This window comes from Neopelma chrysocephalum, unplaced genomic scaffold (genome assembly GCF_003984885.1).
Source record: "Neopelma chrysocephalum unplaced genomic scaffold, ASM398488v2 Primary Assembly neopelma1_84, whole genome shotgun sequence".
Lineage (NCBI taxonomy): Eukaryota > Metazoa > Chordata > Aves > Passeriformes > Pipridae > Neopelma > Neopelma chrysocephalum.
In genome coordinates, this window is record NW_020897746.1 from 2406376 (window position 1) to 2694733 (window position 288358).

The following is a 288358-nucleotide window of genomic DNA, read 5'->3' on the forward strand; positions in this document are numbered from 1 at the left end:
GGTGTAACCCTATCCAGCTCCATCAAACCCTCGCCACGACGCTTACACGAACCAGATGATGGGAATTAATGAACTTTGGGGGTGAGGAAGGGGTAGGTGAAGGAGGAGGGAAAGGAGAAAAAAAAATGTGTGGGTCTGAAATGGATGTTTTTCTCCCTCTCCTTGCTCCCTGCCCCTGGAGCTGCCAGGTGTCCTTCACCTGTTGGGGAGTTCGGGGGATTAAAGGAGGGAGAGGAGGGTGATGGTGTGTGAAGGCACCAAAGAGCTGGTGGCCACGGGTGGCATCACCACGCAGGCCACAGGAACAAGCTCTGGCCGGGCTGTGGAGGCTGATCCGAGTTCCTTTGATGCGGATAAAAAGCCCCATCAAAGGCAGGGGGAGCAGGGAGAGGCAGGACACCGGCAGATGGCCCTTTGGGCCCCACCCCGGCGGCAGAGCCGGCACCAAACAGCCCCAGCAAATCAAAGCCGGCAGAGCCTCGAGGAGGAGGCAACACACTGCTGCAATCACCAGGGGTCTGGGGCTTTTGGGGGTTTATTTTTTTTAATAAAAAGCTTTCTCCACCTCCCCAAAAGTCTCTGCGTTCAAATCAGACCTCGGAGTCACCATAGAGGTTTGACCCTCTCCACGCTGCAGCAGAGCTGGCCCAGCCAGAGCCAAGCAGAGGGTTTGCAGCAGCATCTGAGCACCCACCTGGACAAAGCAGGGCCTGATCCATGCACAAAACCTGGAGGGTTTGTGCCTCTGGGAACAGCAGTGGGTGTGATGAGCTGAACCAGCCTCTGCTGCCAAGGCTGCCTCCCACCCTGTGCCAGCCCAAACCCATCTTTCACCCAAATGCCTCCCCCAGCTGATGGGACTAAGTGGGTTAATTAGAAGCACAGACTCATAACCAAGATAATGACATGTTATCCCTTGCAGGGCTGCTGCCTTCTGTATCCAAATGCCATATATGGTGCACCATATAGTGAAGCCTATAGGGCAGGAACAACTTAGATCAGCAGAAATACCTGATGAGAGTCTTGTCTGCACGGGACAGGGCTTGTGTGTTCAGCAGTGAGCAAAATAAAGAGGCCTAAGAGGCACAAAGACTCCATGGAGGCTGATGGGTGGTGTGGCCATCATTCCTGGGACATGCCTGTCCCTTGCCAAAGGATACAAAGGCATGAAGGTGGCCTTGGAGGTGGCTGACTGGAGCAACTCCCCTTCCCACCCCATGTAGGGCAACCTCTGGGAGAAAGGGCTCAAGGGGCTGGGACCAGCCTGAAACCTGGGAGAGTGCAGACCCCCCCTCCAGTGGCCTGGGGGTCTCCAGCCCTGGCCATAGGAGGCCAAGGGCAGAGCAAGAACAAGGAAAGACACACCCCATCCCCTACTGTTCTCCCTGCCTCCATCCAAGATCAGCTCAGGGGCTTTCCTGTGCCTGATGCACTTTGCCCACCTAATAACCTTCAGTCAGTCACTCTTCCAACCCCTTGTCCAGGTGGACGTGCTATGTCTGGACAAGGCCAGGTTGGATGGGGCCCTGAGCAACCTGATCTAGTGGGTGGCATCCCTGCCCATAGCAGGGGGCTGGAACTGGATGATCTTTGATGTCCCTTCCAATCCAAACCATCCTGTGACTCCCCCTGACCCCACGCAGACCCTCCATGTGCACAGCCCACCCCAGCCCCTGCCCTTAAACCATGTAAAGATCCTGCACCATCACAGCAGTCCACCCCTCCCTTCATCTCCAGCCTAGCTCTGAGTCTGCAGAGTACCACAGCTTCACCCTGGACTTCTCTTTGCCAGGCTGAGGACTCCCAGGCTATTTGGTCATTCCTCAAACAGGAATTCCTCCAGCCCTAAAGAACAAACCCAAAATGCTGCCACTGTCACCTGGTGGACTCGTGCACTGACTGAGCATGGACTGCAGAGATGTGGGGCTTTCTTTGGGCTGGGATGGGCCATATTCCCAATTACTTTGTCCCCTCTTCCCCCAACATCAGCCCAAGATGTTACAAGTGCTAAGCAAGAACTTTCCCTCCTCCTTTGCAGGAGCCAGGCACGATATTCATCAACTTCACCAGTTCATTACACAGGCCCTCCTCTTCTCTTTATGTAAACACCGAAGCCTCTTTCTGCTCCCCATCATACTTAAAAGCTCTGAACTTCCACTAAATAATTATCTTCACTGGGGGGAGAGGGGCAGCACTTTACATATCAAAGGGCTGCTTTGGAGGGATTTACAATAATTTAAGATGAAGTGGTAAATATTCTATTCACTCCAGTTCATCTCCAGTAATAATTATAATCCTATTAGCAAGGTCCCGAGAAAGTGATTGCATTATCATCTAGCGAGCATCTATGTGGGTTTCTTGGAGGGGTGGGATGGGGGAGGCCGTAGGCAAGGAAAGAAGGAAAAGCAACAAAAGATGCAATTGCCAGCACCTCCCTTCCCCCAGCAGGATTTGGGCTCCATTGTCCCGACGCTTCAATAGTGCTTTGCTCTGAAAGTAAGAGCTTTTGAGCGCAGTAAGGGGGTGGGGCTGAAATGAGCATCTTATTCCTCCCGGTCGCCCCCGGTCCCCTTTCATGGCCATGGGTCCCCCCCGGTGCTGCTCCGGCCCACAAAGAGCGGCCGGTGCTGCTCCCGCGGGCGCGGGGCCGGCAGCGGAGCTGCAATTAAAAGCTAATTGCCGTTTCTGGGTGAGTTCTTTAGAATATCGCCCAGCGGCACCGGGCTGCGCTGCCCACCGCTCGAGTCATGTGAGATTACTCTAATCTGTCTCCATTTCCCCCCAAAAAGGAACAAAAAGACTGGTTTTGTTTAAAAGCAGAACAGGGAGGGGGGCAATTCTGTGAAACTCATGATTTAAGGCGGGGGGGGGGGAGAACCCCTAAACTCAGCAGGAAACATGACTGAGCTAACTGGTAAACTGGGACTAAAGACCCTTTCTCAGCAGATCGCAGCGCCAGCTGTCTGTGCCAAGCTGTGTGTTTGATTCCTGTTCCATGTCACCTCTCCCTACACCCCGCTGGAGTGTTTAACTGGAATTTGTCCCTGCAGGAGAGCCCCAGTTGCACCAGTGTAATCCTCTTCCCTCTCTTCTGGCACCTGGAGGCCACCAGTGTGAGCCCCCACCACCTCCAACAGGAGCAGGAGCTCGGCTCTGCTCGCCCTGGTAGCTCAGCAGCTACTCCAGAGCTGTGCCCATGCAGGACTGGAAGAAGCCAGGATTACTGTCACGGTGTCCAAGAGTTTATTGCAAAGCAGTAGAAACATTTTTCCTAATAAATTAAACAGACAACAGCCTGAAAGGGAGGAAAGAGGAAGAATTTTAGGCATCTGCAGAGATTTCAGTGCTCACAATTCAGTCCTGGGGAAAAATAAATTCTCTGGACTGCCTCTGCCTCTTACTCTATCAGGACCAGAAAGACCAGCAACTTCTCCTCCTTCCAAAATTTATAGCCTACAGTTAAAATTACATGTACTACACTCCTACCTACAGTTAAAATTACATATACTAAACTCCTACTACACAAAGATTTGATAGATCCACTTATGGATTCATTGCAAGACAAAGTTCTGCTCTCAAGGCCTCTTGGGCAGCACTGGTTTAAGACATCCTTGCACCACAGGTGTGAATTCCTGAACTCAGCTTTACTTGGGTAGCACCAATTCTGCCCTCATGGGAAGCTGGAACCAGTATCTGCTGAGCTTGGACTGGCTCAGCATCTGCACAGAATGTCCCTGCCCAGAAAAAAAAACAGCAAAGCAAGAGAGGTCTGGAATTATTGGCTTAACTGTGGAAATAAATAAAAAGGGTAAACCCCAAAATGCAGCCCTTGTAAGGCTTTTGCTATCTCAGAGTAGGCCTGAGCAAAGGAAGCCTGGCTTGGGAGAGGCTTAAAAGCAGATAAAGAAAGCATAGCTGGTGGGACACCCAGAACACATCCATGCTACCCAGGTGAACGGACTGTGGAATGTGGGACTAATACCACTGATCTCAGGGGGTTGGCTTCAGCTCCATCAGGAGAACAACTGGGCTCTTTCCACAGCTCCCCACCAACGCCCAGCACTCGCTGTCAGCTCTCTTGCCACGCAGTAACTGCTCAGCCAGGTCCAAGTGGCACCAGTGCCCACTGCAGCCTCCTCCCTCTGGCCCCTTCCCCAACACCAAGGCTCAGGCACAACCATCTGGTAGCAGCAGGAGCACCAGCCAGTGCTGGCAGCGTGTTCAGCCATCCCAGCACTGAGTCTGCAGCCCCAAACATCTCCCACACCCACCAATTTGCTCTCTTAATTGCAGCAAGGGCACTAATCCTCTCAGAGATGTTAAGCCCCCCAGGCACTGCTCCTTGCTGGTCTTTAAGACATCTCTCCTGCTCGTAGGTCTTGGGAAAACGTTTCCTTGCAGCAAAAGGAGCCACCTCCGTCGGGTCAAACCCCAGGGATGTGGGGATCTGGGATGTGGGGCAGGCAGCAGCTGAGGTGCACAGAGTTGGCACTGCAGCCAGGGTACAGTCTGTTGGCTTCCTGCTGTAGTCCCAGAAGCACAGGGTGTTTCAAGAATTAGATGCCCAAACCAAGAGCCAAAGGGCCAAATCACCCACCCCTGCACATGGAGCAAAGCATCCTCCTGGCTCATGGCCTGTCACACTGGGACTCCCAGGGCTCCTGCCCCTGGCTGGGACACCAGGAGGTGTTCCTGATCCAGGTGGCCCATGGAATGCTATCCCATCTGCCTCATCCCTACAGTACCTGCTCTTCAAGGCCCTTCTCCAGCAACCCCTAATGCCTGTGCTGGTGTTGGGGAGCTCAATGAGCAGAGTACACCTCAGCTTGGACCCAAAGGGCACATCTGGTGTAACCAGTGCAGGGGAGATGGTCCCTTCATGCACCCCAAGTTGTCTGTAGGGCAGCTGTGCAGCCTCACGGTGTTTCTGTAGCCATGTTGCAACAAGGAAGCTTCCCAGTTTCAACTGGGATTTCAACAGAGGTCAACCCCTAGTTGGAGCCATCCTGGGGGGGGTCCATATATGGATATAGATTTTTATGGCACATACTTATAAATTAACTTCCTGGTGAAGTTTCATGCAGTGACCATGGCAGCAGTGTCTCTCCAGCCACCAAGAGCAGCTGGATGTGGGAGGCCAACCCTGGTCCAGCACGACTGAACACTCAGGAACTCAGGACCACCTAACAAATTTCCATCCAGGACAAGGAGATGAACTTCAGCGTCCCTTCCCAGGCTCTCCCTCTTCCCTGGGGCACTGCCAAGCCGCCACATTTCACCTGCTCCAATTCTGCTGGAGGGTAAGGGGGGAAAAAAAAACCCAACCCAACCCAGAAAGCAAAGAGCCAACCCCCCAGAAATGCTGCACAAGTCAACAGGCACCAAACAAAACCGACCCAGCGAGACACGGGCAGGCCCACGTTCCCCTAATGCCACATCCATAAATCACAGCCCTGCTGAGAGGTCTTTTGTGTTTTTCCCACACCAAACAAATGCCCTAATCCTGTGCCTGCACGGGCAGGTAACGAGTCACGCTGATAATGCTGCCCTTTGTTAAACACCCGCACGAGTGGCCCAGCCTTTGCACAGGGAGGACTTTGTTTGCCACCTTGACACACATTTCTGCTAATCAAGCCCAGCCTTCCTGCTCTGAAAAAGCCTCCTGATAAGCCCCAGAGCCCCTTTCTGCTCTGAGTGACACCCCAGCTTGCACCCCTTGGATGCAGAGGGAGCATTCCCAGTGATTCATCTGCCCTTGGGGTAAGACATGGCAAAGGGGGGCTTAAACTACTGTCTAGACCCCCAAAAGGGACTGGTGACAGCTGTGCTCCTGCTCCTCTTCCTCACCATGGGCACAACAACACAGGGAGGGGAGCAGGGACTTTACTGACCCAGCAGCACTTTCCTCTGGGCACTGAGAACCTCTTGAGTATCTTCCCTGTGAAGTCTGAAGCAGAGCCCACCAGCTCCTCCACAGCATATGGAAAGGCAGCTCACAGGCTGGCAGGGCCAAGGCAGGCTTGACACAAACCTTGAGACACATTTACATCTACAGGTCCTCAAAAAAAGCTGTGTAGGGTCTCCAGGAATCCACCTTCTACACCTAAAGGGATCCTCTGGGCATCCAGCACTGCCTGAACAGCAGAGACCTTTGAGACATCAGCTCAGAAAGTCTCCAGCTTTCCATTTGCACCATGGAAAAAGAAAGTTATAATTTTTTCTGCCCTTTCTGGTCATGCACCCGTGTTCCTAACACAGGCCAAGCGCTGCCAAACCTCAGCTGCACGACTCCACCTGCCTCTTCAGCAACACCCAAACCAACCACGAGACCACGCAGCACTGAGGCTCCTCCTCAGCTGCTGTAAAGGGAAGGGGATGCCCCCTCTCACTGTCAGAGGATGGGTCACCTTCCCAGTGGCCAGTGAAGAACAAACCCAGGACCAGCATGTCCTGTACCAAGGAACAGAACCAAGCATGTCCTGTGCTCACCAGCTGCTCGTTACCCCCAGCATCCCATCAAGTGGGTCAAGACTTTAAAATTGGTTTAGGATTTTATTCCCAGCTGAGCCACCCAGTTAACTCCTTAAAATCTCCCACTTCCTTCCCAGAAGGGAGGGGTGGCACCAACCCCATCCCGAACCATCGGTAGTCTGGGCACTGTCCCGGTCAGTGTGACCCCCCTTGGGATGAGCTATATTTGCCACCCCCTGGAACAAAAGGCCTGGCAAATTAATACACCGGTGATCCTCTCAGTGCTGATCCCTAAATGCATTTGAACACAAATGGGATTGTCACCTCAACTCATTTGTTAATGGATTTGTGATTTGCACTCATAAAGGAGTGGCACTGGAAATTAAGATCTCTCCACGGTAAACAGAGCAGTAAGACATGTCCAGGATGGGATTTTTAACCAAACATCTCCAGTCAGGCCAGGATGAACATCCTGATCCTCTCCCCTCCTTTTTACACCTCACATTGGACATCAAAGACACAAAATTAAGTTCCAGGATTAAAAGAACATCGTGCCCATTGAGGCAATCAAGCTGCAGGTTTGTGGTGCCACCACATCTCAAGATGGGTCCCCAGTGACGCTGCAGGGCTCAGGGTAGAGCAGGAGGAACCCAACCAGCCTTGGGAAGGAGAGAAATTCCCAGCAAAGGAGGGAGACAGGCGCCAATTAGGGAAACAAGAAGGAGCAGGTCTGTCTGCAGACTCCCTTCCTGCCTCAGTCATTACGTGGGATCATGACGTGCTCACAAACAGTCCACGAAACACAGTCAAGAGCTCTTTAAAGAGCAGGCTCAGCTGGTGGAGATGCTCTACTGCAAGTACAACAGATGCAAAGCACTGCAGCTCATTAAAAAGGTATTCACATAATTAGAGACTTCACTTGGCCCTAACAATGATTTGATCTAGTCCAGAGCACTCAGCCTGTACTTGAGGGCTCTCCATGCCTGCTTCCCACTCCTGACTGCTTGGGTTGTCTCTGTGTGTAACCCTGCCCACCTCCTCACACCCCACACACTGCAGGTCCACTGGTGACAACCAGGAAGCACCTTATAGAGCAAAGCTACACGAGTCAAAACCCCTCAGCAACCTTCAGTATCCCACCCTGCTTCCACCAAGAGCTGATTTCCTTCCAGAGCCTGCCATGGGGCTGAATTATCCCCAAGTCCTTCAAGCCCTTCTACATAAAGAGCACAGTGGGCCGGTCTGCCAAGGCCTTGGAGCACAACCCGAGTGAAATGACTTTTCCCTGAACACTGAGGACTCTGAATGACAGCTATTGTTATTCAGATGAAACCAAGTGTCAGATTAACAAATCAATGGGCATAAGAGATATAAAATGGGTGACCATTGAAGCCTTTCAAATACCCAAACATATGGATGAACCAAACGTGGATTGTAATTGACTCACCCGCACCTTTGATCTCTGCACCCTTGGGTTCCCAAAGAGACAGCCCAGCCCCCTCCGACCCGGGCTGAACCCACTGGGGACCCCATTGTGAGCCCTCACAAAGTCTTTTCTCTCTGTTTCCATCCCCCGGCTGTAGATCCAGCCTGGGGTTTGGAGAGCGAGACCAGCCAGCTCTGCCTGGGAGAGCCAGAGACACTGGAGATGGACAACCTGCATTACCTCCCTCGGAGCCCATCACCCTGGGCACCCCCTCCCACCAGTCCCATCCCTAGTGGTGGCCCCCAGTCAACTGGATGTGTGCAAGGAGAAGGTCTGGGAAGCAGCAGGAGTGGCCCCATGGCAAGCATGGGCAGTGCTAATGCTCACTCCCTCACAGCTCCCAGAGACGGATGTGGGATCTGCTCTGTTTTCCAAGGATCAGACTTTGCTGATGGGTTCGTGGCATGCATGTGCCCCTACTACAAAACTTTGCTCTTCTCCAACAGCCTCAAAAGCACATTATCACCTATGCTTGATTAAGGAATGTGATTTTTAACTTTCCCCGAGCTGTTTCTCCAGCTACATTGAAATTAACCCAGTGTTTAAATAAATGTTATCCCTAAATGTTTACTTATGGGGTTTGGAGCGAGTTTTGACCAGTTTCAGATGGATGCAAAAAGACAATAAAAAAAAACAAAACATCATTTTTGATCCTGTACAAATCTCAACTCCCCAGGAGTCGCAAGGCAAGCGATGGTTTGGGTTTAGTTTCAAGCCTCATTACAAACTTTAAGTTGCTGTAGCTCTTCCAGGAAACCCAGCCCAGTTTATTCTTCCACCTCCATGCTGCAACCCCCCCACAAATGTGCTTTTGGGGAGGTTCTGAACCCCTCACTGAAGCTTCCCCACCACCGTGGTGGGGAACAAACAGGGCAGCTCAGCTCTTGCTGTACTGAGTCTGAAAGCAACAGGAGCTTTGGAACGCCTGTTGCTGAAGGCAAATCCCAGCAGCTATTCCCAGCATTGGATTATTCCCAGCATTGGATTATTCCCAGCATCAGGCACCACGGCAGAGAGAAATGACGGAGTGATCTGGGCTGGGAGGGCAGAGGCTTCGCACGTGTCCTGCCCTCCCCCGCCAGCGAGAGGAGTGGGTTTGATGGGCGAACCGGGTGAGGGGAATCCATCGAGCCGGCACCGCTCTGCCCCCATCATTTTTGGGCTCAGCCCCGGCTATGCAGCTGCTTAACCCAACTGGTGAGCCCTGCTGGGACAGCCGAGCCCGCGACAACTGCAGGGCTCCCCCGCGGAGGAGCCCGGCAAGAGGAAGACTCGCGGGGAGGAAGGCGCAGAAGAGGAAACTCCGGCGCTCTTAATCTGCTTTTAGGACCACGTGAGCGCTGTGTTTATATATAGCTTAATTAATTATTACACTGCATTTAGCAGGGCGACCTTGGGAGCATCTCTGGGGGCGCAGCGGTGGCGGTGCCGGCGGGGCAGGCGGCCAAGGCGCCGGTGTGTGCCCAGACACCCGCGGCTCCTCCCGCTCGTCCGGCTGTCCGGGCAGCGCCAGCCTGTAATTACCAGCCCTCGGAGCAGACAGCAGCTCCCGGCCCCTCTCGGCTTGCAGCAAACCCACGTTGAAACCCTAACCGGCTATTCCACTTCTGCTCTGGCAAGGCTGATATCTTCCTTCCCTGCACAACATCCCCCCTATTAGTTATTCCCCTCTGCCTTCTTGCAAATGCCATGCAGACAGCCCAAGGTTCATCAACTACCAGAGCAGCTCAAGAGGGAAATTAAAAGGAAAAAAGAAAAAGAAAAAGAAAGAAGTTACAAGCTTTGTGTTAAGTTGCAGCAAGTTCAGTGCACTGCGCTGGGGAAAAGGAAGGGGATGGGCTTTGCTGAGCGTGTCCTGGAGAAGGGGCTGTTCTCGGGCTGCTCCCTTGGGTCGGTCCAGCCATGGTGAAGCCGGGGCAGGTGTCCGGGGGTGATCACAGACACCCACCACTGCCGCGCTGGTCTCAGGTGAGACCTCGGTGAGCTTCCCCCGTCCCACCCCTCCTGCAGAAGCCCCGGCACTCGGGGGACCAGCTCTGACCCGGCACAATTCACTGGCTGTCACCAGAGGTGAGCGCAGGGGGTCAGAGCAGAGGCTCAGCACCTCTGTGAGAGGCATCACGTTCTCTCCAACATGCGCAGACACGGGGCAGAGCAGAGTCACGGGATCCCGCTGCAATTCAGGTTCAGTAACAGCATTCCCAGCCCCACGTCCAAGCCGTGCACAGCCACTCCGGGACCAAGGGCTGGGACACACCTCCTGCTTGCTCCAACACCTCCTGCCTTCCCTCCAAGTCTAATGCACCTTTAGAAAAACAAACCGAAGGCATGCCAAAGCTGCAGGCCTTGCCAGTTTTTAAACAAATATTTAATAGCTCAATGAAGCAGCAAAACGCTCTGTGAGTAAGACGCCGGGGTTTCGTCCTCCCCCTAGTGACGGGAGGATCTCCGAGCCCAGCCAGCGCTGCAGCCCCCGGACCCTGCTCCGAATCAAAAATATAAACGCAATTTAACCCCAGAGCGAAGCTTTTCTCACGTTTAATTTTTCTTTTACCGGATCAACAAATCTCTAAAGATTTCCTTCGCTCGCCTGCACTTCACAGACTTTCACATTTTGAGGCAAGTTTGTGTTCCATGCTCAGAGACACCGTGAGCTCAGGGCTTTAATATAAAGCTTGTCAAGCTGCTTTATTGAAGTTAATCATTGTAATGGATTTTGGCTTCTGTGGGGACACTTTCTGCACTCACAGTCACATGGATACACACCGAGGGCCTGATCCTGGAGCCCTTCCCCTGGCAGAGTTTTGAACTGCATTAAACACGCCACTTTTGGGGACCTGGTTCACTCTCTGCCGCTGCACACTGCTGGGGACTCGTCTTTTCATCAGAGCAAAGTTCCTGTGTGAAAAGTGTGTCTTTTAAAGGGAGTCGGTGTTTTTACTGCAGCCATATTCAGTACTCTCAGACCATGCTTGTGGCAGTGCAGGATCTGGCCTTGAGTTCACCTTCAGGAAGGATCTATAAAATACATACATCCACCTATAATGTTATACATCAGCATATAAAATGAAAGCCCTTGCACAATTCCCACTCTGTTCTGGAAGAGCTGCCTGCTGTGCTGCCAGGAACACACACGGGAGGGGAAAGGCTGTGCCAGTTCCAGGGAGAGGTTACAACTGCTCACTTTTATTACAAACCAGCCACTTCGGTGGATTCACAGAAATCCCCAGCAGCAGCAGCAGAGAGGACTGGCCAGCCAACAGCTCTGGCTTAAGGAATCTTAGCAGCACAAGGCTCACAAGAAGGTCAGGATGAGGGAGGACCACCCCCTGCCCCCAGCATGGTTGTGCAAAGCCAGGCTCTGTGGGTGACTCTGTACAAGCCATGTCAAGGGCAGGATGAGCCACACACGGCCCTGCACCCCAGACTGGCTGCAAATTAAATTTTGGGTCAGACCTACTGCCAAATAGAGCCATGAGTCCCTTGATGCCAGCACTAAGTCACAGCATCCCTCTGTAGACATGCCTTCCCTCCCTCCCTTTTCTGTAGGGAGTGGAGCAAACTGCAGTGCTGTTGAAGCAGGGCAGTTCCAGGGCGTTCCCAAGGAGGTTAACACAGATGTAAAGCATTTAACAGAACCTGACATTATTTTTCTCTAAATAAAGTTCTCCCAGCCACCACGTGGCAGGGTACTGCCATGCTCACATATTTTGACAGAAAAAAATTTAAAAAATGGAATTATTCATTTACTGGAAATCAGTGTGAGGTCTTCTGCCAGCAGCACTTGTACACCTATTTTCCTCTAACATTCTCGCCAACATCATCTAAAGCCCCAAACTCCCAAGTTTCTGATCCTCTCTGAGTGACTCCTGTGGCCACAGAGCCAGGAGGAAAGGTTGGGCAGCCAAGCAAGGCGGGTCACAGCTCCTACAAGCCCCTCCTCACCTCCAGTACGAGAGCACCACGTGTTAAATCACCATAACCGAGTCCATTTTCCTCCTCAGTCTTCAGAGCGTGGCACCAGGAGGGGTTGTCTCCTTCCTACCACTTTTATGAATGAACTAAGGTCCACTGCACATCACAACTGAGAAGTCTTCACCATCCTCAGGTGGAGAGATGCTCAAGATAGAGAGACTTGCACTTCTGCCTCTTGTCTGACCCCCAACATGATGTGATGCCCTTCCTGACTTGTCTCTGGGCACCTTGCAACCACCTCCAGATTGGGAGCAACTTCCTGATGGTAAAGTTATACCACCAGTAAACCCCTGTCCCAAATTAACCCTCCCTTCCCTCTGAGCATGCTGATAATCAATGTTTCATCACAGGACCCCCTGTTTCCATTAAAAAAGCCGGGATAAGGTCCATTTACTCTCTTGCCCTCTGGCTGCCGCGGGGCCGAGCGCCTTTAAAAAGCACACGGTGCTTCTCTGAGCTAATTAAACACACAGGGAGCTGCTGAAAGCCCTGGAATTGCCATGGCGTGGGCAAGCCCCAGTACAGTCATCAGCAGCAAGTCAGGACCCAGCACAGCTCTTAGTCATCTCACACAAACCAAGGGAGAAGCCTCTGCTCCAGCCCCTCCTCACACACCACAGGGTGACAACAGGTAGCAGCCGATAGCCCCTGACCCCCTAATTACAGCACTGAAACAATGTGCCCTGCTATTTGTTGTTCTTTGAGCCCATATGTTACCCATCCCACACAGCCCTGGCCCATTCATTATCCCCTGAGCCCATTGATCACCCATGGTCACACCACCAGGAGACACAAATCTCACGCTGAACGATCACTAAATTAGACTTCTTCCTACTTAGGATGGATTAATAGCCCCAAACTCGGGCTCAAGTGAACAGAGCAGCTCAGTGAGAGAGGCCTGAAGGTAGGACAATCCCATCATCAGGCAGCTTGGAAATACAGCTCCAAAGAATGGTGCTTTGGGTAGGGTTTTTATAGCCACCGCACCCGGGGCTTGCTGGATGCTTTTGAAAACAAAGCCTTGACTAGAAGTGCCTTGAGATATCCATAGCTTGGTGTGTGTTACAGACATCTGCCATGGCCCACTTGAAAAGAAAAAAAAAAATCATAAATCCCAAACCCGGAGCGGAGCCCGTGGGTTTTCATTCCCATCGTTTTCATGCCAAGGAGCACAGCGCTCCCCGGCAGAGCCGGGCTAACACGATTAGCCAGGCAGATCCACCACCCGCATCCGTCACCCCCAATGCTTGGGCAACTTTGAAAAGTTCAGCAGCTCGACAGGTGAGGCCATGAAACCCGAGCAGGGCAGACAATGTCGTCCCCCCCCCCAGCGTCGTGCTGGGAAGAACTTGTCACGTGCGTCATATCGGGCAACATGCTTGAAACAGAGCAGTGCACTGAAACCCCAGCAACACGAATAATCTTTGCCATCTGTTTGAACAACTCAACCCTCCTCAGATCTGAAGGAATGATCCCATGCAAACACAAGGGCCTTGCTGACTGATTTTAGCAGCCCAGCCCTTCTTTTTTGGGGCCATTTTCTTCCCGACGTCGCCCAGCGGTTGAGACACATCGTGGGGAGCCGCTGGAACGGCCAAGGGGGCACTGAGCCCCGTGTAGGTTTGGAGGGGACCACTAAAAGTCCCCACTCGCTTAAGCACGACACAGTGCAAGGCCAACAGTTGATTTTTAATTTTATTTTTTTTTTTTTTTACATCAAGAACACAAAAATCTCAAAGGCAAAGTTGTTCGGCAAAACCATCCCAGAGAACGCGACCGTCCTTTAGGACACGCTCGTTCCAGCCCAGCGCAGCTCACGGGAATGCATTGGAGGAACTGGTCTCTGCTCAGATGCTGTCATTTGCACCCAAAGTCCAGTTGGGAGAAACAGGGCTGTTCCCAAAATTCCTGGGGCCAGCTAAGCTTGGGACACTCAGCGGAAACCAACACGTTGAGTTTTGCAAGCACCCGGCTGTGCCCGCGCTCTGGGTCCGTGTCCCACCGGGAAGCAAAGTAGCAGTGGCAATTAAGCAGCAGGGGTCAAACCCTCCCCAAAGTTAAGATTATAGAGAATGACCAAACACAAGGGTCAAACCCTGCCTTGGTCAAGATTTAGCACAGCAAGGCTTTCACTCTCAATTTTAACCATCATTTCCTGACTCTTCCCTTGCTCCCAGCCTGGCCTGTTGCGAGCAGCAGCTCGCACCCCTACACTCTCCTTGGGGAAAAAAGGGAGGCTCCCAGGGAAAAATAAAAAAATGAGGAAGTTTCTCCTGATTCAGGAAATGCTGTGAAGCAGCTCTTTGCACATTAAGGTCCCCAGTCTCACTGAGGTGATTTGGAAGTCTGAGAAAGGCACGTTTGAAGCAGTTCATCGCACACCACCAGACCACGGGGCCTGATCCTGCTGACCCAAACCACACGGTCTCGGTAAGGAGAATGAACTAAGGCAACTTAGCAATAGCAGGAAGATAAAGCACCAGCACTTTAAGAATTTTCCATGGAAAAAAAAAAAGAAGGAAAAAGGAAAAGAGGTCTCCTTGCTGCACTGCTAGAGGCAGAGGAGCTCGGTCCAGCCGTGGTGTTGTGGTTAGAGCCGGCACAGCCACGGCACAGGGGTTCCAGCAGAGAGCTACAGACTCGAAATATAAATCAGTGATGGTGAGTAGGGCTGGGAACGCCCAGCCCAAGGCAGGAGAGACTGGGTATTACAGCCCACTGGGCTGAAAATAATAACAAAAAAAGAAAAAACCCCAAACGTGTAACACTAGTGACACGATCTCTTTTTCTTACATTAGTTACAGGACAACAGGCTTTCAAGTCCCAAGGACATTTCAAAATGCATCACTGTTGAATCAATTAAAGAAAATAATAAAAGAAATTCAACAATTGATTTTCTAGGCTTGCAAGAAACACTTTTTCTCCCCCACCAAGCCCTACAATAAACCCAAAAGAGAACAACGACGTCACCACAGGCTGCTCGGCCGGGCAGTCAGACACACAGCTCAGAATTCCTTACTGCTCCAAAGAGAGAACTTCTCTACTATCCAAAAATTCCAGGCGCTACTTAAAATTTATTTGCAATAGTGGCTGGATCCCGTTTCTCCTCTGTCATGGTACATATTTTCACTTGAGGCAGTTAAAACATTACTGGGTGCAAACCCTGCAACGTGTGGACGGAAGTTATTTTCACTAAATTTTAGTTATCTCACTATTGAAAAAAACAATGTAATTTTTCCCCTCTTTTCCCTCTGCTTTTCAGAAATGGTGGTCAGCACCACTTGATGCTGTTTTGCCTTCCACACAAAGGAAACAAACCAACAGATTTCATTTCACTTGACAGAAAATGGAGCAAGGAAAAACTTTGCGTTCCCGCCTTCAAAAGTTATTTTCCATAGATGAAAACTTGAGACAGAGATCAGTAGTTTACACAAACATGATTAATTGCAAATACTCGCAAAAATAAGAATTCATCAAGCTAAACAAGCAAATTTGTGATGCCTTCTGCATCTTAGGAATCTGAAAATGCAGATTTTGGATGGCAGGAACAACTTAAATAAACAAACAAAAACTCCTAGTGGATATGACCGAATTTAGCCAGTTGACTAAAATACACTTTTAATGAGATGAGGGTCAAAAACTGGTCAAAAATCTTTATAATTTCAGAGGCAGGCAGTTGGATTTACACTGAACACACAGGGTGCTGAGGACACAGTAACTCCCCCAGTTCCAAAGTTCAGTCGATTTGTGCAAAAGTATCTGAAAAACAGAGGCGAGGCTTGCCCAGCTCGCTGTGTGACACTGGCACCACTGAACTTCTGTGGCATCTTTAATACAATTTTATTGGGCCATCAACAAGAAAATACAAACACATCTCCTTATTGACATTAAGATAATAAATAAAAGCCCCATTAGGGCTGGGAGAAATAAGGAGGGCTGAGAAGCCAAGATTCACTGAAGTCAGAGGGAGTTTGGAGTTAATACTAGATAGGAACTGATTTTTAAATGCCAAAACTTATAGGAACAAACTTCTGCATCTAATTCTAATTAAGTTAGAAATAATGCACCATATATAACAACTTGTCTGTTGTTTTCATCCTCCCTCATGTATTTTGCATTATTTAGTCCCTCCTAATCGACCCTGGTCCCTGTCCCAGAGACAGCCAGACACGCTCCCATCCTCGGGGTGAATCACACTCCAGTGATTTCAAGACTTTCAGCATCACTTGCACTGGCTGCTTGGGAACATCATCATTCAGACCCCAAGATTTGTTGTAGTTCAGCTAAAATGGGAAAAATACTACTGAGAAACTGCGATATGTTTGCGGGGATAGGGCCCAGTCTGCTTAAAATTCAGCAGCTGATAAGAGGAAACTTTAAGAAGTTAAACACAACTTTGATACCTGTTTTCCAAATTTAAAAATAATGTGTATCCTTTAAATATTGACTTTTGCCCACTGCATCTGGGATAACAGATGAACGTGATCATAAGCATTATTCTCTCCTTCTCCCCTTCCACCTCTTACTTGTAAAAGATTAATCAACCATTTTATGGTCTAATTTAGGTGCCTAATTAAAAACAGAGTTCAACACGTACAACACCATTTTGCTAATAAATCCTGACAGGTCTTCTGGTCTGTTATATGCAAGTTCTCCTTCAAGACGCGAGATTATTACTTTTTTAAACCCAACTGGATTTATAAAGGATCCATCTGAGTCGCTGTGGGACGACACGCTGCATCCTCCACCAAACTGACAGAATTTCCTAAAACGAAAACAGCTTTCAAAAATGACTTCCTCCTCGTCAGATCTTATCCTGCACTCATTTCACTAACTGCTGAGGGATGGCAACATTGAAAAAAGAGACATAAAGCTAATCGGACTTGCCGGGTGGGAGTTTCAAGACTACAAAGAGGTTACAATTCGCAACTTCACAGCTCCCATCTGGCTTCAAAGTTTCCATCTCTGCTCCTTTAGCATTCCTGTAAACACTCAGTAGAAAGACATATTCAAAATATTCCTGATAAAGGAACTTCAATCGGAAAGGGGATGAAAAGACACCGAAACGCGGCTCGCCCCGCGCTCGGTGTCCGACAGCGCTTCTCCTCCGCACCCACCGCCTCCCGCTCGGCCGAGCCCATCCGCACACGGACACCCCGCACGGGGCTGCTCCTCGCCAAATCACTTGGAATGGCATCCATCCTTGCAGGATGCGAGCCAGGAATTTATAATTTTCTCCCAGTCCAAAGGGTTCAGCCCGTCCTCGGCGCGCCCGTTCCCCCCCCGCACCCGCAGCCCCGCGCCGGGCGGGCGATCGCGACCCCGGGCGATCGATCCAGAGATGATTGCGGGGTAGGAGAAAGTTAACGGGGACGGAGAGCGGGGAGGGAGCGAGGAAGTTTTATCTGGAACGCGGAGCTGCCGCCTGCCAGTCCCGGCTACCGCTGCGCTCCCGGGAAGGGTCAAAAACCCTCCAAACGCCTTAAAAAATCCCCAAGCCTGTCAATGCCCTCCAAACTGGTAAAAAAACACCCCGAAACAACAAAAACCAAAAAAACCCCCAAACAGGTCAACCTCCACTCTAATTGTTAAAAAAAAAACCCAAACGGGTCAACCCCCCCAAATCTGCGGTCGCCCTCCGGCCCGTGCCGGCGCGGGGGACACACCACTCATCCCTCAGCAACACCCCGAGCTGGAGGAAAAATAAGCGCTCCAGCAAAAGCCCTGGAAGCACCGCGGAATAAGAGCGTTTAAGAATATTAAATTGATATTTAACCTTCATATAAGAATTAAACACAGTTTGGCTCGCTTCAAGACCGCCGCCGCCTGGGCTAACGGGGAGCGCAGGCTGCGCGCTGGGTTGATTATATTTTTGAGGGGTTGCTTTTTTCGGGGGGGGGACGGGGACACATTGAGCGGACTTGGCCCCGGGCGCTCCCCGAGCTGCTCCGGAGCCCGCACTCCCGCACCAGGGCGGCCAGGGTGGGACAGGGGGACCCCCCGCACCCCCGTCCCGTACCTGTACCAGGCGAGTCCCCGCTCGTAGTTGCGGTCGAAGAAGTGGGGCTCTGCGCCCACGGCGCGCACGTCGGGGTGCACCCTCAGGAACTCCAGCAGCGCCCGCGTCCCCCCTTTCTTGACGCCGATGATGATGGCCTGCGGCAGCCGCTTGGTGCCGGAGCCGTTGAAGAAGCTTGAGATGGGGCTGGCGGCGTCGGGCGCTGCCCGCTGCTCCTCCAGGCTGCTCTCCTCGCCCGGCTCCCCCGGCGGGGCGGCGCGGGGCGGTGCGGGAGAGCCGCGGGCCGCCAGCCCGGCGCAGGAGCCGGCGCACGAGTAGAACATGTAGAGCCAGAGGAAGAGCATGATGAAGAGCAGCAGCAGCCTCCGCCTCAGCGGCGGCAGCGCGACGGGGACATCGAGGCAGCGGTTCAGGCGCTGCCCCATGTGCCCGCGGGCGCGCCGGGATGCATGGCTGGAGCCCGGCCGGCTCGGCTCGGCTCTGCCCGGCGCCTCATGGGCACCCGCGGGGGCTCAGCACGGCCCCATCGGTCTCTCGCCGTGTGCCCGGCGCTGCCGCCCGCCCAGCGCCGCTCCCGCCGCCGGCAGCGCAGCAAAGGCAGCGGCGGGGCGGGACGCGGCAGCGGGGACGGGCGGAGCCCGCAGCCTATCACAGACACACGCCGGTGCATAATGAGACGGGGAGGGGAGAAGCAGGAGGAGGGATGAACTCATTGGTTGATGGCGCGGGGAGGGATCGCACCGTCGGGGCGGTTCGGTCGCCCGCCGCCGTCCCGGAGCTGCCCCTGGGTCCGCACGGGGTGAATCCCGCCGAGGGCTGTGCGCTGTACATTCCCCGCTCTCTGTCCCCCCAGGGCTGCAGGGAATCGCCAGCTGGGGCGTCGCAGTGTTTGCGGCATCTCAGTCACTTTTTCCTCCTCCTTATTCCCAATACACTTGGATAATAAGGTCGCCGGGGAGACCCTGTTGCCGTCTTTCAGTACCTAAAAGGGGATTATAAGGAAGGTGGGGGAAAACTTCTCGGCAGAGACAAGGGATAATATTTTTAAACTGACAGAGGGCAGAATAGATATTAGGAAGAAATTTTTTACAATGAGGTGTTCGAACATTGCCCAGAGAAGCTGTGGATGCCCTGGAAGTTTTCAGAGCCAGGCTGGAAAGGGCACGGAGTAACCTGGTTTAGTCGAAGGTGTCCCTGCCCACGGCAAGGGATTGCCATTGATGGCATTTAGAGGTCCCTCCCAACCCAAACCATTCTGTGATTCAGTGTTTTACCCACTCTTTTGACGAGTTGCTTTTTCAAGGAGGGGAAATAAAAATTGAGGGGAAATAAAGGAAAATAAGGTAAATAAGACCCTGGGAAGTGTATGAATTCTCTAAAAGCTGCTCAGTGGGTTAACACAGAGCTTGGGCCGCCGGCTCTGGTGTCACTGGCCCCTGTCCTTCCCAGGACCAGGTATTTGTGAAGCAGATTTGGGGATGACGCAAGGAGAACTTTTGTACTTCAGCTGCAGAGTCAACAGCAAACAATTCCAAAGAATCTCTCTGCTGTGAGAGAAAATAGACAGCACTGCTGGGCTCTCTGTGGTGTGAAGGGTGATCCCAACCAAGCAGAGCTGAAGTGCAGTGGCAGGAGGAATTGCTTCCCAGTTTCCCTGTGTGTGCTGGCAGAGCTGTGCCAGCTGGCCCAGACGGGTAATTGTGAAGGGAATTAAAGAGGACAGTTCCAGGCAGTGCATGAATCACAGCTGTGGGCAGCAGCCCTTCCACGGGTGACACAGGCTGCCTCTCCTGCCCTCAGGTTTCCTCACCTCTGCACTCGGTGTTCTGTGCAATTCCAAACACAAAACCTGCGGCTTCCATGCACAGGTTGCTCCACTGCACATTCCTACGCCCATGAGCTAAGAGGGAAACCCTTCAGATGGAATAATTCTCCTTGTTCCTTACATCCACCAGCACCAGCCAGGGTAACATCAACAAAATGTCACAGAAAGTTTGGTTTAAGCCTTTAATATATGTCAGCTGTAGCTTGTAAAAGTTGGATTGGCTTTTTAAGAAAAATAGCCCCAAGATAGGTTTTACTGTAATTGTATCTTCAACAGTTGGACGCCAGGAGTTTTTTCCCCAGGAATGGCAAGTCAGTGATCAGAAACAGCATCCAAGGAAAGGTAGATCAGGAGGAGGGCTGAGCTCACCCTGGAGCAGGGGTTGTGGGTGAGGGAGGTTTTGACAAGCAGGTTGGGAACCAATTGTGGTTCCATCCTCCAGACTGACCCGCTGCCTCCAGCTGTGGGTGAGTGACCCACAGGCTGCTGGGCAGGGCACAGGTCTCTGTACCTGCTGTCACATTGAGAGCAGGGCTCCATCCAGGCCCAGCACCTACTCTTGGCTCCCAAAATTCATTTAACATCCCACATCAGCAGTTGTGGCAGGAGAACATGTGCATAAACCTCCTGAAGAAACGGGGTTAGAAGGGAAGGGGAACAGAAGTGCACAGCTGGGTTTGCTCTGTTCCCTGCAATCATAAGAGTGGCTCTCCTGCTGGTTGGCTGGTTAATCAATAACTAACTGAGCTGCATCAGTACAGTCTCCAGATCCTATTTCTTGATGACTGATTGATTGATTGATTACACAGACAGCACTGGCAAAGTGCAGCTCCTGACAAGTGGTGGCACTTAGTGGAGCACTGCTGAGATGGGCCTGGAGGGTGCCCAGCTCTGCAAAATACACTTGTTCAATCAGGGCAGAAAGCAGAGAACCCAGAACACCTTCAATCAGAGGTGATGGTTACCAGAGAAGCTGTGGCTGCCCCAGGAAGTGTCCAAAGCCGGGATGGATGAGACTTGCAGCAACCTGGGACAGTGGAAGGTGTCCCTGCCCATGGTGGGGGTTGGGATGAGATGAGCTTTGAGGTGCCTTCCAACCCAAACCATTCAGTGATTCTGTGATCAAATCCCCGGCAAGACAGAGGAAGGGTCAGCTCTGTGGGCTCACCTCACCAACAGCCACCCTTGCAGCCATGTGCTTTCCAGCATTTTTTGGAGTTGGACACGAGGCAGCAGCTCCCAGTGCTGATCCTGTCCTGCTGGACTGATGCTGAGTTCTACCTTGCTGTTTTTCTCTTCCCAGCTAGAAAATCCATATGTTTGAAGGACAAAGACTTCACACACAGCTCTTTAAAGATCTGTAGGAACTTGTGCTGCTGGGGCGACAAATAAGAGCAGGCACCCAAAAATCAAGCCAGGGTGCTGTTGGTCCCAATCCAGACAGGATGCAGTTTTCTTACCATGGTCATAGCTGTGTTTGGAGAAAAGTAATTCACCATTTCATGGTGTTAATCAAGTTCATGATGATAGGAAAAGGAGGCAATCTGGAGTGTGTAACCCTGCAGTGACCTGGCCAGAGAGGAGGTGATCAGCCAACACCACCCCCTTTAGGGGAACATACAGCACCCAGCACACTGAGGTGCAGAGCTTTGGTGTGGGGGCTTCTGGATGTTTTCATGTGTCCTCTTCCATCCACATGTATCTATAACAGGGTTTTGTCCTTATTGCAGCACCCTGAGATGTTCCTCAGTCATGAGTCCGTGTCCCAGCCCTTGCCCCCTTGCAGGGTCCCATGGAGAGAGGTCCTACACTTCTTTATTCCACTTCTTCTCCCCTAAGAAGTCCTTGGTGCTGTCCCCTCCCCTCCTCTCTGCCATGAATGTCCTTTGCAGTGCTATTCCAGAGCAGAGGGGAGCTGAGGATTGCTGATGGATAAATCTGGTGTGTCTGTCAGCAGCCTCCTCTCCATCCCTGCCCACATCTGCTGGACTCATATTGATGCCACAACAGTGAGGTGAGAGCTGGGGGGAAAGGGCCCAGGGTATTTGGGATTTTGTCCTGAAGAACACATGGATGTTAGCCCACGGAGGCACAGCTTGTAGGGAGTGTTCTGTGGGTCAGGGCTGCTGGACCAGCAGCCAGTGACCATCCCAAATAGTGGGGCTGTGTCACCCTGGGGTGGTCCTGGGAGTCCAAACAGCTCAGCCACAGGCAAGACAAGTGCCCAGGGCTTTATGCAACCCCTTTGCACCCAAGCCCAAATGCCACATATTGCCCTAGAGCCCTCAAGAGGCTCTGTAACCCCACCAGCACCCAGGGACACCCCAGGGTCACCCCAGGCACATCCCAGGGACATCACTGCCTCCTGCAGTGTCCTGGTGCTGTGTCCCAGGCATGCTCCCTCTGGGGCCCTGGGCAGCACCACTGTACAGATGTAAGAGGAGATCTTGTTTCTCTCAACCTGAAACCATTTCCTTTCCCCCACTACCCTCCCTCCCCTCACTCCCTAATTCGTCCCTGGAGTTTTAATATCTATTTCTCCAAGTGCCACGGGCCAAATTTACTGCTCACATAACTGCCCCGACTTCAATGGAGAAGAGCGTTTAGGGTGCTCCGAGGAGGCGTAAGTAGGAGTGATGTGATGGAATTGAGTAAAGGAAAATATAGTCTGACTGTCAAGAAGAGTTTCCTACCAGTGAAATCTATAGACTGTAGAAGTTTCCCATGGGAACAAGCAGAAACCAAGTTGCTGAAGTCATTTTAAACCAGCACAAGAGAATAGGAAATCAGGCCAGTGACTGGCCAGAAGGAAAGGAGAGATGACATAATGCTACTTCTCCTTCTCTAATTTCTGTGGCTGCGTTGCTTTGTCCGTGGAATTATTTTAACGCAACTGGATTTCTCCTTGTGTTCTGGGTGATGTGAAGGCTCTTGCTGCTCCTGGAGAGGTTTCAACTCCTCTGCTAAATTCTGTCCTGGATTAAAGCAATACCCACTGCAGCCCCTGTTGGCCCTGCTCTTATTCCTGCTGCTTGCAAACCTCTTCTGGGATCTTGTCAGGCTTCTTCCCTGATTTACCTGAGCCTCTGGATCCAGTTCTCTATTTATTGAGCTGTACAGAATGGACCAACCCCTGGGAATAGTGTCAGGGCTCCCCCAGGCCAACAATGCCATGTGGGGCTGTGGAAGGTACCAGACACAGAGCTGTAACCCAGGAGAGAGCCCAGGGATGGAAATCTCCCTGCTTTCAGGGATCCTTCAGGTAGATTTCTGCTAAATCATCTGCCAGAAAATCACAAAGGAATGATTTTCATCATTATATATTTCCATCATAAAGGAATGATTTTCATCAAGGCCCACAGGAAAACGCTGCTTTCCCTGGTGACTCCTGGCTCTGGTGACTCCTGCCTGCCTAATCTGGGCTCTGTGGATGAAACCAGGGCTGCAGATGCAGTGGCCATGCCCTGCTACCACCCAGTGGCTTTGGCAACCTCTTGCCCATGGAACTTCCTAATGTATTTTCGAATGACTTAACATTCGCTCACCGTCTCAGCATTAGCAACTTAAAGCTCACTGTGAGCAACCTCCTACCTCGCACAGTTCCCAGATAATTACAGATTAGAACCGGCTAATTTTTATTTTTGTAAAGCTGTCAGAGATCTATGTTTGTTATTATTGTCTCCTGGGTTGCCAGTTGCATAAATACATATGTAAAACCCCCTTTGATCTCTAAGTATAATGACACAGATTTATCAAATGTTTGCCTTTTTCTGTCTCTTTGAAAAGGCTGATTTATGGAGTGCAGTCCCTACCTCCCTTCCTCTCTTGAAATATGAAGTGTTTGTGAGCAGCCAAGGTAATATTTAATATCCTGCCAAGAATCCTTTGCACTTCCTAACAAATGAACTACAACCTAACCAAATGGTTCACATCTGTTTAGCCTCTTCTCCTTTTTAACTAAACAAATTAGCATTAGAATACCTGGGAGGCACACAAAGTCCCTTTCTAGATGACAGAACACAGACAATTATTAGCAAGGGGAGTAACTGTACTGAAAGGAGCAGGCTTGGACCCAGCAGATGTTTTCACATCTCCTGTAGTGTCCATGAATGACCCGCAGCGCAGCGGACACGCTGCCACGGCCTTTTGAAGTGGGTGAGGAGTCCATTCACCGTCCCCTTCTGAATGAAATTAAAGGCAGTGGCCCCAGTGAGTTAAGTGTTCCATTTAAACCACTTCCAGCAAAGATATGTTTCGTTATGGGGAGTTTTCCCCCCATAAATGATTAAAACAAAGAGCATCGCCCCACTCCTCCCCACCCACGGGCTCAGGATGCTCAGGAGGCAACAACCCCGGGTTTATTTCTGTTTTCACCAGTGGTTTCTCATCCCAAGAGCATCAACCCACCCATCCTCATCGCCCTCCCTCTCTGGGAAACAAGGTGTGACGGGTTGTTTGGGTTTTAGGAGAATCACGAGGCGCGAACAAACATCTGCAAAGCACGGTTTGGATTATTGCAGGCTCCCCCAGTCTGCACGTGGGCAATTACAAACTCACACCCCTCCGACCACGAGGGGCCTTTCAAGCACCCCTGTTCCCGCTGGGGTCCCAAACACCTTTAAATCAGAGGTTCAGGAGTGGCTCTGGGGCGGGACGGGACGGGGCGAGACGGGCTCTGCTCCGAGCGCTCGGTTAATTGGATTCATCGCTGGAGGAGGGAGCCAAAGGAAACACGTGTTTTATTAGGGCTAACACTTAGCTTTTATTGTAAATGTTTTGAAAAAGAAAACACTCTAAAGCTTCACAGAGATACTGCTATTAATACATCATCCGAATAACAAGTGATTAAAACCAACAACAGCTACTATGAAAATGTGGCTTTGTAGCCCCGGACCGCATGGGACGCAGCCGGGAAAATCATTATGAACACACCAGCGGGGTGCAATTATAAATAAAAACAGCTCTGTAAAGGCTACAAAAGCAGCAATAATCAGTCCGGTCTGTGGTTTAGTGAGGGCTACAGACATTACGGAAGGTGCTATTTATTACCAGAGCCGGGGACACCGCTGGATGAAGGGGTGCAACTTCAGGAGGAGTCAACAGAGGGAGTTCCCGGCCACCGCGGCCAAGAGAGGCACAGCCCGCACATCCCGCCAGCCGCCCGGAGCGCTCCGTGTCCCTCTGTCCGTCCCTCCAGCACGGCCTTCCCGCAGCCCCCACTACAAACAAGGATAGAAAGGGCTGGCGGCGCCGGACAGGCTCGATGGCTCCGAGCTGCGGGGTCAGACGGTGTCTCTGGCACGGGCACGGCTCCAAGGACGGACCCCGCAAGGCTGAGCCCCGCAGGTACCTCGTACAGCCGCGCTTCTTCCAGCGGGGTGGCTCCTCATCTCACCCACGGGCATCTCACGAACACCCTCACGGAGCAATCCCTGCGGGAAACCCGGCGCTGCTGCTCCTGGTGGGAGTGTGGGATGCAGATGTTGGGTGACTCCTGGGACCACACCCCCCGGGCATCAGCGACAGCACAGAGGACAGACCCCAAACCAGAAGTGTTTGTCATCTCTTGGCAGCCCTGGAGACACTGCTCGGCCTGGGGACAGAGCTACACCCTGTGCAGAGCTGTGGGGCGGGAGCACAGGACAGAGACACCACGGGAACATCTGTCTGCAGATGCTTCCTCTCCACTCTTCCCAAGGCTCATTTTTGGGGCGAGAAGGGTTAATCAGCCTCACTCCCAGTGTATTCCCAGCTCCTGCCAGTCCCTGCTCCCGGTGAAAGCAAACGCAATGTATGTAACACGCAGGTCAGGAGCACCAGAGTGGGGAGAAGACATCTAAGTAATATTCCTCTCTCTGCTGCTGACTTTGGTGACTACGTGGCCCCGGGCATTCCGTTTCCCCCCGGCATCCCTCGGTGTCCCTGCGGTGTTGCTGTGAGTGATTCAGCGCAGGGATGGCCAAGAGTGTCGCTCACCCAGCCCCTGGCGGCTCCGCAGTGCGAGTGTCCCTGCGAACCTCGGAGCTCAGCTGATAAACTCGGGCTCTTCCCTTCCCCGCTCTGGATGCCGTCCAGCAGCTCCCCTGGAAGCACGGCGGAAACACCTTAATCACCTCGTTTGCATCTCCGTTTCAAGTTTAATTTGATACAGTGCCTCCTCTCCCCGGAAAAAAAAAAAAGTAATAAAAAAATCCCAAACATCTCCCAGACGCACAAATCTTGATTTTCCCCCTTGCTCAGAAAACAAAAGGCAGATCCCTGTGCCAGACACTTCCTTACAAACGAGGTTTGAGTGCCGTGTGTCTCTGCATCCTGCACTTTGAGAAGGGGGTCAGTGGTGGAGCCCATCCTGCCTGGTTGGGAGCTCTGTGCTCCCCTGGCACCAGTCTGGTCTCTCCCCACCCCACCTGCAGGGATGCCTCCTCCCTTCTTCCCACTTCTTGCTTTTTGGATGAGCAAGATGGGCAAGATGTCCCCAGGGGTCCCATTAGGGACAGGTGGGTCAGTGTGGGAGATCAGATCCCTGCTGTTCCAAATCAGCTGGGGAAATTCCCCAAAGTTTGTGTTTCTTTTGAAGAACAGACAGTCCAGTTACAGCTGCAGCTCCAAGGGGCACAGGCAATGCATGTTATAGCACATATTCCATGAAAAAATGTATCAAAGGGAAGCTGTAGTTAAAATAGAAAGTGTTAAAAAGGGGAGCAGGGGGCAGAAAGGACCTTGAGATGTGTCTGGGACAGTGAAACCAGGGGAAGAGCCCTAACCACTGAACTGCCCCAGTCCCTGGGGCCACCCACACTTTGGAGACACATAGAAACCTTTGGGTACCACACTCTGCCTCACTCGATGGGCAGGACTGAAGAAGGGCTCATGGAAAAATGGGGAAACAGGTATGGATGTAAGGCAACGGTTCCAGCACTAGCGGTGAGGGCCAGGCACCCTCCTTTCTAGCACCTCTTTTCAGTCCTTGTGCTCCCCCAAAGCACAGGAACTGTGACAGCAGCTCCTCACCAGCTCCTTGGGATGGTCCAGGACCACCACACTCAGAGCATCTCTTTGGAGGTGTCAGCAATTTGGGAGCTGTGACCTTTCAGGGACTGGGGTAACACCCAGTACCTTCCCAGAACGGATGAATGCACCAACCTGAGCCCACTGCCAAACCCTCAGTTCTCGCTCCAAGGCCTGGGGGTGCCAGAACTGGTTGGGAGCAGGAGGAAAAACATCTCCACATTGTGGGAAAACAGCTCGTTCTGCCAACCCTGCTCTGTGAAACAGTTGAACTGTGCCTTTTTGAAACACTGGAAACTAAATCCGAGCCTGAGGCACCAACCCAGGTTGGAAAATCTTCAGTGCAAACAGTTAAAGTCTGGAAGCAGAAAAGCAGAGGTGACAGGCAGTGTGTGAGGTGGAGCTGATGAGAGGTGCTCCTGCCAGCTCTTTGAAACACAGGTTACTCTGCCAGTGCTTTAAATGGCTTTGGGACACCCTGCACATGCCCTGCTCAACAGGAGTCCTTTCCTTTGAGTCAGGCAGAACGTGACCAGTGGAAGCCACAAAGATGATTAAGGGACTGCAGCATCTCCCTGATGAGGAGAGACTGCAGGAGCTGGGCCTGGTTAGTCTGGAGAAGAGAAGACTGAGAGGGGATCTCATCAATCCATACAAACATCTCCAAGGTGGGTGTCAGGGGATGGTGCCAGACTCTTGTCAGTGGTGCCCAGTGACAGGACAAGGAGCAATGGCCATAAACTAAGACACAGAAAGTTCCACCTCAACGTGAAGAAGAACTTCTTCCCACAGATGGTGGCAGAGCTCTGGAACAGCTGCCCAGAGAAAGCATGGAGTCTCCCTCTCGGGAGACATTCCAACCCCACCTGGACGTGTTCCTGTGTCACCTGCTCCAGGTGACCCTGCCTGGGCAGGGGGTTGGACTGGGTGATCCCCAGAGATCCCTTCCAGCCCTGACTATTCTGTGCTTCTGTGAACAGAAGGGTCTGGAAAGCAGCTCCAAAGCTTGCTAGACCTCATGTCAAAGCCCTAGAAACCTGGAGTACATTTATTTCAGAGGGGACTAAAACACATTGAAGGAACCACCCAGCAAGGCCCCGTCTGAGGGATCTCACAGAGGAGTGTCCTCACCAGTGACACTTCTGACCTCACCACTCAGTTGTCACCTCTGACTCCAAACTAACACCACGCTGTTAGGGAGATGATGAACATTAGAACCAGAGTCTGACTTGTCTTGGGCAGGGCCAAGTGCTGGACATGCACCCACAGGGGCCAAGCCCTGCCCTGCAGCACTGACCTTGCCAGGACTGTAAGAAGAAATAGCAGTTCCAAGAGGCAAAACAACCAACTCAAGGTCCCACGGGCAGCACAAGTGGCATCCTGCATCCCATGAGCCCTTGACTGGGCTGGCTTTTTGCCTAGTTAAGAAATTCCATGACTAGAAATGCCATTGGGGACAGCCTGTCTAGTATTACCACCTCCAGCAGAGCTGCTCAGGAGGAAAACAGTGCTGATATCTCTGTTTTAATAGCCAAGTGTTCTGTAGACAGCCTGCATTTCCAAGGAAGAGGGAATATCTAATCACCTCTGGAGAGCAACCAGGACAACATGCTTTCTATCTGTAATGATAATGATTTCTAATAGTATCACTCTTGTTTCCATTCCTACTCTCCTGGGATCGTTTGGAACTGAAAAGGACGTGTGTGTTTTGTGTAAGCCTTGAAGTGCTGTGGCCTGGCTGAGTGGGAAACGCTGCTGGAGCCAGGAGAGTGTGAATGTGTGACTCTGCTGGGGCAGATTATATCAGAGACTGATACAGGAAGCGAGAAAAAAAACCCCTCAGTGGGGAAAACGAGAGGGAAAGTGCTGTGAGCGCTGGGATTGGGTTTCCTCATTCATGCTGGAACAAAGAGCAGAGCCACACCAACTGCTGCTGCGCTGGGATGCCAGCAGTCAGGGGCACTGGGATGCCAGCAGTGCCAGGGTACTGTGTGTGAGCTCACATGGGACCTGGGGGCTCCCTGCAAACCCGAGAGCTCGGGACAACTCCCAGCTGTGTCACTCGGCTCCTCACCGCGCCCTGTGGGGTCGGTGCTGTGCTCAGTGATCTGCTGAAGGTCAGGGCAAAGGAGGGATGTGGGGGAAGCCAGTGCCAGCTCTCTGCAATGCTCCTCAAAGCCTGACCCAGCGCTCACCCCGCACTGATGGAGAGAATAACAGGCCAGGGCTGACAAAGACATGAGCTGTTCCCTCCTCCAGCAAGGTGAAGTACCTCCATCCCTATTTTACAGCTGGAGTGCATTTCTTCTGCAGAGGTCTGGAAAGAATGAAGATCCCCTGAGCCCCAGGGCTACTGTTTTATCCACAAAACCACACAAAAGGTTTAAAGTCCAAATAGACTAAAACCAGCTTCATCCTCTTGAGTCTCTGGCTCAGATTCCTACGTGAGCTCTACTCCAGCTCCCGGTGGTGCAGAGCTGCCTGTTGTGACAGCAGCACCGAGATGGGACCCCCTCAGCAGATCCAGAGATAGGAGGGACAGGGCACATCACTGCTGTTTTTTTCACTGCCACATAAAGACCAGGTATTTCACAGCAGGGGGTTGGAATGAGATGGTCTTTAAGGTCCCTTCCAACCCAAACCATTCAGTGATTCTGCAGGACTAATTCATGGGGAGATCCTGAGCAACCAGGATAACGGGATGACAACCAACCCATATTCAAGTTCTCCAAATGGGACAAGGAAAAACAAAAGCATTGCAATTTCAAGCAGGAACTGCTGTTTCAGGTTCAAGGTTTCGTGCAAAGCCTGATGCTGGCAGGGCCCAGCAGGGAGATGCAGGAAGCCCAAGTTTATCTCCTGTGCAAAGCCATCATGGAAAGGCATCTCATGCACCTCACCTGCCTCTTTCCCTGCAGGATTTGGGCAGCAATATCAGCAGTGCTGGAGGGGGGAAGGCTGCCATTAATCCTCACAGGGACCACAAACACCCTTGGATGAGGGCAGACAGCTCAGGATTTTTAATTTCCACAGTGGCACCAGCAATATTGAAAAGGAGACCTGAGAGCACCTGCTGCACTATCCATTTGCAAAAAAGGCTTCAGTTTGGCCAGGTGTTTATTTTCAAAGCACATGCTACAGGAACACTCCCAAAAGGTAGTAAAATGGCAGCAGATGGCTTCATCTGTTTATGGCCAGTTTGTAGCAGAGCAGGGAACACCTCCTAGGCAAAAAAAAAGCTTATTTTATTAAATATTTTATTAAGTATTTCTTACCTTTAAACCCCAGATCCACTGATTCTAAAGCCATGTTTTTTCTGCAGGCCAGACTCACTGGGTGTGGAGATGTTGGTGCAGCTCGGTGACCTGCATTTTGCAGGCACTCAGTGATGATTACAAAGCTCCTGTCTAGCCCTAAACCCCGTGAATGTTACACATTTTGGCCCTAGAAATGAAGATGACTGTTCTTACAAGCTCAACCACAGGCATGTCCTTGGACCTTTAATCAGAATGGAATTCCTCAGGACAGCACCCGGGACTTGCAGGCCATCTGAAGCCTGGCTCTGGAATGACTCAGGAGAAAACCACAACCTTCCTGCTTCAGCACCACTTTCTGCCTCTGGGAGCAAAATCTGTGAATTTTCTTGTAGGCCATTTGCTCTTTTCAGGTTCCTCTGTCAGCTTAAGGTTGACCAAATTCTTTGGTTTCGTACAAACCCTTTCCACTCACATGCAACTTAGTTTCAGTCGCTGCTTGCACAATAAATCAGTATTTCACAAGCTCTTGCAGTGATCAAGAACATGCTGCTGTGAGAAGTGCCACAGAACTACCAAATACCTTTGCAATTGACTGAACTGGACCACAGTTCCAATCATAAGTGAACACTATAAAACAGATTTGGAGTGTTCATCTCTTTTTGTACAGTCTGTACTTTATTGCAGAGAAGACTGGATGCATTTTTAAAACAAATTCAGGAGTTGCACATTTTCCAGACAGTTCCACGAAGTGCTGCCCACAGTAACCTGAGCACAACAGAGCCCGTCAGACAGTGAGAGGGGACTCCAGCCCGTCATCTGCAATCACTCCAGAGTCACCAAACCCTGCAGCCAATTATTTAAGAGCCATATAAACCAGGTGGCCCTGCTCCTGAGAGCACCTCTGCCAGCACAGCAGGGGTTAAACCGTGTCACTCCTGATTTACACCAGCGTAACCCAGACCAGGAGTCAGGCCTGGATCCCGAGAGCAGCCAGGGAAGGTTCTGTGTCAGTGTGAGACACCCGTGGTGGCAGATTTGTGATGTTTCCCAAAGGATTCTACTGGGGATCAGGTTCGAGACAGTGTCTCCCATTTCAGGTGTTGCTGTATCTTTGGATTGATGCTCAAACCTGCTGCCCAATCCCTTTCCACATGGGAAAGAAATCTTGGCATGGGAACACATCAAGTCGTAACAGGCACCGACTACCACAATAAACTATCCCCGTCTCTGTCTGCCCTGGGTGCTGCTGTGTCTGGGAGCATCCCAGCAGGTCACAGCCAGCCCCAGGCAGGCTGAGGGTGAGCCACAGCCCTGCAGCAGGAACACAAGCACTGTGGCCAGAAATGTTCTTCAGTGTATCAGATAACAGAGATAATGCACTTTCCTCGTGAGACCATCCACAGTAATTGCTTTGGAGAGACACAGGCTGCATCAGCAAGTGAACATTACAGTATTAGGCTAAATCCGCAACCTTGTTTCTGTAAATGTGTTTCCTTACCTATTAATTACCCTCAAAGTGAAGCCTTTCTCTGAGCCACCACAGTGTGACATTAAATAGAGCTCAAACTCTTGATGCCAATCCAGGGCTCATGAGAGGACGCCGAGACCGAACGGGCTGGCACAAGACACACGAGCATGGAAAATCCTTACAACCACCTGACTCTGGGATCTGCTTCCCACCTCCTCCACCTTTCACAGCCTCACTGCCATGAACAGTAATGGTGATTTTTACCAGCTGAAGATCTGACACCCAGGGCTCAAACTCTGATGATGTAAAACCACATGGGACCCAGAAGTTCCCTGTGATGGAAGTACAGCAGAATGGCTCAGTGTGTCCAAGGGATGTGCTACAGGAGAGCTTTCACCTGGAGGGTGTTCAAATGCTGGTGTGTGGGGTGCTAAAAGGCAGTTTTCCTCACTCCTTTAGCACTGTGCCAGCTGAATGCAAGCCAAAAATCTACTGGGGTGAAGGGGAACCTCGGGAAAAGCAACTGACTGGAAAAAGCCCCCTAAAGTTTGGTTTGGTGTGACACCAGCGCAGGGATGGCGGGGATTGAGACAAGAACCCAACCCACCGTGTGCCTCAAAGCTTAAATTAAAGGAAAGGGTGCTTGGGGAGCAGATTGAGAAATCATTCCTGGGTCGCTCCCTGACGGCTTTGCCAAGGCTGCCAGTGCTGGCGGGGGAACATGTGCGTGTGTGACTCATTAACTAACCCCACCACCCACGAGGACAGAGACCATGGCTCATAGGGACTTCAGAAGGCCACCCCAAAGTGATGTGCTTCTGCCATAGGCAAAATCCTAGTCCGGGATGAGTGAAGGGGCCTGAGGCCCCTGAGTGCTTTGAGCTCTCCTGGATACTCCCTCGCAAAGGAAAATAGAAAATTATCGCATGAAGTGGTCGCTAGGCACGAACGATTCTTCCTCAAACAGATTCCCACAGGATTCCCCGCTGTAATTACTAAAAATAAACTACCTGATGTGTCACGAGGACAACATACAATCGACATTTAAGGCAATCTAATTTCCATAGCCCTCCCATGACTTTCCCCCTTTCCCAGCAGGTCGCCTTTGTCTTCCTTCTCCAGGGCCGATTTCTTGCAGGTGAACATGACCAGCAGCAGCATGGGCAGGTGCCACAGGCTGCAGAAGAAGAGTTTCCTGGAGCTGCTGCGATCTGCATCCCTGTAGAACTGAAAGCCGAGGTAGGAGATGTAGAGGTTGATGGGGAGTGAAATGATGGGGAAAGTCCACGTGGTGATGTCGAGGACAGGAGCCACCGCCGAGAGTCCGATTAAGGCCAAGCAGTGGCGCAGAGCCACCCTCCTGCACAGCCCCGGGTGGGTGACAGACATCATGCAGTATCCTCCTCTGGAGTAATCCTCCCGCAGGCCCCAGCTCAGGGCGTTGAAGTGAGGGAACTGCCAGGAGTAAAGGATCCCTCCTAACAGCAAAGCACCTGTGATGGGGCAGAGAGAAGGACATAAGAGTTAGAAGGTCCCTGCAAGAAGTGGCACACACAGAACCCGGCTGCCATGGGCTGTCTGCTGCCAGCACTACACACACGTGGCACCTGTGGCAGCTGTGGCACTGCTCAGGGCAGCTCCATGAGATAAGGAACCTCTGGTTTTAATGGCATTCACACAGGGTTGTGCATGGTGGATTGTCTGGGTTTGGAGCACTTAATTTGCAAAGCATTTCAGCAAGTCACTTCCCCCTAACGAACCATCGCTAATTGGTTTCTGCACCAACTCAGTCTCTACCCGAGGGAATTGCTGGGAATGAAGCAAAGTTGGGCAAGAGGCTGTTTTCTTGGAAGCCTCTTGATTCTACTCCTGGGTTCCTGAGTTGGTGCATCCAGAGAAGAAAAGAGCCAGTGGGCAGAGCAGTGTCACCTCAAACAGACACAGGGAGTGCTGCTCAGTGACACCACAAGAGGAGGATTAGCTGCTCCTCCCGAGACCTGGGGACACACCAGCACCCTGGGAGCCTGGAACATGGCTGAGCTCTCTGCCTGCCCACTGTGGCAGGGAGGGAACTGCTCCTGGTGTGGGAGAAACTCCATCACAGACCTGGGTGGGTGGCAGAACTGGCAGAAGCTGCTAATGAGGCGGCAGGAGACGAAGCACTTCTTACTCCTTCAAACCAACTGCAGAAACTTTTAAGCAGTTTGATCAAGTAACTCTGTTCACACCAATTAACTACTTTTCCAATTAAAAAGGAGCTGTGGAAGCACCACATTTCCACAGCTCTCCCTGGGACACAGCACAGGGCTTACTGAGGCAGGAGCAGCTTATGTGCTGATTTCAGAGAGCTTCCAGGAGGCCCTCAGACTAAACTCCCTTCACTAATTTTGTCTGAAGACACAAAAAATCCCCCAAGGCTGTTGCACATTATGAGCATTCCTGGATTTTCCTTTTGTTTCCCTAGCTCCCAAACCCTCTGCTCTGGCATTAACACTTTCTTTGCATCTCCCTGCCTCCATGAGCTCTTTCTCTATGGAAACTACTTCTCAACTGGAGCCACGAGTGCAGCATTTTCTTAGTGATTTGAGAGAAACAGAAACAGCAACACTTCTCTGCACACAGGTTAATACATTTCAATTCTTCCCCAGACACTCATTTCTTCTCCAGTGGCTGCCTGGGCTCCAACAAAGAACAAGTCACTGTGTCCTCTGAACAGCTTCATGGTTCACATCTCCTCTCCATCTGCTCCTTGGGGCTGTGCATGCCTAGTTCTTGTCTCAAACAGCCCAACTTATCCTGGTGCTGCTTTGCAAATATTAATAATCTCAGTTTGCAAAAAAGCCTTTTTTTCCCCTAAATCTTATCACCAGTGAGGGAATGCTTCATTAGATTTCATGCAGGCTTCCACTGGCTTATAAATCCAGTAGTGGTATAAAAGACCCATCTCACTGCTTTTTAAATGAGTTACAAATACTCTTTGAGGTGAGTCTGTGCCTCTGGAAGTTGATTACACGAAGCACAGAGATGGACACACATACCTTGGGGGTGCTGCTTTCAGAACACTGTCTGCCATGAATTACAGGGGATGTCACAGAATCACAGAATGGTTTGTGTTGGAAGACCCAAAGATCATCTCACTCCACCCCCTGCCACAGGTAGGGACACCTTCCACTAGCCCAGGTTGCTCCAAGCCCCATCCAACCTGACCTTGGACAATTCCAGGGATGGAGCAGCCACAGCTTCTCTGGGCAACCTGTGCCAAGGGCCTCCCCACCCTCACAGGGAAGGATTTCTTCTTAATATCCCATCTAACTCTGCCATCTGGCAGTTTGAAGCCATTCCTCCCTTTCCTGTCACTCCAGGCTCTTGTAAATAGTCTTTTTCCATCTTTTTTTAGGCCCCCTTAGGTACTGGAAGGTGGCTATTAGGTCACTTCATTTCCTGGACTATGGCCCAAAACGCTGCAAATCCAGCTATTCAATCCTACTAAAGTCAACTTTCCAGGTGTGGATGTTTAGCACCTTCTATAAATTGGAACCCATCAATTGTTAGGACAGTTGAAAATGGTGTACCCCAAAATTACCAATAATTTCAGAAGGTTGTGGCAAGCAAAGTAATTTTGGCCCTGACAAAATAGTACTTGATTCAGTTCTGATGAAATCCAAGGGAGAAGCTCTACTGAAACAAACCAAAATAAAACTTACTGAAGGAGCAGCTCTCCCTACCCCAGGAGAAACAACAGGGAAAATGTTCCTGTCATAAGTCATTCTTTAGCTCTTTCCTACCTCTTGTAAAACATGTTACCGGAGGCGAGATCCTGAACGTGATAAACCTACGAGGGGAATATTTTTCAAGTTCCACATCTGAAGCGCTCCAGAGACGTTGTTCAGAACTTAGGGAGAGGTAAGCTGCAATTATCCATCAGCTGAGGACGCTGAAGCAGATGGAGCCAGGCCCAGGACTTGGAGCTGAGGCTGTCCCTGCTTCCCACGGCTCCGGACCAGCCGGCTTTTCATCCGGCATGTGCCGCGTCCCTGCGTTTGGGCTCTAACACAGGCTTTGCTTATTCAATTGTTCAAATGTTGTGTGCAGCCAAGCTCAAAACACACCCTAAACCTCAAGCACACAAACCCCTTTAACAGTTCCCTAACTGTAACACACCATTAAAAGAAAAAAAAAAAAAAAGTCATCTGGAGAAACTTTTAAACACAAACAGACCAACTAAACTACTCGAGGCTGGATTCCCATTTACAAAGCTCTGGTTTTTACATGCAAGCCTTTGGAATTTAATTACTTTGATTACATTACAACCATTGAGATAATTGATATTTTACAGAGAAGCTGAACAGTAAAACAATTTAATAGGCCATTATGAGGATTTTAACTGACCGATCTTTTTGTTCAGTTCCCATGTGCTGGGACATCCTGTAATTTCCTCGGCCCAGGCGGAGATTGTCGGGTTGTCAGAGATTTTTAAGTGTCACGTAAGACTGATGACTGGCAAAGCACAGCACACGGTACAGTACAATCCACCATCAAATGAGCTCACAGTAGGAACCCTGTCAAGCTCAGAGCAGACACTGTAATGCTCATTAATTACTAGATGAATGTTAACTATGTCATAATTATGTCAGCTGTGTTTTTAAGCAATATTACAGCGAGACGAGCTCTGGAGACCAACCTGGTTCAAAACAGAGCTGAGTCTACTCTGCGGCCTCTGTGTAGTTCCCAATAGTTTGGGAACTCAGCTTAATAACTGCAAATCTCCCTTTTCCCCATGGAGTTTATAATTAAGGGAACACCAGGCAAGGTCGTTCCCAACAGGAACACGTGGAGCTGGTGCAGGGTTCGCAACAGCAAAGCTGGATGTCGGAACAGAGACATTGCCTGGGCAGTGGGAGATAACTGATACCCAGGGACACCCTGGGACACCCTGGGCACCCAGGGGACAGCCAGGGGACAGCCAGGGGACAGCCATCAGCTCAGGCCCCTCCACAGGGAACCCTGAGCACAGGCAGACTGACAGGAACTCAGATCTCTCAGCTTTTCCACAGGAGTTCATGAACTGCAGGATCACAAGTACTTGGCTCGTGGACATCACAAACTCCTTGGCCTTTTAGGCCAAATTCTTAATTGGTGCAACTGAGCCCATTTATGACCAATTCTTCACCTTTCCAAGTGTAAGAACCTGGGACAGATGCAGCAGACACTTACAAATCCTGGTAACTTGGCAGATGAGTCCTGTTTGATTTTGGAAATAAATGAAATCTGTTAAGGCAAACAGGACCCAGGTCTCCAGAATTTTTTCACTCTTGCGTGCAAAATAGGTCTAAAATGTTTTCTTCTTGAGTTCCTATTCTTTAATCACTTTGCCCTGGCTTAAGTCATTTCAAAAGTTCCAGGATTGAAGAGAACCAGGTAGGTCCTAAAGCACCCCCAGAGCTAAAGATAAATAACAGGGTTTACTGTTCCTCATGAATTTTAAGGTTAAGCTATTATTTCCTTTCTTAAGTTCTTTTTTGAAGTATTTAAATAGTAATAGACCTTCTTTTTAATAAACAAGAACAAGCTGAGATTTTTATTTTATTTTAATATCTAAGATAAAGCCAAAATGTCAACTGGTGTAGAAGGAGGTAGAAAACGGTTCTTTCTTTCTGTAAATATATTTTTATCTAGCGAAATACTGAAACTTTATAAATTGCACTTTCCCTAAAACAAACAAGACATTAAATTCCATAGTCATTTGGAAACTGCTTGGCAAGATGTTTTAAGGCTCAATAAATTTGGGAAAGGCTTGGAAATAATTGTGAGATGAGAATTCCAAAAACAACTGTTATGACTCTGGGTTTGCAAAGCACAGCAGCTGACAGTCTAATTTTCAGAATTACAAGAGCAAGAAGCATCTCCCTCTGAGATTCTGCTCTTCACGGTGTCAAGAAGGACATGTGGTACCTCTAAATTTTGATTAAAATTTCATGGTTTATTCCTTTTAGAGAAATTCATGATGATCTCATTTGCTGGATGGTCCAAATCTCAGGTGAGGGGGCACTGTCAGTGCCTGAGCCCAGTCCTTAGCCTAGGCCAGACTAAGTCCTTGGGTAGGAAGAGCGTCTAAGAGCAGGAGATTGATGGTTTTCAGGGTGTAAACCCTTGCAGGTCATGAACTCTGACCACTGGTCAACACCTGGAGAGGAGAGCAGAGCAATCAGGTACCAACAGCTCCTTGTCCTGCCCATCCTGGGCTCACACCAACATCACTGACAACGGGATGAAAAGATCCAGACCCTACTGCCAGTCCCCCAGATTTCCCCTGTAAAGGACACAGAGTTTGTTCAAGTCCATACATCTACTCAGGAAACAGTGGGCACAGGCAGCTGCTGAGCCATCAGTGCCAACAGAACTTGTCCTGAGCAAACAGAGCAACCTGAGGCCTGCAAACCTACTTTCTCACCCACTAAAGGGCAGGAACAATATTTGGATCCTGCTTGACTGTCTCGTGCTGAGGATGCCACTCTCTTAAGCAATGATTTGAAATGTGCCTCTTTCATGCTGGCAACACCTTTCATCATCAAAGAGCTTTGTACCTTGCTCAGTTGGCACACAGGGCAGTGATGGCTCCACTCACACAGGAACTATTTCAGCTGTCTGCCTTAAACGGGGCACGACAGTTGGGGATGGTCCAACTGAAGCTCTCCAAAAAATGTGTGAAGACAAGTTCCTCAAGGGCAGAGAAGGACTTGAGCTACAGGAGGGCACAGGTTGGAGCACAGTGTGTGTTGGTGGGAGCTCCAGCCCCTGGAGTGTGGCCAGCTGGAGTCTGACCAGCCTGGGCAGGCAGGTGAACGTGGGCCTGCCCACACAAGTCAAGGCAAACATGTCCAAGGTTATCTACAGGGACTGCTGTATCAACACTGTGCTCCTGAAAACAGAGGAACAACTTGTGCTCTCGTCTGATCCTTCTCATTGTTCCGTAGACAACACACGGTGCCTTCCTTCTGCACAGTGTTCTGTAAACCTCTCATATCACGGTCAAGCTTCAGACAGGACAAAAACCTATCCAGGTAATCAATAAAACAAAAAAAATGAGGAAGGAGGAGCTAACCTGTAGCACCAGTTCAAGAACAGACTCGCTCCTTCTGTCTTCTTGCTTTGGTGCTGCATATGTATGGCTGGGAAGTGGCCAACCAGGCATTAAAATAAACATGGAATAGTTAAATATCAGCTCCAAAACAGATGTTGAAATCTTACTGCATTTCCCAAAGCTGGTGTTTACTGCCTTGGCAACCTAAGAATGCTGTTTTGCTTAAAGCACAATTTTAGTAATTCTTCAGCCTCGAATAATGTGAAGGAATTCTAAAATTATTTCCAGACCTCGGTAGCTCTGACTTATGAGAGGGAAGCACCGGCCTTTTGTCTCTAGGAAACGGGTCCGAGTTTGGCTGCTGTCAGGAGGGGAAGGCTTTGGCAGTGTAAGCTCAGCCTCTTAATGGATCGTAGGCAGGAAACAACCACACACCGTTTTACTTGATAGCGCACAACTGGCTCTCCTCCCTCAGAAGATGTTGAACAAATTACTCCTCTTTAATCCAGACAAGGTAGATTAGAGCTCAGAGACTTGACTTGGCCCAGCTGTATCCACCTGCTCTCGAGCACCCGCGCTGTCTCAGGCTGCATTTTTCACCTTTTCTGCAGGAAATTTAACACAACCAGTCCAAAACTCCTCACTGCAGTCCTGCATGAGTTTTACAGGATGCTACACTCACAGGAAATGTACTGGATACATTCCCCAAACTTTTATTTGCTATCCTTTCTTTTGTTCTTGTTCACTAGTCTAACACAGTAGTCCTCTCTGGAGATTTCTAACTATGCAGCAGTTATAGGGGTAAAGAAAGACTTTGAAGTCTTGTCAAAGCCTTGTTACCCACTGCAGGTTCAGTGTAACAGTAAAGGCTTGTTTGGGGGAGCTGGTACAAAGATTGAGTGGTTTGGAGAGTCATGGCCAGAACACACTGTAGTGTCCTGATCCATAAGGACTGGTTTGTTCAGGTCTTGGTGGCATTTTCTGTTTGTGAAGGAGAGCTGGAAGGTGCAATCATTGCTGCCTGTGCTTCAGCTTGCTCTAGTGATGGAAAATGACTGCTGGGTTAAATCAACTGGCCTCCAGTTACAAGTGGTCAAGATACAATCACTCCTGAGGAAAACTGTTACCAGCTATTTAATTCTGCCCACTGTCTTTAGAAGTAGGAAAGGGATTAGCTCCTCAAAATTTACATCCTAATTTGTGATTATGAAGCCTTCTCAAACACAAAGACCTTTGGGAATTATCCAGTCACTAACCTTAACCAAACTGATGCAATTCCCCCCTGCTTTGCCCTCATTAGCACTACAGTAGGACAACAACCGGCACTTCTGCTTCCACTGGGAGACAAAAGCAGATGCTCCGGCTTGTGTTGGATGCCGTGGGAGTGGTGAAGCAGCCTTGAGAGGGAAAAAGGCAAAGTATCACTTCTAAAGCCCCACACAAGGTCCCTGGGCTGGGACAATGGTCCCAATGTCAGCACGGGATGAGCAGCCCGGCCCACATTGTGCCCCTTCAAGGTTACACGGTCATGGAAACGGAGGGCGAGGAGGAAAACACTGGAAAACTCAAAAGCTTCATGGTCATGGGTTTCAATAGCTGTTCCTTTTGAAGGATGGCACAAAAGGCCTGTGGAACAGGAGCGTCTCAGGCTGTGATAGACTCCTCTGTGGCAGCACAGAAAGGGAAGGGGATGTTGGCCGTGTGTTTGGCTTGTCTGCAAAACAAAGGGATGATCCTCAGTGTCCACCAGGAATAGGAAATGAAGTTGGCTGCGAGGTTTTACACCTCAAGGGAGTGTTCCTGGCCACTGCCTTTAACAGGAGGGAGCCAGATGTCTTCAGGTAAAGGCTTGTTTGGGGGAGCTGGTAGGCAGAGAAAAGCTGTGTGCACATGGATACACACGGGCATTCACACTCCTTGTGTGACACACAGCAGGTTATCGCAGCCAAAAGCCTCGCAGGGAAACACCTTTCATTACACAGGCAAGGCTGAGAAAAACAACAGCACTGTACCTCAGCTCACCCCAGCAACAGATGCCATAAAAAAAGAGCCTGTTGGGTAAGATGAAAATACAGTCTTGTGCAAAAATATGTTCAGGAAGTTTTTGCCAAAGGACCAGACTCAGCTGAGGACTCCAAACCTGCAGAGCCACACAGGGGCTCCTCGTCAGCCACCTCCTCCAGGCTGCACCAGGGCTCCCACGAGCCTGAGCGTGGGACTCCCTCCTGCAGCCCCCCTGCCCTGATTTCCCTGTGGGTGCTGTGTCACACACCCGGGGCTCAGGGGCTGTCACACAGCCCAGCTCCTCCCCGTGCCCCATCAGCCACGCACGGGGTAGAGAACGGGGTAGGGGCACGTTGCATGTGAATTCGTGGGGTCGGTCCCCAGGTGCCCCAGCGGCGGAACTGCCACTTCTTTTGTCTCCGGTGAAGATGGAAAGGAGGAAAAAAATAGCCCACTGGCTTTTGTCCTAAATTCAGACCAGCTGCTCACTAGTATTGTCCCTCTGCCTCATTTTTTACAGTTTTTACCCCCACAAAGCACACTCCTGGGCCCCCAGCTCCAATTCTCATATGTCAGTGACATGAGTATCTCTGTTTCCTCTGGAACAGACCACAAATTCTGCTGTCTTTCATCTCAGAAGTGAAACCCTGAAAAGCTGAGTTTACTAGAGGGAGTTTATAGCTGGAGCCTCCTCTGCTCTGGCGGCAGGATGCTGGAGCCGCCCCGCTCCCAGACCTGCTCCCACATCAAGGGGCTTTGAAAGCTCCAAGTGTTTAACTAGAAGGGACACAAAGATCTCAAAGCTTATTTTGCATGCAATTAAGCTGTTGTTTTGGTCTCCCTCCTCCTGGCAGACAAGTGCTCCACCAGGGAAGGTATGAGAGACTCCAGCCATTGACAGGTTGGGTACAGCCCCCCCCTTTCCCCTATTCTCTTTTTTTTGTTACTGAAACCATCCATCTGCCAAATGTCACTAGCTGATAAGAACTGCCCGTTTTTAAATCCCCTTCTGTAAATAGATGTTGGCTGACATAATTAATGTCTACCATACAACACAATTTGAATTACAAAGTAAAGGCAATTTAAAAATCAGCCTCCACATGATTACAATTGATACTGAGTCTATAAATTCCATAGCCTGAGGAATTATTTAAATTTCTGAAAATGAATGAAAATCAGTACAAGATGTCTTTCAGGAAAGCGAGACCAGAAGTGGAGCATCTGAGATAAACTAAACAGTCTCTTGAGATAAACATTCTTTGGTGCAGTAATACCTACGGCTCCTGGGCCACCACGGCTCTGCAGTGTCTGTGAGCTCCCAGGGCTCTTATCTGCTCTGCCACCGCCACCTACTCCGAATAAATCCCCTTAACTGATAAGCACATTAGGCTGAGGAGCCCTGCTTGTCACTCCCATCTCTCTGGGTGGTTTGGATGAACTCGGTGGCACCGCATTGCTCCGCTCCCCGACACCAACCCCGCTCGCCAGCCGGGATCCCGCCGGGATCCACCTTCAGCTGGTGGAAGGAGTGCAAAAGTTCTGGTGCTCCCAACATAAAATGGGACTGTTGGAGCAAGCCCAGAGGAGGCCACAAAGTTGTTAAGGGGGCTGGAGCACCTTCCCTATGGAGACAGGCTGGGAGAGTTGGGGATGTTCAGCCTGGAGAAGACAAAGTTATGTGGAGACCTCACAGCACCTTTCAGAATCTGCAGGGGCTACAAAAAAGCTGGAGAGGGACTGATCATCAGGAACTGGAATGACAGGACAAGGAGTAATGGGTTCAAACTGAGAGAGGGGAATTTAGATTAGATATACAAAAGAAATTCTTCCCTGTGAGGGTGGGGAGGCCCTGGCACAGGTTGCCCAGAGAAGCTCTGGCTGTCCCTGGATCCCTGGAAGTGTCCAAGGCCAGGTTGGACGGGGCTTGGAGTAACCTGGGAGAGTGGAAGGTGTCCCTGCCCATGGCAGGGGGTTGTAACTGGATGATCTTTTAGGTCCCTTCCAACCCAAACTGTTCTATGATTCTGTGAAAATGTGTAAGGCAAAATACAGGTGGTGGCACTTGGAGACATTTACCCCAAATTCACTTTTCCTGATAACTAGAAATATCAAGTTTAAATAGACAACAAACATCTCTAACAAGGAAGCTGCAGCATTAGTCTGGGGAGGAAGACCAGCAACACAAGAAGTAATTTAAAGCATGTATATGTTGTGCCTCTTGCACAGCAAAATAAACAGCTCTGTTCCTTCCTACGATCCCTGTGCACAGGCTCAGCAGCATCGTGGCACAGCCAGGAGCTCTCCTAAGTGTGGATCCCGTCAGGAGGAGGATCCAGCACAGGACACACTGCCAAGTTTTACCTCTCTTCCTCTCTCTATGCTATCACTTAAAGCTTTAAGTGAATTTCATTATTTTCCTGCTAGTCCTTCCCTTCTAAAATAATTTGAGGGTATCTCGATTTACTAGAAAAACAAATCTTTTCAGAAACAAATAGGGCCACGAAGGAGCAGTGAAATCTGCTTTCAAGGAAGCAAACGTGTTACTGCAAATCACAGGCTGGCAGTTAAGTTGTGCATAAATACCCCAGATCCGTGGCAGTGATATCCATGTGATAAATTACATTTATCACGCACCTCTGACCGTCTCACCTGCACTCGCTCCCCCAGCGAGGAAATGTTAACATTCCTGATCTTTCATCAGTCTCAAACAGCTGCCATTAAAAAAAAACACAAACCCCCCAAACCCACAACAAAGAATTCCACATCTTCCCAGAGATAACCTTATCTTTCACGTTTGAAATGGGAGGTTTTCCCTAAGTCACTTTGGCACAAAATCCAGGGTTGGGGGTGAGATGTTCCATCAGGCTTAAGAGCATATAATTAAAGTTCCCTATCGGGGCAGAAGTGGAGGCAAGAATTCTTGGGAATCATCATGAGATCTGCCAAGGATTACAGTGTAAGAAATGACTCAGAGGGTGGGGAGGCCCTGGCACAGGTTGCCCAGAGAAGCTGTGGCTGCCCCATCCCTGGAAGTGTCCAAGGCCAGGTTGGACAGGGCTTGGAGTAACCTGGGACAGTGGAAGGTGTACCTGCCCATGGCAGGGGGTGGAACTGGATGATCTTTAAGGTCCCTTCCAACCCAAACCATTCTATGATTGCATGATGATTCTCTAAATTACAGCATTTGCATCACTGGAAATATGAGAGTCCCACATTTTTATCCGTGATATTTGTTTCTTGTGCAACAAACTGCCAAGGTATTAATCTTTGAAACGAGAAAGTTATAAATAAAATGAGGACAAATTAAAACAAGGCTGTTCCAGTCTGAGATACTTCTTTGTCATCTCTGGAACTGAAAACTTGGAGCCACCTCCAGCTCTCCCAAAGGACACGAGGATCTCGCAGCAGCACCACGTTGTGGAACTCCTGGAGGGAGCAGGCACAGCTGTCCAAGGGCACCACACAACGGTGCCACACTTGGCTCCCCCCTCTGAGGGTAATGAAAGGGCTACACTTAAATATTGTTTTCGCTACAACCAGCAGCATGTACAACAATGTGGCTGCTGTGAGAAGATTACAAGGAGAGAAAATCCACAGGAAAATGTAAACTCAAAAAACCACCAGTTAAGTGGTGAGAACCTTCCTTCTCATTAGTTTCCTGCCTCCCTTCCTTCACATTCCTCTTTGTTATCCAGTGAAATGATCTTTTTTTTTTCTTTTTTAAACGAGGTGCAAATGCATTTTCACACCTCTACCTAAAACTAGGTTAAGTCTCCACACTAATTACACATTATTAATGAGTTCAGCAACTGTGGGCAGGCTGGTTGGGGAAGGGACTCAGGTCTGCACGTTGTGTATGGATGCACATGGATGCACCCTGTATCCTGCATGGATTTGATGCTGCCAGGCACAGGAATAGAATGTTTCACACTGAAATTGTGTCTACATTGCCATTTCTTAAATTTTCTTACATTTACCTCTTTTCTCCTTAGAGGTGTTTGTGGGGGTTTTTTTGTTTGTTTCTTTGTTTGGGGTTGGGGTATTTTTTCCATTTCTTTTAATACTGAAATGCACTAAAATATTACATTCCAGTCCCTGTTTTCAGGACTCTGCCCAGATGTGCTTCATTACAAAGACCAGTATCACCTCAATAACATCTCTTTGTCTATCAAACAACCTGCCTGGCCTCCCTGACATAGACTGCAGGAAGTTTTAGGTACCCAGAACACACTGGCTACACACCAGCACAGATTACCATGTTCTGGAAAAGTCTGCTTGGGTGGTTTAAAGTGATCATCTTCCACTGATGGAATCACTGCCAGAGATCATCCCCTTCCCAGCAGAGCTGGCACAGGGACACATAACCACATTTAGTTGTAAATTAGAGAGGCAGAGCTCACTTGGGACACCAGTGGTGCTCCCTGCTGCCCTACAGGGCCAGCTTAGCTCTCTGTGAAACAGGTCTCAAAGAGTGAGTTGGAAGTTGACAAATTAAAGATAATGACAATCAGGGCCAGTTTAACATGCTGGGCTTTCAGTGCAGCCTCTACAGCACGAGCTTTTGGTGAGATGCAGCTCTGCACTCCAGCTCCTCCAGCCTGGACTTTGCAGGTGAAGCCCAGGCACGTGAAAGTCATCCTTGGACATCAACTCTGCAGGGTGGTGCCAAAACCAACACGGAAATCCCTAAATAGTGTTAGATCCAAGTTCTAAACATCTGCAGCCAGAATGATAAAGGTCTTAAAATTAGACATTTTGTGTTTTCAATTAATTGAGAGAATAGTTACAGTTGGAAAAGATCTTTAAGATCATCAAGTCCAACCGAAGTAGAAGTAGCACACGTGTTGGAAAAAAGCCCCACACCATCTTTCATCCTAGATCTGGGTTAGATCTGTATGGGAACACGTAGACACAAAGCCAACTCAGACTGACTTTTATTAGGAAGTGCCTAAAGAACAGATTTTGCAGAAATTCTGATAATTTCGAGTTAAAAGCCTTGCTGTTGAAAGTATTATTCAAGCCTTAAATATGCCCCACTGTGGGACGAGTGTGTGCTAAAGCAATTCTTAACAGACCTATTAATTGTACTTCATTAGTTTCTTCAGACTATAAGTTTGTGGAGCCACTTTGATTCTTTAGTTTCTAGCTGGCAGGAAAAACAAGCCCTGATTGTGTCAGAGTTGAGCTGCTGAAGAGATCAGTGTTTTACAAGGGATGTAAAAATGGTTCACAGTTACTAAAATAGAAATCTTCGTTTGCTTTTCAAGGAGGAGGGAAGGAACATTTATAACTTAGAGTTTAGCAATGGGCAATTAAGAAATACACCAATAAATTAATCTTCCCAGGACATTTTCTGGCTTGTGGAAAGACAGTAATAAACACATCTGGGAATTTTCCAGCTGAAAGTTCCTTGTAAGTTGGATCTTACTGGATACGGTTTTAATCCTGAAATTATGTAACATTTTCTTCCATGTGAACACGTAAGATGCTATTTTCCTTCTAGATTTTTTTTAAGATGGTCTAAACACACATCCAATAGGACATGCTGCTTTATCAGCCCTCATAAGGAGAATGTTACCAGAATTTATCTGCTTCTGAAGCACTACCACAGGATCATGGAACGGTTTGGGTTGAAGGGACCTTAAAGCTCATCACATGGGCAGGGACACCTTTCACTAGACCAGGCTGCTCCAAGCCCTGTCCAACCTGGCCTGGTAGGTGAATAAGCATAAAGAACAACGTTTACTGCCTTTTGAGTAGGTTTTTTTAGTTACCCTTACAACCCCCCACCCCGATGGAAGGGATTTCCACTCACCAGCATCCAGACTCCCGGTAGCCGCGGTCCAGCCCATGACGGGGGGAATGGCCCCGACCACAGCTCCCACCCACGTGTTGGCAATGCTCATCCTCTTCAGGGGGGTGTAACAGCACGTGTAGAGGAAGATGTTGAAGGCTCCCAGGGCCCCGGTGAGAGGGTTCACTCCCAGAGTCAGCAGGGCAATTCCTGGGACTCCGCAGGAGGCAGCGAAGCAGACGGCGAGCAGGGGGCTGTGGGGAGAGGGATGGAGGCACAGGCTGAGCAAGAGCTGGTCTTAGAGAATGACTGCTGTCCTGCTCCTTTTGCCTCCTCCCCAAAATAAAGATTGATCTTTTTGTTAATTTTTTCCTCACCCAGCCCAAATTTTCCCATTTGAACCCCCAAGAAGGAAAGCCTTGCTAAAAAGTTGAGCCAGTCGTCCCACAGCTCTGCAATTGAAACGATTCTTCAGCTTGTGATCGCCGTGTTCACCAAATAAAATCCAAGCCCTGCAGGTATTCAGCCCTTATGGAGAACTGCTGCTTCCAGCATATCTTCCTCCTTCACTTTAATTTTAGTAAATTTTAACCTCTGGAAAAAGCACTCAGGGTTTGGAGTGAATGAAAAGGGTTGGAGCTTGTCAGATTTTTAACTGATTGCAGCTATCCAAGGGATCCTTCAAAATGCAACAGGGTTAGACACAAAATTAGGAAGCATTTATGAGAAAAAGAGTACATTCAATCATTGCAAAATTACATCAACAGGAATAAAGTATTTTTTGGCTTTACTGCAAAAAAAGGCTGAATGTTCCACACTCCCATTTAGCTGATGCACTGAGCTGAGCAGGGGGAGCACCCCAAAGCAATGCTGGCAACAGAATCAAAACTGATTATCTTCTAAGTAGGACTGGAATTAACCGAAGATATTTTAGGTTTGGCCAAAAGCAGCAAACCACAGAGATGCAAATTATTTCTGTGGATTTGTACCGTACATCAGCTGAGAGCTCTGGGAAGGCTGGAAACTCCTGTTAAAATCTGACAGAGAGAGGTTGGAGCTATGTAAACTTCTGCTAATAAATTCCACAATAAACATCCAAATAGGAAGAACAAGGATTTTTTCTTTGGCTACCAAACCCACACTACACAGAGAACACCATGACACAACCCTAAGGAAGCTTTAGTTGTGACCCTTGTGCCAGATCAACATGTTTGCTGCTGGTGGGGATCTCCTCACATGTGCTTGCTCGAGGTGGTTGGTATGATGGGAAGAGAGAACTAAAAGCCTCTAAGAAATAATGTGGTGTGGGAGACCTCTGGAAGGGAGAAAAATGCCATTAAACGAGTTGCATTTAATAACCCATGTGGATAAATACACACTTGTAATCCACGTAGGAGCACAAAATATGTGTGTTTGCAACAAAGGTCTCTGCATGAAGTTCAGCTTTACACCTCTTGTCTAATTGAAAACCATGCAGCCTTTGTGTTCTACAATCACTCTGCCCTCTGGCCAAATCCTTAACCCTAAAATACATGTTGCAAGCGCTGCTCCAACCCTCATAACAAAAAATTTGCTGGTGGGGATGAATTTTATGGGAGTTTTATCAGCAAAAAAATCCTACCATTCAAATTTTGATATTTAAGACTTTTGTTGGGCCAGTGTGGTACAGAGATCCTAAATACCTGGAAGAACTAAAATGAGCAAACGTCATGCTAAAGATCTGCCTTTAGTTTGAATTAAACTGACATTTTATGCAGCTTTTCAAAGCCATCATCAGATTTTTAGGTAACGGAGCGCGCACGGGGCACGTTTCCACTCGGTGTTACTCTACTCAAACACGGGGGTAGAGGAAGGGTGTGTCATTGCCACCCATTGACAGGGAGATGTGTAAAATTTGAGGCTTTTTTCAGGGAAGGAGCCACAGGGAGCTGTGCCCTCTGGTTCTGCAGCTCCTGGAGCTCTTTTGCAGAAAGGCAGCGAAGCACAATCTGTGCCACAAATGGCCCCAGTGCCGGCTACAAACACCGCAGTGCTCAGTAGATGTTGCCCCTCTGCAGTGAAAGCCTGACTGGGCTTGGTTAAACAAATCCATCTTGACTGATTCCTGAAGAAAATACAGTCAGACAGTAAACACCAGATTCACACAATACACTCTCGAGGCGACAAAAGACCAGCGTGACCCTCCGGGCTGCCCACATCGGCCCCGCGGGGCTCACGGGCACAAACGAGGGCACAGTTTGATCTAATGCAACGAGCACTTCTCTCACTAATCAACAGTGAAGACTTATCTACATGTCTCCAGTTCAAAGGAACACTGCACACCACGAGCAGGCACCAGCCCTCCATTTCTCCTGTGGGACGGGAAGGTGAAGGCTGGGAGAGCAAAGCCAGAGCTTTGCCTCTCTCCCACGTCACTTCCCTGCAGCACTGACTGCCCTGTGGTGCCAGCCCTGATCCCAGATGTCTGCTACATCCATGTCCAACCAATGGATCAGAAAAAAAACTTTAAAAAATAAGGCTTTCTCAAAAGGGAAGGGTGAAGTTACGTGGCCCAGATCTTCAAAAAAGTTGCTTTGTTCCTGGTGGATGAAAACACACTTTTGCTTCTCAGTTTCTTCCTTTTTGCCTCTTCAAGGGAAGTTCCTGGAGGCACAGCACGTAGTCACAGAATCACAGAATGGTTTGGGTTGGAAGGGACCTTAAAGCTCATCTCAGTCCACCTCCCTCCCACAGGCAGGGACACCTTCCACTAGCCCAGGTTGCTCCAAGCCCCAATGGCCTTGGACACTTCCAGGGATGGGGCAGCCACAGCTTCTCTGGGCAACTTGAGGCAGTTACTGCCTGTAACAGTCCTGATGCTCCCACAGGAGGGCATCAAGTCATTGGGGCTGTTCCTCATAAGCAGTTGAACTATTTTAGATACCCTGAAAGCATCATATTTTCTACTTCTCTCCAGTGTTACCTTAACAAAGAAGAGTAATTGTCTGACTTACAAGGGCCCTGTCCCTAAAACTCCAACTGAGATTAGAAAGTCAAACTGTGACCTGATGATTCAGCTTGGTTAGTTCTGCCCCTTAAAATACTATTTGGCAGTGCAAAGACACTGCAACCACAAATTAGGAGTTTGCTTTTATGGTGAAACATAAGGCAGAGGAGAATTCAAATCACTCTCATGTAAATATGTCACATTTATAAAGTCTAGGAGAAGTATAAGCAACTCCTCATTGGGAAAGAGAGAACATTCAAGGAAAATATAGTGAGATTTCAGTCCCTGGTGCTGCTCTTTCTGCTCCAGTAACTCCCAGGATTTTAAGAAGACAAGAATGAGCCTAGGTTTAAATCCCAGGAGTTTAAAGGGTATTCTGATTTCTGGCTGATGTCTCCTAGGGACCATTATGCATCTCCATGCTCACATTAGGCCTGTCAATACTCAGGTATGTGGGGTGAGACTCACTGATTTGATGAATGCCCATTGCTGGGCTGCCCACATCTCACTGAGGGACCACAGGAGACCAGGATCTCATTCTGGAGCAGGAGAAAGGCCTGTGATGCTGAGATGTCACTGGGTTTGCCCCATCACCTGATGCCCACACAGCTCCTCGTGCCACCACACAGCCCAGGGTGCACCACAGGAGCCTTGGGCAACCAGTGCCAGGGAATTCTCACGTGGTGGTCACAAGTGGCTGAGGGGTCTCAGCTGGTTTCCCTCACCCCCAAACCATCCCAGGCAGTAAGTGCAGGCTGGTGACAGATGCTGGTCCACACGCCCCATTTCACTTGGGCGTTCACTTATGCTGAGGGAATCGCGCCCATGGGAAAAAGAGGCAATCTTCCATTGGAAAGTTGGCCAAGGAGCTAGCTCAGAAAGCAAACATCTTGAGTAAGAAACTAGGTTTTATGATGGATTCTTGGGAGGAGTTGGTTTCAGTTATTTGGCTGATTAAAATCAGACTTTGGAAAAATACTGCAAGTGCCAAACGAGTTCTCTTCAAATTTCAGCTCTAAAATACCCAGCATGTCACCACACAGGGCACCTCCTAAAGGAAAACCAAAACCTGGTGCTTCTGCCTCATTCTTCTTCTCTGTTGGGAATGAAAATGCCAAAATCTGCCTAATAACAGTGCTGAAAGACATCCACCTTCAACTAAAAGCTTTTTAGAACTTCAGCTTGACCCGTCAATAATTGAACCTTTCTTGATCCAAAGAAAATACGTTGTTGCTTCTCTCCCAAAGAGTTCACCCAAGACAGACCTTCCCCAGTCACCTCCAGTGAGAGCATCCAAGAGGAAGAGGAGGAGGAAGAGATTCAGGTTTCTCTTCATTCAGCTCAAAACTTCTGGTGACACAGAGGTGTCTGCAGAGATGCTGTTGGTCAGGGACATCCCAGAGCTGTTGGAGGGAACGGGAGCAGGCAGGAGGAATTCCATGTGGGTGCTATTCAGGTATCCCCTACACACATGATCACAAGGCATCCACATGGAACCTCATCCAGAGGCGTGAGGAGACCTTGGAAAATGCAGCAGCCTATTTTAATCCATGTGTAATAAAATAATCTCCAAACTAGTTGCCACTTAGAGATGTTCTGGTTGTACGTAAATAACGATCCTACACACATGTGCAGGAAATATATTTATTTAATAGGCTCCAGAGCCATGGATAATGGTACTTATTGACTCACAGCCTTACTTGGAAAAATTGAGGGGAAAACAAATTAAAGCATTTGCCCATCTATAAAATTAATGTACTATTTTACCTATTTCACAGCAGCATTAGCAAGCTTAATGTCTCTAAGGATCAATAGTGGCACTACTACACAGGCTTTTCTGTGCTGTCTTTGGCAAAATACTTTGTGAAGATGACTGGCAAAGCAGAGTTTGAACTACAATTTAAAAAACAGTGTTAAAAAGGGGGAATAAGTTTAAAAAAAACTTTTTTTTTTTTTGGAAAACCAACCAAAGAGCAAGACACAATTCCCTCTGAAAACCCATCAATATTTAGAAATATGGAAAATTCCTGTATCAGCATCTAATGCTTCGACCTATCCCTGTGAATAGATTGACACTCACATACAAATGCAGACACAAAGCCCATATGAATCCTGAATAGGCACATTCATGCAATCAGCAGTTGTGTACTATTCATGTTCAGATGTTATGTAAATACATAAGAAACTTAATTTGTGACCTTGTGTTAATGGGAAACTGGGCATGCCAAACATATTTACATAAAAGCACAAGCCTGAATGTAAGTGACCATTTAAGACTAGCTGCGTGTTTTTCAGGTGAAGCATAAGTGCTTATATTTGAAAATCAGATTCAAAGCCTAATACAAAAGGTAATAAAACAAATCCTGTCTTCTCCCTGTCTGTCAAAAACCTTTTATAGACACGTCACCCACTTCTAAAAGGGCAAACTAAAAAAAAACCAAACAACAACGCTCTTTTGTTTAGCTGCAGCATGCCTGGAATACCTTAATGGATTGGAACATTTAAATTCCCAGTTGATTATGCTGTATTAGATCTCATTATTATTGACAACTGTCCCTCGGGCCACAGGGCCAGGGATCCCTTCTGCCAAATGCAGGGTGATGATCTAAAATAAGCAGGACAGGGATGGTGAAGGATGAATCCAGGCATGGGCTTGGGGGAGAAGGAGGGTGGGAAGAGAAGCAACTTTATTTAGAGTCATTTCCACATCCAAATGAAGCCAAATATGTATCCTCACATTCCTCTGCATGGGGTTTCAGTGACAGCAAATGCTCTGCACAGATTCTGCCCTTTAATCAAACTGCAATTTACTTATTTTTTGATGAGATTAAAACTGGGTTTGGTTTTTGGTGAGTTTTCTGTGCCATCCAAGACCCAGGTTCAGCAGGATCACCGCACTTCCTCCCCTCACTCACCCACAGAAACGGTCCTGAATTATCCCTGACTTCAGCATCTTCCACAGGTAAACAGTGTGAGACAATAGAGGTGAGACTGACAGCTCAGATTAATCTCAATATTGCTACTCTGGGCTCAAATTCCATCTGCATACAGTGTCAAAACAATTTGTTGCAATAAGAAGAGGAACAGCCTGGACCAGGCTCGCGCACAGACGGGCTGGAAATAGTGGGAGCTCGGGAGAAGGGATTTGGCAGACAAAGAACACAAGTGTGATTCTCATCTGCAACTGCATTTCACCATCACAGCCTGAGATACGAGTCCAGTGCATGAACGCTGTTCCAAAGCCATAATTAAAATCAGATTTCAGGAGGAAGCATCATAAGTTGCTTATTATTTCTGGAATCTGTAGGTACTAAAAATGTCCCCAGACTACTCGTCAGTACAAGGCTGCTGGAGGAAGCCCCCTCCTCTTCTTCCTAATTTTTTCCAGGTCAGCTGGAAGTTCTTAAGGCTTCTGAAGCCACTTAGAAACTCAGACAAAAGCATCACCCTGAAGGTTTCACATTTTTCCAAGAGCAACGAGAGGTTACACAAAGCAAGTCCCACCCCTTGGAAGGTTTCTGCGGCCGCAGGAGCCCACGGTCAGGAAAGAGCAGAGGATGTCCATGGGGATTCCCACCTAACCCATGCAGAAAATCATCCTTCTCTACAGCTTTGCTCGTCTCCTGGCATCTCCTCAATTCCTGCAGCCAGGCAACACTAGGAGTTGCCAAAAACAAGTCCCAGGGCGGGAGCTGAGCCTGTGGTCACCACGACTGTCATACTGAGCTATGGCTTGGGCACCTCCCTCAGCCAGAGGAGCATCAGCCAAGGGGTTTTTAAAACTTAATATTTACCTTTTTTAAGATCAGCACCCAAGAACTGCTGGACCCTCCTCAGCAGCTTTTAGAGATCCACCAAGAAACTTAGGGAAGGTCAGGAACCGCAATCCCATCCCACTTGGAAGAGACACGAGTAGCCGAGGACGTTACAAAGGTTCCATAGAAACCCTCCTGCCCCCGTGACTCAGGTAATGGGGATTCAGGGCCATCTTCCAGCACATATCTGGACTGCATTTGTGGGATTTCCAGCCCTGCTTCCCCATGGACATGTGCCTGGAACCAGCAGCGGGGTCGTCTGCTGGCGCAAGTGCCGCCACATCAGCTGACTGCCAAAAAGGAGCCAGAACGCTGGAAAAGGCACATTTTGCCCCAAATAGCACCGGTAGCGTCCCTGAAGTTATTTCTGATGGAAGGTTAAAAAAATCCCCTCCTGCAGCTTCTAAGCCCAGAGCATTCAAAAGCAATCAGTAATCGTGGCAGAACGCTGAACGATGGCAATCTCCCAACTCTGAAATTAAATTTTAACTTTCCACACAAATCCTTTCAGGCTGCATATTTATATATTTAGTAATAAAAACCATACTCATGACCATTGTCAGCTGTAAAAGTTCTATCATAATAACAACACTGCTAATGGGAGCTGAAACTGGAACAACACTGCCTGGATCAGTAGCTTCATCACTGATGACTTTACTAAAATGATTCTAATTTTCTTTTGCAAAACATTAGATAAAACTCCCAAAGAGCTCTGCAGACAGACTGGGGATGTACCTGGTAAAAGAAAAAAAAAATCCACATTCTGATGTGAAATTTTAATTTAAAGTGGTTACATGATGACCTGGTCTAGTTAGTGGGTGACATCCCCACCCATGGCAGGGAGGTTGGAATTAGATGATCTTTAAGGTCCCTCCCAAACCAAACCATTCTGGAATTCTATAATACATATGACCCCTAATTAGTATAGTTTTGAGGCAGCAATTTTTAAGGACTCAAAGCAAAATATTTTTACATTCAACTACAACTTTCAATTACAGATTGGATTAGTCTCAAGGAGACATTTTTTCCCAATTAAAAGGAAAAAAAATAGCTTTAACATTGGCAGAATGGACATATTGCCAGACCTCTATTTCTTTCATATATTTCTAATTCAGCATCAGTCAGGAGCTTTACTGACCACAAGCAGTTCACACTCTCACTTTTGATATTCTCTTTTGGAGGTATATTGTGGCTGAACATTATGAAAAGCCCAAGAACCTGCTGATAGAGGCTTAAACTTGCAAAGTTTATATTAAACTGAATAATACCTATCAATGAGCTAAAATGGAACTGTTTTAAGGGAAAAACGTTGAGAAAGATCTTAATAGATATTCATTTATTCTCTTTCAGTCACGCAAGAAAGTTCATGAGTCATGACAAGGGATGAAGGATGAGGTAGTTTAAAACTAAAATGTGAAACTAAATTACACTTTTAATTGGGAATTCAATTTTTCCTCATCAACTGCAAGTATGAGAATACAGCTTGTCTATCATTTACCACCGCAGACAGACAAGATGTCCTTTAAGAGGTGCAAACAAATGGGGAGCTTTGTCAAGTCTTTTTTTTTTCCTTAATGAATTATTTAACTTAGTCTTCACAGGTTAAGGAGTAGTATCTACATTCTGTCAATGTCTGGTACCTCATCCCCAAAAACATGTTGCTGTGGCAGATCAGGCTCTACATGTACTACAAGTACTGAATTTTCTATCAAATCCCATTTAACTGGGTGTAACACACGGTTTTTAAGACTGCCAGAACAAAATCGTTGCAGTTCTGCCTGCTCGTGCTTTTGTAAGTGGCTTTTTGTGATTTGCTTTCTGGTAAATATTCCCCAAATGTAAAAAAAAAAAAAGGGGGAAAAAAATGAGGAAAATAGTGGGAAAGTTCTAAACCCAACTCGTAACTCAAAATCTGAGCTGAGGAGGAACTTGGTGTTAAGAGGGGACAGGAGACTTGTAGGTGCTCCCAAAAAGCCTCCTGCTGGGTTAATGGGTAGCATTTAAACACACTTAAATCAAGAGTGCAACACATTGTGTCTGCAGAGGAAGAGTTTACAGACCTGAACCTCAAACAAACCCCTTTAAAATGCAAATCTCTGTGAAAGGAATCGCCCTTAATGCCTTTCCTTTGTCCACAGGGCTCAGCCAGGTCCATCAGCACCAACCTGGAGGTGGTTTGGAATGACAGCTGGAGCATCCAGAGGGAAACAGGGAAGGATTCAGTGAGTGATGTCTAAATCTCCCAAGGAATGTCGGACAGTGAGAACTCGGCATAAAGGGAGCTCAGTGATGGATAAACACCTATCCCGGGCTGAATCTCGTGGTGGAGTTGCCTTTTTTAGTTTTGGCTCTACACTTCCAACCAGCTCAGGGGTTGCTATCAGATATACTCGCTCAAATGTGTATTTAGTGTAGATAAATCCAGGCCAGGATAAAATATCACCTGCCTGTGTCAATTCATTTCTCTCCCAAAGAAAAAAACAACCCAAGCATGGAGCCCAGGCTGCCCTGCCACGGTTGTGTATCACAACTGTAAAAAAGCATAATCAACATCGTATTTTAACCAAATTGGGGCAATTAGTTCCCCTCACTCCTCAAGAACCCCAGCTGCAGATGTTCTGTCTCCCCTGCCAGAGAGAGGGGCTTTAAAACTCTCATAAACAAACAGGGCTGATTTAAAAGAATCATTTCTTCGTGAGAGGGACACATCTCTCTTTTTTATGCTTGAGTAAATCAAAATTGGCTTGATCGATTTTGCTGAAAGTTTCCACTTGGATGCCAAGACGAGGGAAGAGGAATTTCAACTCGGCCAAAGAAAGAGGAATCAGGAGTCCCACCCTTAGCATGGAGCATCTCCTGCTCCCCTTTTGACCAGTTTAACTCCATGCAAATGACACCAGGATCTGGGTTTTTTTCATGGTTCATGGGTTCAAGAGCCTGCCCAAGCCTGATCCTAAAGCACCCCAGGTTTGAGATGAGACAGCCCAGCACACCCCAGGGAGATTTGCAGTTCACAAACACCACGTTCAGACAGAAAGAAAACTTTTTATGCTGCCCTTTGTTATTAAGCAGAAGCTCCAATTGGGCCTCGTCACTTCACTTGGAAGTAAAAAATTACAGATGAAAAGGACCTACACTTACAAAATGTTTATGCTCTTATTACACTTGTTATCCACACCAGAATGTTAATCATAACAACCCTGAGCAACCCTGCAGAGCGTCAACTCACTCCTTGGTATATGGCTTTGTTAGGTAGGAGTGAAAGGGTGAATAATAATATTCACAGCTTCCCTGCAGTCATGAAAATGTAAATATTTTTTTAAAGTGCTTACAAGACAAACCTACAGTAAATTTGAAAAATGTCCCCCATAATATTTAAACTAAATCCTCCTCTTTAACCTAACAAACCTAACCTTGCAACATGGCAGTTAAGTGATCCATTCATTTTACTTCAAAATCTCAGTTCTCCCTTTGTTTAAGCACCAGACACCAGCTGACAAACAGGATGGATAATATGGTCTCTCCAGAAACATTTTTCTGTGATTTAGAGTGATTAAATCTAACATGTGCTTCTGCTGAGCCCTCAGCCAAGGTTTGGAAAGCAGTGGATAAAGAAGTCTCAGGCCAGATCTCAATCCTATTCAGATGGAGAAAACTGAAGTTCTGGAGTGTTTATCAACCTGCTCTTCAAAAAATAAAAGAGAAAAGATAGTCCAGTCATCTCAGCACATGAACACTGACTAAATACATTCCCAGGAGCAAGGAAAATGAAGGAATTAAGTTATTTCCTACAGTCATAGAGGGCAGGACAATAAGCAAAGGTCTGCAGTGGAATCAGGATCAGGCTGTAGACACCAGTGAGTGGAAGAGAATGGAGCAAATGAGCCTGAGGAACTGCAAGTTCAGCCAGACCCTTCCTGCCCATCTGCAGATTCCTCTGCACCATTGCAAACATGGCTTTGGCATCTCCAGCATGTGAACATCCCAGAGCAAGCTCTGCAGTCCTGCCATGTCCCACCTGAGAGGTGAAGAGGACGGGGATGGTTGTGTTTTACGCAGGAGGATGAGCAGATGGAGCAGCCCTGGGAGAAGGACCTGGGGGTGCTGGTGGGGGACAGGCTGGACATGGCCCAGCCCAGAACCCCCCATGCCCTGGGCTGATCCCCCAGCGTGGGCAGAGGGGAGGGGGGGATTCTGCCCCTCTGCCCCTCAGGTGAGACCCCCCTGCAGAGCTGCTCCAGCCCTGGGGAACAGCACAGGGAGAACATGGAGCTGCTGGAGAGAGTCCAGAGGAGACACCAAGATGATCAGAGAGATGGAGCAGCTCTGCTGGGAGGAAAGGCTGGGAGAGTTGGGATTGTTCAGCCTGGAGAAGAGACCTATTTGCAGCCTCTCAGTACCTGCAGAGGCTGACAAGAAAGATGGAGAGAGACTATTTCCAAGGGTCTGGAGTGACAGAACAAGAGCAAATGGCTTCACACTGACAGTAGTTTTAGATTAGATGTTAGAAAGAAATCCTTCCCTGTGAGGGTGGGGAGGCCCTGGCACAGGTTGCCCAGAGAAGCTGTGGCTGCCCCAGCCCTGGAAGTGTCCAAGGCCAGGTTGGACAGGGCTTGGAGCAGCCTGGGCTGGTGGAAGGTATCCCTGCCCATGACAGAGGGCTTGGAACAAGACAATCCTTAAGGTCCCTTCCAATCCAGGCCATTGACTCTATGATTTGGGGATTTCTGCATTATTATTTTGGTAGTTTATCTACACTTACCATCAGGAGTTTTATTTTACAAATGTTCTGTGGAAAACTAAACTGAATCAAACCAAAAACCCCTTCATACACCATCAGAGTGCATGAACAGAATATAATTACTGTCACACGGGCAGCAATAGGAGTCACTGTGGCTCACACTCCTTTCCAGCATGATTTATAATTTAATATTCCTTGTGATTCTATGTCCCTAGAGAAAAAAAATAAAAAATAAATAAAACATATCAAAGAGGTTCTCCACATATCTCAACTGCAGGAATGCAGCTTTTCTAGTCACAAAGACCAGCAAGCAAGCATCTGTGTTCACACAGCTAATTAAAGTGTAAGAAAAACCTCTTTTATATCTGACTTGTGAAGCTGATAACGTGTAAGTTATAACTTGTATGAGACATGATAAACTCTGTCCTTCACAAAGAGAAATGCATTTCTAACATGACTTACTGTAAACAGATCTCAGGGTATAGCAGCTTCTAATCAGAGGCAGCTCCATAATGGACTTGTTGAGCGGTGACATTTCCTACACCACTTGGCACGGGGTGAGTGATGATGCTGCTGTGGTTAAACCAGATAAGGTTCAATACTAATACAGGGAACAAAGTGTTGGGGTTTTGACTGCATTAAGCCCAAATTTGCAAACACAAACCTGAAATGTTTGACAAACACGGGAAGAAGAGCCATCAGGAGAGCACCCGCCCCTAAGCTGGGGGAAGGATCCCGGGCTTCGAGCTTTCATTTTGCTCGTTTGTAAAAACTCACTTTAACATCACCTTTGGAGAAAATGACTCATCACCAGCCAGTTAAAAAAGGACAGAGGCACTGGTTCCAATCAGTGTCCATGAGGCCTGTTCATATTGGACACAAAGGTGGCAGGATTAGTGCACAATGGCTCGGTCCCCTCTGGCTCCGGGGGCTCTACCCCCCGGCGAGGAGCTGACATGAGAGGATAAGACAACTCCATTAGGAGCCCGTATCACTTCTCCACAGCCTTCCCCACAAGCAGATGGAGCAGCTATTTAGCCAAATGCACCGTGACTCCTGGTTTATACATGAGCATCTGGGATGTTTCCTACCGTGGGGCGAGGCACAATGTCCCCCGATTTATCAACCGTCCCGCGCGCAATTAAAGATTCAGAGAAATAATTTGGGGGCAAAGGCCCCTCGGCTGAGCTGAAAAGCAGCAAGGCGTGAGGGGTCAAGTGTTTCTGCAGGATTTATATTTACCAAACAGAGCTGCCTGCAAAGGAATGTCTGTGTGGAGCTGTGGCAGAATGAGGCCCTGGCAGGAGAACCGGCAATTGCTTCGTTTCAAGTGAAACGAATTTAAATGCAGAGTTAATAAAACAACCCTCTTTATCGCCCTAAGAAACAAAATATATATGTAGTTAGAGCTATATAATTTCCTGCTAATACACATTTTGATCTGAGGATAATGTGCAGTATCACCATTTTTCTGTGCATTCTACAAAAGGCCTCTAATACCTTAGAACCATTTAATCAACATCCCACGCAGGCAGTGAATAGATAATTGAAATATAAGTACTGTCATCCATATCCCCTTTGGGAAAGTGACACAGTAAGCATTATATCATTCCATTAGACCATCCTTTGATGTGGGTTTTATTCTCATTAAACTATGTTTTAGCCTCAAGGTTTCTCCCCCCCACACCTCTCCGTGACATGGCCGTGCCAGGAAAAAAATAAAAAAATACCCCGCTGTTCAAAAGGCAAGAAGTACATTTTTACAAGCAATTGTACATGTCAAAAATATAAAGCTGCCTTTTTAATTTCTTGTTTACCAAACACAGGCAATGACAGCTTCTGGAAAACACAGGGTGGAAAAAAAAAAAAAAGGAAGGCAGGAGGGTGGTGGTGGGGAAGGAATGCATTTACTTGTTTTCAAATAATAAAGCCTGAATACAAGTAGGATAAAAAATGCTTGAAAAGGCTGCCGTGGTGGTGTCTGCTTTGAATTGTGCCCTGTTTAAACAAGAGGAAAGCCTCCCACTGAAAAAAGAAACATTTTTATCATTCAAAAAGATCTCAGGGCAGTCCCTTTAAAATGAGGTATTTTCTAAACAAAATATCAGAATGTTCCCCTGCAGGGAACGAGCATCTGATCTCTTCGAAATGATTATTCTCCAAGAACTGCAGATTTATGGAGTTTTTGTTTTATTTGTTTTAACTTAAGTAGAATGAAACCTGTCTGAAATGACCACCCAAGGGAGCAGAGCCGCCAGCTAAGCAGGGGCTGAGCTCTAAATGGGACCCCAAGTTGTACCAAGACCCCTGGGGAGGTTTTAAACCTCTGGCTTAAACCAGGGCTGGGGAAACGCTTAATGCAGGTCTCAGCCTAAGCCCAGGACATGGATTTCCCCTCACTTACATCAGTGCAGCTCCACTAACATCAGTAGGAACGTTCCTGATTTGCATTAGTGTTAGCAAGCAAAGAATCAAGCTAATTACCCTGAGTTATCCACAGTGATTACAGCAGGAATTTTGTTTTCAAATGCACACACATTTTTTTCAGCCCGGACTGGTTTTGTTACACTTGTAACTGTAGGTCTGCTAAAGGCAACTGAGTGGAAAACTCAGCTTTACACAGAACTAGTCTCGAGTCAGGCAGTGTTTTTGAATAAATAGTTTGACATGCTGCAGTTTTCTACGTGCCCATGAATGTCCAACTTACATATCTGCAGTTATAACTACAGTTCATAAATATAAGCCATTGGTGAGAAACATTGCTAGCACAGGAGCTCTTTTTGGTCTGATTCTTCAAAAGTTTGGCTTATTATAGGTTAAACTGAGACAGATCAAAGCTCCATTCAGAAATGTCAACAAGTAGGAGAAGCATTAGTGCCTCCATTAACTGCAATAACCATCAGCTGTGGTCATGAGTGGGAAATCCATAGACAGAACACAGCTCCTTGGGCACTGCCAAGGGAGGAGGTTAATGGGATGCTAGGAAAAAATATTCACCAAACAACACAGAGATTTACTTCTGTTGAGTCATCCAAGGCATTATCTGTGTTGTGCCTTCTTCTGCCATGTTAATAGACTTAAATGCACGTGAAAAAGCAAGCTTGAGTGCAAATATTCAGCATAATGAGACTATAATTAAATTCCATAGTATGTTATTTTTATCATAGAATTATGGAATGGTTTGCCTTGGAAGGGACTGTAAAGCTTATCTTGTTCCAAGCCCCTGCCGTGGGCAGGGACACCTTCCACTAGCCCAGGTTGCTCCAAGCGCCATCTAACCTGGCCTTGGACACTTCCAGGGATACAGAGGCAGCCACAGCTTCTCTGGGCAACCTGTGCCAGGGCCTCCCAACCCTCACAGGGAAGGATTTCTTCCTAATACTTAATCTAAACCTACTCTTTTCCAGTTTAAAGCCATTATATTGAAGGGTTTTGAGACAGGACCTGGAGCCAACCCTGGTTGTGAGCAGGAGATCAGTCCACAGCTCTCCTGAGATCCCTTCCAGCCTGGACCATCCTCTAAGGCTCCCTGCATGGTCCAGGTGACAAGAAACCTGGAGGTGAAGTGAGGGAGAAGCCCCAGCCCCACTCCCAGGGAGCCACTGCAGCCACTGCTGAGGCCAAAGCCAAAGGACTTGGCACAGAAAACAGCTGAAAGGTGCAAAATACCACAGGAGCAGAACTGAGCAGTGTCCACATGGCCATGAATTGGTTATTTAGAACGTGCTGTTTGAGGGCCCAGGATCTTTAAGATGAAAAACTATTCCTGTACAGCTCTGAAGATTTTTATGAGTGATTAACACAGCAGATCCAGCAGCACCCTAAGTTCATAAAACAGCCACTTTTCCACAGCAGTTTCACAGTGCAGTTCTGGGCAATCAAAACTGTCACTTTGTACAACATAATGAAGCAGGACACTTGTCATCCTCCAGGTTAAGCTCCCTCAGCTACTGCAGCTCATACTGGAGATTTATTTAAATTAATCTGCAGGAAAATTAAATCCATTACCTTAAAAAGCAAAGGAATAAATCACACCCAACAGGAAACCAGGAAAAGCTGCTGCCATTTCAGTTGAATCTGAGGTTGTGTGAGCACATGAAATTTTTCGCTGTCAATGACACAAAACCAATTCAATAGCAGGAAAACCAATATCAGCTGTTGTTATAATGCAGAACACAAATACACTCAATGAGTTTAACACTGCAGCCCAAGTATGAAGAACATCTCAAGCTGTTTGTATTTCCAAACAAGACTTGAGGGGTCAGAGGAGGGAGGAGGAGATGTGGGCAGGCAGGAATGATGGATGGTGCTCAGTGGCGTGCTGTGTTTGGGTCTACTCTTGTTATTTTTGCAACAGGATGTCTCTGATTACCCTCTGAATAGAGAATAAGGATGGTTACGTCTCATTGCTCAAAGGGAACATTTTTTCAGAGCCTTACAAATTAAATAGGACATTGTAAAGCAAGCAGTCAATGAACTATCAGGTGCTGTTTGTCACAAGTCTACCAAGAGTGTCAGAAGATTCCCTGGGGGGCATCAGAGGTGGGTTTGGGGCTGGCAAATAAGGTAAATGTACTCCAGTGCCTACATTCAGCAGCCTCAGCTCTGCAGAGTCATTGTGTCAGTGCCTGCATGGATTGTCCAGGCTAAAGGATATAAAATACAGAGCAGGGGCACACTGAGCCTCTAAATAACTGTTTCAGCCATCAAGCTGATGCTTCACTAAGGATGGAGGACAATTGCTCTTCCAAATCCCATTCTTCCAGAGATCTTTGCTGAACTGGCTCACAGGGAGCAATGGACAGGCTAAAGCTGCCCAACTGAGACACTTCTTGAGTGTCACTAGTAAGACCATGACACTGTCCCCAGCCAGATCTCTGAGGCCATGGTGACATCCACACCCCACAGTGCAGCCCTGGCCACAGAGCTTTTCTCTAAAAGCTACTGAGGTTCCTCACTGATCCCAAAAGAAGTTGCAAGTCCTCAGTAACTCACAGAAAAGGTTGATGTGGGGATCTGGGAACCACATGAATGTGTATGCAGGGAAATGACCCCCCCAGACAGGGGTTTGTGGTGCTTTCTCTCATCGAAGGCTTCAGGAAGAAAGGAAGGGGAGAAACATTGGAAACAAGGTCAGTTAGAACTGACAGCTGGTCTTAAACCTAAACAGACTTGGAGCTGAGGCTGCAAATGGAGGCCACAAAGTGAAACACATGGAAATAAATTCTCTGCAAACGCAAAACATCTCCTAACAAACCAGTTCCACGAATTAACTTATCTAAAATGGAGACTCCAGCTCATCCCAGGACTGGATGACTCAGTAACTCCAAGGACCTCTCACTGGGGGTTGCCAGTTTGATTCTGGCCTGAACTCAAAGCATCTAAGAATCCTCTATGTGGTGATGGCACAACCCCTATAAAAACTCTCCCTGGCCTCAGTGCAGTTTCTCAGCGGGCAAGATTCACATCAAAGCCACCCCCAAAAGCCTTTCCAAGGAGCTGCAGAGCCAACATGATGGAGAGTCAACAGCCTTCCCTCTCTTCAAAAGGAATCTCAAGCTCAGGACAAAAACTGCTACTCACACTGACCAGTTCTGCAACAAGGACTATGCCAAATAACCAGAAAGCAAGAAAAGACAGAAAAAGAAAGGAGGGAAATCAGAATATATTTACAAACAGCGCAAATGAAGACGGATCAGAAGATGATGCCTCGTTTGCACTGGACAGCACAGATATTGTAATGCAGCAGAATTAAAAAACCATCAAGTATTTCATGAAATGAAGCAGCTAAAGAGAAGAAAATGTCAAAACTCAAATGTCAGACAAATTTTGGGCAAGAACTCCGTGCATACCCCAAGCTCTCTGGATCCCTTCCCAGAGCCAAGACACCAGTCTCTTACGTACTGTTTATCCACCCCTGTCTCGTCTGGTTCTGCCTGCTTTTAGCACAACCATTTACGGGCTTTATTTAATCAGCCAGGAAAGAAAGAGTTCAAGGAACACCAGGGAATATGTGGCAAAACGTAACAAGGTTAGATCACTTGCACTGGATTATTCTCCTCTGGCAGAAGGAATAACCCCAGTCAAGGCCTGCGTGTTCCAGGGTCTGCAGGGAGCGAGGGCAGCATTATTCAAGGGAAGTGACACTTTAAAGAACTTTAAATTAGCTGTTGACAGTCAGGTAGATAGATTGAGGAGTGATTACACAAAGTCCCCAGCATTACCATTTTGTGGTGAAAGCAAATATGAAGGGGAGGGAGAAGCAAGAAAATCCATGAAATATGGGTTTGCCAATCTGTGGCGCATTCAGACGACAGTGAAGTTCACTTAAGGACACTGGAAACATAAAATAAATGGCTTTCTCTGAATCAAAACTTGACAGAAAGTTACCTAGTTATATTTTTGACTCCAGAAGCACTGCAAGCCATGCGAGTAGATTATGATAAAAACAAAACAAAAAAATAATAAAAATCACAATCCCCCATCATCTTTCTTCCTAACAGGTGTTCCTTCTCCCAGGGCTAAAGGACCACATGGAAGGGAGCAGAAGTGCAGCTCCCCTGAACTGCACAATTAAGCCTGACTTACTGTATGTACAACAGATGCCCTCACTGCAGTGGTCCCTAAAATATGTTTTTAAATAAAATTAACTCAACTCAGGAATCTGTAATTAGCACCATCTCCGAGAACAAATCAGAACAAGTTTATTGAAGTGCTCTAACTATTTACCATGAGAGCAAATTTACCCCCAAGGTTCACTTTACTATTTTGTCTCAATTTTCTTGTAATTTCATCTATCACGGTTTTTTTCAGTCCTCCAAAGGTGATGGATAAAACACAGAAAGAAACAGGACCAACTGTTCGCCGAAGCCTAAGGGAAAACATAATTTTGTTATAAATAATCCTTGGCACAAATCATGGAAACGCAATACTAAAATTGTTTGTTGAATCATTTATGAATTGGGCCTTCAGTTTCAGTTTGCAAATAAGTTAGAAGTTTTTTTCTTGATGTTCTTTTTCACTTTGCTTTTTTAGCTGGCAAACAGCCTTTGAGAGACTGAACCGATACATAATCCAAAAAACAGAGGGAATGAAGAGGGTTTATTTTTCTAAAGGAAATCTCTTTGCTTTTTGGGGTGGGAGGAATTTACTTACGGAGTATGATAAATTTAATGATGACAAATTTTCACATTAATTCCACGAGATGCCACAATTTTGAGTTTTCACCCGGCTAAATAGGCAAAGACAACACAGGGCCTTTACAAACCACTAAAGAAAATAGTCCCACTCTGCTGGGAGTCTCAAACGAATATCTGCGATCCAAGAGATAAATGTGACTATTAAAAACAACATACATCTTTGTGTTTGTTCTTAGATGGGAAATTCTGAAGATTTATTGTTACAAAATAGAAGTTCAGTGGAACATAACTGTGTGCTACCACACCACGCACGTAGCCATCTCATGGTACACGAAGAAATATGTAACACGAGGGGAAATTCAGCTGTCTTGAGAAATTCTGTGTTTTCCAGGACAGCTGATTGCCCAAACTCCTCAGATGAAAGTTATAAACATGAAGAAATAGCAAAGAACAGAGAGAGATGTGTTTCTTCCTTATGTCTTTTGTCTTAAAAGTGCTATTTTTCGTCATCTGAAGAGGGAGGGAAACTTGGAAACAGATAAAAGCAGCGTGAAGCTCATTTCTCTCAGCCAGAGCAGGTGTGCAGTGCCTTACCTGATCTGTCCTCGCACCAGCGGCCTGTTCTTTGTCCTGTTCATGTTTGAGTCAAACGGGACCTCAAAGAACTGTAATTAAAAAAAAAAAAAAAGAAAGGAACAATCAAAATGAAAGGATCCCGGAAAACATGCCATGTGTGGAATGTCCTGTCTGCATCTGCAGGTGCTTTAATCTCTATTTTTGAAGGTTCAGGAATACAGCGCGAATTTGGAGCTTTGATAAGTTTGCACTGATGCTTTTGGCAGTCCCCGAGAAAGAAAATCACCTGGAGGACAAAAAGGAGTTTGCACAAGACCCCAGGAGTTCATCACTCGAAGCAGAGTTTGATTCCAAATCCCTCTCCTGGCAGGTCTGACACAGCTTTTAGATGTACACAATTACACGTGCACACCCATCATGGAATCATGGAATTGTTACACTTGGAAAAGATCATCCAGTCCAGCTATAAACCCAGCACCACCACCATTAAACCACATCCACAAGTGCCACATCCACACATCTTCTGAATGCTTCCAGGGATGATGACCCCACCACTTCCACTGCCACTTCCAATGCCTGGCCACACTTTCAGTGAAGAAAATCTCCTAATATCCAATCAAAACCTCCCCTGGCACAACTTGAGGCCATTTCCTGTCACTTCTCACCTGGGAGAAAAAACCAATCCCCACCTGGCTCCAACCTCTTTAGGGAGCTGTAGAAAGCAAGAAGGTCCCCCCCAGCCTCCTTTTCTCCAGGCTGAGCCCCCCAGTTTTATATTAACACAAACAGCCCTTGCAAATGTTTCTCCTCTGGTCTTTAAAGACAAACACCAAGGTTTTTTCCAAGAACCCATAAGCAACCCCAAAATCAATCAACCCTTGTAAAACGCCACTGAAACTGCACCGAGTCTCCAGTTGGAGCAGCAGGGAGTGAACACACCATATGGTGTTATTTAATGTCACAACCTAATTTGACTTTAAACGTGGCCTATGGGAAAATTCAGGAGTCACTATCTGCTTGGAATTCCTGCAGGCTCCTGGAGGATTTTTTTTTTAATAAGAATATTACTGGAAAAGCTGAATCCACTTTGCCATCCAGGCAACTCTAAAGCCATTCAGTTTTACGTGTGCAAAATAACAACACAAATACCAAGTAGAGATTTACTTACAGAAAGTGTAGGATGTGTTTATACAAAGAGTATTTTCTACTGACGTTACGTCTGAGGTTTTGGGGTAGGATCCCAATTATGGTGAATATGTAGGAAAAGCACCATAACAAATCATAATTCCAAGGAGTCAGACTGACAGTATAGCTCAGTGTAGCCAAACTGCAGACAGATTTTAGGTGATTATATATGATAAATGACTACATGATAAAATCTATGTTATTCCAGCAAGCTGATTTAACATTTTATGCTACAAAAGACACAATTAACAAACATCTTCATTGTGACAGTGTCACATTACTGCTCTTGCTACTTACTGGGGCTGCATTCCCGGGGGAATATCAATGGACAGGGACCATTTGGAGCCCTACGGGTGGACATCAAGGGAAAGATGCTCCATTTCCAGGCACATGGAACCACTTTTCCCACCTACTGCCTTGAAGTAATGACTATATAACAACTGGGAATCTCTGCTGTTGCTCCTACGTGTTGCAAGAGCAGCAGGGATCAGATACCCATTGATCCCCATGGATCACCCTGTCTAACACAGCCCACAACATTCTCAATCTGTGGTGCCATATAAAGGCATGGAAATTTAAAACACCAATGCAGAATTCAATTACTAGTTTATATTCAATTCACTAAAATTTTTTGCCTCCATCTGTGTGGCAGAGCTGGCTGGTGGTTTGAATCACAGAACCATTTAGGTTGGAAAAGAGCTCCAAGACCATCAAGTCCAACCCGTGACTAATCCCCACCTGAGTGCCATGTCCACACCTCCAGGGATGGGGACTCCACCACCTTCCTGAGCAGCCCCTTCCAATGCCTGACCACCCTTTCCATGAAGAAATTCTTCCTGATGCCCAGCCTGAACATCCCCTGGCACAACTTGAGGCCAATTCCTCTTGTCCTGTCGCTGGTTTGCTCCCAGTAAACCTCTGTCTGGAAAGGAGCACCCAACCCAACTACAATCCCTACCAATGCTCAAAGCCTTCCAACTTTATTATTGATATTCCTGAAGCAAACTCAGGCTGCTCAGTCAAGAGTTTCTCACAGGAAAGAGGAGAATGAAAGAAAGGGAGAAAGAGAAAAAGAAAGAGAGAAAGAGAAAGAGAGAGAGAAAGAAAGAAAGAGAGGAAAGAAAGGAAGAAAGGAAGAAAGGAAGAAGGAAAGAAGGAGGAGAGAAAGAGAGAAAGAGAAAGAAAGGAAGAAAGAAAGAGAGAGAGAAAGAAAGAAAGGAAAAGAAAGAGAGAAAGAAAGAAAGAGAGAAAAAGAGAGAAAGAGAGAAAGAAGGAAAAAGAAAGAGAAAGAAAGAGAGAAAAAGAGAGAAAGAAAGAGAGAAAGAAAGAAAGAAAGAAAAAGAAAAAGAGAAAGAAAGAAAGAAAAAGAAAAAGAGAAAGAAAGAAAGGAAAAGAGAGAAAGAAAGAGAGAAAGAAAGAAAGAAAAAAAGAAAGAGAGAGAGAAGGTTCACACATCTTTTGCTTTGCCTGAGCACTGTGACACAGCACTGGGCAGCTCTTCAGTCATTTTTAGGCAGGCAGATGACAAGGAATTTCTTGTCCACTGTTTGCTGTGGCTGATTTGCAGTGGTTGGATCTTCACAACTACCACACTGCCCTGGAAGTGTTGGATGTTTCACAAAGAACCTCCCTAGGAAACAGCAACGAGCACCTTCGGAGCGGGGAAAGCGCCCGTTCGGATCCGCCGGCAGTGATTGCTCCTGACAGCTCAGCGTTTTACTAATGGTTTGTTTCACTGTTACATTTCAGGGACAATTACAGTAAATGAAGAAAAAAATGTCATTTGACATCAGACTGGTAGAGCAATACAAGGGAAAAATTCTATAGAGCTCAAGTCTGTTCTCTGGAAAATATCTGGGGTATGCTTGGGGTTTTTTTATAAGTCACAGTTTTGATTTCTGTTTGCAAAGTCTGACTGCTCTGAGTTGCTTCCAGTTTAAACTTGTGTGTCTGAGGAGATTCTGGCTCATTTGAGAGCACTTAAGCTCATGGATAAAGGTATCCCTGTGAGATGGATAAAATCAAAATAATGTGCAAGTTTTAAACGTCACGTGTCTCAAACACAAAATGACTACAATGAAGAACAGTTGGACAGTCAACACCTGAAAGAATTTAAACATGCAGTTATCAGGATAACCTGACAATGCCATGCTCAGTGTGTGAAATATTTCCATATATATTTAATATAGTAGTCAACCTCTGAATAGAATATAAATTTTGAACAAGAATCTCCTCTGCTGACTTAAGTCATCAAAAAATGTCTGTCTCTACACACAGACACGGCTGCTCCTGAAATTAAGATTACTGCATGACTTCAGTCTGAATTTTCTCGCTTTTTTAAATCTGACAATCGGAATAATCTGTTACTGTCAAGTGTACGCACGGAGCTACATTTCCAACTGAACTACAGTTAAGGAAAATCCTTTTATTTGCAATGCCCTAGATTCCTTCACTGAGCTAGTTGCTATTACATGTCAGCAAGATGCCATTTATCAAACTTTTCCCATTTTGCTCCCAGATGTTCAGCAAAATTCTCTCTCCACTCGAAATTATTTTCCCCTGATATTCTAGAAAAAAACGAAAAAAACCCGTGCATCTCAAATATCATTCCATAGGAATGAAAGAGTGAAGTCAAACATATTATCTCATGCCAGGCCAACACAGCCCTGCCTGTTTTAGCAAAGAGTAAATTCAGTAAGATGACTCCTGGATAAATAAATATTTTAGAAGCACTCAAGAGGCTTTTTCCTCAGGAAGTCTGAATGCATCGGTTCAGCTGGACACGGCAGAATATTATCTGCCCTTGGTATCTGGGAAGTTGGCCACCAAAAGGGCAGACAGAGGGTTAAATCTACAGCATCTAAAAAGCCCTGAGTGACAAAACTTGGCAAGAGCTCGGCAGACCCCAACCTAAATTTTAATCAGCATGCATGAACATTTAAAACATGACGGTGGAAAAAAAAATAAATCAGGCCAGCCAGTACTTTGTGGTTTATTTCTCTGGCAGGCTCATCAGGCTCTTTGTGCAGATCTCATCTTGTTAATATACAGTAATTATATCTTAAACATCTCCCAGTTCCTAGAGTAGCTGTCACATTACTGCTCTGAGCTGTTTACACCCATGGGGCTTCTGTCCTTCAGCTTCTTCACATTGGTTTCCACTTTGTTTTCAAGTGAAACGTTAAAGAACATTTAATTTCAAGCTGCCTCCTGGAAGCAGAAGTGCATGCAGGAGGTAGATGAGCACTCAGATCTCCCAGATTAATAATTTTATTAGGACTAAGCCAAGGTTTCCACAGTATCACCTCGCATAGACGGCGTTATGACACGCCGGCACTTCCAGGACCAACGACAGGGAAAGGTGAGAGGGTGTCCTGTGCCTTCACAGGGAGACCTCTTGCTGCTTCCATCACCTCACAGAACCACAGAGTATCCTCAGCTGGGAGGGACCCACAAGGATCATCCAGTCCAACTCCTGGCCCTGCACAGACACCCCAACAATCCCACCCTGTCCCTGAGAGTGTTGTCCAAACCCTCCTGGAGCTCTGTCAGCCTTGGGGGTGTGACAATTCCCTGGGGAGCCTGGGCAGTGCCAACCACCCTCTGGGGGAAGAACACCAACACCACCTATTAACTTTTCCAGGACAGTGACCTGACCATTTGCAGTTAATTAGGCCAGTGGAGCAGACACAAAGCCCTGAGCACACACTGCATTTGCCATCCGTGGTCATTCCTGCGGGAGGGATTGTAACTCCTGCACCATGGCAGTCCAACACCCTCACTCCTGTTCACACAAAAACACCAACAGAGTGCACTAAGAGGAACAATATGCCACGGAGTTTATCAAACAGATCAGCCACACTCCAGCTAATAAACATCTCTCTTAGGCCACTCTGGATTTAGAGTGTATCAAGCACCAGCCTGGCCCCCGGCCAGGCCCAGCTCTAATCGGTGACACGTGGTGGGAACAGCAGCGGCTGGAACAGGCACCCAGTGTGCCATGTATTGACATAACATTTTACTCTAATGCTAAACACATATTTACAGCAGAACCGATAAGCCCGTGAGTCTAAAGACAGAATGGAACCCTGCTATTAAAAGACAATTTAATTCAAGGCAACTCAGAGGTCCTGCCATTGCAAAACCACCCCTGCAACTGAGAAGGCTTCCATGTGCTCTTTGCCAGCAGAATTGTCCCCTGGATCTCTGTATTTCTCTCTGAAGGGCAGTTCAGGTGAACCTACAGCGCTGATGAGGGAACAAAGAGATGAGGCTGTTGCCAAAGGACAGTCGCCTCCTCCTGCACTGAAATGCTGCTGGGCTCCAAGATCCTCTGTGCCTTGCACCACATGGGAAGGTGGAGATGAGCTACAGGTGGTGGCCAAAGCTCCTCCTCAGCTAAAATCTCTTCCCACAGACTCAAGCAAACATTTTTAACACCATACAAATAAAACCCAGTACAGCTGCCCACTTGAGCACTCCACTGAGTACCTCCAGCCAGGGGGAAAGTTGGGCTGTTCAGGGCAGGTCTTGCAAATATTGGTCTTGTTGAATTAGGTGCTTCTGGGGTTCTCCCAATTCCTCTGTGCTACAGTAAGCTCTGATTCTCTTTGGTTTTCTTTGGCATTGCCCATGAGCAAGCAGTTAACCAGAAACACCACTGAAACACAGGCTGGAAACTAAAAAGGTGCACAAATTCAGATGTGAGTGGACCAAAATTGGGCGGAGAGCACAGAGGGGCAGAGCAGAGCCTGGATACCTGGACAATAACCTCAGGTTTCCTGGGAAGGTGACACCCAGAAAGCCATTACTCCAAATTCATCAGGTTTCAGCACTAGCCTTTCACATGAAGTCTCCTGATTTTCCCAGGCAGCCAAAGGAAACCTGTAAGGAGCACTGGAAACCCATCAGACCACGAGTTCCTTCCTCTGCGACTCCTCTTCCCCTCCATATTACCTAATTACTTCTATTCTTCATGTTTTTGGTGATTTATCTTACATTGTCATAAAGGAATAGATAATTACATAAGCAGAGAAGAAAAACATAACATATAATTTATGGTAAATAAGATCAAAGTCAACATTATTATTATAGGTTTCCTTCTGGTTTCCTTTCAATCACTTTTATATGAAAACAACAAAGAATAATTAAAGCATATTACAAAGGTCTTTTTACTCAATTGTACACAGATGTGACTGAAAAAAATGCAGAGGGAAGGATTTTCAAAAGCACCCATGCACTGATCTAACACGATTCTCACTGAAGTCAATGGCAGTTTGACTTCAATGAGAGCAGAGACAGACCAACACTGAGTGATTCTGAAAATCCCACCCTAATTGTACAAACAAGGGGAGGCTTTAGAGATTGCTGGCTTGGAGATTGTATATTTGAGAATCATAAAGGGCACACAGCACCTGTTTGTCTTCAAGATATGAAAATAAAGCAAGGCAAATATTTTAAGGATTAGAAATAGCTTTTTCTCTTTTTCTTTTTTTTTTTTAAGGCAGTATCTGAAAACCCTCTGGCTTTGCAGTTCCCAGTCTTGCTATAGATCTGCTTTAATATTTTCCATTTCAAAGAAGATTCTAATTAAAAATGAGATTGATGCAAGCCTGAACAATGTTACAATGTTCCCCTACAGATAGAGGAGGGCAGTGAAACCCCAGACTGTCCCACGAACCCACAAAGCTCTGCTACATTAAGCATCTGCCACAGTTTAATTTATTATTTTTTTCCCCCCAAAAGACACATTCCTCTTATTAGCCAGCATTCAGAAACTCATTGCTCTATAGAGGGAGTAGAAGAGGAGGAAATGGCAAAGAAAATGTTAATACTTGTCACTTCAGAAATATATTTTTAGGATGGAGAAAGCAAAGACTCACAGACTTCAACGAGCAGTGATGTGTCACCTCGGACTGACCTGCCGTGCTGGCTCTGCTTTTCAGAGCTCAAGAGGTGATGTGTTGTTATTCCCTTGCCCTCTCACAAGTGTGTGACTTTCCAGGGATGCCCAGAGACACCCCAAAATGTGCATTTTTTAGGTTTTTCATTGCACTTATTTGGCAGCAGGGCTGGAGCCGCTGGCGCTCCTGGCACAGCGCTGTGGGTTGTCTTTCAGCTCATCCAAACCCTTTCAGCGGCTCTGACCAACAGAACAAGTGGTCACTGAGCTCTTGCAGCTCTTCATCAGCACTTCAGCCAAACAAGATCCTTTGGTGATATCACAAGTGCCATTACAAGGAGCTTGGAAAGCTAAAAGCTGCTGCTCCATCCATGGGGCTCATCCTGACAGTGACGGGTCAGAAAAGAGGAGAGGAGGATTGACACATCCTCAAACAGGCCACTGGGATGAACCACTGGCTCTGCAGGTGTGGATGTGCTTGTGGCACAAGGGGAAAAGCAGTGAAGGTGCAAGGAAAGCCCCTGGGACCACGTGTCTGAGCCTGCTGAGCAAAGAATTAACAATAATTAAGGACTCCGTGTGGTCTTCAGCTGTGTGAATAACTTTGAATTAATTAACAGAGCATTTGCACCAAATTACTTTATCTATTTCACCCCATACACAAATTTTTCTTGTCTTTATCTTAGAATCAAATTATGTAGTACCAATGCACCAGCTCATTTCATCTCATTTTTTCAATGCACCTGATGTCCAAGACTTGAAATGGGAGAAAAGACATGAATCTCCTGGTTTAGTAAATGAGAAACAGGTTGGGTGACCACCCATGAGCCTGGCTCTTCTCATGAAAATCATATTTTGCTGAGAAGATACTGTAACAAAAATGAAATAAAAATAAAGCCAGGCCCTTATAAGCTGTTCAATCTTGAAAACTGCTGACTTTGTGAGCCACCTCAACAGCGTATTCCCGAGGCCTCACGGAGGTCAGCCACGGCTTCAGGGGGAATGCAGGCTGGATACCACAGACAGGCTTTACCTCATGTGATCCACCTTGGAGAAATAACTTCCATGGGAAGAAATACTGCCTCCTGGCCAGCTGCCAGGGACTTCTAATAATATGAAATATTTACCACCACCAAGTCCTTTTTGTTCAGCTCACAATTAATGCATCCACAAATAAAGCTCCTTAGCCCAGGTCCTCACTCTGCCCCACTTTCAGGAGGGTACTTGCCCATCGCTGCATTTGGACTCATGGACCAAAGCAGGCAATTTCCAAAGCCTTCCTAACTTTTTCTTATGGATTTTGTCACCATTGGGCTCTTCCTTCTCATCTTAAAACGAAAATTGTTAAAAAATGTGTTTTGCACCTCATGCCCTTCCCTTGTTCTCACCCAACCAACTGCCCCCACAGAACAACCTGATCTGGCCCGAAGTACGGCTAATTTCCCTCTCATATTTTCATTTTTTGATCTGTGCCACTGGATCTGTGCACCCTGGACACGGAAACAGGAGAGGGAAAGGGTGAAGCTGTGACTCAGCTCCCACCACTGTGTTGTACATCACGTCCCCCAGGAGAGAAGCAGCACCACAACGATGAGGGGGTTAAAGTGTCCTCTCCCTCCAGGGTCACAGAGATAAGGCAATGAAGTCACATTTATCTGGGTTGTGCTGACCTGGTCTAAAAAAGGAAAACTTCACCTCCCCACACACTTCAACAACTGGGCTCTGATCACCCCAAATCTGCCCTTACTTCCGCAAGATTCTAATGATGAATTATAAGTGGATGTCAGAGGCATCTGACATCTGTAACATGCTTTCTTCAGGAACTATTTTATTTCTATATATTTTAGGAACCAGTATTAGAGCTGAAGAAAAATACTACCTTTATGCCCTACCAAAATACCCTCTGAATCACTTCACAAGGCCATTTTCTCCACGAGATTCCTTTGCATTAAATCATATTTGTCACGACGCCAGCGTGCCATGAGTGCAACGTATAATTTAAAAAACAAACAAAACTTCAAATAACAACCTCTTTGCTGAAGATAGGAATTGCACAAGGTCAGTATCTGGTTTAAGTTACTATATGTCCTAAAATACATCAGGCCAGGTCCTCTGGACACAGTGCAGCTGCTTTGAGCAATACTGCAGATAAAATCCGATACTGAAGATGGCTTAGACAAATTCCTGTGGTGGAATAAAGTTGTTACTCGGGGAACTCCTGGGGAAGTATTTCTGCTGCCCACAATGCAAGTGCTTAAGTCAAGCAGGAGAACCAGAGTCAACCAGGAGACAGGAATCTCCTCCAGAGGAGTGAGAGCAGAGGCAGGAGCTGGGAAGCCTTTATTTCTTGTAGTAACCACAGCGGGATCCTGAGCTCCTGGGCTTTGGCCAGGGCAGCTGTGGAAGGAGCAGGTAACTCCACAGGCCCCCAGACCACCAGTATCAGCTGCTTCTCAGTCCTTTGTGACTAGAGAGCTATAAAATCGAGCAGCCTCGCTGTGCTCTGCTCTTGCCCAGGAGATTAGAGCAGGGAAGTGGGAAGGTGAGATTTAAATCGCTTCCACACGTCTCCTGGCTCCCACCCATGTGTCCCGGATCCAGGTCATTTTAATCAGCTTTTTATAAATTGTCACTCAAATGATAAGAATACTAATCCACTGCAATGTGCTTCCTGCCAGGCACCCGAATATTAATCCATAAACTGCTCTCTTATATCACACAGAGACGTGTTGGCTTTAACTGCTCATGGCTGACACGTCCTGTTAGTGAGGCTTTTCTTCTTACAAGACAGACAAAAGTAGCACCATACACAAAGCAGCAAGGCTTGCCTGCTCTTGGCTAGGGAAAGGTTATTTATGTAGGTGCAAACATCTAAATTACTTATTCAAAATACCTTTTAGTTTTGGAAATAAATTAACTTTTACACTTGAAGTTACTGGCACTGGCGAAAGAGAATTTGCTGTGGTCCAGCTGTACTTGGCAAAAGGAAAATCTACAGCTCCTTCTGGCCAGGATATTAAAAAACTCAAACCCCCAAAACCCACAATGGATGAAATGTGGGAATGCTGTAACACAGCCAGTAAAAAAGCCTAACTGTGAACAAGGGTGTGAAGTGGCATCAGCCTTTACTGACGTGTCTGAGCACGATAACATTGTCCAAGTGCCACGGAACCCACAGCTCAAACCTCTTAATAAAATCACCCCTCAGGAATTATTCCTTTAAAGTATCAGGAGCTGTTATCAGGGAGGGTTTCAAGTCACATCTTTATATACAGCACACTTAGGGAATCTATCAGGTCTATAGGACAGAGTTTACAAGTTTCCCCTTCCCAATAAAATTTAAAACCCCAACTTTTCCCTGTTGTTCCAATGTCTGAAAAGCGAGCAAGGGATCTCTGAGGGGGATTTCAGGATTTATACTGTGCTGGCAAGAGAACAGCCTCATCTCTCCCCTCCACCATGGGCTCTCAGGGCCAAAAGAGCCCAGTTTTTAATATTCTGAAGAGTTTTGAATGTTAGGAGAGAGGCAGGCAACTCAGTGAGTGCAAGGTTGTAACTTCATTTGTATGACAACAGTTTTATTTAGCTTAAATCTTGGCAATAAGGTACATTAAGAAAAGTCACTCTCTCCCATCTGTAAAGAACTTAAGAGAAAGTTCCCAATAATGTAATGTATACTCCTGATAATGTATTTTTTTTTCCTATTAGTATCACAAATCTGTGATGCCACGTGTGTGACACTTTCAAGGCATTCTCTCTTCCTAAGGCTATCACAGTTTTGCTGATCAAAGAGATGCTCACAAGTCTCTAAGCGTGAGGATTCTGCTCAAGCCTAATGATGTTGCCCAGAGTAGGTTAGTTTTGGGAGGGGATTTTTCTTCCTTAAACCATGATTTTATGCAGAATGTGTAGATCTGCCACACGGAGTAACGAGGTACAATATAACAACAGACACCCAAGGTGCAGTTAATCACTGAGCACCAGCTCTGCAGTAAAATCCAGTAACCACCTTCTTTTTTAAAAGCCAAATGCACAAACCACAAACTGGGGATGACCATCATTATGTTCTTCTGCTGAGGGCTGGATGACAAACCTGCACACGTTACAAACACACCTCCAAGCCCTTAATTAGGTCTCACCTTTCCTTCCCCTTCGTTAAGAAGGAAAGTGAAGCAAGAGGCTCACGATGACCCATTAGAAAGCACAAACACCCAAACCTGTTGCAGGGGCATCACACCATCCATCTTCTTAAAGCTGTCAAGAAATGTTTGTCATTCCAATACCGCTTGCATCTCCCAAATGCTAAGATAACACGCCCATCAATCTCAGCTAGAGTTAAAAGAGGAGTTGAAAAATAAATAGTTCTGAGTCATGTTACTAAGAGGGATTCCACACACTATTAATTTTAGCTTGGAAACCAATTAAGACACCAAATCAGCACTACCTCCCTCCTTTTTAAGGTATAATGACCTATTCACTTGCGTACATTTATTTATTTTGTGACAGTGATCCTTTCAAAAGCTTTAGGAGCTTAAACAACATTAATTTTAATCCTGGCTCCTGGCAACAGGAAGATTTTTGCCAAAAGGCAGCCAAAGATATGGACGAGACAAGATGATTTGCTCTATCTCAGAAGGCCACTCTTAAAATAAAAGAATAATAAGAAACAGGATGACACAGAAGTAAAACCTGTCCTAAGCAGTGCATGAGCATCAATAAATTGGTGCTTGCCACTCAAACCTGGGGCAGCCTTTGTCCCCTGCAACCCTCTGTGGCTTCTTGCTCACGAGTGAAGCTACAGCAGCACTTCTCCACATCAAAGCAGGTGTGGAAAACTGCACATTCCTGCTCCAGAAAGGTTATTAAAGCAGGAACTCCCTGCCCAGCCAAAGGGCTCCAGCTCCAGGCTCCTGCAGCTCCTGCCATGGATATTACCAGAGCAGTGAACTCCCAGCAGTGTTCAATATTGACACGGAAATGCCACTCTTGTCTTCCAGGTGCCTCAAATGTCACCTTTGTTTGCTGAGTGCAAGTCCAATATGAATTTTTCTGAGTATCTATTGGGAAAAAAAAATAACCAGCCCTGCACCTCAGTGGCCTGATTTCCCCTGGGTGCCAGTATTCACCTGAGAGCTTCTGGGGGGACTGTTTCCAACTCCCTCCTGGCGGTGCCACCGCAGGGATCTGGAAGCTTTGATTACACGGGTCTTGCTAAAGCTGGAGAGTTGGGAATAGTGCTTTACTCAACCACATGGAAAAAAGGAAAAAATCATCTGGATTCAACAGGAGAGTTGGCTGAGGCACATTGTGCAAGGGGCTAAAGCCACACTCTGTGCTGGGGGAGTTTTTCACATTGTGTTCCCTTCTCCACGGAAATAAACCCAGAATCATGGAAAGTCTTTCTGTGATAATGGAAGTGCATTATAATACCTAATCATGGATCAAAAACTTTACATATATATTCTTACTTTCCTAAATAAAGAAAGAAAGCCAGGCACAGATTTCTTACTAGGGCCTGGAGTGACAGCACAAGGGGGAATGGTTTCCCACTGCCAGAGGGCAGAGTCAGATGGGATATTGGGAAGAAATTGTTCCCTGTGAGGGTGGGGAGGCCCTGGCACAGGTTGCCCAGAGAAGCTGTGGCTGCCCCATCCCTGGAAGTGTCCAAGGCCAGGTTGGACGGGGCTTGGAGCCGCCTGGGCTGGTGGAAGGTGTCTCTGCCCATGGCAGGGGGTGGGACTGGATGGGTTTTAAGGTTCCTTCCAGCCCAAACCATTCCAGGATTCTGTGATAAGAAGAAAATAAAGGATTGAAAGTCCAGTGTCAAGGTACCACTGATCAGAGCAGGCAAGTAGAGGATGAAACAAAGAATTTAATTTGCTTATCCCAGAGCCCAGATCTGTATGTGGTGCCACTCAGCCCCGCTACAAATCCACAGTAACACAAAAATAAAAAAAAAAAAGCTATTAGGTCCTCTGAAGACAAGATTGCAAAATCAAATCCGTTCCTCTCATGGAAACTCTTGAAATAATAAAAGAAAAAATCATTACAAACTGAAACTAAAATGAGCATTGCTATATTTCTATGACCAAAAAAAATATCTGGTGAAACATCCACTTTTGGGTCAGATCTCAAATTCTTTGTGAGGAAAGTGTGTGCAGATACCTGAGAAACACTCAATTTACAATTCCAAAAACAAGCTTGCAACAAGAAGCTTTTATTCCCAAACAAAAGTACCCATAAAAGACATCTCAAGAAAAAGAAACAATCTGCTTTAAAATTCACATCCTACTAAAATTCAAATGAATTTCCCTAGGTAGGCAAGTCCTTAAATGTATCCCTCCATTTAATTACGTTGCAGTTCCTGTGTAGACAAGTCCCAAGATGCTTTTACATGATAATCATTAAATATGAAGTGGTGAAATGAATTGCAACATTCAGTAATGCTCCTTATGAACTAAGATTTATAGAGGAAGCCTGAAATAAAATGATAAAAGCACATGGTTGCCATATCTGCATATTGCACTGGGGAAAAAAATATGAAAATAGTCATTGAAAATTATGACTAGCTGGGCACAGGTATTAAGCAAAACTGCTGCTGCAGAAGGTAATGCTCAGCCCACCTACTTATTTAATCCATGTCATAGAAGTATTAAAATTAGAAATAAATCTAGTTATATTTTACAGGTCATTTAAACACTGAACACATCATGAAATAAATTGACAGAATTGTGTGATTTCATAAATACAGTTGTTTGCTAAACTCTACACTTTTTTTACAGAGCGGTGAAAATTTGAAGTATAACTCAGTTCCACTATACAAAAAAAATTGCAGTTCTGAAAAACCATCAGAAATAAAACAAATAGCTCCAACTGTGGACCCAGGAACAAGAACTAAAAATAGGTAAATAATATAATAACTGCAATTAGGCAAAAGGAACTTTGCACCAAGTGCCTGGTCCCAGCAGCTGCCGCTGCGAATCCGCCCCTGTTCCACTCCTTGGCAACGTCTCTCTAAACACACACTCGTACAAATGAAGGTTTAAAATATATTTTCTACACTAAACCATACCCAAAGCAGGTTTGGAAGATTGCTCACAGGCTTTACAACCACTTCATTTACGCACCAGCATATGCATTTAGTACATAAATATTTATAGCTTGGCAGCTCCCTCTCCCAACCTGCCTGGGTTTGCTCCGTTGGGTTTCACCAGCGAAATTTCCTCTGAATTTCCACATTTCCAGATGCTTTGCTCAGACAGCCTTGATGGAGAACAGTTGTGCCTATTAGCAGACAAGCTGCTGACAACTAAGCTGAGCTTCTAAGAGCTGGCAGGGAGATAATCTGGCACCGAGATCTGATAAGTTTAAAGAGAAGAGAAAGGCACGGTGGGCTGTGAGCACTGAGATGTCACAGAGAGACCCTGTCGAGACCTGAGCCTTTCCTTAAGGTGTTCCTCATCCCATTCCAGAGTCCTCAGTCAAATCTCACCTCAGTCACCCATCCCACTGCCCAGCACCTCTCAGTTCTTAGCAAACACAGCCTTTGATTAGAGAAAGGATATAAAATGGTGCTCCAAGAAGTTACAGTGTCCAAAACAAACTGTATTGGAGATACAGAATCATGAAATCACAGGATGGTTTGGGCTGGAAAGGACCTTAAAGCTCATCCAGTTCCACCCCCTGCCATGGGCAGGGACACCTTCCACCAGCCCAGGTTGCTCCAAGCCCCGTCCAACCTGGCCTTGGACACTTCCAGGGATGGGGCAGCCACAGCTCCTCTGGGCAACCTGTGCCAGGGCCTCCCCACCTCTATATATTTAATAGAGACATATTTCAAAGGGTTGTTTCCCCTGCCTAATTTTTTAATATATGGCAAAGACAAAAGAAAACTGTTATTTTATTTTGCTGTATCCTCTTGTCTTTTATCTCCACAAGTAAGGAGAGTATAATATCCTGCATTTTATTCTTTTGGGGGAGGAAAAAAGGCAAGTGGGGCTGGGAGTGCAGGAGATTTGTATCCACACCTTCCCTGAAGCTCTCCAAACACAGAACACTGGTATTTCTGCTGTCATCAATCCACAGTACTACAGGAAATCAGCACAAAATCAAACCAAGGAAGAACCAGCAAGGTTGGCAATGCAGCTCCATCTCAGCCCCTCGGGGTTCCATCTCCTCCCTCGCCTGAATTTCCACACCAGGCACAGCCCGGGTTTGCCTTCATACCCAGGGGACAAAAAGTAATCCCACTGTGCATTCCCAGCTTATATTTTCTTAATGTCATGGTCATTTATTTCTGAGGTCACACCAGATTACAGAGCACTTGGGTTTTATCTCAGGTCAGTGCAACCAGCACGGGCACATCGGGAGCTGCTCCCGCTCCTGCTCCGGCCCCAGCAGGGGCGAGTCCAGGCTCATCCCAGCAGTCCTGTCATCGTGACTTCCCCCAGGATGAGCTGCACCAGCACTTCCCAGAGCTGTGCCAGACCAGACAGTGGTTTTATTCAGACAGTGATTTTTCTTTAGACAGCACTGGAATCCTTCCAGGAGAGATAAAAATCTACATTTTTCCATGCAAAGAACTAAAATACTCATCAAAAATATAAGACCTCGTTTATATTCTTATACTCCTCCTCAAGCATTCAGTTTTGGCCACTGTTGAGACAGAATTTCTTTGTTTTGACCCCGAGTGACTTTCCCTAAGCATCTTACAGGTGATTCCCTCCCTCTCCGGCTGCTGCCCTCCCACCCACTCCTTAATTAAAGATGCCAAGGTCTGACACAAAGCATGTTACAGAATAAAACTGGGCTGTGATGCATGAACAATAGGTATGTGGATACATTTGAGAAAACAGACTGTTGGCAATTATTTTGGTGCTTATTTAGAGTCTTTAAATTGTTTTAAAATAGATAGCAAGGAAGATTGTTGCTATATAACAATAAAAAGAGGAGAAAAGCACAAGGAAACACATTTTTCACTTCTGAACAAATTCCAGGGATCGGGGATCTCTTTAGGAACGCAACTAATTAAAAAAATCTTTTCTAAAGCAACATGGAAACGCTGTTTAATCAGAATTATCTGAGTTCAAAGAGCCACAGGAGGCAGGAGCAGCACCCTCATCCTGACACCCAGAGGCTGCCACTCTCCCAGACATCAATGCTCTAACACACAGCCAAGCTGCCTCCACGGTCAGGTTCATCCAAATACCTTTTCCATGAACTAATCAAACAGGCATTTATCAGCTGAGAGAGGAATAAGCAAACCTAAGGGGTTTTATGGAGGAGTTTTTCCCTTCATAAAGAGCCCCGAAACTTTTAGTCCAGAAGGTCTTAGATTATCAGGCTACAGCCAGACTAGTACAAAGCATCCTTGATGTCTAGACCGAATGAAAAGATTAGCAGGTCTGCCCCAGTGCTGATTACACCAGGCTCATACTATTTTTCCAGCGGATGCTTTCATAATTAAATATTGAGTAACAGGAGGCACTTTAACATTTATGTCACCCTCACCTACGAAAATAAGAAAAAGTTTCTTTGCATCAAGAACTGTAAAGTATTAAAAGCATTCTATGGCTGTAACAGCAACCTGTCAAGCTGTACAGAGGAATCCAGAGTTCAGTGAAGGGGGTCCCTTGGGAACGCCGTGTATCGGCGAGGCAGAACAGCAATCACATTATGCCTGTAACTAATATGGACAAAGTGGAATGAGTAATAAAAGCCAACAAAAAACAACTTTCACTCTGATTAGCCATCACAGACTAATAGGCTTCAATTGCAATTTAAAATTAGGTGGCACCATCAATCACCGGGGTCTCTGCGAGCAGCAGCCGCGGCGCCTGCGGAGGAGGCACCAGGGAGACCCTCGGGGAGGGATGAGAGCTCTGAGCTCTGCCAGGGGCCAGGGATCCTCAAACACACTGGTGTCCATCAGGACAAACCCCAAAATGCCACCCTGGGCACAACCAAGGGGCTCAAGGGCAGCTCCTCCAAGCTCTCGGGTTTTTTAGACCGTTAACACTCTCAGTCCAGGCAGGTCCATCAGGTCTTTGGGCTGAAGAACCACGACAGATTGTGTTGTTTGGGATATTGCTCTGCATAATGCAAATATAACCCATTTTAAATTCTGTCAGGGCCACACATAGGAAAAAAATCCCCCCAAAACAACATTTCCAAATGGCACAAGTCTTTATTAGAGAAATAAACAGGCAAATAATGGACCTATTAAACAACATTCATACCTTTTTGGTATGAGACAAGACAACAGGCTTTTATGGGAATTTTTTGTTTTAAAAAGCTGGGTGTAAACCTTGAGCAAGTGACTCAACCTTCCTGAAGAGGCTGAACTAGAGGGGGGTGAACAGAGTCCCCCTGTGCCAAATAAAGTGGATGGGGCTGAGCTGCCCCTGGAGTACAGGAACCGTGGGATACACAAGGGACCACTGGTTCTTAAATTCCCCAAAAGTTTATGATTGCTGGAAATCTTAATCTCATTTCCAGTTTACATTTAAACATAGCTAATTTCTGCCCATTAGTTCTTTCGCCAACACTGCTCTCCAGGTCCTTTCCCTCCTGGTACTTCCCCCTGGATATATTTATGGAGCAATCAGACCCACACCATCTTTTGTCCTGCCAGGCCACACAGGCCAAGCTCTTTCTTCTAAGTCTGGCTCCTCGTTCCCTCCTACATCCCAGCAAGTCCTTTTCAGCACCTGTTCCCATCTGAATTAATTTTTCTTGCATATGGGAGAGACCAGAACAGTGCAGTTTTCCAGATGACTATCTGCTAATGGCATTAATAATTCCCAACCTCCATGGAAATGCCTTGCTTGAGACAGTCAAGATTTGCCTTTTTCACACTACTGCACAGTCATGCTCTAAGAAAAGGAGATTTTTTTCTTTCCTTTTCTGTTCTTTCTGCCTGAGAAACCTTCAGGCTTGATCCAAGAGTAGATAAAACTCTGAACTAGAAAGGAATAAACCTGGCTCTTAACCTAGGTCAGGTATTAATAGCCCACAGAGTGATCCTGAAGAAGTCACTTCATGTTCCTATTTTTTCATTCCCACACTTACCTATTTAAATCCAGAACTCACTGAGGCCAAGCATCACCTCTTGATCTAAATGAGCCCAATGCCTTAAAAAGATCCTGCCTGTGGCTGGAAAAAATCCTTATGCCTCCCAAGCTGGGAAGTTTCATGGAACAGTCTAACTCTCAGTTATTTTCCTGGTTTGTCATCATTTGTAAAGACATATATATATAAATGCACAGCCACACAAGTGTGTATAAGATGGGGTGATATTAGTAAATAAAAGTGCTAATGGCACATTGAATCATGGCAAAATCCAAAGGCACTTCCAGGAACTTGCAAGTCTGTTATTTTTCAGAACATTCCCATAAACGTCCATTACTGAGCAACTTTTGGGGAGACTGCAGTGGCTGTGAGATTTACTGAAAAACAGGAGAAAAGCTGGATTTGGGGAGACATAAATTCATGGAGCAATTTGCAACGTCTGCTGTAAAACCAGCATGGATGGGGACAGTGCTGGTCAGGATTACTCCGGGATCCCAGCATGATGTCCCATCATAAAACTGAAATGTCCCATCCAACACGATGAATCCTCTTGGATTTTTCTTTCATAAATTATATAAGTTGACGCCTTCCACTAGACCAAGTTGCCCAGAGTTCCATTCAGCCTGGCCTTGAATAGTTTATCAGAGACAAATTATATCCTACCAGCCAATATCTAGATGGGAATTCAATGTCTCCTGGGAGGGTGCAGCACTACCACCACTTAAACAGGTTGTAACTTATGCACACACACACAGAAAACCCCCAGAATCCAGACAATTGCGACCCAAAATAGGTCTCCAACCCAAAATATGTCTCCACTAAATGCAGTCACTAATATTTCTAATTAAAGATATAAAAGGTGTACAACTATAATAAGTAGAATCACTTCTGATTTAAGAAAGTTCTAAATTCAAATTTTATGTTTTTTTCATACCAAATAATTTACAAATACATGGTGGGTGGCAATAGCCAGAAAGAACCTGTGATGAAACCCAGGGTTTTGCACCAGCACTTGGGGATGAGCCTTCCCAAGGATCTGAGCTGGGAAAATCCTCCCTGCTCACAGAGCTCCAAAAACACATTAAAACCAGAACACGTTAAAATATCTTTTATCTTATTATTGGAGCAAAAATACATCCTGTGTTTGTATTTTACACATATATGAATACATGTACATGTATATCCTGTGTTTTATTTTAAATATACTTTGGATTTCAATTCTCTGCCTCCACATATGCCTGAATTATGGCTAAAAAACCACCATCCAGCTCCCCATCCCTTGTCTTTATGGTTCATCTCATCCCCTGTATTTGTGAGCAAACCAGCCACTATGGTTTACAGCTATTAATTTAAATGCCTGTAGGAAAGGAAAGCCCAGCAAAAAAAACCAATCTTGAGTGTCTGCTGTGGAAATAACTGCAGGGAAAGCCAGAAGACATCCTGAGAGGTATCACCAGTGGGATAACCCAAGTATGGCAACCAAAAAGCTCAGTCAACCTATTTATGGTGAAAGGTCAGGAATTAATCATGCTGGGGATGAGCTCAGTGGTTTGGGCATCAGCTCCCAAATAACTGGACTTGTTGGGAAGTCAACAGCTGAATTCCAGTGGGGCTGGATGTTATTGGTGTTTTGGACAATATATATTTTAACAGCAAAATAGAGGGCAACTTGTTCTGCCCATTCTTTATAGAAATAGAAAATAAAAGGATTTTTCTACTCTGGGTCTTCCTGACATTCTTGACTGACATTCTTGGTAGCTGCTGCACAGAATTTAATCCCTTTTCTCAAGGCATATAACAACATGACAACCATTCCACTGTGAATATTAGGAATGATTTAAGGAAATTATTTTTATTCCTCATTATATGGAAGATTACCTGAGCAGTTGTTATTATTGTTATTAACAGCAATTAGCACCAGACAGCAATTTATAATTTCCAAACCCAGATAAAAACATTAGCGAAATATTTGCCAAGAGAAAGCCATGTGTTATTCCCATTGCGTGGGAAACAAATTATAGAATTGAAGTGATTTGTGTCTTTACAACTGAATTGGGAAACTTATACAAGAGTTATCATGTGAATGGGACATCAGGGATACTTTCAGTAGACTACAAATTATCCTGAGCCTCTGACTCACTCTCGAACAAAATATTCTCAGTCTGCACTCTCTTACAGGCAGATTTTACTATAGAGGAAGAAAAGCTTAAGAAACCACTCTGAGAAAAAAAACACTAATAAAATTTTACAAAGAAAAATCACTTGTAAAACCATGATTATTAATAATTATACTTTGACTGCGGGTGGAGAACTCAGCTGATGTAAGTCTATCCTAATGCCATTTAATTGAGTTATAGAGATGGAAACCACAAAAGAATCCGCTCCCGAGCCTACCAGGAAAACAATCCCTGCTCACATTCTCTGCAAAGGCTGGTCACTATAAATACAGAATAAACATGTAAGGATGAGCCACACATGCAGGGCTCATAAATGGCTTTAAAATGTAGATATAATGCCTGGAACAAAGGGTGTCTCTTTGTATCATGGGAAACCAACTGTGTGAGTCCCATTTCTAACCTCTGTATGTGGTCGAGAGGAAAGTTTGGATTTGGGAATGAGTTAGAGGTGGAAGAAAACAGTGATTCCCCCAAACCTCTGCAAGAATCTAAGCTGGGGTGAAGGTGGACCCCAAACACCACCAGCATTGGAATTTTGGGTTCTCCAGCCTGGCCAACACCCGTGGAGGAGCCACTTGTGGGCTGTGGATGCACCCCGTGCTCCTGGAGTGATCTCCAGCCTTCTCCTGTGCTCCTCCTACATCAGAGAGCAACAGCTTTCCAGGGAGAGGTGGGGAAAGGGGGTTTTTTAACACTAATTGATCGTGATACTTCCACTAAATGACAGCTTAAACAATACTGTTCAGACAGAAGCAAAACATCTGACATTTTGTCTCCTTGAATCAGTAGCAGAAAGCTGAATTTCGGAGCACAGACGAGTTACAAACCAACCCATTGAAGAATAATAAGGAAAAAGCCTGTACCAAGGGATTTCTCAGCAGAAGAATGATATACTAGACAAAAATAAAAGGATATACCATATGTTGAGTAATAAAATTGGCAAACCTAGTAAGGTTCAAATACTGCTATTATACACATCTGGGCAAAATGGGGGGGGAAAAAAATCATTAAGCAATCTGAGAACCCCCAAACAAAGAAACTGTAAAATTCTGAACTGTAAAGCAAAGGAAACACACTTAATCCCTCAGGAGTTTAAGTATGTATTTCAACTGGGTTATACCATCCCTCAGAAGGACATGGAAGCACACAAAAACCTAGAGACACAATATAGCCACTGTGCGCTGCCGGCACGAAGCCAACTGGCTCCAGCACCCACCAGCCCTGGCACCTGTTGGGTTTATCATCAGCACAGGCATTACCTCCTTGGGGCACACAGGGAACGAAAGCACTCAACCAAGTGCCCCTTTTCCAGCAAAAGTGCAGGATTGTGCACTGCCCCTGTTTTAAATCGGGATTTCCAGCTGCAAAGCGGCGCTGAAGCCATCGGGAGTTTTGTGCGTTTCAAAGGAATGAGCAGAAATACCGAACCAGGCAGTAAATAATATCATCCTGCCCTCGTGGAACTGCTTCATCTGCAACCACAGATGTAACCTCTTCCCTGGCCTCCCCTGAGGCTAATTTATTTATGAATGTTCCTATTAAAAATAGGACTACTCGTGTAGTGGCTCTCCCCGCAGGGTGAATAGGGGAGGCAGGATAAACACAGTTTAATGAATAAAGGTCTTGGGACAAGGCATCTCTTTTTATGGGTACGAGAGGTCTGGGTTCACCCTGTTATGGGCTGTAGCATTACCACACCCAGCACACCACGTAGGATGGGTGTTTTGGGGGGGGCTTTCCTTGGTTTGTTTTTTTCCAACTCAAAAGTCCTGTAACTATGTCATAAGTTCAGAAGGAAACTCCACACTGGAAACCAGCTACTACTGCCTTGGATTACAGCATAAAAAATAACATATATCCTTAATACTACATTTACAATGTAAAAAATAATACATACCCTGACACTACATCAGCACAAATTGCCTTTTTTAAGTTTTAGCTTTTATTTTTTGACAGAGTGGTTTATAAACTCATCCCGTGACTCTTGGCAACATGAAAAGGTTTGTAACTGTCAGCACTGTACTTGTTATTAAAAGGGAGGAGGAGAGGGCTTTGCCCTAGCAGGGCACCCAAAATGAGAGCAGGAGGTGGGGAAATCTCACTTCAAATTGTGCTTTGAGAACAGGGAGTTTTGGGGGATCGGGAGGGATGGGGGGAAAAGAGAAGGAACGTGGCTGTCCAACAGCACTGGGGAAACTTTTCAGAACATAGAACAGATGGCATGCAGTAAATAATGGAAAAGCAAAGTGTGAGATCACCATGTAAAGGGACACATGAAGGTGGCTTTGAACAATTGCAGGGTGTGAGGGGACGAGACGGAGCAGAGATGCCTCTGAACGCCAAAGGCACGGAAAGGAAAATCTCTGCCGTGCCTTTCATCCCTACAAACTGTGACTCCTGTTCGGGGCTTCTGGAAAAGCACGTGGTGGATTTGGGAAAGTCTCCAGCCATGGAGAAAGACCACGATGGAAGGTCTTCATTTAGGGGATGAGCTGGCAAGATCCTGACAGCTTTCAGCAGCTGTACTTGGAGTCCCACCGCCCGCCCTCGCTCCCCTGCCTGTCATTCCCAGCCCATATCAAATGAAAGAGAGATGGGGCAACCTTGGCAGGCTGCGTGACAGACGGGCAGGACTGGGACCACAGGAGGAGCTGCTGAAAGCTCAGAAACTGCTGATGTGTCCCCCAGCATGAAGGACACTTGCCATGCATAATGGATAGGATGCTGAGCATTTTCCCAGCATCCCAGTTGGCCTGTGTGCCACTTGCTGCCTGCTTCTCAAAATAGGAGGAAATTAAGGGGGAAAAAAAAAAAATCCCTGTGAAATCCTGTGATGTGGTATCAGAACAGCTTCTGTGTTTTGGAAGAGTCATTTGTGTGTTGCCACCTTTCAGAATGACGGGAAAAGAAGAGGCAAGGCAGGGGGAGGTTGTTCCATTTGCAGTGGGACCTGCCCCAGGGAGGGATGCACCAGTCCTGGTGCCCCTGGCATGAATCAGGTCCTGGGGCCTCAGGCTGAGCTTCTTACTGCCTGAAAATAAGGTATACACACTTTTAATTTAAGACTGTGTATAAGAATTAAAACATAAACACTGCCTAAAACAACCAGCAGAATTACCAGCAGCAGCAAACAGTTTACTGCCTGAAATCCAATATCCAAAACAACTTCAAAAATCCATGACTTTTCACAGCCATTACCTGAGCTATGGACTTCACTGCTCGTTCAGGATCTGAGCAATGTCAGCAGAGCAATATAAACCTTTTCTACTTCTCATAGTGGATTGGAAAAGAAATTAAATAAAAAAACAACCCTCACAAACAAAATTGAATTCAGCTTTTCAAGGCATTTACACTTCCCAAGCCAACAGCCCCATGTGAGCTGCAGCAGCCCTTTCCCTGCTATCCCCAAATTAAAGTGAACCAAGATCTGAAAAAATCGGGTTTCACATCGAAGATTCCAGATATTTGACTCAAACAACACTTGAATTAAATAAAAAACAATCCTAACAAACATGTTTCTACTTGAAATAGAGGGAAAGCTGCTCTCAGCCATCCGTGTCTCTGCTTACATCCCTTGGTACGACGAAGGCAGTCGAAAGCATGAGGGTAAAGGTTCACTGGGATTTTAGGAAGTCTCCTTGTGCACCACCATAGTTTGGACAAGGAGCAGAAACTGCGAAAAATTGATTTTCTCCAGTTTCCACAAGTGTGGAACCAGGATTTTTAAAACCAAATTAAGGCCACAAATGTAATTAAATCCATAAAAGCTACGAGGAAATTGAGTCCGTCCCACATACTAACGCTTAAATTTATAAGCGGCGGAAAAAAAAAATCCACAGGAAAAAACACATTAAATTCTATATATTAGTGTAACAAAATAAGGAAGGGAATTGTTTAATAAGTTATGCTTTTTATGTCCTCCAATTACCCGAAACAATATTTAGGACTCCAGTTTTCCAAATCCAAATCAAATAAAAAAGGCTGCGAGAGCAGGGTTTGGGTTGGATCAGTGTCACGATGTGAAAGGAAGGAGAACAGAAGAGATTTTGAGAGAGATAAAATACTAAAAATAAATGAGGTTTATGTGCACCACTGCTCACAAGTTTGAAAACGTAACTAAAGAGAAGAGTAAAACAGCATCAGACAAATCTATGGGATTCAGGATTCTAATAACAATGTTTGTTGAGGATGCAGAAGGGAAAACTGATGGAATTCACAATCACTTGCTGTGTAAGCTCATTCTTTCAAGAAAACGTATAATATGATGCTGAACTTTTCCCCTAATACAGACACACGATTTCCTATATCCCAAAATGAAGTGCCACACACTCCCACACCCACTCCTGAGCATGCAAAGCGATCTCAGCTCAAGGATAACTTATTCTGGTGTTCAAACACTGATACAATATTTAAAAGTATTTTTAAAAAAGTCTCATCAGTTCTTTCAGATTTCTTTGGCACTTATTTTCCTAAAATGCTTCACCCAAGGTGTTCAATTTTGCATAAATTCATTGATCTCAGGAGATTTTCCAAGAGATGACGCCTCACTCCCAGAGGTAATCCCCAAGTCGAACATTCTATTACTTTTCTTCACATTTTTTCCATTTTCTTTTTTTCTCTTTCTCATTTTGAAAGACTTTACAAAAACGGAAAGAGCACACCATGTTAAGCAACAGGAATCTTCAGAGGATTGCTAAAATATTTGATGACTGTGTCCAGAAGCTGCTGTAAATATTTCTAGCATATTATCTGCAGACACTATACGGAGAGAAAAGCACTATTATTTAATTCAAATGCTGAAGATTACTTAATGCAAAGCTCTGTAGGTATATCATTAAAGACAATAATAAAATACAACTATTATTGTGCTCATCAGATTCCCAGATTTCAACTCCAGTGAAAGAAAGCCTCATAAATTTCTAATATTGAATGCAAGGCAGTAAAAAAATCTCATATATAAGGCCAATTTCCTAGCAATTTTTTTTTTAATTCCATGATGTTTTTTAAGGATACTGTAGCCAGCTTTTTCCTACACGCCCTTTGCAAAAGAGGAAGGCACAGGAAACAAAGATTTGAGGATAAAGAGGGAGCACGATCTCGAAAGCAAATCCCCGCCGGCATTCCCCCCAAACTAGAACCATGTGAAATCTGAAAGGGAATCTGGTCAGTCAAGAAACTGGAATTTTAGAGCTCTTGCAAGAGCAAACAAACGGTTATCTGATGACTTCAGGAAAAGGAAAGTGTAGGAGGAGGAAACAATATTAGTTACCCTGCAAGTACCGCTCGCAATCGGAGTAGGAGCGACTGTGAAAGGAAATATTGCAGCTCCACGGGCCCCCAAAGGATTATAAATCTTCTGGCCCTTGGGAGCAGGTAAAAAAAAAAGTATTTCAATCATTAAATAATAAAGAACAGTGCTGAAACCTTCCTGGTGATGGCATGTGCGATCAGGTGTTGGCCAGACGGACGGCAAGTGATTTACAGCCCAGGCTTCGGCGGGGAAGGGGGTTTCTCTTTGTATATACAAAAAGATGGATCTAATTTAGGAGTATTTAAAAATCAACATGTAGATTTGGGTAAATTCTCTAATCTTGCAATGAATTTTATCATTTCGGAGTTCCTGGCCAAGTCTTTGTGGTTTCTTAAGTAGTTTTATGAGGCGAGGGAAAAGGATGAATGAAATTTTTCATTTGTCGGAGCCGCAATAATTTTAAGCCCTGGTCTCAAACTAAAGAGCAATAAGGTTAAACATGGAACACCTCGAAGAAAAAACTGGCCATTGCAAGAAATAATATGGGAAAACCACAGCAGCTTCCACATTAAGCAGTTCTTTCTTTTAGTCAACTGGAAACAGCCACAGACTGCCAATGAAACGACGTGGAACAAAGAGTTATCAATAATATATGATCTTTCATAAGAGAATTCAAAGCTAACAGGAGTCAATTAAAATATCACTTCAAAAGCAAATTAAAAGATCACTACGGATTCAATTTGGATCGGGATTTATGCCCTACAACACTATTACAACCCCTGGAAACCCAAACCCCCTCCACCTCTGCACCACGCAGCACCTTCCCTGCGTGATCCCCTGCACACAATTGTTGGGGGGAAATAAAAATGTACCCATAGAATAAATTATTTATAACACAGCAGAACATGTGAAACGTTAAGTGGCAGATGTTAACAGGAACAGTAGATTTTCACATATTTTTGAGAAGCGCTGCAAGTTGCTGACAGAGAAGATACAGAACAAAATTCTCCTGTTGGTTAATGGAATTCCCAGAGCTCTTTCTCAACAGAAAGGGTTTGGTTTATTTAAAGATTCTTTAGTTAAAGGCATTTTTCATACAAGCATATGCATTAATGAACTGATAATGAATTATAATTTCGACCAAATTATTTACAATTCTAATTAAATTACACTGCAATATAGGATTTTGGCTATTGATTTAACTCATCTAAAGCTGCATGACAAACAATTCCACTGCAGGCAACAAAAACTCTTACTTTCAAGGGCTTTGTACACTGCAAGAACCCAAATCTTAAAATTAAACTTTGCTCACAGTTTTCAGTCACTGATTAGAAGACACAGCAGTGGCAATTCCCCCCCTCAGTAAAATCATTTTCCTGGTAATCTGATAATATTTCTGGGTTGAATTGCATTGATTTTTCAAGATTATAAATTTTACAGATATCCCTGATGTAGGCAAACATGTTCATGCCCCTTCACATCCATGCTTTCCTCCTGGAATTTCTTTAGCCATGCCTGGATAGAGAGGGGAGAAGTAGAAAACCAGATGACGGGAAAGGCACTGCTGAAGTTACACCACTGTTTTTTTCACTCTGAGATATAGAAACTATAATTTTTAAGCTTTATGTTAGTGAGAGTTAAAAGAAATCATTTCACACTAGCCACACTGCGAAAGCAGCTTAAGCCAATTTTTTTAATTCTCTAGTTTTTTATCAAATTTTTTGGGCCTCAAACGTGAGAAAATACGTTTGGATTTTTGAGGTGTCCGTAAAGCATCAGGATAAATGATGGGTTGTAAAACCTAAAGGAAATCTCATATATAAGAGCAGATGTGAGTGTAACACACGGATTTAACTTCTAGATAAAAACCAGCAGAATTCTATGGGATCCAGCAGTGGTTTAAAGACATTACAGAGGTGGAGCTGGACCTGTAAGAGGCAGAGCTGTTTTCTGTAGGCAGGGTTACCCTCCACCAAGCCCCCAGCATTGAAAAGACACAGTCTCACAACTCTACTGCGCAAAAAAAAAAAAAAGAATTTTATAGGTATGAAATTGCTGTGTTTCCTTAAAGCCTCCTGGTAAATTTACTTCCCTCTCAATCCAGCTTTTCTTGCAAAACGTTAATGCAGGTTCTCTCTGCTGCAATTAGCACTATTACATGAGGGCACCTCTCTCACCTCTGCAAATGATGATTAAGGGCCAGAAATGGTATTGATTTTTCTGTTGGCTCCACGATCTGCAGCCATCTCACCATCCAGGGGTGCTCCTCACCCTGCCTGCAGCCCCAGGAACCCCACCTTGCCCAGGAATTCTGGCTGTTTATACAGCACCAAGCTGTGCTGCCATCGATTCCTTAAAAAAGCGCAGAAGTTAAATTATTCCGTTCATTTAGCAACTATTTATTGATGAAAATGGCCACCAGCACTGCCAGCAGCACACAGATGGGCAGGTCCTGCCACCACAGTCCCACCACCACAGGCAGGACCTTCACTGCCCTCCCCAACAAAATTACAGCCACGTTTTGGGATGGATTTTGAGGCTCGGTGGTCAGTGTAAAAGCTTATTATTAAAACAGGCATAAAAAGCAGGATTAAGTCATACTAATGCAGAGCTCGAAACACAGCAGGCATTTAATAAACAACAGCTTATGCCTCGTCCCCAGTCGAGTCCAAACCTTGGATAACACTACTGAGGACTGGTTTTTTTCCTTGTATTTCCCATCCCAAATGAGATCAATTCTTCTGCGAGTCACGTAGTGGATTTAACTAAAAACATGGTGGTTTCAGCTCTCCACAGGCAATTGCAGCTATGGGTGACACATCCATCACCTGCTTCCCAAAATTCTGAAGTCAAACCAGCAAAAACAGATAAAGTAATTTTAAAAGTAACCGCTGCATTTTTGTCTAACGAGGTCACCAGAGCGGGAACAACGTTACAACCATAGTTAATGAACTCACTCAAGCAACACCAACAGTTAGAGATACTACGTATTTTCTTAACCAATCCTATTTTATCTACTCCGAAGAAAAGCGAGAGAAAGCAAAGAGAGCAAGAGAGAGAAAAATATGAAAGGTTGTCAGACAGAATAATAAGAGTTTTAAGCAAAAGGGAGAAAAGTGACAGTAGAGGGAAAACTTTGCTTTCCACAATTCACACTTATTTTAAAAAACTAATCCACATTTATTGTAAAAAATATTTAAAACATCATGTGTGACAAAATGCTCTTACTGAACCTCCACCCACAGGAATATATTTCTCTTCTTCTGTCAAGCTTTATTTTTCCTATTGAATCTAGATCCTGACTAAACCAAATATTTTCTTGAAACTTATCTCCACTTGCCTCCACAAATGCATGATTCTCTGAAAAGACACCAACGTTCTTCTGAGGGCAAAGATGCTGAATAAACACCAGCTTGGTTTTTATTTATACAAATGTTTTAAATAGCTTTTAAAACACTCTTGGAGAGATGATTTTTATTTATAGCTTAGATTTTTGTGTGTCACATTTTTAAACAAAGGGGAGAGGGGAGAGAAGCTCTGCTGTGCACGTTCAGTGTTGAGCGGGCACCAGAAAGGTGTGTCTGTCTGGAAAAATAAAAAAGAACAATTTATAAAAACAACATTGTATTTGCTGTGTTCCTGACTTCTCTCTCTACTCCTAAAGCTGAAATTTCGTGTTGTGGTGCAGGTTTTTCAGAGCAACACGCACACACACAGAGCGCTGAGAAACCCTCCCGAAACCTTCATGGCAGCTCTGAGAATAAGGAATTAGAAAATGTGACATTTGACAGGCAGCGGATAACAAGGTGCAAAAACTGCAAAGTTCCTGTAGGTAGAAAGAAAGCAAAGCAATGTAGTGGAAGAAAAAATTCCTGACAGCTCTGACACACGGGACCTATTTTTCTCCTCCATGCACATGTAGTTCTCTCCTACGAGTATAATGAGAGTTGTGCACATATGGTGAGGAGGAAAGGTTACTCCACACAGCCAACTGCCCAGCCACCCCCCCTTGGAAAATATTATGTCAGAGAAAGCATAAAGATGTTTTTGGTAGCTTTTTGAAGCAACTAACCTTTTTGGGAAAGGCTTTAGGTCATTTGAAGTAGAAGTAGGAAAAGGCAAATGTTTATAATGTCTCGGTGAATGTCTAATGCCTAAAATCAATCACTTGTCTACCCAAAAGATAACTCCTCCGATTCCAGTCCCCAAAGTAACAGCTACATCAATCCAACAGAAAGCAAGGATAAGAGGATTGATTGCAAAAATCCAGATTTCAGCGATTAAAAAATATTGTTGAATAGTTGAATTACTCAAATGCCTTCATTTAATGTCATCAATGTATTACTCTGGGAATGGAGATAAAAATTCCTTGTTGCTCCAGAGCAGTAACAGGAGCTTCCAAGAGAGTAATTGAAGCACAAAAGCAGATTAGCTGTGATTGAAATACTCACACCTATAACTGCACAGAGATTCAGGTGTTACTCCAGCCGTGACAAACACATTTTTGGCTGACAAACCAGGGCAGCCACTGCAGCTCTGCAATTCAAACTCTTCTCTGTTATCCTGGTGGCAGCTATAGGGTTAAACTTGTAAATTATGAGATGCTGGTAGCTGATGAACGTGAGTCTCTGCATTTTAGACATACCTTTTCCACCTGAATGATAAAAAAGCCCCTCTTCCTTTCTCTGCAGAGCAGAGCAGGTCCCTCAGCACTACACACTTTACACTCCGGGAATCCAAAATGACTTCAGCCACCAAATTGCCACTAAGAACATACTTTCCCCTGGGAAATTTCCTGGGATTATTTTCAGTGCTGGTTTTCAGAGTTTTAAGTTTGTTGGGTTTTTTAAACCCACCTGTAGTACAGCCCTAAGAGGTTCCACAAGCCCAATCTCCTCCTGGGTGCAGCAGAGGTGAACACAAAGCAAGCCCAGGCTCCCTGCAGAGCCCCACTGCACTTGGAAACCATGTCTGGGAGAGAAATTGGCTTTTCATCTCCATTGCTGGAGAGCCAAAACCACTTCTTGAACACCACCCCCTCTCAGAAACCCTCAGCTCACGCTTCCCCGCTCACACATGATGGGGCAGCTCCAAGGAGATGCTCTCCAAGCTACCTGAGGCCCAGCAGGATTTCCATCCCCAATTTTCAGTGGACCACAGACTGAGCATGATAAAGGCTCCTGGCTGGTGGAAGACCAGCATCCCACACTAAGCCAGTGTGCTAAAAGCTCAGCTCAGCAGCAGTTCTGCTTAACTGATCTCGACACGCTGCTCGATCAAGGGGAAAAACAAGACCTGCTCAAAGCAGGACACCTCAGGTTCAAATCTTAATTCTTATAAACCTTTGGCAGAGACTGCAGGGATGGAAACACCTCCCAGCCAGTGGCCACAGAAGGACAAACCCCATTTTCCAGATAAATGTTTACATGAAATAGAGCTGAGGTTGATTAAATGTCATTTCTGTTTATTTTAAAGATGTCAGAGCCTGAAGTCTCCATGCAGCATTCTAAGTTATAGGATGCAACTTTTACATTTATTAAAAACGCTATAATGCCATCCTCTTTAAAGAACTATACTTATATTCACACATTTTTTAAGTTAATTCTTAGGAACATTTGTCAGCTTAAATGGAATTTCATCCTTAACAAATAATTCTTCCCAAATGAGGGAAAAAAAAATCACCAAGGGAAAAAACCACTCTATGATGAGGAACACAATCTAGATAATTGCCTCTTTGCCAAGAACGTCTGAGTTTAGTTTATAAAGTTCTTTAAAATCTGAAGCAAATTCATTCTTAAAGCAATTATTAAATGCAAACTAAATAAACATTAACTTCACCATTCCCTACACACCCTCTCCGCAGAGTTTTCCCATAAAACAGCTTGATTTTCTCACTGGAAATTACACCAAAGCAGACAAAGAGGTTTCACTGTCCCCAGCCCAGAGGCAACAAGCCACGGTGTGAAAGGGTGTGAAAAGAAAGGGAAGAAGCAAAAATAGAGTAAAAGCTACTTAGAACTGCAAAGTTTTCTAAAGATTTTTCTTCAGAATCATCCTTGGCCATTCTGGGTTTCAGTGCTGAATCAGGCTCATGAAACTGCAAGGTTGTTTTGAAGAGTTTGCAACAAACCCCAAGCTATTTAATGTTCTGCCTGTGGGTGGGCAGAGCTCATGTTGGCACAACAGGGGAGAAGTCGGGACGGGCTCCAGGAATGAAGGACCTCAACTCCTGCCCCCACTGCCCTTCCACACACGGCTGACTCCACCTGCAGAGCCCTAAAGCCTAAAATATTTTCCAAATGCATTCATCTTCCCAGTCCAGATCATTCCTTGGAAGAGCTGGTATGAAGGGAAGAGGATGAACAGGCTCAGCATTCTGGTCCTTCAGTGGGCAGGTGAACGTGAGCTCACCCAAACCCGGGCTGGTACTGCACATGTACGGACTCCTAACAACACACACACACGAGTATTTACACAGACACACCCCGTCCCAAGCCTAAAATCCCCTTTAAACCACTTTCAGAATTCCTCCCCTGCGATTAAATGATTGGATTCCTAAATGTTAGTAAATTAAAACTCGTAAGGGTGTAATAAACTGAGCTGATCCAAGGATATAAACAAGGTGGTCTGTTTTTAATCCTGCACCATGGCTGTTGTAAGGAAATGTGAGTGAGCACCCAGCTCTCATCTGAAATTCAGTCCTGTTCCAGTGAGCACCCAGTGAAGCAAAACCACAGCAGTCTCCATGACAAATACTCTGGTGCATCTTTTATGCATTACAGTACTATCTCTCACATAGAAAATGAACTTTATAAATGAGTTAGAGAGCAGATGAAGGAACTTTCTCTTCTGAAGTTGATAATTAATGTTGTTAATTTGAAGCCATGCACTTCATTCTGTATGGAGCTACCTACGATTTAAGGGTTTGCTGTAATCTGTCCCTCCCAGCAGCCTCAAAAACACACACTAAGATTGTTCAAATTAACCATTCAAAATAGTCAGAGTCAGTGCAGAGATCCTGGCTCTTATGAAAAGTACAGACTAATATGTAATCCATAATATCCTGTATAATATAACAGTCAAAACTGCTATATAACTGGAAAATGAGAAAATGTTACCATATGTGAAGATGAGCGCTTCTATAAATTAAAAATAGAAAAATAAAGTCCTGCAAGCAATATATGCCAGTGTGGTCTAAATATAACTTTGTAAGTGTCATGCAGGAACCCTGTTAACTTGAATTAAAAGCTGACACCACCCAACAGCCCAGATAATTGCCCACAGCACCGTGCCTCGCTCACGTTCCCCCTCGTCCTGCGCTCCCCGGGCTCCCCGAGCACACATTCCCTGTGCTACCAGGCCCTCAGCCCTGCTGGAAGTGTGGGATGCAGGCATCAGCCCTGCAAGGCAACAGGTTTCGGGATTCAAACCCAGCCAGCTCATGATTTTCATTCTTGGAGGTTTAAATCAACGAGAGATATCGAAGCACACACCTGAAAGGCTGGTTTGCTCAGACACCCGTCGGTGAGGCCACAAAAGGAGCAAGGGCTGCCAAAGAGAAATACACAGGAATGGATTCAACATTTCACATTGCTGGAGGAAAATAGCCCTGAACTCATCCAAACACTGCTGGCTGCCCTGGGATGGGAGAGGACAAATTCAGAGGGTTGGATGCTGCATCTTCCCCCAGCATGGGCTCTGTGGGATCACAGGCAAGAGAAAAACAATGTTGATCTGCTAAGTACAGCTCTGCCACACTCACTGTATACATGAAAAAAGCACTTCTAAAATTATTTATTTGTAAAAAAATTAATTCAATACTTAAAAAAAATAAATCTTCATATGAATTTTCTCAATATGTGTTGTGTCAACTTCTCCTGTCCAGGTAGCAAGTTCTACTTACTGCTGGAACAATAAAGTCACACTACCTGTTCCAGCATCCAGAGGATTTCCCACAGCACAGGATGAAAGCACTAAAACTAGGCTTTCCCTGAACCAGCAACTGATAGTTTTATAAGAATAATCTTGAAATAAATGTTTAGTTTTAAAATGTATTGAAAACACCCAGACGTGAAACACTGGGCAGAGCATTTCTGGCAGTGTGTGTAGGAGGCATTTGGGTCTTTTAATGCAAACAGGGATCCCACTGCCAGAAGCGCTGACTTTTCCCATTCTGGATTTGGGATCCGGGATCCAACTTTGTTCTCTCAGCTTGAAACAAGCTCCAGCCCCGATCCAGCCCGTGCAAGCACAACATGCACCCCTCAGCTCCAGTGGGCACCTCCACAAACCTCTGCAGACCTACAGAGCAGGGAAGAGGAAAAAACACACCCCAGCAACGTGCAACAGTTATCTAACCAAGATTTCCAAACTATTCAGGAAATCATTTCTCCCTTCACCACACTCCACAACCTAGGCTGTGATCCTAAGTTATTTTGACAGAATCCTTTTAAAGTTCTCCACAGCAGAAAACGGGGGAAGCCAGTGAGCTCTGCATCCAGGAACTGCGGGATCTGGGCCGGCAGCTTTTTGTCTTTGTGGTTGGCTGCTGTAATTCCAAAACCACACACAGCGCCCGAGCCTCAGCCCACTATTAGAAATGTGACTTCGGAATAAATTAAGAACACTCGTGGGAAGGGGAACCGAACTTTCATGTGGCTTCCTGGAGGTTGTTCTGGCACTGGAGAAAAATCAGACACTACACAGTAGTGGACTGGTAATAAACTAACGTGGAGTGGGATTTCCAGCCACTGTCAGGGCCACGGTGCCGTGGACAGAAAACACATGGAGGGTGAAATCACGGCCCTGTGTCGTTCCACAGCACAAAGGGAATTTCTCACAGTGGGCACAAACACACACAAACACACAGATGTGTGTCCCTGTTACTGCAGGGGAAAACTGTGAGAGCATTTGAGCGGGTCTTGCATTTGCATCTTTCTCCCTGTTATTATTTATTGCACTAAAGAAAACTGTTTATTTTACAGGGCCCCATATTGCCTAAAATAAATGTATCGTTATTCCAATAAGAAACGCAGAGCTTATGCACAAAGCAAATCGTAAATCTGTGAGACAAAGCAGAACCGTTCAGGTTTGTAAAACCAGAAAGCCCTTGGTGTTTACCAGGCATAAAAATACAGGCACCACAAAATGCTTTTTTGTAACTAAAAGGTCTATTTCTAGCAATTACCACGCCGTTTTCTCAAGTTTTCCATCTTCTTGGACAAGCAATGATTTAATTCATTTTTTAATTATGTTACAGAGAGATTATTATTCCGTAACAGATAAATAGCATTAAGTCAGTTAGAAGTTATTTCAGGCATTACAAAATTACTGAGGCTCCCTGCTAACATGGTGCCTTTCTTTTCCAACATTTCCCTGTCCCCTACTAATGTAAGAAAGACCTACACAATCAAATGGAAAATGAAGTACACGCTTCTCAACGGGAAACCAAAATTGGCTATGCACCAAGCACATCAGTATTCAGAGATTTTAAAAAAGAAAGGGAAAAAAAATCAAATTAAGTTGACTGTCTCCTCGCACTTTTGATTACTCCAATTATAAAATCAAAGCCATTCCCATGTTTGCAGCAGTGCCAATGGGTGGATGAATTAAATATGCTTTCACTATGAGATGTCTCCTTTTGAGGTTTGCTGCCCTCCTGTTTTCTAGTAGCACATAACAATATTCATATTTAGCTCTACAGGATCAATCCTACTCCTGTTAAAGGCAGTGTAAATCTACCACTGATTTCTGTCCAAGCAGGTCTTGGCTAAAGCAAATATGAATATAATGAACACACCACCCCGTGCAAGAGAATGGAGCACTGCACAAGGCATAAACTTCAAACATCAAAAAATCAATCATTTTCTCAGACCTTCCACATGATACAATCAAACATATACCTTCATTATTTAATTAAAATCTTATTTTGCTAATTAAAGCAGTTTTTTTAATATTCTCCCTCCCCAAACCAACTCCAAAGAGCACCTGAAAGTTCAGACACGCTGCCATTCAAAGGATCTAAAAGTCAGTGCTAGAATTTACCTAGTTTCTAAAATATTATCCTATTTGTTGGCAGAAAGCTGTTCCAGGCATGGAGGCAATTAGTTCAGATAGCACACTGCAGAAAGGCCAGAGAATCCCTCAGGATTTCCAGGGAGAAACGGGAACGTTAAGGGCATGTTGTTCAATGCGATCCCCCCCCAACCAAACACAGATGTCCGATTAAAAGGCCAATTAAAGGAACATTAACCTTTAACCAAAAATATAACAGTAGTTTAAATTAGTCAAGAAAGTCAGAGCAGAATGTTATTTCAAACTCCTTTTCCTCTGCAGACTTCTTTAAAGTGTTATCCATTCATTTTTGTTTTATGAGGGCAACACTACCCATAAAACTAACATTTTTGAGGTTAACACATGGCTAACTTGGAGAAACAATGTTTTCACAGGAATGTAAAAAAAAAGAAAAGAAAAAGAAAATCAAAAAGCCAGACTGCACCACGTATCTGTGAGATACATTTTACACGCTTTGAAAGTTAAGGTGGAAACGCAGTTTTAAAGCAGGATTCGCTTTTGACTGGAGTAAATTTATCAGTAAAGTACAGTCATGTTCACCTAGCAGAGTTTGCCACACATTTCTAACACTCAATCCCATAATATTAAATTTTAATTTCATAAAATTTAATGAAAATGCTCAAATACAAGAGTTATACTGAAGTTTAACGAGAAGGTGTTCAACGATTTACCGCAGCGGGTGACTGAAGGACGTATTGCATAAAGTAAACTTGGGGCAACATCTAAAATGGACATGGAACAGCAAAACGCACTCAAGTTGCTTAAAATTAAAAAAGCAAAGTGGTGAGAGATGCACAAAATATGTGGAGCAGGAAACCCCCCCCCAGCCATGAATCAACAGAAGCACCACTGATTAACTGCAGTGCCCGTCACTGGCATTTTTCTAATTGACACCGAATTAGCATTTACTGCCCCGGCGCAGCAAACCCTTCTATGGGGGCTGTCTGACGCCTTGGCTCCTGCTCGAGGTGTAACCAACAAGATTTAGGGAGCTCCAGGCTGGGCACACCCTGCCCCGCACCCCAGCCCCGCACCCCGAAAACAATGCGGGAATTCTGCATTGGGCCGGCGCTGGGAGACCGGGGCTTAACGTGATTAGTGCTGCTGTCTGCCCGGCTGCAGTGCTGACGGGGGCCTGAGAGCTGAAAGGACAGCCGATGTCTTCTGCTACCCAGAACATTCGAGCTGAAGTCTTCTCAGAGGGCAGCGAACAAAGATGAAATCTTTTCACAAGGGACATAAAAGAAATGCCAGCGCTCTCGTACACACTCCCCCATAGCACAGCTCTGCCTTGTTTGCTGCTCAGTTGGCTTCTTTTTTCTTTTACTATTACCAGCCACTAAAACTATTTTCCTGTAATTTCTTAATTGGAATTATCTCGTGGTTTTGGTCTCTCTGACTCTGCCTAAGTGTGCCATCTAATATATTTTCTCTAGCTTCCCAAGTTCAGTTTTCTTAAAAGTAGTTTAATAACACTAACCAACATTTGTTTTTTAGACTGTATTAGCAGAAAAAAGAATGAGTCATTAAATGAATGGCTTGGAGATATTTACTTTAAGTAAAAGGCTACAAAAAATGTATAAAAACTGCCTTGAAAATTATTTTAACAGTATTTTTGTACTTAATGGTGTACTTACTACCATGGTTATTTTAAATATCTGCCAAAGGAACTTTTTATTTGTATGCATTTGCTTGAAATTAATTGCTGAGGAGACTCTAAAGATGAAGCTAAATGTTAATTAAGGTTAGCTTTCCAGAAAACAAATTCTACAACCGTCTCAGGAGTAAATTTATCGTCTGATTCTCGAAGCTGTGATCTGCAGAAATGTAGGCCACTGGCACCGCTGATGAACTTGAAATTAAACTTCAAAGGGAGAAAAACCTGACATTCCCAATTGTTTTAATAAAAGGAAAGGAGAAGACGGCCTCGAAAGTTAGTTTTATTAATTGTGGGCAGGGTCCTTGAACAGCTCCCTGGCCCCGGTGCTGTGGTACGAGATAAATCTGCGGCGCTGGGCCCCGCGCTGACAAGATCCGCCGTGGGTACGTTGGTTACGGCTTTGGGAGGACCACCCAGACACACAGTCCCATGGAAAACCTCTCCCCCAGCACCACCAGCTAACAGGGGATACAGAGGCCAAATACAGTGCCCGAAAAATTAAATCCTTGCCAGCAACTTAAAGAAGAAATCCACCTTTTACAAGAAGACAAACCAAAGCCACTTACTGCTCAGGAGATGCTCAGTGTTGTCAGATGCTCACTCTACTCCGGTCCACCAGCAAATCTGTTTCTGTCCCAGTTCAAGTGGCCTTTGGCAAAGCTGATACTCCAGAAAGAGAAAGCAACTTGCCTTTTACACACATAAAAATATTTCCATGCCTTGGACAGCAGAGAAGCTGTTCTCTAGTTGCTACACTCCTCCACTGCAGGAAGAGCCCGTACAGGGAGTGTTCCCATCTTCTGGGATATTTATGCTTTGCTTTCACTGCATCTGCTTTAAAAAATCACAAACTCGGTGTTGAAAGCAATGGATCAGACCAGTTCTCTCTGTGTTCAAGCCTTGGCTATGTTTCTCACACAGGCTGATGCTGAAGTGTCTTTAACAGCTCTCCAGTCCCAGGAACACTCCGGTGTCTGTCCGTGCTCCTCAGGCCACCGCTCACAACGCAAACTAACTCGCATATAAGAGCAGAAAAGTTGAAACAAATCACTGTGCACTTCCAGTACCTGCAGCTGTTACTTTGGAGCACAAAGATTAACATTTCAGCAACCAAGTCCTCCCTCCATCCCACTGCTGGGTCCTGCAAGACGCTGAGCCACAAAGGCACCGAGGGGAGAGCAGGAGAAAAACAGCCATGGACCCATATGGTTTGACTTAACATAAACTGATTAAAGGTATTTTGACTGGTTCTACAGCTAAATTACGTGCACCTGTTCCACACATTAGTAGCACCTACATCCTACTGCAAACACAAGGACACGGATCTGTGGATGTAAGACTCAAGAAGATTACATTTCACATGTTTAGCACTGGAACAGAGTAGATTTATTTATCAATTTCACAGTTTCCTTGAAATAAACCATTTACATTAAAATAATTCCACCTAACATGCCATAAAAATAACATTTAAATACTCTAATTTATACCTTTTTATATAAATTGTACTGTTAATTTTATGACCTGTGCTAAAAATAATTTATCAGCATCCAGTTTGTGTTATGAATTTTCAGGGCCAAACCATATGAATCATGAGAGAAAACGTTCTTGCCTTTCTAATAGCTTTAATTTCAGTAATTAACCACAACAAATAAAGCCAGTCCATCTAACATGTCTAAACTTTTTTGAAGCTTTCATTAATTTTGCTCTGTCAGCTGGTCACCAATAGATACAGTATTTTTCTGCCTGGTCTGTTGGTTCACACACTAGTCTGACACCTATTCAGCTTCAGTTTTGGGCCTGTTTGGGGCAAATAAAGAGATAAAAGGGTACTGTGAACACAAATATGGTAAACAATATATTGGGGGCACATCAGTACAGGTAGCTAGGACACGTTTCTAAAATTCTCTTTGTCTCCAGGTTACTACAGAACAGCAGACAGAAAAAAAAATCAAAAGCATTGGATTGGAACAAATTATATAGTTTGTGGGGAAGAAAAAAAGGGACAAATTTCTGAGCACACCAGTGATCCTTCAGATCTGAAACAGATGCAACTGCTCAGCGCAGTTGGGCAGGGGAGGAGGCACTTTCTCTTTGAGCCTCATGGAAAAGTCAACACATGGGTGAGAAAGACGGGGTGAGTGCAGCAACACTCTGGAAGGCAGCTGAAAACATGTGCATTTCCTCCAGCAAATAAAAACCATCCTGGAATGGGCACTGAGGACAAAGGAAAAGACTGCAGTGGCTTGGGAGAAAGCCTGATTTCACCAGCAGAAGTAAGCTATCCTTCGAGCCAGCCACATGGAGCACGTGTTGGATCCCTCTCGTGATGGGTTAACCTTGAAATCACCACACTGAAACCTGCTGAACCTCCCTCCCTCCTCACGGTGGCTGAACATCCCCTGACTTCACAACAGTGGTTTAGAAAGAATATATTGATATTCCCAGGTGTCAAAACAAACCCTGCAGCCAGTTGAGCAGCAAAAGCACAGAGCACTCTCGTCAGGTGAGGCTGCCCAAAGTCATCCCTGTCTTCTGCAGCAGACCTGGGCTCACACCTCCCAGCTGGCTCTGCTTAAGCTCAGCACAAACTGCACATGCTCAGCCTGTGTAGATCAGATCTCTTATTGACACCACCACACTGAGAATGTGGGGTATCCAAGTGTGTAACTCATGTCTAACTTAAAATATATGGTTTCTAATTGCATGAACTACAGATTCGAACAACATTCCTAAATGCCTTTGCAACACATAAGAAATTCCAGGCCCTCCCAATGGAATTGCCAACCTGTTTAGCTCAGATTCACAGAAGCAAACCAACAGGAAGGGCTGAAAACAGGGGTCTTACCAAGGTCATCTTTCTGTCCTGGGCTGAGGGGTCTCAGCTGAGGGGTCACCAGTCCCACCTGTACCAGGCTGATGGGCACTGTCAGCAATCCCATTCTGAGCAACACATCTATGGCATCCCTTCAAAGGATGCTACGTCTTCTTCCTAACATGAACAGGAGACAGTGGTGGCTGTAGTGACCCTTCCTCTGTGACAACTCAACACCTCAAAGTAGGGTAATTCCATTTGGGAAAGATGGTTTATGTACTTCCCAACACTGAGATCTCCATGTGTTATCTCACCCAAGAATGGGATGTGCTCAGATGGACAGAACACTTGGCTTCCCTATCAAGCTGTTCAGAGCTTTAAATGTGGAAGCTGATAGTGAAGAATTGCAGAAGTACCTTAAAATACCAGGTGAGCGGATATCAAATGAGAGGCAGAGGCTGGTATGTGTGGAGAAATGTCAGTGTGGAAAAGAAGCCAATGAATTCCATTTTCCTGGAGAAAGGACATCAGAGGGTAGGAATAGATGAGTCTATGGAAGAGTCAGTCACTATTCAGAAATTATCTTAACAAGAAAAGGAAATAAAAACAAAAGCCAGAGGCATCATACCACAGATAGTTGATTGCTGTGATTGATTGCTGTCCCAAGAGGTCTTATTAAATTTTAATTATCTTAAGGACTTGATTAATTGAATTTGCTGTTCTCAGTTGCACTCACTAAGAGTATGTGTGTATGCAGGGACGTGCCTGTCGAGGGAGGGATGCTGCCCTGCACATACACTGCCACTGTGCAAATCCCTTCTGTTCCCTCCTGTATCCCTGTCTCCACCCTCAGGGATTGTAGTTTGAGTCATCCTTTCCCAAAGGGAAGCTCATAAACCAAATAAAGACAGAGACAATCACAGGTACGGAACAGGTTCCGTGTAGTAGAACCAAAATGGAACAGCTTTCCTCAGCCTGGAAAAGGGTAAGAGAGGAAGAATATGAAAAATGTCATAAATGACACAGGGAACCAACAGGGAGGTGAGGGGTCATGGCCTCTCCCAGTGCTAAAAAGGGAAATTGGACAAATCTGTGGAGGAAAGTTTTCACAGACACAAAGACACCATCATTGTTTCAAGGAGTCCCTGACACAAAACCTGATGGAAAGTCTTCTGAAAATATATCCTCTCATGTCTGTGATGTCTTAAGGTTAAGAATCTACTACCATATAACTTTGTTACAGATTTTCACCTTCCAAAGGAAAAGAGCCTTTTCATCTCCACTGCAAACAAGTGTGGTGGGGAAAGCTCAAGGGATGATGAAAAGGAGAAAGAGCCTCAAGAGTGCAGGAGGGGGGAAGAGCTGGAGGCACTGACCAGACTGTTCCAGGAGTGCCCACCATCCCTGCAGGCACCCAGGGAGCTGGTGAGTACTGCCCAGTCAGAGAAGAAAGTCTCAACTCCTGGGACCTCCCATGTCCAGCATCCTCCTCCCAGTGCTGCCAACAGGGCCAGGAAGAGACTAATGAGGAGACCCGACGGGTCTGAGACAGGAGGGGCATCCACAATTCCTGCTGGAGAGAGAATCCTTGATCAGACAGCCCCTTGGCCTGATCTGGCATGGGAAAAACTAAGAAAACAAAGCTTGCTTATGATTTAAAACAAGAGGGGAAGGCTTTTTGCAGTTACCTGTAGAAGTGCTGTTTATGCTCAGCACTGAACAAGCACTGAAAAGTTGAGCTTTCCCAAATTTTTCTTAGAGAACATTGAGCAAACCAACCCCACCATTCCCCACGTCCCACCTGTGACAATGACAGATCCCCAGCTTCAGGGATGCTCTGTGGACTCTGGATTTAATGCTAGTGCCATCTGAAGCCATAAAAATAGACTTATGGATAGTTATTGGAACACTCTGCATCCTGCCATTCCGAACAACTCAGCAGCCTGGGATCTGTGTGCTGCCCTCAAATGGAAAAACCTGTTCATAAATAAGTCAGAACCCATCATAATTAAGCTACTTTCTGTATTGAAGATCATAATTGAAATCAAAGAGATGATTTACTCTGAAGATTTCAAGTGACATCTGCTGAAATAAAAATATAGTTTGGAAAAAGATTGTAAAAAGATGACTACGTTATTACCAATAACTTTTACATCTGTCATTAATTTTCACTTGGTTTTATCTGCTCTCCTAGTCTGCATCCAATTTCACATTGACTTGTGTTTTATTACAATCCCAATGCGGATCCCATCAACTGAAAAGACTAATAATTGCCTATGAAATGCCTATGAAATGCAGCAAACAGCATGGATATTGTTTCCCTTTCCTTAGCCAAGCACAGGGGCTTGAAGCAACTGGCACAAAGGATCATCAACGGGCTTGAAAATGCCTCTTTCCAGAATGTAAAGTGGCTACAAATACATCTGTGTGGAGCAGAACATTTCCCCCCAAAGCTGGAAAGAGTTAATCAAGTTACAGTGCTCGGCTCTGGGAATGACGTTGAAACGGCACAGGAACGTTCTCTGTGTATCCCAGACAAACTTCCCCCAGTGACCATAATTTAAGGCAACTTTTTAAAGAGCCCTTTAAAGCTCAGCTCTACAGAGAACTGCTCAGGCCTGTAATAGAATCTCTCTTGCCTTCCTCCCCTGAAAACACATCGAGCTCAAAAGGATACGTTTAACACCCAAGGGTCCTACCTGTCTTTAAGGAATTTTTATAAAGTAGATGGCTACCTCGGGCTATTTAAGTACTTTGTAGTAAGACATCAATGGCATGTATGGAGATATTCCTTTGATCATTACACCAGTGGAAAAAAATAAGAAAACAACCCCTAAATCTTCCACATATAAATTTATGCTTGGAACTCAGCGACGTAAGAATCATCATCCTACAAAACCACAAATAGTATCCAATTTAGTCTCTGTGTTCTCACTCATGTGATACCCTTTGATATTCCCCAGGATGAAAAATGAATATACATTTTACTACAAAGATGATTTGTGAACAAAGCCCTTTTTATTTTGGTTTATTGAAGAACAAGAAATCTAAAGTTAAAGGGGGAAATCAAGAGCTGGGCTAATTATTAACCAAAACCAACGATAAATGAATGAAATGCAGATTTTCTCTTTTGTAATTTCTAGCAGCATATTTTAAACTTTTTTTATTATTCTGTTTCCCAGTTCAAATTTCAAATTATCATTAACATGAGACAGAATTCAAACTGGTTTCACTTTCATTGCCTGCACTGAAAATACAGAACCGTCTTCCTTTGGCTGTATAATGAAAAGCCTCAACAAATAAAAAGTTACACAAGCTTTATTTTAAGGGCTGCTCTTGAAGAGGAGAGGAGGATGTGAACATCTGTGAAAAACAAGTGCAGAAAGAAGACTAAGATATGTAGATAAATCATTAGTTATATTAAGATATGAAACAGGCACCCAAAGAATGGCATAAAATGTAAATGAACTTTTGGATCTGGTCTCTTAATTTGACAGCTGTTTGACAACTGCAAAATGGAAAACTGACCTCAGACAACTGTGTATAAATGAGACTATTAAGCAGAAGAATTTCACATGGAACGATACAATATACACCGCAGTAACTCCTCACAGGGGAATAGATAAATGCAGACTGGAATTTTTATTGTCTTTGAAGGTGGTGATGTTAAAAAGACTTGAATTTCACAAAGAGGAGCTCTATGTTACATTATCACAATTACTGCCGCTTTCTGAGACCCAGCGACTGTCGCCTGCACAGGGAACGATCACACACAACTCCCAGGCACTGGAAAAAAACACACCCAAGGGCTTGTATCCAACACACCCCCAGCGTCTGGAGACACAGAGGAAAATGTCTTCTGCACCAGAGCTGCACATCTGAAGCCAGCAAAAGTCAAGGGGTAACTTCTTTGAGGGCTTTCTTTGGAAGTTATGGGTAGTCACAATCACACACGGAATCTGCATCACCAGAGCAGCACCAGAACAGACACTGATGCGTGGAGAGAGTGGCTTAAGGAAATATCCTGCAGTTTTGGCCCCTATGGAGAGATCTTCTTGGAAGGAGTGGTAAGGCAGGAAGGGGGGAGCTCCTCTTGTGAATGCCTGAAGCACAGCTTAAATCTGATCCTCTCAGCAGTAACAGAGAATTAAATAGAAAACAGGGAGAAAACCTACTTTTAGATGTAACCAACCATTTCTACTCATTGTTCTGCTCTAGATCCCACTGAAAAGGGCAGATCTTTCCAGAGCATCCCCAAGCACCACTTCTTCCCATTCTACAGCAATGCAAAGAGCCATTCGTGATAAATATGTTTCATTCCAAAGCATTTAAGCACTTGGCTCTTCCTTTTATTTCTCTCTATGGGACTAATACTTAAAATCAGCCTTTCCTACCTCTCTTTTTAACCACAAAAAACCCCACAGAGGTTGCACAACCCACAACAGAAGAGACAAGAAAACCACCCAAGCACTTGCAGCAAAATCCAGACTTGAAAAGAAAGGTTACAGCTCTCCGAGCACAAAAGGTTGCAGTGGCAGCAGCCGAAGCAAAGCAGCTTTGGGGAGTCAAGTGAATCCAAAGGCTGGACTTTTGGATTTAAAAAAAGCATTTATAATATCCTGAGCTGGAAGGGACCCACAAGGATCATCAGTCCAACTCCTGGCCCTGCACAGACACCCCAACAATCCCACCCTGTCCCTGAGAGCATTGTCCAAACACTCCTTGACCTCTGTCAGCCTTGGGGCCATGACCGCTGCCCTGGGGAGCCTGGTCAGTGCCTGACTACCCTCTTTTGTTCATTTCTAACCTGCCTTTTGCTAAAAGCTCTCATTCTTGTTTTCAAGAGACATTAAATAACCATCTCCTAAATGTCTTCTCCCTGCCAATTCTGTTTTTACAGACCTTCATCACACTCTGCCTCACTGTCACCTACTTACTGCTATTCTAATTATGGCACTGTATTAATACCACTGATTTATTCTTACACAATCCCGGCACAAAAATAGCTCTTAGACTCCAAGAAGACTAGTCCTAGATATGACCAGAGCTGTGGGACCACATCTGTACAACGACTTGAAGAAAGTCTGTCCTTCACAGGTTATCCATTTTCTCTGACTCTCACAGTAATTCTAATAAAATACTTTAACTCTCCCTACAAAACCTGCACTGCTCATGAGCCTCTGCATCACCTCTTGGCCCCACTTCAAAAGAAACTTCAGAAACATCCAGATCAGGAGGGAGTTGAAGTCAACCGTCATCTTGCAGGGGAGGCACGAATGATTTCCACCAGGAGTGGTCCTCGCCCCCAAGACTTTAATCAAGGATGAGGAATGTGAACTCAACACACAGATCGGAGTTCAGCATCTCCCCATTACGGCTGGAGCTCTGCCAGCTGATAATTTGCATTTGTCCCTTCCAGACAGGGCTCTGCTACTTATCCTCAAACCAACGGGAACTTTCCTTGGCGTGAGGAAAACTCAGCCAAGCAGAAGGAGCTCCCACTGATGGGAAGCATCCGAGAAGGATGGTAGGAAGACTGGGAATCCAGCTGTAACCAGCACAAGCAGCAAGGGAAACACAGCAGAGTCCTCCCTTCACTGCAGCTTTATTTTCCATTCCCAATCCTTGCTGCCTAAGGCATTTCAGACAAACACTTTTATAATGGATGCCCTTCAAAGATAATATTTTGCTTTTAATGCCCTTTAATAAACACAAGGCATTCTAAGTCTTAATGCAGCTTGTAAAAGATTATTATTTTAAAAAGTATCTGATTTCAGAACATAAAAATGAGTTTGAAGCTGAACCATCCAGCCTGCTCTCAAATGCCAGCACCTTTATGGTACTCTCTGAAGTTACAAGGGATTGTCATGTCTCTGTTAGGAGCATCAACATAAATCTCGACTGTAATAAGAAAGAAGTCTTAAAAGGAGAATTATAGGGACAGATTTTCATCTTCTAGAAGTCTGGTTTACTTCAAAAATTTACATAATCTATACAGATCCAGGCAGAGTTAGCCTTTAGTGACCTGAGAATACCAAACCTCAGAGATTTGCAGACACGTTTGGTTTAAAGTCAAAGCTTATATTATTAAGCTGCTATAACTCTTACATCTCCATCCACGTGTCCCATTTTATTTCTTGTCTTAGTTTAATGATACTTCCAACATGTCTTGTGCTTTTTAATCTGGATGATGCACCTAATGATTTTGGTATTGAAAACTATCCTCCTCCTTCAGTTTCCATGCAGATCCCATAAAAGCCAGAAGAAATGGATTACTGCCCAGAGCTGTGGTTTACTCGTTCATTAAACAGCTTATGCTTAGAATCCTCTTAAAAAGTCACTTAGTGGTAAATGGCTATTCAACACTACAAATAAAAATTGTCTAAAAGAATTTACTACAGCTTTCTATTCATACCACTGTTATAATCCCACTGGGGATACCGCTGAATTTTTTGGTGCAATTTGGACGGCTGTTTCCCACCAGAATCCAAGAAACTGTGGAGCAATATATGTATATATAATCTACACCTTCCCAAGGAATGTGTCAGATGCCCACGTACTTAAGGCATGATGAATTTTCAAACAGAAAAATCCAGCAGTCAGCAACTGTGGGTAGAGAGATCTTTTTAGGACAACTGACAAATGCCCCAAGAGTTGGCAGCGAGGGTGTTGTACATGCCATGTGTGCTCATCCTGCCATAAATTAGGCAGATCACGAATTGGAAACCCCTTGCGCAGCGTAGGCACGTTTCCAAGAATCAACATACCTTGCTAGTGCCTGGAGCAACATCCACCCCAACCCGTGAGCAGCAATACAGGGAAAAATTAAGAAGCATTCTATGAGTAAGAATATTAATCAGCATAAATCAACCCTCAATGAGTTTCTTGTTTCTTGGGGGATGTGATGCGGGTTGATTTTCAGCCGGCTCTCGGCTGACGCGGCTCAGGAGCTGAACCAACACTCACAAGCTTTGACAAATCTTAATACTTCCTGCAGCACTTCCAAGGTTCAGTTAAGTCACGTCCAGAAAGAAGATGGATGGTCCTTGAGTTTTTACATGCTTAATGCAGCTTGTTTCCATTCAAGACTACATCTCTCACGACAATAACTACCTTCTTTGATTTCCACACACTAATCAGCTCGGTTTTCAATCTTCTCTCTATGCTCCCCTGAAAAAGCAAAGTGTGTGACTCAGAGAAGTGTTTTGGTTTTTAGAGGCAAACCCACATACTTTCACACTCTGTAACTTCCCAGACTGCAAACTCTGCTGGACACACATCATTACCTTCTTACGCTGGAAAAAACACCAGACTCTCAAGACACTCTTGCAATACAGATATTAAATTATAAAATTCTGTGCTACCACCACAGATACGAAGGGAAGGATCCTCTGCTACCTGTATCTGCTGTGACCTGCAGACTCTACTTCACACCTGTTACAGTGACTTCAAAAAGTTCATGTTTAAATGCCAGAGGAGCAGACAACTATTGCATACAACAGGGAGTTTTCCAAACTGGAACCAAAGCCACCTATTGGTGCATCCCTTCTGTCAGAGAGAGTCTTACATGTTGCCCATGACCAGCTACCCTGACAATCCTAGAAGTGCTTTTCCAACAAACTATTTATGGAGTTTGAAGGAAAAATCAAAACAATTATGTCACTGTGATATCTGTGCCAAACTAACAGGACAGTGAAATTCTGTTTAAAGATAACAGAAAGGGATCCATGTGACAAAGGAAAGAAGAATTGAAATAATTAAGCACTTCTTACTACACTGTCATCAGACTTTCCAGTATTAATTATTGCATGGGCTACAGAGACATTCACCAAATGTGCACCACAGATGCATCTGGTTACACCAGGCTCCTACAGAAACCTAAAAGGTCCTCCTGAGCTTCCTCACATGACAAGTCCCCAGAAAACAAGAGTTTCACCTCTGCAGCCTCACAGTGGCAGCAGTCCCAGCAACTGCACAAGAATGGTCCTTTCCATTTCCAGTGGGAACATCCATACCAACCACTCCTCCACGCTTTCCTAGGAAAAGGTGTGCCAAAGACCCTCCCCATCCCATTCCTTATACCCCAGAGGTACCCCTTCTTCCTTCTCCCTACTGAGCTACAACAGAGATGATTCTCATGGGACACCTGCCTGCCTCAACCCCACCCCTGAGCTGTGCCACATCAGCTCAGAAGAATCCACTTTGCACTAGACTTTCCTGTAAAATCTTGCAGTTTTGGAAAAAATAAGTCAAAAGCCACACAAGATAAATGAACACCTTGCAGCCCATACAAACAAGAACATTCCAGTGCTTGCTCCAGTCCTACTCGCTCCCACCAATGTTTGCTTCAGCTCTCTCCCAGCCAGGTCAACCCTTCACAGCAGCAGTTGTTGATGAGCAGAGTGTGTAACAAAGTCAAAGCAGAATAAAACTTTGTCTTAGCAGCACAGCAGTCATGCAAAATTCAAGCAAGAGGACTTTTACTCCACTTTACTGCATATAAATCCTTTCCGAAATAAGACAGAGCAGAATCTGAACTCGTGGCAGTTACGTAGTATTTTTTAACAATGGAAATTTGAAGAGAACCCTAAAATAATTCAAAAGGAAAGGGAATCTAGGAATGCTCTGGGTTTGTGTTTCAATGAGTTATTCCCTAAAGAAAAGGTATCGGTAGAGGGTTTCAGGGAACCAGGAAATAATTTTCCTTCACCCTTGTGAGTTTTACTTCACCACGTTCTTGCTCTTTTTTTGTACAGCACAGTACACAAGGTCCTGGATTGCTGTTTCTGCAACTGTCAGGAGTCTAACTCAAGGCAATAAACAGGATGAATATGGCACCATTTAAATTACAAAAGGCAAATGACATTTCACTACTTATCTAATAAGGTTAGAATTTAATACTTGCATTGCTGGAGAAATTCTCAGCTATTTGGAAATGTCAAAACACGTATTTAAAGACTGACAAAAAAATATCAAGTAGTTATTTTCACTTTTCCTTCTCTAAGCTTAGAAAGGCAATACCCCTATGGATCAAAAGGCCAGATAAATCTTATTAAGCACTAGGTTTCCCTTTTGTCTAGTCCTCTCCCCACATTCCATCATTTCAGTCCTTTGAAATTCCTTTGTTCTGCCTGTGATCAGGGCTTCCGGGGGGAAATCTGGCATTGGATCTAAAGGGAACCCCACACCACTGAAGTATTCCTGACAATTAATCATTTGGTAAATGACTCCTTTCTTTTCCCCCTACCTCACCTGCCCCCAGTATTTCCAGGGAACCTGTGAGTGTGGTGCTAAGGGGACCAAACTGTTGCATCCAAATGCATCATCTGAAGGGTCTCTGTGTGCACAGAAGGGGTTTCTGCAGTTACCACCCAAAAGCTCCTGTCCTTCACACTGGTGTTTCAGAATAACAACAGGAATTCCCTCTGTCTTCACTCCCAGCCCACGTCCATCACCAATGCCTGCTCGGATGAAAGGACAGTTTGAGCTGGAGAGAAAGAAAACAGAGGAACACAGGGCTGGTTCCCTTCCTGCAGCCCCCACACCAAAAATTCCCCTTTACCACCCCCTTTCTGGTCTTCATTTGGGACACCAGCTGCTCATCAGAAAATGTCATCATGGCTAGGCTTCGCGAACGAAGATTTGGGAAGGGCTCTACCCATTTTTCATGCAAGCGCGTTGGTGGCTAAAAAGGCCAATACGAGAAAGGCAAGTCCGGTTGCAAAAGACACAGCAGAAAGACTCCTTAGATGGTATATTCTGCAAGGTTCGATTCTTTCTGCGTTGTCTTTTCTCCTCAAGAGTGATCCTGCATGCCTTCTCAAAAGCATCAGCAGCGTTATAAATGGTCTGTCTCCAGGCCTCCCGATTAGAGGCCAGAGTGGACCAGTTATGGTGATCAATATGCCCGAGGCTGAGTTGTTGCTTCAGGGAGTCCTTGTATCTTTTCTTTGGAGCTCCTCTCTTGCGGCAGCCAGTGGCAAGTTCACCATAGAGCAGGATCTTAGGGAGGCGGTGGTCCTTCATCCTAGAGATGTGCCCTGCCCAACGCAGTTGCGTTCTCAGGAGCATGGCCTCAATACTTGTGATTGCTGCCTGTTCGAGAACAGATGTATTGGTCACATAGTCTGACCAATGGATGTTAAGGATTGTACGGAGGCAGCGTTGATGGAAGCGTTCTAGGAGACGCAGGTGGTGGCGGTAGATGACCCATGATTCGGAACCATATAAAAGAGTAGACAGCACTATGGCTCTGTAAACACTGATCTTGGTGCTTTTCTTCAAGTGTTTATTACGCCAAACTCGTTTATGGAGTTTTCCAAAAGCACTGTATGCCTTCGCTAACCTATTGTCTATCTCCCCATCAATCTTACCATCTGAGGAGATGAGGCTGCCTAGGTAATTAAACTGTTGGACTGAATTGAGTTCTGACTGGCCGATGGTGATGTGGGGACGGTGGGGGACTTCCTGAGGTGCAGGCTGATGGAGAACTTCTGTCTTCTTTAAGCTGACTTCCAGCCCAAAGAGCTCAGCAGCCTCTGCAAAGCAGGATGTTAAACGCTGCAGAGCTGCTTCTGTGTGGGCAACAAGGGCGGCGTCATCAGCATAGAGCAGCTCCCGGACAAGATGGTTTAGGGTCTTAGTATGGGCCTTCAGTCGCCTTAGGTTGAATAGGCTTCCATCAGTACGATATCGAATGTAGATACCGTCCTGATCATCGAGGTCTGCCGAGGCCCTTTGAAGCATCATACTGAAAAAGACTGTGAATAGGGTAGGAGCGAGAACGCAGCCTTGTTTCACACCATTCTTTATTAGAAAGGGCTCAGAAAGTGTGTTGCCATATCTGACTTGGCCGTGCTGATCCTCATGAAGTGAGATGATCATTTTAAGGAACTTGGGGGGACAACCTAAACGTTCCAAAATCTGCCAAAGACCTTTTCTGCTCACAGTATCGAAAGCCTTGGTGAGGTCGACAAAGGTTACATAGAGACCTTTGTTCTGTTCCCTACACTTCTCTTGCAGTTGTCTGAGAACAAATATCATGTCTGTGGTGCTCCTGTTGGCTCTGAAGCCACACTGACTTTCAGGTAGAATTTCTTCTGCTATAGCGGGTATTAGTCTGTTCAGGAGTATTCTTGCCAAGATTTTGCCAGCAATGGAGAGCAGAGTAATACCACGGTAATTTGAACAGTCTGATTTAGTACCTTTCTTCTTATACAAGGTGATGATGACTGCATCACGAAGGTCTGAAGGTAGTTCGCCTAGTTCCCAACAGCGCACCACAAGCTCATGAAATTTAGCATGGAGTGCAAGGCCCCCATGTTTCCAGACTTCAGGTGGAATTCCATCAACCCCAGCTGCCTTGCTGATTTTCACCTGCTGTATGGCCTTGAGGGTTTCTCCTAGAGTGGGGGCAGTATCCAATTCGTATTTCACTGGTTGTTGTGTGATGGACTGAATTGCTGAGTCTTGTACTACACGGTTGGTACTGAAAAGAGTCTGAAAGTGTTCAGACCATCTATTCAGAATGGAGGTTTGATCTGTCAGAAGCGTTTGACCATCTGCACTGAGTAGTGGGCTTTGGACTTGGTATGTAGGCCCGTATGCTGTTTTCAGGGCCTCATAGAATCCTTTGTGATCCCCTGTATCTGCACATAGTTGAGTTTTTGCAGCTAGATCGGACCACCATTTGTTCTGGATGTCACGGAGTTTCTGTTGGAGCTTGCTGCAAGCAAGACGAAAGGCTGTTTTTCTAGCGTGACAGGAAGGCAGTGCAAGGTGAGCTTGGTGGGCGGTTCTCTTCTTCCTCAACAATTCCTGGATTTCTTGATTATTTTCATCAAACCAGTCCTTGTTCTTCTTGAGGGAGAACCCTAAGGATTCTTCAGAGGATTGCAGGATGCTACTTTTAATATGCTGCCAAATTGTTTCGGGAGAGGAAACTGCAGAATCTGTGGAATGGTTATCAAGCTTAGTTTGAAGGTTTGCCTGGAATCTTTCTCTTACTGTGGCTGATTGGAGATCGTTAACTTGGAGTCTTCTCCTTGGGATACTGCCCCTCTTGGGTTTGAATTTGAGATAAAGGTTGAGTTTACAGCGCACAAGCCGATGGTCTGTTTGACATTCTGCGCTGGGCATCACGCGGGTATGGAGGACATCGCGGACATCTCTCTGTCGCACCAAGACATAATCAATGAGGTGCCAATGCTTAGACCTGGGGTGCATCCAGGTTGTCTTCAGACTATTTTTCTGCTGAAAGATAGTATTGGTGATGGTGAACTGTTGCTCCGCACAGAATTCTAGCAGAAGTCGACCATTATCGTTGCAGTTTCCAACACCATGCTTGCCTAATACTCCTTTCCAGGCTTCAAAATTCTTACCTACTCTGGCGTTGAAATCACCAAGGATAATGATCTTATCATCTGCGGGCACCTTTTGGGTAAGACAGTGCAGGTCAGTGTAAAATTTATCTTTTTCAGCAGGGTCAGCTTGGAGAGTTGGGGCATATATACTGAAGATGACAACGTGTTGCTTGTTGTTTAGTGGAAGGCGTAGGGAGATAATGCGGTCAGAGTGACCTGTCGGCAGATTTTCGAGTTTAGGGACAATGGAGTTTTTGATCATGAAGCCGACACCTGAGAGATGTTTTTCGGTTCTGGGCTTACCTGACCAGAAGAGTGTGTAACCGGCACCATGTTCTCTGAGGCTGCCTTCCTCGTGAAGGCGAACTTCACTGAGAGCAGCAATGTCGATGTTGAGACGACCCAGTTCATGGGCAATTAGGGCAGAACGTCGCTCAGGACGACCACTATTGGCAGAATCGAGCATGGTTCTGATGTTCCAACATGCTAGAGTTAATTTGAGTACACCTTTGGAGGCAGGTGCATGCCTTTGACTTTTGCTCTTTGTGCGACCGCATTGGAAGAAGATGCCCGTCGGTCTGCGGTTAACCAACCGGGTGAAGGTGGAGATGAGCTTTGTTTAGGCCACCTTTTCTAGGCCCCTCTCCGAGTGGAGCAAGCAGTGCTGTCCTTGAAAAGGCTGCTTGGTCGTTCAGGGTGCTGCCCCAAGAGACTCTCATCTCCGTCAGTCTCAAATGACCAATATCCTGAACCGCCTGTATGCAGGGTTGAGTCTGCGGCTCCCAGTGCATCTTTCACCTACCGTTTCGACCCTCGCCCGTCGCTACAGGACTTTTTGCATGTGGGTAAAGCCTTCAAGCCTGCGCAATGGATTTTTTAGGTGAGATGCAGTATGCGCGGAACTGAACCCACCCTTTAATCCTGAGGTTCATCTGCCAGGGCCGAGCAAGCTTGGACGGTGGCAGCGAGGTCCTCAGGACGTAGGTTTGATTAGAGTGACCTTCTCTGAGATGGATGGCCTTCCAGGGCTAAGCGAGCTCCATCTGCCCGGGTTTGGGATGAGAGTTGTCCTTCTCCTAGGATGACTGCCAGAAGGCTAATGAGCTCATCCTGCCCAGGGATGTAGTTTATCTGGTCCTATTCAGAAAATGTAACCAGGGAGAAAAAGCGAGCACCCACCACCAACTGCCCTGTTAAGAATGGGACTGACTTTGTGCTGCCACAGAAAAAAATTCCTTTATAAATCAGGAAGCATGATGAGCCAGAAAGAAGGGGCACAATTAAATACATTTTTTAATCCTCTATTTATGTATTTGTTGGATTTTGATATGAGATGTAATAGAAGAGAAAGAATCAAATCAAAAACATTTTGATTTAAACTCCCCTAAAATCTGAAGCTTTATGCTATTAATGAGAGCCACAGAGGAAGGCAAAGTAGTAAAAAAGGTGTCATTATACTTAATTTTGCTGAACATCACACTTTGGTGACTGGGGTCCCTCAGAGCTATAGGAAACCACCCACTTTCTTTCAAAGACTCTTCAAGTACCACACTCACACAAGACACACGTGAGCAAAGAGAAATTCTTCCAACAATGACCTGCATTAATTTATAATGTTTTCCCAAACTCCTTTATCAAGTTTGTGTTGTAGGTCAAACCATTTATGCTTTGCAAAGATAATCTCTGCATTTGAAATTTATCGGCCCTTCCGAGGTTGGTTCTTGTTAGTGCTCATCGTTTTCCCAGCTCATGAGATCCATCCTCCCGAGCCGAGCCATTCCCACTCCGTGTCCAGGATTCCACCACACTAACTTGATCCAACTGTTGCAATTATGAATCATCTGTTGGAGCCCTAAGTTATGATCTTCAACGACCGCTAATGAAGGCTGCCTAGCAGTTAAAATATCAAAGCACATATATCAGCACACTTTGGAGCCCGGGATAGACTTCTCTTGTATTTATTATCCACTGTAATTCACATCCCGGGCTGCCTCCGCCACCGCCAGTCCCGCGCCCCGAGTCCGGCACCAGGTTTTAATAACCCCTCCTGACAGTCGTTTGATCGCTGGGGGGGGCAGATGAAAGGCAGGGCCGGCTGCTGCAGGCACCGGGCTCAGTCAAAACAAAGGGACTTCAGAGGCAGACAGAGATGCATCAGGTGTGAATCCCAAATGAGCAACCAGGAGTGCGGCTGATTGACGCGCTCCCATTCCCCGGCCTGCCAGCGGGATCACTCCACAGGCAGGAGGGGAAAGGTGCTATGAGCTAGGCATGAAATATTTGGATTTGGAAAGCCAAGACCTTGGAAAGTCATTTGAGGCTCTTTCTAAATCACTTTAATCATTCAAGTATCTCATTTTTTTAAATACGCGGGATGGAGCGAATCTTGCTGGCATTTAAAACCAGTTCTCTGGTTCCAACACGGCAGTGCAGTTATCTGCGAGGGGAAGGAGCAAAAAAATAAGTTTTCAGAGCTTTCAAAAGTGGATGAGACAGAACTTTGAAGAGATTACTCGGGAAAAAGCTCCTGCACCGAGTGGAAGTGGGTTGGATGATCTGACAGAGGTCAGCTCCTCCAACTCAGAGCAGAGCATATTAATAAATGTTAAGCATCAGAATAAAAAATTCCCACTCCATGCCTTCAGACATTCAATAAAACACTTATTTGGTAGGACAAGTTTAAGCACAGTGAGATAACACCAAAAAGACACTTGGTTTGGGCAACTATAAAAAGAACTGTTCTCTTTTGTGTTGAATGTCTTTACTGGGAATAAAGAAAAAGGGGGCTGAGGAGCTGCCAGGCTCCTGCTATTTTATTTTTCCACTTCTTCAATCTATCACTAACCACAAGTTTCTCTGCATTAGTTTAACCCTTGGGGTGGTTATTTTTCCCTATTGCTTCAATCCTTATAGCAGAGCTCTTATAACAGGGGGTTTTGTGGGCAGCAGATGAGGGGGGGATTCTCCCCCTCTGCCCCGCTCAGATGAGACCCCACCTGCAGAGCTGCCTCCAGCCCTGGAGTCACCAACATCAGAAGGACATGGAGCTGCTGGAGCAGATCCAGAGGAGGCCATGGACGTGCTCCAAAGGCTGGAGCCCCTCAGCTCTGGAGACAGGCTGGAAGAGCTGGGGGTGGTCACCTTGGAGAAGAGGGTCTCTCTGGGGAGACCTTACTGAAGCTTTTCAGTACTTAAAGAAGACTCAGAAGATGAGAAAAGGCTTTTTTATCAGTGCCTGTTGTGACAGGACAAGGGCTGATGGTTTTAAAGTCAAAGAGGACAGATTTAGACAAGATATAAGGAAGAATTTCTTTTCAACGAGGATAATCCAGTGAGTGGATTAAAAATTGGAGGAAAGGTTGCTCCATTTTGACTTCATTCAGCCTGGTGCCCATCACTGCAGCATCCAAATGACCTTCACAGTTTGTCTTAATATCAAAGATCACACACAGGGTCCATGGGCTGGCAACTGAACTCAGACTCTGAATTTCACTCCATAATTTTAACACCAAACCCGTCCCTCCCACCCATTACAGCCACATTTCTAAGGGATCACCCCTGTCAAGGCAGGATGACATTAAGAGCAAAAAGCAGCCATCAGCTCAGACCCCGAAGGGACAGGGATGTTAACTTACATTTGTTCTCTCATGCTGCCTCACATATTTACTGTACTCCTCATTTTCAGCTCTCTAACTTCAGCAAAGACACTCGGCCCAGCCTGTTTCCTTTTCAAGGTACCATCAGTCAAACTCAAGCACATCATTTTATCTCTCGGTTACTAAATTCAAACCATTTTAAACATCCTGCTTTCATCTTTGGAGCTCTCTCCCACTTTTTAACCATGCTGCAGTTACAGAAGAATGTACTTGACATATAAAACGTGCATGTGATTCCTTTAACATTTTAATGCCGTGTATTGTGTTGTAAACATCTCTTCATGTTTTATCTCCTTCTCCATAAATCAGAGCTGACTATCTTAGAAGTCTCAAAAATGACATGTTTTCTCCCTAATATAAATGTAAGGCTCCACTCCTTGAAACTTGAGTCAGCTTTCAAAGATCATCAAAAACCAGAGCTATGAAAAAGCAAAAGATTATCAACTAAGGTAATATAATTTTCTCCCGCTCCATTTCTATGACAGCCTGGAGTAGGGGAAAAAATAAGTTACAAAATTGGTCTTCTCCAGTCAGAAAACCAAGTTTTGGTTATTCTGTTTTGTGACTTGTAAGGAACAACACTTATTGTGTATCCATACCAACACACAACCCTGGAAGAGCCAGGAATACAGACAGCATAAAAGTGATATACTAGGAATAATTGTTTGTTTTATTAAAAATTATTATAAGATGAAACTCCAGAATATATTTCCATTTCCTTACCACAACTGCAATTAATAAGGCTGATCCCTTCTAATGAGATTTTTCTGGAGGTTTTGGCTAGCTTAGGAATGGTACAGACAAAATGTGTCTCAACCTATTCCTTGGTAAATGCATTAAGTGCTTTTTTTTCTTTTTAATTAAACTCCACTGTAAAATATTGGTTATTTTCAAAAGGCAGAACACCAATAAAAAACACCTGTCCGGAATAATTTTAAGTTACTTCAAGGATGGGAAAAAAAAAGAAAAGAAAGAATGCCATTAGAAAAAGAGGGAAGAAAAGGGGAAAAAAAAAATAAAAGAGGCAAACAGTTTTAGCAGGTGGGACTGAGAAGTGGTGACATGTTGTAGTACAATTCCGAAGGGCCGGAGGACATAACGCGGTGTCGGGTGATGTGGAAGAGAACCAGGGAGCACCGGCTGTGGGAGCCACGGCGATGTTGGATGAGGTGTGAGCTACAGCCCTGAAGTATTGTGATAGCCAGGGGTGAGGCAGAGCCAGAACTGCTGCTGGAGGACAAGGCAAATCAAACACTATCTGTTCCCCGGCACCTTCCCGCAGGAGTTTCCTCCCTCGCAGCCCACGGGCCCAACCCGCAGGAAAACCCGCGGACCCGCCGATATTCATCCACAGCCCCAGGATTCACAACATTTTCCACCAGCCTGGGAGAGTCTGCTCCTCTCAAACTACTGTCTGACATAAATTATTCCAAGATTCTTTTCATGACATTTTCTACACAAATGTTTCTAGGAGGACCTTGCTGTACGACAGGCACCACATTTGCCCTTTGTACCTCCTGTCCGTATTTTCCAGGGTATTTTCCAACACCACCTTTTCACTCTCAAGTCACAGAACAGTAAGTCACCAGCTTCTTAAAAATCATTATCCAATTTCACACAATCACCATGACAATACATTCTTTCTCTTTGCACATTTAGAATTTAGAATTTGTGGGTTGTGAAACTTGTTTGTAAACACACACCTTTGGCTGATAAATATCCAGACTGTACTTCCATAAACAATTAAAAAATAGAAAGTTGTCAGTTTACATCAGGTTTTTTTATTGCTTCCTTGTTAAAGACAGTGAAAGTGGGGCAAGAACCTCCACTTGTGCACATTTTTGTAACTTTCTGGCTCTTGCAGTCAGGAAAAAATAGGTTTTAAGTATGACATACAACCATCTGAAATGAAGGAGAAAGTGATAATTACAAGATTATATCAGACCAACTTTATGAAAGAAAAAAAAACAATGTTTTGGTCTCTGTGCATTACTTAGCACAGGTCTGGCTCACTCCCATTAATTAAGTCAACTTAAATAGTTAATTCAGCTTAATTCACTTGGGGTAAAACTGTCTCAGCTCCTACAAGATTGCCAAAATCAAGTGGTTGAGAGAAGGAACAAAGGATAAAAAAAAGCACAAATCACACAATTTGAACAGTTAAAAGTCTGTATCAATACTTCCACGAGTGTTACAGAATCTTTATTACATTTTCACAGGACCAGGCTCCTCACATCCTGTCCTAAATCACGGGCAAGAATCTTACACAATCGACACTTCACCTTCCCACGGCATATTTGGGGACTGTAAATCGTGCACACAGATTTATCAGGGAAACGAGGAGTGGGAAAGATGAGCTGCCCTTAAAGATGTACAGATTTATGGCAATATGGGAAGTGGGAAGACGGTTATCATATAAAAAGGTCCTTAAGGGATCGCAAGGAGCACCGAGGGAAACATGAGTCATGAGCTGCCAGAGAAGTGGATGCGTATGGGGAGCAATGGACAGAGCAAAGTAGCAATAAAGGAAGTTCCAAGTCAAATGTGCTCCTTCCCAAAGGTCGAGACGGATACCCAAGCTTAAAAGTATTTATGGAAAATTAAATTCCCAGCCGGTTCAGACACAGCAACACCGGCAAAGGGACACACAGCAACTGAAAGGACCCATTGATAAACAAGGTCATAGAGCAGAGCTCTTTCCTTCTGCCTCGTTACCAACTCTGCTCCTTTATTTTCTTTACTTGGAGTAGTTGCCTTGAAGGTCTCTCTACACAGGCCCAGCGGCTCAACATGAGCAAATGTGCAAATTTAAAGTGTTCAGCTGAGATTGAGAAAGACGCTTTGTGAGGTTGGAGTAACTTGTAGTGAATAATTAGTGAATTACGAGCCCAAGCACAAAGTTACTGCACTCCTGACTTCCCCTTCCTATCCCAACAAGGCTCAGAAATGTCCAACTGCAAATTACACCACAGGATTCCTGGTCCTCCCAAGTAATTTGATATTTTAAAAAGTGGCTTGCAGGAGTTTAAAAAATTGCAACTTTTGGGACAAAATATACTGAGCTACACGGGGATGCTGAAACAAAGAAAACCAGTTATTTGTTTGTGAATGTCACCTCTAGGAAAATCTATCAAAATCTCAAGACAAGTTGCACAGGAAAATCTAAATAAGCAATAATTGATTCTTTCAGTCCAGTAGTATGCATATCAAAGGTGAAGTAAGTGTGACAGTAAATATTTCAAAGGATAACTCAGAAATGGATTTTTTAATATTAAAAAAGCAGTAAAGCAAAAAAGGGAGGTAAAAGGTGCCCCTCTAAAATTGTATCAAAACCCAAGAAAGCTTCACCTTAGTTATGACAGCTTTTCTACCCAGCCTTTGTGTGAAAAATATGTAATGATAACCAAATGTATTCCACAGAAAATAGCGTGACTTACTCAAAATTATTTTTTAAGGCTACCTAGGTGTTTTCAATTTAGGCAGGCTACATAAATATTTCCAAGCAAGTAAAAACCATGCAGCATCCTTCCAATTTTGCAGAGAAAACAGACACAAAGTTAGCTGCCTGCCCCAGTTTTAAGCTCAGTGAAAACAAACAGTAAAACCTGTAAAAACAACAAACAGGACTTCAGGCTGAACAAGATGTTTGCTGATGGGTGCAAGCCCAAAAATCACACTGAGTGCCTACAACTGAGGTGTTCCAAGGTGTAAACATCAGAGCCCAAATCAACCAAGGTGAGTCAACCAGGAAACCTGAATTATTGGGGTCTCAGGACTCACAAGTGATTGCTGAAAACATGAAGTCCCATCACTGCTACTGCTTCTTCTTTTTCCAGGCCATATATACAGCTGAGAGTGACTGTGGCTACTACGCTTTGTAACTCTGTTCAACACAAGTGTTGTTACCTCTTCACTGGTTGAGCTTTCCTTTGGGATGTAGGAAGAGCCCAACAGCAACTTTGCTTCACAACTGAAATGCAGGAGAGCTGAGATCAGCATCAAGCTCCACAGGCATGCTGACACATGCAGGGAAGTTCAGGCACCTGGAACATCGTCATGGAACAACCTCCAAAGGACGGAGATTTTCAGTACGTTCTGCAGATATGCAGGAGATACCCTGACTCCAGCCTGGACAAAACCCCACCAGAGTCCCACTCATGACATTTAGAGAGGTGCTCTGAGCCACTCTTTACACAGATCCAACAAGGTCATGCAATAACACATCCAAAGAACCAGACCCGTGAGGTTGGAGCCCCGCTGGCTATTCTTACACTCCAATTACCCAGTTCTTCCTCTGTCATTTTCAGTGATCCAGGCTCGGTATTACCAAGATAAACATTATTATTGGGAGGCTTAAAACCTCATCAACTCCATTCTGTATAAACACACTGTGCCTAGCAACTCCCCTTGAATTCCCAGGCACACACTCCTTTTGTGGTGTCAGTTTTAGCAGCTCCGAGCTCACACGGCAGCTGAAGGCACAGCACTCCCAGCCATCCAGTCACACTCCCTGGTGGCATTTCAGGAGCCAGGATGACACCAGTTTGCTGTACAGATGAGGATGGACTGACCTGGTTGATGGAGTTGGCAGCACAGGATGCCAGGCCAGTTCCTAGGGAGGCCAGCAGGAAACAGGGCAGGTCAAAAGGGACCGGGGCCATGGCAAAGCCGGCGGACGCGGTGCTGACGACCAGAGCTGCAACACAGGGAGAGCACGGGTCAGAGAACACCAGAAACCACCTCCTTTGTGCACAACACTACAAATAAGGCTTTCAAACTCTAAGAACCCATGTGCAGATTAAGCTTTTGCTACTTTTATGGCTCACTGTAGCTCCAGGAACTGAGTACAATTAATATTAATACTCCACATAGAGAAGTCAAAAATCAGAAGAACTGTCAGGGATGAAACAAGAAACCCAGAAACATCAGCACATTAGTAGAAGAGGTGAGAATAAAAAAGCTTCACAGAATATTCTGAGTAAACATTCCATAGGATGTGCTATCCTGATGAAATTAAGTTTTTCAATCTGAGTAGGCTGAGCTTTGCTGGCTGGGCCATCAAGCTCACCAGGGAACCCCCCAGAAAATACACTTTGTTCAACACCTGAGCTCCTGCCAGTTGATTGCCCTCCAAATTATGTATTATTTTCAGTCTCAACCTTAGTTATTTATCAATTTTTTTTTAAATAATAAAAAGATGTCCTGAAATCTGAGGTTTGGAAGGTAAAGAAAAGGTGGAAAAAGAGACAGAAAAGAACTTAAACAGCAACACCTGCGGGATGAGTCCTTAACCTCTGCAAAGTGTCAGCTGAAACAGGGAAAGGTGAGGGTAACCAAAAAGACAAATGTCAGATGAGCCTCATTTATGTTTCTTCATTCCCTATTTTATAGATTTGCCCCAGGACCAAACTGCCCCACTCAACATGTACAGGACATGCATTTGTTACAGTAACTCACATGTCACTGCAAAGTCTAACGGGGAAGAAAAACAGTAAGAAAAATCCCCAAATGAGATACACATTTTATATCAAATTATAGCAGGAATTTAAGCAGTGTAGAGCTAAAAGGAGACTCAGGGCATGTAACTACAGTAATTTCACTGCACCATCTCTGCTCCCACTTGACTTGCCCACTTTGGGCTGAAGGCACAATCACATCATCTCATGGACCCAACGGCACTTAAAGGGCTCAAAATTTGAGTGCATTCACAAAAATCCATTTCAGTTTTGTCATCCAAAATTATAACTTTAGTACAATACTGCAAATTACATCCCTAAAATGAAAGTTACCTAACTCTCAATCCTAATATTGTAATTTGCCAAATAATAGGTCTCAAAACGTCACTTTTGGCAAGAAATAATATGACATGGCAAATTTCTTATACTATAAAAGTCAGCACACTTATGGAATATCTTCCTCATGACCTTGAGCCTTACAATCTGAAATTAATAGCTATTAAAGAGAAAGTATTTAAATTATATTCTGCATGTAATTACATGTTCCAGAACTCAGCCAGCTCAAATCAAGGCATCAAAATGTGCTCATCTTCCTGAGTCCTACAAAGTCTACCATCTGTCTGAAGTTAAATACAAATAAATAACCTTTGCTGACTGAAAATACCTGGATTATCTATTAAGCAGTGTTACTTGAGATGAAAAACTAAATGTCATGGCAGCGACCTGCCAGCAAGGATGCAAAGTGCTCATTTTAAGAGCTGTGCCTGCATAAGAACCTTAGGATTTAATACTAAAAACACAGTGAAGAAAACTTGCTGCTCATCCAAACTTTTCTCTAAGCATTAAAATCCCTTGGTGACTGAATATTATTATAAGAATATACATAATATAATTATAAGCATTAATTATTTAGCCTTGTTATGGAGTCCCAGGCTACTTCTAAAATACAGAGGATCTGTGACAGAGCTTTACCCTCTGAGCAGCTCTGAAACAACCACAGGTTCTGCTGGTCCACCAGACAAACAGACATGAGGGTACTGGTTGTTCTGAAAGACTGGACCCATTTATTATATAAATACCACACCACCTTAGCTTCCAAACTTCTTAGTAGAGTGCACAGGAAAACACAAAATGCATTGGTACAACTGAGGAGTTAAAAAATGCACTGAAAATGACAGTGAACGGTGGCGTTTGCATTTCCAAGAGTGATTACATTCATTTTTTTGCATAATAAATCACACACTCATTTCCAGACAAGAATTTAATTAAAACTTATCTTAGAGAGCACTTTACACCAATTTATTATGGGAAAACACCAGCTCATTTACTGGAGAAGAAAGGTGGAGCGGATTGGCAAACAGTCAGTGTAACATTAGCACTACCCTGACCCCAAAGAAATTCGAATACTGTACAGCTACAGCACTAATTAAAGTCCCCATTGATTTCTCCAGATTAATTTCAGCCAGTCATTTCAGTTTGACTTATCAGGAGCTCATTCAGAAAGGTTGCAGCACATCCTCTCCCCTATCCCATTAAAGCAGGTATTTTCTGTTGTCTGGGCAGGGTTTGCACACCAGGCATTCCCTGCTTCCCTCATTGCCCAGATATTCCAATGCAACACATCAGCAGTAAATAGGAAAATGCTCCCTTTGGATTGGGAAGTTTATTTTCTTTAACTGTGGAAGCAATAATTTACTCTTTAACTTCCCTCATGGAGGAAAAGTATATTTAATTGAGATCACATCAAGGGAATGAGGTCATTGACTCTGTTTGTTTTTTAATCCCTGTTAGTTTAGTGCTTTAGGGGCCAAATTAACTTCACCTTATTGCATAATAGATGGAATCGATCCTTTCAAGGCTTGATGAGAGTTGGCATTATATTCACTCTTCAAAAAGAAGCCAAGACTTAAACTTATGATCTCAGCCTAAACCTAATTTTCAGTCCTTTAAACATTTTTAGCTTTAACAAAAATGAACAGGGGACATTTGTCTCCCGTTTCAATGTAAATGAAAAAGAAAATGCTAATGGATTGGTGACAAAGAGTGAATTATAATGTTCCTACCATAAAAATACAGTCAAAAAGCCTAGTGTGTTCTTTACATTCCTTTTCCACTCCATCACAATGTGATCTGCTTTTATAAATCCCTTTATTTGTATTTATAGCATGTGAATCACTTTGCCATATTTTGCTTACCTCCTATTAAAAAGCAGCCAAGCCAAAACAAAACCATAGAAAGCCAAAGCAAATCAATTCTGCTTTAGAATTCCCTTCTACTCCTGTACTGGTGATATATCAGTACACACAGAAGGACAAAAGCAAATGCATTTCTACTTTAATTTAGGAAACAATTTCACTCCTTTACTGCAAGTGTTTATATAGTCCTTGAAGGAAAGTAGCTTTCCAAAAGCTGATGGAATTTTCCTTCCAGAGTTTTCACACTTTGGCTTCTGGAAAGCCAAGTGTAGCACCAGTATTTGTGCTACACACCTGACCAACGTGTCCTTTATAAACTCAGGTTTGTTAGGGCATATCAAAGCTTTGATGTACATAACCTTTGTATTATATCATACAAAACTAAGTGCAGTATTACAAACATCCATCCAACAATTTTAAATTGATCTGCTAAAAATAAACTGTAATAAGGGTTTATTTTTATTTCATCAGTTTTTCTTGTAGCGTGGAAAATAAATTGCCAGAAAGCTACCACTACTCAGCTTTTGTTTCCTTGATGGGATAATAGTTACTGGCATATTAATCATAAAATGAGAACTACTTTGACAAGTATATGAAATATATTTAGAACTGAGAATAAACGTGCACTAGTAATAGTCAGAACAATATCTACTAATAAATCTTCATCAAAGTTTCTGGTTATACTGAAGTTACCATTTAAAGAATAAATGCCATAATAAATGCTATTATTCCAGAATAAAGTGGGAACATACTGGAAACTCCACTAAAGCAAATGGATTTTTCACTAGAGTGAAAAAAAAAAAAAAATGTTACCAGATTTTTAATCTACAAACACAACACAGACCCCTTATTTAGCCACTGTTGTTTGGTAACACTCAAGACTATGGATCTCTGTCATTGTGTCACCAAGACACAACAGCCAAGAGATGAAGTAGGATGTGCACAATCACATCTTAAAACAGCATCAAATATCTCAGGCTTCTGATTTCCAGTTCAGCACTTTTGTGCTAAAGCATCAGTAGTGCACAGAAACAAATCCAGACAGAAGCAATACAGCCAATTAATTCTGGCTGTTTTCTAGTAGAAGAGACAGGGTTATTTTCTTATAAGAGGATACATGAAAAAAAATGCTCTAGTTCAGTTTCCAAAACTGAAGATGCTCATAAATTATCATATTTGTCCACCCCTGTTGATCCACGTCTCAGACAGGTGCTACAGAATCACAGATTCAATCAGGTTGGAAAAGACCTCTGAGACCATCAAGCCCAACCTTTGACTGCACAACAGCTTGTTAACCAGACCAGAGCACTGAGTGCCATGTCCAGTCCTTCCTTAAACACATCAGGTGCTGTACATCATAGAAACACGGAGTGGTTTGGGTTGGAAGGGACCTTCAAGCCCATCCAGTTCCATGCCCTGCCATGGCAGGGACACCTTCCACCAGCCCAGGTTGCTCCAAGCCCCGTCCAGCCTGGCCTTGGACACTTCCAGGGATGGGGCAGCCACAGTTTCCCTGGGTGACCTGTGCCAACCTGGTTGTTCTCTCCAAAAGACCAACCCACCACAGGAGCAAGAACAAGGAAACGTTCACAAACCATAGAGGAATATCTCAGGGGACACTCAGCATTTTTCATACCATGCCTTCATCACAGTTCCCCCAAATTAAAAACTGAACTGGGATTTTCCTGTGTTTTTGCATACAGCTCATCTGAGTTTTTTATCTGTAATCACTGGAGGAAACATTAACTTCAAGTTTAGATTTAAGTAAAGAAAATGAGACAACTTGAAATTCTGCATGTGTGTGCATTATAAATCACTAGAATTTCCTCCTATTCCCATACCTTGCGTCTCTCTCCTATTTTAGGTTACATAATGCATAAACTTTAGGATCAAGTTGAAAACAATGACATTTATAATTCTGAAAACCTATCAGACACATGCATTAGCTTTCCAAGTGCCTGGATGGTAGGATACAGCTGTTGAGAGAACACCACAGAGACAGGAATGGATGGAAACTGAACCCAAAAAGGCAGATTATGCGACAAGTAATTAAAAGTTCCCTAATTGTTTTCTATGGCAAAAGAATATAAACAAAAATCTACTCCTGTTTTTAAGGCAGAGCTTCTAATGGCAGAGTCACAAGAGCTGCAGTTTACATGAAGCAGGAGGGTATGGAAATAGCTAAACTCATTTCCTTTCAAAGGTGAAGTACAGTTCAGAATACAAACAAACAATCCCTTTCCTTCAGCAGCGGGAAAAGAACAGGGCATAAGGAAGTCCCTTTTTAGCATAATGCGGAGTTTGTTTTTTTGTTATTTCATACTCCAAAAAGTATAAATAAAAGAGTCTGCCAACAAAACCACACAGGATATGAGATCTATCAGAACTTCATGGGTGAAAGGAACTCAGTTGTGTGTCATTTGTAAGTTAAAAACTGACCTCAGAGAATTTATTCTTCTTTAAAAAAAATAAAATCAAAGAATTACTCCACCATATTCTTTACAGAATATATAATTTGTCTAAATGTTGGAAGAAAAGCTAATCCTGTTTCCTTGCTACACTACACCCAGTATTATTCCTGCTCCTCTCCTGTGCTACCCCACGATCAATAAAGACAACAAAAGAACTCTCCTCCTACAAACCCCTCTTCATCCAACTTATTCTTTTACACTTTCCACAGCCAAAAAATCTCCTCACCAAATACACAGAGATCAAAATGAGAAAAGAGGTTGAGGTTTTTTCTGTATCTCTCTAGGCCTGCTCCACAAGTACAAAGTTCAACACACTTACCTTGGCTCAAGAACTCTTCCAGTGCCAGCAGAGACAGGCTAAAGACACAGCCCCTTCCCCAGCAGCCTTGGAAGTCAGATTAAAAATTCTACAGCTGTTCAGAAATGAGCAGTTAAGTTTACAGCTCAAAACAACAGTCCTGAAGGGAATGAAATTCATTAACCTTTGCCTTCTACAGCCTATTTTAAATCCAGAGAGGTGCTTGCCTGTCAAAATTGCTTTTTGCATTTAAAAGAGCCTACTGGAAACTGCTGAAGAGTTTTGCAGCAACACTGAGGTCACACAAAAAAGCATCACATGAAATTACTTTCTCCCAGTAAATACATTCTGGCATCTTGCTGCAGTTGTTCAAACTCCTGTTTTGAGGAGCACCAGCAACATTAGGATGTGGTCACACTGAGCACTCCTGTCAGGAATGTCAGCAAACATAAGAACAAACACATCAAGTGCTTAAAACAATAGTTCATTTTCTTTCTCTCTGGTCCCTTAATCATGGCATTTTAACTTTTCATTTCTGGATCTAGTGAGAATTTTTAATTTAGTTCTACCCCAATAGCTGGCACAGCCTTCAAGTTCACATAAGAACCACTTAAATGAAATCACCTCACTGAAAATACACTAGAAGAGCTAATTGTTCATACAGCACTTATAAGTTATCCATGGTGAGCCCTACAGAAACAAAGTATTATTAAAATTGAACAGTGTGGGGGAAAAAAAGGCAAGACCTGTATAATGTAGAAAGAAAGATGAGGCAATAATTGAGGTTGGATGTGCCACAAAACTGTTGCAAATAACCCTGATAACTGCTGAATGTGCTAGTGAGAGCTTTATACACCTAAATTTGAATTTACCAAGGCTAATATATAAAAGTGACATGCTAAATTATCAAAGACATGCTTTCATCTCATCAAACTCTTTACCAGCACAAAACAAATGCCCTGAGGTTTTCTGAAAACAATGAGGAAGAAAATTGAGATGTACAAACAAGATCAGTTGTGCCAAGTCCAAACCATGAGATGTCTCATCAACACCGAGATGAAAATGTAAATGACCATTATACACTCCATGTGGTCAGCACAATTTTTCCATGGAGCAACAAACAATAAAAACTTATAAACTGCAAGACAAAAAGTTTTAAAAAGTGAACTGAATTCACAAATTGTTATGGCAAAGAACAGTCTTGTTATCAGGAATTTATTCCACCCACTGGAAAGAGCACCAAGGTAAGAACTTAGGAAATTACATTTCTGTTCTTGAATTGATGTAGACAAGATGATCAGATCATCAGAGTTTCCTCAGAAATAAAAGTACATATAGCACTACCTATTGGCAAAGGAGTAATTTATAGTTGTTAAATATTACTACCAGAACAAGACAAAATGTAGTTAAGGCAGCAAAGCAACTGCTTAACAAACTGCTGGTTGGAAGAGACAACACTAGTACTGATTGAAAAGTAAATTATATCTTATTTTATAAAATTCAATTGGTCAGACTCAAACATTTTTCTTTGTGACACAGGAAACTATTTGGATTATCTTTTGTTGGGACTTTTAATACTCATTTCACAACAAGCAATACTAAAGTGAAAGGTATGTAAATAAGATGGAATATTGGTAAACTTAAACAAGACAACTTTAAACACTGAATACAGTATTTGTAAATTCACTTCCTGACCCAGTTTCACTGTAGTTTTTGTACCAATACCTGCTTGTTTATGACTCCCAAAAGCTAGCTGACACAGGATGCAAACTCCTCCTCGTTGTCTTTTAACAAATTTAATGGGAAAACTACCAAATGCTTCCATAAAACAATTTTCCCAGCACACATTCGATGGAACTGACCCGAGTATTTTGTATCAGGAAAGTGGGAATTATCACACAAAAAGCCACACTGTACCAGTAACGTGCTAAAGAACTCTGCTATCACACAGGATGCACAGAAGTGACAAAAAAAGACCAGTGATACCTGTGAGCTTGATTTTGGACAAGCGAGCCAAAATTCCTGGCAACTCGTCCAGCCGCAGCTTCATCTCCTTCCATTGTCTGTCCTCTCGGGGCTCTGCTCTCACTGCTGTGGCCTCAGATTCTGCAGGTGTCTTCACTTCTCTCAGCTCATTTCTCCCTGATGTCTCAGGCCAAGGCTGATGAGCAGGTGAAATGGGGCTAATCTTGTGGATAACCTTTTTTTCCTGATCCAGCTCGTGAAAAGGAGACACAACCGGATCCGATTTGGGTTTGGCTCGTTGGCTGAGGTCTTTGTTGTGCTGAGTTACATACTAAATACAGTAAGAGAGGTTTAAATGAATAGGTAAGAAGATATTTCCATCCATTTCACACTGTTAACACCACCAATATTATTGCTGTAATATTCTCATTGTTAGGAGAATTACTTCCTATGATGCGAGCCTGAATTTCAAACACTTACTTCATAAGCAAAAAGGCTTCTGAAGTTGGTCAAAATATTACAAAAGCAGATTTACAACTCACAACTGCATCAATAATGTTTACTTAAACTTGGATAATTGCTTCTGGTTAAATTTACTTAACCCCCCCAGCTTCAATAGCAAACCCTTCGTTCATATTCAAAACCACCAGGTAACATAATTTGATTTACAACTGGTCAATTCATAGAATCATTAAGGTTGGAAAACACCTTCAAGATCACCAAATCCAACCTTTGATCAAACTAAATTCACCTTTAAACAGGGAGATACACAAGTGCCCATAACAATTCCAGTCTCCCATATAGGCACTTGATTTTTGCATCTCTAAGAGATGAAAAAAGAAATCAGAAAAATGCTGGAAAATACCATCTACCTGCCATGATATAAAATCATCTCCCACATTATTACTATTTATGCCAAGCTTTATGGTAATTAACTAGACAGCAAATTTCAACAAGAGTTCAAATGAACATACTTTGAACAGAAAGTTAGGAGGCAGTTGTTTCCTCTCATTTAAAGGTCTCAGAATACACACAGAATAAGAAAAAGACCATTTAGCTTCTCCTTTCTATTTTCTTCCCCAAAATATTCTATACATTTAAAGCACAAGAGGCATAAAAAGACACAGCTTTCAACTAATCCTGGTTTAAAGTGCACATTAATAATCATAATGAGTAAGAGGGAGATGAAACTCTGAATGAGTGATGTGGATACAGATCAAATCAGCAGCACAAATAAGTATTTGAGAAGTGGTGGTAACCCCAGAAGCCTGGAAAGATCCCCATCTCTTGATTCACAGCTGTACAAGTTCCTTACAGGCAAAGCAGTCACTGTAAGATTTAGTCTTACCCACATGTCATAGATGAAGCTCCAAAGTGCAACAAAGGGAACATAACTCAGGGAAGAACAAAATAAGTCTTTTACTACCATCCACTTACATGTGATGTAACTGGTCAAAGAAGAAGATGCAATTTCAAAGGTTTGAATGATAATCACAGCTTTTTTAATACCTAAAACTAACAGCACACTGTAAACAAAACCCATTAACTTAACGAGCTCAGGAGTTTTGACTCAAATTAACTGATTAACTCACAACACAACACTCCTCCACAAGTGAGTTCCACCTACCACTTGTATGACTGCTGGCCAAGATGTGACTTTCTTACTAGCATTTCTATAAATAACAATTTAAAAATAATTTTAGTTCGTGTTTTTCAGCAGGAGATGAGTGTCCTGCTGCAAAGGCACAGGAAGATTCGTGTCAAGCAAAGGAGACTCTGTAGCACAAGGAACTGTCCAGCCTCAAATATTTTAAATACCAAGCACTTTAACCCCGATTCAGTGAGAAAAGGAGACGCTTGGAATTACCTGAGTTGGGTTGGTAAGAAAAATACTGCTTTTATCAACTAATCTCCATTTTGCCCTGGGGTGAATAACATGGGATAAATCCCCTCCCTGACTTACCATTCGTTTGAGAAAGTTAAAGTACTGAAATGTAATCAACCTGTCGTTGGCTGCCCGGCAGAGGTGCAGGAAGGGGCACGGGATGTGCCGTGTGCCAGCACCCTTCAGACGCCACACAAACAGTCCTATTACAGGAGAAAAGGAAAAAAGACAACATTAGATTCACATTTATCCTCTGCCACTGAGTTTGCTCCTAATTCAGTGTCTGCTCTCAGCTGTGACACAGGACACCCCAACAAATGGGACTCAGGGTGGGTCGGGAGGGGAGAAACGTTTGCTGCTCCAGGGTAAAGACTTGGAAGTGGAGAATCACAAAATCGTGGAATCATTAGGGAGGCAAAAGACTTCTAAGATCATAAGCCCAACCATCACGAACCCATGCCCCTAAGCACCACATACACATGTTTTTTGAACTCTTCCAGGCATGGTGATTCCACCACTGCCCTGGGTAGCCTGTGCCAGTGCCTGACCACCCTTCCAGTGAAGTCATCCTCCCTAATATCCAATGTAAGTCTCCTCTGGAACAACCTAAGGCTGTTTCCTCTCATCCTGTACCTGGGAGCAGAGCCTGACCCCCACCTGGCTCCCCCTCTCCTGTCAGGGAGTTGGAGAGAGCAAGAAGGTCCCCCTGACCCTCCTTTTCTCCAGGCTGAGTCCCCCCAGCTCCCTCAGCCACTCCTGGTACTCCAGCCCTTCCCCAGCTCTGTTCCCTTCTCTGAATCCACTCCAGCCCCTCAATGTCCCTGTTCTCACAAAAGGCCCCAAACCAAACTGTAAGCATGCCCTAATGACTTTTTGTGTTTTCCTCCAAATCTCTCAGCTCCCTGAGATGCATTTTCACAGAGTCACAGAATACATGGAATTGGAAAGGACCCACAAGGATCACAGAGCCCAACTCCTGGCCCTGCACAGGACATCCCCAAGAATCCCACCATGTGCCTGAGAGCATTGTCCCAACACTCCTCGAGCTCTCTCAGCCTTGGGGCTGTAGTATTGTAGAATAGCAGCATTATTCCACTACTATCTCTATATACTACTGACAAAATTATCTTGGCAAAGCAGCACTGAGAGGAAGCAGCTGCCATGGGGCAGCACATAGAGAACAGATTCCAGCGTGGCACTCAGGAATCCTCCATACATAGGGCATACACAGGGATCCCCCATACAGAGGGATATACACAGGGATCCCCCACACAGAGATTCCCCCATATACACAGGAATCCCCCTAGAGAAGGACATACAAAGGGATCCCCCACAGAGGGACACACATAAAGATCCCCCGTAAAGAAGGACACACACAGGATCCCCCATGCACAAGGACACACACACAGATTCCCCATAAAGAGAAACACACACACACAAGGGACCCCTATACAGGACACATACAAGGATCCCTATATTGAAGGACACAGACAGGGATCTCCCATAAAGAGGGATACACACAGGGACCCCCATACAGGAGGGCACACACAGGGATCTCCATACAGAACATACACAAGGATCCCCCCTACAGAAGGGCACACAAGGATCCCCTATACGCAGTGATACATACAGGGATCCCATATACAGAGGGACACACACAAGGATCCCCCCTACAGAAGGACACATATATAGATCCCCCATACAGGACACACATGGGTATCCCCCTACAGAAGGGCTTACACAGGGATCTCCATACAGGACACAGACAAGTATCCTCATACATAAGGACATACACAGGTACCCCTATTACAAAAGGACACACACACATCCCCCATACAGGATACACACAAGTATCCTCATACAGAAGGACACACACGGGTATCCCCATACATCACGTTACACATGGGTGCTCCATACAGGACACACACAGGTATCCCCATACAGAAGGACACACACAGGTATCCCCATACAGAAGGACACACATGGATGCTCCATACAGGACACACACAGGAATCCCCATACAGAAGGTCACACATGGATGCCCCATGCACGGCACACACAGGGACATGCAGGCTCCGGGTGCCGCTCTCCAGAGCAGCCCCAGGGTGTCCTCAGCCCTGCCCGCCCCACCGGCCCCTCCCTGCCATCCCCGCGGTACCTGCGAGCGCCCGGGGCGGGCGGGCGGCGCTCATGGCCGCGGCTGCTCCGCCGCCTCCCCCTCAGCGCCTGGGCGCCGCCATCTTGCCGCGCGACCTCCAGACGACTTCCGGGTCGGCGGCGGAGGAGGCGGAGCGGCCATTGCGGGGCCCGCCCGGGGCTGTCCCGGGGCTGTCCCGACCCTGAGGGACGGGGCTGGGCCGGGCCTGTCCCTGCCATGAAGGACGGCAGTCCCGGGGCTGTCCGTGCCGTCAGGTGCGGCCGTGCCCACCTGGTCTAGTGAGAGTTTTATACACCTAAATTTGAAACTCCCCAGGCTAATACGTGAAAGCGGCATGGCAAAGTAGCCAAAGACCTGCTCTTTTCGTCTCATCCGGCTCTTTTTCCGGCGCGAAATAAATGCCCTGGTTTTGTTTTGGGGTTTTGTTTGTTTGTTTGTTTTTAAGTAATCGCGGACTTGTTTGGGTTGGGAGGGACCCCATGGGATCCCCCAGTCCATCCCCCTGCCCAGGCAGGGTCACCCGGAGCAGGTGACACAGGAACACATCCAGGTGGGGTTGGAATGTCTCCAGAGAGGAGATTCCACACCCTCCCCGGGCAGCTGTTCCAGGGCCACCCCCATGGAGAGAAGTTCTTCCTCGTGTTGAGGTGGAGCTGCCTGCGTTTTAGTTTATGGCCATTGCTCCTGTCACTGAGCACCACTGGAAAATCTGACACCATCCTCTGACACCCCTTGGAGATATTTGTATGGATTGATGGGATCCCCCCTCTGTCTTCTCCTGACTAACCAGGCCCAGCACCTGCAGTCTCTCCTCATAAAAAATGCTCAAGGCCCCTCATCATCTCTATGGGCTCCACTGGGCTCTCTCCAGTAGCTCCTTGTCTCTCTTGCCCAGAACTGGACACAGCACTGCACACAATGAAGAAGAAAATTATGGATATGCAACAAAACCAGTTGTGCCAAGTCCAAAATGTGAGATGTCTCATCAACACTGAGATGAAAATGTAAATGACCATTCTACACTCGATATGGTCAGCACAGCTTTTCCATGGAAGAATGAACAGTGAAAATGTAGACGATGTAAAACAAAAAGTTTCCAAAAGTAAACTGAATTCAGGACTTTTATTATGGCAAAGAACAACAGTTCTTTGGAGGGGGTGTGGGTGAGGTTGGTCCTGCAGAGCAAGTCCCAGAGTAGCTTCCTACCCAGTGAACTGATCAGTGACCCTGGGGGTTGGATTTGGGGCACAGGGACAGGTGACAGCGTTCAGGTGGGAACTGGGTCCAGACAGGGGACCTCGGACACCTTTGCAATGAGGAAACACCTGGAGCCCTGCTTGGAGCATCCTCAGGGCCTCTGCCAGGCACTGAGACAGTTCCCTCTGCTGCATCCCTGGGTTCATTCCCAGGGAACAGCCACAGGCAGGACGTGGTGTCCCCATACAGCTGGATGAGGTGTCTGTGACACAGCGAGAGGGTGACCAGAAGTGCATGGGGACATCGAGACATGCTTGTAAAACAGCCAAGAGAGGGCTAAGAAAAAATAAATTCATTCTATAGAGTCTCATTCCCAAAAGGATCCGAGCTTTAAAGAGCCAAAGACTTGATAAAAAAAAAAAATCAAATAAAATCTGTATTTAGTTCCTAAGGTAATTTTGGAAGATGAAAGTTTGATTTCTATACTCCTTGGTTGAAAATACACATTGCAGGGGGGTCATGCTGAAGAGCTGACCCAGCTGTCACCCCATCCTGCCCTCAGACACGTTCTGGGGGTGGCTGGATCCTGTGCTAAACTGACTCAAATTGCTGATCTGCAGAGGACAAATTGCTAATTTTGCTGGTTAAACTGTTTGTACTCGCCCTGCACAGGGGCTGATAGGTTGAAAGCTGGAGCAGGGCACAGAGGAAGGGCCTTGGACTGGAGTCTGAACAAAAAGGGAAGGGAATGGTTAGGTCTGCTCCAGCTGTAAAGCATAATTGCACCCCCAGGCATCTTTAAAATGTTTTCTCTTAAGAGTTTAAGTTCAGGAGATGTAGGCTATAAGTCACTTAAATGCTTTTGAAATTCATTCTCCATATTTTATCATGGAAATCTTCCTCAGAACCGTCTTCCTCCCAGGCTTTCATTTCTTTATAGTGCTTAAATTCATGCAAAAGTCATCTTAAATCATTATTAGGAAGATAAAATGAAAACACTCACTCTAATTCACCAAGAATATCCTACTTTGAAGCATTTATTTCCACTCTCCTTCTATTTGGGGAGCTGGGGAGAAATTAGGACTTCACATTTCTTACAGTTAATATCCTGTTTTACTCGGAGTTCTCACCACTGAGCATATATCACTTCACAGTTCCTGTTTGTGTCTCTACTTTTTGTAACTTCCCCAGATTTGCCCTCAAATTTACACCTGCAAAAATAAAACAAACATCAGGCAGCAAACACACACAATGGCTGCATAGAGGGCTGGAATTGGTGGTTGGTTTTAGGGCAGTTTGGGTCAGAGAGGAAAAGGTTGAGGTAGTCGAGTGTTCTGTGTCAGGGCTGAGATTTAAGGTTTAATGATTTTCATTGCCTTTCACTTGGGCAATAAATTGCACCCCTGGAGAGAGGGGGTATAACACTACTTTTCTAATCAAGGAGAATGTTATCCATGGGCCTCGAGACGGAGCAATACCTCCTTTTGAAACAATAATGATGATTTAGGGAGCACAGAATGTCACGTACCCGTTTGGGTTTAACCACTAGAACTGCTCCTAGAGAGAAAAAATGTAATCTTAGGATTTTTAGTGGACACAAGTGTCCAAATGTCAAAGTTGTTTTTCAGCCTCAAAGGGCTCCAGGGGCTTTGGATCTCATTCCTGAAGGTTCAGCTCTGCACAGCGCTGGTTCCACAGGAGCCGGCAGCACCAAATACTCTGGGAAGCACCAGGGATTACAGGTGATGGAAGGGGAGCCCAGCCCTCCCAGGGAGCTCCCAGCACCTTCCCTGCTCAGCTCCCACCATGGAGCTCATAAAAGCCCCGGTGCCAACGTCACAGGACCACGTGGAGGGCTGCAGGATTGCAGGACACTCATCTCCTGTCACGAGGTCACCATTGTGGGGCAGAACAATTCCTGAAGCACCTCTAACTTTTTGCTGACTGCCAAGGGGGGCAGTTCCTCAGTATCTGTGGTGCTTCCCCCAGTTATAAACCCTGCACCTACAGGTCTGTTCTCAGGGTGATGCGAGGGGCATTTAACCACACGACTGCCATTAATGTTAATTATAGAGCACATATTAACAGCATTATACGATCCTTTTTCCTATTAGCACTATCATAAATCTGATTGGTGGGGCTTAATTAGAGCTCAGCAGCAGAATGCAATGGTTTGATACACGAAAGGATAAATTTGTGGAGACAGCAAACTATTATTCTACTTTAATCTCAAAATCTCTCCTTCTCTTACTCATAACACCAACAAGGCTTCTTGTAAGATTGATTTGTTGTCAGAAAATGATTTAAAGACCGACTGTAAAAATATTATATTTTCCTTGCTTCATAGAATATGGCATTGATGTTAGAGCTCCACAGAGACTTGATGTACTTTCAGATAGGGAACTTTAAAAGCCAAGAGAAAAATAAATAAGATGGCATCCCGCTGTTATTGTGGTAACCTTTGCAGATCATTTCAGAGCTGTGACTGGGGTGTAGTTTAGTAGTACACCATGGGGGAAGCTGGAGCTTGGAGGAATTGGTCAGCTAGAGCCCAACTCTATTTGCTTTTTGAGGGCCCAGGATGTAAAGGAAGAAATGGTGTCCAATGTGAAGGGCACTGGGACATAACAGAAACAGAGAAATAACAGATAAAAAGATCTAAGAAAGCATTAAAGGCCAGGTCAGACTGTAATGGTAGAAAGTTGATTGACTGCTTAAGGCCTCTATATTGAGCCAAAGATCTCTGCTCAACAGCTCAGCTACATCTCCTTGAGTCAGGGCTTGTCCCAGCTTCAGTGGCTGAGAAACTCCCAGTGATCCTGACGACCAGTTAAGTACTTCTTTGAGTCACTTGTAATGCCATGGATTTGGGGTTTTCTGGGATTTTCAGCATTGTGATGCACAACCTGTATATTAATGCAAGATTGAAGCATAGGAAGTGTCCAAGGCCAGGTTGGACGGGGCTTGGAGCAACCTGGGAGAGTGGAAGGTGTCCCTGCCCATGGCAGGGGGGTGGAACAAGATGATCCTTAAGGTCCCTTCCAACCTAGGCCCTTCTGTGAGTCTGTGATTCTATATCTGTAAGTTTAGTCTTAAATAAAAAACATTTTACAACCAGGAGCAAAATCTACTGGTACCTATTGAGAGCCTGAAACATGCTAATTCCATGGTTTGAATACTTGCCCTCAACAAATAACTGAGTGGAAAGTAGCAGGTAAAAAAATCTCACATCAGAACTCCCAAACCTTTTCCACCATCCCGATTCCAGTGTTTTGGAGTAGCTAAATCTTCCAAGATTAAATGAAATAGTATTCCTGGTAGATCAGGGTTCAGTAGCCTTTCTGAAGTGCTGTGCCAGACTGATTCCTTTCCCAAAGTGGAGTTCTAATATACCATAGGAAATCAGCAGAAGTTAGAAACTGCTGCCTCTTCCCAGCTGTCCAAGGTGCCCTTGTGCTGACCCTGGGGGATGCCATTTTTTGGCAAACCCTGTGTTGCTTGTTCACCACCTGCAGTGGACTGTGAGCTATAATCTCTCACTTCAAGTTGAAAACTTCCAGCCTTTCCTTAGGTAGAGCTTTGCCGAGCTCTGGTGTAAATTCCCCTCTGATCAGATTTGGAGTTGATGTAAAATCTGGTGCAAACATGTAGGTGATGGGGAATAAACACTCAAGTGACTGGGGATGAACCTTACTGAAGGCAACATGAGGGGAATCACCCCTGATAAATGGCAAAACCTGCTTTAGGGTAGCAGCAAACAGACACACAGATCCACCAAGGAACTCCTTAACCTGCAGTCCCCCATCACATCAGCAATCCCTCTTTAACTCTCATTAGCATTGCTGGTTCTGACAAGCAGGGATACCTCATATCCCTTAAAGTTCTCAGCCAGCATCAACAATAGCTATTTCCAGCAGCCTTTGCCCTTAGAATTACTTTCTGAAGAAAAGGACCTGTGTCCTGTGCTCTTTCAGCTGAGGAATGCTGCCTGAATATCTCCAGAGCCCCTTTCTGTATTTTTTTTCATGCCTCCTTTCAGAGGTCTTTTTTTTCCTGGAAAAATCTATGTGAAATTCCCAAGCTGCTTAGGACTCAAAAGATCTAATAAAAATAAGATTTATTAAGAGCAGAGGGAGGAAATCAGATTAAAACTGAAGAAACAGCTTGCATAACTGATCTCCTATACTCAGCAACTGCTCAGGAAGTGCTTGGTGCACACACATTAACTGTTTTGGGGAAGTGCCTTCCAGCCTGATCCCAGGAAAGGCCGGCAGCCAGCTTGTCTTCTCCACAGACATGGCCATTAGTGGGCAAAGCCCAGCAGTGCTTGCAGCTTCTCAGCACCAGGTGCAAAGCTGTGTGTTGCTATAACCCCCTGCTCTCTCCTTTGCCTGCAGCTCTGAGATCTCCCCCAGCAGAGACAGAGGGGATTGAGGCACCAAGGCTCCTCCAGCCCCACAGCCCAGGATCCCCCAGCACGGCTGGGTTTTGCCCACCCCAGCTCTCAGTGGGAGCCATGTGTGGGTGCTGAGACCTACAGGATGGGCCTTCCTTCCTCTCCTCCCTCTGCCCCATCACTCTTGCCTGCCCACCCTCAGGCCACCTCTTGCTGTCCCCATCAGCCCATCACCCTGCTCTGGTGAGATGTAACCCCCCTGCAGCACCCATGTTGGCAGGAGTGCTCTTCTGCCTTACTTTTCTCCCTTGGTGGCGTTTTTTGCCCAGTTGGGCAGAATTTGGCAGCAGCAGCACCTGCAGGACCCACCTGCTCAGTCCCTGTCTCCCATCCCGCTGCAGGGGCTGACTGAGCACGATGAAGTCTCCTGTGCCAAGCTCCAGGAAACAGCTTCAGCTTCCTCCTCTCTTCAAATGATGCCCAAACAGTCCTAATTCAGTTGTTGTGGGCTCCAGCTCCTGGAAGCAATTCTCATTCTGTATTGTCCTCATTTGGGTGCCTTTGCCTCTGTTCCTTAAATGTAGATTTTGGACTGAGTAGCTCCACCAGGCCCCCATTAATATGCACCAGGCATCTCCCTGCTTCTCCCTTGCTGAGTCCAAGCATGGCACTGCTCTTTCACTTCCACTGACAGAGCTCCTGCACTTTACTTATGGTTTCTTTCGTAGGTGACTCTTCACAAATCTTCATAGCTTATTTCTCCTACCCTTTCTCCAAAATGAAATAAAGAGGGAGCAAACAGATTTTGTCCTCTGTATCTCAGCACAGCCTCTATCCCCTGCAGCTTCTTGTGTGAAGTTTTTCTCCGTGTTTGTTGCCCTCCCAACCAGGCTTGCAGGGATGTTGTGAACCTGGAGGGCTGGGAATGGAGACAGACACTGTAAGAGGAGTATGGCTTTGAGAAAGGATCCATGACAGTGGCTGTGAATCCTGTCCTGCTGCCCCCTGGAGCCTGCTCCTCCTCCTTACCCGCTGGTGGAAGACCATGGTTGTCCTAAGGCACCTTTGCCAGCTCTCTAAGCCCTCCCACCAGTGCAGGTCTTGACCCCAGTCAGAAAAGGACAATTTGCATTGTCTGAATTACTGCCCAAAGTGTGTGAGAAAGCCACACAACCCTACCCTGGATGTCTGAACACTTCAGGGAGAGTGATTTCACCCCTTCCCTGGGCAGCCTATTGTAATGCTTGACCACCTTTCAGTGAAGAATTTTCTCATGATATCCAATCTAAACCTCCCCTGGTGCAACTTGAGGCCGTTTCCTCTTGTCCAGTTTCTGCACATCCATACACTTCATCTTGAAAACTAAACCCCAAACCCTCTCTTACTGAAGCCAATCAATAAATGCTTCTGTTATCTTAAATGCAAATGGAACCAGATCCACTGGTAACACTCACACATCCCTAATTAACTCTCCACTTGTCATTGAGGTGAGGGAAGAGGAGCTGCTGAGCCACCCCAGTGACAGCTGTGACTGCAGCCCCACTGGCAACCCTGTTCTTGCTCCACTTGGTGTGTGTGAGACGTGTCCTCTGCTGCACCAGCCGTGCCTGGAACATCAGCTCAGCTTCCTCAGCACCTTCAGTTATTTGTCTCACAGACTTCACAGCTTTCCAGCACATTTCCTGGTCCCTGTTACTTCCCCCTGCTCTGTACTATTCCGAGCCTTTATGTAAGAAGCATCACAAGCCCCTTAGCACCAGGTTGTTTGGACAGTTGTTCAGCACCAGGATTTCTCGAATTCAGCAAAAAACCCCTTCTGCTGTCATAGCAGCACCAGACACGTAGGTGCAAATCACTGACTTGCAAGGGTAACAACACTCCTGAGCTTTGCAATTATGCCATTATGTAATTGATGTGGGGATTTCATAAATTATTTCCGTTACAGCTCTGAGCAAAACACCCAAAGTCAGATTAGGGAGAGCTTTAATGCCCATTTTCCATGCTGAAAGGGCACTGTTTTGTTTTGTGACCCGGTGGAGCAGCTTTGCTCTTAGGGAAAGCCCAGCTGCCCCATGGCCATGCAGGATTTCTTCTGCTCCTCTGCTCACCTCATCCTCACCTTGGAAAGGTCTGAGTGCAGTGATAGAAGATCCTGGTGCAGTTAATGTAGCCCCTGGCAGCTTCTCAGCAGAGTGAGACTGAAGGGCTCACAGGAGGGGACAGTGGCACTGATGACACAGGGTGTGTGCTGCAGGCAAGGGCTGCTCAGGCTTTATCCCCACACTGCCCTGCAGCACATGGCAGGTGGGCAAGCTTCTCCTTACCCCTGGGGCTGCCAGCCTCTTGCCAGGTAAGAAAAGAGTTAAGCAAGATTTGCACCAGTGAAGCAAAATTTGTTCATGTTATTACTTGGGTTGATACCTGGGGAAAACCCACAGCACTGCAAGAAGTGGTCCTGGTGACTCAGACACTGGCACTTCCCCTGTGAATCAGTGCCTGTGCCCAAGCATGGTATGAGGGCATGGTGTGGGGGGAAGATTTGCATTTCAGCTGTGGAACATAATTGAGGTTGTAACCACTCATCATCTTATTCCCCTTATGCCTTCCCATCCTGGCTGGTTAGCTGCTGCCTGGTTAAGCCCTAGGAAGAAGCACTTCCTTGCAATAATTTCTTTACACCTACCTCACCAGTGAGAACAGCCTTCCCAAATGGGAGGTGGGAGATGGGACATGGAGGGTGTCTGGCTTCCCTCCTGCTCCTGGGTGTTAAGCTAGATGAGTCTCCCGTGGGAGAAGAGTGAGAAACTCCAGTGTTTCCTCTCGCCGCAAAGGGAGGAATGTCTTCTGTTTTCTGACTTGTGAGAGAATCAATTTAGTTTCCGGGGAAAAAGAGAAACACGTCAGAGTTGGCAACTGGAGGTGCAGGAGAGGCCCCTCAACCCTAGTGCTCTTGGCAGTAATCTGTGTCCTTCCTCAGCACCTTGCAGCCTGGGATGCTACATGGGCAAAGGAAATCAATGCCTTGCTTGTGTTTTCAGTCGATCTGTACGTCACAAAATACATCCAAGACACAGCAAGTCTCTTTTTTTAGAGAAATACCATATGTGCCCTATCGACTGCAAACTCTACAAGCTGCTTGTGGCCCACAGGCTGCAGATCCAAGGCCCTCAGCAAGCTGATACCAGGAGAAGGCTGTCAAGGTCAGGACAATTCATCTGCCTGCAGACTGTTCCCATCAGATCCTCAGGAAAGGGAGAGCCTGTGGTTGGAATAGCACGTGGGGGAAGGCTGCAGGGTGCAGGTTGAGTGGCCCTGCAGGAGGAGAGTGGTGCTGGAAATCTTCCTTGTTGGCTTAGAGCCCCCATGGAAGAATGTCTCATGGAGATGTTGGCAGACTGTGCAGAAACCCCTCAACAGGGGAGGGGGCTTATGTACCAGGCAAGTTATTCAGAGGCTGCCTGTTTGGGTTCCTGCCTGTCCCAAAACGAGTGTGGGAGTGCTGTTGACTCCAGCTGGAGCCCATGGGGAACATCTACCTGAGAGACAAACCAGGACCTGTGCACCTTCCTCATCCTAAAAAAAAAGCATGGTGAAGATGTCTTGATTATAGAAAAGCAGAATACACGTTCTCCTCATTTATGTACGTCCAGGGCAGTCAGGGTTGTTATAAATCATGCAGCCCAACCGTCATTTTTTGAAGCTCTCACTTCCCAGCCCAACTAACCATGCCCATATTAGACTCGGCAGCTGACAACCATAGCAGAGAACTTGGAGAAAGGATAACATTTATGAACATATCAAAATGATTCATAATGGGCTATTAAAAATAGCAAGAGATGAAAGAGGCAGCCTACAGATAAGCCATTTTGAGATCCTCAGTAATTCAGAACACGGGTTTTAAAAGTCAAGTTTTAGCTATCACAGATCTGTCCCTGCTGCTCTGCAGATAACAAGGTGGGCTGTTCTGATCAGGGTGAGAGCTCTCTTCCACCCAGGGCTCTTTATTTCACTCTGGCAGCTCTCACATCGATATTGAGAGAAGCTCAATGTAACTCACACCCACCTTCCATCTCCCGCACGCCGCCGAAGCGACGAGCCCGAGCTCACAGCAAATCCAGCCTTGTTTTCCGTGGGCTGGCTCTGCTCAGTGCTGCCATATTCCAAGGGTTAATTTTGGCAGACAAGGGTAGTTTGCTGGTCAAGTACAGCATGTGCACCCCCCCGGGCAGTTTTCATAGTCTGTCAGGCACTTGTTAACACACTGCCCCATTCAGGTTTTGATGAATTTGTGGCATGTTGGAGACGAGCCAGAGGCTGAGCTGGGAACAATATTTATTTATATCTACACACAATATTTCATGTCTGCCCAAATCATGGGCTTTTCCTAATCCACAGTATTTGAAAACATTTGCAGTTCTCTCAGCTGATTAGCAGTGGCTTTGCTTGGCCCGGCCCGGTGGAAAGAAACGTAAGACAGCGAGTGCAGCTGAATGCTTTGATTCACTGATAGAGGCTGACATTTCTTCCCTGCCTGGTCTATCAATCCACAATTAAAATTTCTTTTAAGGTGCAAAGTGCTGTGTTTTGTGCTGTGACAAGCAATATGGGATGTCCAGTTCATGGGACTCACCAAATCCCTGTCTGAACAAGGGGTTGGTAGCTTTCTGGGTCACTGAAACAAAGTAAAGCCTGCAAAAATTGCTTCTTGAGAGCTGCTTTCTCAGAGTAACTCATTATGCACATTCTGGAAGGAGGGAGTTGATGGACCTGACCTCATCTGCTTGGTGGATCACAAAGTTTTCACAGTATTGGTTTGCAGCCACTGTGCTGAGCTACATGAAATGTGAAACACAATGTTTGGGTTGAGGAGAACTGCACAGCAACACAGGAAGCTACTGAAGATGCCTCAGAAGTCTCCTCCATCCCTTCTAAATGTAAGAGAGGAAAAAAAGTAAAAAGGAAAAGAGGTAAAAAAAAAAATCAGAGATTTGTTGGTCATTTGAATCAAAATGGAGCTTTGTTGCAAATATGTTTAGTGTCCATTAAAACTGGAATGAGACAAACCTGCTGAAACCAGAACTGATTTTGGGTGTGACCACATCATGATGTGGTACCTGATGGTGTGGAGAGATTGGTGACTGTGTAACAAGAAAAGCAACCTCTGTGTAGCACATGAGTCTCAGAGCTCTCAGTTCAGTGTCATCAGCCCTGTCACAGAGAGGGAAATTAAGCTCAGATTCACACAATATACCATGAAAACCCCTCAGTGCTCTGCCCATTAGACCATTTATAACTGGTTTTAAGAACTAATAATCACCAAGCTTCCCTATCTGGACCTCTGAGAGAGAAACAGGGAGGGGACAGCCACACTTCACAGAGGGACATCACCCAGGTAAGAGCTGGAGCAACAAAGAGAAGGATTTTTGTAAAGGAAAAACTATTTTCCACTTATTTGTAGCAAATATGGAGACTGAGTAAAACTAGTCTGGCCATCACCACTCATTAGCCAGTCCTGCATTGGGTTGTCAAGGCACTGTTTGTTTTCAAAACAGGCCAACATGACTTATTTATATGTGGTGGTTGCCCAGGTCTTTTTGGTCACACGTTCGCCTTCAGGAGACCTTTGTAATTTTCCGTGCAGTCCAAGCAGTTTGTCTTTGGTATTTTCCAACCAATTCTTTCTTAGTTCTTCAAAAATGAGTGAAGTTTAAGCCTAATTTCGTTACATGGGGAAACTTGAAGGAGTTGCATCATTAACAGCAACTTTATCTGACCTGAATTTGGCTACTGCATAGTTTAAATCCCTTAAGGCACCTTCATTACTACGGCATTAAGGAAGCTTTCTGAGTTTTTAAAATCCTCGTAAATGTTCCTTTCAGAACTACGCTATAAATTCAGCTTTTTATCATAAACTTTCCCTTCCTAAATAAAAAAACCCTCTGAACTTATTTCAGCCTATTTCATGACAGTGTTTTAAAATACAGTTCAGCACTCGTGAAATGCACCACAAATCCAACTTTGGTGTCCGTGGGCTGTGTTGGGGAGGGAATGTTCTGATTTGGGCCAGGGCTTTTTTTTTCCATTCTCACTACAAACTACCTGAATTAAGCTCTCTAGCCAAGATCAGGATCACATGGCACTGAGTGCTTCATAAATACAGCGTAAGATGCAGCCCAGGCCATAGATAAGTAAAATCAAGCAGATAAAACTGAGGGAAGAGGGAAGTGCTGTTATCGCCCCTTTACAGATGGGGAGCAAGGGCACAGAGAACGGAGTGTTCACACTAATTAACTTCAGGCACCAAACATAGGAGCCTGAGCACAGAGGACAAGTTTCCTCCACCTCAGTGAGGTTTTGCAGGGGCTGCTCACATCAGTCAGAGTCCACACAGTCCTGCTTTCCCTTATTTTTCTTGTTAACGACTGGTTTTTAAGAAGGGAGTTCAGCTGCTCAGCCATTTCAGAGCCCCCATTAATTTAATCTTCCTCCTTATTTATTGATGGAGCTACTTTCCCTCTTGCCTCTTGTGTCCCCATGATATATGTCTAAAAGCCTTCCCGATGCCTCCGGGAGCAGTCACTCATCTGGCTGCCCTTGCCATCTCCCTGAAAGCCTCTCCCCCTCGGCAAGGCATCCTCCTTCCTGCTGGAAAACTTTGTGCTCCTTCCGACTTCCCCACCATCTCCTTGTTTTACCACTTCTTGGTCATCGTATTTTCCTCTTTCCATGTAAAAACATCCCTAAGGATGGGAACAGACTGGCACAAAGAGGTGTATCCCCTTCCCCTTGCAGGGTTTGGGCTAACAGACAGCAGCTCTGCATCTGTCCTACTTTCTCCTGGATCATCACTCACCCTTTCCTTTGAAAAGTTTGTCCTTCCCAGCGCACTGTGCTCACCAGCCTCTCCAAACTACCTGTCTGAAACCTAATTCTCTCCTCCTGTATCACAGTATTGTAACTGTTGCAGTCATTTAGTATTAATTAGCCTTCCTGTAATTTAGTTCAGTCCTTATGGAGCTGGTGGTGGCCCAGATCTGATGCGGGTGGCACAGGCCCAGCAGGAGACAGTCCCTGTCCCAAAGCATTTACAGCCTCAGATGAGCCAGAAGGGAAATATCCTTTTTCCCATTATACCAGCAGAGGTAAAGCAAGAAGAGTCTTGTGGGGGAGTTCAAAATCACCTCTAATGGCTGAGCTCCCATGCAGAGCCAAGTTCATGGCATTGCTTTTGTTAACCCTCCTTAGGTGAGTTGCCCAGGTCTCAGAGGGGCTGGCAGAGCCCTCGTGCCCACGCACAGGTACAGCACGTCCTGAGCCACCTCTGCTCCCCTCTGCCAGCCCTGCCCCTCACATCAGATCCAGCCTTTTGTTTCTGCACTGTGAATTTCTGAAATGCCAGGAAAGCTTCAGGTTGCTAAAGTTTTAGATTTCTCTCCTGAATCCACTCCCCATCCTGCTGAATTATTTTGTTCCTTCCTAAACAAATTGCCTTTCAGTGCGATGACCTTCTATTAGGCCAAGGTGTCCCGTCGCTGCTCAGAAATCCCAGTAGCAAACTGATAGTTGCTGAATTCCTCTTTGCTGTGCGAAGATAAGCTGTAAGCCAGAGCCAGAGAATATTAATACCTGCTCCAGAAGGAACAGAAGGTTGTTTCTTAGCTGAGTAAAAATGGGTTCAAACATGTGGGGGTGTGACCAGACGGGCTGGGTGTGTAAGGAGCACACACTTGCTATAGAAACTTAAATATTTTCTTTGAGGACGAGCAACTACTCATTTAACAAAATAATTCCCTCAGGTTTTTGAATGTAAACAGGAACAAAGAATGGTAAATAATGGTTCACTTTCTCCCAGCTGTAGGGAAGTGCCTTGGCAGCACTCACAGCCTCGCACGGCACGTCCCCACGTGAATGCCTCCGGCCAGGAGCCAGCTCTGGGATGTGTGTTCTGGGTGACATTTGATTTCTTCCATGTCTTTGTGAAAGAGATTTTTTTTGTGGTGTTGTTTCTATGGGAGATAGATAAGGGGTCCTTCCTGCTGCCTGGAAAACTCCCACTCCCTCCTCTCCCCCCTGTAAAGCAGGCTGGGATGAGGATGGCTCCCACTTCCACACAAGGCATTAGGAAAGCTTCCATTGCATCCCAGTATGAGGAATATACATTCAGAACATCAAAAAGTGCTGGGAAAGCCAACTGCTGCTCGCAGGAACTCTCAGCCCCCTGACAAGTGGAGTGTCTGGTTCTGGCCTCCTCGTGTACAAGGAGAACTCATGTGCCCTTGGATGAATATGAGCAACTAACAGGAGTATAAAATGCCAGTGAATTAAGGCTGGGTCTGATCCCCATAGTGTAAATTAGAAGCCCTTTTTGCTTAGTTAAATGGAGCTTCAGTGGAGAAAAGCCACCAGCATAAAGCCCATCAGGGTCATTTGCACAGAGATGAGAAGGTGTGTGAAAGATTGCCCTGCAAATGCACCCTTTTATTTCCTTAGGGTTGGTAGATCCATTTATACCTGTGTAAGGAAGATAAAGTAAACCAGCACCGACCCTAAGCAGTAACCTGATACACTGTCTGTGCAGTGGAGTCAGTGTCACAAAGAAAATTCAGGAAATCTGGCTGGAGCCATTTATCAGTGGTTTATTGCATCGTCGAGGCTGAGCTGGAGCTATAAAAACAGGGAACTCCAGAGTTCATGGCGATGCACCTCGGGAAGTGGGTGATATTCGGACCAGCTGAGCTCCCTTGATGTCCTTTCGTTGTTCAGCTTGCAAATCAGACTGTCAGTTTGGAAGCCTGACTTTAGATACTCATTTTTAAAAAGACTGGCCCAAATTTCTACCAGAGAAAAAAAGAAATTGTCTGCCCTGGAAAATAGCCATTCCAAAACAATTTCCCCTAAAATTCTCACTACGGGTGATGAAAATCCACAGCAAAGGAGGGGAAAAAAAGAAACAAGATGAATTAATGCTCTTTTAAAAAACTTTTTACAACTGATTTCTAATGAGGCATGGCCAATGTTGTTGACATGCAATTGGATCAGCTTCAACTCCTGGGACGACTGATGAATGGACAAATTCCAGGGCTGGAGACAAACGCTGCCTTCCTCTCCCACAACTCAGCACTTCTCCCACAGACTACTTAAAGCTCCACCAGAAATGACTCGAGTCTATATTAGTAGTTTAATTAAAAGTTTCCATATGCAGGTTGCCTTTGCTCTCACCAGCCTCTGAATGGGGAAATTAAAAGCACAGCAACAGGGAAAGGCTTTGAGCTGGTTTTATGGGCAGAGCTGTTAACCCACTGCCCTGGCGTTTACAACACACCGACTGTGCCATAACTGGCCTGCAAGACCGAGGCTGTTCCTACATAAAGCAGCCCTCTATAAGCTCAGCTGCAAATAAATATATTTATTTTTATCCTAAGATGTTGCAACAAGCTGTAGAAACAAGAGTGGTATTACTGGCAGGAACCTCTCTTTTTATTAAAGTCATCTGTGTTTGCAGATCATATGTCACTTGTGCTTTACTGATAGGGCAAGTGGGAACAGTTTTAAACTAAAAGAGGAGAATTTAGATAAGCTATTAGGGAAGAATTATTTCCTATGAGGGTGGTGAGGCTCTGGCACAGGTTGCCCAGAGAAGCTGTGGCTGCCCCTGGATCCCTGGAAGTGTCCAAGGCCAGGTTGGACGGGGCTTGGAGCAACCTGGGCTAGTGGAAGGTGTCCCTGCCCATGGCAGGGGTGTTGGAATGAGAAGGTCTTTAAGGTCCTTTCCAATCCAAACCATTCTGTGATTCTTTTGGAGGAAAAGACTGAATGTTTGACCCATTCACATGCAAGGGGGACCTCACTTCTTTCTAGCCCTGGAGCCCAGAGCTCCACATGCCCATATGGCTACGGGTGGACACAGCTCCAGCTCACAGCACTGGAAATGCACCTCTTGGCCAGAGGTAACTAAAGCCTGAGTTTAGAGCTTGCTCTCCCGAGCCAACCCACCAAAAGTGTGTGGCTGTGCAATGCTCCGTTCAGCTCCCTCTAGGAAAAAAAAAAAAAGGGCTCATTTTAGGCACTGTAACAAAAACAAGCTAAATGCAAATCTGGCTTCAAAGGAGTGTGGGAAACAGAGAGCTGGTTTACCAGCATCTCAAGGGTTTGGACTGCTCACAAGGGATGTGGGCAGCCCCAGCTCAGGTGTCCTGTGTGCCGGGGGGAAGCCTGGACTGTGTACTCTCCTCCTAGGGCAGTCCAGAACTAGAGACCCACAGGATCAGTCACATCCTTTTGCCCCTTGTCTCGGAGACCAGGTAAATACTTGGCACTAAGTGGAACTGGTGCCACTGATGGGATGGAGCTTGCCTGAGCATGCACTATAATGGCCTGCTTGTTGGAGTCCTTCTGTGGGAGAAAAGGGTTCAAATTGTAACCAGGCAGTCGTGGGAACTGAACTTCATCTCCCACATTCCTGACCTGCTGCAGGGAAATGGGAGATTCCCCATCCTTCACGTAGGTTTTAGGGCATGTTACATTCCTTTTCTAAACAGAAATATTTGAGTTCTGGGAACACAGTTGAACCCACGGAGTTTTGTAGGGCTTTTTGTAGAATAACCAGTGCACTAAAAGATCAGTTATTCACTGATGTCCACCTGGCCCAGTATTGTGTGGGCAGAGGGGTGATGGGGGGTGAGGACCCATAGCCCTGGTGATCACCAGTGGAGCTGCTTAGTCAGTGGTTTGTCACCAAGGCCAGACCATGGACCTGAGCCCTGGGTGCCCGTGCAGGGCACTGTGGGGACAGCACAGCCCCTGCCTCCTCGAGTGGGGGGGGTCAAGCCATCTCCTGGGCAAGGGGCTCACTCTTACCTCTCCTCTCCTTACCCCCACTAGGGAAATGCCTTCCCCTTCCAGTCCCTGCCCCAAAGCACAGGGCTTTCCACTCCTGCAGTTCAAAACTGTACCAAGACTTCAGCAGCAAACCCTTGAATTAAAAAGCTGTGGCCTCTGCAGCAATCTCAGAGAGCTCAGGTGAGCACCCTTCTCATCAGCACCCTCTCTGCTCTCCTGCCACAGCCCAGGGGTGATGGTGACTTGTGGAGGTGGCTGAGCTGGGGCTGGTCATACCTGTGGCAAAGAGGGCTCCTCTGCCGCCTCCAGCATCCTGCTGAGCTCAGCAGCTCCTCTGCTCCAGGCCCTCCTTTGCATGTCGGGACATTTCAGAGCCATAATTTTCTCTGGGAGCAGCTGAAACGTTTGTGTTCTGTTCAGGAGCAGGTTGCCAGCGTTTCCCAAGGGGCAGGGATGCACCTCACTGGCACCTCACGCTGCAGCACAAACAGAAGCAGCACAGTGCCACCAAAAGCATGTCCTGAGTCCTGGGTCAGCAGGGAGGTGCTGGAAGGAACTTGGAGTTTGCTTTTCTTTGCCTCCCTCCTTTGAGCACTGGGCACAAGCAGATGGGGTGTTCAGAGTTGTCAAGAACAGCAGCTTTGTCCTCATCCCAACCCAGGGGAAGCCAAAGCAGATACTCAGGGAAGACCCCCAGACTCTCCTAGGGACCACCTTTGGTACTGACTCAGGCTGAGAGTGGCCACCAAGCCCTGCCTGGGGGTTGCCAGTCTCTCTTCAAAGACATCTGTGCCCACAGTGGCCGTGTCGTGGTACAAGGTGACACCTGGGAGAGACAGGGCTTGGTGGGAACGTTGATGCCAAGAGTAGAGGAAAACCAGGCTGCTTGTCTCAGCCCATAAGTGGAGATTTAAGGTTCCCACAGGCAGCCCATTTGGAAACTCTTAGCTATAGTCTGTAGCACTATCAACTAGGCACCTTTTATAGGCATTTTATTCATTTCAAAAAGTCACCTGGGCGGAAAAAAATTATATATATATAAACATGATATAAAGAGTGAGCACATTACAAATGGGAGCTGGGTCAAAATAAAACCTACTGCAGCGCTTAACGACTATTCTAAATAGATTCACACAAAGCTTTGCTATTTCATAAAACATTAAAGGATTTAAATGACTTTAAATACATCTGTAGAAATACAGGCCATATTTTATTAAAGGTGTCAGGTCTGTCTAATCTCTCCTGTGTAAGATGTTCATTTTGCAGTAGCAAAGGCACAGAGATCATTAAGTCCATCTCCAGTGCTTGCACAGACAGCCTTTGCCAGCTACCAAACTCTTCCCTCATTAATATTTTAACATTCGAGGTAATGCTGAGAAACCATCCTTTGTCACAGGCACCAGAGAGATTAGTAGTAAATCTTTTCAAAGAGAACTACTGCATCCTGAGTATCCAAGGATTAGAATTTAAAATTGCACTGGTTCCAGTGTGAACTGCAGAGCAAAAATAGCAGTGGAGCAGGACAGGGCCACCGAATGTTCTCATCGCTGGTGGGACTGGGGGGACGGGGCTGCCGGCCCATAAATGTTGATTTGGGGTTTCTTGTGACTCCAAAGCCTTTGGTGCCAGACAGGATGCTGGGCTAGACAGATCCCAGTCTGATCCAACATAGTAGCATTTGCACTTTTGGAAAACAGCAAGGTAAAGTCCTGCAGACAGGCAGGGCACAGAGGAGTCCTGAGGACAGACTGGGAACAGGCACCTTCTGTCAGGGATAAATCTGCCCTGGTGCCCGCAAATAAATAAACAGCAAAACCTTCAGCTTTACAGGCAGATGCAGAAGCAGAAGGGAGTTGTAGTGTAGAGTGAGAGTGTCAAAACCTGGAGGGTGTTTCAGAGGTGAAATGATGAAATCAGCACAGCAGGCCACAGGAGCTGCAGAGGGATGGGCTCTGTTGGCATCAGTGGGATGCAACAGGGCATCAACAACAGCACGAGGGCCTGGGATGGGAGAGGGAGCTGTTCAAGCACAGCTCCCAGAAGGCTCAGGAGATGTTTGTGCCCAGCCACCCCTGTGCTTCTCTTTCAGGGACCAACAACAATGTGCCACCACCGTGCTGCAGCTGCGGGAGCATCGGGCACTGCACGGTGCTGCTGCCACTCACCTGTGGGCACCAGCTCCTCCAAACAGCAGGACTGGCTGCTGTGCACCCCTAATGCACACAAGAAGAAGGATTTGGGGGGTGAGAAAATAAGCATGTGTGTCTTTTTTTTGAAAAAAAAAAAAAATCCAGCTCTGAAATGTTTTGGCGTGTGATCTTGTAATGACTTTCCTCCCCACGCATGTTTTACGACCTTGTTTGTTTGCTGCTTGTGATCTGCAGCTCCTGGGCACAGGCTGCTGCCATGGGGCTGGGCAAGGTGTGCTACTGCTCACACAGGGAGAGGAGGAAGGGGAAAACCCAAACCCAAAGCGGTCTGAAAAGCATCTGAGTGAAGCAAAATATGTAAATGGGGAAGGTGAGCAAGGAAGCTCAGAGACTGCAAATGAGGGGCTCTAGGAGGTACGTGGAAAAGAGGTGTGGAAATACAACCCACCAGCAACAGAGAATAGCAGCAGCACTTTGGAAGTGTGGCTGAGGTCCTGCACGGGCTCTGCATGAGTGAGTGGCCCATGGAGGGAGATGGATGCCATTCAGCAGGGCACAGAACTGCTGCTGTGAAACTTAGGAAAGAGTTATATGGCCTTATTTTCCCAGCCTAGTGGGTCAGCCTGTCAGATGAATCATTTTATACTGCCCTGAACTGAATGGGATTGGCATTTGGCCACCAATTCAGTGGCAGCCTTGAACTCTGCCTTCTCTTCCACTTCAGGTGAGGCGGATTTATTCCCAACTTGCCACAGATTTGCAATTCAGTGTTTATTTGGAGGATGCCTGGTTCCTTGGGCAGCGATGCTGGGAGCTCCAGAGGTTTGGTTTGGATCCCACGCTGATTGCAAAGGAAGGGTTGGTTGGGTCAGATTCCTCCTGGTCACATTTGCTGTGTGGAGTTCACAAGAAGTGTCTGTTAGGAGTCCATGCAAATACCACTGGGGTTGCATTAACAGAGCTAATAGCTGTGTTAATAAATGCCATATAATAAAATAAAAAGGAACATTTTCAGCCAGGTCCGAAACTGTGCCAAAAATGCACTTGATTAATGAAATCCATTTGTGACTGAATGGGACTTTTATAATCAACTGACAATACATCCATGTCCTATTCTTGATGGGCAAGTTTTTTAGGGTATACCTCACAAGATGTGCTCTCTGGTTGGCCATTTCTATAAATGGCTTGGTGGGAGATGCTGGAGGTCACTTGCAGCCTTTCCTCCCCTTTGGAGATGGGAACAACATGGGAAGTCACCCAGGTGATGCAAGGTGAGCACAGAGGCTCCCTCCACTCATGGATGCACATCATCTGAGCACCAAGAGAAGAACACACTACAGCAAAGTAATGAGATAACTTTTTCTTTTCACTATGAGGAAATAGTATTTCCAGAACCACTCACAGAGTGCTTTTGGTGCTGCCATTTACCCAGTCTGACATTTTTTGCTGCAATCACAGGGAACTCTGGGGCAACCCCTCTGTTTGTAGCAGCACTGGGGTCCTTGGATCTCTCTGATGAACCCATTGCAGGGCCCCCAACAGGGACAAGCAGGTTAACTGGAGACACACTGACCCTGCTACCACAGGGGTTTATAGTCCTCCTTAACAAAGGAACCTAAAAGCACATCAAGCATCGCCCACACCCCCATTTTTTTCTGTTTCCATGTGATAATGTCAGATGCATGACCATGTTCCAAAGCTAACTTTTAATCCACACAGACACTGTACCTTTTAAATGATCGTGTTGTATCACATTCCCAATCTGACAGCCACGATTTCATCCCCCAGCCTGCAAGAGTGTTAATTCCTTTACTATCAAATTATAGTTACTGAAGTTGCTGAGGTGGGGATGCAACTACCAGCAAATGGACAGAAGGTCTTGGATTTAGAAACATCACAGAATGGTTGGGTTGGAAGAGACCTTACAGATCAGCCAGTCCCATCCCCCTGCCACGGGCAGGGACACCTTCCACCAGCCCAGGTTGCTCCAAGCTCCATCCAACCTGGCCTTGGACACTTCCAGGGATCCAGGGGCAGCCACAGTCTCTCTGGGCAACCTGTGCCAGGGCCTCACCACCCTCACAGGGAAGAATTTCTTCCTAATATCCAATTTAAACCTAAAAACCCCAGCTTGTTAAATCAATTGGACTCGATGATCCCCATGGGTCCCTTCCAATGCAGAATATTCTATATTCTGTGAATTTTAACAGGAGTAATATGGAAAGCAGGTTTATTATATCAATACATAATTTGGATTCTGTGGTGATCTCTTTTCAAAAGGTTGAGTCGAATTGCACAACCTGCACTGTGACAGAGGAATCATCCAAGCTGTGCTGTCCTGCAGGCAGAGGACGGTGCATGGAGGGGTTTATTCCGTGCCTGTGTTAAATTTCCATGTGTTGGCCAGATGCTTTTCTTGGAGCACCAGTGACTCGGTGCTGCTGTGATCTGCTAATTGTTTTGACACCATGGGAGTTGAAAAGCGCTGGTGAACACTTGGCTCCACTGAAATGTGTGTTTTAGTTAAATGACCCCAGGGATGATCAGAGTCAATTTTCCTGCCTATGTCTGCTGCCCTGGTGCTTGAGGTGGTTCTGGTCAGTGCTAGAGAAAACAAGCCAGTATTTAGTTAGTTCTCTCTGTGCAGCACACAAAGAATAGGAGAGCCTGTTCAAAGCCAGAGGCTCCAGCTCAAGGAGCCACTTAAGCACAAGCCCTAATCAGGACAACACTTGAGTGGATCCCTGCTTATCTGTAAGCACGTGCTTGAGTTTCACGAGCCTGCACGGGGTTCACACCCAGGTTTAAGCGTCAGCACATGCTGAAGTGCTTTTCCAAGATGTTTTCCAGAACCACAACCTAAGTGAGAAAAATGAGTGTGTCATTTAACCACATTTGAATATATTGCTGCTGCCTTTGCAACTGGGAGGAAATCCTGACGAACTTCGTTTCCCTGCAGGTCTGATAAATTATTTTCCATTTATCCCTCTGCTCTCTCCTCAGGTACCCAAGGAAGCAGAGGACTTTTGCTGTGGAAGACGACCTCCATTCCTTGCTCCTTCAGGTGCGGGTTGAAGGACAGAAGAATGTTGGCTCTCGAAAAGAATTTGTTTCAGACTCATCCATTAAAATCAGTGTGTTGCTACTTTCACAGTTGACTTGTAATGACTCCCAGGAGTTTCTCTCCCAGAAGTGAGGTCAAATGTATTGACTTTTCTTTCTTTCCTCACAGCTTTTCAACACTGGACAAATGATTGTTTTGATAATTAAACTTCCACAAATGGAAGGCACAGTGCTTGTAAGGAAGGGCTCTCTACCCTTGCTTGATGAACTTGCAGCCTGTTGGGGATTAAATATTCTTCATGAGTGGAAAAGTGTTAATTAGGGATATTTTCAGTTTAAAGACAAAAAGGGGGAATTAAGGAAATTATCCAGCCCGAAGTGTTGCCCTGTTTTGACTCTTGCTGGGCTACTTGTTGCAGCAGTCAGAACCAGCTGGTTTTTACACTGAGTAAGGACAACATGGTGGAATTAGTACATGGAGAATTCTTCCATAAGAGAATGAACTGCCCGGGATTCAAATCAAGGGTAGGGTGAATTAACATCAGCCAGAGATATTACAGTAAAAGATATGGAAAACATGGATTTAGAAGGGGTGGCTTTTGCTACAGTGGCAACATATATGTCAACAAACTATAGTAGTGTTTAGGAAGAACTTCCCTTCTGGTGCAGCTGTGAAACACCTGGATGCAGCCATGGCAGGCAGAACCCATGCTTGCATCATCATAGGATCCAGGGCTATTTTGCATGGAAAATGAGGTGTAAGAAGTTCTCTTTCTGCTCTTACCTTTGTTACTGTGCCTTGGCAGAGCAAGGTTGGGGTCATCCCAGCATGGGCAAGTGCTCAGGTACTGTGGGTGTGTGCTGAGAGTCCACAGAAACCGTGTGCACTGGGAAGCTGCTCCTCCCACCTGCCTTGTGAGACCAGTGCAGCTCTTTCCAGCTTTATTCCCAGTTTACAAACCTTGGCAGTGCTCTACATCTCTGTGATCAACAACCCAGGCCCTCCCTGTGTTCTCACATCCCTCTCTGGTGCTTCCTGAAGCCCTCGGTATCCCTGCAGGGCTCAGCTGGGGTGGGGAGCAGAGCAGGTCCTTCAGCTGCTTTCAGGTGCCGAGATGGAAACATCTTCACTCAGCACTGCAGGCAGGACTCACCACGAGTTGGGAGCACAGCCACCCTGGAAAGGCAGCCCAGTTTGCTGAATTCCAGCCCAATCTCCTCAGCTCCTCTGTCTCCCAACACACAGCACATCAGCACGAGCCCTGGCTGTGTCCCCTCTCGGAGATGGCCAATCTCACCCCTTCTTCAGTGACAACCACACCTCAGCCACCCTCCATCCAAAGCTGTGGGTCAGAGTCCCACAGGCCAGGAAATCCCCTCTTCCCTCTCCAGGAGCACTACCTCCTCCTGCTGAGACTTAACCTTTTATAACCCCATCCATCACCCTAATTAGGCCTCTCAAGTGAGGGTTACCTGACCAACCTCTCTGTCCTGGTGGCGGTGGAAAATCTACTCAACCACAGTTATCCTGAGCCATTTATCTCCTCAGTTGGTCTGAAAGCTGAAACTAAAAAAATGAAGGCTAAACCCAAGATGCATTCTTTTTTTTTTTTTCTTTTTAATCTCTAGCAGTGACCATAATTAATTATTGAAAGAATTTTGGAAAGTTAAGGTAGATTTTTCCGTTGCAGGAATTTTTGAGGCAATGCTTTTCCATGCTGTGTTTCAAACAGGAATGAGTCCAGAGAAGTCCTGGATGATCATAATGGTCCCTTAATGTTTATGAGACCACGTCAGTACTGACCATGAGGAGGATGTACCACTCTGGATTTGAATCCAGGAGATGGGCTCTGAAGTTGTGAGGTGCTGCTGCAGGAGGCTCCCAGGGACAGGGACTCCAGGGGACACGTGGCAGAAGAACATGTCCTGTTCAGCACTTGAACCTTCATAGCTCATTTAGGCTACCTCCAGACCCTTGGGACCAGATGGGCTCCTGGAAAACCCACATGCCAGCAGCAGTGATGCTAATTAGAATTTTTAATGTGCCAACAAGCCTCTTGTTCTTAGGCCTATCTGTCATTGGTATTTACAGATTTACTTCTTTCTTTTCAGGGGGTTAAAGAGGCAAAACATTTTCTTCCCAGCCCCAAGCAGACCTCCTGTCTTGCTCTCCCTCACACATACCCACAGTCTTTGGGTTTCTAGTCCCTAATTTCATCAGGAACTGGTGAAAGCTTGATGTTGTTGCCTGAGAGTAAGAAGAATTGAAACACAGAGCTGCAGGAGGGGATGACTCAGGGGCTGGTTTACCAGTAGGTTCAATAAACACGTGTTTACAGACACCCCTTTCAACCTGTGGGTTTTCTTGGCGTGACGGAAGGTGACACGGAATGAAAGAGTCTCAGTTGCACAGGAAGAGATCCAAGATCTCCTCTGATGCAGGGACAGATTAAGAGAAAGTACCCACATTGTCTGAGCAGGATATCATTTACAGGGAGAGCAGGCTGCTATAAATGAATGAGAACACCTTGTTCTGCATGAATCACACCTCTGTTTCCACTTTGCTCCAGCCCCATGGAAACATTTTTCCTTAAAGACCTCTTGACACTGTCACCAGCTCTGCAGATTGCTCGTGTTTTGTGCACAGGAAAAGTCACTTTCGGAGGAGCAGGTAGGTGAAAGCAGATAGACTTTTCTACACCGAGGAATAAGTTCTCATAAATCTGCCAGGGCACATTCATTTGTCTTGCAGGCTCTCCTGGAGCCCCCCGTATCTGCGCTCATCAAGGTCACATCTGTTTAAATGTGCACAGGGAGGCTGAGCCACTCACTGGGGAAACACTGATTTGTGAACCTGTACTGCAACAGCCCGAGCAATTAATATCATCAAAACATCCCATTCCGTGCCATTATGATAAACCTGGGGATATTTATTTTCATTACAGGACTTAAAAGATGAAAGGGGCGGCAGCAGCTCTGAGGTGCAGCTGCAGGTGGGAGAACCTTCTCTTGACCCATGTGCCTACATGCCCCCAAGTGAAGAGCAGTCTGAGAGCCCATGGCAGGGGCTGATGGATATTTCAGTGAAGTCTTGAAGTCTCTGTTGTTAGTTTTCAGCTGAAGCAGAGATGATACAGCCCCGGGCTTCAGGACAGCTGCTCTTGCACGGACCAAGGACATAGAAACACACCACCATGAAACCTGGATATGGCTGGGACCCCAACTGCCTTCTCTCTGACTTCATTTTCAGATTGGAGGCAGTGTCACCCAGCAAAAGATCTGGCTTTGAGATGACAAACAGCCTTCTCAGCCCCTTCACTCTCCTGCAGGACTGTGAGGAAAGCCATCCCCGGGGATACCTGCCCAGATCAACATCTATCCTTTCCCTCTGTGCCCAGAGAAAAATGCTCTGGGCAAAGTAACTCTAATAAATGTAACCCTTTGCTATCCCTGTTCTAAGTATCATCCTGGTCTGGTGAATAGTCCAGCACCTCCTTTCATCCTCAAGGCTTGTCTGGCCACCTCTTTCTCCGAGCTAAGCAGTATGAGTGAATATGGAAGCAGGAGGAGAGGAAGTGTAGTTAACATTCATTCATTGCTTGTGTACAGGCTGTCAGAACTAATGAAATTTTATAACAGACGGGCAGCCATCAGCTCCTTGGTGTTATTTATCTTTCTCACTCCTGGCTCTACATCCCGGGTAATTCTTCATTCATCTTTAAAAATGCCAAGATGACTGAGCACAGGACCCACCTACCCAGAAAACCAACAACTTGTGTGAATGTGGAGATAATTAATAATCACCTGGCTCGAGTGATGAGTGACTGCCAGGCAAAATATTCTCATCGATTTCCCCCCAACCCACTTCCTCCCTCCCACTGAGCTTCCCCGAACTCCAAAACCATCCATTACTGGGGATTTTCCCCCCTCCCCCTTCTGCCATCTCTCCTCAAACTGCAGCAGATGTTTGCAGAGACATTCCTGGGCTGGAGGCACTCGTGGATGGTGCTGTGGGCACAGCCCTGCCTCGCACGGCCCCGATTTGCATCGTTGATCCTGAAAGGTGCCAGCAAGGCTTGACAGATTCATTTGTAAGAGCTTCGTAGGAGATGATGCAAACTGATGCAAAACATGAGTGATGCTGGCTTCACTTGCCACCTGTTAATGGCAGGAGAGAGCGAGGGGGGGAAGGAGGAAATGTGACTCTGTGCCTTCACTGAAACAGCCTCCCCTGGTGAAATAGTGATGGGTGCTCACGCTTGGGGTGCTGAGCAGGAAATTACCAGAAGGAGAAGTGCAGGCACTCAAAAATAAGCACTTGTGCCTCCAAATGGATTGATGCACCTTTGTTTTACAGTGATACTCTGCGTGTGCAGGAGAATTAGCTTTGCTCCAGGGCTGGAATGTAAAGCTGGGATCTGCCAGAGCATTCAGCCCTCTGTCACACTTCTCTACACTGGTCAACAATCACTTACTTTCAGTTGGCAACATATCAAACTAACACTGGCTATCTGCAAAATTACTCCTTAAAGTATCATCTTTAGGCTTCAGAGTTGAAATGAGTGAGGTTTTTACCTTCCCCATGAGCTGTGGGTCCAGGCTATCTGCAGGCTTGGGTGAGCAGTCCTGACCTCATTATAGATGGTTCATGTCTGGCCAGCAACACTAGGATTCCTTATTTTACTCCAAGTGGAGATTTCAGCCACTGATTTTGGACCGTGTATTCAAACCCAGTCTTATTTAGTCACAAACAGTGAAGAAAGTTGTGATAAGACAGCAGAAATGCACTTCTATTTGTAGTTCCTGTACGTGTTTGCCATCGCTCTGGTTCTGCTGTGAAAGGGATTATGATGCTGTGAACGTTCACAAGGGTGAAAGAAAATAACCCAAACAGCTGCCTCCACTTAAGCACCAGACTTTTCAGAGGATTTTTGGGAAGGGGAGGAATCTGGGACTTTAGAAACCAAGCCAGCCTGCTTTGAGGTAGCTATGAAAGAGAAAGAAAACACCCCAAACCAAAACACCCTACTAAGGAAAGGTGCTAACTGTGCCTCTGGAGATCATACAAAGATAGGGAAAGCTACGAGGAAATGTGCTTAGTATAATGAGATACTGAAAAAACAAGCCTGCCTCTGCCTTTCATGGGGTGATGCCTGAAAAGCAGTCTCTGTGCTCCTGATAGACCAGTTAAATGAGAGAGATTAGAATAAAATTGTGAGAGGAGTAAATCTAGGACTGCACATCTTATCTCCTCAGAACTGAGGTTGTCTTTGGATCAGCCACACCAGTACAAGGTGGGCTGTAGGACCTCCTTCTCACAGGGCAGGACTAGAGGTTCCCCCTCCACATGTTTTTCCCTCCTTTTTCAAAACCTCCACTGTCTGCTGTTTTTTTCCATTTTTCCTGTGGTTTTTGGTTCAGGGCAAAAACCTGCTGACAGGCTACAAATAAGAATCTTGAGTGAGCCTTATCTTTAAGGGCCAATTTCAATTAACTTTAACTTGGAAACAAAGTAACAGACTTAATTGCAAATCTCAGCTCCATTTGAGGTCTCCACTCATGACGTGCAGGTGATGGAGATGCCCCACTCTCTCCATGAATAACCAAATAAATCCCAAAGTCAAACACTAACTGAGCTATGGAGTCATGACAGCACCTCTGCAATAGTTTAAATGAGATTTCTTCTGTGGCCTCTGCCTCTTTAGACAGGCACACCTTTCCTCTTTCTCACTATTTGTGCTGCCAAAAAGGTGCCAAACTCCAGGCACCTGCCTTCCCATGGTGCAGTGACCAGGGCACCCCTTCCCTGCTTCCCTCATCCTGTTATGCCCTGCCAAGCACTGGGCTGTGGCAGAAAGCCACTGGATCTGGAGCTGGGGCACCTGAGCATCCTCCTTATTTGAAATTTTGCTTCTTGGGAACTGCAGTGGGAGAGCTGGATGCCTGACAGGCTGACCTGAAGGGAAGGAGAGCTGGAGAAGTGAAAATCCCCAGATAAAAAGGACACTTTTCTCCCTTCCCCCCTCTGCATCTGTGCATGATGGATCTCAGGGCTGCAGTCCCACGATTATTATATTCTCTTAGGAACAAGTTGCTCCTCCAAAGCAGGTCCTGTTGCAGTGAACCCAAGCCAGGAGCAAAGAGAAGCAAGAGCCTGACCTTGCTGCAGTGCTGGGAGATTTAGGGGAGCCTCAGTCAGCCAGGCAGTCTGGGATGCAGCTGCATCAGGAAGAGGAGAGGGTGAAATAAGTTCTTCTTGAGAGCCAAACATCACTGCCTGTTTGCTTGGTTGTTGGTGTGCTCCTGGGGTTTGTGCCTTTTCTTTTCTAGCTCAGCCCAGACACAACTTTGCTCTCAGTCTCTGAGGGATTTGGAGTTGGTTGGAAGGCTGCAGTTTGTTTCCCCTCAGCTTCCCCTCTGCTTCCCTTCCACTTCTCCTTCACTTCCCCTCAGCTTCCCCTTGGCTACAAAGAATTGTTCCCCTGATACCTCCTGAGCTAAAGTAGCACCTCAGGTTGGGAAAATGTCAAAGGCCCTTTCTCAGGTTAAAGAGAGCAGGATGTCCCTTCAGAGCTGTCCTGCCTCGAGGCTTCACTGCTTTTTCCCTCTGCTCAGTAAAATAAAATGGAAATCTGGGAAATCTCTTGAGATTTCTGCCTTTTCCAGCCAGCAAAGTGACACAACCAGAGCTCAGGCTTCTTCCTTCCCTTGTGACTGAGCTACTGCCTCCTGTCCCAGCTTACAGGGGTGCTATGGAATTCCTCACATCCCAGGAACACTGCAGAGGAAAAAGCCACACTAAGAGCAGCTAAAATCAGGCTTGTGCTCCTCCATCACGCCAGTGCTCTGTGGGGCAGAGTGGGGAACATGTGGGACCAGCACAGGGGGCTTTCCTCAGGGCCTGGAGGGAGAATCCCCAAGCTCAGGGCACCTCCCACTGCCCTGCCCTGAACAGGTGTTATCCTTTCATCATCAGGGATGCTGAAATCTCTGAGGAAAATAGTACTGACTCCCATCTAATTTAATGAGCAGCCTCCAACTGACTGTAATGCTCTGGACTCCATCACAAGCAAGTAATCCGGGTCTGGACCTAACACAAGTGTCTTCAGCAGATTTTATTTTGAATTCTATTTCCAGAAGACACCAGTGAATAGAGAAAGCCACTTTGCCTGTATTTAAGAACAGTTCAAGCATTTCTTTCCGGTATGAAGGTTCAACCAAGTCCCTCTGTCCCTGTGCAGTCCCAGCCCCATCACACCCTGCTGCCTCTCATGCGTCAGCAGAGCTCATCCCTAAAACCACAGGGCCCAATAAGGCAACCAGCCAACAGACCAGACACCCACCCCACTGCCAGTATCTGCTGTTTTTCCTGGCTCACCAGCACCTGCAGCCCCCTGTTTCACTGCCAGCCCCCCTCTCACAGCACTGTCATGGACTGAATTAATCCCGGGAGGGCACAAGGATGACCAGCACACCCAGCCCAAAGGATGGATTCGGAAAGGAAGGACCTTCGTGACTCATCCTAATTGGCCATGTGGACTAAACAGCAGATCCTGGTTGCCTGTGCTTCCAAGGTTTAATTTTCTAATTGAAATTTCATGGAAAAGCTGCACCTTTCTGATTAGTCACCCCAGCATGAACACTCTGTCTATACACAGACATCTGCCCTCCGGACTAACCTTTATAGAAGCTGCATCAACAAAGTAATGCTAATAAAAATATCCATCTGTGCTTAAAGATAAACAAAGCATTAATACACCAAACTGAGGCTTAGATTATATTAGAGTCAGCTTTAATGATATTACACATCTGTTAGGATGGATTTCCCACCCGGGCCATCTCGCTCTCGCTTTTTTTAAATATCTTTGTACGAAAAAATGTGAGAGCGTTTCCCTGGGAGCCCTTTGCGTGCGTCACACTTTGCAGCCAGCCCTGCTCTGAAAGCCCCTTTCCCTGGGACACCCTGCTGGGACAGGGCTCGGGGATTAGGGTCTGTAACCTAAACATTATTGTACTTTAAAGTAAATGTTCCCCCCCTCGCTCTACTTGGGTTTCAGAGCCTCTTCAAAGGGCTGTTTGCTTCCCTTCCTTGGCAGCGGGGGAAAAATATTTCAAACCCCAGAAACCAGACACTTTGCTGAGCTCCTGCAGGACCGTGTGTGTGTGCCTGGATGTACCCGGGAAAAATGTGGTGCCCAGATCTCCCCTGGCACTGCCAGGGCTGGGCTTGCTGCAGGGCTTTCCAGGCTGGACACAAGAACCCTGGGGCTTTGTTCCTGTGTGATCCCAATGCACAGTACGTGGGAGGCAGAGGAGGGGGACACACTTCAGTTTTGACCTCATTTTGTCTAATAGGTCCCCCCCAAAATGGAGGAAAGCTGATTTAATGTGTTGGCAACCTTGTCTTAAGAGATCCGATCAATCCATGTCTCCCAGCAGTTCTTCTCAAAGGGTGGTCTTATCCTGTTATCCATGCATGGCAAAGCTGTCTGGGAGTTGAAGCCTGGAATTCATGGGATCGGGATATAATCTTGCCTTTCCCCTTTCCTGTGCCTCCTGTCCACACGTGTGTAAAACAGGAAGAGCAGTCACTGCCTGTCCTCCAACCCAAAGGGGAGCTTAGCCAGTGAATGATGAATATTTTCATCCTTGCCAAGCTTTAGAGCTGGGGCTGAAAAACAACCCAGAAGTATCTCTGTCCTATTGCTGGCCCTTTGGACAAAGAGCTGCTTATTCCTCACCCAAAACCCAAGTGCTAATTAGAGACAAATGTCAGACAGAGCCAAACAAGGGGTGAGGGCACCCTGAGCTGTAACAGGTTGCTCTGTGCCTGTCCAGGCAGAGGAGCCGTGTCCCCAGCAGGGATGCTGCTCCCAGCTGCCTCACTGGGATATCCCAGCACCCCCAAAGGCTTTGGGACAGTTCTCTGCTCCCAAGTAACAAAGCAATAGGACAAGGAACAGCCTCAGGTTGCACCAGGGTAGGCTAAGAGTGGATATTAAGAAGAGCACCTTCACCAAAAGGATTGTCAAGCACTGGAACAGGCTGCCCGTGGAAGAAATGGAACCACCATCCCTGGAGGGATTTAAAAGATGTGTAGATGAGTAGATGACCTGAAGAAACCAGGAATCACAGCCCATCTGACACGCTGTGGAGGTACCCCAGGATCTCACACGTGTGTGCCTGGTTTACCTGCCAGCAGAGGAGTGGTTACATGAGCTCGGTTTGGGGTGCAGAGATTTCGGAATTATCTGTTACTGCTCTGCATTAGACAAAGTGCAGCTGTTGAGATACTCGAGGAGCTCCATGAGTGCACAGAAAGATGCCTGAAGTATCCATGAGCTCTCCAGGAGGCAAGGGAAAGTAGGTAGTGAAATCTCCTGTTTCTGCACCGTTCCTGTTAACACAATATCTGATGTTACTTCCCCATCTGGAGAGACGCCGCTCACATATTTCACTTCTAGTGTGAAACGGGTGTCCTGGTGCTGCAGCTCAAAGGCTGCCTTTCACAGGAGCGCTCCAGAGGGGAGAAGACATCCCACAGGAAGCAGCAGATTGGAAAACCAGAGCATCCCAGCTAAAAAAACCCGAGACCAGAACACCGGTTTCCATGACGGAAAATTATATTCCTCTCGTGGAGCGTTATTAGTGGAGGAAGAAGAGATCCTTTGGCAACACGTGGCTCACTGAAGTTTGTCAGAGTATTTACAAAGTCACCAACAGGGGTTCACAACCAGCTGCTGGTAGGAGAGGGCGGCAGAGCCGTGAGAAGCCTGTTGGGACTGTGATGGGGAGGTGGTGGGGCGGGAAGATGCCACCAAAATGCCTCCTGCCACCTCAGAAAGGTCTACTCCACAAGCCCTGTGGGTGCCATGGCAGGAAAGGATTTAAGATAGACCTGGGAGGGAAAACATGGCCTGAAAGCAGGTCCTGCATCGTGGGTTGCAAGGCTCAGCCAGAGAACCCTCCCACAGGGGAGCAGCCACACCCAGACCTGTGTCACCCGTGGGTCCTTGTGCAGCACAGGGAGCAGTGCCCAGCCCTGCAGCTCAGCCTCCTGACGGATTGTTTAACGAGGGAGCTTTTAAAAGCTACATTTCTTCAAAGGATTAATTTGTCTTTTGATGCAGCGAGCACTGACAAATGCTGCTTTCCCTATCACATTCAAACACACACCATTTTAGAAGTTAATAAACCCATTTGCTGCCAAATAACCGGGTTTTTTTTCTTTCCAATTTCACTCCATCAGGATGATAAGAGGTTTAATGTCTTCGTGGCCTCTCCTTCTTTCAGGAGCTGAATCAGGTGTAACTATCACTGCAGGGAGCAGCACTTTCTCCCTGTTACCCAGCCATTATTCCTGTTTCCTCAATGCCATCTCCTCCCCAGCTCATGCTGACCACAACAAACATGTTGCTGTTTCTATGTGTGATCTGAAGGACCGTATTTCCACCTTCCATGGCCTCTGGTGAGCTGATAGGACAGGCCAAACCACGAGAGCTTGTTTATCCTCTTGCAGGATGCAGTGTCCTCACAGAGAGAGAGCCCCATGTGATGTGGGGAGAGCTCTCCTGCTCCCTGAAATGTGGTAGAGCTTTGGAGGAACACTTCATCACGAGGAACCTGCTGTCCTCTCCTCGCACCAGAAATAAGAGCAGCTCAGGATCTGTGCCCTGTGAGACGTTTCATCTTGTCAAACGCAGCAAGAGAGGTTCTGTGAACATCTCAGGTTCTTCTGCACCACTGCCAATGGCAGAGCAGCAGCACCAAGGGGTGCTGGATTTCAGCCTTCAGGAAAGCATCATGGAATCATTTCAGCTGGAAAAGATCTCTAAGGTCATCGAGTTGAGCCACTGACCCAGCACTGCCAAGTCCACAATTAACCCATGCCCCCAAGTGCCACATTTAAATGTTTTTTTAACTCTTCCAGGGATGGTGATTCCACCACTGCCCTGAGCAGCCTCTGCCAGTGCCTGACCACCCTTCCAGTGAACAAATTTTCCCTAATAGCCAACCCAAATTTCCCCTGGTACATCTTGAGGCCGTTCCCTCTCCTCCTGTCCCTTGTTCCCTGGGAGCAGAGCCTGACTCCCCCAGCTCCCCCCTCCTGTCAGGGGGTTGCAGAGACAGAAGGTTCCCCCTGAGCCTCCTTTTCTCCAGGCTGAGCCCCCCCAGCTCCCTCAGCTGCTCCTGGTACTCCAGACCCTTCAATAACTTTGTTGTCCTTCCACAGACATGCTCCAGCACCTGGAGCAGTCCAGAAAAACCACGGATTGGGTAGAAAACAGCTATGGAAATGCTGTGGGTGCTGTGTGTGCTTGTGCCACTGCTCTAAACTCTCTTGTATGAGAAGGCTTGGGTCTGAAAAGCACAATATAAACTCTCTGGTTTGGAGTAAGAGGATTTTTTCTCTTCAGGCTTCAGAGGAAGGAGACAAAGAATGAACTTAAAATTCATACATCAATTTAAGGAAGGAGTTTCTTTCACATTTGTGCTAGGAAAACATGCAAGCATCATCTAACTCAAAGACTAAGAGCTTATTGGGGCCTAAACCACAGGTCAGCAAAGTCCACAGAAACTTTTCCATTGATTTACTGGGCTTTGCATCAGGCTCTAAGAGTAAGAAAAAATGTGATTAATCAGATGAGTCCAAGGAAAAAAGATACGGTTGGAGGCAGGAAAAGGACTATGAGCAAGGGCTGTAAAACTTGAGAGCCTTCTCACCACAAATGCTCAGTAACCTTAAACCATAACCTGGCATCTGGATACAGCATCTTCCTGGATAGCAAAATCTCAGCTTCCCAAGTCTATGATTCCCAGTTTCCCCCCTGCCAATTTTGTTCCAGCATGCACAGCCTTCTCATTTTTCACCCCATGCACGTGATGAATCCAGAAGCAGTAAGCTCTTTTTGCATGGTCTGGAGTTTTTTTTTCCTCCCAAATTCAGAGTTCTGAAGCCATTTCAGTTGTCTGCTGCAAGATCACAGCCAGGCACTCGGAGCAGCAAGGCGGAGTTGCATCGTAATCAAGATCTGTTCTCTGCATTTGAATGCATCCATGCTTACACCAGGAGATTTTGACTGTAAAATATACGCTCTTTTTTATCCTTGAACTAATTTTAATCTTTCTTTTTCACTTGTCACTTTGTTGTTCACAAAGCTCGCTTTTTTTGCTGAGGGCTTCAGCAGAATGCATTAAAGTGAAGGCAGATAACAAGACCTAATAACCCCCTTTATCGCAAAATAAATAAGTGAAAGAACAACCCTTCCATTTAGGTGTTGCAGATATAATTGAATGTTCCTTTGAAAACTCTTTGATCACTGTAACTTGTTCAACTTTTTGCTTTTGTCTCCAATGTAGCTTCTGGTCTTTTCATGTCGGATGAAAAGCTCAGTTACTCAGCTCAGCTTCATCTCCATGTGATTAGTGGGGTTTTTTTGGGGGGGATGGTTTTTCCATGCCTTGTGGGGCTTCATGATATCAGGTAAAACCCTTTACCCACTTGAGAGGGGAGGGCTGGCACTGCAAATGGGTGAGAAGGGGTGTTCTGGCTGCCTTGCTGGGGTCACCATCTCCACTTCCACCGCAGTAGGAGAATGAACCCACGGTTATTACACAAACTCTGTATTGCACACGCACAAAGACATAAAAGCACACTTGCCTCCAGGTCTTGGCAGCTTTACCAGGAACTAAATATTTATCCTGGCAGCATCAAAGCCTGACAATAAAAAGAATTGCTATAATAGAAAATGAATACACGCTTTGTCATCTGGAGGTCGAGGCATTAGGAGAGAACAAACTGTGGGTTCACCCTGTCCTGCATCCTGGCTTTGGCCATCCTGACATAGTCCAGGGAAAGGGGTAAGAAACTACAGCAGATAACTTACTCAATGATCTATTTAAGCAAGTTGTTAAATAAAAAGCCTGTCAAGTCAGCTTAAGATATTTCAAGATTGATTTTTAATTACTGCATTAATCAAGAGCTCTCCAATCTGTCCTAGATAAACTCAAAACCAGAGAAACACCAGAAATAATGATGGAAAGAGAACAAATCTCTGGTATTCAGGGTTTCCAGCCCAGTCCTACCACACACTGAAGAAAACTGGCTTTTTCCAGCAAGTGTCACTGGAGCCTCTGGGTGCTACTTGGTGCATTTTGGACATAACCCCCTCATGGCTGAAGTTCATGCCATACTGCTTTCTGGATTCATTATTTCTTTTATTAATAGCCTAATTTTCCTGCTCTATACCTTTTTCCCCCCTCTTTTCCCACTTTTTCTTGTGTTCCTCAACATTTTAAATTAAAAATACATGCCCACTGATTTTAAACCTCTCAACAACAATCTAAAAAGTTGTGCTCGATAAAAATCTCCAAAGTTAGATTATTTGGAGTTTGGAATAAATGGGGTTTGCATATAGATAGCACCCTTTAAGATTCCCATGCATCCTGCACAAACACTGGCATGGAGAGATGAAGAAACTTGCTGAAGTTCACAAGCAAGGTCCAGTTTGGGTGGTGACCCAGCATTCTCACACCTTTCACACTGCAACCTGAACCCAGGATCACAAGCCTCTCTGACAAAAGCTCTGATCTCTACTTCAGTGGTATTTTTAGCAAGTGGTTCAGTGCTTGGGAAGGATCCCTTTCATGCCAGGAGCTGGGATGTGATGCTTTCATGGCTCGGTGATGGTTTGCCCATATTAATCTCCCTTTCGATGAGTAGCTCTGCCCAGAGGATGACAACTCCTTGAAGAATAAAAATTCACTTTTGTTCCTTCCTGGAGTAAAACTAAAACTTTCTGATACACCTGCAATGGCAGGCAGGTGGTGAAATTGCTGCATTCCAACCATTGAATCACGGGATGGTTTAGTTTGGGTTGGAAGGGACCTTAAAGCTCTTCTTGTTCCAACCCCCTGCCATGGGCAGGGACACCTTCCACTAGCCCAGGTTGCTCCAAGCCCCATCCAACCTGGCCTTGGACACTTCCAGGGATGGGGCGGCCACAGCTTCTCTGGGCAACCTGTGCCAGGGCCTCACAGCCCTCACAGGGAACAATTTTTTCCGTATATCTGACCTAATTTTCCCCTCTTTCAGTTTGAACTCTCAATTTATATTCTCACAGATCACTTAAAAATGCAGTTTCCTTAGATGTCCTGCTATCTCAGGACATGGTATTCTGGCTTGAAGCCTTTTTGCTTAAGCCTTTTGCCCACAAAGTAAGTCCTAATGAGTTATGGGGTTTTGAAAACCTACATAATAAAAACTGAGATTCAATTCACTTACAGGGTTCCTCTTTTTTTCTGTGTTCTCAAGAGGGACAAACCAACAGGAATAATTAACACAAGTGATTGAGTACCTCGTAGAATTACAGTATACAGTCAGCCTGACAAATTATATTGTTTGGAATGGATTCCCCTGGAGCCAGGTTTCGCTTCATTTGTGTGTCAAGCCAAATTTGGGGGTCCTTACTCTAGTTTTTCTCCTAGTTTATACAGGCAGAGAGGGCTTGAGTCAAAACTTGGCAAGGGCCAAGGGAACCTGGCGGAGCCCCGCTGTGCTTCTGTGCTTGCTCAAAGCATCACAGAACTATTTTCAAGCCTGAGAGTTTGAAAGCTGGCTGCCAATATTCAAATTTACAAATAGGACTTTTGTTCAATGGTTCATGATTTACATGGGATGGATCATGTTTTCTAACACGGCCCCAGTCACATGTGGTACATCTGAAAACACAGGCAGTTATTTGACAGTTTCCTCCCTGCATTTGTAACGAAGCCAACACTGGCACTGAGTCTTCAATAGCTTTTCTTTCCAGAAATAATCACACACTTTCGCACAGTGAATGGTATTCCCGAGGCGAGTCCAAAAATGAGGACAGGGAATTTCTCTATCTGGGACTGGCTGATGTGGGCTTTGGTTTGCTTTTGCAGCTTCAACTTAGAATAGGAGCAGTGGTCTTTGCCTCCTGAATTTTTTAACACTCTGTTAGTGCCTACAGAGTGAGATCCAAGCACATCATGGAAGTGGAGGCTGTAACAGAAAGGACGTTTCTGACCAGCCCACCCTGAACACCCCCACCCACCTCCCTTCTGCACATCACCAGGTGAATGCCTTGGTCAGTGTAACATCTCCCTGCTCCCAGGAGGTCACCCAGCAACAGTTTTTGCACTGTATCTACCAGTTTTAGAAATAAAACAGGTTTTTTTTCTTAACCACCACTTCAGCCTTGACAGCGGTTCGTCCTCCGTGAGTTTTGCACATTAAGGCATGAAGGGAACAGAGACAGCAAAGCAATCCTACAGGAGCAGCCAATATTTCTGCAGAAGGAAAGACAAGTTGGGGTGGTGGGGAGGACCACCCAAGATTACTAAACTGTATTATTGCTAGTTTGCCTCCTGATTTCATGGCTGCACTTGTCTTTGCAGTGACACGCACTCCCCAGGTCTGTAAGGACCACACTGGTGGAGCCAAGAGCTTGTCATGGTTTCTGCAGCATCACTGACACAAACACAGGACCAGACTCCAGAAAGCAGAAATGTGGCTAATTCGTGCCACTCTCAGTTGTTTCTTCTCAAAGGGAGAACACAGTAAGTGCCATTAAACACGGCCTGCCAGAAAAGCAGATGCCTCCAGGCAGCTGCCAGGCATGTATTCTCATCAGAACAATCTCCAAAATCTCCCTCAGCCCCAACTTGTGTCCATTGAAGGCAAACAACAGCCACATGAGTTGAGGCCTCTTCTTGGAGAGGGTGATGGGCCTCTAGGACATCATCTTGGTCTGCTCAGCTTTTAAAACAACCACAAAAATGCTCCTGTCACTGCAGAGCACACAGAACAACTGAGGTGGCATCAGGGAATGGGGTTGGGAGTGTGACTGAGGGCTGGTCTGACCGTGGCCAGCTCACCCTGCAAATATGTCATTTTTTTTCTGAAGGGACTGATTTACCAGAATTCTGCCTCAAAATATTCCAGTCCCTTTGCACCTTCTTCCTGGGTCTTGCAGAGCATGGAGGAATGACCTGGCTTTGGGGAGAAACCCAGGGGGCTTCTGCCTTCAGAGGGGAATTTGCAGAGCAACTTCCCTGCAGCAAGAGGACACAGCTCAGGGAATTCTACTCGGTTATTCCCTCATAGCTGCACAAATATCACATGAATTCAGAGAAAGGGATTTAAAAAGCAAAACAACTCATTCCAGACCTCATTTCAGCAGTGACTCCTTTGCATAAACAACTGCCACATATATTAGCTGTCCGAATGGCTCTGAAATCTCAGCTTTACACACCTGCCACGGCCTTGATTTAGTGTGTAACAAAACTCCAGATGTGCCTTCCCAAACTGCGCTGTCTTTCCACGGAGTGATGGAGGATTTCTGCCCATGTGGCTGCAGAAAACCCAGCACTGCCATGAGCCAGCACTGAAGTGAGGGATCAGCCTGGGATAACCTGTGCTGCCCACTCCCACTCCATGCCAGAGAAACACAGAGATACAGTGCTCTGCTGTGACACTTGGCAAAGTTCAAGCTGGTGACCAGTCCAGCTCCTTGGGTTCCTCCAGTGCTACCAATGCCAATGGGGAAAATATTTTCTCCTGACTCCCAGAGCCAGTTCCAGCTGAGAGCAGGAGTGTGTCACAGCTGTGTCAGTCCATGCTCCTGGCTAACTGGGGCCAAGTGAACTTGGTCTCATTTTGCTGGTGGATTCAGGTGTTAAATGACCTGTCAAAGGCAGTGGACAAATGAGGGATCCCAATCCATGGGACACAACCTTTCTAATAAGTGCAAGAGGAAAGCTCCAGCTGCAGCCACAGATGTTCCTCTATCTCTGCTGCAGGTCCTGGTGGAGCACACGTTCAGCAGGCAGAGCCACAGGCCCTGGGAACCCATGTGATGCCTTCCAGGATCCACCATCTGGACAACTGGGAGTGGCTTTGGGAAGGAAGTTAATTTATTTTGCCTTGGTTATGTTTTTCTCCTTCCCTGACCAGGACTGGACCTCAGCAACTTGTGAATCCAAAGGTCTGCAGTGCCCTGCTCTGCATCACCACGGCTCCAGGACAGTGAGTGCCCTAAGAAAGCACATCCATGAGGGATGTGTGGGCCCTGGGAGCTGCCAGAGGCAGGAGCTGACCCAGTGCTTTACTGAGCCAGGAGCATGGATTGCTGAAAAATGTCGTGGCTGTTTGTTCTTCCCAATGTCACCTGTGCCAAGAGATGCTGTGAGACACCAGCAGGCCTGTGAGACAGCAAATCACAGCACCAGAGACCCAGCAGGCAGCAGTGGGAGAAATGCAAAGGAGAAATAAATGCAACAATTTTTGGAGATAATTGATCAGTAGGAAACATTATCAAAAAGCTCAGGCACAATCAGTATTTTGACCAAGATGATGCTAAAAAAACCCCCCCAAACTGGAGTTCAACAACGAGTTGTTCAGCACAGGAACAGCACCCTGGTGAAAGACCAAGATGTTGTGTTCACAGTGTCAGAACAGATTATTAAAATGGCCTGTGGAGTCCCACAGCTTGACACACTCTCCTCTCTCCTTTCTGTGAATGTTCTGCTCATGAATAATGTGAACTTGAAGGCATTCCTGACACAAACTGGGCTCACAGCTCCATCCCACCACAATGCCTCTGCCTGGCCTCGGGGAGATGTCTTGAGATCTCAGACTGTCTCCAGAGGTTTGAGTCCTGGTCTTTGTGCCAAGACCATCACGTTCCTACTAGTAAGTGAGGAGGACAAATAGTGAAGTTTTGAGGCTGGTAACTTTTTTACAAGCAGGAAGAATTGCTGAGAAATGGGCAGGGTTAGGCAGAGACAGCAAGAGCTTCCTGGCTTTGTTAGTGCTGATGTGAATTACAGATGTTTACCTGGGAGATGGGTTATTATGGCCCATCTTGTGACACGAAAGAGAACTCTGAGAGTGCGGGTTCTGTTTCAGTGTATTAAACAAATCCTTTCTCAGATAATTGTATTTGAGCTGCTCTGAAATGAAATACCAGAAAGAAAAACCAATTTGGGTCATTTTGCCCAACCTGAAATGATTTTGTTAAAAGAAACATAAATGGAAGTAAATTTAACACTTAAAAACCTTTGTCAAGTGAAGATTTGGAGTATTTCACTTCCAAATGGAATTTTTTAACTTTTTCTCTGGTTTTGGCCAGAGGTATTTCTTGCCAACTCTGGTGTAAGCTCTCAGAGAAATGTTTTTGGCTTAAATCTGCCTTAAGCAGCAAATCTCAGGTTTAGAATATGACTTGGCCAACAAGCAGCAAAGGGATGCTTCTTGGATGTGAACAGCTCAGCACCCTGTGAGCATCAGTGCTGCTCCAGGGCCAGGCCCCTCAGGTACCCTCATCACTTTCCATGTGAAACCTGCACCACAGGAATGCTTTTTTTCCTGGCAAGAATCAGTTCAACCAAGAATCAGTTCAACCTCTCTGTCAAAACTCTGTCCAAATCAAACTTTCCCCTTCAAGGCTCGTGAACTGTCAGCAGCGTTTGGTTTTTCAGGCTTCTGGGTTTAAGCACGTGCACGGCTTGAACTGCCCAGTTCCATCAAAATCTGACAACTAGAAATAACAGGAAGGCCCTTCAAATATTTTTCTAGTTAATCCTAAACACAGATTAATGGTGCAGGAAAAAGGAAGAGATATTTGCAAGGGTTGCAGGTCAGTGGTGTTCCATCCAACATACAAGCTGTGGGACATGGAACCAACAAGGTCTCAGCTTAGAATCATAGAATAGAATCACAGAAGGGTGATTCCATCTGTCTCCAATTTAGAGACAAGGATTTTTGGGGGGACCATGTCAATGACTTTACAGAAGTCCAGATAAATGATATCTGTGGCCCTTCCCTTGGCCACTGATGGAGTCACTCCATCAGAGAAGGCCACTGGCTTGGTCAGACAGGATTTTTCCCCTGGTGAAGCTGTGCTGGCTGTCCCAAATCACCTCCCTGTCCTCCATGTGCCTCAGCAGAGCTTCTGGGAGGGTCTGTTCCATGATCTTCCCAGGCACAGAGGTGAGGCTAACAGGGTGGTAGTTCCCAGGGTCCTCCTTTCCACCCTTTTTTGACATGGGGACAATGTTTTCGCTTTTTCAGTCACCTGGACTTCAACTGACTGCCAAAACTTTTCAACTATCCTAGAGAGTGTCTTGGCAACTCCATCAGCCAGTTCCCCCAGGACTCTGGGATGCATCCCATCGGGTCCCACAGACTGATGCACGTTCAGGTCCCTCAGATGCTCATGAACCTGATGTTCTCTTACAGTGGGAGGGATTTTGCTGCCGCAGTCCCCACCCTGCTGCCCATCCACTGGAGAGGTGTGGGGAGAGAGATTACTAGTGAAGACTGAGGCAAAAAAGTTGCTCAGCCTTCTCCTTGTCTGTTGTTAGCAGTTTTCCAGCCTTGTTTATCAGGGGATGCACCTTCTTTGACCTCCCTTTTCTGGCTGACATACCTGTGGAAGCCTTTCTTGTTCAGTTCCAGCTTTGCGTTGACCTTCCTCACCCCATCCCTACACAACGGAACTACACCGAGTGCTTTTGAGCATCCACCTGCTGAGATGACAACTCATCCAGAGCAAAAACAACTCAAAACCTTACACAAGATACCCTTGGAATGGGACAAAGCCCTCACATCATCCCCTTGCTGGCTGAGCTGCCCAGGCAACCTTTCTCACCGACTCCAATACAGTGAAAAATATTCAAGACAACACAAACAGAAAACTCCAAGGAAAAAAAAAACTTTCTGACTACTGAAGTAATGATTTGACACTAACCAAATACAAATGCACAGATAGATTATTATCAGCTAATGGTCTGTTCCAAAGGCTGCTGAAATCAAAGTCAGCCTCCTCTTTGATCTCGGTATTTTCACTAGGTCAGGTTCCAAGTTTACAAACCATATTCTATAACAAAAGATGTTTCACAACACACATCCACCCGTATGAAAGAAACTTATGTCTGGGAAGACTTTTTTTCCCCCCTCAATGTTTTAAAGTTCGTCTGTAGACATTATTGTGCTGGTCTGAGTTTGGGGAGTTCACCTGGGGAGGAAGAACATCAACAGTCCTTCAAGCTGCTCCCTTCACCTGGCTGAAGAACCTTACATATTGTGGCAGGTATTGCTATAATATGTGTTCCCTGGAGCTCATATTATATCCAACCCTTTTATAGCTCTTACCTTATAGATAAACCCTCTTGGGCAGTGTTTGCAACTACACTTTTTGAGTTGCATTAACTTACTGAAGGTGTCAGGTTAGAACCTGACATCTATTGCCAAGGTACCTGTTTTTCAGTTGTTGGTACATTTTGACCTTAGTAACAGGATCCACAAGATGTGAGGAACACAGCTCAAGCAGGCTGAGTGTGCTAAACAAGGGAGGTCACAGAATCCTGGAATGATTTAGGTTGGAAAAGACCTCCAAGGTCACTGAGTCCCCCCTGTGCCCCATCCCCACCTTGTCCCCCAGCCCAGAGCACTGAGTGCCATGGCCAGGCCTTCCTTAGACACCTCCAGGGGTGGGGACTCCACCACCTCCCTGGGCAGCCCCTTCCAGTGCCTGACCATCCTTTCCATGAAGAAATTCCTCCTGATGTCTCTCACGTACCATTCACACACAAAACCATGGAGCCACCCTCAGATCTCTTGATTTCAGAGGTCTTATCTCCATTTTTTGGTAGTTTTTGTGACTACAGGCTCACAAACAGAGTCTGCTGCAGACACACCTGAGTGCTGATGTAAAACATCCAGGTTTACATGCTACGAAAGGTTTGAAAGATCTTGAGCTCGGAGCTGATATGACCCTGTAGCTCTACACCTGCAAATCTCTCTTCAGCCCTCGTGGCAGAACAACCATTGTGGGCGAAGCCTTTGATTTTTCCTTTGCTTTTCCCTTTCCAGAGCCTGGGAGAAAGGGATCCTGTGCTGACATCCCATCTGCAGCCCTGACTGTTGTCCATCAACCAAGAAAAACATCAGACCAGAACATTTGCTGGCTGACTTGTGGTTTCTGATCCAACTGGTTCCTGGTAAAATAAACCAGATTAGTTTAAACTAACACCAAGGACAGTTTTCAGAAGATAGGTAGCAATTTTAACCACATAGTTGCCTGATGTCCAGGAAGATCTTAAGCCATTTTTTCAAACAAGTATTTAGAAACCTAAGGCAATTATTATTTTTTTTTTAATTATTACCCAAAATCTTGATGTAGGTCTAGTAAAAGTCTCTTGCTGACCCATCTTCCTCCTTCAGATGGGAGGTTCTGCAGCAGCTGCTAATCCACTCCTAAAAACACAGCCTTTGCTCCAAACCAGCATGTTCTGTTATAGTTTACACAGCTTTTGAACCACTCCATTCATGCTGTGCCCTGCAAGCCTATATTCCATTCTAAATTAAGAAAATGAATTTGGACTGTGGAGAAGGGGTTAGATCCACATCATCATGTGGGTCAGCAGAGCCTCAAAGCCTTGTTCAACTGCTGCCTAACTCAGGAGATAATACATCTCTTTACCTCTTTAAACTGAATTTTCCAACCTGCCATTCCCTGAACATCCAGTGTTCAGCTTTATGAATAACCAGGGATGTCTTTTTCTTGCTAATTAATGATAGTTCAGGACCAAGTGTCTGAAGCAGGATGGGGCCCTTCCCCTGCCCGTCCCTGGGAGTTTGCAAAGGCCCACAACACCCTGCAGCTACAACCAGCTGGGTTCTCCCTCCTTCCCACTCAGTCCTGCCAGGCATCACAGCAAAAACAAGGTTTTGAGGAGCGCAGGGAGGTGTCATGTGAATATTTTACAGCTTGATAAAGGGTTCAACAGCTGAACATCTGAGTGATGGAGGGAAGTATCAAGGTCCCTCCATCTGCTGTGGCAGCTGGATATTGGAAGTAGAGAAGAAACCAGAAATTACCTCAAATCTTTGCATCCTTTATTAGAGTTTGAGTCACGTGGGGCACCTACATCTTGTCTCTGGTTAGGAGGAGAGTCCCCCAGCTCTGCTGATTAATCCAGCCAGTCTCACTCAGCAGAAACACGGGCTCCCAATGCAGGATTTCTGTTGACAGCACAATAAGTCAGAGGGACAACACAGCCCAAACTTGCCTTTGAGCTGGTGGCTGTGATACACATCTTCAAAAATCTTTAATTATGCTCCCAGCCTAAGTAGTTAAAGCCACATTCCTGGGTGGCTTTAAAGTTTCCAGTTTGAGTTTAACTGTAGGTAAAATGGGTAAGGAAGTGATATACAGCACTGACCCCACCAAGGAGCTGAAGTGGTCAGGATTTCAGTGTGGCATCTCAGAGACAGGAGATGCAATGCAGAAAATATCCATGCTGCAATGGTAGAAAATATCCAGGTTCTGAATGCACATATCTCCTCCTGCCTATTTTGATATTTTGCTGCAATATCTTTAACAAGACTGTTAGAAAACCGGAGTTGTCTTACATGAAAAACACAAAGAATTCTTATTCTGGTTTTCCCCCTGAACTCTCTGACCTTTTCTCTGCTATCAAATGGAGAGAAAAGAAAAATTGTGATTTGAAGTGAAATGGATACAATTCTGATGTGGTTTCTTGGGTTTTTGAACTAAAAGGTGAAAAGAAAAATGTCTTTTTGTGGAATTGGAAGGTGCCAGTTGTTAAGGGCTTCTTTACACAACCATTTGAAACACACTGCAGCATCTAAAAATGAACCAAAACCACAACACAGCAGATGAAGGTGAGTCCAGCTGAAATTATTCCAATGCTGGAGACCCATCAGTGCAGATTCCAATAAGAATCTGAAAATATTCTGTGAAAAATGTTCACTAATGAGAGAACTTTCTTTTGCTGTTCCCTGTTCCCTCAAATGTCTTCACAAGACAAGCCCCCATTTCATGAAAAGATCTATTTGCAACGAGCACAGAATAGTTCATATCCACCCAAATTCGTCACTTGTGAAATCCTGGCTTTATATTTTTGTGTTACAATTCCCCACGAACGCCCTGGGAATCCTCAATCACAGGTAATAGGTATTTAAGCAGTTTCCAGCATGAATGCAGAGTAAAACGTGACAAACATTTTCAATCTGTCAACTTTGTCACAACCTGCTGCTTTTCTTAATATCCTGGGCAATAAAAAAAGAGCTGCAGCTGCTCAGAAACCTCTGTTTCCATTTCGTGAAACAATTTGAGGTTTTGCAAATTGTTTTCACTTGGATGCAAAAAAAAACCCGAAACCAGGAGCTTCGGGAAGTTTTGGTTGAGAGGCAGCTGAGCCTCTTTCACAGCCCTTTTTAGAGCAGAACCCCTGTTCCCCCTTTGCCTGTTTGTCATGCAGGCAACGTCCTGACCCAGGGGTTCAGTCTCTATTACACCACAACAACAGTTTCATTTTCCTCCAGAAGCAAAGCAATTTCAAAGCCTTGAAATGTTTCTAATTACGTCTGTTGTTTATGAGTGTTACATGATCACTAGAGTATATATAAAGAACACTTGCAGTTTCCAGAAGTTTTTGAACTTCAGCCAGAATTTTATTCGTAAGCTCACACTGCAACCCCTTTTCCTTATCCACCTGGACCTGAGTTCCATCCTCCTGAAGCTCTGAAATAACGGGTTTTTGCATAATACTTTGGTTGTGATTGAAAAAAACCCACCCCTCTGGTCAAAATATTTCAGCCAGATCTAATTTATTATCCACTGTAAATGCCCGTGGAGTGAACTCATCCTTCTTATTTGCCGAACTACTGACCCAATCACTTTTTGTACTGCTGGATCAATTTTAGTTTAAATTGCTTTGTCTGCATAAATTACATCCCTTTGTGAACATGAGGGCTTCTGCCTCTGCCTACACAGAGCTTGCAGCATTCGAAAAGTTGATCCTTTAGTTTCAGAAATCTCTGGGGAAATGAGGCATTTTAGAGATGCAATTTAAGGTCCCAATCCTTTAAACGTTGTCTCATCTACTGTGTTGGGTGTTATTAGTCTCACTGAAATCAGTAGAAATATTTACATGAGCAAAGTTGGAGAGATATGATAAATGTCTGCAGGATCAGGGCACAGATGCATCATGTCTTTGGGTGCAAAAGAAATTAGCTGTTGCATCTGTGGTCAGCAGAACTCAAGAGCTGGACTCGGTGATCCTTCTGGGTCCCTTCCAAAACAGAATATTCTGTGAAATTTCTGAAAACATGGCTGCAAATGGAAAACAGGGAGGTTCATACAAGGGATCAAACCATGGCCCTTCTGGCAGGTTGTCAAGGAAGAAGAAGCTCTGGGCTTTGAATCAGTCCAAAATTTCAAAGCGAAAATCAGCTGCAATTAACATTCCTTGAGCTGCCTTCCGAAGTCCAAAATTATGTTCAAATGCATCTTTGCCTGATTTAAATCTCCAGGGATAAGTGACACATAGCAAGGTTGACACGTGAGATAGACATGGTGTCTCTCCTCATCAGCTCGTTAACAAATTAATCAAAGCCCAGATAGATCACTGTGCACTCGCAGTTAATCATAATCACCTCACCCTGATGAAGGGCCCAATTTCACTCACAAACCCAACTTCACACCCACTCCCCCCAAATCTGCTCTGATCTTGGGTTTCCCTGTAAAGTGTTTGACATCAGAAATAATGAGACACCCTTTCAAGAGTCCTTCCTTTTCATACCCTGAATGTTAATTTGAGCCCCATCACTCATTAAAGAGGACGGTGTCGGATCTCCCATCCTCATGAGCTTGGGAGTCATTACAGAGCCTTAGATCAAACCCTTGATGAACACAAGGCATGGGAGAGTCTTGCAGGACCAAGAGCTAGACATGGCCAAACATCCCTGATCCCTCAAAAGCTGGAGTGTGTTACAGCTGGGTCCACAGCCGGGATGTGCTGCTCCTGTTTAGGTACTTTGCAGAAATGAGGTTGGCAGTCTCATAAGCCTTTTTGCAGAGATCTGGCTGAATATTTTCTTACTCCAGTGGGAAACACTGCAGAGAGAGAATTTCATCATCACTCCTGCTCCTGGTGTCGAGTAAAACTACGGCATCCAGAGGAACAGGGAAATACCAAAGCTGTTCAGTCTTTCTCCAGTCGATCCCCAGGGTTTGCCCAGGTTGGACTGCAGTTGGGTGGAAGAGCTTTGTCGAACCAGCTGACCCAATAAACTACACTTTCACACTAATTAGATTTTCATTATCAGGGTGTCAAGAAACAGAGCACATTGAACAATTTATTCCCTGTGTGTGGGACAGCTTTCACTGGATAAACGATGGCAAGCCAGCTGTGAAGGAGGCCATCCTGCCTTCTGCTGCAGAAGTTACTGCTCCTCCTGAGCCATTCCTGGGTGTTTTGAAAAATTGAGAGTCTTTTCATTCCTCAGGGATTTCAAAATTCAGCCTATATTTATGAAATATGCAGGGATGATGTTTCCCTGCAAGTGACAACTGAAAATTAAGGCTGACATTAATCCTGATGCTTTCGGGCTGGTCAGTGGGGGAGGATTTTCCCTTAAACAGGAGGTGATTTGTGAGTTTGTTCAGGAACCAAGACAACAACAAGGCAAAGGCTCAGGAATTTTCTCGAACAACATATTTGCTGCTTCATCTTCTTGTTTGCAGCCCCTAAAACTCAGGTGATCCCCAGGCCCACCATCTCAGCACCGTCTGAACTAATGCCCTGCTCAACCTTATGCTGGGTCAAGTTCACTCCACGTAGACTTGGATGGAATGTCTGTGGAGGTAATGCTGCTTTTCCTGATGGATTTGCCCTTCTCAGTGACAAACAATAAGAGGAAAGGATGCTGTTAGGGTTGTCCTTATGGCATGAAGCATGTCCTCTCCTGGAGAAGCTGCTCACCCATGGGTGCGTGGCAGCTGCTGGACCCATGCACACAATACTGGAGCCATCTGGAAGACACGTGGGATCTGCCCAGAGGTGTGAGCAGCTTTGGGATCTGGACAGAGCCCCACAGGGTCTCACTGTGGCTGAACCAAAGCCTCTTCCACCCACCAAGGTCTCACTCCTCCCTGGGCCAAGTTTTGCGTTCTCAAGGGGCTGTAGGGAACAGGTTTTGGGAAGGCTTAGCTGCAAAGATAACACTGCACCAAAAATAGTTGGTTTGATCTGTATCACTTCCAGGTACATCCAGTGAAAGAGCTGCTGGTTTTAATGCCTTTCTTTCCCAAACTGCAGGGTAACAGCTGACCTTCCCATCCATTACAGCTGCACACCAAGCCCTCTCAGTGCTGCCTCAGACATGGGTTTCCAGCCTGTGGGGAGTATTTCTAACAAGCTCTGTCCAGCTCAGACCTGGCTCTAAATACAATTAAGCCACAAACCCAGCAGCGCTAGGATGAGCCTTTGCTTCATAACTACATTAAACACTAAATGGAGTGTGGAAAGGAAGAACAGGCATTAGTGTACTGGACAGAGCCTCTGGAGGAGGTACTGAGCTCACAGACTGCAGCCAGTGCTGCTTTAATTACCAGTTGTCCCAGCAAGGGGCTGTTGCTGGTGATGCTGGTGCTGACACTGAGCTCCTGCTCCCAACAGTCCCTCTTTCCCTGCACACAAGCTCTGCCTTTGCCAGGGTGGAAGCACTGCCAGTCAGGAGCACCAAGTGGAGGTGGTTTGAAATTCTAGGTCAGGCTCAAACCAAAATATTTGTTAGTTTTAAGGAGGGCCCCAAGCTCTTCAAACAGGACTCTTGCTTCTGCTGACACCACCTATCTCCAAAGGGTTACACTACCCTGAGTGTATTTTTAACTTAGAAAGAGGAGAAAAACCTTCCTTGGCAGCAATTTGCCCGGATTCATCCTTTGTGCTGCAAGCCCAGAGAGTGGTCCCAATTTAGGTCTCGGCAGGTCCTGGGGAATCCAACCCCCTCTGTCCAAGCACTGTCTGTAACCCCTGAGCACGCTGGAAGCCATGGGATGCTCAGATCATCCCCTGGCAGGACACGAAAGGCAACCTGTCCTGCAATTAGGGGAAGGCAGCTGGGAATGAGCTGCAATTGAGGGCAGTGCTGCCTGCCCAGACTCCTGCCCTCCCGGGCACGGCCCCGGCCCTGCCGGCAGCGCCCGCGCTCCGTGGGACAGCACAGCACGGAGCTGCTATTTTTATGGGATCATAAAATAGTTACACTCGGTGTGTTACAGCATTTTGCAACTCCGTTTTTATGAACCCAAAATAGCAGCTTGCAGTTACTACTCGGGATAAATTGCTACCACATTGGCCAATCGCTTTAATGCTCACCGTCAAAACAGCTGCTGCTAAATACAAGTAAATTATATTTTACTCCACTCTAAGGTTAGTTAGGAGGCCTTAAGTCCATCATTTCATCTAGTCTTTGCAAAGCATGTCCACTGAGTTGGAAAATGGCAGCTTATTTGATGCCAGAGTGGGGAGGAAAGTGATGTTCTGCAACTGATGGCAGCATTTAAACTGGTTTTATTAAAGCAACATAGTTATGCTAATTCCCAGTGCTCTGACATCAAAACTACTTCAAAATATGATATCTACCTTAAAAATCATGATATTTTAACCTAAACTAATTTTGAGACTTCTTACTCAAATCCATCCTCCAATCCAAGCTTTTTTTGTAGCCGGGATTTCCCATATTGATGACAACTACTGCTGCAGCAACAACAACATGGTGTGAAAGCTTCACGTGTTCCCCTGAATGGTAGATGGGATTTGAATAAATAGCTGAAAAAATGTATGTACTGAGAGTATGTATGTACACTTTGATGGTCATTCCTTTCTTTTCCAGTGAAACACTGCTTTAGAGAGCAGCAATCATGGCTTGCTAGGACGGCTTTGAGTCAAATCCCTTCGTCAGACATTTCCAGCTCCTGCATTTCCACAGCTCAGTGTCACTGCAGGGGCCTTGCAGTGCTGCTCTGTCTTGTTGGCCTGGGCTGTTTCTCCTGTTTTCCTTCACATTCTGTTCTTTCCATGCTCCTGCACTGGTGCTGGCAGTGACTTCCCTTTGCACTGGCACCAGAGCAGTGGGTGCCCCCGAGGAATTTGCTGTTTATTTTGGGAGCAGTGCCTGTCGTCCTGGCCCGTGTCCTTTGGAGGTTGGGATTTTTTTTGCCAGGAAAAGGGTGTTATTACCCACGGCAGCAAATGCCAAGCAGCAACTCCTGGCCCTCCTTGAGCCTCCAGCTTCCTTTGCTCCAAGCAAAACAGGGATTGAGAGGGGACCTACACAAATCACTGCTTGTCCGGCCTTTTTCTGGGCAAGTCTATGCACCATTGTCAGTGTTTCAAGCCTGTTGACTGCAGTCATAGGTGCCTACAAACATCCCCCAGCTGTGCCAGTCCCTAATTTCCATCTGTTTTGCCCTGCCTATGCCCACAAGCAGCTCAGCCCTGGCCTGCGTGGCCGGGGACAGCCTTGTCCCTGACATCCCTGGCACCCAGGATCAGCACAGAGCTCCCCTCCACAACCAGCAAGAGTGGCAAACCTGACCATTTCTCATCATGAGAAATCCTCACCACACTCCAAGAGCTCCAAGCTTGTACATTTGCAAAGAGCATCCAGAGCTCCAAACATTAAACACCACAAACACACCTGCTGGAAGGGACACAGGTCCCCTCACCCTCTGGACTAAGCAGTTATCCACCAGGTAAGATCAAGGCATCCTTTCTCAGAGTTCTGGGAATCTGTGATTGCTTAGCTGGAGTTTGTTTTCCTGGGCCAGTTGTCAGCACACACAGCTCAGGCTGCTTGGTGGAGTTTTTAAATGGACACAAACCATTGGTTAAAGGAAAAAAAAACACATTTGGACAAAAAAATCCCACCAACTCCTCCAACAGCCCAAGTGCTGGACTCAATATTTGATGATTTATTTAAGCAATAACTATTTTAAGTGAGGTGCAGTTTCCCCTGCTCTGGGTACACATCCCTGTCCCTCCCTGCACAGTGAGTGAGATGGGATCTGCCTCAGCTGAGGAAAATCCTGGGAAAGGAGGGTTCAGCCTCAGTCAGACCAAATCACCTGGCAGATGGGCTGAACTGCTCCCCAGACCTCATTTATAGGTCCATTTAAAAGCGAGGTACTTCCACCACCTTCATTGCTGTCCTGGATTGCCACCAGAGTGCCCGAGGTCAGAGCTGTGCCTCCCTTGCTGGCAGGGTTTGGAGAGAGTGGGACTCTCCAAGTTTTACAAAAATCCCATGGAGTGACAGTACTTCATGAGGAGTTAGTGTGGAGCTAATCCCAAGAGGGCTCTGCCCTCCAGCTTCATCACTCCTGAGGAGGAAACCAGGGCTGCCAGGAGCATGAAATGGCCAGTTCCCCCCAGGTCATGATTTGCTCTCCATCTGAACCCATAGGTAATGGGTTTGGTTGAGCAGGACAGTATTAAATTATTATTCTTATTAAATGTTGGCAGAAGCTTGCAAAAATCTGACCTCATTCCAGGCACTTTGTAAAGGGCAAAGAATCCCCATTACTGGTGAAATGAGGAGCTAAAAAAAACCCCAAAACCTAACCTAGAAAAAATTTAAGTTCTCAAATCGCTCAAATTACAGGCCACTCCTGATCTCAGTTGCACTGGTACAAATCCAGTTCAATTCCACTGATGCAAATTGACTTATGGCTTATTTACTCCAAATAACTGAGATGTCTATTTGACCTATATGTGAAATGTATAAAACAAGGAATGACATCTGAATGCAAAACATTTTGGTAAACCACAACTACGTTTTCTTAGTCCCTGGTATGTGCAGAACAGCATTTGGCCTAGAGGGGAAAGTGAAGTCACAGATGGGATGTGATCACAGGAGATCCAGATTCTGACCTAGTTTTGGTCACTTCTCTGCTGTCTGAGCTGTGTCACACTGTGGTGCAACATTTCCTATTTCACCTTCATGTTATCCTACTGTTCACATCACAGTCTCCTTGGGGCCCTGGTCCCTGATGGCCTTTTTACCCCTCCAGGCACGATACTGTCACCCTCCAGCAGAGCCAGGAACCCAGACACAGGACACAGCCATGGATCTGCCCACTGCCTGCAGCCATCTCTGAAGTTGTTACCATTGAAGTTATTACCATAAGCACCCCAAAATGGGTTTGGTTTGGGCCAAAAATCCCTCAGATGTAGAGCACAACAGGACCTGTCATCTCAGTCAGGAGTTGGACCTTCCTTGCTCCCCCACCGAAGCACATGTGTGTGTGCATCATACACAGCTGTATGGACCCACTGCTGCTTCAAACCTGTGCCTCCCTCTCACACTGCAATCCCCTCATCACAGCCCAAAATTTCAGCCCTTGGAATAAAGCCCTAGCCTGCCTGAGGCAAAGCTCCTGCCACAGCACCAGAGCTGGGGAAGAAAAAAGGAGTTTACCCAGAGTAAACCAGTGTAAGGGACATCACACCTCTCCTTTCCCATCACCAGTGAAGGAAAAAATAGCCCCCAGTGAGGGCCCAGGGCTTTAGGGAGAAGACTGCATGTTCAGGGACTTAAAAGGATATTTCCTCTCCAGGAAAGCCAATAGCTCCAGTTCTGCACTGTCTCATCACTGATTTGAGCAGACACCTGCTTTACCTTCTCAGAGGAAACCACGCATCAAGGACCAACCCAGTGATCCCACAACTGGTTACTGTGGATACCTTCCCCCAGGAGCTATTTCCATGCTTGCCAAGGGCTTTTTGGCTTGCCCTGATCGGAGTGCAGAGGTGACCTTCTATAAAATACTGAGGAACAGCCAGGATGCTTCTCCCTTGGTGTTCTCCTGCCTTCCCATCCTCCACAATGAGGGGTGTTCGGAGCCATCCCTGGGGAGATGGGTGTCTTTGAAGGGGAGTGACAAGCGAGTCCCTGTGCAGGATGTGGCCATGATTGGCAATTCCAAAGGTGGAGGAGCGTGCTGTGACTGCTCCCAGTGGCGTCTGGCAGGGCTGGTGACAAGCTGCTTGTCGTGTCACTCGGAGATGAGAGGCTGCGACGTCAAAAGGGACCCTCTGAACACCAACACCACGACACAAAAGGAGCAGTTCAAAGCCCCCATCCTCCCTCCTAGGGAGACAGCCTGGCTGGTTATGACACTAATTTATTGTCAGATATAGCTCTTTTTTTTTGAAATTACTGTCAGAGGGGTTTGTGTTTGGATCCCTTTGGCTGGATTGATACTGGCATTACAGCTTATCTGGGCAGTAATGAGAGATACCAAAAAAAAAAAGCTTGTAAGGTAAAGTTTGGGTCTTACAACTTATTTACTCTCCTGGCAATGGGCCACATTAATTCAGGGTGTAATTTCATGGGCTTCTGAATTTCATCAGGCAGAGAGGTTGACTGTATAAAACACTTGACAGGTATCAGTGCAGGGGTGATCCTAGGTCAGCCCTAACCTTCAATAGAGACACCCCCCGAGGCTCTTCCCAGCACATTCCTCTCCCCCAGCTCCATCTGCAGAAGGATTTCTTGTTGTCTTTGATGTTTTGCTCTGAAATCACGGCACTGCAGGAACTTTGCTGTGCACCCATTTACCTACAGGAGCAGGCTGAGCTGAAGGACCAGTGAGGACTTACAGTGATGTCCCCCTGAAATGGGGGGCGATTCGGTGGCTTTTCAATACAGGCTGGTGATCTCAACCCACTTTTCTACTGAGTCACTGCCTACATTGCACTTTTGGCAGCACCTTTGGGGATCTCAAGCAGCATCTAAACTGCTGGTCTCAGATGCATTTCCAAAGTTAGACATGCACAAGTCGGGCAGAAGATGCATTGCTGGGGTGAAACACTCCTGCTGTGGCTGACAAGCAGCTGGCCCACCCCAAGCTTTGGTGACTCCTCAGCTGCCAGCCCAGAGGAGATGAATGGTTGTTTGGCTGGACTGTGCCTGTCTGCAATTTCTAAAGAGTTAATGGAGCTTCTTGGCTGAAAACTCAGTGTGATGTTACTGTTTATCCATATTATGGGCTTGTGTTTAAACATTGTAATGATCCTGGTAATATGTTTCCAGCTGCTCACCACCCTCCATAGCCAGTTATTAAAAATCAACTTGCATAAACACAACATTTCTTTTGCACAGCTCATCCATTTTGCCCTCATGCTCACGCTAAGAGGTCACCCAGCTCTGTTTGTCACATCCTTGTCTGTTCCTATGGGAATGACTTCCCTACCATCAGCAGATGGTTTTGTCCTGAGGCTGTGGCCGGGTGGTGAAGAGGCAGACAGCACAGAAGAAGGCAGTGGACTCAAAAGAACTCTTTGTGTATGTACATGTGTTGCTTAGAGAGATGTTTTCTCCCCTGTACTGAGCATTGATCTCCAATTTGGTGACGGGTTTCAACAGTTGGGCTGCTGCCTCCTGAACTTCACTGTAAGTCCGTGGGGTGAGTGCAGAAAGGAGGAAGATTAATTAAGGTGATCTGAATGGTTAGTCTTTCTATTGGAAATGATTGTCTATGGAGCAGTATGGCAATATATCATTAATCTGGAAAGGTCAGTTATGAAGAAATATTGATTTCAGAAGTTGGGTTTGATTACATCGCTGTAAAGTGTGACATTAAAATCCCAGCTGTTTGTGTCTCTGGTCTGAGATCAATGGAAAATGCGAGCTCGGGAAAAAGACAAATAAAAAGAAGAAAGTCTTTCCAATGGCATTAACTACCCAGAGTAAGTTGCTACTTGACTGGGGCTGACGGTTGGTTTCTATTAAAAGGATACTGTCAGAATGCTTATGCCCAACATTTATAATCAAGCTGAAGGAATTTCCTGATGACTGTGAGGAAAATGTTTTGCACCAAGATCCTCCCCTGACGTCCATCAGCATCAGCTGGGCTCTGACCACCAGGAGAAAGCCGCCTGTGACACCTCTGGGACTGGGAGAGTTTAGAGACGTGGGTAGGGTTTCCAGTGTATTCCTTATAAATATTTCAGGGCAACATTCACAGACATTTCTCACTCTTTATAGCCAGTATCACAGTGTTATGATGGCTTCAAAGCTAAGCCCATTTCTAAACAAAGCCTCAGTGAAAGAGCATTATTCATTAACTGTTCAGCAGCAATCTTCTGCAGGGAGAAGGGCTGGACTCATCACAATCCTCTCCCCCCTTCCAAACCAGATGCAAAGCACATTTCAGCTCACACGCAGAGCAACATGGATTTCCAAACCCCAAACCTCCTCACAGAAGGCTCCTCTCCCTGGCATTGTACCAGGAGAGTGAACCAGCCTCACTGTGCTGGCATCTAAAGCACAGAGAGAGTCAGAAAAGCCCTGACCAAGTGTTGGACACTCCCTCCCACAAAACACAACCACCAGTGCTGCCTGTTGGGCACCAGGAGGTGCTTGGAGGAGCCTGTTCCTTGCCCCACTCTTCATTTTGACCAGAGGAGGTTTGGGCTGCAAGAGACAGCTCTTACCTTGCCTGTTGTCATCAGTGGATGTTTTCCACAGTAGGTGGTTTCACAGTGTTGGGGGCATGAGGGATGCACAGAGCGAGGAATCCCCCTGTGCAGGTTTGTGCTGACACTTGAATTTCACCTCCAAAGTCCAGAGCAAGGGCTGAACTGGGAAGGCAAAGGGGCTGAGACCACCTCATGCACCTCTCTTTTGATTCAGCAAACCCAGAGAGAACATTGTACTGTGCTGCCACAGGGTGACATCCCACAGAGGAACCTCAGCTCGGAAAGTATTTTGCAGAGAAACAGTTCTAAAGTGAGTCAAGGCTAAGGGCGAGTTGTGACAGGACAAGGGGTAATGGCTTTAAACTAAAAGGGGGTCAATTTAGACTAGATATAAGAAGGAATATTTTTACAATGAAGGTGGGGAGGCCCTGGCACAGGTTACCCAGAGAAGCTGTGGCTGCCCCATCCCTGGAAACGTCCAAGGCCAGGTTGGATGGGGCTTGGAGCAACCTGGGCTAGTGGAAGGTGTCCCTGCCCATGGCAGGGGGTTGGAACAAGAAGAACTTTAAGGTCCCTTCCAACCCAAACTGTCCTATGATTTACTGAAGGACAAGGCAGCACCAGGGATATGTGACCAGGGACAGGAACTGCACTCCTTGAAAAGCTGGGGATGGAAACCTGAGCAGGCAAAACCCACCCCTAGTACAGTCCTGCTGAAAACCCTGGAGCTGATATCCCCAAGTTACCGCTGAGTGTTTAATCGTGGTTGTTTCACAGGGTGAATGCATTTTCTCACTGTTTATTATTCTGCTTTTGCCATGTAACCTGCTTCACTAAAAGCTTTAAATGAAACAACTGCCATTAAAAAACCATCAAACAGGATTTTATAGTTCTCCCCTTTGCTGTGAGAACCTAACAACTTATAAAAATTTATTTTGTGCTGTGCTTAGTTCCATTAAAAGGCTACTGGGGTTTATTTTTAGGTTTTATCTCAGCGCTGAGTTACCTAGCTTGTAACAGTCAAGGTTTTGTTTTGTCACCTCAAGGCCTAATCATAGTGGGATTTGCTGACATTAAGAGTCAGCAAATATATCTACAGGCATCAGCTATGTAGAAATGCTTTCAACTGACACAGGGTACACAAAGGGAGAGAGGATTGCACGCTCTCTGCTGCTGCCAGGGCTGGGAAAGGAGTAATTATCTCACATCAACATCCTAATTTCCAGCACTTTGATCAGAACGCTTTGAATTGTAAATACTGCAAAAAAGTGTCATCTATCAGTTTTAATGAAAGGGATCTTTGCCCACCGAATGCCACGTGCTGAACCGGAGAGGTCTGAAGTCACCTCCCGACCGGCCCCGAGAGGCTTTGAATGCTCCTTCAAAGCAGAGGCTCTTGTCAACAGGAGCCCAGATCACAGGGGTGAGGCACAGGGGCTGCTGCTGCTGCTGGGGAGTGTGGCTTCAGCCCCAGCCCAGCTCCTGCCAGCAAAGCAGACACTCAGTCTTTAAAGACATCCACAAAACCGAGTGGAGGTGTCTGCAGCAAGGGGAGCCACAGCCAGCCCGGCTTCCGACCAGCTCGGGGGGGACAGGGAAGCAGAGATGCTACTGCAGGGCACAAAGTGAGGCTGTGCATCTCCAGACCCCAGAGGCCTTGTACACAGGGCAATGAAAGATCACACAATGAAAGAAAAAAAATTAAGTCCCCAGTGTTTGTCGTTAATATGTATTTCATACAAGTCTTCATTTCTGTGGAGAGAGAATCAACTCATCCTCCACAGCGCTGCTGCCAGGGCACATTGCTGCAAAAACCTGTGCAGTGGTGACTGAAAAGTGGAGGCAGCAGAAAAAGGCAGAGTTTCTAGACTGGCTGGGGCAGCATGAGACTGTACTGCTCACACACGAGCCACTCAAGGACTCATTGCTGACCTCAGGGTGTCACAACAGGCAGAGAAGAGATGGATTCATGCAGTCCCAGAGAAAAGGCTGGGGGCAGGCTTGGGTTTGGGAAAGTTTGGTGGGAGAAGCAGCACCATATACATGCCCTTTCCTTTCTGCTCTCCCTGAGCACCCACCACCAAGCCCTGCAGGAGGCTCTGGTCTGACCTGGGATGGCAGAAGAATCTCTCCTTGATCCCAACCACAGCCAGCAATGGTGCTCTCAAACACCAAACCTCATCAGTGCCAAAAGCAGAACTCTTGTCTTCAGTCTTGTTTGTTAAAATGTGGTACTTTGCAAGTTTCCCTGTATTTTTTGAGCTCAGGATAATATAGAACCCCAACACCATGGCAACCTTACTCAGATGTTTACTTCACATGTGAATTCTGCAAACAGCTAAGGTTTGAAGTCATCTTCTTCTGCACATTCATCTGTCCCCATGGTATCCCCAGGCCCCCACAGCCACAGTCCAACCCAGGGCTCTGCAGTGGGGACCAGTGATGCTCCTTTAGCTGCAAACAAGGAGCATCCACACTGCAGCAATGGGATCCACTCACCACCTCCCCAGGTAGAAAGGCCTGTGCATTGAGCTCTGCCTGTCTGGGGTTTTTTTTCTATGAAGTTGTGTTAATTAAAAAGATTAAAGCCACATGTTAAAACATCAGCTGACAGGTACAGCTCCCATCCCCCCTGCTCCTCTGACATGCTCGTGAAGTGTTAACAGCAGACTTCAGTCCTGAAACCTGTAAAAATTATCATCTCAGAGCTATTAATACAGCACAGTGGTTGGGGGGGGGCTCTTTAAAGAGCATATAGCATTAAACCTCTAGCTAGATATTAAGGGGATTTCTTAACCTCTAAAATTATAGTTATGTGCAAAAGAGGGGAGGAGGGAGGGGGGCTTAATTAAAAATCCATACTTAGCTGGCACAACACTGTACTTAAGGGCTCTAGAAGAAGCCATTTAAACAGGTAAAATACTGCCCCAAATGCAGAGATGTCTCCTGGATAAAGAGGCCCTTTGTATCTTTGATGTCCTGTAAGTGCCATTCTCTTTAATTTTCTCTTTCCTAACAGCCATAAAGGATATTTTAAATGCATGAGGGACACTCGAGCCACAGAGGCTATGGCACAGTGTCCAGCTCAGGGGAACGTTCCTGGAATGGACCTCAACAAGGGCAGTGGCCATGCAAAAGTCAAAGGAAGCTGTAGAGATCCTGGAGGGGATGAATTCCTAAAGAGCTTTTTCCCTGCTTGCAGTAGGGCACCACCAGTGAGAACACAGACAAGGAGCTTCATTTCCTAAAGGCTCTGCAAAAGGCTGATCTGTGTGAAAAGGCAATCCCTGTCCCAAAAAGCTCGTGGTGTGAAGGTATGGATGGTGCAGGGAAGCCCATCCCACACAGCTCTGGCTCTCCTGGGGCGGTGCAGAGTCTGCTGGCAGCAGAGCAGCATGGGATGGAGGAAAATGGTCAGTTTGGGCTGGTTTAGAAGTTACTTTTCTCAAGTGCAGTCCCCAGGTGTAACAACACGCTCCCTCTCCACTGCCTCAGCAAAACAGGCAAAAGGCACAAACCCACCAAAGCCAGATTTAAGTGTTTAATTAAGGGTTTGAGCAAATGCGATTTTCTTGTTGTTGCAGCAGGCAAGGCATGCACTAATCAGAGCTCCCAGCTCAGGGCTGAGCTGCAATCCCTGCCCTGCACCAGGAGCTCTGCCAGCACAGAGCTCTTAGGTAGGACATGCATTTCCCTATGCTCTTTGCTGACATAACAGCACCAGCAAACTAGGCCAGGCTTATCTGTAAGGTTCAGTGGTAGCTGAATATATTTAAACATAGGAAAACACAGTGACACCACTGCCTACCCGACTTGCACAGTCCCAACATATGGCAGCAGAAGCCAAATATAGCTCCTCAGCCAGACTGGGATACAGCAGTTTGTGTCAGTAGAAGGTCTCCTGCCTCCTACTCTGCTGGAGGTGCCAGTGTATGTATGACCCAGCTTACAAAGGAATTCCACTCATTCACTTGTTCTTTGGAAGTGGGTATAACCAGCCCGTAAATTATGCATAGTTTGTAAAACAGTGTGGTTTGAACCATGAGGGAACGCATTCAAATGGAAGCTGATGACTTCACTGACTTCAAAAGATGGGACTAATTACAAGAAACAATAAACAACATGGTTCACACGAGACTGCCCAGGCCAGTGCAGGAGGGGAATCCCCAAATCCAGGAGCAATCTCTGGGACAGAGACTGCCTTCATGCCACTCAGATACTGGGCACAACTGGTAAACTTTAGAGTGGAGAATTCTTCTAGTCCAATGAAAATCAGGTCAAGGCCTCATTTATATGGGGCTTCTTCATGTAGACAGAGGTCTGCATTAATATTGCATGTCTGCACAACCCTGGGCCCCAGAGGGTGGACAACAGGCAGGAGGAAGGGGCTGGTTACAGTCTGACCTGTGCTAGCTCTGCATCAAGAGCTCTTTAACTAGCAGTCCTCAGGGGAAGACATGGGTACAGCTGTAAGGGAGCAGCATGTGCTCACATCAGCCCCAAGTGCACCTCAGTACAACAAAGAGGAGGGTCAGGGTGGGCTCTCCATCACCCACTGCCACCAGTCATTTATGTGGGTGCAGACAAATCTGGTCAGAAGACTCCCACCTTGCCTTGGGTGAGGGTACGAGGGGTGTTGTGAAGGGTTTCTGCTGATAATGTTGAACACAGTCCCTGTAAACAGAGAAACAGTTCTCCGTGGGAAATGCCTGATTTTCGAAGCAAAAGGTAAGAGCAGCAATTAGGCTTCTAGGGCACAAGGGGAATCAAGGAACCTGTGTCCCACTCCTGCCCTTTTTATTACCTTTCAGAAGGATCTCAAGCAGATGCTTTAACCTCTGTATCCCATAAACTGGGGCAATAACGCTGCGGTCGTAGCCTGGAGGTGCCCAGAGACTGCGAGGGTGAAAGGCTTGGGAGCTGGGGAGAGCTTTTCTGATTACCTCCACCTCAACAACATACCATAAAGCAGTCATTTAACTCATTCTTCAGAGACTGCCTCTGGCATCACTTTCCTTGCAAGTCATTGCCACTGCCCTTCCTGCACAGATCCCACCCAGGGCTACCAGCGGGCACCTTTGCAAGGTGCTCTCACACCCTGCTGAAGCTGACAGCTCTGCAAGGCACAGCCTGGCCATGTAAGTAATATGAGGAACAGCAGGGGAAATGCCACCAGACAAAATACTGCATATGTCAAGGTATTAGAAATCCTAGCGGAAAGAAAAGTCCTCGCGGTTTAATAAAGGTCAGACAGAAGTTATGTTTGTGTTTTTCAGCATGATTGGATTATAAATATAGTCAGCAGAGGCTTAGGACACGGGGAGCTCTAGATTGTGTTGGGATGTGTCACTTCTGACACGGGCAGGTGATGCCTTCATAAACCCAGCTCAGCTCTCAGCAGCCGCGGCGGAGGAGCGGCGGGAGCAGGCAGAGGATAAAAGACAGGAGCTTGCGAGGGAGCCAAGGGGCACACAAAGCAATTACAAAGTTATATATGTTTGTCTCTATCTTGTGTTTTACTCCAATAGCTAAACAAAGTCAGATTCCCTCACTAAGCTGCACCCACGGCAGAAAACGGGGGCAGAGCTGCCAGCTCAAGCAATTTCATGAGGTCATGACGCAGCCAATACATCTTTGATGTGCGCGGGATACGGCTGCTCCCTGCAGCCCACAAACCTGCTTTTTCTGCTCAACAACTCGGGAAGAGATTTTCAAAAGTATTTAGAGGATTTATGGCCACACACTCCTTCGAAACGAGCTCCCTGCCCGCGGATGTGGGGCAGGTTTGTTGTGTTCTGCTCAAGGTGTTGGCACCTCGTGGAGTTTGTGCTCATCAGTTGACAGGATTTATGCTCCTAAAGCTCTTGGGTGCATATAAATCTTCTGCAGGGTAAGCCCTGGTCTTCTGGCCAGATCCATGTTGAAGAGTCAGGCAGAGTCTCAGAAGTCAGTAGGACTTTCCCTCACATGGATGGTCTTCCATTAGCTCAGAATTGGTGTTGAGAAGGGCATTAATTTAACAGGAGTTGTGAACAGCTTGAATTGCTATCAAGCCTGTAATGTCAGGAGATAGTGTTTATGTGACTTCCAGGGAATATTTGACCTATTAACAGCAAAAGTACTAATGGCCATACCATGAGTGATCTGTTTTCTGCTTGCAATTCACCACCCATCACCACTCACCCTTCTCCTAGGAAGAATCCTGCAGTTCTAACAGAAGGATGGTTTACCTAAAGAGGTGGAGAAATTAGCTGGAGGGATGGGCAGTGGATGTTAGAGAGATGAAAATGGTTATTAATTTAATGTGTCACTTGTGGAAGAGGTGGCTGGATACTCTCCCCCTGCCTCTCACACATCCTCCAGTTACAGAAATGCTCAAAACCTGGGAAATGGAGACCCAAGCAGCTGGTGCTGTGATCACCACGTACAGCAGTGCCCAGGCACAGAGCTGTGTGACAGTGCAGCAAATGGCACTGTCCCCTACCCACCTTACCCTTGGCAGCTACAGAGCAGTGAGGGCTGTTGCCCTGTCCTAGAGGAGATCTGGTACAGAAGTGTCCTTGCCACAAAGAAACCTGAATTTTCTGCTATTATTGCCCTGCTGGCAGTAGTTCCTGTGTGATGACTAATAACTAGGAAGCAAAAGCCTGAGGAAAAGTCAGAAAAGAGAAAACCTACAGTGTCCCTGCTGTGGGAGGAAGTTTCTTGCACTCACACAAGACTTAAAGTTCAATTACTTCCTCATTATTGAGCAGGGAGACACATCCTTAATCCACTCTATCACTCCCAGTGAGAAATGAAATTAACTCCTATCCTGTTGTCATAATAAGAATATTCTATCAAAGGTGGAGATCGATTTTCTTTTTAATACAGTAATATAGAAGATTTCAGAGCAGCCCAACATTTTGTTTCACAGTAAATTCTACTTGCAAACCAACAACCCAGCCTCAAACCAGCAGCTCAGAAACCCGAAGATGCCAAACACCCAGAGACACGTGATGCCCACAGAGACACCAGTAAAACCAGTGAAGCCACCACAGAGCACGTTCAGGCACTGGATGCCCTCCTGTTTGACTTTCACTAATATTGTGTAATTATCTCGCTGCAAGGCAAGAATTCCCATTTGTCGGCAACTGGGAAAGTGCTTAAGGTGATGATATTGTTCTGCCTGGGTGGCCTGTGCCTGAAGGTAATCTTTCAAAAGCAGCTGCTTTAAGTGTTAGTTAAATGGTACCCGGGGATTCGCTTGACACAGGTGTCATGTTTAATCTCATTCATGTATCAATAAAACTGGTACCATATGTGCAGGTTGGTTGGCAGCACTGAACCTCGGAGACAATCAATATTTCCATTAACAGGCTCGTCCTCTCTGGACAAACCCACTGCAGGCTCCCAAACTCAGCACCCCCAGCCCTCCTGCTCCGAACCTCTGCTTTCCAAGCCATCCTCAAACACTTTTTCTCCAGAGAACACACTGCAGGCACCTCATTGTCACAGTTTGGATTTTATTTGTACATGCACTTCCCCCAGACATAATTAACAGGGAGCAGGGAAGTGCTGGTGGTCAAGGTTTAAGTATCTGCTGTTTCCACAGTGTGTTCATCCAATGCCTTTCAGCAGATGCTCTCGGAGCACTTTGCAACCTGCTCTGTCATGTCAGTCACAGGAAGGTTAACAGTGGCTGAGAGAGGGAAAGTCACTGTCCCAAGTGTGCTGAGCACAGCCAGAGTCAGCCTGGAAATTCTGATGCTCTGCATATGGCAGCACTAGTTACCATGTTTGCAGCTCTCTGGCTGCTCAGACACACACTGTGCTCAGAAATGAGGTGGATTTTGTTAGGTTATGTCCTGCCTCTAACAGCTTTTCCCAGGACAAAGCTGCTGTTTGCAGGAGGATCTTGGTGGCAGTTTTTAAAATTTTTTAGTACAGCAATTACAGGTATTTCTAAACCTCATTCTAACACCTGGACTTGGGAAAATGGTCCCTTTCTATTTGGTCACGTCAGCCTGCTCCCTTCACACCTGGGAAGGGGTCTGGGATGAGCAGTGACAGGGACAGCCCAGGGAACACAAATACTTAGAACCATAAAGGTGGAAAAGACCTCCAAGGTCATCCAGTTCAACCTTTAACCCATCCCCACCTTGTCAACCAGACCAGAGCACTGAGTCCCGTGACTGAGATCAGAGCCACATCCAGTCATTCCTTGAACACCTCCAGGGATGGGGACTCCACCACCTCCCTGGGCATCCCATCCCAATGCTTGACAACCCTTTCCGTGAAGGAATTCTTCCTGATGTCCAGCCTGAACTCCCCTGGCACAGCTTGAGGCTGTGTCCTCTTGTCCTGTGGTGAAAATCATCCCCCCATCTTCCATTTGTATACCCTGGGGACAACATCAAGGGTGACATCTTTTCTGACATACCCATTTAAAATTAGGCTTAACAACTCCTACAGAACCTGTTCAAGTGCAGTACTGACTGATTTACCTACCAGTAAGAGCCTCTCATCAAGGAGAACAGCGTGGCCTGAATAAGCCAGGACAAAAATAGGAGGAATTCTAATGGCAGTACATTGGCAGAGCCCTGTTATTTTTTTTTTTAAGCCAAGACTGCTTCTCATTTAGGTGAACAGCAAAATTTACAGTTTAAAAATACACTTTATAAGGTTATTCTCCTTGGCCCTGCATTTGTTTCACTTGGAGCACGGGGCACTAATTCCATGGCAGGGAAGCAACTGGGCAGAGGAAGAGGCACTGGTGGATGTGTGCTTGGATGGGATTCATCTCTGGACAAGTCACCTGACAAACCCAATCCCTAACTTAGCATGAGAGACAGATTTAACACTCCCAAATGAAATGTTAATGCAGGAACAATCCCCTATAACATCCGCACCGTAAATAATTTACTTTCCTTCCAAGCGCTGAGGAAGATTAATGGACAGTTTCTGGGAAAAAAAAAAAAAGAATCAAGTTAAAACATTTGCAGGCCCCGATGTCACTGCAATAACAGGCAGCACGTGTAAACACTGCAAGGACTGTATCCATTTAGGAGTGGCTGGGAGACCACACAGTGCAGGAGAGGCTGAGATGAGCAGAGCTGCCCTTTCTATTAAGGGGCCACTTGGAGTTTCCATTTGGAGCCGGGAGGGGCGGGGGATTCACTGCCCGGGTTCGAGGCACCCGTTATTTGTTATGATGAACTCTCCGAAATGAAGAGATTAAAATAAGTCCAAAGTGTTTCTCTGACAAATGTTAAGCGTCACCCACAAGATTTATGGCACTTCTGTTCCCCCTCCAAAAGCTTTTAGTTCAGTGGCAGAGGTTACCCAGGGCTTGTCCACTGGCTGCCGGCTTTATAGTTTTAGCACTGGCCAGAGAGTAATCCAAAGTTTCAATAATGAGTAATAGCACTTTCAGCTCACCATCATCATTTGTCCTACATCCATTATTGCCCTAAGAGACCAATCTGGCTGATGTAAATGGTGCTGGCAGCTGGTGTGTCAGCGTTTCCCACCTCCACAGCTGCCGGGCTGCGCTGGCAGCAGCTCTGCTCCCCGGACCAGCCTCCCTGGGTGCAGCCCAGCACACGGGGACAGAGCCCAGGTGGTGTCCTCGCTGGCATCTCTGCTGTGGGGAGCTTGGAAGAGGTGGCCTTGCTTAAATATGGTGCTCTGCAAAGTGTTATTTTGGGAGGGTTTCCCTTGGGACACTGTGCTGTGGTGCAGTGGGAGGGGTTGCTCTCTCCTTGCAGATGTTGCTGCAATACCTCTAAACACCCTTGTCTCCTCTTTTCCTCCTTTCTGCCCCATCTCACCTGTTCCTCTCCCTGCCCTTCTCCCTTCCTTCCAGGGGACAGAAAGGATCAGACCAGCAGGAGCTCATTCAGGAGGAGTGTGCACAAGAAACTGGGTGTCCGTGCTCAGTTCTGCTTCCAGGGCTGGAAAGAGTTGGTGGAATGGAGGGATGAGAGCTGCTGACACACCAAGCTGACACACATTACACTGGGATACAGCCCCTGCCAAGCCACAGAGCCTGGGGTGTCCTGCAGCCTTGGAGGGGGCTCCTCCCTCCCTCTTCTCCCTAAATCCACATAAACTGCAACTCCCATCACCGACCACAGCCTCCAAGTTCTGCTCTCCAGAGAATAATATAATATATTAAATAATATATATATCAATTTTCTTTCCTAGTTCACTTTTTAAGGTGATTGTAGCCGGTCAAAGCAACATCCAACAGCCCATGGTGCAAGAACACACGAGGACACACCACACCAGCAGTGCTCCTGCCAAAGGGGCAGCAGGGACAAACACATGTGTGGGGTACAGGAGGTATTTCAAGCTGCAGAGGGAGATGCCATGTCTGATCTTTGCAGTTACTCCACTAGCTGGAATTTTGTTCATCCCTCAGTTAACATGTCCTCATGCTCACATCATGGACTGCGTGAGTTGTCCTCAGTTTGCATCCTAATGCTGCTTTGAGTAGTCTCCATCCCCCCCTTTTCCTTTCCCTGCACTCCCTGAGCTCAGGGTGAGCTGTACAGCAGAGCAATCAAACTGGAATAACAAGCCACCACCAACTGGGCTGATCTACAGGTGCAAACAACCTCAAGTGATGGACCAGCTTTCCAAAAATCATTAGAAAAGTGAATCCCCACAGCATAAATCACCCACCTCCCAGCTATTGCAGGGCTGGCTGGACACTAACAGGTCAGCTCTGTTTCCCAGATGGAGAACTTAATCACCCACTGCTGGTCTGTGTAATTACAACAGTTATGAATCTTATTCTTTACCAACCTCTTTCAAACCCAGCCCCTGGGTTTGACTCAGTAACCTCAGCAGTGCACAGCCCTGCCAGACACTGTGGGAGGTAAAGTTTTTCAACCAAGTGATAAATCAGGTGTTTGCCTCAAGTGCAACTCAAAAGCTTGACTCTGCTAAGTGTGGGTGAAGACCCTCTGCCCAGCACTGCTGACCCTGGAGTGCAGGGCCAAGGCCAGACTGGTGCTTCTAAGTTACCACAAATGTAGGAGCAGGTTGTTTATCTTCTCCAAACAGAACACTTGAGCATCCCTGTGACTTTCCTCTCAAACTAGGAGAAAGATGAAAAGCTGAGGTGCTCACGAGCCCTCAGGAACCCTCTAAAAAGCCACGTGAAGTCCGTGTTGGCCCTTACTGACCAGGGACAGAGGAACCTTTTGGCTGCTGAGCAAAGATGTCCTTGCAGAAGGTATTATCTTACCCCATCTGCTCTTTGAAAATCTGAGTCAATGTGGTTGGAAGTATGGACATTTCCTCCTGTGAGTAATTTGGGATGACTCAGCTCTTTGAAGGCCACCAGTGAACAGGTTTCCCTGGCCAGAAAGGATTGTACACCTCCATATATCTCTGAGATCCCAAAGTGTCTTGAATTAGAAATTAGTCCTCAAAATTACTCATTCTGGATAATGTTGTGTTAGTCTTCTTTTGTATTTAAACAAGAAGAAACATATTAGGAGGAATAAAAAGAGTTACACATCTCTTGCCCCACCAGAACCTTTTCACACCATGTGTTGAAGTCACCCAAGTCCTTCCCATTATAGAATTTGTTAAATTTTTAGACAACTGAGCAGAATAGTAACAAACTTCTGGCTGTGAGGCTGCAGACAGCCCAGTCAGTCATACTGGAGAAACCTTCCTTCAGCAAGAGCTCACAGGCTTGTGGCTGTGCACCTGTACACATCCATCCATCTTCACTGCACAACCTAAATCCCTTGAGGGCTCTTACCTGGTAAGTTATTCAGGATTTTTCTGGTTTTCTAGAAAAGCTGTCAGTTTATTGTCACTAGAGCTGAAGAAAACTTACAAAATCTTGGAAGTGTTCACAGAGCAGGGAAGACATTTCCTTCCAGCGCTCTGGGGCAATGCATCCCATTAGCCTGGGATCACTGATCTCCACAGCCCTGACTGAGTCACTCTCCTGCTCATTACAGCCTCATCCTGCCCTTCATCCCTGCAAGGCAGTGCTCTCCCAGGCAGATCAGCAGATGGAGAAACACCAAATCCCATGGAAGGTGAACAGGAGCACTTGCTGTGAATGAGACACACAAAGCAAGCTCAGGGCATGGGCAGTTAATCCTATTATTTTGTGGATGGGGTTAGGTTTGAGCAAACTCCTCTGCACCATTCACCCCCATTCCCAGGTGACAGCCTCAAGGCAGACCTGGACAACCACAACTTGCTGGACTGAGCTTCAAAGCTCAGTTTATAGTCCTGTGTGCCACCAAATAACCCCAAATGTTCCAAATGCTGGTCCTGGGGAGCACACCCCCCCCCCAGTGCTGCTTGCCATGGAGCAAGGGGAGGGAATAAGAACCTGGGGTTCGTGTAACCATCCCCAAGCCTGGTGCTTCAGGTGGGAACCTGCTCAACCAACCAACCAAGAACACCTTGGACAACAACTGAAAGGACAGGGGTAACTTTCCATGAGCATTTCCTCAGACCATTGCTACAAGGTGCTTTTAAGTGAGCCAAAGATGTACTGTACACTCAAGTTGTGATTACAGGCCAGGCTGAAGCCACAGGGCTTGGAAGGGGAAAGAAAAACTTCACCAAAAATGGTGAGTGATGTAAAGCAGAAGGTTTATATTTGAAAAGGGGTGTGCTGATTGGTGCCAATGAATGATTTTGTCCACCTGAAATGCCTGACCATGGCTTGACTGTTGAACTGGCCAGTCAAACATATTCCTTTTTATGGTGTGAGTGGGACAGAGGTGCTACAAGAAAAGCCTTTGTGAATTAGTTGAGACAAAACCAAGTAGAGTTTGAAACAATTCTTAGATCCTAAAGATTTACTGGAGAGTAGAGTCCTTTCCTGTTCCAGCAGGTTCCAGGACTATCATGCAGACACCTTGGAGAGTCAGTTCCCTGCTTTGCTGGGAACTTGTGTGACCCTGGATCTCCTGGGCAACTTCCAGCCCCACAGGTACCCCCTGAGAAAACATGCCACAGCAAACAGCCAAGGCACTGCAGCTTCAAACAGACCTTATCAACTCATCAACAGCAGCCATGGAGAGCAGTGGGACAGTGGGCTGGATCCCTGGGCTAAGCAAATCAGAGCAACAAATATTCCAATGCTTCCTGATGCCACATTTCAGTGGAGAGAGTCCTTCCATGTACTTACAGGTGCATGTGATGTCACCACGTGCGAGTCCAAACGTAAAGAAAAGCTCCCAGTGAAGTAAATCAAATTTGAGTTAAACCACACCTGAGGTGCAGAATGTGCTGGGGTTGCAGGTTGCAAACCACACTGCAGAACTGACTGTGCTGTTTTCCCAATGGATCCCTTGGAAATCCACCATCCATCAATTTCTCCCGCTTGGAGAAACATAATCCCAGAGCTGGAATCAGCAAGTCCTTCCCTCCCTTCCTCCCTAGACCACCATTTTTCTACTAAGTGAGATAAATTTTTCCCAGCTGTAATAATGCCCAAGACAGTAGGGTTATGGTGGGGGAAAGCTTCGTCCCAGGAAGTGTTGCAGGTTAGTACGTCAGTAAATCACAGAGCAGAAGATAGACCTTCCCCTCCTGTATGATGCATGTTTCCTCATATCTCTTGATGAGGCTGGGAGAAAAGGTTAACAGGGAGCAGGCAGAGCTAATGATTTAGTGAGGAGACTCATTAGCTAACTAGCAGTGGAGCTGAGATGGCTCACAGCTACAGCAGAGGCCACACCAGGGAGAGTCAGCCAGGCTCACCCAGCATCCTTCAGGCTGGTCCCACCTCTGGATGCTCCAGGGCTTGGCCGAGCAAAGGCTTCTCCATGGTCAGCATGTTGCAGGGTTTTGATGCAAAATCCTTGGCATGGCACTGAAATGGAGTCCAGCACTTGTGAGCACCAAGGGACAGGTTTTGGTGACTATTGAGATGGTGGCTTTTACCCCAGCCCTGCCTGGACCTCAAACTGCTGCAGCTTGGTGCACCTTTCACCAGCCTTACCCAGTGGTGCAAACTGGAAAGCAGTTTGTCCTGATTGCCTTATCTAAAAACAGTTTATCTTGCAGAAAAGCACCTTTTCCACCCAAAGTTTTGTTTTCTTAAAGCAAAAGTTCCCTTTTATCGCTTCACCCTGTAGTGAGCAGCAAATCCCAGTTTCCCTGCTTGCTCTGGTCCCTGATGCCTCACATCTACCAACCTTCCCTCTAGTTTCAGCTTTCCTCTCTCTGAGCAGTTTCCATCCCAGTTCCCACTGTCCAACACCACGTGCAGCTTCCTGGGCTGGTTATCCCAGATCCAGCTTCCAAATCCTCCCTCACTATTGCAGCACCAGTTGTGCTTTGTGAGCAGCACCAGGGGTGGCTGAGTCACTGTGCAGTTCCCTGCAATGATATTTTCAGCCTTGGTCACTTCTGCTGCAAAGTTTTATGAGGTGAAGCCAGCACAGGGCAGATGTTCTTCCACGCAGACTCCATACATGTGTTAGAAACGTTAGCATATAACAAATAGTTCCCCATAAATATAAGACCTATTTTTTAGAGCTAAAATATAGCAACTATTGATGAAGAGAAACATCCTGCTGCTTCTTCTGAGGCTTCTAGAGCAGAAAAAGAGACACAACCCTGCCTGGGGACCTTTCTAGAGGGTTCATTAAAGGCTGAGGGGTCTCAGCTGGGGGCAGGAAGGCACCCTCAGCTATTAAAGCTGAGTTAGAGCCCTTCTCTCTTTTCGGGCTTTGCCTTAGACCTGCTGTGAGCTCTCCCCAGAACCTGTTTTTGCCTGGTAAGGAGACAGCTGGGCACACATTCTTACTATACAGTAGAAAAACTAGGGTTAGAGGTTCAAATAAGCACCAGTGTAGGAGAATGAGGGTCTGCATCAGAACACAGCATCTCCTGAGCATTTTCCATGCTGTTGGCATGTCCTTCCCACTGCTGGGCCCCTTGCCTGCCCCAGTGCCCAGAGCAGGAAAGGAGGGTTGGGAACTCAAATTCTGTTATTCCCCCTCTGCCACACTCCTGTTCCTGCAGGGCATGACACTCCCTTCCTGGAGTGACCCCCTCACCTCTGCACCCCCTGCCTGTGCCTGCTGTTGGGATTAAGAGAGGAGGAAACCACACTGGAGGGCAAGAAGGGACATAGCTGATGGATTAATGTACCTGCCAACTGCTTCAATAACCCTCAGTACATAACAGTCAGGGCTGGTGGAAGTTAGCAGAGCAGTGCTGAACCAGGGACCAAACTGGCAATAAACTGAACCCTGAAGGTGACAAAACCAGTGTTTGGATTGGGTGAGGTGGCTGGGGAAGTGCAAGGGAAGGTAGTGCATGGGATGTGACCTGCTCAGGGCAGTCTCTTAGGATGTGCCAAGCATGGAGCAAAGCCTTGAGCCACACACCTTCCTTTGCATGCTCTCAACTTTGTATTTGTTGGGGGCCAATAATGAACCCTTTAGAGTTTACAGGGTGTTTATTGAAAGTTTTAGTCTGCAGCAATGGGCCCCACAGTCTGTGTGAACATCAAAGCCCATTTAGCTGGTGTGGCTCCCCCAGATCTCTGTTACCCCCCAGCTCTTTGCTGGGAGAGGAGGGGCCAGAGCAGGATGGTGAAATGATGGATGTTTCCCAACAGCAGCTGAAGTGCTGAAGGTTGCTTCTCTTGCTCAGGTTCACTGCAAAATGGGAGATGGGATATTCAGCACAGCCAAGACCTGAACCAACAGCCAGACCTGAGACTCTCAGCCAGGACCTCTCCAAGATGAAACTCTTGCAAGACTCCCATCGTGGCTCCCCCCATCCTGGCCTTCATCCACAGCCACTGCCTGACACAGCTGTGCCCCAGCCAGGTAATGCCACATTTAATTCTGCTGCTGGTGGATGACATAAGGCACTTGATCCGGGATAGGCTGGAGACAACTAACAGTAGCGTTAACCTTTTCTCACAGTAAAATAACCTTTTTAAATGTGCATTATTTAAAAGGCTGATATTAAAAGCCTGGCATCCCAGTGGAAGTAAATCTTCCCATAATAACTCTCCCCACTGGACTCAGTTCCAAGGAAATGCTGTGTTTTCAGGAAAAGCCTGTCCAAAGGTTATTCTTTCTTTATGTGCCTGCCTGACTTATGGCATTTGTCCATGTCCCCTCTCAAAGCTCATGGTGACATGGCTTAATGGGGAACGCTCATTTTTGGAGCATTGATGGGTTTCCCTCATCCCTGTGATATTCAGGGGCAGTGTTGGGGTGCAGGGTGTTGGTTCTGGGAGAGCTGCAGCTGTGTGTGAAGAGGTTTTGCAGCTGCCTATGCAAAGAGCTGGTGGATAGAGGGCCAGCAGATGGGGCTGAAGAATATATTCTTTAGATCCCAGGTCTCAGAGGTGCAGGAAGAGCTCAGTGGGCCCTGTGTGTTCTTTATTTCTGGTGCTTAATGGTATAACCAACAAAGTGTTGAGTTCCTTAACTTCCTGGCAGGGGTGAGGGGTGCTGAGGTGTTTGGGAAGCAGGATGGGCTCCCTGTCCAATGATGGGGTTTGGATGAGGTGCAGGTTCCCGGGGGCTTGTGGCAATCCCTGCTGCTGAGTGGGGCTGCATCCAGCTGGGGAGGCTGGAAAAGATAATCCCCAGTTGCTCCATGTGTAATCCATGTTGATAGAACAGCCCAGCTTCCTGGGCAAGTTAAATATGCTGCTGCCTTAACCCTGTGCTCTGCATAAGCAGCAAATTGCAAGGTTTTGGGTTCCAGCATTAAAAATGGGTGCTGAGGGATTATTTACAGCTAATTTCCAGTGCATCCTTCCCGTGGCAAGGGCCAACTCCTCCCTGTCCCCCAGCCCCCTCTCCCCATGTCCTGCTGCTACCATGAGGATGTAACTTCCCATTAAGAAGCATTGGATGAAATGTGGTCTTGTCTGCACATCCTGGTTAAACCTGGGTGACCATTCCCATGTGTTGGAGAGCTGCCTCCCCTGCTGTGGGATGGATCCTTGTGCATCCTGTGATAAGTTTTGTCTTGCCTCCTCTGTGGCAGATTGGATAGTGTGGTTTCATGGGATTAATCCAGTCCATGAATGCCATTTGACCACTCTGGACCATGTTCCTGTGTTGGACAGAGGCCATGCTTTTTCCCTGTAAGATAACAGGATTTAGGGTTTTCTGGGTTTCAGAGCATCACCTTAATCAGTAAGTGCTGCAGGAGGCTGTCCTGGCTGCCCTGAGCCTCTGGGCACAGCTCACTTGCTGCCCTTGAAGAAGCGCTGTAGCACCCCCATATGTTATGCATTCCAGGGAAAATATATTTAAAATAGATCTCATTTGAGATCCAGAGGCAGGGGCATCTGCAGCCTGTTAGGAATAAAGGCCTGTAGCTCCTCAAACCTCTCATCAGATTCGTGTTTCACAAGCAGATTTATAACCTTGCTGGAAAAGCTGACGAGACAAACTCCAGCCTCATTCAGTAATGTCTTAGTAAATTGAAGAAGTCATAAACCACTTTAAAAAATGAAAGTTGGGACTAAAGGTTTGAGTGCAAGTGACTAACAGCTCAGAGGAGCATCACGAGGGAGACAGAGGAGCAGACTTGGGAAGGGATGGAGCTTGGTGCCTCAAAGTGATATAAGACCGAGAAATGGCACTGGAGATTAATTTATTACAGGGATAAAAGCAGATACCCAGAGACTGTGAAATAGGGAGGGCTGAGGGGAAAGAAATGAGACTGGAACTGAGGCAAGTGGTAGATCTACCTGCTGTAGGAACTGGGGAAATGATCCAGGGAATTATGTAGCAATTTTATGTGTAGGGGGACAGTGGTGTCAACCCAGCATCAGGACTGAGTAACTGGAAACAGCAAAGCCCAAAGTGAATTTTCCTGAGGAAGGGGAGAGGACTGTCCGTGCTCCAGTGTGGGAACATGAAAAGGTGGATGGTGAGAAAGCCCTGAATCAGCCTGAAAACTCCTGAGTTCGGCTGTAAAGTTGAAATATGTATTTTTAGACACAATAAATTTGCGGGTTTTCATTTACTGCTCGGTTTCTGAGCGTTTAGGATGTGCTTGTTTCCTGTGGGTGCTCTTCATGCTAACCACAAGGGACAGGAACATGTAATTCCATGTTAAATAAGGAAATACTCTTGTGCAATTTGGCAAAGAAGCATCTGGAGTTTTAAGAGCAGTAAATACCAGAATATGTTGTAATTAATATCCAGAACTGGTTGTGCCATTTTGATTTCTGTGTGTTGTTCAGGAAACAAAAGGCAAAGCAGTTCTACAGAGGAGTTCATCAAGGGGACACTTTTGACTTGCAAAACCAAACCAGGGCTTAATTCCCAAATATTCCAAAGTGACAGTTCAGTGTGGCTGTGACATAAGTGAAGTGTCACCCACTGGTGGGTGAGGGGTGTCACAAAAGGGCAACTCTGTGTTCTTGCTCTTGGCTGTCGTGGGTCTGGGAACATCTCCATCAGTGTGTGGGAACAACTGCAAGTGTCCAAAAATGCACTGTCCTCATAAGAAATGCAAAATTCCAGGCAGTGTGGTCCTTAACCCACCACCTCCCAGGCTTTCACCTGACACTTTTTGCTGTGGAGGGCCCTGCTGCACTGAGGGACAGTTTTTTGGCTGTGTGTGTGCTCCCACATGGACACTGTGCCAGTAGAATTTGTCAGGCTCTTCTCCCAAGTGATAGGACAAGTGAAAATGGTCTCAAGCTGTTCCAGGGTAGGTTTAGATTGGACATTAGGAGCAATTTCTGAAAGGGTTGTTAAGCCCTGGCACAGCTGCCCAGGGCAGGGGTGGAGTCCCCATCCCTGGAGGGATTTGAAAGCCCTGTAGATGTGGCTTTTGTAGACATGGTTGAGTGGTGGCCTTGGCAGTGCTGGGGGAATGGTTGGACTGGATGATCTTAGAGGGCTTTTCCAGGCTAAACAATTCTATGATTAAACTCAGAGAGGCTTCCTCTTGCACAGAGGAAATGGTGTGAGCTTGTGACAAGCTGCAACAGGAAAAGACAATTCTGGTGGAAGAGCTTCTGAGAGAAATTGGGCCACTAAAAATAATGGAAGTTGTAGTTCTAATAACCCTTTCCTTGTGCTGTGGATTCCCCCAGTTGTGGGAGGTGCATGTGGTGCCTGCACCTCACCAAAATGCTTCCCATTCACAAATGTAGACAGAATAGGAATGAAGCTGGGACATTCTTCTCTGCTTTTTTAATATTTTCCTTTCCTGCTGGAGCTCCTTTGGCCAATGATGCTTTTTGAGTGTCATCTTTTGAGGATAAGGGGGAAAATGAGTATTTTCCTTAAAATTGCCACCTAGCATTCCTTTGCCTGCAGGACTGGGAGGCAGTGGCAGCAGTCTGAAGTCTTTTACAGACCTGGGCATTCATTTAGGGAGGGGGGAAAGCAGGTTTTGAACCTGTCTGCTGCTCACAGCATGCAAAGGCCTGCCTGAGTGAGCCTTGAGTAAATATTTCAACAGAGTCCTAGTAATCAGAGAATCACAGAATGGTTTGGGTTGGAAGAGACCTTAAAGCTCATCTCATTCCACCCCCTACCAGGGGCAGGGACACCTTCCACCAGCCCAGGTTGCTCCAAGCCCCGTCCAACTTGGCCTTGGACACTTCCAGGCTGGGTGGGAGCAGCAACACTCAGAGCAATTTTCTGGCTTCAGAACAGCTCAGGCCCTTCCTCCAGAGACAAAAGCTGTTCCAGCTGTGCTGGGCTGGGCTGGCAGGTAGGATGGGACACCCAGACAGCAGCAGTTCTGCCCCAAGGCAGGGACACGTGTATGTGCCACCAAACCCATGTACACAGACACACAGGGGAGCAGTTGGCTCCTCACAGTGATGCTCAATTTCTCCCCAACAGCTTTGAACACTAATCCTACACTTGCAACAATGGCAAAAATGATACACTTGTGGGATGGAACTTTTGATGAAATGATGTTTTTCTGGAAAAAACATTGCATGCTTAGTCAGCTGAAATAATTCTTCCATTCAGGTCAAATTCATCAAGTCATCTCCCAGCACATTCCCCTTTACACGGGAGGCAACAAAATTTGAGGAAGTCAGAATGCTTCATTTCAACTTTTTCCAGAGTATTTTGTTTCAAACTGACATTTCTGTTTGAAGTGTCATCCCCAAATAGCTTTAAGAAATGAGACTGAAATGCTGCAGGTCGGGTGAAACCAAGTTTTGGTGTCCACAATGTGAATGTTTCTATTCATCTTTTTCAACCAATGAACTGAAAAATTAATGAGCCACTAATTAACATAGCTCTGGTGTTGACTAATTTGTGTCCCATAAACTAGATTATGGAGGGCAGTGATGGGAAGGAGGAATCAGACCATCTGTCTCAGTGAGCGGCAGCGGGACCAGGAAGGGAGTGGGATGGAGGCACCTGTGGGCTGGAAGGGCAGAGGAGGAGCTGGGGGATTTTTGGAGGGTGTGTGGACATGAATTAGCTGATGCAGCTGCTTCTGACCTTGTCCCTTGCCTTTGCAGGATGTGGTTTTCCTGCAGTATTGTAGGAAGTGGAGGTACCCACAGGGTAAGGGTCCCATTAGGGATTTGGGGTTTTTAAACAAGCATGGGTGGGATTTTTCTGCAAGCTCAGGGGCATAGTGAGAGCAGCATGGTGGGGAGTTTCCTATTTGGTTGCAGAAATGCTCATAGCTCAGGGTTTGGGACACATGTTGGCCTGGAGAGGACATCCCACAGCCCAGCCTGGCTGAAAGCTGTTGGGCAAAAGGCCCCCCCAGATTCGGAAGGGAAGGAGGTTTGGGCTGGACAGGTCAGTGCTGAGCTCAGTACTGAGAGTGCCACGGTTGGTGAAATGTCACCCCGACCCCCCAGCAGGTCCCAGGCTCGTGGTCTGACCCCGCCTGGTCCTTCCCCAGAGTGTTTGGTTGCTCCTTGCAGCTCTAAACCCACACTAAATTCCTCTGCCGTTTCCCCGGGATCGGATTTAGCCCCGTCCCCACGGGCACGGCGTGTGTGTGTCCGGACATCCCTCAGGGCTGCAATTAGGCTCTGATCACAGGGGCAGGGATGTCTGCACGGGACCCACCACAGAGGCTGCCTCATCCTGGCCGGTCCTGGGAGTGATGAATCATTCTGTGCCTGCCCTTTATTTTAGCTTCTCCATGATGTGGCAGCATTCCTTGGGCAAAATGGGAGTTACCTTCCGAAACTACCCCTTGTCCATCCTGCACACTGTGTAATTTTTGTGCAAGAGGCAAAATGACTCAGCCAAGGCCACGAGGAATGTTGGTGTCAGTGGTGACATGAACACCAGGCTCCCAAACCTGTGTGCTGGATACTCTCTGCCTCCTGGGGAGGGGGGAATAAAAGAGTTTACCCTTTTTTTGCACAAGAGGACACTGTCAAATCCCACATCCCAATTCTGTGTGTGTCCTGGGACTGCTGGCTCTCACCCTAAGCTGGCCCCCCAAAGGTCCACCAGAGTTTGTCCCTTGAGAGCAAAGATGCAAACCAGGATCTTTGCAGCTTTTGAATGGGACTGTCAGGGAGTTTTGTCAACATTTATTCGCTGTTTGCCTTGGAAGTGTTAGTGACAGCACGAGGCAGCTGCTGATGAAAGCAGCAGGCAGACCTGCTTAGCACCTTCAAGATGCACCATGGCTGGTGGGCCAAGGGAGTCTCCCTGGCAAGGGGTAACTAACGTGTTCCTCACAAATGGGAGCAGTGCCACATCACTCCCAAGTGCCACTGGGAGGGCTGCATTATTTATCATCTCAATCTTCCTTGCTATGCACAGAACTCACCCCTCGAGAGCATCTTCTATTAACTGTGGGAACAGCTCCCTGTGGGATTCCCTCGGCTGAGGGCAGGGGTTGGATGGGCTCCAGAGCAGAGCTGGGGAGAAGGACTTGGGGGTGCTGGTGGACAAGAAGTTTGACTTCTCGACAATATGCACTTGCAGCCCCAAAAGCCACCTGTGCCCCGGGTTGATCCCATGTTGTGGTGAAGGTGAAGGAGGAGTTCTGCCCCTCTGCCCCACTCAGGTGAGACCCCACCTCCAGCTGCCTCCAGCTCTGGGGTCCCAAACACGAGAAGGATGTGAACCTGTTGGAGAGAGTCCAGAGGAGGCCACAAAGATGCTCCAAGGGCTGGAGCCACTCTGCTCTAGAGATAGACTGGGAGAGCTGGGGGAGTTTACCTGGAGAAGAGAAGGCTCCAGGGAGACCTGAGAGCCCCTTCCAGTGCCTAAAGGGGCTCCAGGAGAGCTGGAGAGGGACTTGGGACAAGAGATGGAGGGACAGGACAAGAGGGAATGGCCTTAAGCTGAAGGAGACTGGATTTAGATTAAGTATTACAAAGAAATCCTTCCCTGTGAGGGTGGGGAGGCCCTGGCACAGGATCCCAGAGAAGCTGTGGCTGCCCCATCCCTGGAAGTGTCCAAGGCGAGGTTGGAGGGGGCTTGGAGCAACCTGGGCTGGTGGAAGGTGTCCCTGCCCATGGCAGGGGGTTGGAATGAGATGAGCTTTAAGGTGCCTTCCAGCCCAAACCATTTTATGATTCTAGCACTTCATGGACATGAGCAAACCCAGCAGTGGACGTGCAGTCCTTGTCCTGGTGGGCAGGAACCCTCTGGCATGGCTGCAGGCTCTCAGCTCTGTGTGTGCAGAAAAGGGAGGAGAGGAAAGGCTGCTGCTGTGGTTTTGCACCAGCTGAGCCCCCCAGAACTTCCCAGAGCTGGAAAGAGGAGAAAAAGCTGCAGTTGGGCCTTGGAGGGGTCAGAGAGGGCACGATGGAGGGGCAGGGGTGTGTTCCATCCCTGCCAGCTCCATGTGCAGTGGGTGGGCCTGGGGATTCAGAGAAAGTCCAGGGAACAGATAGATGCTTTTCTGGTTCTGGGTGCTGTGCAGTGAGTGCCTTTCAGGGATGCTCTGCAGAGAGGTGGGGTTTGACTCTCAAAAAAGCCACCACCTGAGAACTTCACATTGTTGAGGATTTAATGCAGAAAATCCATGCTGTTGGGGGTTTTGCAGTGTTTCCCTCATAAGTGAAGACATTGCAAAGATCTCACTGCAAAAGCCCTCTATTTTTTTGGCTGCAAATCTTGCAAACTTGCCATTTCCAAAATGTCTCCAAATTCATGCAAGTACCTTCAATGGCTTTGCAGCTCCAGCATGCTCACACCTGCAGACAAACACACAGCCCCAGCCCCTGGTATCTGGGCTGCTTTCCCTGACAGCACATCCTTGCTGATTTTCCCTTTGTGGCTGTACTTTTCCAGTGGGATATCTGCCTGTCCAGGAGCTGGGAGCTGCAGCTGCATCCTGCTGGTAGCCCAGCACACATAGATACAGCGTGGCCATGGCAGCTTCTCCATCACTCCTGCTCCTTGAGCCTTAATATTTTTCTTTTTCAAAGAAACTTTCAGAACTCATGTGAACTAATTAACTGACTTACACCAGCTGCACAGGGCTGTTCCATTATTTGGCCTTTTCTGAGTTACAGGATGACATTGTTAATTAACGTTCTGGTAGTTAATGATCTGGATCAATAATAGAAAAAAAAGAAGTGGCCAAAAATATAAATCATGTAACGCTAATACTGTCAGGTCAGGAAACTCTGGAGTTGGTTTTAGCTTGAAGCATGATCTGTCTGTCCACATTGACAGGGCAGATAACAGGCAGTGTGTTTGGGAAATGGCTTCTCATAGAAAAAGTGTGTAATGGAAGTTTTCCTCCTTTGAACTTGAACCTCCGATTGTTTTTATTTCCAAAGGCAAAACATAAAACTCTTGCTTTGCCATTCACAAAAGAAAATATAGGAATAGAAATATGAGAACTGTGGATGTGCCAGTGGAGGGCAAGGTTTTCTTTCAGGATAAAATTCCTGTGGCTTCAGTGGGCACACAGACAAGTCATGCTGATCCTGTTGGTCTCCATAGGAAGGAATATGCCTTGATCATCATTGTACCACACTTGGTATCACTGGAAGATGGAGTTAAGGTTGTCTGGAGATTTTAATTGCATATTTTCACATCTTATTCTCTTTGGACTCTTAAAATGCCTTTTTTTGTGTGTTTGAAGTCTCAGCTTTGTTTCATATGTGGGTTTGGAACAATTATAGTATCTTTCTCTTGTGTTTGATCTATAAACTTCTGGGCCATGCTCATGTGATGAAAACAGGGGAGGTGTGTACATAGTTTGATTTGTCTGGAATTAAACTGAGCATTTCAGGGCTTTGAGGTTCATTTCCTTTGTTCCCCATCCCTCCCAACACTCAGGGCTGTGTGTGTTCAGAGGAGCAGTTAATGCCTGCCTTGCACCACCCTGTGCTGGATGGAGCAGAGGAGGGAAGTGGTTTTCCATAAAACACAGTAGGATTTTCCCTCAAAACAGATACAATGGCCTGGGACACCTGAACTCTGGATACACCTGTGGAGAGGCCCCTGAATGAGTTGGATTGGTTTTTGTGTTAGGGTTTGGTATCAGAAGTTGTGTTTTGCAGTGGGAGATTTGATGTCTCTTGAAAGCTGCTGTGGGAAGGTTCTCCATGGAAGCACAGTGGGACTGATCCTGCTTCCATGAGCCTGTGTGGGACCAGGAGCGGAATGGTCACAGCAGGGCTCACCCTGTGCCCTGCTGGGACACAGGGCTGGGGACTGATTCCTGGTCAGGAGGTGGAAAAGTGCTTGCAGCACTGAACCACATGAAGGAATCAGTTTGGTCAGCTGCAGAAGGGGCTGCTGCTTTGCCCTCCATGGCTGGTTTCCAGTTGCTCCATGTTGAAGGGACCTACACAGTGCCTGGAGTAGTAGCTCAGCTCTAGGTTGGCTGCAGGTGTTACTGCATCCCTTACTGTGAATACAGGGAGCTCCTGCCCAGTCCTTTCTCCTGCCCAGCCCTTCCCTGTGCTCTCAGTTCAGTGAAGGTTCTGGAGGGGCTGAGACTGGAAAACAAGAAACAAACTGAAAATTGCAGAAATCACCTTGATGCAAAGAACAGGAGGACCTGGGTAGGTAAGCCAGCTCATTAATTAACTGGTTCCCTAATTAGCTTTCAGGGGAGCCTGGGACTGCTATTTTTGAATTGCATGCACAGAAATGAATGGCCCCCTGGAACAAACCCCCGTGGCACACTCGTGGCTGGGGCAGGCGTGTGCTGGTGCCGCTCCCGCCCAGCTGCTGCAGCAGCAGCTGGGAAGTGGAAGTGGGGTGTCAGCTGGAACACAACCTTTGCAGGGGTGACCTCCCACCAGGTACCTCTCCGTGGCTGCCAACAGCCTCTTCCTCCCCTGGGGGTAGCAGTCAAGGGAAAGCTCCCAAATGTGGGTGAAAATATGGGGCAGACACGGCCCTGGCTGGCCAAGGCTTCTTCCCCACTGCAGGGCTGGTCTTGACCCAGCCTCCACAGACCCTTTGGATTTTCTCACATGGCTTAAAGCACTTTTGGATAGCGTGGGGCTGGGCCTGAGCTCAGCATCTCATTACCAAGTGCTAAACGGCAGCAGGGCACTGGAGAGGGCTCAGGCTCCAGCAGGAAGGGCAGGCACTGAGCCACCCCTTCCCCTCGGCAAATATTTATGCTTTCAGCTTCCTCGCTTAAAGGCCTAATTGGAGCCTAGGTGAGCTGGCACACTAAAAGAGAGCCTAATAGAGACATTGCAGTGCTATTAGCACAGATGGTTGTCATATGTATGCAAATGAGGAGCAAATTGAATTTGGTGTCCCCTCTCACCAGCTGTCCTATCAGCGCTGGCTCCTGCAGCAGCAAAAGGCACTGCCACTGCTCTGCTAATCTGTCATCGCAGATTAATTACAACTAACACATTAATCATCATTTGTTTCCCCATACAAAGGAAGTATCTTGTTCTTTCAAGTACATTCTGGTGGCATGGGGTGCTCCAACCTGGGAAAAGAAAAGAGAAAGGGAAGGAGGGCCAGGCAGCTTCATTAGTGCCAGCGCCCGGGGCTGGGGCTGCGGGAGCCTCAGCGGGGCTTTCGTGTTCCTTCTGGCAAACCAGACCCCACCGGGGGCACTGGGAGCTCCAGCCACCTGCCAGGAGCTCCTGGGATATCCACTTTGCTCCGTGATCCTGCCCAGGACACATGTTTCTCTGCTTGGCTTCGTCCTAAAGCGACGGTGTCGCTCCTTTCCCAGGCTGGCAGCTTCCAAGGGGGTCGTTAGTGTCAGCACAGAGCTCTGCTGCTCCCCAGTAAAGCAGCTGTAAGGGGTGTGCTGGGCCAGGGAGGCCCCTCAGGATGCTGCCACCCTTCAGGCAGTGGCACTTTTACTGCTGCCTTGGGTGGGAAGAGAAGCAGTTGTTTCAATCTCACCACTAATTTTGACATCTTGATGAAAAGCAAAATAATTCCTTCTTTTTTTTTTTAATGAGAATATTGCAGCTGAAACATTTTACAGACCCCTAGAGCTAGGTCCCACTATGTTTTTTGATAGAAATCTAGTCTCTAATGGGTTTTTCCCCCCAATTTTCTGCTTTTTATTGGAGTAACCCATAGTTCTCCTTGGTTCTCCATTAGTTTGGTGTTTGGACTGCTGCCTCTGCTCCACGTGTGGTCTCTAACACTGTGATCTGAAGTGCACCAGTGACAAATGTTAATAATGTCTCTTTAATCAGTCTGTAGAAGCTCAAATCTCTTGTATCCCAGGGGCTGGAGAGATGCTGAAGGAGCCAAGGTGAACAACTTCCAGCAGCTTGAGGCAGCAGGAGCTCTGTTCCAGGCAGCAGGAGCTGAGCCAAACAAGCACTTTCAGCCATCCTGGAGGTGTTTGCACATGTCCTTCTGATGCTAAAAATTATTCCCTTTGCTGGGCTGCTCTGCTGCATCGTTGTCCAGGATTCACCACCTCCTGTCAGTGCATTTCCCAATAAGCCCTGTGGTGACATCACCTCAGCTCTTAACCTGGTCCTGTAATAGCACAGAGAGCTGATCATTGCTCTGCCCCAGCTCTGTGCCCTCAGCTCTAAAAGCCACCCAAGGGTCCCCATCCTGGAGAGGATTCTGCTTGTTTTTGGGCCATGAAACTGCTGCTGTTCTGGCAGAAGGAAAGACCTGGCACCTTCACACCTCCCAGCAACACTTGGGTTATTCTGTGCCTTCCTGAGAGCATTTATGTGAGGTTTGGTAGAAGTAACAACAACACTGGGACAGTTCTGCAGCAGAGATTGTCTGTCAAGGTGTTGAACCCAACTGCTGAGCAATTCCCAGACGAGAAAACCCAGGAAGGTGAAGTTACGATTGAGGGAGTGGGTCAGGAATTTGTGAATAATGACCATTACTGAAGTGTAATCATTCCTAACCAGGCATAACCAAGAGCAGGAATTCAAAGACACAGCACACAGTCACTCTTTACATCCAATGTGATCCATGTATCCTGCAGAAGGGAGCAAACCCACTGCTGTGATTACCTGTGAGGAGGGTTAACAAGGACAGAGACAGCTGTAGAATTTGTCAAGAGAAATAAATGGAACAAATGCTTTTGGTGCTCTAAAATTTAACGTTTTGTTCCATTTTGCATGTGTTTGATCTGGTGTCTCCATCCTTAAGTTGTCATAAATTGCTTTTCCTGCTGTTCTGGTTGGCATATCTTGTGTGATGGGAATCAGACCCACCAAAATGCAAACGTTCACATCTTTGTGGGGTCATCAGGAGTGGTCAGTGGGGTGATGTGGCCTTGCCTGTGGTTCATGTAATATGGACAAAGATCAGGAACTGCACAGCATAGTTCAGCAGAGCACAGTTTGGTGTCTTCAGGGGCACTCTGTGCACACAGCTGCAGCAGTTTCTTGGAGCTGAAGTTTGTGGTGTTGTTACTAAACTTAATTGATGACATTTCTTTAGAGGTGGGGTTTAACTCTGAATTTCTGTTAATTTTCAGAGAAGCTGTCCCATCCTCAGAGGGATGTTGAAACCTGGGGTGAGTGCAAAGACAACTGGAGCACAGCTGTGCTTCAGGACCTCTGCAACAAGTAGCCATGTCCTGTGTCTTTGATCAGTTTAGATCAGTGAGACAAGAAACCTCGGACCTGTCTGGCAGCTTTCAGCTCTGTTCCTGACGCTCCTGCCTGCCACCTGACAGCTCCAGTGTGCCCGTGGCCAGACTGGTGATCCAGTTTCTTGCAGATGACTGATAATGGGATTATCCTCCTCCACCCACGGCAGGACAGTTGGAAGCACATCAGTCGCTTCTGTCCTTGATGGCACCGATGTTTGTCACTGGTTGACATTTTTGCTTCTGTCGGGCTGAGCTCTTTATCTGGGCAGGGTCCTGATGGTGCTGCCACGTTATGTGGACCCCATGCAAGCAGAAAGCAAAGGGACACAATGTACAGCAGCAGAGATGCCCTTGAACAGCCAAAAGGGATGTTTCCAGGAGGTTCCATGCACAGTAAATGACACTTCAGGCTCATGTGATTGCTGCAAGTGGACTCTTCTTGCCTGCTTCCCTCCAACACACACAGTTTTCCCTGTTTACAGCATGGAAACTCAGATATTCCTTCTGCCTAGCAGGGTCTGAAGCTGTTTGAAGCTGGGAGAGTGTTTCTGTAAACTGCAGGCTTCATATCCACCCCTTAATTCGTGCTGGGCTGGCAGGATGCATGGGGGGAGTGCCTGGGGTGAGGGCAGGATTAGGGGTGTCCCTGAAGTTTGTGTACTTTGGCTGAAGCTTTCTTGTGGGCAGAAAGGCTTTTGGGGCATGAGACTTGAAAGGGTCTTTGAGTAGTTGTGCTCAGTACTCTGTGAGCTGTGTAGGGGTTATGTTAAAGTGTCCCTTTTTTGGTTGAATATGTGTCTAGACAGCAAACTCTTAGTCGTGGCTGAAATGTTTCCCTCCTGGCCTCATAAAAACATACCATCACCTTTAAGACATGCTCCTGCAGCAGAAATGGTTTCTGCTCTGGACTTATAAGAAGCTCTCGAGCATCACTGCAAGTGGAAAAACAGAGGGGAAAAAAAATATTGTCTGGTTTTCCAGGGAGGTTTTGGGCAGTGCGTGAGGCATCACCAGATTTACCAGAGGCACATCCAGCTTGTTCTTTACAACTGACCACGTTTTATGTAAGAGCATTCCCTTCTTTCCAAGGGAGAGGGCAGATACCCAAGCACCATCCACTGATCCAGAGCTCCACAAAACCCCTGGCACACCTCCCTTCCCCCTGCTGCAGGGCCCTCATCGAGGCAGGGAGAGCTGTTCGAGGCTCATCATCGCTTCCTCCTCTGCTTTGCATAGGCAAAGAAATGCAAAACACATCCCAGGAAGGCAATAACGCCTCGGTGACACCCCTGGCTTTCCAGGTGACAAGGTTATTGCAGCATCTGCAGCATCCCAGCTTTGCCCCCAAGGTTCTGCTCCGCTTCATTTGCATTCCAACCACAGCTCCGGGGCTGTTTGTAGTGCTTGGAATATATTTGGATGCAAACACACCACGCAGGTTGCCACCACTGGTGCCCAAGCCCTGCTGTCTGGATAAACAAAACTCTATTTTGGCTCCAAGTCCCCCTGTGCCCGCTGTGTGTGTTGGTGAGTGAACAGTGCAGTGAGGGGAGAAATTCCAGGCTTTTCAGTGATCCCCAGCAGTGTCTGAATGATGCCCAAATCTCTGCTAATTGGCCCCGGGAGACCCCCCCCATTCACTGCACCCTCATCAGTTTTCTGAGCCTGAGGGGGGATAAAATCCCTGGATGGTGGGGGGGTGGTAGCACTTTGTATCCACATACAAATCTCCCAGGTTTGGGTATCAGCAAGCAACTCCTGCACCTGCAGAGCCAAGTCCCTGCTGACACCTCCCAGTTTGCCCCAGCACAGACAAAAAGGATGGGACTTGTACCCAGGGCTGGGTTTTACCCCGTGTTTTCCAGGCAGAGCTGGAAATGGGGAGCAGGTGGGAGGAATCCTAACTGGCCCAGGGTATTTTTGACAGCGGGTAATAAAGGATTGCAGTTTGAAGGAGGGAGATTTGGGGCTGCCCTGCTGTTAGCATGATAATGAACTGCCAGCCCCAAGGTGGGAGAGATGACCTGGAAGTCTGGTCAATCACTCCTGAGCAACTCAACCCCATCCCTAATTTACCACAAAGGCTCTGCCAGCAGCTCCGAGGGAGATGGCAGGAAAAGGTTTCCCCCTGGATTTAGCTCCCGCTCCCTGGGAGCAGCAGCCAGCCAAAAAAAGGCAGTTTTGAGCTGATGGATGTTGGCACTGAAGGTCTTCTCTTCCTCCTGGGTACAATTTGATTTGGGCCCCTGTGCCACTGCCCCAACACCACCTCTCCTTCCTTCTCTGGTGCTTGGTGAGGTTCTGGTTGGCTCCTCCTGTGAGTTTTTGTCAGCTGGGTCCAGCTCTGCCTTGTTTATTTGCTTTCTACCAATTTGTAGCTTATCAAACCTTCCCTAACAGAACCAACTCCTCTATAAAGCAAAAGTTGGAGACAGGGACTGTGCAAACCACTGACTTTTTATTTCACAGGATAACCCTCTTCCCAAGATAAGGTTCAGTCTGGGTTTATCTTAAAACTTGTTTCCCAGAAGGAAACAGTAAATATGTATTTTTAAGGGGTTTTTTGGGTCAGGAAAACATCTAATTTGTCTCAGCATGCTGTGCTTGATTGTTTTTCTTTTCCCCTTTTTAATTATTAAACATGAGTATCTTTTGAAACAGAGCTTTGTGCCCAAATGAAATGTCAGAAAATTTTTCCTTGAAAATATCAAGGAAAATGTGTTTTGATGTTCCATTTTTTTCCTGATTTTGTTGCCAAAAAACCCAATTAACTTAATGCGAGTTTACTATTAGTTTCAGTCAATTGTAAACCCATTTTTTTAAAAGAAGAAATGCTTTCCCTTGAAAGCAGAGGAAGAGGGTGAAAAACAATGAAGGATGTTTGTGGCAGAGAAGGATTTTGAGTGTCGTCCTCTGGCAGCACAGGGCAGTTTATGGAAGGTGGAAACCGGAGCTGTAAATATGAAAACTCTCATCTCTAACCAGGCAACAACAGTTTCTCTCAGGCGAATCACAGAGATCTTCCCAGACCCCAGGAAGTAGCTTGGAAATGTTCCCACAACATAAATACACTTGACATCTGCCATTGAACAGTCTGTTGTGTGAAATGGAGCCAAATCCAATGAATTTTGTATCTGCTTTCTGCTTTGTGATGCTCTATGTTCACTTGCTACATTACTCCCATTTTTTAATCCTTTATTTTAGTGTCCAGTTGGTGCTCCAGTGATCCTGTGTCCAAGGAAAGGTGCTGTGGCCATGAGGGCTGTGATGGGGAGTTTTGGCAAGGCTGCTGGGTGCTGCCAACCTTTGTGCTCTCTGCCACCTCCCAGAATGGCAAACAGTTTTCCAAAGCCTTGTGGCACCTTCTGTGCCCTGGGCAGGGAGCTGGGGATGTGCTCCTTCCAATACAGATGTAAAAGGACATCCCAGAACCTCCTCTCAGACTTCAAACGTGAGTTTTCAATTCCCTGTTATTTTCTGGTTTGTTCTCTTTGTGCCCAGCACCTGGCACGCAGAAAATGTGCTTTAAAGGACAAATAAATCATCCTGATCATGATGATAGGCATAATAAATTACACAGGCCATGGGAATTGCTCCCAAAGACCCTGGGGGAGCGGGGTGCCAGGTTTTGTTGTGGCCAGACCCTCAGTTCATGGCAGATCCCCTCCAGGATTTGCTGCTTTACACCAAGAGGTGTGATCCCTTTTCCTGGGGCTGGGGGGATGGAGGCAGAGGGTGGGTGTGGGCAGCCCCTTTGCCAGCACTGCCCCAGCAGCTCCTGAGGAAGAGCCCCCAGGTGCCCAGTGTGGTTGGGTGAGACAGGACCCAGGGGAGAAACCTGGGTGGTGTGAGCAGGAGCTGTTCCCACCGAGCCACTGGGTTCTGCAGGAGCTGGTTGGAAAAGGGTGGAGTTCATCCTTTTGGAAGGGGTTAGTGAGAGATCCAAACAGCACTTCCACATCTGCCTATAAAGGACACGTTAAACCAGCCAGCTTGGGTTTTTCTGCTTTCAGTGAGGGCAGAAAGCAAACAAATGAACTAAATAACAGAGCAGTGTTGCTTATTCAAGTGACTGAGAACCGTGAGCAAGGTGGGGAAAGAAAATTTAAAACTCATGTTATTTTTTGGGAGACTGATAACACAAGATTTCCATTTGCCTTTTTTCTTTTGAGCTTGTTCTGCTTGGCTTTTTTTGTTCAACCTGGCTAGAAACCCATTATTTTGTTTAAATGAAAGATGATCCTGATACCTGGCTGAGGAAGCAGTTGCAAAGCAAACCCTCCAGCTTTGCAAGAGAATTGCAACACTGGGGAAGAGCAGCTAAAGCTTAAAATTCTTTCTTATCTAATAGCCCAAAGTTGTTATTAAGCACCTGCAGGTAAGAGGGAAAGCAGTACCCAGCTCTCCCTTCAGAAGTGACTCATGAATAGGAATGCTTTTACCATTAAATTTGGTTATCCAGTAATTCCTTCTTTGTGCACAGAAGCCCCATTAAATTATGGTCAGCTACCTGTCCTGTCAGACTTGTTTGCTTCAGGCTCCTGCCTTGCTGGGATGGTTTTGGGAAGCATTCACCAGGTGACTGGTTTACTACATCAAGGTGTTTGCTCTGGGCAGGGTTTGATCCCTGCAGTGGGTGGGTGTGAGGGAGAAAGAGGAGCGACAGGGGTGTGACTGGTCCTGTGGAAGCAGAATCAGGTCTGGGTGAAAGGCAGCAGAGGATAAATGAAAACACTTGACTCCCCTGCTCCACGTTTCCTCCGAGTGTTTCCTTTTAATTGAGTGGACCATTGTTTGCTGAGCATAACCTCTTGCTTCCCCTTGTAAGTGTGCTACCCACTTTAATTAAGAGGGGTGAAAATGGGATATTCCAGCTTGCAGAGGGGCAGGATGGGATGCAGCTGAGGCTGAGGCTGCTCTTCTCCCTACAGCCCTGCACAGCTTGACACATCAGCTGCCATCAGTCATATTCACTGTGCAGCATAATATGGGATGAGCAGCAGTTGCTTTGGCCTAAAATAGACCAAAGATGGCAACTCATAGAATGTTTGGGTTGGAACAGACCTTAAAACCATCTCGTTCCAGCCCCTGCCATGGGCAGGCACACCTTCCACTATCCCAGGTTGCTCAGTTGTTACAAGGCAGGTTCTTCTGGGCTGCACAAGCCTGGATCAGGTCAAACTCCTGTTCTCAGGTGCAGAATGAGCTGACCCCCTTTGCCATGCCCTGTCTGGGCTGCAGACTCCTTGAGAAAGCAGCACAGGGCTGAGCATCAGCTTGGGGTTGTGGAACTGCAAGTGGGGACATTGGTACCTGCATGGCTGGGGCATCTAGGTGATGAATTAAAGCAGAAGATACAAGCTTTAATACTCACATAAAGAGGATTCTGCCCATCCTGTACTGGGATGAGCCCCTGAGCAGTGCACCTGCAACCAGGGGATGTGGAACAGAGACCAGAGCACGTGTGAGTCCTTCGGTCCCACAGACTCTTGCAGTGGTGTGCACTAAACAGTTAAGTGCCTGTGTCCCCGAGGTGCCTGCTCACACTGGGCTTCTGGGAGGATTGATGTGTTTGGCACATGCACACCTCCCCTCAGATAGTGCACAAAAACACTGAGCTGCTTTGTGTGCCTGGACGTGCGCGCCGTGGATTAAAGTCACCTTTGTGCTGAGGGTGAACATATGGTTTATGTATTTCAGAGAAGGGAACAGGAGATTGCAGCTTGATGTGTGCTGCACAGGGGTGAAACCATTTTAGAGCTCAGTGTCTGGGCTGTTGGTTCTCCAGAGCTCAAAGGAAATAGGGAGATGTGTTTAACTGGGTGATTTCAGATGTCATCTATGCTGCCCACTTTCATTTTTTTTTCTTTGTGGCATTAACAAGAAGGATCTTGGGCAGAATCTGGCAGGGAAGGGATCAAACCCCTTGGCTGGAGTTGGCAGGACTTCCCCTTTGAGTCATGCTCATGTTAAACCCCAAAAACTGAAATGCATGCACAGGAGATGAGTGCTGAGGAGGTGCCTTCCCATCCCTGCACCCAGTGATCCCCTTCCCTCTCATGGAAGTCAAGAGGACAGGAATCCTGCAGGGAAAGGCATGGGATGAGGAGATAGTTTTCTACTCAGTTCCTATTGTTCTAAGGACCAGGTTCAGAGGCTGAAGTTAAGATTCCTATTGAGATGAGTGGAATTTACACCTGATTTTGATTCACCTTCAAACCATTCTCAGGACAGGAGCTAATGTGGACTTTATACAACAGGTAGGATGTTTTCACTGATGGTGATGGGTAAGATACCCAATTCATTGATTTGAGGCTTTAGAAAACACATCTAGGTGTATAGGAATACCTAGACCTGGAAAGGAGCTTTTCTGCTTGTTGTTGCCCCATTCTTCCTACTGTGGCATTTCCACAAGATGTTGCAGAAATCGTGGAGGAGATGCAGGTGGCAAAGTTTGGCAGACTACAGGGACAGTATATTTTTGCTGTCCCAGACTCCCTGAGGACTGCAGTAAATCTTCAGGACACCAGGCACTGCTTTTGCCTTTATGTTTTTTCATTATTCGGCCTTTCGAAGGGAAGAAACACTCTGAATATGGGCTGTACAAATACCCTATTTTCCATCTGGAGGGAGGAAGTGATATCTTTTAATGCCTGTGATTAGCCTGAGGTAATTTGTTTGTTTGCCTGTTTGCTTTTTTTTTTCCCCTCCCCAAAGCCAAAACCCACAACATTTTGTTTTGCTGCCACCTGAAACGCAACCTTTTGTTTCCAAAACTGAAGGTTTGCATTATTGCTGGTACAGCCTTTTTTTCAGGCATTAAATCAGTAATTAATGCTCGCTTGCCCAAATGTTGGGGAATTTGAGCTCCAATCTGAAGGAGAGTTTCTCCATCACTATATGAGAGAGAGACCCTTTGGTCCCTCCTCCAGCAGCATGTCTTGCATGGGCTATTTTGGGATTCACTCAGATGGAAAGGGAGCATACGGCACATTCTCCAGCCCGGTGGTCAGGACGTGCATTGGGGAGAGAGAATCGCTCAGTTCCAGTCCTTGCTTCAATGAACCTGACATTGAAACGCTGACAATGAAAGCAGCTTTATTAATATTGCCAGCTCCAAGTGTTCAAAAATCAGGTGTCAATCTCCTCAGTGCTGAGATAGTAGGAAATGCAGCTGAATCTTTGGCTTCTTTTTATTTCCCTTTTGGGTTGTAGCTTTTGAGGGACAAATTTTCAAACTTTTTCTTATGACCATGACCAGGGCTAAGAAAAGCTGTGTGTTATGTGCTGTGTGCCTTCCCTTCCCTGCCCTTCACAATAATCCCCTTAGAGGGAGTTTTTCATCCTCATTTTATTTTATCAGCACCTTTGTACCCCTCAGCAGAGGAAACAACCTTTTAGTGAAGGCACTTCCAACTCCAGGGCAAAAGAACCATCTCCTCCCCAAAATCCTCGCCTCCATAGAGGATATTCATACCTCCCTGTTACTCCAGTGTTGAATTCAACTCACCAATTTAAAAATAAATAACCTTGAGATGTCTTTTAGCACTACTCCAGACTGAAATGATTGCTCATCTTTAGTTTGCAGCAGAGCCTGACCAGATTCGCTCCCAGCGACCTCGTTTGAGCATCATTGTCAGGTTATTTTTCCTGCTTTCTCTCTATATATCAGTATTGAACCAACAACTTGCCATTAAACAGACAGGTCCCTGTTGAACTAGAATTTAGATTTCAACATTAACCCATTGCTTGGAAAGATTCCGTGGCACTTCTCAATAAAAAAAATCTTTCAGTGAAGATGACAAAAAAGTATTGGAGCCCATGGGGCTACAGGGCAGCCCAAAACAAAAGGCAGAGCCACAGTGGGGCAGTTGGAACACTCTGTATGAGGTGGTCAAATAACAAAGGCTGGGATCAATTTTAGCTCAGCTCTGCCTGCTGCTCCTGGGTAACTCTACCCCACATTACCAACACCCCCCGGTAGCTGCTCATCTATAATGCATCTTTACTAACCTGCAGTGAAAGGCACAAGGTGTAATACATGTGAGCAAGGTAAGAGAGGGAGAGGGGAAGGGTTATCTCTGCCTTAACTGACCCAGCTCACTCTTGAAGCCTTCCAGGGATGCTCTGCAGGCTTCAGACACAGGAGTCTGCTCTGCACTGGGGCAGCCTCATCTGCAATACTGGGGCAGTTTTGGGCACTGAAATATAAAAAAGACATGAAGCCATCAGAGAGTGTCCAAAGGAGGGCAACGAAGAAGGGGAAGGGTCTTGATTTGAAGCTGTGTGAGGACACTGAGGGCACTTGGTGTGTTCAGCTGGAGAAGAGGAGACTGAGGGGAGACCTCACTGCAGTTCCACCTTCCTGGGCAGGGGCAGAGGAGGGGCAGGGACTGAGCTCTGCTCTGGGGGGACCAGGGACAGCAGCCAGGGAATGGCTGGAGCTGTGTCAGGGCAGGCTCAGGTTGGATCTCAGCCAAAGGTTCTTCCCCCAGAGGCTGGTTGGGCACTGCCCAGGCTCCCCAGGGCAGTGGGCACAGCCCCAAGGCTGCCAGAGCTCCAGGAGGGTTTGGCTGATCCTCTGGGGCACAGGGGGTGACTCTTGGGGATGGGCCCGTGCAGGGCTGAGGGTTGGACTTGATGGTCCATGTGGGTCCCTTCCAACTCAGCACATTCTGTGATTCTGTGATTCTTCAGGTGCTTCTCTCCCATATCCCCTGCTCCCAACACCAGCTCTGAACCTGAGGAAATCACCAGGAGTTTTCCACAGGGTGTGTGAGCTCATCACTGTACAGGGGACAGGGGAGATGAGTTGGGGAAGGTGCCACTTTCCTCATTCCCCAGTTCTGCCATTAACATTAGAGAAATGGGGTCTCAGAGGCAGTTTAGTGAGCCTTTTTTAAATTTATAAACAAAATAATCAGCCTTTCCAAAAGCAACAGGGCATCTCTGTTTATCTAGAAAGAATATGTGAAATGCAAGGAGCCTTCCTTTTGCATTTTGTGCTGCCAAAATAATGAGCTGAACCGGGTTAGAAGAGTGAAGTGGTTAAAAGTAATGTTGCTTTTTAATTCATCACATTTGAAGAAGTCCTTAAAGAATTCCTACAGTGCCTTAGTGACTGATTTCAAACCAGCTTCAGTTCAAAATATAACATGCTCTGACGTGGTCCCAGGAGAGACCAACATGATTTATTCTTATTTTGAGTTACTGTGCATAATAGGGTCATGTTCTAGAGATAAGACCATGCTAAGAGGCATGACTGCAATTTTGGAAAATAATTCCCTTTTCCTACACTAAATGTTTCAGTCTTTGCAGGCTCAAAAGAGCTGAAGAAAATTAAACAGCCCTTCAGAAGCAGCCATAGACTCACCTCTGGCTTCCTACATCCCCAGTTGTAACCTTCACAACGTTTCACTGCTATTCCTCACGTGGATATTTTAAAGATTGGTCATGCCCATTAATGCCTTTGTTCCAGCCCATGTCTTGCTGAATGGTGTGATATGATACAAACCATGATTCATAAAAGTTCCTTGGAAGTGACTCAAGAGAGATTTGGGATTTTCAAACAGCTTTTTGAAATGTTAATGGCTGTTTAAGAGCAGCAATTTCAAGTGGAGATGATTCAGTTGAGGAGGTTCTTGAAGCAAGTTGGTGGGAGTCAGAGAGACAGCGAAAATAGGAAAACTGGTGTTTTACTAAAACACTTCAGAGTGGGAATTGCAGCTTCTTTAGAAGGAAAAACATTCTAGTAGATTAAAAAACACTTTCAAAATCAGAGACTTTCTCGAGACCAGAAACTTTCCAAAGTAACTTGCTTGTACATAAGCAGGATGGGAGCAGTGGCTGGAAGAGCTCCAGGTTTATTCCTCTGATAGAGAGAGGCATTCAGGGATGGTCGTGCTGCCTTTGGGTGTCCCATCTTGGGCTCTGATAGAAAAGAGGGTTTGCAGCTGTATTTTGTTACCCTGTTTCATGCAGCTGCTTGTGCTGATACTGGGTTGGAGCAGAGCAGCAGCTGGAAACGCTGAGTTCATGTAGATGGAGAGGGTTTGGTTTCTCACTCAAGACCTTGGGCAAGTTACTTCATCTGTGCAATGGGGATAATCATGTTTATTTTCTTGTCAGAGAATTGCAAAGTTAGGCACATTAAGATCATAAAACTGAGTAAAGGGATCTATAACAACAGACCTGTATAAATTATCGATCTATATAGAATAATAAATAGATCTACAGGAATAACATTCTTGACCTGGTTAACTTTGTGTATTCTCAAGTGCTTTGCCTTTACCAACAATTTAACTCAAACTCACATAATACATCTCCATGTCCTAATCTAGAGAAAGCCTTCTGAAGGGGAAAGCCAGATTCCTTAATTTCTGTCTGGAAAAGAACATCTAATTTAGGAAAACAACAGGAATTGGCTGTATCAATGTAAATGACCTGTCAAAAGGTGATGTGGCATTGGCTTTCCTCTCTTCACCACCACTGACATGTATCTGGAAAGGCACTTGGGCCATTTTTCTTGTGGGGAAAGTTGCAACTTATTGGTCTTGCAACTCTAGTCCTGAGAGCAAGCTGGTGGTGAAGGGGAGAATCCTGAGTGTCACAGCAAGAGGGTTGTGTGGAGGAGGGATCTTGCTCCTGAAGGTCAGTGGAATCAGGCACAAAGCTGTTTCCACACCCTTGGCATTCCCTCCTGAACGTCTTTGCTGCAGTTGTGCACTCCTGGCACACGTTTTATTGCCGAGGGAACAAGCCTTCCCAGCAGGAAATACTGCAGCAATAATCCCACGAGTGGCCAAGACCCAGCTGTAAAGTTTTCCAAGGCCACCTCTGCATAAATAACACTTTGCAAGGGCTCCATTTAAAGCCCAGAGAGTCGTAGATGTTCCTCAAGGCCAGAAAGCAAAGAGAGGCAAGGTTGGGGCACAGTTTATTTCACAAGTGTAGGAACCAGGAAATCTGGGCTGTATTTACCCAGCTGGAAGCAGGTTTCACATCTATTTATTCCCAGGTTTTGCCTCAGGTGCATACTCTCCCATTAGGGCTAAGTAGCTGGAAAAGGCCAAATTCGTCTGAGGTCACTTTTGGCTAATTAACATGGCAACAAGTGCTGATTAATTAGCTTGGGCCTGAAATTAGCTGAGATAATTTTTTTGCAATGGCACAGGCTGTAGATTTATGAGCACTTCTTCTCCAAGACAAACAATACTCTGAAAACATTGTTCATGCAGAAACCTTCATTCACCCTGAAAATTACTACCTGGATTTCTAAGACCTTCAACAGTAACTATTTTATTTCATTTAAATGCATGTTTTCTTTTCTTTTTGCCTGATGGAAAAACTTACCACACGTGGCATCCAGTGATGATCCCTTGCCTTATCATGATCCCTTTGGCTCTACGTGTACTTGTACGGCAGAGCAAGTTAAAAAACCTTTGGGAATGGAGGTCCAGATTTTCAGATCTGCTGGGCTTCACAGCAGGCAAAAGGTGTTGAGGCATCAATGAAAAACTTGGTGTCCTCTGGTCATCAACATGCTTAATGCACAGAAATTGCTGGCTTTACCAACTTGGTCAGTGAACTACCAATTTTGGTGATGATTTGCTACCATTCTAATGTGAGCTAGGCTGACTTGAGGATATGCAGCAGTCCAGGCTATTGGACCTCAAAAATCACAGGGAAAATCCCCATTCCATGTGCACAGAGCAACTCTGCTCTTGCAGTGGATATGCCATAAGTGTGTATTGCAAACACGTTGTCAGACTGATAATTAGGAGGTTGATGTGTGCAGGAACAGTGGTGCTTAAGGAACATTGGATTCTCATTTGCAGGCTGCCTTAGCAGGAGGGTTCACCACTGTGTCTGCCTCAGGGATTTATCTCAGTGCAAGAGATTCATTTTGTTTGCCTTCCATTGTCCATCCCTCTGCAAACCAGTTTGGAAATATAAACTTGCAAATGGCAGCAGCTGCCTGTGACACACTGAGAGCTCAGCTCTGCTGCTGCTACAGCAGGTCAAGAAGCTGGATTTCCTTTTCATGGGATTCTTTTAGCTTTGATTTTGCTTCCAGTCCATGTCAGATTGAAACCATGAGCGTTCACATTTCTTGTGTGCTGGAGGTTGTCAGCAGAGATGCACAATGCAGAAAGCACCTGCTAATAAAAGAAAAATTCACAGAGCAGCTACAAGTGGCTGCCAGTTCTCAAATCCAGACATAACCCTGGGACAACAGTGGTGCCCAGAGGGAAAGATCACTCAGATGTAAACCCAGCAAGCCCCTTCAAACACAAGGTGCTTTAAAAGTTTAGCTTTAGTTGTCATTTTTCCACTGCATAAGGAGTGTTTTATAGCTCAGTGCTCCATCCATCCATCCATCCATCCATCCTTCCATCCAGCCATCCAGCCATCCATCCCAAGTAACTCTCCCCCTCTCAACTGCCTTTGGCTGGACCACCTTTGCCAGGCAGGGTGTCTCCATGGGGTGCCAGGTACAATCACCAGCAAAAAGGGGTTAAAAACTTCATCTCCCTACAGAGGTTTGCACATAGGAATAGGCAGCAGGATGTGAAAGCAGAGAACATCTTCCCTCACCATGGTGCGTATCTGAACTACGTGAAACCTTGACGATGATGTTATATATAACCAATTCTCATGCAATTTTTTTCCTTATTCAATTTTTCCCTTCTGCCAGTGTGATAGGATTTTTTTCTAAGTGATTATTGGATTTTAACAAGTGCTGTCCAGAGGGACCCCATAAAAGTTCCTCTGAAGCACATTTTTGCCACTAAAGACTCTTTAGTTGCACGTTTTTCTCCCCCTCCTCTTTTTCTTTTGCTTTGAGCTGACAGGGCTGGCTGTTGCCCAGAGCCAGGAACCATTAGAACCAGTCTGGCAGGAGGCTTCTCTTCCTTGATGGGGCTCTTCCCACATGAAAATTTATGTGTATTTGCAGGGCCTTCATTAAGGGAGTCACATGATTAGTAAAAGGTGTGTGTTGCAGAGGGTCTGTTTATCCCAGAGGTGACAGAAGCCGGAGTCCCACGGCTGTCACACAGAAATGATCCTACAGCAGACCATGCTGATGCACATGGAAACCTCAGGGAAGACTCTGCAGCCAGAAGTCCCTTGGAATTTTTTGCCAAAGATGAAGTCACTCACACTGATGCATCCCTTCATTCCGTATAATTCCATTTCTGGGAACTGCCTGCAAACCCCTGACCGTGGGTGGTCCCACAGGGCCCCCTGCACAGGGCAGCAGTTCCATGCCATGAGCCCCAGTTCTCCAGGTGGATATGGCTGAGCTTGTTATTCCACTTTACAACCTCTTCAGATCCTTCCTGCACCACTGTCATTGCTGCTGAATGGCTGCCTCGTGTCCTACCCCAGAAGGGAGGAGTGACACAGATCCCCAGACTTAAGAACGTTGTCCAAAGTGTTTTGCTGGGAGCTAACACAGACCAAAGTCTCCTGCTTGGATGTCCATTGTCGTGGATTGCTCCAAAATCCAGGTTCTGCTTTGTAATCCTGTTATCCCTGAGCTGCTCCATAGCATCTTGTCCCATGGGGCTCCTCCCAACCCATGTTCTTGCAGCTTGTCAAGTTTTTCTTTGCCACTTTCTCCTACAACACCTCTTCCCTTTTTGTGATTTCCTCTCCGAGCTGCTTTTCCATGCAACCACAAACAAATCCTCCTGGGAAGTCTGAGCTGGTTTTCTCACTGTGCACCAGTATATTGATCAAGTATTTAATAGCACCTATTTCTTCTCAGTTGCCTTCTTAAAAGAAAACCCTTAAATTCCAGTCTCTCTCTTCCTTGTCCTGCTGCGTGCCAAGAAAGTCTGAAAAAAATAGTTGTATAAAACTGACTCTTTGCATCATTGGAACCCAAACTGGCCTATGCAGCTCAGCAGAGGCTAATGGAGTCAATTGGTCATTTATTTTCCTTCAGTCAGTCGTGAAAAGGGATATCCAGAGAGCAATTCACTCCAAACAGTTTAGGTCTGGACGAATCACTTTTTGAAAAGTGCTTGTTTCTCTTCAGCTTCTGCTATTTTCAGCCTTCTGGGACTAAAAAATTCAGTGTAATGTTCAAACACTTGCACTTCTATTTGACATACTTGTGTACATCATGGGTTGCACTTTGAATGATGAATTTAATAGTGATAACATCTTGCTAACTCTTAATTAAGACTAGACAAGATATGATGCATTTAGACTGATCACAAGCTGATCTGATCAGTTGATCACATGAATTTAGGCTGATCAGATCACAGGCTTAAGCTTTTGAGAGGGACTGCAAAGTTGCATTGCCTGGTAGGCATTTGTTACCTTGTTATGCCATGAAAAATTCAGTATCAAGCCGTCAGCATATCTATATTCATTTGACATTTGCATCAGGTCATGCAAACAGATTTTAAGCCTTCACTGGCTCTTTAAACCTGAGGCACTTCTTGCTACTCCAGACAGGCATTTGTCGGTGGAAAGTCCTTCAGTGGCCTCTGAGCCCCACACCTTGCATGTGAGACACAGCAGAAGTAACAGATTGCTGCATGTTTTGCTTGGTTTGTGGTTAATACACAGTGGAACTGGGAAATTAAAGAGACCTATAAATAGCAGGTCTTATATATACACCTGAGCCTCCTGGGCACTGGACCACCTGTGAGGAAACCAGAGCTGGAGCTGAACACTTCCAGCCCCTCTGACCGAGAGCAGGGCAAAGCAGTCAGACCTCCCTCCCCACCTCCAAAATAAAAGGGTGCCAGGCAGGATCTGGGTGCTGCCTGGTGGGATAGAGCTGCTGGCAGCGTCCTCCAGCCGGGAGGAGGGTGCACACAGGGATGTGCAGAGGCTTAGAAGTGGCTCAGTGACAGTCCCGGTGGTGTTGGTCCCACTGTGATGCTTCACACCAATCCTGGGCTGCCCTGACTCGCCCTCTGGCTGCCAGACCCTCTGGGCAGCAGGAGTGGACCTACAGGCTGGGATAGGCAGGGGGCTCTCTGGCATCATCCCTTTCCCTGTGCTTCTCCCAAGTTGAGAACAGAAATAGAAACCGAGGTTTAGCCAAAATCAGCACCCAGGAGTCTGCAGCCTGGTTTTGAGCTGCGAGAACAGGAGCTGTTGGAGTTACTGATGTGAGCCTGCCCCTGCACCCACAGCCCCACAGAGCCCAGCCTGGGCCCCAGGGGCTGTGGTCACCCCCATCCCACTGTAGCAAAGGGGAGAAAGGAAGAGGGGTTTGGATGAAAGGTTGAAAGCCAGAGATTGTCATGTCAGGTGGAAGGAGGAAGGGGGAGTGTAACAAAGGTGTGGGGATGTCAGCAGCCAGTCCTCCCAGCACCAGGGCTCAGGCTGTGTGCTTTGCTATGGCTCTGTGGAGAGGGATGGACTCCAGCAGGCTCTGTCCTTGCCAGGTTCCTCACTGGGTGTACTCTTGTGTCCCCACAAGCCCAGGATTCACTTTCTTCTGGTTCCCTCTGGAAAGAAGATCGTTGGATGCAGTTTGGATGGTGATGGGCTGGAGGAAACCAAGGCACAGATCACCAAAGCATCCTGTACACGTGCTTTGGTTCAGAAGGAGCTGCAGGCTCCAGGTAAAACTTTCTCTGGAGCATCTCTTTTGTGGCAGCTCTTGGAGGGCTGAGCTCCTCTTTGCATGTTTTCCTCTCCAGCCTGGCCACCTGGTTTTGCAGGACTGGTGGGACCTGCATATCTGGAGCATCAATGTCCTGGTCAGGTCTGGAATAGGTGATGGACCAGAAGTAGGGAGGAGACATCCACACATATTCATGTGCCCACACACAGGAAAGCTCCTGAGCTTCGTCCTCTCAAAGAATCCAAGTCGAAGACACTTGGGGGAAAGGTTCACAGGTTTGTCAAGCAGAGCTCAGTGGTGGCTCTGGTAACATTGTTCCAGAGGAGGGAGTACATAATATTCCATACTTACATGTTTAAATCAGGCACAGCCCCTCTGCCTTCTCCACATTAGATCCCATCAATAGCAGCTTTATGCAGGCAGGAACACAACCTGGGGACTGGAGCACCAACACGGTGTCAGGGGAAGTCAGTGCAAATTGCTCCATCGGCTGGACATTAAAGCGAGGAGTGATATCACTCTTAAAATAAGAAACCTAACGTAATGTGCTTTAATAGCTGAATAATTGCTGCGAGCAAAGAAGGAGGCTTTTGTGAGAGAGGATCAGTGGAAGCCAGGAGGGAGCGCTCATGACATCACGGCGCTGCACAAGAGAAACTTTATTCTCGCAGCTCCGCAAAAATCGCTTGTCAAGCTGCCAGTCCCAGATAACTCGGTGGGAGACATTAGAGAAGAGTTAATAAGATGATTGATTTACAGCTGGAAAAAATTAAAGAGTCTGAAAATTGACAGGCTGACACTGTTTGAAAGATTCGCGAGAAACCTCCCCCATTTCTTCAGAGAGGAAGGTCAAATGCTTCCATCAGTCATTTGCGCCCAAATTTGGAGCTTGCAGCACTTCAACAGGTATTTTGGGGGACTTGCTGTCAGTTCCCCTTCATGGGAAGCAGTTGTGAAACTATCATCATCCTAATTTAGCTGTATAAAAATAGATCTTAAAAGTCTGTACCTTCTCATGGTTTTAAAATATTTTATTCAAATTCACCAGCCGTGGATCAGATCCAAAACCTTCTTGAAACTTCTGTATTTCTTATTGCTGGATTTGAGTGGAGTGTGTTTTCTTTACTTGTTAGGAAAAACTGTCAACTTTGTCTCAACTCTGTATATATTTTTACGGTGGTTTGCAAGCACAAGGGAAACTAAGGGCCCTTTCACAACTTTTGGAGCTGGTCCATCATATTTTTTTTTTAGGAATTTACTTTGTAAAAATACTTGTTAAGATTGAAACACACGATTTACTGTTGATAGAAACAAAATCCTGTGGACACTGCATTGTGTCTTTGCAAAGAAACAACCTTTATCCTCAAAATGACATTTCTCAGGCACAATGGTAGAGGCAGCTCCAGCAGCCATTTGCACCTTGGTTTTCTGCAGCAAAAGGCAAAAGCACCATTGAAAGTAGTTGTAGAGAGACAACACTTTCATGTTTTCAATCTTCAACCACCCATTTAAAAAGAGGTTTTCATTTTTAGTGCCAATATGTTTGATCCATCAGTTATACAGCTAATAAGGGACAAGTCTGGCTTTCAGAGACCTTTCATGGGTTTCCAAAGACATAAAGAAACTTCAGACTGAACCTGACTCAGACTAGACATGAAAAAACCCACCTTCACAAATGTGTGAGCTGAGGGTAATGATGTAATCACCAGAAATAAGAAGGATATGACGTTTATCTCAGATAAAGAGGAAAGAAAGGAAAATAAGGCCAAACATCAGAAATACACACTTTGAGGCACCAACAACCACGGTGACATTATGTCTGTACCTCAGCTCTGTTATTGAAGCCACTTAGGAAAGTGAGTGCCTGAAAAAGAGCAACACAATTGAAGAATTGAAGTCTCTCTCAGGAAAAAAAATGTAAACTCTCTGTTAGCTTTTTCATTAAATAAGTACCACATTGTTTGGGTTTTGGAGAAGAATGGAAAGGACCAAGGTAAACTATAAATGGAGAGCAGCTGAAGGGGTTTAAAAAGTTTCTGGTGTTTAAGTCTGATGGACTCCGAAGCCAGATGAGTTTTACCAACAACTGTCTTTACTTAAGACATATTAGATCTTATCTTCATCAGACAAATGCATTGCAAACTCAACAGTCTGTTGAGTTATCCCAACATTTAGAGTTTTGTGGAGTAGATCTACTTAAAGAGTCGTGTTCTGTGCTAAAATCCTCCTAAACAACCCAACAACAAATCTCCCACGCTAAAAATAACCCTCAGTTTTACCCAAATGTATCCTGACATGTCAAATTAATTTCATTTCCTCCTCGGGAATGAGAGCCAAGTGATACATGTGATGGCTTTTGAGTAAGGAGGCTTTTGACAGTGTTCAGATTGATGCTCTCATAACTCAGGGCAGTGCTGTCTGGAGGAAATCACCATGTGAGAGATGTAATTTGGGTATACACTTGGTTGAAAACACCTTATCAGAACAAAAACCATCCTAACAAGCCAAGTACCTGATTAGGAATCCAGCAATGTAACATTCAGTGCAAGCTGTAAAACGGGATGTTTAAGAAGAATACAAATGCACAAGTACCACATCAAAATTAATTGACCGAAGAACAGTCTGGCATAAAAGTGGATCTTGAGTTAAACACGGACCAAAATTGGAATATAATGCCAATTCTTAGTCAAATCTCATTCAGGGATGTATGAAGATTATTTCTTTGCTTTCTTATCGTGTTTGAGGTCTTGTCTGAAACATCTTGTCCCACTTTGAACCCAGTACTGTTAAAAGACAGAGACAAGGGGGAGGCTGGAGGTCAGCAGGGTGTTGTAGAGTGCAGCAGGGACCAGTTTCAGAGAGCAGCTGAGGAAGTCAAGGTGTTTGGTCCAGAGGAGAGGAGCAGGAGGTGTCTGTGACAGCAGAGGTGCTGTGGGGGATCAGTGGCTGACCAGCACCTTCACGCTGCAGGAAGGAAAACCCAGCAGCACTGACAGAGCAGCTGGGAAGTGAGTGGCTGAAACTCTTCCCATTCTCTGGAAAACTTCTTGGAGAGCCTCATTCTGAAGTTTACTCCAAGAGCCTTTTCCACTCAGCTGCCGCCCAAATCAGCAGAGAACAAGCAATCCCAGAACTCTTCTGTCCTGTTTTCACAAGGAAGAGTTGCCTGCCTGTTGTCACAGCTCTCCTCTTGATTGTGGAGTATCTGTACTGGTCACAGAGCTGGGGAAGGGGCTGGAGCAGCAGGAGCAGCTGAGGGAGCTGGGGGGGCTCAGCCTGGAGAAAAGGAGGCTCAGGGGGGACCTTCTGGCTCTGCAACCCCCTGACAGGAGGGGGGAGCCGGGGGGGAGTCGGGCTCTGCTCCCAGGGAACAAGGGACAGGAGGAGAGGGAACGGCCTCAAGCTGTGCCAGGGGAGGGGCAGGTTGGACATCAGGAAGAATTCCTTCTCAGAAAGGGTGGTCAGGCACTGGAAGGGGCTGCCCAGGGAGGTGGTGGAGTCCCCATCCCTGGAGGTGTCCAAGGAAGGCCTGGCCGTGGCACTCAGAGCTCTGGGCTGGGGGACAAGGTGAGGATCAGAGACAGGAGGGAATCGATGATCTTGGAGGTCTTTTCCAACCTGGATGATCTATGATTCTTCACCTGGGGTATTTTCAATTTATTTTTAGTGAAAATATTTGTATCCTTCTCGTAATTTTATTTCTTAATGAATATTTTCTAAACAAGATGAAACTTTTTCTTTCCTTGAATCCTGCTTGGGTTTTAGTGCTTTTCTGGGGAGGTGAGATACAATCATGGGCAGAGCAGGCAGTCCTTTAAAATGCCAGACTGATCTTTTTTCTTTAAATTAAACCCCCAACTAAAACAGAAACCAGCAGCTCAGGGGTGGAAGGCACAGAGAGATTATTGCTGAGAAGAGCAGAACAAGGGGATAAAATGTGTAGCTTTTGAAAAGTCCTTTCTGTAATGACAGAGTTCTCTCTGTATGCAGATGACAGAATAAATTAAAAATATTCCTGCCAGCTTTAAAGATACTGATTTAGGAAACCAAGGTTGCCTAATGGACTGGAATATCATCTCCATGTTTTCAGTTTCCTCCATTTTACCCAAATCATTCACTTCAATAATTAAAGGATAATGAGCCGAACAGTTTTTCCCTTTATAACCAACTCTCCCTGGATAGAGATTCAAAATAATAATTAAAAAAAAAAAAGAAAAAGGAATCCTGTCTGCAGAACATGCCTGCAGATAATGGGAATATCCTTCACTTTCCTTCTCCTGGGGTTTCCTAGCTGCCCTCTATCAGTCAGCTGCCATTCCATAGGGATGCTCTTAGGGGCCAGGGAAGAGGCCACCCTCCTGCAGGATGATCCATCAAGAGCCAAGTTCCTCACACAGATACAGTTTCCCTCCTAGAAAATGGGTTTGTATCCATCTATACAGAGAACCTCATTGATTAGATGGAAAGAAAAACGGGCTAATCCCAATTACAGCACTTCTTAAACTTTTCTTGACCTCCCCCTGGCACTGTCACCTCTTGGACCTGCTTCCTTGCCCAGTCTGGGACAAGGACCAGGGAAAGGCAGGGCTGGCCTTAGCCAAGAAGCGGTGCAGGAAGGGGATTTGTCACCAAACCTGCATTTTCTGCATTTTTGAAATGGAAAACCAGTAGCAACACTAACCAGTTCAAGCAGGAAAACACCCCTGGACCTTTCTATTCAGATGCACGTGGATGGATTCACACCACCTGGATGTGGGCATTTCCCTGAGAACATGGTTGTGACCTTTACTCCTTGTCCCCAGAAGGGACACGTGGATGTCCCCAGCAGGTAACTCAGAGGTTTTCCAGGGATTCCCAGCCTTGTGCAAGCAGGAGCTCCCCTGGCCCCTGACTAGCACTCAACTCTCTCCTACAAGAAGTGTGAACCCCTTCAAACATCTCATTAACCAGGGCTGGGCTTTCCCAGGATCAGGGTTTTCAAAGTGATTTGTGTAGCAAAAGTGTCAATCAAGCAGGACCAACATTTGATATTTTTAAGGGGCCAAAGTTCTTCCAGTTTTTCTCCTAAAAACTACCCAAAGCCCATCCCCTCCCCTCATCACAGTCTGCTGCCCCTGACCACCAAGGGCATAAATAAATTAGTTATGAGTTTTTCCAAGCAGTAAACTTTTATTTTTTTTCTTTAAAAAAGAAACACAGCAGTATCTGGGAGCTTTCTATGCTGGAGTTTGGGAGCTTTTCAGAGCCATAAAATATTTATTTTAGGGTTTTTTTCCATTAGGTCTTAATTCTCAATATTTTATAAGAAGTTAAATTATCCAGGAGAACTGAGTTTTCGTTTTGGGGGGAAAAAAATCCCAAAAGGCATTTGCCTAATTAGAAAATGACCATCAAGCACAGAGTGCAGAGAACATTTCTGTTGGAGACAACTGAGCACAGAAGGAACCAAGCACAAAACCTAAAAAATTCAGAACTGTTTATTTTTCCTTCAAAGAAGATCAGTTTTAAGAACTGAACCAACTGAGATTCATTTGTACTCCTTTATCTTTTGCTCCCAAAGCAAAACAATTCTCTTTATTCTTTCCTTTCAATGCCACTTCATTCTCTGGGACCCCTTTGCTGGCCCAAGCCCCTCTTGGCTCTCCATGGCACATCCCTTCATCCCCCCATGCTCCCCACAGCACTTCCCTGCCTCATGTCCTGCACACTTTTCCCAGGGCAAATAAAAATTTGAAGACCCAAATTCAGACTGCAATCCCAGGACTCTCTACTCAGGCCTTGCAGCCCCAAAATACCCTTTCTTTTTTTTTTGTGTAATGTAAAAGCTCAGGAGGGCTTCTGTCTGTGCCAGAGCATCCAGGCTCCTGCCCCGGGTACCTTGGGGAGCTCGGGATCTCTTGGCTCAAGCAGGAGGGAGGGGAAGGAGGGCCTGGAGAAAGGGGGTGTTTCATCAGAGTGAAACCACCATAAAACAGATAAAACACCAATTCTAGGTGTTTTCTCATATGAGACCACATCCTGTGGTCTGCCTTGGCACGAGTGCAACTTATGGCCAAAAAACAGGTAGAAATTTCCACTCCAGGAAAAGGGAAGGAATGAGAAACAGCTATTAGCTGGCCCAGATGTGGCACATAAGGGACACCAGTGAATGGTGACACGGGTGGCAGCAGGTGGCCCTTGGGCACCCATCTGCACAGCCCTTGGTGGGAACACACAGATCTATGTGAGTTGGCTCCAGACTGAACACTGGCAGGGCAAACCCAACCTTGGCGTGTTTCAGCAGAAAAATTTCTCCCATGACCCACTTCTGTATCAGGACTGGTTGGCCTCTCTGCTGACACATCCAAGGCACCACAATGTCATGGGATGTCCCCTAGTTGTCCCCACAGAGGCAGGTTTTGCCTTCCTGATGCCCATGCAGAGGCCAGGGAGCTGCAGCGCTTGGCACACGCGGTTAATGGTGATGAACGCCGGGACAATGCAGTGTGGTGGGGTTGGAATTTGCCATAACCTTCCTCATTAATTACATGCAGTTAAAGTCTATTAATTATGAACCCACTTGCTGACATTAAACTGTTTTACTGTCCAAGAGGCAAAGCTGGGTTGGACTCAAAGAGGTTTGTCCTTCCCTCCGATGAACCAGTCACCCCCTCTCAGCGCTATCTCCATCCCACCCCCTCCTCGACCCCCAAATTGGGAAAGAATCTGCATTATTCCTCTGAAAGCGTTAATTGAGAGGAGAACAAACGGAGTCCCAGGCAGTTTGAAGAAGCCTCATTACTGACTGAGGGCTTGTTTTGAACCAACGTCCGTCAAAACAACAATTGCGCCGCCCTGGCCCGGCACCAAAACTGTGCTGGGAGGGCTGGTGGGAGAGACGAGCGTTTTGTTCTCCAGGAGCCAGTTGTGCACCTTTAATGATGACCACTGCAGCCAGCTCCTGGCTGATTTCTGCACAGCCCAGTGCGTCCTTTCCCCCATTAAACCCTTGTTACCCAGCAGCAGGACGAGACCCCCGAGCCGGGACACGGCGGCCCCCGCCATGCACGGGGGCTCCAGACAATGTCACACTTCTCTGCCTGGAGACCACCCGCAGCAGGAGGTGCCACTTGCAATTAGGACATGTTTGTTTTCTGCTTTGCCTGACTTTGTCCCAGCTGGAGGAGAGCTCCAGCCTGGGCTGGGGTGAGACGTGAGTGCTTTGCAGAGAGATGAAAGGGCTGAAGTGCCTTCTGCTCCTCTGCACAGGAGGGCAGAATTGTTTGGGGCACGGGGAGGGCTGCTCAGGTTTTCAGCTGGGCTCTGCAGCAGCTTCTGTTGCTTTTTTATTTTGTTCTTTCCCATTGCTTCTCCTTTCCTTTCCTTTGGGCCCAAATTCCCATGTACAATCGCATCTCAGTTTGTTGGTGGGATGACCTCTTCTATCTTCAGGCATGTTAGATGTCTAAGCAACATACCCAAGTCAATGTGGTGACAAAGGAGCCTAAGGCAGGGCTACAGGTGTCCCTGCCTTTCTCTGTCACCCATATGGACATCAAGCCATTGACTTTCTTTCCCCCCTCCCTAACTCACTACCTTAAATCACTGTGTTATCCTAAGCTGGATGGTAACTCTGGAATGGCTGAGAAGGATGTAAGGGAAGGAAAGAGAACAGGTTTTTTTCCATCAGCATCCAAGGCTGTTTGGACCCAGAGATTTTGCTTTCAGCCCACCTCTGTTTTCTTGGTGAGCAGTATAAGGGCTAAGGCTGCTGCCTGTGGGGCCAGCAGATTTCTGCCCTGGTGCTGGACCAGCTCTGTGGGATGATCACTGAATTCTCAAGGAGCTTAGGGATATTCCTGTTAGGAGTAAGGGCAATCTTTTCAACAGTTTGCTTTGTGTTTGCTCTTTGTAACTGATGTGATGCAAAGGAGCTGTGCTGGGCCTGGGTTGGGATAAAGGCTTTGATAGCCTGGGCTGTACATGTGCAGCTCATCACCACCACGGTCCTCCTACAAGTGCCCAGCTGATACAAAGTGGTCCTCAAACAGTCAAATAGTAACTGTTTTCTCTAAACATTTACAACCAACAAAATGTGCCTGTGTACGTTCAGCAGAGGGCCAAGGAGAAAAACAGCAGCTGCTCCCCGCATTCCTGCTGGAGCTTGTATATATTCCAGGGCTTTTTAAAGCATCTATTTACATTTGCATTTTGGATCCCTCTTTGCTTCCTGAGGAGTCTTGGCCAAATCCAGCCCTGGTGCAAAAAAAGAGGGTGCATCCCCCTGACAGGGGCACGGCCACAGGCAGGCACCAGGCAGAGGGATGACCTGATATCTTTTTCCATGACACACATGTGGGCCTCCTGCTTTGCTTGTCCTTAGGGAAACAAGCTCTGGCATTTTGCTGGAGCACCTGGGCCACAGTCCATGCTGGAGGACTGGTGTTCTGTGGCCACTCATGGCACCACCTGAGCTCACACCATCCCCTGAGGCTTCCCCATCTTCTGCCCCAGCACTCAGGGATGCTGCTGAGGGGATGCTCCCCTCTGCACATCAGGTCACTGGGCCAGCTCAAGGCTGAGAGCCACAGGAGACCAGCTTGGACTTTCCAGCTTCACCTGCAGACCAGCATGGCAGCACTGCAGCTCCTCTGCTTTCAGGCTGGAGCATGGCCACTCACAGGAACATCAGAGTCTTTTATAAGCTGGATAAATTGTGTTGGCTTCAGCAACTAGCACAGACCCACCATGAAGGGATGCAGGAGACAGTCTGACTCTGCTCAGCAGGAGCCGTGGCTCAGCTCTCACCAGCTCCTTCTGGGAAGTAATGAAGCAGCTACCAAAGGCTGTGAGGAGAAAAAGTGCCATCCAGCCCATGTTGGGCTCTGGAGAACTGTATTTTTGTCAGGCAGCATGTGATAATTTCAGTCTTTCCCTGCTTAATGATGTCTCAGAGCAGCACAATCCCCATCTCAGTCCCTACTAACTGTTCGCTCGGATCAGGTCTTATTGCCCAGAGAAGCAATTCTGCCAAGGGGGGAAAAAGGCAGGCAGTTGTGAGTGTCCTCCTGGGATAACACTCACCTTGGGAAGGCTGCACACCACCAGGATGAGTGTCCCTGCTCATCCCCTGGGCCGTTGCCAGGTGAGGTGCCCCCAGACATCTCACTCCTCCCAGCACCAGGTGGACCTTGGGTTAAAATTGCCTGTGGCTGTTCTTGATGGGAAGGCAGTGCAGAAACATCCCCTCTCTGGGGAAGTGCTGCTGGATGGGCCAGTCTGTGCTCTGCTGAAACATGGGGACCAAATTGCATCACCCCCAGAGCAGCAGCATCCCCCAGCCATGTCCTGAGGGGCACAGCCCTCACTGGAGTGGGGGCACTGCACCGAGGGACTGAGCAACAGCTCTCAGGGGGATTTAATGGGAAATTCCCCCGAGCTCTGACCTGAGGAGCTGTGCCATGGCAAGGATTAAATTCCTTCTGAGAGGAAAACCCAAAGTGGGTGTGGATTACAAGGAGGCATGGATGCTGTTTACAAGGTATAAAATATGTGAGGCTGCTGAGGTTGGGTTTGGAACCTCAGAGCTTCCTGATTTCTGCAAACAACGTCTTGAACCTGCAGGTAATGGAGGTACCTGGTCAGGGGAAGAGGAAAAGGGAACTCTGGAACTATGTCTGATGCCTCCCCTTCCCTCCCTGCTCTTTTCCCTGCCTTTGCATGGATCCTCAAAGCAAAGGCCATACATTTACACTTCTGGTTCATTCCAGACGTTTTTTTCTTCAGAGGGGAACATAAAAAACCCTTTGCATATAGCCAGACACTTAATGATCTTACATATTAAACAAAATGCTGCAGGGAGAGGTATTTAGGGCCAAAACCATCCAAGGAACATTTTCAGAGCATTGCCCTAGGACTACAAGGGGATTGGAATATCCTGTGCAATGGGATAAAATATCCTACAAGTCCTTCTGCAGGGCATGACCCCGTAAACCCAGGTGTTGTGCTGGTACAACACAGGGACCTGCTCCTCTCCCCCAAGCTGCCTCCTGTTCCCTTTAATTGTCTGGTGCACCACAGCAGGTATCCTGCATGGTTGGTCACCTTTAATGGCTCCTCAACAGCAGAGATTTAATTAAATTAGCAGGTTCCAAAACAAACGTGGAAATGAAGAGAAAATAGTCCTGGCTTGTTAAACATACAAAACTTCATCACTTAACAGTGACATTAACAAACGACGTTCATTACTAATTTTCCAAGTGACCAAGTCTGATATCTGATGGAGATGTAGGGAATTCCGGTAATTCTCTTTTAATCATTTCACTTTGCATGATGGAAGGTGGGAACCGCTCAGCAGTAACACGGTGCTGGGCCCAAGAGGGGAGGCAATTCTTCACGAGAGACGAGCACAGGTTTTGTCTTGGTGCAGCATCAGCGTGACCAGAGACCGAGACAGAGGCAGAGCAAGTGCAGGGGTGTTTTAATCAGAGAGCAGGTTTTAATTCCCAGACTCAGGAGAGCCGGTTGATCGGCTCTGCTTCCATGTGGCAGCACCTCCAGAGAGAACATAAAGAACCTCGTGGTGTAAACCACTGCAATTGCAGAGCAGTTAACGGCAAGAGGCCATAAAAGCTACGTTGCTTTTTGCTTTAGCCCCCCTTGAAGATCCACCCTTTTCGTGCCTGCATGAATCTCTGATGAATTCCTAAAAGCCATGAGTATATTTATATTTCTGTGCTGGTCGTTCCTGTTTGCCCGTGTTAACTGCCACCATCTGCTTTCACCTCTGTGAGCTGTGCTGTGCATCCCATATTGGACTCTGCTTTCATTCCCAGATTTCATAAATACACCTTACAAAAAAAAGATGGGAACTGACGCTGATTTCAGTGTCTCACTCCATCAGTGTTTGATGTGGAGGAGCTTTGCACTCCTATATTTGCTTTATTTTCTTCTTGCTCACCTCTCAGAGCTGCTGCCCCTGCGTGTTTTTCCCTCTGCAGTGTTTGTGGCTGATTCAGTGACTGCAGAGGTGTTTGCTTTTGTGGGCAGATGTGCCCTGGGAGAACGTGCGTGTGCTCGTGTGGGATGTGACAGGACAGGCTGTACCACAGCCCCAGCACAGAACAGCTGCTGGGTTTGGCTGGTGTGGTGTTGTTATTGCTGCAGGGGTTGGACAACACCTGCCCAGTACCACACAGGGACCAAAGCTCGAGGTGGGAGGTGGCCCTCGCTGTCCAGTGATCCTTGTCACATCACAGCACTGCTCTGCTCAGGCAGAGAGGATTTTTAGACACTGTTAATGAATATAAATTTGCATCCCTATTGCTTGTATAGCCCATGCCCTCCTAAATCCTAAAGCTCTAAAAAAGGCAACCTCAGCTCCCAAGAGCTTGCAGTAATACCTGACAGTGCCTTCCCCCAGTGGTTACAAACAGTGAACCCTGCAGCAGGCATTGGTTAGTGCAGGGTGCATCCCAGCCCAGGGACAGCCTGCATTGTTTTGGGAGGGCACACACCCCTGGGACAGGCTGCTGACACTGGAAACAGTACCTCAGCCGTGGGGTTGGCTTTGCCTGCTCGTTTCCCATGGTGTTATAGCAACATAGAACATTTTGGTTTGGATGGGAATTTTAAAAACCCTCCAGTGCCACCCCCTACCATGGGCAGGGACACCTTCCACTAGACCAGGTTGCTCAGAGCCCTGTCCAGCCTGATCTTGAAAGTTTCCAGCAGTGGAGCATCTTGTGCCTTATTTTCTGCTGGAAATTAGAGCACCTTTCTGTCCCCCAGTTGTACCTCACATCAGAATGAGCAGGGATCTGTCACCTTGGGCAGGAGCTCCTGCCAAGCCTGAGTGGCACAGGGGTCTCAGATCCCACCCAGCTGTGAGGGGATCAGACTCAGTGGGGGGGTCAGGGTATCCCCGGTTAATAATCCCCAGATGATTTAAAATGAAGGCAACACAGTCAGACTGTCTGGTTCTCTAAAGGAGAGGCCTCCATGGTGTACCAGGGATGACAGGAGGCAGGGGCAGTTATGTGTTCTTTGTCAGGACTCTGGGACATCCCAGGCAAACCCAGAAGCTCCCAAAAAGTCCAGGGTTCTCATGGACAGGACAATGAGCTCTAGGCTGCCCTGGGTTCACTAGGAAGACACTGTGAAGAGCCCTGGTGAACACTAAACAAGAGCAAGCAGGAGCCAGTGCCTTCCTCCTCCAGCTCCAGGAAGGTCTTTGCCATTGGGGAACTTAATTTCTGGAAAGCCCAGCTCAGCCTCCAAGATCAGGTCCATGTGCTGCCTGCAGTAGGGCTGGCAGGGCAGGATGGGGCTGTGCTGGGTGCAGGCTCAGCCCCAGCACAGCACAGAGCCCTGGTGCTGCTCACAACTGGGGCAGTTGCTGCTCAAAGCCTCAGTTTGATTTAGTTTAGGTTTCAGAGGCAACATATAAACATTCCCAGTGCAGACACTTCTTCCAAGGGGGCTCAGCCAAGTGGGGTTTCCTTCTCTGTGTTTATGAGAAAGCATTTTGTTTAGATAGAAAAGCAAATGATAAAATCCCCACATTCCTCCCCGGCACATCTCAGCCCCTGGGATGGAGATTTAGCACAAACTCAAGGGAAAATTGCATTAATAGTCCCTTATTAAAGCCCTGGCAGTGTGTCTGTGGGCTCAGGAGCTGGGAGAGGGTGGGAGGCACTGCTGATGATGCAGCCTGCAAACCAAGAGTTACCCTGAGATCCATTACAGCAGAGAATGCCTCTCCTAAGGACTCTTCTAGCCCATGACTCAATCCCACAGCCTACCTACAGCCAAGGAAGGTTAGAAAAGGTGGTATTGCCTGTTCTGCGTCCTTGAGAACTATGAAATAAGAGAGAGTTTGAATTTTTGCCCTTCAGGGCCGGTTGAAAATTCACTTCAGTATGAACACCAGCAGAAAGATTTACACCCATGTAGTACCACTCAAAATAGGCTTTAAATGAGAATTAATTGGTATCTATACCTCTCAGCAGGGTGAATTTCCCCTGGGTCTGAATAAGTCCTGCCTGAGCCTTTCATGGAGTTATTATTTCTTTCATTAAAGGGGGAGAAAAAGGGATGAAAATCTCCACTGAGAGCAGCTGGCTAATTTTTGCTCTTTCTTTATAACAAACTCAGGCCAGGATCTGGTTGCTGGCAAGCACAGCCCCAACATCTGCAGGAGGAGAGGCCTCTGGCCTCCCCAGCTCACTGGAATTTTCCAGCTGATGTAGAATATTTCCCCAGTTAATGACAGTGTCTGTCAAGATAGGGATGGGGTGCCCAGGTGGTCATTTTTTGGATACACAGGATAAGTGATTGAAGGAAACCCAACGTTGTGCAGAAGTGGACTCCACAACCATGCTCCAAGGGGTCAGGTTTTCCATCTGGGACTGCTTTGAGGAAAAGGAGCCTCCTAATCTTATGTTGGTCTTGTCCAGTTTGGTCCCTTATTTGCATGACCTGTATAAGGGAAGGGTCTAATGTCACTCTCATGTCCCCACTGACCTCCAAAGATCCACCATCAGTCTCATAAATAAAACCACTTACCAACAAGAGCAGTACCACGGTCTCCTCAGCAGTGAATTTCCAAGAGCTTCCAAGAGCAGGTCAATAAAGCTGTTTATCCCCAAGCACACCTTGGGAAAACGAGGCCCAGTGCTAAGAAATGACTTTCCCAGCTCACCTGTCCAGCAGCACCATCACCTTCCTAAGGGACAGCCTTGACCCTGCAGCAAGGGCTGGTCCTTCACCTCCTGTACCTTTGGGATTTGACTCTAGATGCTTCCTAAAAGCCTTTTTATAGCTGATCAATGGCTTCAGCATGACACAAAATAGCGGGACACACCCAGGGAACCTGCAAAGCAGTGACTGCATTTCCATTGGTATTCGCAGGACTGGCACTGGGGGTGAGGGTGAAGAATGAAAGCATCAGGACTGACCTCCCCTCTAATTCTGATCCAGCTGCAATCCCCAGACAGAGGCAGGGGAAGGCCCCAGATTAGCTGATACCAACCTGAGAGACTCACTGGAGCAGTGGTGTGGCAGCTCTCACCTCCAAGCCCCCAAACCCCCTCCATCCTCCTCAAAGCTCAACCACAAAACAAAGGGAGCTGGTTCCCAACTAGGGACACTCTGGGCATCCACGGGAGGGAGGCAGTGCAGGGGTTAAGGCTCTTGGCAGCATTTCAGTGGTACGAGGCAATAAAATATTTTATGACATTTTTACAATATTGTGCAATGGGATTCCGAGACCTCAAAAGAAAACACTGTGTTAAAGTGAGATGCAGCTGAGTGGAGCAAGCCCGGCAGGTACGAGTTTATCTCTTTTCCTCCTCTCTCTTCCCTTCTCCTGCTGCCCTCACTGCAGGCAGGAGCACTTGCTCCTCATGCCACAGGCCAGCCCGGCTTCCCTGGTGCTTCCCAGCACATCTGTGCCGGGTTTATGTGCGTGTCACATACTTGCACAGTGAGCACATATCACATGTTGCTACAAACAGCCCCAATAAACAGCGGAGCCAAGTGTGCCTTAATATTACAGCATATTAAACACCCTTTAGCCTGATCCATAACTTTGTAATTGGTGTAAAAATAACATCTTATCTCGAAATGGGATTCCATGGTTGCCATTGTCCATGAGTTTGTCTCTGAGCCAGAGATCGCTGAGGCTGTGAGAGTGTCCTGGGGAAGAGCTGCTGTCGCAGGGACAGGACACTGGGCTGGCCCAGCCTGGTCAGGACCACAGGAGCATTTTGATGATCTTCTGTCACCATTCCAGAAATGAATGCACTGCACAGTTAGAAGATTTTCCTGCTGTTCCAAGGTAAATTTGACCAGGACTGTTCCAGATGCTCAGGGATCAGAGAACGCTACTTAAAACATGCAGGAGCTTTAACACTAATCCTCGAAGTTGGGTGGTGGAAGAGGAGCCTTTAGCTCCCCCAGATAAAATCTTCCTTTCCCATTTCCACCCTTCTGGTAACAACATGGGACAGGAATGTACTTTTATAGCCGAGGCAGTGAGGAGGTTCTTCTGTAATCGCTTTATTCCAGGAACTGACGCTCTAAGAAAAATCCCAAATATCACAAGGCTTGGCATAAAATCGTACAAATTGGCAACACTACATTGGGAGTGAGGCAAGCTAAGAACAGCCTAATCCAATCTTATGCTTTAGAGTCCCTGCATCGAGGCAGCAGATTGCCTGGGGTGGTTGGGAAAGAAAGGCTTGTCCCAGCATGGGATGTGTCCAGGCTCTCAGCAGAGCAGGGAGGGCTTCACAGAAGAAGCCCCAGCGTTTGAACTTCTGCAGGCAGAGACATCCAACGTCACGGCTGATTTGTCTGATCAAACAGAGCAAATCCCTCGCTCTGATCCTGCTGATGGCTCTAAATTGCTTTAACCATTGTGAAATGAGCCACACAATACATTTTCAGTGTAAGCAATTTTTTTTTTCCTCTGTAACAGCTCTTTGGCCTTGACTTCAGTGGGAGGTTCATCTCCCTTGGAAGGTGCTGCTGAGAAATTAGTGTGTGTGAAGTCTCACCTGAACTGCTTCTGCTCCTTTGTTCCCTCCTGTTGATTACTAATATGTTTTTTATTACACAGCTCCAGCTGTGCCTGGAGTTTCTTTGCTGTGAGTGCTGTACATGCTCACATGAAGGCACCTTTGTTTGGGAGTGTGTAATTACAGCCTCATTAGGCAATAAAGGAGAAGGATGAACTGCCCAGGGTCAGCTGCCATGCTGGGGATGGACACGAGAGGTCTGACCCCCCTGAAGGCATCGGGCTCTTCCCAAAAGAGGGTCCACCTTGGCGGCCCATGGGAAGTGCATAGGGAGGAGTTGTTATCCATCCAATACATCCTGGTTTTATCAGCTCCTGCCTCTCTTCAGGAGCACTTCTCAGTGCCAGAGCAACTCCATGGGTCGAAGCAACAAGAAAAGACGTACATTGAACTGCGTTAAAACACCAGCACATTTTCTGCTCTGTTACTCAGAGAGATTTTTCCTCACCCTTTCAAGTTTTGAGAGCGCCCTGCGCCCCTCAGACTTCACGTTTTTTTGCAGTACTTTTGAAACTGGGTCAAACCTGGTAAAAATTTCAATATGAAAGTTTGAGCAAAAACTAACATGTGGCACCATTTGTCAATCACAATGAATCTTTTGCTGCTGGGAAAGGTATTATTTGAAAGCCCTGAATTTTCTCACAGTGTGAATTTTCCAGCCAAATGGTTCCAAATTCAAATTTTTTGTGAGATGTCAAAAAAAAAAAAATAGCCATACCTAGGGATATCTCCCTTAAAATGCTAAAATCTCTGCTTTGAAAGTCAAATTTGAAGCAAGTTTCTCCAATTAGGAGGAGTTTGCCTGGCAGGCTGCAAAGAGATTTTTTTATACTACAAACTTGCTTCTGGAGTCTGTGTGCACAATCCTAGAGGAATTCTGCTGGAAAACACCATCCTGCCTGGCAGAGGTGCTTCCCAAAGTGACACATCAGGCTCTGACTCCTCACAAGCCAAAGAACAACTTCCCTGGGGAGCTGCTGTTGGATGTTGCTTTACTGGGGAACCTGGGCATTATCCTGCTCAGCCATATAAATCCTGGATATTTGTGGGTGTCATGGGTGGCCTGGTGAGTAAAGTGTCTCAGTGTTCATCCATCCTTAGCACCATCTGCCTCTTACTTGGGATTTCACCTCTGGGCTATTTTGGGATAGGGTTTTTTGGTGAAACTCTTCCAGAGCAGGAGAAGCTCCTGGGATCCTGAAGAGCTTTGGATGGAGAGCAGGAGCCCTGCAAAGGGGCAGGCTGTGTGCTGAGGCTCAGCTGCATCAGGGACAATGCTGGGTGGTGACAGAAGGTGACAAAAGTCCTTGCCATGAAGGCAGCTCTTCCTTGAGCTGCTTCTCACCTGTCTGCAGAGCCCTGCCAAGTCAGAAGTCTCAACCCACTAAAAATCATAAAGGAAACAAGAAAAAACTTTGACTCAGAGGAAAGAAAGGCTTTTTACAATTGATGGCAGGAGGGACAGTTGTGCCTCCTCTGAAGCAGTTGTGGCTCCACCACTGGGCATGTCCACACTCACAATGAGGGATGTCCACAACTGATGTCCCCTTCAGCTCATGGAATCCCAGTGAGTGCAGAACCCTTTCCATCTGCCTGTGGATTGATCCAAGTCCCCCTCCAGCACCTCACACAGTGTCCACCATCACCTCTCAGTGGTTTCCCCCACTCCAGGCTCTCTCCAGACATGAGGCTTTTGGTGCCTCAGCTTGGGGTCCCAAAGCACCTGCAGCTCACCCTGAGCACTTCTTCACTCAGGGATCCTTGCAAAGCATCTGCTGGTGGCAGCACCTCTCCCAGGAGAGCTGGGAATGTGCCTGGACACTCCCCTGGGCTCCCTGGCTCCGGGACCAGCTGCTATCGATGGCATCAGAACTTGGATTACATCGATTCTTGTGACATTGCCCAACTGAAACCCTGCTCCCCGAGGGAGGCTCAGCTTAATTGACTGTGGTTATTAATATTGTATTATCAGCAGCCAGATGGTCCAGAGACGGGCAGTTTTCATACATTTTGCCGATGTCCTTCAGTGGAAAATTATTTCCACTTATCTTTCATCCTCATATACTTCAGGTGGAAAGAAGTGTTAAACAGCAGCACCCTCCGCCACGAGCAAAGTCACCACGAGGAAGTGCCTGATGTGAAGAGGTGTCTGTGATGTGTTCAATTAAAACAGCTCCATGGGATAGCTGAGGGGTAGGAGGAGGTGGTGGATCCTTCCTGCCAAGCCTGGAAAACACCCGGAGTGGCACTGCTGGAAACACTCTCTTCTTTGCTCTTTTTATTTCACCGTTCCTGACTTTTTGAATGACACTTGAAGAGCTGGCAGGGACAGGTGCTCAAAACACAAAGCCCTCAGAAGCATCACCAGAAACTTTCCAAATAAAGTTCCCACACACAGACAGGATCTGCACAAGTCTGAGACCATCAAAGCCTAAACCTCATCTGTGGACAAACAGAGCTCAGGAATGAGGGAAGGAGCATCTTTAACAGCATAGCCCTGGGTAGAAAAGTGGGAAGTGCTTCAGGTAGGTCTGTAACCAAGAGGTTCTCTGGTTCCCACGGGGGATTCAGTCCTAGGAACAGCCAGATGGGCACCTCTTGGTAGGTCATTTCACTTGATCCCAGGTCCAGCATTGTCCATTAGCTCCTTCTACCCTTGAGATGCAAATGATGGTTGAGATTAACAGAAAGAACCCAGGCTTTATACTGCCAGGGGAAATTGCCCTTCATGGCTCCCTGTGTCCCATGTGTGTGGGGCTGTCCCTACCCAAGGTCCCCAGAGCTGATCCCAGTCCTGGCTCTGACATCAACTCACCCCAGGGCCCTTGGCATGTCCCACAGTGGTACCCCCACACCACCCCTACACTTGCAGTGTCACGGGGTCTGCCAGGGCTTATCCTGCAGGAAAACACCTCTCCAAGGCACGGTGGTGACAGGGGTATCCCATGATAAGCTGACACCTCCCTCAGAGTGTCACCAGCATGTCATCTCTGTCACTAACTCCCCTCCTAATGAGTATTGCTGCTGACAGCTCCAGCGTGACCTCAGGGAAGGTTTGAGGGTGGGCTGGAGGCTTGAGGGGTGTGGATGGGGTGTCAGGAGGGAGTGCTGGTGGGGAACGAGCTGCACTCAGACTCATGATATCACATAAATATAACTGCTCAGCTATTCCTGTGCAAATTACAGCTTCAGCCCAGCCTCTCTTTTCTCCTTGCAGTGAGAAGGGGGTAATTTGGGGGATTTGCTGGGTTTTTACCAATCCATGTGCCCAGCCAGCCTCCCTGCTGGGCAACCCCTTAGTCCTGTGAGCCCTTGGGGCACATCCTGCCCCTCAAGCCAGAGCATCCACCTCCCCCACTGCTCTCCTCCCCTCCCCAAAACACAGATGAAGGTTGAGGCAGCACCATGGGGGGATCCTCCCAGCCAGTCATCTCCTGATGGATAGGCCACCAAAGTACGGGGAGGAAGCTTTTGAACAGTCATCAGCTCTCTAACAACATTGACAAGCTATGTGGGACACTGTGGATCCTGGGGTTTGGGGTACCCTGGGGAAACTGTGGGAAGCACAGCTCCCCAAAGAGAAACAGGCATTTCCAGAGTGCACATCCCACCTCAGGCACAGATTTAGGTGCAAATCACTCACTGCAGGCACTGAAGGAAGGCCAGGACAATAAATACCTACTTAGAGGTCTCAGGTAATTGCTTAAAACAAGCTGAGCTGGATCCTCTGTAAGTGGCAGCACTCAGACAATCACAATGACATTTTTGGGGCATTTGTGATTTGCTGTGGAGACTTTCTCTCTGTGGCCATGGGGATTTGGCCAAGGTGACTTGGCTGAGCTCTCTGGAAGTGCAACATCCCCACAGCTGCTCCTTGCTCAGCCTGTCCTGTGCCAGCCCCAGCAGTGGGTCCAGTTCCTAGGGGTGCATGGTCCAAGCACCCCCTGCCCTCGCCCAGGCCACTGCACCCGGGAACATGTGGCACAAAATTGTGTCAGCAGAATAACTCTCATTCCTGGCACAGACACTTTGGTGCTTGGCCATGGTATTTCACTGCCTTGCCCAAACCTCAAGTACCTCATCCTTCAAATATTTGCTTCTGGGACAAAGTTTCCCCTCCTCCCAGGAGCATCTGATGAAGAGAGATAGTCAAAAGCACATTTGTGTGAAAGAAACTAGCCCCAGGATGGGTTGGAACACTGGTACACCCAGTGCTGCCTGCTGAGCCTGAGACACATCATCCCAGGTGATGCTGCTCACATGGCTGGACCAGCCCAGGGCCATCCTGCAAGGCAGCAACCAGGACCCACTCCAGGATGGAGCAGCTGAGCTCTGGTTTGGTTTATTTTTGTGCTGATCCACCAGCCAGGGCTCACCTGGTGCCCACACTGACAGAACCAACATGTGCTCCCCAGGTCAGCCACTCACCGGGAACATCTCCAGCAAAATAGCAAACAGATGTCACCCAAGATCATTCATAAATATTTCACAGCAGCCTGTGAACCACCCGGTGAAAGACAGAGACCTCTGAGCTTATTACTGAAGGCAGACAAATGCTTCTAATTGGGTCGGCAGCAGCGACAATATTATTGACAGCAACAGAGAGAACAACAGCTACAGTTTATTTGCTTTGCTCTGGATACCCACGGTAATAAAATGTAAATTGAGGGTGATGGATAAGACTTGGTGGAGAGCTTGTGCTCCATCTTATTAGATTAGCACAGAAGCCTAAGGAGAGAGGGGGATGTGAGGAGATGCAGGGAAGCTGTGGAGAGGAGCACTGCCCCAAGGTGCAGGCAGGAGTGCAGAGGGAGCCACTTGGCATTAAGGCATTTGGTGTTTTCAGCCAGCTGAACTCAAACAGGAGCCATGGAATGAGGAGGGTAGATGGATATTTTCCAGGAATCCAACCCATATGCTGTCAGATTGAACAGCAGCCCTGAAAGCCCACCGTGCCACATGTGGACATGGAAAACAGGGTGTATCCCCAAAAGGGTTCCTGCAAAAATCCTATGTTCTTAATTCTCTCCCAGTGACAAAGATCTCAGCAAATGGGAGACAGGAAATGAAGATGGAAAGTGTGAGACTCAGAGATGCTTCTGTTCCTGGGCTGCTGTGTATAAGCCACACACCACTCATTTCTCAGAGGCTGCAGCGCTGTCCCCGTGTCACCTGGGGTGATGTGACATTTGATTTGTTGCTCTTTCCAGAGCATTTTGAGGTCTTTGCTTGAAAGGAGCTTTTATTAAACTTCCTGCATGCTAAGAACTGCCTGGGACTAATAAACACGATTTAGGAAAAGTAATTTGGGAACATGACAGCAGCTTGGTTCCGTGTGCTTTTGGGTGCATAATCATGTGTGTGTGTGTGTGAGTGTGTGTAGCTCACAAATTCTCTTGAGATCCCCCTCCTTTTGGAAGCAAAAGGCTCCCATATGAGAATAAGTCTTGAAATGGCGATATTTTATATGCAAGTATTAATCCTCTCTTTAAGCAGCCCGTTTATTAAAACTCGGCAAGTTTCAATTTTTGAAGCCGGTTTCTCGGGATGTCATTATCCTCCTGCTGCAGCAGATTAGCGGATTGCTGGGAGGATGCAATTTGAGCTCAATTAATTCTGCTTCAAGTCCCAATTCAGTGTTGCTAAATAGCTCTCAAAACCTCTCATCAGGCTCTCCAGGACTCCACTGCCTCAGGAATGCTGCCCTGGGACCGGGTTTGTGCCGGAGTGGCTCTGCCCCATGCCGGGCACTGGTCCTGTTTTCACCATCACTCCCTCTTTCCTAGAGGACTCCTGAAAGATTTTTTGCTCAGCCACTCAACCTTTTGTCCAGGGAGCGAATGCTAAGCTGGTCTTGCAAAATGCCAACCCCAGAATTCAGTTTGGCTCCTTTTTCTTTTTTTTTGTATCACTTCTCTTAAATCACTTAAACCATTGGTGCCATCATTTCCATGTCTGCTGGGATACAGCGATGAGAGGGAATGGCAGAGCAAAGCAGATAGAGTACAAGGCAGTGAAATAAAAATAGAAACCTCACAAGCAGGGTTTGGTTTGTTGTTTTTTTTATTCTTTGGGTAGGACTTACCTTGACTGGCGCAAGTAGGATTAAACCAGAGCCTTGGCTTAACCTGCTGAGCCCGGAGCCTGTGAATCCTCACTCGTGTGGTTGGGTTTGGGCAGGTGGAAATTGGGGGCTGGGCATGTGTAAAGTGAAGGGTCTGTAAATCACCACCAGAGCTCGTCCTTCCAGGCAGGAATTGTCTTTTCTTTATATGGCTTTGCAAAACCTGTAAGATTGGGCCCAGAGCCAAGACTACCCAAATCATTATTAATCTTGGTCCAGTTTACAAACAGGTATCAAGCCCATTTCCTTCGTCCCTGTCCTTCATGAACTCTCTTCCTTCCTTGCTCTCCCTCTTGTGCTCACAAGCACATACTGCACGTCCTCTCTCCAGCATCTCTTACAACGAACCCACCTTATTTATTTGTTTAACATGAATTCAGACCTCACTGTGATATTCAGCAGCCTTCTAGTCTGATGTACCTACTCTCACTGGATGCTCAAGAAAGGGGAGTTTGGGTACCATGAAGCCATGCAAGGCATCACCATCAGCATGAATACGGAGTAGGTGACTCTTGCAGCTGCTTCTGCTGGTTTTATTTTAAGACAAGGACGATTTCTGAAATGCAGACCATCTGAAAGAGAAAGGGCTGGGACAGGTTGGGGAATGGAGCTGTTTTCTTGGCAAGGGAAATGCACAGGGTGTTTCCAGCAGTGGTGCAGAGGGAGTTAAGGACCCATGGTGACGGCAGGCTCATCGCCCTCCCCAGCCTCCTCTCTCCAAATGCCCGAGCTGCATCATGACAAACTGAGGGTGATGATGCACTGGCACAGGTTGCCCAGAGAAGCTGTGGCTGCCACATCCCTGGAAGTGTCCAAGGCCATATTGGACGGGACTTGGAGCAACCTGGGCTAGTGGAAGGTGTCCCTGCCTATGGCAAGGAGGTTGGACTAGATGATTTTTGAAAGTTCCCCTTCAACTCAAACTATTCTGTGATTATATCAAAATAAATTCTGAATGGTCAGGTGAGACCACAGAGCCCCGACTGCAAAAGCACTTGCCCCGAGCTCTGAGGCACTGGTGGAGATGCCCATGTTGTTCTTCTTCATGGGAATTGCCCATGGAAGCACAGATGAGCCTTTCTGAACACATCTCTCCAGCAAAAGGCAGAAAACACAGCTCAATGAGAAATGTCAGCTTCAAAGGGATCCCCTTGTGCATTCCAGACCCTTGGCCCATCAGACAGCAGCCTGAAAAAATACTTGGTCCCTAAAGGTCAGGATGTGTCTTGCAGCAGTGGCCCAGCCAGGGAGTGAAAGGCACAGCTGAGGGATGTGCTGGGAAGGTCCTTCCTCTGGCCACAGGTGCCACAAACCAGCAGTTCCCCAGAACTCATCTGCTGCCTCGGTGTACTCTGTTTTCACTCCCGTTTGCGTATGAGCTGGGACAGAAAGCCTTGTCCCTGTCCCTGCTGCACACCCACATCTGCCAGGGACACCCAGCCTGAGGAGCAGAGCGGGCTCTGCTGATGGCAGTGACACCTTGATCCCTGTGCTGGATGGAGAAACCTTGGGAGAGATGTGACGAGGAGGTGACCTGCACCCCTGCACTGTCCCCTCTCACTGGCACAGCCAGCAGCATATGCTCTCTTCCAAAACTTTCTCCTTCCCTGCTATAAAGCCTGTGGAGTCAATGCCAACTGCCCTCCTGTCCCACATCTTACAGTTGAACATGAGTGAACTGCTTGGCTTTCCTGAGACATGGAATATGGAAGTGTGGGAGTGCTCACAGGGATGTGCTCTGAATCCCCAGGGATTTGCTCTGACCCACTGGTTCCACTGTGCCCTATGGAGATGATATCCAAGCAGGAAGTCTGCACCACCCCCCACGTCCTGCAGCACATCCCCGGCTCTGGTGGGTCTTTGGAGCCTCAGCAGTCCTGGGATGGCCAGCTCTGCATGTTGGCAGGAAAGCTGGGTGTGTGCTCCATCTCCTGTGCCCAGGCCATGGCCACAGTGGTGGAGATGCCCTGGGGGTGCTGAGGGCACCCATCTCTGCTGCAGCACCCCTGAACTGGCAGGGACTGGGGCTGCCTGTGCTCTGTTCCCTGCCTTGGCCCAGGGCATCGCCCAGGGCTGCTGGGGCCGGGCTGCAGCTGAGGGCAGGGTCTGAGCTGGGGGAACAGCACCTGGCCAGTCCTTCAGCTGCTGTTTGTTCTACCTCTGCTGTGCAGAGCGGACAAAGGAGGTCGAGGTGGGCACAAAGCGGGCTCAGTTGGGCCAACTGCATCCAGCCCACCCTGATGGGGCTGGGGTTGAGCCAGGGAGGGGTTTGTGGCACATGGTGTCTCATGGGGCTGGAGTTGAGCCAGGGAGGGGTTTGTGGCACATGGTGTCTCATGGGGCTTTGCTGCCCCTCAAACACAGCTGTCCCCCAGCCCAGCCCCTCTCAGAGACACTGATCAGGCTCCTGCCACGGCTGTGGGTGGTTTGCAGCTATTGACTGCAGGGAGCTGGATCGATACACAATCTGTCTTGCCTTTGTGGTTGGGAATCCTCAAAAAAAACCAGTTAAATGCTTGGACAGGCCCAAAGGAGGATGACTGCCTGTGCAGCTGGGGATCATGACCCTGGCAGATGCCTGCTCCCATGAGGCCACCCTGCCTTTCCCAAATATCCCCATGGGGTGATTCCCAGCTCATGGGAAGGACTGTGAGCTGCACAGGCAGGGCTGGGATGCCAGCACATGGATATCAGCTTACCATCCTGAGGCAGGACAGTCCCATGCACAGACCCAACAGGTTGTACCCAGTAACTACCCTCTGGAATAATCTTCATTTTGAACATGATTCCAATCTTGAAGTCTTTCACATGCACAAGTGGCCCAGGAGAGCTGAAAGCACCAAACCAACATCCCCCAAGCCAGGGCTGTACAGAGCTGCTTGGAGGTCACAACCTCAGCCTCTAACCTGAGAGGCACTGTGCTCCACCATCCTTTTAAAACTTCTCTTTACATGTTAATTTTCCTGGGAGAACCCTGTGGTTTTGAGAGTTAAGAGCATCCACTAAATGGGGAGGTGGATGGTGCAGAAGGGTTTCCATGCTGCAGTTCCCTGCTAGAATTTCCAAGGCATTTTTGTCAGCTCATGTCGACGACTTAAGTCTTTCAGCCATTCCTGTGTCAGTCAACCAGCAGCTCATAAGGCCCAGAGAAAAAACAGCTTCCAAAAATCACATCTCTGAGTCTCACCTCCAGCTCAGGGCAGGGGCAGGACCCAAACAGACCCGGAGAAGGGCAGAGCAGGGGATGCAGGGGAAGAGCAAGTGGGGAGGAAGATGCTTTTGGCAAGCAGAAAAAGAGCAGATTAATGGAGATTTTGTGCTTGGGTTTTGTTTTTTTTTTTTTTCAAATGGGAACTCCCTCTGAAACTTTTCAAGGATCTTTCCCAATGGTGCCAGATCACTGGAGAAGATCTACCATTAAAATTACCAAACTAAACAAAACATGTCCCTGCCTTTAGCCTTGCTGGTGGACCACCTTCCCTTCATGATGGCGATGTTGGAAACCAGAACACCACCACCAAACCCCTTACACAGGAGGTTCCAAAGGGTTGCCCAAGGGTGAGGATCAACTCCACAACTCTATCCAGAAAGGAAAATCCCCTGACATATCTCTAGGGTTGACCCAAGGGTGGGGCTCATCCAACACCATCCAGAAAGGAAAATCACCCAACATATCTCTGGAGGGATCAGATCCCGAAAGAAGGTGATTTGTTAACACCCTGGGTCCGTCTCTTTTGTGCAGAGCCAGGACATCTGGCAGGAGCACCAGGGGCTGGTGGTGGCTGTCCCTGTCCCCATTGCTGGCCAGCGAGCTGTGCTCATTGAAACACCGACCGCGATTCTCATGCAAATGGCCGGACGGGCGAGAACAGATGTGAAACATTTGGTTCTGTTCTTGTTGGCTTGTAAAGAAATAATGTGACTGGAATGGGGGGAAAAGAGGGGCCAAGGAGGGTGTGTGGGGGGAGAAAGTTTATAACAATAGTTCTCCCTTGGTGGCCCAAAAAGATGGAGTTTATGTCAGGCTGTGCCAAATTCGCATCTCTAAGTGAATGGGACCGGCCCTGTCAGGCTTTGAGGTAGGGGCAATACACAAATATTATAAATACAGGGAAGTGTAGAAGCTGTGTCATGTCCAGTGTGGAGACATCAATCACCCCCTTCCCGCCCTCAGTTTATAAAGTGGTTTCTGATGGTACTTAGAGGGTTTACGCCGGCCGTGAGGACTGGCTGGAAAAGCTGACTGCATGCTCCAAGTATGTGGTGTCTGCTCTGGGGGAGCCCCGGTGATGAGGTGCCCTGGCAGGTTTTGTTGATATTAACAGATGGAAAGAAGAAAAATCCATTGGTGCGAAGAGCCAGGCGAGTGGAAAGCACAGCCCGTGCTCCGGCTGACCCTGAAGGAGCAGGGGATGCCTGTCACCTCCCTCCCCACTGCCCCGCTCAGCACACGGGATGGGGGAACCAGGCTGGTGGGAGAAGAAACCCCATAGTGACACAGATATGGGATGATGCTCTGTTTACTCTGCTGTTGCTCATCATGGCTCTGGAATAGCAGAACTCTGCTGTCTGTTGGCATGGGACACCCACCCAGACATAGATGTGTCTTAAATGGATATGGGGCCCTCTTTCTGTGAACATCCACACAGAGAAACCCCTGAAGATGCACATGAAATGCAGATGCACAGGGCTCACGAAGTGCAAACATGTAGGTACCCCCCACAACCCCACACACACCCCCCCCTGCACTCCTGTGCCTGCAGCACAGATGTTCACACACACACAGGAGCATCCTTTGCACACACACACACACTGGATCCTGAGCTTCACTTCTCCCTTCTGTAACTATGTGGATACCTCTGAGCTGGGTCACAAGCTCACACCACAAAGGGGAACCTCAAGAAGGAACTTTTCCTGCCTGAGCCCTCCCAGCATAGTGCTGCAGGTGCCTCTGACACACCCCAGCAGGGAGATAAGGGCCCCTGGGTGAATGTGGAGGCCAGGAAGGGAGTAGAGACAGTGGGAAGAGGGAGCCTGATGACTGGGGAGGGGCAGAGAATGGCAGATCTGGTTAGTCCATGGTAGGTGTGGAGGCCAAGAAAAGCCATCAGTGGTAACATGTCCAGACTAACCTGTCTGTCTCAGGCCTCTTCCCTGCCTAGAGGAGGTGACCACATCTCCCAGGGCATGTCCAGCTGAGGCTGGTCAGGTGGACCTGTCCAACCTCCCCCCAACCCCTCTGCTTCCCTTAGCCAAACCTCCCAGGCAGCTGTGTTGAGGGAAAGTGTCTGCTTGTGTTCCATGAAGCACTAAAGATCATGTTTGGAAACAGCCGGGCTGATGACTGCCTGTGCAGCTCAGTAATTACACACTCGGCACTGTGCTCTACATGCAAATTAGGCCTAAAATGACACTGGGATGCTGTGCTCCCAACTTGACAAAAGCTCAGTCCTGGGACTGCCTCCAAGCCCCTCCAGTGCTCACTAGGACTGGTTCTCAGGGCCACGAGTCACACCTTGTTCATATCCAGACCTCATCCCAGTGGGGCGATGGGCTCATCCACAGGCTGGTGTGTGCAGGTGTGAATCCCCCTGCACACACCGACAGGGGGGTGTGGACACAATGCCAAACACACAGCAGGGCAGTTTTCCCCTCCCAGGGGTTTTTTGGGTGGGTTTAAGGTGGCTTTTGTCACTGCTCAGCCACCCTCAGCCCAGCATCGAAGCCTCAGCGAGTTCTCCAGGCGTGACTTCACCCTCTGCTGAAGCCCAACCATCTCCGTGGGTTTTAGCACAGCCTGGCAGGAGCACGGGCTGTCTGAGGATGGGGTGCTAAGAATACAATATTCAGCCCAAACTCCCGGGGTGATGCAAGGAGGCCAAATTTCCCATACAAGGCAGGAATGTGCATCTCATTCCCCCTTCCAGCAGGAACTAATGCTATGTTACTGCTCTGCTTCCTTTTAAAGTGCTCTCTTCAGCCCAGCAAAGCCAAGAAGAGGAGCTGTCACCAGCTCCTCCCAGCTGGGACGGAGCAGTGGGAGCAGCAGGGCAGGGTCTCCAGAGGAGGGGGCACCCCGGGATTTGATGTGCTGGGGGTGCATCACTGCCCCTCTCTGCCTGTGGTTCCGGTGCTTTCCAGGTGTCTCAAACACCCCAGGAGCACCGTGGGGCTCTGGGTCAGGTCCTCTTGGTTCCAGCTGTGGTTTCAGCCCTTCTGAGAGGAGGAAGATATTCCAAAGGGATCACATGGAAAGAGCAAGGCGTGAGAATCAAATCAGTGCCTCCACATTCAACCCACACATGTACCATTTCTGTACAGAGGACACATTATTCCTTAAAACCTGCTGTGAAGGGAGGAGCTCACAGGATTTACACCCAGCCCTTCGCTGGTGGATCTCTGACTCTTTTTTTCCAGCCTTTTGGGAGACTGACTCAGCCCTCAGTGTTCCCCAAGCATTGCCTGATATCCAATAAAGTCAATTAAAAGACTTCCCTTAACTTCAGAGCTGCTTGGCTGAGCCTTCCCAAAGAGACAAGGCATTTTATGGAGGGACAAAGTGAACCTGGAGGTGAGTGTGGGCAGCTCCCACAGGGTGCCCCTGGTCCCCAGTCCAGTCACTGGGATCATTTTCTCCAAATGGCACATCCATCCTGGACTGGGAAAACCTTACCAAGTATGTATCTTCATCAAAGCCAACCCTTACCCATAAAACATGCCACTTTCCCCAAAAGCACATTTTTAACAGAAACAAAAAGTTTTATCGACAGTAGCCAGCCTTCCCTGTGTGCTTAATGTAGGACCATAAATGCAGATTTAGGATTTAATTTTCCCTGCATTGTTTCCATTGCCTGGCTTGGATTTCTTTTCTTTTTTTTTTTTCTTTTTCTTTTTTTTTCTTTTTTTTTTTTTAATAGAGGATGATATTAAAAAGCCCAAAAGGCCTGGAAGGTATTTATTGTTGTTCCAACCCATAGCCACTCACAACCATATCAAACCCAGCACAAGGAAGCACGCAGAGCACAAATAAAACGAGACACAAACAAAGGTAATAAAAGAGACAAGTATCTGTTTCAAAAGCACTGGAAGAGCAGCAGGAGTGTAACTACTTCATGTTCCAGCTAATATAGCTGTCTGGAGTGATCCTCAGGAAGCTATACCAGGGAGCAGTTTATGGGTTTCCCTTGGAGAGCTCTTGTAAATATTTGCCTGCAGTGGCTGAGGGCTGTTGGGAATGCTGGGGAGGTGTTCATCATCCTGGGCTGCCAGCCCAGCAACATCCCACTGCTTGGGGTGTCCAGCACTGCAGGCATAGACACCTCAGGATGTGCCCAATGCTGGGCTACTCCGAGTGTTTTTTCCATGGATGAGAGGTGCTCATGCAGAATCACTGGAGTGTAACAGGTTGTTTCCGATCTGCAGCTTCCCTGTGTGTGGATTTGTGCTGAGCACGGAGCATCCCCACCCCCGCTGCTTCTCCTGGCTCTCCAGCTGGCAATCCATCTCTTCCCACAGCCCCTTGCTGCCTGGGGAGGGGTGGATGTCCACAGAATGGCATGGTGCCTTCCTCCATCTGATAAAAGCCAAGGTGAGAGCTGAGCTCAGCTCCCAGACTCCTCAATGAACACCCAGACCCCTCAGCGAACATTCAGACCCCTCAGTGTGGCTCCTAGACCTCTCAGTGTAGTTCTCAGCCCCCTCAGTGCAGTGCCCAGACCCCTTGATGAGCACCCAAATCCCTCAATGTAGCTCCTAGAGCCCTCAGTGAGCACCCAGACCCCTCGATGCGGCACCCAGACCCCTCATCGCTGCCTGCAGACCCCTCAGTGGAGCACCCAGACCTCTCAGTGTTGCCTCCAGACCTCTCAGTGCAGCACCTAGACCCCTCATTGTTTCCCCAGACCCCTCATTGTACCACTCAGACCCTCAGTGTGGCTCTCAGACCTCTCCATGCACTTGCTCTTCAGGCTCACAGCCCTTTGCAGCCAAGCAACTCCCACTGTGGCCCCATGGAACTGCCCTGCCTGGGGTAAAGGGGTCCTTGTCTGCTCTTGGGATGCACAGAGGGGATTACCATGGTGCAAAGATCTTCCTTTATGCATCCAGGATGGATGGTTGCTTGCCCATAGGGTATGCTGACCCAAGTGCCTTTGTGTTTCAGCTGGCTGAGGCATCAAACAGATGTGGTGACAGTCCCCTGAGGTCACTGGTTGCAGTAAGTGCCATTGGGTGAGCCCATGGGCTGCTCCTCCTCTGGGCCTGCCCCTGGTGGGATCCCTGGTCTCTTGCTGGGCTGCAGAAGTTGCTGGGGGGAGCAGGCACCGAGCTGAGCATCACAACAAAGCATTTAGGCTGCCAGCTTCACCCTGACTCTGCTCTGTCCCAGCCTGTCCCACCATCACAGCATCCTGGAGCAGTGATAGGTCACCAAACCCACAACTGGGAACTGTGGCTTCAGTAAAGAGGGGAGAGGCATGACCCTGCTGGCCCTGGGGGTCCGTAGCTCACTCCGGTGTTGGGAAGCACAGGAGGCTGAGCCATCACCGAGCTGCCCCCGTGCTCTGCCCTCCTGTATGGCAGAGGCATCACCCTGAGCAGGGTGGCTGCCTTGGGAAGGGCAGGTCCAGAAATCAGGACCCTGCCTGCAGCAGTTGGGCACCGTGGCTCCCAGCGCCGAGCTCCCACCGGGGCTCTGAATCCCATTCAGCCTCCTCCTCTTACCGGCTCTTATTAATTAATTCATGCTCCCCACCCGAGGCCTCCCAGATGTCCTCATGTCTTGTGCCAGCTCCCTAATCAAGTTGGCCTGTTCTCCATCCCTGCTGGGCAGGAGGTATCAGGTACAAGGTGGACACAGTGCCATGGCCAGGCATCAGGTACAGAGTGACGTGGCCTCCTGCCTCAGCCAAAGCAGGACTCAGATTTCATCCTCTTTCTGCTCCCGAGTCTGCTGCTTTTTGGGCACAGGCATTGCAAGTTCTGCAACAGGCCAGGTAATTTTGTCAAGTTATGTGAGTACAGGGTGAAAATACTCCCTTAAAACTTCTTTTTCATTTCTTTTTTTTTCCCTGGGCTATATGATCTTTCCTGTGGATACTTTTGTTCTTAAAAAAAACCCCAGAATCATTAAAAATAAAATCAACATCCCATCTCTACATTTTTAGTGTCTCTGGCTCAATATTTCAAGATACCTTTCCAACAAAACCCCCAGTACTGGAGACACTGCTCAGCTCTCCAAGACACCTCCAGCACCCATCTCTGCCTGCTCAAGCCCCTGTGCTGATGCTCCATGGGGATGCAACTCCCATTCCCAGTGCCCTCGTGGCTCCACCACTGCCCTGCACTCCCTCAGCACATGCTGCACCTAAGGAGGCCCTGTTGACCCCATAAGAGAAAGACCACAATTCCTTTTATAATTATTTAGGAGCATTCAGCTGGGACGTCTCTATGTCAGAATCTGTGCATCCACACTCTGCCCCAAAAAGCTCAGGTAGAGCTGGAACCCACGCAGGAGCCAGCGAGCACCAGGACAAGGCCAGAAGCCACAGTGCTGCTGCCACCACTGCTGGGGACATCCCAGGGCTGCCCAGGACACAGCTGGCACCCCAGCCCTGCTCCAGGGCACTTCCCAGCAGCCGACCCCCCCTGCACACCTCTCCAGCTCTCCAGGACAATGCGTGTCCCTACAATCTGAAGGCAAAAAGTCCTTGAACTTTCTGTGTGATTTCGAGCTGGGGAAAGCCCAGGAGATTATTGAGCTCAATAGAGGATTTGGGTAGAACAGGACCCACCATCGCCTCCTCCCTCTCCTCAGGCTCTCAGATCCTGGGCCACTGCTGGCCTGTCCCCATTAGCCATTGTTCCTATTCATTTTGGATGAAGGGGCTTTTGTTGTCGGAGCCCATGCGGGGTCACATTGCCCCTCGGTTATCAATCTGTTTCTCTCCCCTCTGTCCCGTACTCCATCTCCCCGCTACAATGGGATGTTTTCTTCGGCGGCAGCTTCCTGACAGGCAGCGGTTCCCTTTGCCTTCAGACCTCATAATCACTTGTTAAGCTGTGCTAGCCTCGGGCTCCCCGGTCCCTTTTCCACCATACTCCCAGTTTAACCCCTGATCCCATCTGTGCTACGGGTCACTGGGAAAGGGGAAAAAATACAGCCGTCCCAGCGGGGCCGGCACAGGCTGTGCCTGCACGAGGCATCCGAGCTGGAAGCTTTCCCCTGTCCTGATTGTATGGAAGCACTCAGAAATACATGGTGGAAGCAAAACCTTCAGCTCCTGTTTGCCAAAGTGACAGGGGATTTGGGTTGCTCAGTTTAAGCCTTCAAAGATTCACTTGCCAAAGGACTCTCTCCTGGTGAGTAGGTTTGCTTATTCAGTGCCCCCATGAAGGGCATCCCAAACCAGCCCATTTGGAGTGGGAAACCTTGCTGGTGGTGGTGGTGGAGGGGGATTTTGGCACCAGCCCTACTCACTCTCAGAAGTACCACCCGAAATGACTCTTGCAGCAGAGCATTCGTGGGGGGAGGCAGGAGGGGAGCAACAATAAAATAGTAAACAGGTAAAAGGGGAAAGGAACAACCAAGCGAGACAAGGAGCGAGTGCAAACAGGAGCACTGAGGAGAACCTGCCAGGACCATCCCAGGGCTGAGCCCATGCCAGCAGCAGGATTGGTGCCAGGGAGCCCTGAGTCACGGGCACAACGCACAGCCCCGCATGCAGGGGTGGCCCCGCTCCCCTGTGCCCTGCCAGCCCCCCAGGGAAGGTGACCACACACCCATGTGCCCACCACGGCCTGCAGAGCTGCCCCAGGGATCCCAGCACCCCGAGGCACCCCACTGCTGCCAGGCTTTGGGTCTGTGATGGATGCAGGGAAAGGCTCTGAGATGGGCAGATCGATCAACGTGGCACAAATTTAAGGGGAAAAAAAAAAAGAGGCTGTGCTAAAAATGTTAAGTCAGTTGAGCAAGAGGCTGAGTAAAATGAAAAGCACCTTTTGCTCCAAGCTCTAAGGCATAAAAAGCCCTCTAAGTTATCCCTGAGAAGGGTTATTTTTGCAGCAGGGCTAAAACAGATAAGAAGTGTAAGTTCTCAGCACTGGATGTCATGACGTCAGCCACATAATTTTTCTGGCTTTATAGTACAACGTTCATCAAATGGTCTTTGTAGCGAAAGAAACTCTTCCAAAAATAAGGCCTGAACCTGTCTGCTAAGAAAGAATCTCAGATTTGCAGCTGTACTAACAGAGCCCCCAGCAATGTGGGGTACAGAGGGGTGGAACTATGCACTATTTCCCTGTATTGCCCTTTCTAAGGTGTAAGACACCTTCCTTCTCTGAGAGCTATTGTTGGCTCTGGAGCCTCTGGTCCCTTTTCAGCCCCAGCAGGCAGAAACGATGAGTCAGGGTCTGAAAAAAAATCACAAGTTTGCCTTAAATATCGTGGGGCTGTTTTAAATAAGGATATATTTAGCTTATTGCTTTCTAGACACCGAAACTTTTTAAATAGGCTCTGGTCACATTTTCCCTAGGCAACTAGTGACTTTTTAAAGGAAAGCTGAGATTCTCACCAATGTTTCCAGGAAAAATGCTGCAAACAGGAGTCCTGTGATACAAGCCCAGCAGATACACACTCTACACTCTTTCACACCAATTTCACTTCTCTTTTCTGGTTTTCTCCGTTTGGAAGGACCATTTATTCAGACAGAAAATGTAGCATTGTTCTAAGTGTCTAGGAAAAAAAAGTATCATAATAACCAGCATAAAGAAGTCAAACCACTTTGCATTGATCGTGCTCCTTCTGCAGGGCCCACTCCAAAGCCCATTGATGTCAGCAAACTCTTTTCATTGACTTCAATGAGTTGGATCAGAGCACAGATTTATAAAGGCATTTAGGTTCCTAATGATGTAAGTAGTTGCCTAGAGGTGTTGGGGGCCTAACCTGCTTATAGCCTTTTGTAAAACACACCAGGCATCTACTTACATGTTGGAGCATTGAAATACCTGAAATGCTACAGTGTCTTGAAGTCACCAAACACACGGAGCTGGAATCAATCACTACTTTTAGATAAAGTGATCTGGCTGCGTTGCAGCTGGGGTGGGTATGGGTTTGGAAATGCATATATTCAAGATAAGTTTCTTTTCTTAGAGAGGAAAAATGCCATAAAGTTGAGAGAAGATCTAATAGAATAATTCATTGCAAATAACATTTGTTATTAATTTTGGCCTGTTTACTATTTGGAAACACATTTTTATTAGGCAGCCAGCTCTGCAGATGGCTGATTATAATTCATTGCAATTTTTCCTCTCCTTTTCATTGAATAATTTGTGGATACACCAGCTTTATTTCCAAGCAGTTGAAGTTTAATTTCTCAGCTAGGTCCACACCAAACAGCAGGGGAAAAAAAAAAAAAGATCTAAGTCAAGTGTTTCATGTGCAAGTTTGTTTAAAAATTCTATAATCTATGACAAACATTTCAAATTAAAAGGGCATTCCCACAGGCAATGAAATAATGAAGCCCTTAGAATCAGGCAGGCGAGGCATGAAGCTGAGAGCTATTTCCACATTTTATGTACTCTCAGAGGAGAAGAGCAAATTCCGAGAGCAACATCGTGTTGTGTTTGTAGATATTTCTTACCAACTGCGGGCCAGACTCTGCAGCCAGCCTGGGGGCAACTCGTGCAAGGCAGCAGGGAAAAGGCTGATTCCAGGTCTTTCTGTGTGTGTTCAGCACAGAGCTCAGTGTAGCTGTGATACCACAGCTGTGTTTTACACCCTTGTCAGTGGTTTCACTGGGTTTAACAGGGACTGTTCCTCCATGTGAAGGTATTTGCGTCTGGAAGGGTGGATGTGATCATTGGGCAAATCAGGAATTTGTTCTCAGGTCCGGCAGGATTGAGGGGGGGAGTTCAAAAATCAAATCCACAGACAGGTGGACAAAGCACAGTCAGACAGACACCGGGGTCTGAACACACAGAACTCGCTGGACTGAAAAGTCCTGCGGAGTTCGGCTGCCAAAAGAGCCTGTCCGCGGGCAGCGGGAGCTCCCGCTGGGGCTGGAAAGTGGACAGCACCGAGGGAAAAGCTAACCCAGATAGCTTTTGTGCTATCTGTGTAAGCTCTCTGTGCCCTACGGGGCATCCCGCACCCGCGGGACAGCCTCAGGGTATCCCTGCACCCCCCGGGACAGCCTCCCGAGGGGCTCCCGCATCCCTCTACTCCCGGAACAACCTCGTGGCCACCCCCGCACCCCCTGGGACAGCCTCCCGGGTGGCTCTCACATCCCTCTACCCCCGGGGACAGGCTCAGGGACATTCCCGCATCCTTCTACCCCCCCGGGACGGCCTCCCGGCCACCCCCGCATCTCCCGAGAGAGCTTCCAGAGCATGTCCGCACCCCCTGGGACAACCTCCCGGACACCCCCGCTCGCCCCGCAAGGGCTCGGCAGCGCCTTCCCTGCGGGGTCCGCCCCCCCAGCGCTGCCGGGGCCGGTCCGGGGGCGGCTCTGCCCCCCGCCCCCGCCGCGCCATTGGCCCCGCCGCCCTCCCCGCTCCGCCCCGCGCCCGGCGATGTCTCCGCCGAAGTTTTTCCGCGGCGGGCGCCGCACGTGGGAGCCCCGCGCGGAGCCCCGGTCCCGCATCCCCCTCCAGCCCCCGGAGCGGCAGCGGGGGCGGCTCCGCGCTCCCCCCAAACCCGCCCCCGCGCCCCCCTTTCCTCCCCCGCGGGGGGATGCCCCCCTGAAGCGCGGCCGCGGCGGGTCCCCCGCGCAGGGGATGCGGCAGCTCGCAGCCCCCCGGCCCCGCGGAGCGCAGCGCGGAGGGGCCGCGCCGGGGGGCGGCCGCGGAGCATGGCCAGGGCCCGGCCCGGCCGCCGCCTCGGGGTAGCATGGCCGTGAGCGCGGCGGCCCCCCCCGCCGCCGAGCCGCTGCCCCGCAGCATCTTCAAGAAGTTCCTGGTGATGCTCTGCTCCCTGCTCATGTCCCTCTACGTCTTCTACTGCCTGGCCGACCGCTGCCAGACGCTGCCCGGGCCCATCATCGCCGCGGGCGCCGCCTCGGAGGAGGAGGAGGGCGGCGGCGGAGGGTTGCTGGGGGGCTCGGCCGAGCTGCCCCCCTGGCAGGCGGCAGCGGCGCGGCGCAAGCGGCTCCTGCAGCGGCTGAAGCAGCGGCGGCGAAGGCAGGAGGCGGCGCCGGGCGCGGAGGTGCCGGGCGGGGGCGGCGGGAGCCGGGCCGGCGGCTCGGGCGGCGGGGGAGGCACGGCCGGCACCCTGACCCTGCTGCTGGGCGAGGGCAGCAAGCGGCTGCCGCAGGCCATCATCATCGGCGTCAAGAAAGGGGGGACGCGGGCGCTGCTGGAGTTCCTGCGGGTGCACCCCGACGTGCGCGCCGTGGGCGCAGAGCCCCACTTCTTCGACCGCAACTACGAGCGGGGACTCGCCTGGTACAGGTACGGGACGGGACGGGGATGGGGATGGGGCCGGGGATGGGGCCGGGAATGGGGATGGGGCCGTGGCCGAGCCGGCAGTGCCCCCCGCTGGCCGCCCGGACCCGCCGCCCACCCGCGGCTCCCGGACCCGCAGCCCTGTCCCCGCTCCGCAAACCCCTCGCCGATCCTTTTCTCATCCCCCGATCCTCCCCGCCTCGCCCTCCCACCTCAGCTCCCCTGCCCGTTCCCCAGTTCCTCGGGCACGCTTCCCCCCCCAGCCCCTCGCTCCACCCGTCCTCCCGTCCCCGCTTCCAAATCGCCCAGCCCGTCTCTCCCCGCATTCCCCTCCCGGCTCTCCGCCACCCCGTCCCTGAATTCCCCGACTCTCCTCTCCCTGCCCAGCGCACCTCCAGCCTTCCCGTCCCATGCAGGGTCCCTCCGGGGGTGCCCCCCTGCAACCCGGGGGTGGACCCCGCACACAATGGGAAGAGCAGTGGGTACGCCATCGCCCTGGGGATGCACAGCGATGCTGAGGCAGAGGTAACCTCCTCCCGGCGAGGAGCACGGGTCCCGCAGCGTTGCTGCTCCCCTACTTTTCTCAGGGCAGGGGGGCTTTACAAAACCTGTCAGGGTGGCTCACCCTGACTCCCAGCCGAGCCGCCCCGCAGCCCCGGCTGCCTCCCCTTGCAAAGCATCGCATCGTCACCTCCCACAACCCCCAGCCCAGCGATGCAGCCGTTAGAAGCGGCTTTCCTGTAGTCAGTGCGGAGAAAAAAAACCTGCTTCCCATGTAAATATTTCAGCATCCCAATACTGAGTAACCAAAAATGCCAGTTCCAGGAGCGTGACCCCACGCGCTCACCTCGCCTGAGAAACGAGCAGAAAGGTAGACGGGGTTCGGCTTTCAATGAATTTGTGTTGCTTTAAACAAAATAAAAAGTGCCCCTTTTCGAGCGAGCCAGTAAATGTTTAAGCCAAGAAGGTTCTCACTGATGTTGTTTAGATGTTTTCCTTGTGTGTTTTAAAGTGAACAGAGCAGCGTCTCCTGGCAGATTCCTATGGAAGGGATTGGCTGGGGTGGGGGCGACACTGCTCTTTCTCGGAGTGTGCCTGTGTTTGTGGCTTTCTTGAATGAACAAGCGAGAAGGAGAGGGCTTCGAGTACCCCTGGAGCTTGTTTTTGCTTTGGTGTTAAGCCCAGCTATTATCAGAGAGGAGATGATGATTTTGGCTCAGCTTGTGGTGGCGGTATTGAAATGTGGAGTAGGATAGTACTGACAGTCCGAGTGTTTATATAAAAGTCTTAACACGTGGAAGGGATGAGCTTCCCTGTGTATCTGCCGGTGTCAGGAACACGACAGGCTTCTGCAGGCAGCAGAGTGTGGGTTCTCCGAGAAGAAAGATTTCCTTTCGTGTGGGCTGAAGCTGTCTACAGAATTATATTTTTAGTCTGTGCTTATCCAATTTCCACATGCTGACCCTGTAGCAGAAAGGAAACGTTAAAAACGAATCTGAAAAACCTCAAGAACTCTAATCAAGCCTTGACTTTGAAAAATAAACACATGGCTGTGGGGTGGCATCTACTGCAATTTATGGTGGATATGCAGAAAAGCTCATTTATCAAAGATGCTCTCGAAGCCTTGAGGAGCAGATGGCAGTGGGACAGACCCGCTTCTGGAAGCAGTCCCTGAGCGAGGAGTGCAGACCTAGACAGAGGAGGAGCCACAGGCATTTAGGGCATAGTACAGCCCTTAATGTAGGGGATTTAATTTTCCAGAGGTTTGGTCTTGCTCTTGCAGCTCTTACTCACTGGAGGTGCTGTCCCGAGCGCTCTTTGTGTAATCATTATGTTTTAGCAGTTGGCACATGAGCTGCAGTTTGTTTGTTCTGGTATTTGATGTACTGAGTTTCATCTCTTTTTTTTTTCTTTTTTATTAGCCCTGTGGAGGCTGAGGTACAGTGAATTCTTTGTGTGGGATTATTCCTTTGAGACCTAATCTTGCTGGCTTTGCTTGTATGAGTAATCTTTACTAACACGCTGGGTCCCGGTGCCGTGGCAGAGCCGCGGTGTCAGCCCGCTGGTCACCACTTACCAGCCTGTTAGAAATACTCACTTAAAAACTCCCCATGTCTCTCCACGGGTCTGCTGTGATCTTTGATGCGGGTTCAGTGCCGGGGAAATGGCCAGATGTTTGCCAGGGGTCCCGATTCCTTATCTCTGGCATCAGAGGCTTAGGTTTCACGTGCGCTGCTGTTTCCCAGCAGTCAGACTAAACAGCATCGTTACAAGGTATAAACACTTGGGTTGGCTTTCAGCGCCCGCAGGAAGCAGCGGGGAGAGAGCCCTGTCCCAGGGAACAAAAACCTGGTGGCTGTTGCAGCGACTCAGGCTTGTGGCTTGGAAGATCCAGCCACCCTCTGCGGCTGATGCCGTTGTCACCGGAGCGTGGAGGTGGGCTGTCACTAGGATGCCCCACCAGGACCATGGCAGGGTGACTGTAGGGTTTTGAGCATGAGGAGGACCACAGAAGCAGCTGCTGTGAGGATGGAGAAAGTGGCTGAGCTGTGGCTGCAGCAGGAGGGTGATGCTCCTGGAGCAGCCCATCAGCTGGTGATACCTGTAGGGCAGCGACTGGTGAGGCACAGGCTTGGTGACAGCAAGTGGTGTCACCTTTTGGGTTGCCACACAGTGCATGGAAGCACTATCCATTAAATCGAGTGGAATACCGGCTCGGCTCTTCCAGCCCTGGGTAAGGGGCAGCTGTCCTGCCGAGAGGCTGACTTTGTAAAAACCATCTGAGGGGTTTAATTTGGTGAGTGTGACACCTCCGTGTGTGCCCATGTGTGGGGAGTTGTGAGTGCCGAAAGGAACTTTCTCTGGTTCGGGTTTGTGAGTCCCCTCTCCATACGGGGACAAAAGGAGGGAGGGGGCAGCCCACAATGCTCGCATTGACTTCAGCGCCGAGATCGCTGCTGCAGCCCTGAACAAGGCTATTGAGCTGACAGAGTTCAATAGCAGGTGAGCACGGGCTTTAATAGAGTTCAACTGCCATCCCCCACCCCAGCACGGCTACACAGCCTGGGGAAAACTCCCAAGAACAGGGGCTGAGCCAGTCATGTAAAAGAAATGTCTGGATTAAAAGAAAATATCTGTGTTTGCGGGTGATACTGTGAATCTGGCTGGTTCCCTCTGATCCTTTGTTAGTCTCGCGCTGATTGAGCTGCCTGTTGGAATGTCATTATACTGTCAGTCACCCCAGGAACATTTATTTCGTATGTTTTAATCTCCCTGCCTCTGTAGCCCCGATGCCAATTTCACTAGAGCGAAGCCAAGCTAATGTCATTAGATCACACTCGATCCAGGGGAAGATGAAAGATGATTCAAAGTTACCCCGTCAGGTTGGGAGTTTAAGTATCGCTCCTCCCTGATGCTTCCAGAGCTGGGGAGTTCTGGCTCCTAATTAATGTCCTCTTGGGATTTTTCTCTGAGGCTTTCTTTTTTTTTTTTTCTTGCTTCTTTGTAATCTAGGCAGGCACTGATGTTTCTGAGTCAAAGGGAACAGAGAACATCTCAGTTGCTGAAGAGGTCTGGGATGGAGGAAAGGAGGTTTGTCGGGAGGGGATGTGCTTACAGCAGCTGCGAGCAGCTGCATCCCTCCTTGTGCCGTTTCCCATCCTCTGTGCCTCAAATCTGGGTGAAATCAGAGCCGGGGATGGAGAAGTCGGGCCACTCCTGCAGCAACGGGTGGCCTGGAGGTCCTGAGGGTTTGAGGTCACCATAATTCAGCCGCACAGTCTCTGAGTGCTGTGTAAGCATGGGAAGGAGGGTGGGAGTGTAGGCATGGTGGGCAGAAGCGCGTGGATGATGCCGGGGGGATGTCAGGGCAGTGAGTACAATTTGTGGAAGGTGGAGCAGGACCAGGTGGCCATCGGGAGGAAGGACCTTGTCAAACCCCCTTTAAGTGATCATCTGCCCACTTTTCTCCAGCCATCCTTGCTGCCTCTGCAAGAAACACCAGGTCTTTGCCTGCGTTCAGGGTGTGCCCAGCCCAGAACAGGGCTTGTGCCGTTGGACATGGAGTTTGAGCCAGTCTGGGTTTTTCACTCCCTGTTTGTCTGCACGCCTGCCTGTAGGAACATCTGGTTTAGCAGCACCTTCTCCTTGCCCTGGGAACATCTCATCTCCCAAACACATCTGAATTACTAATAGCTTCAAGTGCAGCCTGCAGCAGTTTCTCTGGAAATTGCAGCCTTGGACAGCCACACGCTGAAGAGGATCAAGGCCCTTGTTTATTTATTAGCTGTGTAATCAGACACCTCCCATACTGAGCTCCCAGGGCCAGGTGCTGTATAAAAAGGGAACAAAAGGTGGTCTTGGCCCCAAAGCACAGGTAATTCACTGTAAACAACTGTAGGAGATGGGCTGAGCCTGGCACAAGAGAGTATGTGCCTTGGTTTGGGCGGTGTGGGCAAGGAGACATGGGAGATGGAGGATGAGATGGGCTTACAGGTGATTGAAGGGAGGTTTCTTTGCTGGGGAAGAGCAATGGGGAGAAGGAGCCTGCTGGAAATGCTGATGAGATCAGGGTTGGGGTTGTTGACATTAAATAAGACTGGTTCTGGTGCTCATGTTCTTTGCCACTGCCTTTGTGAGTGATCTGGGCTTGGACACTCCAAGGTACTTCAGTAAAGACCTGAAATGGTTTGAGGGTTGACTGGGGAGATGTCCTGGCCTGCCTCAGTTTGCCCATCTGTAAGGTGGGAGGGAAGTCACTGCCCTGTGCAGGGGTGGAACAGCAGCATTGTGGCCCTGTGGCACCTCTCCTCACACAGAGGGGAGGAGGTGTGTGGAGTCTGAGCTTGTTGGGCTATGCTGTGGGTTAAATAACACCCAAAGCAGGTGAATCCTACCAGAGGTGCTGGCAGAGGTCCTGCAGCCTTGGCATGGCTTTGGCTGGCTGTCCTCTCACTGCAGTGGACACCTGATGGATGGACCATCCAGGGATGGCACTGTCCAGGCACATGCTCCTCACAAGATCTACCTGCAAAGACCTGGGGCTGGGCTTTTCCCCCTCTTACTCCTTAAAAAGACCCCAAAGGGGTTATTATTTTTGTTGATTCTTTTAAGCTTTTTGCATCTCTATGTATCCCTTCTGTTTTCTGTTAATGGAGAGATTTGAATCCAGGGTTTGTGTCTGTTTCTGATGATGGAATGAGCTCCTGAGTTGGCATGTTAGGAGAAGTCAACCACATTCCAATCAGAAGGCATCAAAATGAGTACTTGGGATTTTACTGGACTCTTCTCTCCAGGTCCTGGGGTCTGCATGGGGAGGTTCAGAAGTCAACAGACCCATCCTCCTCTTCAGTACTGCTTCACACCCTGGTCCCTGGAGGGGATCAGCACCTTCCCCATCCACTCCATGGCTCTGCCTGAGCCTGGGGTGCTGGGAAATGGGGCTCCCCTGGCCCTGCCTGCTGGTGCTGAGCAATCATGAAAATATGGCCTCGACTGTCCAAGATGTTGTCAGTAAAATTCCCAGAGCCGGCTCTTGTGGAAAGCAGCACAAAGCTCCAGCTGGCTGGGGCAGGAGCCCATTTATGGCAAAAATTGGGATACACTTGAGAGAAGCAGCTTAAACCACTAGTCCCCCTTTAAGGCCGGATTTTGCAAATCCTCACCTATGCACGTAAGCCTGTCCTGCTGCCAGGCTGTGCTGCCTTTGGGGGGTGGGGGGCTCCTGGGAAGTCATTATATGGAGTCTGGGGTCCAGGGCCGTGCTCTGGCCACACCATCACCACCAGTATGTCTGTTCAACACAGCCCAGCTAGGATTTCACCCCGACCTTTTGAAGTCTATAATAAGAGCAGTTAGGTCTGGGGAGGGGGAATGGAGCTGGTGCCTTTTCAAAGAGTTCAGAGCAAACAACAAGTGATCAGAAAACCTGAGAATAACCCCCCATGAGCCCCCTCCCTGACACAGGCATTGAAACTCCTGAGCTGCTAATTATGCTTTTCCCCTGGAGAATCCCGAGGTAACCCAAGCTGCTTTTGCAGGGAAGCAGCAGAGGCTGGTGAGGGGCAGCAGGGGCGGGTGTTGTGGCCATAAATCTTGGCAAATTCTCTTTATGTGCAGGTATTACGGGAGGGAAGTGGATTAGGTTGCAGTTACAGTCATGTAGCTGGAGTTGGATACTGGGGTCTTACCCTGTTCCAAAGCCCCATGTGGGGCTGTGGGGGTGATCATTCAGGGTCTGGGGGCATCCCAGGGACTATGACAGTGGCTGGTGGTTTTGCCTGTCTCCTGCATAACCCAACCCCCAAGAAAATCAGGTTTTGATGGTTTGGAGTTAAACATGTTCAGCTCCAAGCTGTGCCCACCTGAGCCCCGTGGCTGCCGAGGGGTGCGTGAGCAGGACGGTGACCGCAGTGAGAATATAAATAGAGTTGCTCGGGGAAGTGAATTATTCTTGGCATTTCTTTCATCAAATGATGTGATTCTGCAGGAGGAAATCTTTCAGCGAAAGAAATCGCCGGTTCCCTTCGTGCACGGCGAGACCATCCTTCTTGCTTCCTGGAAGTGAGGAGATTCATTACGTGCTCTTTCTGTTGCAACACCATCTGTTGCAGAGACATAAAGATCCCTGCTCAAACTCCCCCAGGCTCGAGGCTGCTGCCGAGTACGTCTCTGGTGGGAGATGGAGGAGAAACTTCCCATCACTGCCCCGGGGGGAGCTTTTGGAAGCCTCGTGTGGTTGTTTTCCCCACGGCCGAGCAGCTGTGCCCAAGCGTCGCATAAGAAATTCCCACAGGGGCAATTCCAGGCATCTGGACACCTTCCTTGCACCAATCCCTGAAGTTTTTGGATGCCAGCACAGCAGCTTCAGCGGGATCCTGCCTGGCTCCCGACTGTGGGAGATGGAGCAGCCTCCCCTGTTCCAGCTGTACCCATTGACTCCAGTTCCTGTTGGCTGGAAACTGGGATGTGAACAGTCAGATCAGGTCTGACCACAACTGCCCTTCCCACACTCCCTGGGGAGAGAGGTTCAGGTTCAAGCACAACATCACGATGGGAAGCTGGCTATTTATTTATTTATTTTCATATACCTCTCTTTTGTGGGGTTGTTTTTTTACTGAAAATCCCAAAAAGCCAGGCTGATGTTTTTCTGCTGTTGCCCGTTGGAAGAGGGCTCCCTCCCACAGCCCCTGCTCTCTGGGGAAGCCTTTTATGGAAAATTATCAAATCCAATAGTATTGCTTTCCGTGTTTATCCCTGGTTTATGTGGGTCTGTGTGCTCACATCTGCAGCTTTGGCCTCTCAGTGTTGTGTTTTGTCATTGCTGTTTCACTTCTGCTTTCATGGTCTTGTAACATTGAGCATCTTTTGGCATTATTTAAGCACTCTTGCACTGTCTGAACTGGACTGTTTGGAAAGCCCAATCTGAGAGAAATCCCCAAGCATTGGCATGTTCCAGCTCAGTAAAACAAGTGAGGAAATGTGGATTTCCCACCTGGGGGAAGCTCTGTGTCCTGACCCCTCCAGTGCAGGGATAGCAAGTGAAAGGCAGGAGATGCAGTACCCAGGAGAGGTGGTGTGCAGGGAGCAAAGGAGATGCCTGGCTCAGCAGAGACCCCCCAAACATGCTCCAGATCAGTGACCCCACACTGCTGATGTGCTTCAAGCCTCTGTAATGTCCAGCAGCTGGACATGCTGCTTTCCCCATTTTGCATCTGGACTTTGCCTCCATAGTTGTTCCCTTGGTTGGCAATTTGCTCCTTCAATCCCTTTGGTTTCCAGCATTGCTGGAGTCCAGGTTAGACCTTGCCAAGTTCTGCTTAACCCTCAGTAAGAAGCTGTTTTGGAGGACCCTGGGTCTCCTAGTACAGGAAGGCACAGCTTTCCCCTGCTCCTGGGTGACCTGTGCCCATGTTCCCCAGGCCTGGATGGGGGAGCAGGGGGTTATCCTGGGTACAATTATTGTTGTGCCATTAACACACTGGGATTTGTGCAGGTAAAACTGGTGATGGCAGGAGTGGGGGAGATCTCCCTCCTCTGAGACACAAGTGCTGGGTCAGAGGCCTTATCTCTGGTGTTCCTCACTTCCCAAAACCTCCCTGGTAGGGGATGTTGGCAGAGCCAGGGCACAGCTGTGGGTCTGGCAGATGGTCCCTGGGTTAGTGCTGTGCCATGGCCATTGGTGGAATGTTGGATGCTCCACTCTGCCAGTGGGGAAACAGGCAGAAAAGCACCCAGAGCCTGTGGGCAAGATTGAGCACATGGGACCTCTTGTCCTGTACCTCCAGCTGCTGCTGCTCTCCTCTGACTGTGGCAGGAAGGGAGGTTTGCTGGTACAAGCATCAGCTACGGGTGTTCAGCCTGTGCTGAGCTTCACCAGCCCTGTCCCCCTGGTGCTGCTCTGCAACAACTGCTGCAGGATGTTCCTCAACCTGTTCCTGCTGCTGAAGGTCAGGAAAAGTTCCCCTGACCCCTCTCACACAGGTTGAGGGTGCTAATCCCCCTGTCTGGGCTAACTTCCAGCTCAGGTAGTTCTAGTCTCTGCCCCTAAAAATTAACTCTGCAGTTTCAGCTGGCTCCAGTCATCTTTGTTCCCTGTCCACAGACCTGCTGGGCACTGTGCTGCTGGCACAGACCCACCACAGAGCTCTGGGTGGTTGGCTTTTGATGGCTGGGAAGTGGTTGTTTCTGAAAGATAATTTGGGGTTTTTCTCTGTGCAAAAGCTGCATGTCACAGCAAGGCATAAAGCAAATGTTGTGCAATAACCCTGCCCCCTTGCACTGCTGAACTCTGCTGTGTGAATATGAGTATTTGCCCATAAATGTTTGCCTGGTATTTAGCAGTCTTGTACCTGTGTGCCAAAGGTTGTTAGTACCTCCAGCATCTCTAAAGGAGGAGAAAAACACAAAAGGCAAATCTCACTGCCTGCAGCAAGCAGAGCACAGGCAGTGACATGCAGAGCTGGGCCAGAGGAGTGTGGTTTGGGGTTGACAGCTGGTGCAGACACCTCCTGTGCAGGGCTTGGCTTCTGTGTGTTGTTTCCACCAGCACCTGGCTGCCCTGTGTGCCCTGTCCCAGCCAGCCTCCCCAGCAGGGCAGGGCCATGTGGAGGAAGAGGAGGAGGAAGATGCTGAGCACAGGCACATGTGCACTTTGCACCATGGTCTGGGTAATCTGGATATAAATGTCCATCAAATCCTTGCTTCCCAACAGCTCTAGTGCTGAAGAGCCTGGATGTGTGTGAACTGTGTCAGTTCAAAGAATAAAAAGATATATCATTTACAGGCTGGTGAGAGCTGGGTAAGCACAGCTGAACTTTCTGAAGCATCCCTTCAGATTTATGGGCTTCCAGGATATCCAAGGCTGCTCCTCTGTGCCATGGCAGCAGGGTTGGCAGTGACCTGTGGGCTGGGCTGCTGCAGCCTCGCCAGGACCAACATTTGCTTTGCAAACATTTGGAGTGGTTTGAAGTCCAACTGCTGCCCTGGCTCTTCATTCCTGCCCATCTGCTGGAGGGTTTTGCTGCCTGGATGGAGGGCACGAGCCCCAGTCCTCTGCCCTGTGCGAACCTGGCCGGGTTTAAGGGCTGACTTTCTGAGCAAGGACAGAAAGACCAGTCCACAGGCTGGGAGACAATATGTGTTCCAGGGAAGATGCCATGGGAATGCTGCATCGCCTGGTCCCACTCCCTGTGGCAGGAGGTCTGTTTCACAGTGAAGAGGTGAAGGTATGAAAGACCAGACATTAAACAGACTGAACAAGATGTTTCTTGCCCAGCTGCTCAGTTGGACCCTCCTTGGGCAGGAGGTGGGATTTTGTTGTGCGCCTGCAGTGACAGGAGAGCTGAGCTCCTGAGGACATCATGGCCCTGACAGCACGTGCTGCCCATCTCCTGTGTCACCCAGGGCAGCTGAGGAGGCTTTGGGACACACTCAGCTGGCTGGGTGGTGGTGAGCAAGGGCCTGTTCTGTCCCGTGCCTCAGTTTCCCCATCTGTGAAATGGGTTTATGCTGATGAGCTACTCACAAAACATTAAGCTCACTGCTTCCCCTGGGACACATATTGTCTCCCAGCCATTCACACCCACCCGTGGACTGCATTTTTTTGTGCTTGCTCAGAATGTCAGCCCTTAAACCCAGCCAGCTCTGCAGCCAGTGGGCACCAGGATCTGTCCCTCCAGCATTGCCCGCTCTGGGCTGTGTTTGCTCCAACCACAGGCAGATGCAGAAGATGCCCAGAGGCCTGGATATGGAGTCACATCGGGTTGAAACCTTGTTCCCACATGCCCGGGGTGTGATCCCTGCTCAGCCCAGCACAGGCACCAGACCCAGGGCAGAGGTGCTCAGCCCCAGAGCCGCCTTTGTAACAAGTCGTGGTGATGCTCTGCCTGCTCCTGGCCCTGCCACCCGCCCTCCCAGCACCAGCAAACCCTCTGGAAGAGCCTCCAAAAGAATTTAGTAGGACAGAGTCAGTTAGCCCGGGAGGCTCCAGAGGGGCCGGGCTGGGGAAGGAGCGCCCCGCCTGACCCAGATGCCGCGCTCAGCAGTTAATCGAGTTTGACCGTGTGCAGTGCCCCGGGTCGGGGTCAGCACAGCCTGCCCGGGCGCCGGGGCTGCTCTGTTTGCTATGGCACAGGTTGAGCTCTGCCCTCCCCTCCCGGGGGGTCGTGGCCCTCTGTCACAGCCCGGGGGACCCGCTGCCCCCACGGTGGGATGCGGCAGCGCGGGCGAGCCGAGCTCGGAGCGCTGGGTTTGGAGTTTACAGCTTCATCTGCTCGGTGCTTCCTAATTGCACTTGAGTTGTTTGGCCAAGTGACAGCGAACTGCCGGGTCACAGCTGATGCCTGCATGTGTCCCCGTGCCCGGTGCTCCCGTCCCTGCAGCCTGGCTGTTCAGGGGGCTTTATGAGAGTAAAATCCAGCATTTATTGCCCTCCCCTGCAGCCTGCCCCAAAACAGAGGCAGGAGGAAGAAACTGGTTGCTTCCTCATCACCTCCTGCCTCTGCCAGGCCGTGTGGTGAGGCAGCAGCTCACTGGACCCTCTGGAGCCAGGCACCAGCATCATCCACAGTTTCCTGCTGCAGGAGAAGCCATGGCTTGATTTATCCATTGGGATCCACCACCTTTCCCAAGAAAGATGCAAACACCTCTGAATTCTTTGGTATATGAGAAATATGCTATCACAGTGCTGGAATTTTAAATTATTATTACTTTTTGGACAATATAATCATCTCCCCAGCACATGCTCCTGCTGTTTTCTCAGCTAATGTCCCAGCCCTGCTCTCATTGGGAAGCTGCCTGGGCTTGGTCACATTGTAGCCCTGGGAAGGTAGATGGGAAAGGCATCAGGGGTGGTGACTGCAGAGGCGAGGAAGGAATTTGGGTGTGTTTCCTCTGGAGCAAATCTGGTTTAAAATTATGAGCAACTCTGGATTTTATTAAAGCCCTGAAAGCAGTGCTTGGTTTTGTTGGTCAAATCAGGCTGCCCAGTAAAAGCTGCTGTGAGTCCACACCCAAATGAAGAAGCTCAAGGTGGGGTGACCTGCAGGGCTGTGCTCAGCCCTGGCTGCTCCTGGGGGCTTTCTTGGCCATCACACCTCTGGGGACACATGGGGGTGAGTGGGGTGGAGGAGCCTGGACCCAGACTGGAGCCCACTGGGTGTTCCAGCATGGCAGGACAAGCATCCTGCTCCTCCCCTCCATCCCTGGGAGCTTCTGCTGAATAGCCTGTGGTCAGCCCAGGGTGGGTGCCCTGGTGGGTCTGGCCTCTGGTCATGGCCACCTTGTTTCTGGGAGCCAACTCTAGCAGAAATTCCCCTTTTCCTTACACATCCCCTGGATAATGCCAGATTTATCAGACCAGTGAGATTTGCACCAGCAGCTGAGCCAGCTCTCGTGGGAGTCTGTCTGTCTGTCTGGGAGGGCTGTGCTCTTGCCTGCCTGCTGCTCCTGGGATTGCCTGATGTAGGGAATGCATTTAGGGGTTGTTTGACCTCTTAGCTTCCGAACATGATCAGCCAAGGGGTCCAGAGGAAGCTCTGTCCTGGCTGTTCTCCCAGGCCAGACATTAAATGCCCAGCACACCCTAGGAAGGGAAGTGCAGTGTTCACTGAAAGCCATCCCGTGCTGTCCTCAGGGAGGGGGCACCTGCCACACCTCCTGAGATGATCCCACTCCTGCCCTGACCAACCTCACCCAACCAACTCCAAGCCCAGAGTCATAAAACAGATTCCAACAGGATCCTGGGCATGAGGAGAAGGGACAGAGCTGGGTACTCTCCCACCCTCCTCTCCTTTCAGGCACCAGCAATGGGCAGTGCCACAGCCACCAGGCACATCCCTTGCTCTGGGATTCAGTGGGGAAAGAGTCAGGAGGGAGCTTTGGGCGGTGATTAATGGCCCGAGCCATGGCAGGGCCATGGGTCAAAAAGGCCCTGTTATTTTCTGGTGATATTCCTGCTGGAGGGGGTGATAAGCCAACGTGGCAGATACAGATCCACCTGCCCCCCCCAGCTTTGGAGCAAGGCGAGAGCAGGGACAATGGGGACACTTCCTGAGCCCTGCTCACACTCTCCACAGAAGGACTTGGAGACACAAGCCCATGGGTCACCCCGACATTGCTGACTCAGGCATGGCCTCCCCCAGCAGAGATTTCCAGGAATGCCGTCCTTAACATCTCCCGCCAGGCAAATCAGAGCCATCATATGGTTAGGGAAAAATTGGATTTGCCTTGTAATCTAATCAATGTTAAATAACGGTAATTCTGACTCTGAGCTCCGTGTTTAAAGTGCTGTTGGTCTCTGGGGTTCATTGGAGTTATTTAATCTAATGAAATCCCCATTACTGTCTCATGAGGGGGCACCACGGGGATGTCTGAAGGAAAGCAATGGTTAAAGAATTGGCAGTCAGGGCCAAATATCCAGTGGGGGAAAGGGGCTGAGTGCAGGAACTTGAAAGTTTCACCTGTTAGTGACCTGAGCTCTTTGGCTGCATCGTTCTCACTGTCATTGCTCAAGACGTGGTGGGGGTGAGCACACGTCCAAGTTACTCCCATCACCTCCCTGAGCAGGCTGGATCACACCAGTGCCACCTTTTCCCTTTTCCTGGCCCAAACAGGGGTTATGGTTTTTAACCCCTCTCAGTACTCCATCCTGCAGCACACTTGCTTGTGCTTCCTCCACTGTGCTGCTCTCGGTGCTGCCTCTCCCTGCGCTGGGCCCAGCTCTGTTGTCTACTGGATTTTCATGGAATCACAGAATGTTTTGGGTTGGAAGGGACCTTACAGACCCTCTCATTCCAAACCCCCTGCCAGGGGCAGGGACACCTTCCACTAGACCAGGTTGCTTAATGCCCCATCCAACCTGGCCTTGAACACTGACAAGTATTTAAGATGTTTTCCCCAAAACCTGCTGTAATTTTTTTCATTTGCATTAAGCACTTTTCCCTAATCTCCTTTTTAGAGGGAGGTAGGACCTGCTCCAGGTCACATTTCCCATGCTGGCTTTGTGACAGTCCCTGGGCCCCCACTCGATTACGTCACGGCAGAGCCCTATCGAGCTGGTTGCTTTCCTACAGGCTGAGCTCATTGTGTTCAAATATCTTGGAATTCTATCAGCAGCAGGCAGGGACTCTGCTGCTGTCAAATACCAGCACGGCTGCATCCCGTGTGCCGGGGGAGTGTTCCTTCCCCTCAAGCGCGTGCTCCAGCTTCCCATTGTTATTTCTTTAATAAGACCGATACTTTGTACAGCGCTCATTTGCTGCTAAAATTAGAGTTATTAGAGCAATAAGTAACAATTACCTTCGGAGCAGGGTGGAGTAGAAGCCCAGTGGGATGCTACACCAAAGGAGGGGGAATCAAACCTGCCTTTTGGGAGCAAATGCCTGTGGCCTGCAGCATCACACTGGAGCAGCTTTGTGGGGGGAGCTGGAATAGCTGTCAGGGGTGCCCAGCATCCTCTGGAGGAAGGATTGCACCCATGGGTGCTGGGAGAGTACACATCTGGCTTGCTGTTTGTGGATAATGGGGATGAGGAGTTGTAGCTCTGCACGTGCCGCTGAGTTATCTTGGGACATCCTCTGAGCATCCCATCCCCAAGGACCGGCCACTTTCCTCGAAAACCATCTCCATGCTAGAAAAAAAAATAAAAAAGGAACATGTTTGGTAATCTAATCATGTAAAGTGCTCCTAAAATCACGTCTGCACTGCACAGCAGCGTGCCAGAGGTCTCTGGAGGAGCAACGAGAATTAGGGGCAGAGAGATGGGGCAAAGGAGGGATTTTTGGAGGGGGAGGGCAAGACGTGCCAGGGGACCAGTGTGAGAGCCCCTCTGTGACCACAGCCCTGCCAGCACTGCAGGGCACCAGCCCTCACACCAAGAGGGGCAGGACTCCATCCCCAGTGCATGGATGAGCCCTGGCACGGGTCCCCTCAGCAGCTGGAGATGTTCCACGTGCTGAGAAGTGCCCCAGATGCTAACAAGGAGCCCAGGAGCCCCCCTGGCGAGGGACAGTCCCCATGGGCCGTGCCCCAGCGCCAGCCGGGGTGTCTGTGCTCATTATGCACGTCCCTTTCATGCCGCCTTCATTATTCGCGCGCTATCCAGTGTCATTAAGATATCAAGTTCATTTAGGTACATCCACATTGGCAGTTTAATTATGTCTGGGTACTACTCTGTATTTTATTCATGGACTATCTGGGGGCGGTTGTCAAACACAAGACCAGGAGATAAAGGTTCGGTGGCTGCAGAATGCTAATGTCCTGCTGGTTCCCTTTTGACAAATACACATGCCAGTTATTACCAAACTGATTATTTCATTCATTAACACCGCATACATCAGCTCCCTTCACCCAGTATTATTGTATACATTCATCTTTTCATAAACAATTACCTGACAAGGTTGGGAAAGGCAAGTACTGGGGAATTAATGCTCTGCTGGGAAGTTCCTGGCGTGGGTTAGTAACAAGGTGCTGGGGGGAGTGTGGGATGCCCTGTTAGCGTGATGGCTTCATTAATCAAATTAGGGACAATAGCATGTCACATGTGTGCCATGTTTCCCAACAATGCTGAACCCGTTTGCTTTGTGCTGGGGGCTCAGTGGATGGGGCTCCCTGTCCAGTTTGTGGTGATGGGAGGGGCATGAAATGAAAGCCAGGGGACCCAGTGGGAAGGCTTGGAAAGCAGCCTGACCATGAACTGTGTTTCTATTACTATTATTATTTTATTGTTGTTATTATTATCGTGAGGAGCAGTTGCACAAAAACAGATTCTTTGTTTATTTTTCTGCCTTTTTTTCCAGCTTCCTCATACTGCTTTCCCCGAGCTGGAACCCCCCGCAGTAGGATTAGAAGTGGTGGTAGGAATGATTTAGGACATCATGAACATGTAACGAGTTGGGGAACAAAACTCCCACCCGGGTCTTCTTTCTACAGTTTTTAACTGTAAAAGGCTGGTGATGGAGAAAAAAAAAAGTACAGGGAGATGTGAAGAGTAAC

At 47.1% G+C, this 288358-nt stretch overlaps 3 protein-coding genes across 3 annotated transcripts in view; 1 reads left to right on the plus strand and 2 right to left on the minus strand.

Moving 5' to 3' along the window:
• The window catches only part of LOC113971561 (heparan sulfate glucosamine 3-O-sulfotransferase 3B1-like), a 29693-nt gene extending 11206 nt beyond the window's left edge, over positions 1–18487 (minus strand). Inside the window, exon 1 of the mRNA XM_027691631.1 lies at positions 17952–18487. Coding sequence (XP_027547432.1) covers positions 17952–18376 — 425 coding nt within the window. The 5' untranslated portion in view covers positions 18377–18487. The remainder of the gene's footprint in view (positions 1–17951) is intronic.
• A 12193-nt stretch (positions 18488–30680) lies between these two features.
• Positions 30681–138304, minus strand: LOC113971560 (protoheme IX farnesyltransferase, mitochondrial). Its single transcript, XM_027691630.1, has 7 exons — positions 138223–138304; positions 136143–136267; positions 134201–134510; positions 126366–126490; positions 65664–65734; positions 46410–46642; positions 30681–33002 (listed from the first exon to the last, which is right to left on the minus strand). Exons 1-7 carry the CDS (start codon positions 138254–138256, stop codon positions 32554–32556), a joined length of 1347 nt encoding a protein of 448 aa, XP_027547431.1. The 5' UTR covers positions 138257–138304; the 3' UTR covers positions 30681–32553.
• Positions 138305–272312: 134008 nt separating this feature from the next.
• Positions 272313–288358, plus strand: part of LOC113971712 (heparan sulfate glucosamine 3-O-sulfotransferase 3A1-like) — a 33870-nt gene continuing 17824 nt past the window's right edge. The window contains exon 1 of the mRNA XM_027691896.1: positions 272313–272872. Within this exon, the coding sequence (XP_027547697.1) occupies positions 272313–272872 (560 nt within the window). The remainder of the gene's footprint in view (positions 272873–288358) is intronic.

Coding starts and splice junctions, on each gene's coding strand:
- LOC113971560 (XM_027691630.1), bottom strand. CDS start 138,256: ATGAGCGCCGCCCGCCCGCCCCGGGCGCTCGCAG. Junction 126,491..134,200: donor GTCCAAAATCAAGCTCACAG/GTATCACTGGTC, acceptor CCTGTGTTGCAG/CTCTGGTCGTCAGCACCGCG. Junction 33,003..46,409: donor TACCGGGAGTCTGGATGCTG/GTGAGTGGAAAT, acceptor GCCCCATCACAG/GTGCTTTGCTGTTAGGAGGG.